At 38.8% G+C, this 288,358-nt stretch overlaps 1 protein-coding gene across 13 annotated transcripts; it reads left to right on the plus strand.

Annotated features, from left to right (window-relative positions):
- Positions 1 to 5,748: 5,748 nt before the first annotated feature.
- ELAVL2 (ELAV like RNA binding protein 2) lies at positions 5,749 to 169,261 on the plus strand. 13 transcript variants are annotated; one of them, XM_073228419.1, is made up of 9 exons: positions 33,020 to 33,081; positions 34,148 to 34,270; positions 92,219 to 92,309; positions 95,100 to 95,343; positions 123,921 to 124,024; positions 149,501 to 149,654; positions 152,858 to 153,083; positions 165,876 to 165,914; positions 166,508 to 169,261. In XM_073228419.1, the coding sequence occupies exons 3-9, from the start codon at positions 92,238 to 92,240 to the stop codon at positions 166,836 to 166,838; spliced, it is 1,170 nt and encodes a 389-aa protein (XP_073084520.1). In that variant the 5' UTR covers positions 33,020 to 33,081; positions 34,148 to 34,270; positions 92,219 to 92,237; the 3' UTR covers positions 166,839 to 169,261. The 13 variants fall into 13 exon arrangements, with proteins under 13 accessions (XP_036876489.1, XP_073084521.1, XP_036876488.1 ...); XM_037020594.2 differs by lacking the exons at positions 33,020 to 33,081; positions 34,148 to 34,270 and adding an exon at positions 5,749 to 5,841; XM_073228420.1 differs by lacking the exons at positions 33,020 to 33,081; positions 34,148 to 34,270 and adding an exon at positions 29,464 to 30,056 and having other exon boundaries at positions 95,103 to 95,343.
- The last annotated feature ends 119,097 nt before the right edge of the window (positions 169,262 to 288,358 follow it).

Below are 288,358 nucleotides of genomic sequence, written 5' to 3' on the forward strand. Positions count from 1 at the left end.
AATGCAGCCAGTAGTACTTCCGCACCTTCGTTGTTATTGACGCCTACATACCTGCAGACTGGAGAAGATAAGATAAGACTATTTGTAACAGTAGTCTGGGATGAGGCCCAATACTTTGAATTTCTAACAATTTCTTAGATGACAAGGAAATATCTTAGGTGATGATATTATACTGAGGTACATGAGACTTAGGTAGGTGAAGAGGTTTATCTAGAATCATACTCTGGAACCAGGCTGGTTTCTTTACACTGCAATAAACAAAATAATAAATATTAATCCACGTCAACTAGCCACAAAATTCATAATTAACTCATAATAAATTTATTGTTCATTTCTTTAGTCTGTTTTCAAAGTGCCAAGGAGCACATTTTTATTGGATTAGTTTGCTTACCCATTCCTTCCATTTTCTTCTACAAAAATGTAGTTCTAGGTTGGAGAAGCAGAAAGGGAGATCAGAGAAAGTGAATTTAGTAAAATGTATATTTTCCAGGATGCCTTCAAAACTGTTGAAAGTAGAATTGTAGAGTTGCAGTTCTAGGTAGCAACTCTTATAAATGACCTGATATGGTTTATATTTTAAGTATTTCAAAGACTTCACTGTTTGACTAGCAAGGTATTGTCCTAAGTGGTGTTTGCTGATCACTTACTAAATGCCTAGCATTACACACAAAGATCATATTTTTTATTCTGTTTAATATTCACAACTCCCAAATATAGTTACTATTTTTATCTTTACATTACAGATAGGAAAATAGGCATAAATGATTGAATAATCACTATCACATAGCTAGTAAGAAGCAAGGTTGGAGCTCAAATGAAATTCTGGTGGATTCAACATCTTACTGTCTTATCAGTGACACTATTGCACCTTGCTACTTGTCTTTTATTTTTTAATCAATATTAAAAATATCACTATAGAATATCACTATAGAAAAGTGATAGTACTACAAAATGGCTGAGTCAATTGAACACTTAGCCTGTTTCAGAATAAGAAATTTATGACAAAATGGGAGGGGAAAGGTGAAAAGAAACATCTGGTTTATTCAAAGAAATTGCAACTTGCCAGAGTTATCAGACAGATGAGTTTAGCTAACACATGTGACCAAGTGTGTGGACTTCCAAAGCAGTCACCTTGGTAAGAAATTTAATTGAACAATGCCATTATTGCTACAACAGATTCTTAGGCTTGTTTTAGGTCCAGATATTTTGTGTATGCACCTTTTGTGTAAATGAAAAATCCCATTAAAAAAGGGATAATGTTTCCTCAAGAAAGCAAACGTTTTTCCAGAAGACCCATCAGCAAATAGGCATGTACATTTAATTTGCTCGAACAGTTTTTTGCTTTGTTTTTGTTTTTGGTCAAACAGTCACTACAAGCTACCAGGAAAATTGGGAAAGAAAATATTCAACTTTTCAGTCTCTCTATTTGTGTAACTCAAGGAGGGAGGAGATTGAGAATTCATACTGAGTGAGCCCAACTACAATGTCTGTCTCAACAGGGCTTATATTTTCCTAGGCGATATGTTTTCACACCTTTTGTCATTAAATCATCACAACAGTACGAGTTGGTCCTTGCTATTTTAATTTTACTAAAGGGAGAAGTGTGGTCTTGGGTGGTTAAGAGAATTGTCCAAGTCATCCAGCTTCTAAGCATTGGGACTAATTTATGACTGTAGAAATCCTATCTAACATGTGCAAAGAAAATCATCATATCATGAAAATAATGCTTTCCCCAAGACTGCATGTGCTCTTAAACGGCAGCATGAAGGAGAATCTTTAGAATCCTTATTGGATTCTCACACAATGATATTGTTCTTAATCTGTGACAAAATTTGTTGAGAGGTTCCCTAAAGGAGAAAGCCAAGGTCACTTAAGATGAACCACTGTGTTCCATTAGTCACTGAAGCCTTAGCATGACTTTCAACAATCATCTACTGGTGGGAGTTTTACAGACAGGGAATTATTTATTTAATACCTAGCTTATATGTTTTCCAAACTTGGTTTGCTTTTATTGATTATAGTATAGTCCTTGATGTATGCCAAAGAAACTCTTTTGTCCTCTATTATCCCCTGCCACATAGAGCGGGGCCTAAAATAAATCTGGCCCATAATCATTAATAAAAACAGAAAACAGAACATATTAACTTCTTTAGGTATTAAACACTCTCTTTTCAGAATATACTAATGCTATCATATAGACTATCATGGAATAGGCTAGGAAATTTTAGTAGGACAAATATTTTTGCAGGAGGTAGATTTAAAGAAAAGACATAACTACAGTTTTGGGGGGGGGTGGCTTGATATATCCCTCCTAGAAAAATTTCAGTTTACATTTAGGTATAGGACTCTTGTCAATTCAGTACAACTGTGTTCCACATTGGGCTCAAGTTCTCCTCATTACTGCCAAGTGAGTTGATGTGTCTTAATAATCTCCAACTGTGCTAACTTCTCCCAGGTGCAATGTGATGTTTCACAAGGTTAATACATTTAATGCATACACTTTTTGGAGCTGTTTTTATCACATCTTAAAATTTTCATTTCTTAAAAGACCCAATTTCCAAATTTATTGTTCATTTCTTTAAGTTTGTTTTTCAAAGTGTCAAGGAAAGCACCTTTATTCTATTAGTTAGAGTTTCTATGCCTTCCATTTTTCCTCTCTTAATAGATGTAGTTCTAGGCTGGAGGATCAGAAAGGGGAATCAGAGAAAAGTAGATTTAATAAAATCTATATTTTCTTTCAATCATGGTATGGCAGGGCAGTGGAGGGGTTGGGTGTGGGTAACTTACCCAGCTAGCTAATGAGCTATTCTTTTAAAAATGTCCTAGCAGTTTTCAACCAAGGGAGTATGTTCAGAGGAAAGCATTTTGTTTATTGCCCATCTAGTTCTTGAGGCAATGGAGAGCTTCAATAACAATATACTTTTACTGTTTATTATTATGCTTACAATTAATAACATACTTCAAAAGCCATTCTCCACTCATAACTATTTTATGAACTAACCTTTTTTAAAACACTATGAAAATTGTTAGTAAACAATGTAAGGATATGTTTTTTAAAAGTTTTTGATGTCCTTAAAAAGGGCTATTTACATAGAATCAACTTGTTAATCATATAAAATTGTATGTAGTTTTTATTCTTATTCAATAAGGCATAGCTCTAAGGATTTCTTATAAGCATGCTTTATTAAGTTGGTAATACTGTTGGTCAGTAAATTAATTAGTCAGTATATTTAGATTCCTCACTAATTCCAACTAGTCTTCCCTAGTCTCCAACTTCTTCCCTTTGTTTAATTATAGGAAATATGGGAACATAAGTCTGGTACTACCTTCAAGTTACGCAATTGTAAAAAGTAGTGAAAAGTAATTGGTTAAAAAGAGAGGAAGGTTTCTGTGCCCTTGAAGATTTCTCAGACCTGAAGGAACCATATAAGGTCAACACCACACACTTCCTTTTTCAATGCTGAAAGGCCTCTGACAAGATTTCTCCTTCCCACAAATCTACTAACTGTGGTTTCTTATTAGAAGCAATTAAGAGTTTCAGTTCTATTACCTTCCCCATAGAGCAGAACCTGTTTGAGGAGTAGCATAAAAATGTTCTTTAGTGATCTCCCACAGCCTAAATCAGGCTGCACAACCTATATACACAAATTTTAAGTGATTAATAAATAAAAAGCTGACAAAAAGAGATGCCTCATTAGACATAAATTTCCTGTTTTCTCTTGCTTTCTCTTGACTGCTATAAGGCATCTATGATGAAAGTATGGAAGTCGATTCACAGTGTCAGAGAAGTGGTACTCCATAAGCTCTAATAAACAAATAAATATCCATGCGGCTCTGGAGAAATCGCTCAGGACGTTTGGAACAGGTGTTTCTTAGCCACATCGATAGCGTACAGTGGAAATGGAAGTTGGGTCTAAAACAAGTCTATTTGCCCATGTAGGGTATAGAGCACCCTTGTAAGACTTTCCTACACTTGAAAAGGCAGTGCCTGCGAACTGGGTACTTCGGACCATTAACAAATTGAAAGAAAAAAAAAAGGATCCGCGAATGTTTTCAACAGAGCAATGGGAAGGTACCTAAGCAAAGATCCAAGACTCCACAGAGGGGACGAAAGGGGAGGTGTTTATCTGTGCTTTCTGCCTTTTCCGGGCAGGCAGGGCAGCACGGGCTAGACGGGGAATGGAGTGGGAATGCAAGGGGATGTCCTATCTGCAGGCAGGCGAGAGCTTGAGTCGGAGGTCAGTCCCAAACACGGTGACTTAGCTGCGCACCTGCCAGGGCGGCGCTCCCCGGTGAGGCAGCGGCCCGGAGCGAAGAAGAGGACAGGGCGTTGGCCCGAGGGGCACCCAACGCGCAGGGACAGAATGCCTCACCCGACCCGGTCGTCTCGGACCCCGGAACTCCCTCCAGCACCTGTCAGTCCCACACGGGCCGGCCCGACTTTCTGTTTGGGTGCAGGCTTCCTCCCCAATTGGCCGCAAGCGGTTCGGGGCAGGGGTCCCTCCTGCATTCTCCTGTCGGGCCCGGGCCTCCCGGGTTGGTTTTATTTCCTCCACTTCACCCCGCTGCGCGCCCCCTGGATGTTCCCGGGTCCCCAGAAGAACCACGCGCAGCGCAGCGCCGTCCCGCGCCTCCTGGAGCCGCGCCGAGTTGGTGCGCGTGGACCGAGAGTGGCAAACCATTGGCTAGTTAAGGTCGCGCTCCCCTTCCAACCTCGCTTCCCCGCCTGCTCTGCCACCCACCCTCCCAGCTCATCTCGCACCGCTTCCGCCTGTATTTTCAATGTTAGGAACTTGTGTTTCCTTGAGTGTTAGGATAAATTCGCCTTTCATGAGCTGTTTAGATAGAAATGACCTGATAGTTTGCTGGTTTTCATACTTTATAAAATGCAGACTGTAGAAAATGCCATAGGGAGGTGGGGAAAGAGGAAGCAAAATGTGTGTGTGTGTGTCTGTGTGTGTGTTTGGGGGTGGGTGGGGAGAGAGAGAGTGAGAGAGAGAAAGAGAAAGAGAAAGAGAGAGAGAGAGGGGGGGGGGGGAGGGAGGGAGGGAGGGAGGGAGGGAGAGACCTAGGGGGAGGGCAGGGGGCTTCCCTCTCCAGGAGAACAGAATGATACATACCGTCATTAACAGTTTTGACCCACCCAGACCCCACCCTTTGGTTGCATCCATCACACAGTCATTACAAAGGGGCAGCGCTGTCACACTGCTTGCCCTGCTCCTGGGGCTTTCGTGCTGGCTTAATGAGGTGCACCCAGCCGGGACTATTGTGCAGCGCGAATGAGGCAGGAACGAGACGGCAACGATCCTAGCAGCTGCTCGCCGCAGCCCCGCAGCAGCAGCCAAACCCAGACCTCAAGTGGATGGATGCCTCTGGAAGTGTTTTCTGAACGAACCCATCAGGCAGTGGAAGACTGGCAGGGCTAGTGAACTTAGATGGGGCATTCCTCTCCTGCAGTTGAGCTGGCTGGAGGCAAGTGCAGTCACTCGGGTAATCGCGGGGGTGCTGGGGGCGGGGGGTGGTGGTGCGGGTGGTTTTAAGCCAGTCCTCAGTCCAAAGGCGGCTTGGATCAATTTCCTCTCCAACCACTCAACTCTCCCCTTTACCTTTTGTTTCGTTAGCTTTGCTTTTTCCACTCCCACCCCTCCCTAGTATCGTCAGAACCTTGCGTCTAGCTCGGGTTTGTGCATTTAAATGTTATTCTGATTGGTGAATGTTCTCTCCTTTTTGTTGTGATTACTAGAGATACTTTAGTCCTGCCTTCCCAGTTCTGCGTCCTGCACAAGCAGTTTTGAAAAATTAAGTGCAAAAAGCATGACAAAGCAATATGAGGTTGCCGTGGTAAGTGAACTTTTAAGCCAAAAATTACCATTTTTTCTTGTACGCTGGGTGTGTGGATGCTTTGAAGGGGAATCATCACACACAAAGAGCTGAGGGCTGGGAAGAGGGAGCGATGAAAGCAATAGTTCTAATTTTGTTTTTCTCGTTACTACGGTCAGTAGACATGTGCCGTATTTAATCTGGTTGATATTCGGGAAGGTAATGGGTTTGGTGCATTTCAAGTGGGAAAGAGTTGACTGTCTGCAGGGTCGAGGTGCCGGGGAGGGAGGGAAAAGGAACTAGGTTATTGTCTGTTTTCAAAAGAACCGTGCAGCTCTGACTTACTGAACTCAGCACAGTAGTGAGGTCATTCCTGATCAAAATCCTTAATGAGAAAAGGAACAATGGGGTCACCCTCACTCACTACAGTCTCTGTGTCCTTACCTGCAACGTTAGACCTTTCTTTTCTTCTTCACACTTCTTCGGGTAGCAACATTAGAAATCATCATTCTTAGACAAATTTTAAACCTTAAAGGATGCCCAAATAATACATTTGGAAAGTTGTGATCTTAAAAAGTTTGAGGCTGGAAAAAGGAATTGCTTACTACCCTTCCCACATCTCCCATCGCTCTTCCCGCCCCTGCCCCTTTTGAACTAAAGTGTACAGATGCATTTGAGGATCCTTCCTCAACCCCTCTCTTAATCCCTTTTATGTGTTTTGAAGTGCTAGATCCAGAGAAGGACTTCTGAGTTTTGTTCCTTTATCTCATTCACTTTCTGAGAATAGCTATCCAACTTAATATTTGTGGTTGAGTTAATAATTCCAGGTTTGGTAAAAGACTCAACCTTTCCTCTGGAAAATTCTAAATATTTTGGCCAGCTCAGCACTAAAAAAAAAAAAAAATTAACAGTGTTCAGTAGTCTTAACTTTTTCTGTTTGTGAATCCATTTGACTTTTAATTTGTCAATGGCTGTTGCCAGGGAGATGACTGGATGCCCTATATTGGAATGAACCTGCAAGTTCTCTGATGAGGGAATGCCATTTTCGTTTTCTCATTTGAAGGATGAAATAGAAACAAAAATGCCCCCCTGAAAGGACTTGTTTTCATGTTTTGTTGAAACCATTCTTAACTTTCATTTATATGTGTGCAGATGTAATTACAGTGCTTACATTTTGATCTGAAATAAAAACTTTTGAGTTATTATAAACTCCCTCTTAGCATAAGAAACACAGAAAATAACTTTTTAACTGATTATATTACAATGAAAATGAATGTTTTATTAGGCATATGATTTGATAACTTCTTTTAACAGCTGACTTATTTTTTGTCTGTTCTACATAAAATTACTGTAATTTACCAGAAACTATCACAGGAAAGTGACACTTTATGAAGTTGACTTCCAAAGTCTTCACCATTGCTTTTTGTCTTGCTATTTGCAATCATCATCCTTAAAAAGTTTTCACTTTGAGAGCTTAAACACGAAATGGCTAACTAAACTACTAATCTGTTGGTACAAGCAGAATCAATTCAGTACAACTTCGAAAGAAAAATCGCAGAAGAGTTTAGACTAGAATGTATTATTTCATGTATTTGTTGTAGCCAAGAGTTGCTTTTCTTAATGTACTGATATTTTTAGACTATGGGTAGTCAACTAACAAAATTTTTAACTTTATAATTTATTTTGGACCATACTACTTAACTGTCATACCTTTTCAATTTTGGAATTAACCTTGAACTACGTTAGTACTATCTGGGGTTTTAAAATAAGCATCTTGAACTGTATTTTTCTACAAAATATAAACAAAGTAACAATTTACTATCTACCAATGTTGTATAGATACTTGCAAGTATATTTATGGCCTGTAGATGTGTAAAATTAGATTACTTTGATACTGTGAGAAAAAACACCTTTAATCAAAATTATTTTACCTACTCATAGTCCCAAACAAGTCTTCAATTTTACTGTAATTTTCTACCTACACACTGAATATACTGTTATAGTTGAAGACATTCATAAAAAATTATTATTTAAAATAAGTTGGGTAATTGCTTTTAAGTATAATCCATAACAGTGCATATAGTTTAATATCCTATAAAAGTACCTAGACTATTTAGCAACGTATGTTCCTGGCACTTTCCCTCACTAATACTAGTGTGGCAATTTTAGATTTACCAAATATTCTTAATATGGAAATTTCTTTCTATAAGAATGTAATACTATAATAAGCCTTTTCTTTCCTCAGTGTTCTAATTATATGTTTTTAGCACATTAGAAATACAGTGGCCATGGACTGGTATTTTCCCTAAACCTCAGTCCATTAGAATAAATTTTACAAATAACAAGAAGTTTATAATGTTCATAAGAACAAAGTTCTAAGTAAACAATACTCTCAGAGAAATATTTATTGTTCCCCATAACATCAACTCACTTTAAGTAAATGGTATCATAAATAAAGGAGCAAAATGGATGAGATGTAGGGAATGAAAATGGGTGGTAGCCAGGGTCATCTAATATTACATTGCAAGGTTCTACCTCTTACACCATGTTGAGGACATGAAATTTGTACCTGCAGGCAAAAAGGCAAAAAAGGAATGGCTGAAGTGATACTATCATTTTAAAAATGAAAGCTAATCTTCATTTATTACTTCTATTTGTATTAACCTTACTATCATATACCAAATACACAGTCTGAATCAGGTATGAAGCTAATTGTAATAGTTAACATGTATTTACTTGCCATGATCCTGGCATGACTCCAGTCATATAGGAAGTGCTTCACATGTATTATCTCAGTTAATCTTCAAAACACATGGTAGGTTTTATTATGACTTAAATGAATAGGGTAAGCTCAGACATCTTAGTGAGGATTTGAATCAAAAATCTATCTGACTCTAAATTTAGGTCCCGAATCAAACAAACTGATAATCAAATAATAGAAAATATATGAAATAACTTACTAAATTTAAAGAGACCTTCCCCATAAGTTCATATAATCTCTACAAATTCCAAAGATAAGAATAATTACCTTGTTAATCTTGGCAATTACTTTGACAAAACATTTTTTGAGGAAAAAATCTTGCTGAAATATTTCTATCTATATACCTAAATTGGGTTTGGATACCATCAGCCTACTTTGGCTGGTCATTTCTTTTGGGGGCAATAATTATGGAGAATTTATTGCATTCTCCATCCTACCCCAAAATCAAATAAAAGGAGAGGAAGATTAAATCAGTTATAATGACAAAGTATATTCAAATAAGTACCAACCATATCTACTTAATAAAAGGAAAACCTTACTTGCAAACCCAGTTTTCCTGAAAGTGTACTTAAAATCAATAGAGTGACTTTTATTTCATTTTACCAACTTAAATGGGATTTAATTTTTCATTTTAAAGACTTTAAAAATTCAATTACCATAGCATTTGCTGAAGTAATGAAATACATGATTTTATAGGTAGCAAATCATTTGATGATTTTTTTTTGCCATAATATATATTTTCTGTTAGAGTTTACCTTGATATTCTTATACTCAGTTAACTTCTACCATAATTATGCAGTGTCTTTTTAAAGTGAATTCATTTAGAACAAAATAGCAGTAGACTCAGACACTGAGAAGTGACTGGTCATTACCATGGGAAAGGGGAGGGAGTGCGTGGGTGGGGCGAGTGAGGGGGAAAAAGGAGCACAAAAATTCTCAGTCATAATGTAAGTTGGTCACAGGGATATAGCCAATGATTCTGTAACATCTTCCCATATTGACAGATTAATAACTGCACTGGTGGGGGTGAGGATCTAATAATGTAGGTAACTGTTGCACCACTGTGTTGTATACTTGAAACCAATAGAAGATTGTATAATAACTATACTTCAAAAAAATTAATTAAAAAAAATAATAACAAAGCTATTCAAATAATTTCAAATTAAAATGTACTAATCAAAGAACAAAAAGCATATTCAAAGATGAGTTAAAAAAATAAAGTGAACTAAAGAGACATAAAAAATGAAAGTGATATAGCAAATATATTTTTCAAATGGGGCCCCATTATGTGAATTATTTTTTAAATATTAAACATGATAGACTTTCAAATAGTAGAGAAAAATCCTTTCCCTTTAAAAAGCTCTAATTTTGCTCTGTTTTAAAAATAATATCTTTGAACCTGAAAGATTGGGACACAGATATTGCAGCTGATAATGTTTACTTATTTATTAACTTGGATCTGCAAAAATGGAGATGCTATGATTTTATCAAGATAATCCATTCACGTACTCCTAAGTACCAATGAAGAAAATGTTTAAGGACATTATTTACATTCAGCAGAAAACTGCTCAATTTCTCACTTTCACCTAAGAAGAAGTGAAAGTGCTCTGAATAACTCTATCTGCATTTTATGCAGTATATGGGCTCTGGAGTTGTTTCGTGTAAACCTTTTCTAAAAATATTGGGTTACTTTTTTTTAAATGCAGATAGCTCACCAGAATTTGAATCAACACTCTTGTTAAATTAAGAACTTTTAAAATTTGATTCATCTGTTTTGTATGTTTCAGACCTTCATAATGTTACATCATCCAGATCTATCATGTTTAAATCCCAATTGCTATGAAAGTGCCAATAGCTTTTTTAAGTCTGATAATTTTGGACTTTTAAGAACCATGTTAAAAAAGGGAGAATTGTGAGGCTTCAACCTTACAATATTCTGCACTTGGTCATATAACTTCAACTCTACTTTACTTTGACCTTGGAGAGCATGCCTCAAAATACCCTTGGATTTTTACCCAGCAAAAAAACTAATTCTAGTTACTTGCCTCATCCTAAGGAAATTCAGGCTCTGTTTTTATCACAGTTAATAAAATATTTGTGTAGTTTTCTATTTTACCCTTGATTTGGAAATTTACATTACTATATTATGTACTACAATCATAGGACTGTATCTAGACAATTTTTTCCCTGCAAATTCATCTGTGTGCATAGGTCTGTATTTATAAATAATAAATGTATATAAATATACATATACAAAAAGTTAATGGTTTTATTAGTATGAAGTAAAAAAATTATTGAAGCAGATTTCAGTGTTAAACTTATGTGATAATGGCACAAAACTGAATTTTATCTAATGACAAAAATATTAACTGCCTTTATTATTAACTAAAAATCTAGAGTATTTTGGGATCGGTTTATGGAATCTGTTTTCTTCTACCGCTCCACTTTTGCTTCCCCATAACTTCATACAAAATGATAACTTCATTTGAAAAATTATCAGGAAAATGTGGAAATCTTTAGTAAATATTTAGACAAGGAAAAGAATAAAAGGACCTTAAGACAGTGCCTGCACAGGTCCTGGAGTCCTTCAAGCTGTGCACCTCAATTATACCTGTAAATTCCTTTAAATATGAATTCATTCATTTTGTGTTCAAAGTAAAGTTAGATGTTATGGGCTTTCGAAGTCTCTCAGGGCATGAAGGGTTTACAGGAAAGGGCAGAATAATACAAGCTAGATACCACCACACCTGGCAGATATCAATGAAGGCTGAGAAGGCAGTGCTAAGTGTTTTATTTATTTTTAAATAAGAACTCATGTTTTTTAGTATTTCCAGCAAAAAACATTAACCACATGACACATTATAAATATTTAATAAAGTCTAAAAGTTGACCACCATTCTTTGTTAAGAATGATGAGAGTGAAGATTACTACAGTAATCTAGGCTTGTGAATTTCTAATTATTCAGTGCATAATTTTTTACCACTAATTTTGATATTATGGCAGAGTTGGTATTTAATATATGTTTGATTCTTACCATAGACACTGTTAACATTTTGATGTGTCTTGGGATACAAATGGATGATATTCTTCATTTAACAAACATTATTGCATGCTTACTAGGTTTTTGGCACAGTGCTAGACACCCAATGGAAAGGATGGCTTTGCTATCAAGCTGTGCACCACTGTCTGTGTAGGAGACAGACGTGTCAACAAATGGTTATAATGCAGTGAGAAAATTGCTATCAGAGGTGTGTGCAAAGTGCTTTTAGGAGCTCTCACCTATAAACCTGCAGTTGGCTTTAGTGTGGGTATTCAGGAAGTGCTTCTCAGTGAAGTTTTGCACACTTTTTCCATTAAAAAAGTGTAATAGTGGGCCTTCAAATAATACAAAGATGAAGTATGTATTTTCTAGTTTTTATATTTTGACATCAACTTATGAAGAGGGACAGCAAGGATGCTGGATTTTTCAAGATTCATTAGTGTAATTCCTCAGATGCACAGCCTTTGACAAATGTGCACTGCTGGGAAGCCTTTAATATATTGATTATGTTAGTGTTTTGTTGTTAGTAGCATAATGGATAAAGCAAAGGCTCCGTTTTTATTCTTCTAGATGCTCTACCAAAAAAAAAAAAGTGTCTTGCAAACTGTGAAAGGCACACAAAAGCAAAAGTAATTAAATAACATAAATGGTGAGGGAGACTGCTTGTGATCTGGGCTAGAATTAGAAAGGGAAGTGTATGGAAGGTTATTTAAGAGAGAATGATATGAAAATGTTTTGAAATAGGAAAAAGAGTTCTGCTACATAACAGTAGGGTATCAATTTAAGTGACTTCACTTTCCTTTGTATTGCATTCACATTTACAACAGAGCAAAGTACCATTAATCCAAAATTTTCCTTATTTATGATTTTCATCATTGAATGGGCTGAAACCACCCTATTTTCTTCCTCAAACTCCCAAATGCATGAAAAATCTTCACTTAAGAGTGATTAGTACTTCATGTGAATATCATTATACATTTTGCTCTCTGATGATTTGACAATACAGTTTAGCCCATTCCTGCTGGGATTCTCTCCTGGCAACAATTTTATTTCCTTGTGTTCATTTTTAGGAAAATCCTCTCCACATTGTTATATGTATTATTTTATAGGAAGGAAGCATGTAAAATACTCTTGAACTCATTTTACTTGTGAGTTTGAATAGCATTCAGATTAGAATGATTTCCCCAGAATTTTATAGGCTTGCCCAATCCAGCTGTATATTTTATATGCTAATGTAAATTCTATTTTTGTTCCCCTTGGGGGTTTAAGTGATTATAATTGTTGCTCTTCAAAAGCCAAACAGATGATGATTGCTGCTTCAGGAGTGTACCAAAAGAAACTGGCTTTCATTAAACCTGCTCATCCACTTCATAATTATCTCCATTTTATCTAGCTAAGAAGCAGGAAAAAAATGGCAAGTACAGTTCATTGAAGCCAGTTCATTTATTTAAACATCGCTTTATTGAACTAGCAGGAGGTGTTAAAGTAGAGGAGATGTTTTCATCCCAACACTGATGTGTAGCTGGTGGCCCAACTCAAGAGATTAGTTGAGCATTAAATGCTAGAGGCCACAGGGAATGAAAGGGGAGAAATTCTGAGCCGTTCAGAGAGGGGTCCTCTAGTGGATACAATAAATAGTACTGCAATGGCAGAAGTTCTGAAATAATCTTTTTGCTTGCTCTTCTTGTAAGTTAAAAATGGAGTTAGCTACTTAGTATATCCACTAAGACTCAGAAATGCACTCTAAATGAAAGGGAAATTTCCTATATAATACTATTTTTTAAAAAGGTAGGGAGCGTACTGATAACATTAAAAGGATATCAAATCCTGTGACTGACATCAGAATCCTTCAAGAAATCCTATGGTCACATGAGCCTTGTGATCTTGACCATTGGTCAGAAACAGGTTCTTCCAGAAATTGGTTTTCCTCAATGGAGAGAATATCTCTCTTATTCAGGTGACACAGGGGTTCTGAGTTACCTGTAAGGAGGGGTGGCCTTGCAATTAGGTTGCATTGGACATGGTTCTGAGCACATACATTGCTGGCTGTCCTCCTAATGACACACTGAGGGTCCTTGAACTCAGGTGAAATAGAAAAGTGTCAGAGTTAACAGCTCAAGCTTCCAGCTGTCAGAAAGCAATTCTGTGCTGGTTAAGAGAAAAATTATGAAAGGACTCTGTTCTCTAAAATTTCAAAGAGCCACATTTAAAAAACCAATTGTCTAAGGATTTGGATAAAACATTACATTCATAAACAAATAAAATGGAAGATTTCACTTTTTCTACAGATTTTCATTTTCATGTTCCATGATAGTTCAGCAAGTTTCAGGCAATTTCACTTTTTTAAGTCTTAACATAGAGTTCTTATCATACAACTTGATTTTTAAACTCTTGGGGAAATCATTGAAAAAGGAAAAAAAAAAGTTCACTTAATAAGAAAAAGGAAATATGTTCCTGGAAGGCTTTTGGATAATTTGCTACAGAGTTGTATACATTAAAAAATAACTTTTTTTCCCTCTCAATTCTTATGTCATAATAATAAAATTTTTCAAGTTTTCATGTATGTCATTTTATTTTGGCTCCACAATAACCTCAAAAAGTAAGGAAATCAAATACTATAATTTCATTTTATATATAGAAAAATAGAAATTTCACAGTTTTAAATCTAGAATCTGAGTATACCAATTCCTTGATCAGTATCTTATTCAACGTCTTGATCTACCAATAGCTTATCAAGAGATTATGTTTAATTATGTCTAGACTATAGAATCATTTTTAAACCTTGGCGGGGAGGAGGGAGTAGAATGTTCCCAGAGAATAAGTATTTTCCCAGTGAGCTCTTCAGCAGTCTATGCAGTTTGCATTCTCAGATCTAGGGAGAGACTATATCAATGGTTTCCTCTAAAAACTCTCTAAATATAAACTCTGGTGGTGTAGCAGTATTGGAATTCTCTTGGATTTTTGTGTAGAGATATGCCAGGGTAAAAAGAACTGATTTCTTATCAGCAAAGCCTATAGAAGCCAAAAGTCTGAGAATATACTAGCTTCACCTAGAACTTCCCTAGGCAAAAATGGTGAAAACTATGGAGTTGGTTTTCTCACCTCTCTATCACCTCTTGATACATCTAGTACCCTGGCTACCCTTTGTTCCTCTAGGCTTGTGCTGTCCGTTTACCAACATTACTAAAACCCAAGGCCTACTAGGACACTTGCTCTTCCTCTTCCAAGGAGGCAGACAGGTTGTTAATCTAATGAATTAATCTCCACTATTTGGAAGATATTAAGGAGAGTCTTGGTTTCAGTTAATATTGAAAAGTCACTCCCAGGAAAAATTCCCTCATTTTTTGTTAAACAATCATGGGCTGAATACCCTGTTGGTGGTCATGTCAGGCCAAAATAAATACTTTTCTGGTAGTTGCTTTTCTTAACCACATGGCCCTCCTTGATTTTTGTCACTGAGGAGACTGCTTACTTATCTTGAAATAGCACAGTTAGAAATGCACTAACTCAACAGGAAAATAAATTCTGAAAAACATTAACTTGGAAATGTTGTCTTATCTGCCTACATTTGTTAAAACAGAAGTAAAAGCTACAAAATATAGTAAACACTAATATATATCCATGCCAATGGAATGACTCTTTAATTTCCCAGGGTTATCTCACATGTCTGTAGTTCTATTGTAATAACAGGAAATTGTGGGAAATCATGCTTATTCTGTGACCTCACAGACATATGAATGTAAATAAAATCTTAAAAGTCTCCCAGTTAAATCTCTTCCAGCATAACACAAAGTACAAATCTGACAATTACTCCAATTAATCTGCTCAACAGAGAGCCGAACCAAAACAGTTCAAGGCAGTTTACTTTACTGCCATGTTAACTGGGCAACTGAAAAAAATCTGTACTGTGTTTTGTTTTAAATCAGTAGTTCATCAGAATCATCCATGGAGGTTTTTATAAACACAAATGCTTCAAACATCACCTCAGAATTACTGAGTAGGATGTCTACCCTGGGAAGCATATGTACTTGAAAAGACAAGACCTCCACGGGTGGGCCAAGACATGGGTGCTTAGTTATGTGTGAAAACTACTGCCTTGCACCAGTTACATCATTCACTGAATGTTCACTCTGTGACAGGCACTCTCCTGAGCACTTGACAAATATTTTTCACTTAATATTCACAATATCCCTTAAAATGTGACTATTCTTTTTGCAGTAACTCATTTTACCAATGAGAAAGCTGAGGTGAAGAGAAGTCAAACTTGCCTAAGTCATATACCAAGGACATGGGAGCCACAGAACTAGAATGTAGGTTGCCTTGAATACTTGAACCACGGCAACTCTGAAAAGGCCTTTGTAATATGCCTATTGAAAATGGATGGCTGTATTTTATAGCTGTAATTCTAACCTAGAAACTTCCATTTTGTTGCCTTGAGTACCCTATGATTATCTGGAGTGTACAGGGATTGTTTCACTTTATGGCCTTAAAACAGAACCACTGTATGCATGTGAAAGGAGAAATGGTCTAATAGGTAAAAGATACTTGAAAATTGTAAAATGTTTTTGTTTTTTTTTTGTATAAAAGTTGCAAATGACTTTCTACCTTAATTCTTAGTTCAGAAACTCAAGAGCTGCTATAAACTACCTTTTAATTTCATGGCTAAAAAAAATTTAGAAATGAGATAGTTAGAAGAGCATGATTTTCCTTCCAGGTTAATTTCTCATTTAAAAGTGTGAGAAGTTGTATAAAATCATTGCTGAGAAATGCAGTTTCCAGTGTAGAATATGCAGTTTTAGAATTTGTTCTTTCTGATTTGGGGCTGACACCATTATTTAGAATAGTGATGACTCATGTCTAGGACTGAAATCTGTTTTTCATGGGTTTATACATTTTTCCCCTTGAACTGCACCAAAAATGGTTTTTTAATTGGCTTTAACTCATGCCCAATAAATTGGCTGAAAATTGATTGCCACAGTCATGTTTGGTTTAAAATTATTCAAGACTGCGCCATGAGTCAGATGAGTGCATGAGCGAGGGCAGCTTCACTTTATGTCCTCTGTTGATGACAAATAACTTTTTTCAAAATGGTCATAATTCATATCTAAAAGTTAATACATGTTTGCAATTTATAAAGCTTTAAAGATAGTAACAGAGCCACTTTAAAATACATGTTAAAAATATATTTCTCTTATTTTGATATTGTTTCTTAATACCTTCTTTTCCAGTTCTACCAATACTACAAGTTAAATCATACTCCTTTAACAATTAATAATACCTGCATGTACCTCTTGTTAGATCCTTGGTCATAATATTAGAATATTTTAATGGCAAAATTAAGTAAATAAATGAGGATGTTCAGACTGTACAATCCTATAGAGCTGAGACAGTAGTCCAGTTTTTTTCTTTCTCTGAGGAATGTTTTTAAAGACAAAAATTAAACAATATGAAAATTGAATTAACTCAGGTGACTGTTTAGGGCATTGGAATAGCAATTCACTAAATGGTACCTGTTAGGAAGCCAGTTTTTATTCTGTCTCATTATAATTATTTACTGTATTATGGTTTTCACTTACATATATGCCATAGAAATACAAGCAAATCATTTTAAGGGCTTTTCTAGTTGGCTCATTTTATGAGATTCTACAGGAACTGTAGGAAAGGGTATAATGGGGAAAAAGAAATGATTAATTAAATGAAAAGAACATCCCTTGGCTATAATATAAATAGGAGTAAGAGAAGGAAATAGTTGATGTTCTTGTATAAAATTAATATTCTAACTGGACAGAATAGTTAGATCTGATACTGTATTCTTCTAAGAAACTGGTAGAGCAATTTCTGAGATTTTTTAAATCATTTTACTCTATTACACTTATTTTTCATATGCATGAAATATCAAGATTTGCTTTTGTAAGAGCATATTATTTTTTTGTATAAAATATAAAGCTCCAGGGCTGTTAATCTGTCTTCTCTCTGGTCCTCACCCCTCAATATTACCACCTGCTCCCACCTGGTGGCTACACAGCTGAAGCTTGAGCTCTTGAGCTGCTGAAGTTTTTTTCCTCAAGACACAAAACTACCTGTGTTTCTATTATATAAAAGACACATACTCCAAATTTTTACAAACCCAATAATGCAGGAACTAAAGAAAAATATAACTATAGACCAATTCTTATTATTTCAAAATAGCCACTGTTTAATGTTCTAGTACCATCCTGTCTATATTTAGTGAATGTTCTCAACATTCAATATTTCATGGAAATCCTCATATATCACTAAATTACAAATATATACTATTCCTTTTAATGGTTTTTATAACTAGTTGCCATACAGTTATGGATTAGACATTTGGATATCAAAATTTACAAAAGCTAAATAATAAAATTTCCTCAAACCCCAAAATAATAATGTCAGTGGTTAGGACTTCCTTGGACATATACTGTAATATTTCTAAAATCCTATTGTATTTGACCTGAATCATTTAAAGAAGCAAATCATCCAATTATCACTTTGATCTCTCTTCCATTTGTTGGCAATAGATAATATGGCAAGACATGAGTATGATTATTTGTTCCAAAAACATAGTTTTGTCTGTTTATGTTAACTGCAATATCCATTTTCCTTATGCTTTTGTTCTATTGCAAGTATTATGTTATCTTTAATTTCTGCCTTTTTTTTTTCAAATTACTGAACTTTGCATCTAGATAGTACTTTAGAGGTTATTTAATAAATAGCAGCTAAAGACTTGGGCCATAAAAATTGACTACCTGGGGTCAAATCCCAGCTCTGTTAAATTCTAATTGTGTGATCTTGGAAAATTACTTAATTTCCTCAGTTTCCTCATCTTTAAAATGGTAGGATTATTGTGAGGATTGAATGATTTAATGTACATAATGCATTAGAATGCTGCCTAGCACATAGTATGTACTTAATGCTCATTACCCATTATCAGTATTCTTACTAATTCAGTGTTCTGGGAATCAGGAAGTTTAGGAAGAGTGACTTGAAGGCAATCAGCTAGTTAGTGAGAGGAGTAATATTAGGACTCATGTCTCCTTTCTCTAAGCCCAGGAATCTTTAGCTCAGTGCATCCTTTCCTAGCAGTGTTTTTAAAGCTCCCTCTTAGGCACAAAGGTATCTTAGAGGCAACTGCAGGTGCAGCCTGAGAGGCTGTGATTCCTGGTTTCTCTCCCTCACAGCTTTCCTTGGGCTCTTGGGCTCAAATATATTATTTGTTCTGAGTGCTATCACTTTTTCAGCACCTGCTATAAATATTTTGGCATGAAAACATTTTCGTTATTATCAGGGTGAACCTCTTTTCTATATCTGTCAGTCTTCCCCCTATCTCTATCCCTGACCTTACCACCTCATTCCAAGCAGTCTTAGGTTTTAGACAAAAGGTTTTGCAACCCTCCTTATGGCTTGATTCTGATTCCTGTGCCTTTGAGTCTCCTCCTGCTTGCCAAGTCCAGAATATATGATTGTCAATAGATACATCCTATATCCAGTTGTTTTATGTCAGTACTTCCTCTGCTGGCTCTCAAAGCCCTCCGTGAAGTAATTCCACAATACCTAACCAACCTGATACCCTATCACCCTCCAGCCCATTTACTGCCTTCACCACAGTCAGCCTAGTCTCCACCATCAAAGTCTTGTAATTTTCACCTTTGAACATCATTTCATCTGTTCTGAACACACGTGCCCCCCTCCACACACACATCCTAATAAAGTAGATTCATATAAAGGTCTTTTAAATTTAAGGAATAAAATACCACAATATATATTTATATTTTCCTTTCATAAAAATCTTATAAAGGGGCTCATATTTTCATGTATTCTTTTGATATGATGAACATAAAGACATGCCTTTCTTTTAGTATTCATTTTACATCCAGGAAATATTAGTATTCTAGAAAACATCATGCTCTGTGAGTTAAATAGTGAACACTGACATAAAAGAAAGGCTTTTCTTCTTATTGTCTGCACAAGGAATCTAGAAAGTTCAGCAAGAGAAAAAAAGAAATTTCACAGTAAATTGTGTCAAAATGTTTCAGGGAAATGTCTATTTGTTACTCAAACAACTTTAACAGTCTGTAACACCATTCATTTATGTTACATCTTCCAACTCATGTTTACAAAAACTGACATTTCAAACAACCATAGTCTCTAATTTCTCCTAGTAGAATGACAAGGACCAAAGGAACAGAATATTGTTTCTATTACAACAGTATTTTCAGTCTTAAAATGCAAATACATATGCTCAATCACGAAAATAGATTTTCCATTTAGTTACATCAACAGGAAGGGTTAAAAGGAGTTGACAGTGAAATGGCAATAAAGAGCGGCTCTGGCTATTGTGTGTGTCAGCATGTGAGTTTCTTCTTGGTGCTAATTACACTTCCTCATAGAAGTTTGGCAGTCACATGACTGGGCTTGCCATTGAGTGGGTTAATCTTATCAAATTTTAAGATACATTTAAAGTGCAAATAGATGCCTATTTAAGTTTAAAATAAAAACATTAAATCTGGTTTTCCATTGCAACCTATTCATGCAGACATCTATAAAGTTTAAGTTTCATTCTTTCATTGGGCTGCAGAGTTTTGTTTCCTTGCATTCTATTCACTCACTGAAAGTCCATATCTGCAGCTGCATCTATATCAATCCATGACAAAGTAAGCCCAGGAGGGAACTGCAAAACTATAAACCATAAGCAAGTTTTAGTATTTTTTTTGACATTATATGTTTTACAGTGTCAAGTGGGCATTATTTCTCCACTTTGTTTCATTCAAAGCAAACAAAAAACTATTATAAAAAGCATATTCTCTTGTGCCCTTTATACAGTCCACCTCTATATTCCTTTGGATATTTATTTTGATAGATTTTTCAAGCACAGACAACTAAGAAATAGAAAACTAGGGCAGAAAGTACTGTTAGCCTATGTAAATGGAATAAATATAATAGTCTATGAAATGTATGTGGAGAAAGAATGAACCTGGGGAGAGGCAAGTAATAAGAAGATTGAAACTGATTTCTTTTAAGGCCATAAATGATGAGTAACTTTTAAACTCTTGCCTTAGAGTTAACACAGAATGGTAAATAAGAATAGATAATATATGTGTGTGTCTATGTGTGTGTTTGTATGTATAACTGAAAAATAAAAGTGTCTTGGCATAAAATCAAAATATTTTAATTTGATTAGACAGTGATAGTATATATTTGACTCAGCTTGGTTTCAGCAAGTAATTAACTGAATTATAACCTATACTTAACACCAAACACTAACATTTTGAGCCTAACTAAAGTAACAATGGTCATAATTAATGCCAAAAAGACTAAATAACACATTGCAAAAAGACTGACATTCAGGAAACCTGTTCTGTATTCCTCTTAAATAGAAATATTACCTATACTCCTAATGCCTCTGTTATGCTACTGAAAATGAGAAATAATTTATGTCCTTCCTTACCTCCTAGCTGAAAATGAGAAATAATTTATGTCCTTCCTTACCTCCTAGGTTACAATGATAAATATGTAAAAGTACATTGAGCTTTCTGTGATAAAAGGAACTATAAAAATCTAAGGTGTTTTTATTATTATATCAATCAGATGGGATATCAGACTAAGTTCCTTTTTGAAGACCCACAACTTTTTATGGGTGAATCATGAAATTGTATTGGGAAATATATTGAAGCCACATAACAGGCAGACAGAAGATTTTATGTCTTTTGGGGCCTTTTAAACTTGGTTACAATTAGAAGTGTGAGAAGATATTTATCATAGGATATATCAGTTAGGACATTAATGGGAGCAAATGAAAATACTTAAGAGACAGTATGTAATATCAGGAACTCTAATTCTGGCTTTAGCAAATAAATGTGCTAAGTCACCATTTTTGTTCCCATAATTGTAGTTACCATGTATCAGCTGCTTCCTTCATGACAGGGAACTTGAATATTTTCCACTCATGATTATATTTAACCTTACAGTGAACCTAAATTAAGCATTATTATCATGATTTTACGGATCAGGAAATCAAGGCTTAGAAGAGATAAAATAACTTGCTGAGGACCCCACAAAGGTGGAGTCAGGTTCAAACCCAGATGTACCTGAGTAAAAATCCAAACTCTTAACAATTTTCAAAATTGTAGCACCTAATAGAGTAACATTACAATTTCTATTTACAGGACGAATTTTTTGACAAGCTATACTATTGAAAAATTTGTAAAGACATACTCTACAAATATAGGTACTCAAAAGATGCTAGAATCAAACTGAAATGGGTGATTTGTCAAAGATGAGGAATAAACATTTAAAAATAGGAACTGATTATGTATTACTCATTTGACCCTAAGCTGAAGATAAATGTTCTATCTGTAACACAATTAGTTGTGTGATTTTTTTTTTTTGGTAATGGAATTATAATCAGTTTTAAACAAAAACATTATGTCTTTTAGATATTTCCAAAGCTTTCAGTATTTTTGCCTTATACATCATAGAAAGACTGTTTTGCCTTAAAAATTTAGCATCCTACTTCCTATAAAGAGGAATTAATCATGAGGAATCCCTCTAAAGATGTATTTTGCACTTTTACAATTTTAGTTATTTTTCATTTTTTATAATGAATTGCTATGCTTTTAGAAACTATATATAGCATTTATTTGTGACAAAAATTAGGTTTATAATAATTTAATGCTAAAAGATTTTTCTGTTCAATAATGAAATTTTTTCTTTTTAAAATTCTTTGTTTTGAAATGTTATATTATTTTATATGTATTAGATATCTGTTTTCACATTTCAGATTTAGTGAGAGTCCATCTTTTAACCCTTCTGTAAATTGTCATCTTTAACAAGTCCTACCTGTATTGACAAAGAGTAGTTTAAGCTGCCCTCTGTATATATATTTGCAATTTAATTAAGAATAACAAAAATAACTATAGCTTAAAACCCTCATTAAAGCTGGCAATTAAAACTTGTTTGGTTATTTGTAACAGGCACAAAGAAGTCTTACATGATTTTCGGAATATAACTTAACAGTGCCTAAAAGGCTAGAATTCATTAAAAGAATACTTAAAATGCTTATATAGTAGCCATTATTTAATCCAACATGATAACATTATGGAAAATAATGGTACAGAAAGGAAGAGCTAAATTACATAAACATAAATTTCTTTCTCATTAAAGAATACATACAACACTCATTCACCCATGCACTTGAATTTTTAAAAAATCCTATTTTCTGTTACAAGATATGAAGGATTTTTGCATAAAGAATTCTTCAGAAATGTGTTTGAGATTCTCTGACTTATATTTGTTTGCTTACTTCCCTGCAACTCATTAGATAACTTCAGAGTTTAAAAGAACTCTAAAATACATATCTAATTAGTTTTGTAAGTACTAAAACATGTACTAGCATCTTAAATTTTTTCTCATCACTTTTCCCAATAAATTAATTTTTAATTCTTCCTTACCCCACTGTAATTTAAGCAGCTCTTATATTGTCAATAAGTACACCCTGACACTGATCCAAGTTTTGGGGTTAAACAAAGTAAAAAGTGATTGATTTTCTAAAGCTGCAGTAACTACATATTATGGGCTAAAGGTACTTTTTTAGAACTGCTGCTAAAACTCGAAATATCAATGATATTGTGGAAAATGCAATGCATCCTCTCACACTTACAGACTCCCATAATTGTACACTAGTGAATTTACAATCCACTCAACGACAAAAAGAACGAGGTACAGTGTAGTTATTAGTGAATCAAGACAACACTGAGTATATTCTGCTCATTAAACATTTAAAATTTTTTGTGAAACATTTACTCAAATAATGCATAGCATTTCATGTCTCATATCCATCAAGCAGACATAAGACTGGAGATATAAAATGTGCTGTAAGGACCAGGTGATTTCAAAATACACACGCGGAAATTTTTGTCTCCTGAAATTACTTCATGGAAATTATGTGGGCAGAGGGGGAGGGGGTGAAATGTAACTCTTATTCTTTTAAGTAGCTAAGCAGATTCTTTTCTGTGATTGATCACTTCTTAAGGCTATTCTAAAAATCACCCTGTAATTTCTCCGGTGACTATATATCACTTCAACAACAAGGTCAAGTTAACCTCAGATATGGTAACTATTCTGTATCTGGTTAATCTACTTTTCTTACAACAAAAGGAAAAGTTCAGAGTTCATTTGGAATCTGTTCTTACTTAACACTGTAGTCAGAGTTTCCTTTGCCCCATGTTCTGACAAAGACACAACGATCTTTTCTAAATGATTGCTTTAAATTGTTCCTTAATATGTATTACATCAAAATTCATACAACTTTATACTTTTCAAATTGTTTAGCATGGTAGCTATGACTACGAATCGTTATCAAGATGCTGTGTCCTTTTGCTACTCCTTAGAGTTTCTCCTTTCCAAATAATTTTTAAAACACGTGGGCTTTATTTAGTCTTTCACCGCTCCCCACCCCCGACTAAAACAACAGCATTCCGTTCCAGGCGCCCCCTTTCTGCTTGAGGAAAGCATTTTAATGACAGTTTACTTTAGCGGTCTATCAGCAGACTGCTTGCCTCTGCCACCTGAATTTCAATTTCTTAATTTACAGCCCAGATAAAACAGAATGGAGCAGGGTCTGGGCTGCTCTCTACATTGGGTTGGCCTTATCAAGCGTGAAGTTTGGCGCACTGCAAACCTATTCGAGTGATTATCTGTTGAGGACCTCTCGAGCCATCTCCATCTCTGCAGCGGGCTGATAAGACAGCTGTTTCTCTAGCTGCTGTGTCTCCCCGGGCCTCAGTCTTCTTCTGATACAAACTCTGCCTTTGTCACTGTGTCCCGGTGCGGTCACTTACTCTATGGGGCAAGGGTTTGATCTGAACACACGTGAGGGAAAAGTGTGAGTGTGTACGAGAGCAGAAGAGGGTGGAGGAGGGGGAGGGCTGTGAGAACAAGAAGGGGAGGAGGGAAGGAGGGTTAGAGACCGGAGGGAGGTGGGGGCAGGGCTGCGCGCGGAGCGCAGTTGATAGCTCTGAGTGACTGGTTGCTCAGTCTGGCTTTATTATTCCAAATTAGACGCGCATCTCGCATAAGTGGAAACGTAAATCTGCAATATAAGGAAGAGCCTCTGAGCACTGGAAGCAGAAAAACCGTTTCTTCCCAGTTCCCGGTAAAGAAACCGGCGAAAAGACTGATTGTCACCAGCTGAGACAGATGGTTTCCTTTAACTTTGGAAACTGCTATTTTTAATTACTTGTATTAATTTTGCATGAGATGTACCGGCTCCAGGAGGAAGCTTAAGGAAGGCTGTTAGCATCCCCGAAAGAAACGGGCACAAAGCTGTGATTTGCCCTTTCTCACCTCCAGTTTTTTCTTACCTCACCCTCGCCTGGTCGCCTAGATCTCCCTTTGCACGTTCAGGAAAGACGTGAGTTTATCCGGCTAAAAGTTGCTACTGAGTAGAAGAGGGGAGGAAAAGAAATTTGAGGACATTTGGGCGGGCGTTTACATAAACGATCGTCTATACGAAACTGCAAATAATCTTTTCCGAGACGCTCTGGGGCACGTGTAACAGATCTTGGTCTGAATATTTGCAGGCAAATCACCTAAAGAAAAATGAACCTCACATAAATTTTGCCCAGAAAAAAAGATGGTGGTGGTGGCGAACAACAAGCTTGGCTGGACTCAAAGATTTGCTGCGACACTAGATTACATTTAATCTTAACATTTAAATAAAGAACTCACATGGTATTTAAGTGTAAATAGTAACGTCAGGATTTAGGGGGAATTCCCATTGAGTCTGTTCCCCCTTACAGTCTTCTTCCTGGAACAGGAGTTTAAAGACAAAATGTAAAGAGAAAGTGAAGGATGTTTGTGAACCCGCTCACTGCCGCCCCTGGCACTGTCCCTAATGCAGAAGTGTTTGCAAAATAAAGGATCCTTTTCAAAATAGTCTCGGAGGTCACTCATCTTCGGATAAGGGGCTTTGCCCTTTTGCCAGGAGGTGGAGGGAGGCGGCAGAAGAATTGGGGGAGAGGAGCGAGGGGGAGTGTATAGGCGTTTCTGTGGCGATTCCCGCTGGGAATATCGAAGACTAAAAACTCTGGAGTAGGTTTAGCAGACTTTTCGATGGCTACCTGGATTTGCATTTATTTTGCAAGACCACTTTGATGAAAGGCAGGCTCACCAGGGCAAGAGAGTGCATGAGAAAATGGGGACAGTGGAGGGTGTGCAGCGAGTTCGGGGCTCTAACTCTCCTGATGGCTTATCACGAAGGCCGCGTCCTAGCAAAAGCCAGCCTAATTAAAAATAAACATATTTCTATGGAGTAGGGCAGCCTCTTACTTAAAGTCTGGAATGAAACGTTCCCACAAAGTGCAGTTTTCGCATCTCACTAGAAGGGACAGAAAACACTACCAGGCTGTGCAAACCTTTATTCAGGGTCGGTTCGTCTCTGTCCATGGTGCTAATTCCTGCCTCATTCTCTTGCCCGGTTGCCACTCTCTATAGTGATGTCGGTGTCAATTTTCTCGACAACTTTTTTTTTCTTTTTTCTAAACTGTGGAAGGAAATTTGACATTTTTGTTTAAGAAGAATAAGTAAAAGAGTAGTCATGCTATATAACATCTATATTTCTCACTCAGGTATCATGGAAATGTCTCTTTTCAACATTATGAACCACAGACCTCCCCCACCCTCAAACAGCCCAACAAACTAACACGAAATAATATATTTAATCATCTGAGAGGGTATAATGTTTGGGACTATTGCTCTAAGCTAAATATTATAAAATCACTTAAATAGCTCAACTGCTTTATTTACTTCTTTTTTAAAAAAATTTACAATACATGTTTTACAGAGGCCTTTGTCATAGAATGATAACCCCTCCCAATGTAAGGAGGTTGTTTATCCTAAAAGACATTGCCCACAATAGCTTATGACTATTCCTGTGAATGAGTGTTCCTTTATAAAGAAACTTTAGTAAAATAATCAATTGAATTCTTCACTTTTTCAACTCTGAGAACCATTCTTTTTGCAACTTTCTCCACATCAAACTTTTTCTCCAAATTCTCAGTGACACCCTATATTTCTCCCTTCTCTGCTGCAGCTGGAATAAAGCCAGTATTTTTGAAGGTATAGCAGAGCTAACATGACAACCATAACTCAGTGTCTCTTAAATGCTTTTCTAATGCAAGTTCAGATGATGCTGTGGATGATTATTTATCTAACAATGAATGAAGGCAGGTTGAATATGATTGCCTAATGTGGAGTGTGATGTTTACACATAGTGTTTATTAATTGCAAGACAGAATGTGTTAATATTTCAGGCTAGGACAACATGAATTTCAAAATGAAATCTATATCCAGATCTCATTTATTTTAAAGTTGCTGTATTCACACATTTTTTAAGTTGGAAAAGTACATGTTACTTATGGTATATCTATTTAAATGTTTTTCAGTTTAAAAACATCTGTCTTATTAGGGAAGTAAACTAGTACTTTCAGATATTTTCCATTTCTTAAATAATTTAACTCCATTTTTACCTACATAGAAAAAACAACATGTTGAAGAAGACAACATTTTGAAATACATTTGCCCCTCTGCCCAAACTGAAAACAGAAGATATAATGAATCCACAGTATTTACCATTTTGCATTTGAATGGACATATTTACCATTTTCCAAGTAATTCCTTTAACTATATAACATGCTTGCTATATTTTCATCACTTCACACCACACCCAGCTTTCTGTATATCTACCCTCCTTCAACCCTTTTGGAAAATGTACCACTATAATCTATAAAAACTTTCTGTGGATACATACACACATCAAAAAAATAAAACAAAGTATGAGCTTCCACCCAGTTAGAAGACACTTATGTATTATGATTTAACAGTAAAGATTTTCTTCAGAGTGCTGAGAGTAATACCTGAACATATGCAACTAATTCAATATTAACATAAAACACAGTAACATGAGAAAAGACAATCCACTCCATGGACAACTCTGACTAAACAGTATTATACTTTTAACCCAAATTGCATTTACTACTTTAAGACTTATGTTCTTTACTGAGATGGGGTGAGGGAAGGGTTGAAGGAGGATGGCTACAAACCCAATCTTTCAACTGCTTAACAGTGATTAATCTGTTCTAGCTGAGGTGGTGTCTTTCTGTCTTTTCCCTTGATTTGTCCTTCCTTCAGCCCCTTGACTCCATTTCTTCAAAAGGCTTTTCTTTCTTCTTCACATGAGTCCCGCTCAGGGCTGCATTATAGTTTTAAGTTGAAATGAGGCCCCAGGCCTGTTGTTATTAAAAAATGGGGGCAGGGATTGTGACATGATAATTATAAATGGTAATTATAAGATAACCTTCAGATTCAGGCCTTCCATCCCAATCCCCAGTTACTATGCAAAGCAATAGAACTTGGACATATTATACAGGATATGAGGGAGATGAACAGGTCTGTTCTTTGCCATTAATCATTTATCAACACTCAAGGACACTCTCAAGGAATTCTGATTTACTTCACCCCTCACTTTCTAATCATTTTGTTTTGTGACCATCTGCCCCTTTTCCCTTCATCTCACTCCACAATCCTTCAGTCTCTAACTCTTACCTGTGACTCCTTTTTCTGTATTTTCAAAGATAGCAACTCGTAATAAATAAACAGGTAAAGTAATTCTTGTTTGAAAGGCATGAACCCCCAGAGAAGATATGTTACATTGCATGAGAATCATTAAATACTGTCTAGGATGTTGGCACTATCTTTCAAGATTAAAAGAAGAAAATCGGGCTGGAAAAGAACCTAGGTCAAATGAATATTGTCTCTACTTATACATCAAGTCAATCCTGAGGACCACACTTAAATTTGGAGGAAGAAATAAATACCATGAATAAACAGTACTTCAGCCTCCTGAATGTTATTAAAATATGGAGTTTAATAAAGTAGCCTTCATCTGTAAAGCAGATACATTGACAGCTTGGTCTTCTGGTTAAACTTTCTAAATCCTCGGAGAAAGAGCCTAGAAAAAGGCTCGGCTGTCCTTACTGTCAACAATTCATGTGTGGTCCAAGAACTGTACCACTAGCAAATACAGACGGGTGGCTTGTTCTAATTTTATATACAGCTGCTCTTTTTGAGAGTCATCATACACCTCAAAGTGAAGGACCTTAGCTCTACTCAGTACTCTTTTCCTAGACAAGATGTTTATCGTACACTTTCTTATTCTAACACGAAGTGAAAGCTAATTCAAACTATTCAGCTTTAGCTGAAAGCATTTCTGAATTAATTCTTCTCCTAAAAGGACGCTTTAAAAAATAAACAAGAGAACTGCAATATACATATATTAGAAGAGACATAGAATTGCCTAATATCTAATACGGAATACTAGAACACAAATTGAAAAAGACATGCGTGCAAGGAATGGTTGTACATTCATTCCTTTCACTCAGACCAAAGAGAGGGAGCTCTCAATGACTCATATATACCGGAAAGAGTTTAATGTTATAAAGAAACGTGCCATAGATGCGGTAGTGATGGCAAAATAAATGACTTTTTCGGAAGCAGAAATATTTTAGAGGATAGGCGATCGTGCCATATCACAAACTCTCATAGTATAGTTCAACCCTCCCACGTTGCTTTCTCCCATCTCTTTTTGCTTCTTGCATTTCCCTTCTCCGCCAGTGTTAAGTGTGTACCTCTCCGCACAACTTACCTTGAAACGGGACTCCATTGAGTTCTGAAGAGTGACACAAGCTTTCATCCAATCACCTCACGCAGCCTTGCCTGGGCGGCCTCAATGGAAGGATCGGGACCAATCATCATTCTGGAGAGATGAGCAAGTTACGTTGTGGCGCGACTCGGCGTATACTTCCGCGCGTGCTGCCCGGGATAGGATCCCGGCAGAGCAGCTGCACACACGCCAGTGCGGAGGCAGAGAAGGGGTTGGTGATACGGTGCTATAAATCTGTGGTCCAGTCCACCTTCGTTTTAAGACGTCCTCCCCCCTTATTTCTGTTGTCAGTTAGAGATGCAGCAGCTTACGCCTGTAGCGACCTACTAAAAAGCAACAAGGAGAAAGACATCGTCTTTTTGAAAAAACGTTCTTTCGTCTCTTTTCTTTGTTCCTTCGTTTGTTTTTCTTGCCCCTTTTTGTTTAGTTGAACGGCTGTAGGAGGGTAGTCTCTCCGTCTTTTTAAACTCTCTTTTTTAAGTTTCCCCTCCCCTTTCATATTGTTTTTTCGCTATTGCTTTTAAAGTTGGACTTGGGGTCGAAAGCATTTCTTTTTATTTGCTTCTTTTAAGCCGAGCACAGTTTAGGTTTCGTGCTGTCTTAAGAGAACTATCCAGCAGCTTCTTGCTCATCCTTATTGGGAGAACTGCACCGTTACTTTAAAAACACACATACACAAAAACCTTAAGGGAGAAAGGTAAGTTTCGGTTTGGTTTCTTTAATCATTAGTTGCAGCGATGCGCTGACAAACCCAGAAAAACCTGTAAGTGAGCGGAATACAGAATATGAAGTTAATTGCACATGTTTGTCTCATTTCAAAGCTTCTGCTCTGCTTTGTAATTCTAGAGAGCTAGATACTAAAGGACGGTGGAGGCATGCTTGACGTACTGAATATTCGCAAATGTCAATGGCAGAAACTTAAGTGGTAAATGTGGCCAGGGAAGAGCAGGGGTACAATAGGAGTCTAAATGTTGAATGAGTTTGAGATTCAGGTTGGAAGTTCATTTAGTGGGAAGAGAGGGGTAACTTGGGTTTTCGGGGGGGGTGGGGATGCATGCCTCTACTTTCGCAAAGCAGCCGAAGGACTGGAGAGGCTTTAGTACATTAAGGGGAATCAGAAGCCTGGATTTGCAGATTAGACCAGCGAAAACCCCACACTTAATTGCATTAACCAGATAACATGTGCTGGGGAGATGGGATTGCCAGATGGAATTTAGATGCTGCACCAGGCAGCGAGTTGTAGTTGAAAAAAGTACATGCCGCCTGAGGGCTGGGGCTGGGCTGGGGCTGGGGTGGGTAGAAGCTGTCAAAACTCATCATTGCTAGGTGTGCGGACTCCAATTCACGGACGCCAATTGCAGTGATTCTCTTTTAAAAGAAGATAGCCAATTTAGGGCCGAATTCTTAAGCCTGTACCGGATATGAGATTCCCTTTGTTCAGAAAAGCGTAAATAAGATCCTTGGAGCTGTGTCTGTGGAGTGGCGGCTGCCTGGGAGTCTCGCTGTACTGGGCGCTGGGAACTGGATCCCAAGCCCTGTCCTTGGTCCTACGCGGAAGACTTCGCCTTCCAAGCGAAGGGGGAACCCCTTCGCAGCCGCCAGGCTTCTCAGCCACCTCAGGAGCCAACTTCGCTACGTAGCCCTCACAGCCTTCCTAAACCTCCCCGCTTTCCCCGCCTTTCTGGAATAGCTATTGTTAAACTGATGCCGGGAGAAGGATGGTTGGGGACGAGACGCTGGACAGACGCATGCATTTTTAACTTTTGTGATTTCTCGGGGTTTAGGAGAAGCCAGCTGGGTTTCTACTGCGTAAAAGATAATCCAGGGAAGATGTGGGAAACGGGGAGGGTGTTCGCTGTGCGGGGAGGGCAGAGGGGGTGGTAGTGTCGGTGAATGAGGTGTTTTACCTAAGAGAAGTTTAAATTATTGGCACGAGGGGGTGTGGGCGAGTGTGTGCAGGAGAGAGCGCTTGGGGTGCTTGAGAGGGAGGGAGGGCATGGAGAAAAGGTACAAAGCCGGCTGGGGCTGTTAATTTCTGGCTGCTGTCCACCCCACCCACCCTCGCTCAGGGTTGGAAAAGCCAACTCCCCGACAGCCTCCTCTCGGACTCCACTCTGTCAGCTTCCGGGCGGTGGGGGCTGGGGATGACAAGGTGGCAGTGCCCAGGACGGGAGCTCCGCGCCGAACAGGACCTCGCGTGGCCATTGTTACTTAATTTATGCCCAGCACGTTGCTACGTACCCACCTATTTCACGTCTGTAGAGAATCAATATGAGAGCTTATACAACTGTGGTAAATTGGAGGTTAGAGACATTCCTCTTACGGGCTAGAAAAACTGGGGTTGGGACTGGGTATTTTTCTCTCGTAATTACCAGCTGCAGATCTGGTTTTATTGTGGCGAGAGTGAGAGAAATAATCAACCATTTAGTATTTACTCTTAACACTGCTGGGCCACGTTGGATGTCGCTGTACTTTCTCCCCGAAATTCACGGTTTTTCTTCCCTCCCCCACTGATGTACAAACACTCCTGTTGGTTAATATCCTCAACATTCAGCCAGCCCTTCCCTGCACCTCTATTTATTATGCCTATCCTCTGGGTGTTGGGAATGGGAGATGGAGATGGCTTATTTCCGAGGCCTACACTGCAACCTATACAACGTAGGCTTAAAATGGTGAGAAAAAACTACAGAGCAGACAACACTAACCGAATAAATTATATTCCTAACTGGAAATCAGTTCCTAAAGGTCAAGAAAACGGTATTGGGGATATTTTGGGGATGCAAGGGTAGGAAATCTGTTTAGGCCATACGACTGCCTTGGTAAAATGGCTTCTTAAATGGGACATCTGAAAGATATGTCACAATCTGAACAAACAAGTCTGCAAAAAAATTTTTTTTGAGCGTTTAAAAGTCGCCTTTTGGGCGATCAAAAAAAATTAACTTAGTTGCTGTGTTATTCCGTGAGTCTGCCTTACACCAGGCACTCCTGGATTTCCCTTCCTTATTTTAACCAAGTGCTTCGGGCATGTCACATTATAAAGCTAACCTGTTCTTAAGTTCACCACGAAGACACAACCTTTGGAAGTGTTTTGGAAGTTGACAGAGAGAGGTCTCCAGTAACTTCAAAAAGTCAGCTTAAGGAAGTAGGGCATCCTAAGAGTTTGAGGCTTGGATTGGCAAATTTGGTAGGCCGATTTTTGCCTGACGTTTGGAAACAGGCATTTTTGGCAATCCCGCCTGCCTGGAATAGGAGTATTATAATTAACTGTTCAGAGGGAGGTCAAAGAGGCACAGGCGCTTTGAGCGCTTTTCCCAGGAATCCTACAGTCAATTAAGCTCATTGCTAACGGGATTTGGGGTGACACACAGAAATGTCGATATAGAATCAATTAGCTATTTTTGACGTCCCCAGTCTGGGTTCCCCAAATTGAGGGATGGACGGTCTCCATTTCGATCCTGGTTGATCCTTCTACTATGTGCCTGATATGACTTCGTCCAAGAGGGCAGTTTTGCCTCCCCCACCCTCGCCCTGGGTTGAGAGTCCTTCCGCCCTTCTCCCCCAGCCCCGCCCGTCGCGTGGGGGCGGGGAGCGCTGGGCGCCCTTAGTGGACCTTGCTGCATCAAATCCGCATCATGCCCTTGAAGCTGTAATCTCGGTCACGTTCTTGCGGCGACTCAGTCACCCACTGCTCAGTTCCTTTCTCTTACCTCCTGCGATTTCAGGTAGGTATGACAGGTGATATTTTAAATGTAGTTTTTAGGGGGAAGTGTTAAAAAAAAAAGCCCTTGTAATGAAAAAAAAAAGGAAAAAAAAGCCCAAACACTAGAGGTGCTCTCGTAATTAAGAAGCTGAGCAGGTGTAAAAACGTGCTCCCGCCGCGTGGCTCGGGGTCGGTTTTGACTCCCAGTCGTGGGGCTGGGTCTGAGGGCAGGCACAGGTTTTCCTGCGGAAAAGCGATTGAGCAGGCCGTGGGGGCGGGCCAAGGCAAGGCAGCAAAGCGACGCCCCTTCAGTGAAGAGTTGGCCATTTCGGGGCTTTGGGGGTGTGTGTGTGTGGGGGGGGCGTTGGAAGGATGCGGCGAGCGGCAGGCGCTTTTATAGTAGGGAGCACGATTTCCTACTCTGTGTTTAAAGCAATGTATAGCACCCCGCATAGGTACCCGGGGCTTATTTGAATGTCATATTTCATCTAGAGAGGCTGAAAAGGGGCAGCGGGAGCTAAGCTTTTAGTTTTCTGCCGAGCGACAGGACCCTTCTACTGTGAAGTAGGGAGAAAAAAGAGCCTTTTAACTCTGTTTGCTGTATATGTGTGTGTTTGTATGTATATACACTTGACACACATATATATCAAAGTAACCCCCGAGCGATTGCTTCGACTCTCCGTTAGCGCCCAGAGCCTCGGGGTTTGTAAACTCGCACCTTGAAGCAGCGGGCGCCCGGCGCTCTCCGCGCTACCAGGGGAACCTGGTCAGGAAGCTTGCTTCGAATCGAAGCCGGGAGGCGCAGAGCCGAGCGGCCGCAACCGGGCGTCCTCCCACAGGCACCGACCCTCTGGGCTGCCGGGGAGGGCACGCGCCGGCGGCAGCAGCCGCGGCGCCGCGAACTCGCCGCCGGCTCCGCCTCCTGGCGCTCCTCCGAGCAAGCCCCTCCTCCCCGCCCCGCTACAAACGGCGGGACCGCGGCGTCCGGGCGTCACTGAGGCAGCTGCGGGCCGGGTAAGGAGGCCGGTTGCCGCGCGGGTGGGGCGGGAGTGCCGCCGGGTTCCAGTCCGTCTTCCTGTCACCGCCAGGACTGGGGACGCCGCTGCCGCCGCCACCTCTTCCCCGCGGAGCCCACCCGGAGCGACTCCTCCGCGGCCGTGCTGACAGCCGGCGGCGCAAGCCGTAGTAGCTGCAGCTCCGAGGCGTAGCAGGCAAGTGCTGGGAGCGTGGGGGTGGGGCGGGGAGGGCCGGCACGCCGCCTGGCCGCAGGTCCTTTTGGACGCCCCGGCTAAGGACTGCGCGCTGCCGCCCCGCTGTGAGGTGTCCGGCTTCCGCTCGGCGGTAGCCCTAATCCGGGTTCAGGGCGGGAGCGCAGGTGGGGGCGGCGTAGGCTGTGCACGCGAAGTTCCTAGAGCTCGTCCCCGTGAGGCGGGAGTAGAGGGAATTGGGCGCCTCGGGAGGCGGCACCGCCCCTCCTCGGGCACAAGCTGCTTGGGGGCGGCGGGAGCCGAGCGGGGCCAGTTCAGTTGCGCTGGGCGGCGTGCGCAGGCCTGGATGTTTCCGCGTAGCGCGAGAGGAACTGCGCCGAGACGCAGGTGAGTGTATTGGAGGGAAAGTGGGGGAGGAGGCTTTTCTAGAAAAAGGGCAGGATTCCTGTGGAGGACTGTCAACCCCGCCTTGTGGGACGCTGTGCGCACCGGCTTCTCCAGCAGGGTGGTGTCTGGTGTCGTGCCCACTTAGGACGGCGCCTCCTCGCGCGTGGTCCTTGGAGCTCCAGGGGTGTCTCGAGACTTGGAACCACGCATTGTGCGGAGGTGGCACGGATTCTGGGTGGTCCGAGCAGAGCAAAGCGAAATCCCCGGGGCTCTCTCCCCCTTGCGCCGTGTTAGGTGAGGCCGAGCGCAGCCGCTCGAGGTCGCCGCTCGCATCTCCGGTTTGCGCGCTAGCGGTGCGCTGGGCGGGAATCGCGGGGTGGGCGAGGCAGGGCCGCCGGGGGAGGCACGCTGCTGGCTTTGGCTCGCTCGCGGTAGTTGGGGGAGCTACACCTCCAGCTGCGGCCTCGTGCACGGACGTGTGTTCGTGCGCTGGTGAGATTGGTAGAGTCTTGCGTGGACCACAGCGTTGGTTCACCAGCAGGTGCTCCTCCAGTGGTCGTGACAATGACCAGCAAGGTCGTTCACGGGTTTCCTTCAAAGCCTACTTGTTATGATAGAGGCCCTAGCGGAAAGCCTTTTCTGTAGATGTGAGCTACCAGCATGGAGTCGCAGTTGTACAGATGGTCATTTAAAATAGTGTTCATTTCAAATATCATCTTTATGATAACATTTTTAACTCCCATCTTCTCTGTATACGAAAGTATGAGAAAAGGACTTGTTACCAGATGTACTCCTCTTTATTCCCTCACCCAACGAATGGTACTTAACAATGTCTAATGAAATACCTCCATCAAGGACAAAGAGCTTTCTAAAACTTAATTTTTTGGTTGACCTACCAATAATAATTCTGTCTTCATAAAAATGTAGCTCAGTCCCCAAAGTTATGGAAGGTAAGTCCATTTACAACCACTTGAATACAAGTTAAGGTATTATATACCCCATTCCCTAAGTAAAATCAGTTTAAGTACTTGCTAGTTGTCCTTGAACACAATTTTCTCAAAAAATTATTTCCCCACGGTCGTTTGAATTTTTCATTTTGTGGTAAGGTTGCATTGGCGGAAGCTGACCTGGAGTCTCCATTTTGTTGAGCAGGGTGGAAATGCTTTCCTAGATCCTCTTTTTTCATCCAGACCTTTGGGTCTAGAAATGGTGACTATTTTGCTGGGTGGACTGGAATGTTACTACATTTGTTTTTGGCCTGTTCTTTTTAAGGGATTTGTAGGAATGTTGACTTAACACTGCTCAGGTGCAGCGGGTGCATACTTACAGAAAGTGCCTTTGGAAATGAGGGTGAAAAAGAGGAAGAAGGGACAAGAAGAAAACAGGTGGATAATGGCTGGGGTGGGGTGGAAAAACTATGAAGAAACACATTACATCCCATTTTCTGGGACTCCTTTTTTCTTTTCCTTCTTGAGAGAATATTCTTGTATTGTGTGATCAAAACTAGCCCCTTATTGCATTTGTGGGTAACTTGGTGCTGCCACCTTTCGGGAGAGAGGTTCTATTTCCCCTCTAAGGCAGAGCCTTAGGTATTTAATGTCCCGTTCTCCCAGGTCTAGGGGTTTCGTCCACTGGGTAGTGCTTGCTCTTAGGAATCATGTCAGTCAGCTGTTTTAAGCTGAACACACTCATTCCCCACGGTTCTAGAAAATTTTAGTTTTAGCATATGCCCCTAGAATAGATGAGGTACCCAAAACTTGTCAGTGTAGGTCAGGTCCCATCTGTTACTCACTACTGAACTTTGTTTTCCTTTTTTCTAGTTCAGGATGTGTTGTTGCTTTTTTGGTTTTGATTTGTTGGTCAATGCTTCTGCACCAGAGGAACAAGGTCTTTCTCTATCTGGGTTTTGGTATTTTTAGTTAAGACCCAGCTCCCAGTGGGTTAGAGAAGAACAGTGCGCTAAGTGGCATTTATACTAGTCTCTTCTTTAATCCAGCCTTTTAGTCTTTGTGCACAGATGTTCCTGGCTGAATTCTTGTTACCACTTTCAGTGATTCCGGCCTTCTGTGCTTTTTCTTATTAACATGGTTATAATTTTTCAAAATACTGCTTTTCTTCCCCAACCTCTTTTTCTCTTCTCTTAGAAGCAAGTCCCAGGTTCTCTTTAAGGACACAACAAAGCCATTCAGAATGCCCTGACTTCTCAGATGGTATCAACCGTTTTTTCTCTGATAGAAAACAAACAAACAAACCATTATGCTTATCAGGCATTAGCATGGCGCAAAGAACACCACCGTGGCAAATTACTCTTCATGTTCTTTGTCCCCAAAGGCCTGGATACTGAAATAGCATTTGACCAATTATCAAGGCTGGCTTTACCTTTCACCTTTTTGATTGCTTGGTCTGCATGGTAGGGTCAGTTTTTTTGCTCTCATTTGAAGTCTTTATTAAATCTGTGTCATCACATTCTTATTGTCACCTTTGTTAGCAGTAATGTTTATTTGGGAATAAGGGAGGCTAGCGATCAGCAATATTTAGCCTGGTCAGGTTATCTTTTGGGTGGCAATGGGGGGCTTTATAGGTGAGATGGTATGGGGACTGGATGGTGTGCCACCCTGTGGAAAACTTGCCCATAGCAGTTCACCCCAGCTCTTTCTATTTCTGTGGATACTAAGCTGGATAGGCCCATAGGTACCACATTTGAGGTTTTTAATTTTATTTTTAAGCGTGGGTACTTGGAAGCTGGACCACTTTTGGGCCTGTGAGCTGTGTCCGCATAACTCCTCTCCATTGAAATTCTTAATTTTTGAACAAGGGATTCCATACCTTCATTTTGCACTGGGACCCATGGATTATGGGACTTATCCTGGTTAGAGGCTTTCTCGATTGTTACTATTTATTGCATATATAATTGCTGCTTTATGCTAATGTATTATGCAGAACTGTTTGAAAGAGAAGGCTTTCTGCTCAGTAATAGAAATACGCAGTGGTGATGCCACGCCCAACTCTTGAATTAACTCTGTGGAGGACATTAGATGCACAGAATGTCCTAGTGCTTTGACTAGTTTCATTTTACAGATGTGGAAGTCTTCACTGGTTCTGGTTACTCACAGAACTCTGCATGATGTGTGTTTAATGCCAAATCATTGTTTTTTGTTTCTAATTTGGAAACAATGTTTATTGCCTTATTTGATTCTGGGTACTAATTGATTTGCAGCACTAGTCAATTTTTCTTGATTTCAAATTATGCTACATTGAAACAGAAGGCACTAAAGCTTCAAAGGCAATAAATAATTTGTTTTAAGGCTCTTGTGTACCAAAAGATACATGTTTTGTTATGGTTTAAGTAGGATTGGTAACTTTTGGCATCTGAACTAAAAGTAGAAATTAGTATAGTAAAATCCTGTATAGGTTTTATGGAGTATTTAGGAAATTTTTTACTAACAAAAAATGAACAGGTTTGTTTTCAGCATGATTGTATATTGTAACTTTAATTTTGTGAGGTCACAGTAATTTTTTTTTAAGGAACGATGCCTTTCTGTATCTCTAGCCTTGTGTTCCATTGTATCAAACAAAAGGTTGACTTTTCTGTAAGCAACACCTTTAGGTGTATTTCAATAGTCATCCTCCCCTTCAGTACCAATGCTGAGTCTCCGGAGATTGGTTTAAATGGAAATACCTATTTTGGTAAAGTTATTAAATATTTTTTGTGAGCCACAGGTTAGGCTTTGAATACATCAATTTCAGTGACACTCTTAACTGTATGTTTTCCTTTTGAAAGCAGCTGAACAGTTTTGTGTGATGACAGGTAAGGGTTTTCCGTGTAAGAAATCTTCATGGAGAGGAGAACAGATACTCTGGGAACTGGAATAGGTAAAATAACCAAGGAGGTCATAGGAATAGGTGGTGTAGGGCTAAACCCAAACCAATTTGGAGGTTGTTTCCTTTTTTTTTTTTTTTTTAAACTTGTACTTTCTCTTAGAACTTGTCTATATTACTGATTTTCCATTATGTAAGTTTCTGACTGAAAATGAAAAGCAATTAATGTTTGAGACCTCCTTCCCCAGTTTTAGAAATTCTTCATTGTAAAACTGGACGATTTTGCTTAATAGACTTACGTATTGTGAAACAGTTATAGTTAAATGGTGTTTTTTTTTTGAAACATATTGAAGATTTTACTTTAGATCAGATAAGCCCTGAGCTTCTGAATTGGATGGAGTATCTGCGTATTTTTCCCTTGTCTAATCTAATAGTGGTAGATTCATCCCAGGCTTTCTCCCTAGACTTAAAAAAGAAGTCTGTTTCATAAAATGGAAATTTATATTCCATACGACTAGCTTTTCTTTTCCTGAAGATACTTTGTTGTCGTGCTGTTCATTTCTGGAGATTATTTCAGCAACTTTAAGGAGTATATTAATACAATATTGCAAAACCCCCTATTTTCATAAATAGCAAACCGATTAATTGTTCTTTCAGGATGGGTTTTCATTTCATTCCATTTTGCTTTCTCACTTAGCAGTGGTCAAACTCACTTCAAGCTTCAGTAGACATTTCCTTCTTTAAGAGAATAAGGGCAATAGTTGTTTTGAAAGTCTTAGTTTTCCTGTATTAATTATGAAGTCAATATAAAACTAAAATTTCTTAATATTAAGTTCTGAGTCTCTGAGCACCTGAAGAAAGCTGAGGGCCCCTCTCTCTGTAGAGAAATGCTCATACACTGAAATTTCCATACAATTTTTTACTCTTTTGCCCTCTGGAGTAAAGTGATTAAATGAGGTCTTATTTGGGAAATAAAGACTTTAAAAAAACTTGGAATCATCTTCTTACACTATGATGGCACGGCAAAGTCATTCAGATCAGTTCTTGTCTGCTGTAGTGTTAGCGATGTGGACTTTAGCTTTCATAGAAGGTGAACCCTTAGCTTTGTCTCTTCAAAGTATTTTAAAATCCATTCTGATTTTGTAAACAAATATTACGCACATAAGCTCTTCTTGTGAGCACGATGCCGCCAGTTTAGCTACTGAGTTGTCTTGCCTAAGTAGGTGTCACTTACGTTGAAATTCTTAATTTATCAGAGCCAGGTGGAAAATGCTAGGCCAGAAGTCTGAAGTTTCTGTTTGGTTTTGGCTCAATTACTTATGTCCTTGGTTTTCTTAACCTTTCTTTGAATGTAAAACCTCATCCTCCACGCCTCCAGGACAGGGTGAATATGAACATACTGAAATACAAGACTTTTGGCAGTGGAATGGCAGTGTTTACTGAACTGAAAGGGTGGTGATAGGTGATAGTTTCGTATATTTGGCCTTCAATGTATTATTATTAACCATTGTTTGTAGTGATTCTACATAACATACCATCATAAAATGTCTATTTCTGTCAAGGAAAAAGAGAAAATTTCCAGGCCATAGGGAGGCTTTTGGAGAATTGTGACTCTGAACATGTAAGTATGGAAATAGATCTATCTATCTGTAATGATGGTATTTGGAAGGTTAAAATGCATTTTTTCTTGACTATATGAATAATGCTCCAAAAAATTACATGTGAAATTACAAGAAGTTAGCCAGCTAACTTTTCCAGGAATATAAATATCTTAATTTAAATTTTCCATAGAGATCAAAATCTTAATTTAAGCGTTTATATTAAAATAACTAGTCTGTATTTTCCTTATTTGAATTTTGTTTCATCTCTTATCAAGGATCTATTCCTATGTGTTACAAAATGGAATTTGCACATAAATACATTTTTCCCAGCTTGTTTCAATGCCTGCTCACCACCCCAAATGAAAAGTCATTGATGGATGCCCTGTCAGGCTAGGTACTAGAAATTGCTTACTTGTTCAGCTTTTAAAGGATGTTTAACACTTTTTTATTCTTTGGATGTCATTTGTGTGTATCAGAAGTCCAAGAGGTATTTCTCAAAGCAAATAAATAACAGTGTATTTGAAAATAAATTCAGTGAATTGGGTAAGGTGGGGAAAATACTGCGAGAACTGATAGTGTGCTTAATCGTGAGTTTCTTCTGAGAAAGCTCTCGAAAGTGAGATTCTCCTATTTCACGGATGTTGCTTCTCCAAGGGAGGTACTTCTGGTGATGTGAGGGCCACCTACCTTTATTGCACCGCTGTATAGAATATTTTAAATGTTGCAAAGTTTATTACAGAGTGGGCAAGTTTTTATAACCTATTCCCAGGTAAGGCCTATTTCTGTGTGGGTTTACTCAACACTGCTTTCTCTCCCCAAGGTCCTGCTTACTGGTGGCTGACTTATTTTGTTCAAATCCTTAGGGTCCTTTCTGGCCTATAGCTATGAATGACGACTCATGGACTTTTTCCAATTACCGGGTCATCAGTGCTTTTGACTTTCATCCCTCCACTGCCATCACCTCTGCAAGGAACTTGAACTGCCCACAACCTTTCTTTACACCCCTGTGCTGGCTCTCTGTCCCTTAGTCACCTGACTGTACTTCTGAGCCCTGTGTTAGTTCTACTTCTAGCCTGGTAATTCTGAGTCGGGTGCAACCTACTCACTTTTCCCTTTATTTGCATTTTTGCATTGGTTCTTAAGCATTCTGCTACATTTCACTCACTGAAGAATAAATATCTTATGTGACCAAGAATTGCTGCTATTAGAGGATGAAAGGGAGAAACACGTATCCATGGAAAAGTAGTTTGGGCCACAGGTCCCCAATGGCAGCCCATGGTCTGTAGCTATTCTATCTGACCTGAACTATATATATATACATATACACGTATATGTATATATATTTTTTCTACGTAGTGAATTATAGACTTAGGTGTTGGGAAATATCATATGTCTATAGCCATATTTCATGTGTCTTATTAAATAGTTGGAAGGGTGGAGCAACACTGAGTCCATATTGATCAACTACACCCTTTAGAATGGGGCATAGTTTGTTTCACTTGCAAAAGATTACTGCCTGGCCTTTGGGGGTATTTGAGTTTGTGATTCCAATACTATTTATGGCTCCTGAAGCCATGAGAATTAAAATGTCTCCTTAAATATAAAGACAAAGGCAGTAGTTCTAATGATTTCATATTCTTTTGATTTTGTGTTTACAGGTAAGGTTTGAATTATGTTAGATTGCCTCTTACAAGTTTAGATTTTGTGGTCTCCTTTACTTTGTTAGCAAAATTTTGGACCTTCCTTAATCCCTGGTGGTAAGCCAATTCATCCTTCCTTTACAAGGTGTGCTTCCAACAGTTCATCTTGCCTTGTCTCGGCTCTCCCTAGGATTTAAAACCTACCCCTGTTGGGAATGGGGTTTTCTTTCTGCCTGTATTGAGAGATGCTTTGGGGTCAGCAAAACTTGATTGGTGCTGTGAAAAGTACTAGGATGTCATTAACTGTTCAAGGGAGACCCATGGCCCACCTGCTAACCTCACTGCTGATGGTGTCAGCTTAGAAAAGCTGTAAAAAAGAGCTGATAGGAGAGGTTACCAGGTGTGAGGTTTATATGTGTATTGTTTCTCTGCTTCTCCCTTTTCTTTCTCTCTTTTTTTTTTTTTTTTTAGTCTTCAGACCTTTCTCTCCCAGTCTAGAAATAGCAGGGCAACTTCAGCAAAGCTTTTTCCCATTTGTGCAGTACAGCAAGCTGATGCTCCAGCAGAAGTAGAAAGAAGGTTTGCATATCATGTTTGGACCAGTGCTGTAATTTTATTTTACAGTAAGGAAGGTGGATATTATTTATCTACTTCTGAGCATAATAGCATAATTTGAATAGCAGAGAGCAACTTCGGTGTATGTTAATGTCTAGTGAGATGAATACAGATGAATGCTAAGTAAGTAGAAAATGTTAGTGTAGAGCCTTCCTTCTGGTGATTTCAAGCACTTATATTTCTAGTTAACTTTTTTCCAGCCTGGAAAACAGATACGCAGATCTGTTTTATCAACCTAGTATTAATGTAGCTTCTGAGAAAGGAACAATGCCTATAAAGCCCTGCTCTCTTGGCAGCCACTTGAGCGAGGCCAGTCACAACGAGGAATTAGAATGTGTCCCTGTGTCGAATATCTTAGTAAAAACCCTTCAGAATAATAGCTTAATGCTGGCAGTTTTTAAAATTGCCATGTTCTCCAGCCCAGCCAAATTTTTTTGATATTTGGGGTGTGAGTAAAAGTGTATTCTTATTTTCAAAACCTCATTTTGAATTAGCTGTATATAGTTTAAAAAAATAATTATTGTAGGTGTATTCTGAATTTATTTTGAAGAGGCATTTAAAAAGAACTCTTGGTACCAAACATCTTCCATGATTATATGATTCTTTTTGACAAATATGTTGCTTATTTTGATGTATCCTGGAGCATTTGTTTGAGGGCCTTCCAAGGTGAAGGGTTTCCTTACTGGGTGGAGGTTGGGAATTGAGAATTGGCTAAAAAAAAAAAAACGATGAAAAACATGTTTTATTTCCACAAAGGTTGAGCATCATTGTCATGGAGCTTTTGTGTAATAGGAAAGGCTTTGGTATATGTGGGCTGGTGGTTAAATCGGAGTCTTGGCCTTTTTGAAATTTGTCTAAATTTGTTTCTTTTAGTTAAAGGTCTTTAAAAAAATGTCTTCACATTTCTTGTATTGGGACTGTGCTTACAATCCCGGAAGATGTCATAATACTTACTGTTTCATTATACATTATTACTGAGGGCTCGGTGCTGAGAGAGCCTTAGAGAATTTTCTAAAGCATCCTTGCTCTCATATTCCTTGGTCTGTCTGCTTAAGGAGATGAGGTAGAAAGTGATGATTTAAAAGGTGGCACAAGCCTCTGCCCCCAACCCCAAGTGTAATTGCATTTGAGGAATTAAGAAAAGGGACATATCTCTGTAGTCTGGGCATTAGGAATATGGTGGCAAGGTTGTGGGTAGCAGTGTGTAGCTTTTCTTGGTCAGTTCTGTGTATGTATTTATTTGCTTAGTTGTTTTGATCCCCCCTCCTCCTCTTCCACCCATGTCATTTTTGTGCCTTTTGATTCTCTTTTGTGGTATGAGTATTTCCTAGTTTGCCAGGAGCCTAGTCACAGGTGGAGGATATTTATTCAGTGCAGAACCTGCTGAGTTTTAAGTTGAGGCTGGAAAGAGATGCCTCTGTGACTGTTAATTTTATGCTATGTCCCAGGAAGAACAGATCCCAGGCATGTGTATGTGGAACTTGATGAAGCCCCCAGCTTTGTCCCCATAGTCTTATTCTCTCAACAGCCTGATGTGCCAGCATCCTATTCTGGGCTTACCATTTATTTTTCAAAACATCTAGGACAAAGTCATAAAGATTATGTAACATTTTTTTAGCTCCTTCCTTCTTAGTATAGTTGCAGTAGCAGAAAGCAAGTAACAGGTCAGAAGCTGGGATGCTTTAAAGGGCACTGATCTGCACCTTCTCCTCAAGTCTTCCTCGTGCCTAAGACAGTATCTGCCAAGAGCATAGGTTGTCAAGGCTGCTGACTAGCTTTCTCATGCCACTTCTTGCTTGGTTTTCTCAGGTGTACTTGTGGCTTTTTACATTACTTTTTTTTTTTTTAATTCTGAAAGGTGATTGAACAGCCTGTATAGTGAGTGCTTCATCTCCCTGGTTTGCTGGAGAGGCTTATTTTCTCAGTTGGAACTAGCTATTTGGGGATAATATATATTCTTGCTTTTTAGACTTAAAGAAGTTTGGCTAACCTATAGCTATTGTTTTGTGGCAAGTAGAGGGCAAAGTGTGATTTCATAGTGAACAACATAGTTTGTGATCTGGAGAAAGACAATGAAGAGATGAGGGTTTTTTCCTTTTGTACAACCTCTCAAGTGTCTTATAAATTCTTGCTTCTTGAGAATGCAATTAAAGTAAGAAAACTTGTATAGACAGTCAAGTTGGCAATGTATTGGGAAGGGGCAGCAAGGAGCTGCCTGTTCATAGTTGCTGACGGACCTGTTAGGACATAAAAACAGGTGGAGTCAGTAATTGAAGATGGTGTATACACAAAATGATGCATCAGGAGATGAAAGCAGTTCCTTTAATAACAGTGATGACACCCAATGTTTCTGTTCTTCTAGAACCTTACTATAGCTCTGTGGGTCAATCAGTTTATAGATAAGGAAAAGGAGGCTCAGAGGTCAGGTGTTTGCTCAAGGATTCAACCTACTGCCTACTTAGTTCTGTGGCTGTTACTTCAATACCTTTTCCCATGGACTCCAGAATGATGTCCTTTCTACTTCTGGTAGTTCTGTTGGGTGTAGTTTAAGTTGACTGAGGCTAGACATTCAGATCCAAGAGGCAGCTGAGCAACTGTATCTCATCTCCGGACCTTATTGTTTGGCTCTTTAGTGGTGGGGCACTTGTGACGGGTTTTTGTTTCAAAAGCTTCACTCTGGTCGTTTAGCACTCCCAGCAGAATGCCTACTGCTTGTTTCCCCAGGGCCAGGATTTTGACCTTGCATTATTTTAGATCTGTGACCAGGTGACTTCTGGAAGGATTCCATCACAGGCTGGCGTCTTCCTGATGGCCAGCTTCTCAACTTGCAGGATTACTTTTTGGAACCAAATGAAGGATAGATTGGTTATTTTCTATAAGAAAGGGAATGAAGACATTGTCTTCAGACTTACTTTTGGATGCTCTTAAAATCAAGACAAAAGATTGAAATACTGTATATTTATTCTATTCCCAGTGAGAGTGACATTGAGATTACCCTAGCTCATTGTAGTAGAGAATCTGAAAGGGGGCTACTCCCTAAACTTAAGCTTCTGAAACTGTTTTCCAAATCTGGTGGGTTTTTAGAAACACAGCTGTTTCTGTTCTGAGAAAAAAGTCATAGGCCAGGTATTAAGGGGATGTATAATGTCTACACTTGAATCAACAAAACATTCACCCAGTAAAGACTGTTCTTGATTCATCTTGTTTCTCCAACTTAACTGTCAGAAAAATTGGTTGGAGGGTGGATGGGGAATACAGATTCAGGATAGTATTTTTGTTCTTCCCTAGGAAGGGGATATGTGTCTTGTTTATTAACTCTATCACTTACATCTAGTGTGTTACTGTTTGTAGTAGAAATTCAGGAAATATTTCTTCACTTGAACTCAAAGTTTGAAATACAGATAACAGGGGAAAAGTGAGATAATACAGTACTTGAAACTCACTGTCAATTGAGATTTTATTTGCATCTGTAGGTAAACTATGGATAATAGGTGATCTTAGAATTTTAATCACTGCAAGGTTATTTTTAAAAAAATACTGCTTCTATCTATTGCCATATTTCCCTAAGTCTTAGATGTATAATTTTTACATTGTTTTTGAATCTCATGGTATGTCCCTTAATGTAATGATTTTATTTTCCGTGAAGTTAGTGGTGCATTTTTTAGTCCATGATGTCTTAGAATCGAGAAACTGAGGTAGCTGCGTGTTAACTAATGTTCTTTGGTTGCTTATCTCTGTTTACATTTAATTCCTTCTGGACTATAAATATTATCCTTGTGTTCTGTGAAACTGGTTTAAGCCTAAGAATAAAATCATCCGATTGTCTTTACATTACAAGCAGGGGTCTCTGGTATAAAATTGGCCCAACGGGTTGTGCACACAGCAAGAGGTAGAGCATAGGAGTCAGGTAGAATCCTGCCAAGTATGCTCTGTACTGTTTAGCCATGATATAGGTCATCACAAAACAAAGCAGGAGTTAAGATACAGGTGTTGAGAATTCAAAGCTGAATTGCTTTTTATATCATTTCATCTTATAGGACACCACAATCTTAAACTTTGATGAATATGTACCAATTCTCCTTAATTTCTTCTTTTTTTTCCCTTTAAGTTGTCCTAGACTACCAAAGATTCTGAATAAAATGTTTCTATAGTTCCCTAGTTCTCTTAAAAAATATAGAAACAAAGAAATTCAGGGACTTCTTGTCAAGTCCTGGGTGTCCTGTTGTCATAGTTTTTCCCAAGGAGTTTTATGGAATTTATCCACAAGGAATTCTTTATTGTGGCTGGTATTTTTTTCTCTTCCCATGATTATTTTCTATTGTCTGAAGTAGTGAAGTAGTTTGGTGAAAGTATATTAAATAGCTCATGAATACTTGAAAATATTCGTTATTACCCTTTTGGCAAAATACAAAATGGCTTCTTTAAATTTTTTTTCCTAGATTGTATTGTGCCTGCCTCCTGATCTTAATGGTGTTTTGTTGTCTTTTTGATCATCCACTCCTTTTTTGGGATTTTTGATGGACCTTTTCTACTCTGCAGTAGTTAAAATTATTTTTCCAGCTTCTGTGTGAAAATTTTGCAGTTTCCTAAGTGAAAGTTCACTACTTAAGCTGTTTGTCTTCACACTGTATGTCACACCCTGTTTTAAGTCTTAAGATATACTAGTGAGGGTGATACATAGTCCTGCTGAAACTAAGAGTTTGAGGAGATATAAAAGTTTTAGGAGCTATTAATTGTGATTTTGTTATGAAAGAAAAGTCTTGGGAGCTCCTAACTTAATGTGGAGCAGTCAGGAGAGTTCATTTACCAACTTTATCTTCCCTCCCATTCACCCTTTCCCTGCCTTACACAAAGGCGGACTTCTTAGTTTTTATTTTATAGGCAGTAGAATATTAGAATGGTGTATTCTAAAGTTTAACTCTCTTTTTCCTGATGAATTCGTGGTGAACTTTGAATCCTGGATCTGATCCCTGCCATCTAGCTTGTATCCTGCTGCAGATCTAGTCTTTTTCTTTTCAACAGCTGAAAAACAAATTGTTTTTTTAAGGACAACAATTAGGCAGCTTTTACAATATAAAAGTGTACAACAAACACCAAGTCCAGCAATGAGATCTTCATTGTCTATATCCTTTATTCTCTTCACTCATGGCTTCAAAAAGTGCTGTTTCTATCTGATTTTTGAAGTATAATTTATCAGGATATTTTTTATAGCTCTTTTCCAGTGTACTAATTGAGGTGATAAAAACTAAGGAGAATTGTCTATTAAGCTTTTTGCTTGGCTTAAAGGACTTCACCAACTCACCCAAAATTATAGTTTGTCATTGGTTGAATGGCTTTATTAGTTTGTAGGTAACCTTTTATAGAACCTCTTTCTGCCACATCTTAGCAACTTACCCCATTTCTTCACAATACTGTATCCTTCCCAGTATTCATTTTTAGTTTTAAGGCATTCAAACTAAAAACAAATACCATATTAATTGGGAATTGTCTTTAAAACCTTTGCTGGTATGGGAGAGGCCTGAGCATTTTTCTTTGGGAAAACTTGAAAGGCATTTATCAAAAAACCTTTCTCTTAAAATGACCTGACTTATCTTCTGGGCAGCCCCTTAACCCTAAAGGGCTAGGTATGTTTGTAAGAGATTGGTAGAGTCTGGAAAGTTGCTCTAAGTGATCAGAAAAAGACAAAGAAAAAGGTTAACAACAATGAGGAAGTTAATTCTCCGTGTGGCTTATTTCCTCATCTACACATATCAAAACTAAACAGTACAGTGAATTTATAACATGGTATTTTAAAGTAATATCTTACCTGCTTATTGCATCATCATACTTACTAGAATATATTCTTAACTCATTAGTTTCTTCAGAGAAGAGAGGTGGACCCTGGTGGCTAATAGTTTTTTTTTCTTGTTTTAAATTTTATATGATCTTTTGGAAAGTAATCAAGACATTGAATCTTTTTAGTTTATATCATCTAGAATTGTTTAACTTGAGGATAGCATTTTTTTCCAGTTGGATCATATTCCATCACAGCTTTTGGATCTCAGTTCCTTTTTCGTTAGGTGTAGTGAAGCCACTAAAAATATACAAAGTAACCTCTTGGAGAGATGTAAAAACAAGTTCAGTTCAGGAGAGGAGAATTCTAATGTTGCTCCTGGTATTGCAGGGACAGCAGGGATGAGGGAAGGGACGTCTGGGGTAACAACTTCCCTTTGCTTTGGGTGTCTGGTCTTTTCAGTGGCTCTTTAAATTAGTTTGTATCTTCAGGACATGTCTTAAATGTTGTTTTCAACAAAATATGAAGCTCCTCGATGTCCGTGATCCTGTCTTACTGCTTTATTTCTTGAACATAGGTGGTCCTATTTCTTTAAAATAAAGAGTAAAATGATAAAATTACACACTGCATACAAGTTTTTGTATTTGTTTTTGGCACTCTTTTGTGAATTTACCAATTGGAATGAATAAAAGTGATTAATGTTTAGGCATTTTGATGTCTTTTATTTATAGACATTACTATACAGTAGTAATTCAAGTGCTGGATAATTATTTAATATTTTAAGATGACTTTGTATTAACTGTGCTGTTTCTCTTCAGCCAGCCCTGTGAATAATTAAGACTTATCATTTCTATATTCAGTCTTCTAGCTGGTGAATTTAACAGTTTATTTGGTCCACACAGGAAAAGATCTGGTGTGATGCTTCTGTAACATTTTGACTAGACTGAGACTGTGCCTTTTATACATATTTATGACCTGTTTTACTAGGCTTCAAAGCATTCAATATTAAAAAACATTTTGCTTCAGGAATGGACTGAAGTGGCTATGCTTGCCAGGATTAAGGAGGCAGGCTCCAGAACTGACCACTGGACCAGTCATTTAATAGCAGTATGAAACCGCCTCTGGCTTTAGGAAAAATGACTGCTTTCTCCTCAGTACTGTCTTTTTGGAAGGAGATAGAGAAGTTGAGGTCTAAGGTGGGTGCTCTGATCATGGAAGGCTAACCAGTGCTGTGGTATATGCCTGGCTCCTGCGTGAACACACACTCTCTCTCTCTCTCTCTCTCTCTCTCTCACACACACACACACACACACACACTCTCTCTCTCTCTCTCTCTCTCTCTCTCTCTCTCTCTCTCTCTCTCTCTGTCACTCTCCAAGGTAAGGCAGCAGCAGCTCCATCTGGTATGTTGTAGGCCTGCCGTGACATAGAACTGTTTGTACTAAAGCAACTCATTTTAAAGCTGCAATATGTTAAATGGGCAGCCCTTCATTGAAGGCCTCGGGTATGTTGGCAGTTTATCAGCAGCAGGGTTGTGATCCTGTCACTTCTTGTTAATGAAGGCTTTTATTTAGCTTAGCAAACCATATCTCCTGTTAACATCCACTCTTTCAAATGGTAAACTTGAAAAGGGTGTTTGTAACTTTTATTAATTAGCAGCCTTTGGGTTGCTTTGGTCCTTGCTTATGATAGGCATTTAGCTGTATTCTACTGAGGGGCAACTTGGAAACACCCACCCCCACCCCAGGTGATTAAAATGCTTCCCTTTTTTGGTTTGTTTTTCTTGAAGTGCTTCTTTATCTTTCCTCTTAGGTGGCCATTTCTTCCCATCTCAATGTCACTTCCATTTTTAAATTCCTAGCAGGGGTTTTATCAGAGCATTAGCTTTCCCAGGACAGTGATTTTTTATTTTCCCATCACTCTTGGTTATTTCTGGGAAGCCCAAGAGAATAAGTATTTTGTTTTCATATTTAATGTGAGTTTCTTATGTATTCAAGGACATCAGAGAATGTTCTACCTGGAGGGGTCCTTGCTGCACAGTATTGGCCACACCCTCATGTATAACGTGAGGGATTGATGCTAAAGATACGCTGCCTAATGTCTAATGATAAATGTCAGTGGTTGGAGACTCTAGACCCATGACTAGTTCTTGACTTGCCTTTCCTTCTTCTGGTACCCTCTCCTCTACACTGCTGCAGTATTTCTGTTTCATTTTTTAACATGCCAACAATGCTTTGGTGGGTTGTAAATTAAGTTTTTTAGAAGGCTTTTTGGCTGCAACTAGCATAATTAAAATTCAAATAGATTATGAACCAGCAATTTCTACCTTTAAATTTGTTTTTGCTCTCTTCTATAAGGTATTTGTTGTAAGCATTGTTTGAAATAGCAAAAACCTGGAATGTTTATCAGTAGGGGATTGGTTAAATTCAGTTAATTGGTTAATTAAATAACATACCTTTGTTACAGTCATGTATAAAGAAAAAAATTATGTGCTGATATTTAAATGTAAAAGGCAAAGTACAAAGAACATTATAGAATGATCTCTCTCTGTGTATGCATTGAAGTATTTGCTGTCCTCACCTGTACTGGTATATGTGTATTTGCTTTAAAAATGCTCAAATTACTAATGAGTCTCTTATGTTGTTGAAATAATTAAAGACTTCTATCTTTATTTTATATACAGTTTAGCAGTTATGGTCTATATCATTTTTTCATTTGCACAAATACCATTAACATGTAATTACTAATTATCTGAAAAGATAACCCTTGCATTAGAGCATTTTATTAATAAATTCTCAATATTCTCTTTGTATGAACTGCCTTTTAGTGTTCAGTGCCTATGTTGAGCCAAGCATTGTACCCGGTTTTTGGGAGTTGAGAAGCTATAGGATGTGGATGCTTTTCATTATGTTAAAGTCTTGACAGGCCACAGGCATGAGATACAGCGAGTTGACTATTGACTGTGAGAACGGGGGTTTGGTGAGTGTTGCTGTGGTAGTTGGAAAACCATTCAGGAAAACAGGTAGATGGGAGTTTCACTTTTAGGGAGGTGCTGTGTATAGGTAGAGGGATATTTTTTTTCTTAGGAGGAAAAGAGGGGACATGATGTACTCCTATCATATTGAGGAAACAGTTTTAACTGTTAGAGGATGTTTAGGTTTCTAGAGCATCTTGAAATCCCGGTGGGAACGTTTCCGTTTCTGTATGTTGAAGGGCATTGTAAAGCCGTTGGTGTATGGGAGTAGAAGAAAGAAAACTTGAGAAGTGGAATTGGGGACAGTTTTGTAGGATGGCTTGGTGTGAGGAAAGCTGAAGGAAAGGACTTAGCAAATGCCTTTTGCTGATCTGGCAGAAGGAACCCTGGGAAGGAAAGATGCCGCTGGGCTTCAGGAGGCAAGTGGAACATGATTTGGTGCCTGATGATTGTAGAATCCACCAATGAAAAACCACTTCTTGGTGCATCCTATGTACCTTTTTTAAGAGGAGAATTGTAAGATTCACAAGTACTTTCTAAACCAAATTAGGTGTGCAACACTTGGGATGTTCATAAAGCATGTTATGAGAACTAGACTAAAGGTATATTCATGGTTTCCCTACTGTGTTACAAAAATTCTCTATCAAAGGAAGTTGAAGTGATTAAAATAACTACTGGGCTTAAAAAATAGTTTACATAGTCCCAGAGCTGGAGGAGCATCCCCCTAAAGGTAAGGAGAGCAATAGGAAACTTTTCTAAGGTTTATACATGTGTACTAAAGGAATTTACTATAAAAGAAAGCTTATTGAGCAATGAGTTACACCACTGATTCTCAAACTTTTTGGCCTTAGGGCCCTTTATACACTTCAATTATTGAGGACTCCAAAGACCTCTTATGTAGGTTATTATTTATCAATATTTATTGTATTAGAAATTAAGATGAGAAAGTTTAAAAATACATTCAAAATATAATAAACTCATAATGTTAACAAAAGTAACATTTAAAAAGGAAGCACATATAAAAATAGTTATGAGTGGTATAATTTTACATTATTTTATATGTCTTCAGTGTCTCTTTTAATAGAAATGAGCTGTATTCTCATATTGTACCAGACTGAATGCAGAAGCAGGTATCTAACATTATAAAGCCTTTGGAAAACTACTGTACATTCATGAGAGAATGACAGAAAGATATTACTGTGACCTCTTGGATCTATGAAAAGGCTTCAAGGACCCTCGGGTTCCCAGACAGTACTTTGGGATCCACTGGGTTGGACTAATGGCTTCCTGGAAGAAACGGGGTGAAAGAAAATTTACAGTCTGTATGATAGAGAGGCATGGACAGTCATCTGTCCAGGGTAAGTGTAAATTTAAGAATAAAGTCATGGAATTAGAATACTTGAAGGTGAGGTCGTACTGTGACCACATTCTGTCAGTGGCAAGTTTTACCTTGGCATCTTGGTTATTCCTTTCCTTACCTACAAGTTGAGGCTGTGGACCAGCTCTCAGAAGTCCCTTGTAGCACTAACATTCTGTGATTTATTCATGTATTTTTTTAATAGTGCTCTCAACACTTGCTTTCTATAAATAAACACATGCCCACACATCTACTTTCACACATTTGGAGCACTTTGGAGGTCACATGAGCTAAAAACGCACCTTGGAGTAGTTCATGTAAGTATTTTGTTTTTCCACATTGGTTTCATTGTCCTACTTTGTTTCTGAAATAGGAATTGACTAAATGGTACTGTGGGTGTATATGGAATCTTAACTTCTTTGTCAGCTGTTGAACACACCTGCACTTATTTTTCTTTTTAAATCTTCCATTGCATTTATACCACCCCTCCCCAATCAGTCATAGATTAGGTAGGTGAGTAAGGAGGAGGAAGGTGAGATGTTATCTAGACCACCTTTGTCAGGCAGGGCTCCACTGGTCTATTCCAGGTTGCTGAGCTTGTTGAGAGAAGAAAATGCCATAGTAGACCCTTCCCTCTTGAAAATGCAAATCTGGGTTGGGGGTGGTGGGGTGCCCATTTATTTTCAGTGTGTATAATTCCACATTTATATAATATTCTGATAGAAACTTTGTTTCATATTTGCTTATTTAGATATTTTCTGCATATTAATTTGGATCACAAATACCTGAATGTTATGTTGTCAAGTATTGAAACCTTTATATATCCTGACCAAACCAAGAAATGCCCATATCAGTGGCATCTAGGATTCTCAATGTTGTTGATTACTTAAAAATGAAGTTCCTTTGCTGGGATACCTCTGGTGGGTTGTGGTGAGGGTTAAGGTTTTTTGGAATTTCAGATAGCAAGAAACGTTCTTCACTGAAAACTCTGAAATCTTTGGGGGCAAAGAGGCACTTTTATATTCTGATAGTTCTTTGTACACAGTAATACTTGTTGAATGAATGCCAGTAAAACTTTTATTTTGTTTCAAATATAAAATTCAAGATAAGAACATTAATTATGTTTTTATTTTAGAAATCCCTTGCAAGCTGTACAAATGAAATCTTCAACCTGAGAAAATTTCTGCCTAATTTTAAAGAAATAAGGCAGCAGTCTCAAATTTAATATACACATTATAAAAAAATTCATCTCCAGCTAGTGCTGCTTGTATTTTCTTCTCAACTCTTATATTTCATACTTTCAGCTGTCTCTGGATAAGGCTATCTAAAAACAGAGGGCCGTTTTGAGATAGTCTGGAGGGCAACTCTCTGTGTTATATGGCTCAAAATTGGAAAAGTAAACATGGAAGGAAGGATTGCTCTGTAATTCACAATATAGTCCTGAACCTGGGTCCATTTGTAAGGTTATCGGTATATAATGTTGTCTTGATCTGAAAAGCCCAAATGAGGTGCTCTTGCTTCTGAAGAGCAGGAAGAAGTTGTTAATGCAAGTTTTCCTGTGGTTTCTATTTAATAAATGAGAATGGAGATCCTCTGAGAAGATTCAAAAAGCATATTCATTGCCCTTGAAGGCACCCACATCAAAAGAAGATAGAGCTAAATTAGTATTTGAGTAAGAATTTCAAACATGATGTGCTTCCCCAAACTAACTTTAAAATGTTTAAAAATTTTACTGTAGTTTATTTTAAATGCATTTTTCTAATTTTGTAAGTTCATTTGCTGAGAGGGATTCTATACTGACTCAGTACTCACAGAAACCAAGTAATCTAAGGTAGTTTTCCATTCTCACATTATTTAGATTATGAGTTACATTAGTAAAGAGGGAGATGACCTACATCCTTTGAAAAGCTTTTAAAAATTTCATTTTAGTCTTCTGAGAAAGCACATGTCCATTTCAAGTTGGTCTTGAATGAGAGAAAAGGGCTTGGGGAGAACAGACCCTAAAGGCTGCAGATTCACCTGCAGTGTTGAAGCATGCTGCCATTTGTCGTTACAGATTAGCACAATTGCTCTTTGGCTGCACCATCTCAGGGGGTGAAATGGTCCCAGCAGAAGCCCACAACCTGGTGACACCTGCCAGAGACAGACAGGCAGAGAGGAAGGAATGGGACTCCTCAGTTTTAGAACCTGATTGGTAACACCTGAGGTTAAAAAAATTTAGGATATTTACTCAAGTCACCCAGCCTCTCTAAGCCTTAAAGTTTCTGACTTACGATATGGGAATAATGATGATACGTGTGATAAAACATTGACTGGGGTACTAAAGAGTATAGCTCTCAAGAACAGTAGCTATTTTCTCATTCCTGAATTGGAATTTTTTGGAAGACTAAAGATATTTGCTAATGTTAATGCAACTCTTTTAGGGTAAATTATTTGACTTTAAGGCTTTGTCTCTACAACATGTAGAATCCATTGAACAGTGCATAAAGCTTGGATCTGTTCTTGCAACACAGAGCCCTTGCTTGGACAACTAAGTTTAGAGGCAAGGGCTTGGGTTAGATTTCTCTGCTAGCTTTTGGAAGGAAATAGAATGGAAAACTAACAAGCTTAGATTTCTCTTTTCAGTGATAAATAGAGCCCTTTCAGGGTTTTCTAATTCTTAATAGATTTCTTGCCCAACTGTGTGTTTCTTGTTTGGTGTATTAGGTCTGTAAAGAAGCTTAGTCTTGCCAGAAGGGACTTGAGTGTGTGGTGTGGCAATTACGGGCTCTCAATAGATGATGCATTAATTAGTGATCTGCATCCCTTCCAAAATAGGGTGTTGGCTGCCGGGAGTAGCAGGAGTTACTATTAAGCATCAGTAGACTAAGAATTAATCTTATTTAGCTGGAAATGGGGATAGATACTGTAATTAGATGTGAGAGGCACAGTAATCAGACTTGAAAATGTAGGCCCTCAAAATTATTTGAGGTTTCCCTACCCACACGTGAGGTGAAGGTAGGGTACACAATCTTGTTTTGTACTAGAGGAGACCTGGGTTCTAGTGTGGGTTTTACCCTGTCTTAGGACTTGTTAGGGTCTAGAATGTGGGATGGGAAATAAGCATAGGGTTGCTTTTGTCTTTTAAAGATCTGATTCACTGATTTTAGAATCAGGGGAAAGGGTTGGATTAAGGTTTCGATGCTATTACCAATGACTTTGCTTTCCTGTTTAGAAGTAGTAGACAAGCATTAAATATTTTGGGCTTTTTAAGGCAGTTGTTTGGAGATGGAGGTAAAATGAAAACTGCTATGAGATTGCCTTAGGTTGTGTTAGGCTCTCTACTCTCAGATTATGTCTGTCATAATTGGGTAATAATTAGCACTCTAGAAGGCCATTATAAGGGTTTTAATAATTCTTTCTCCCTTCACTTTACCTGACCACCACCTGGGAGAAAATTTTGTGCACCGATCAAGGAAGAAAATGATCAAGTTTGGGATTTAAGAACCTAATTGTTAAGTCTTGATTAAATGATGCCTATTAGGTTGTAATTATATCTATCCATAAAAAGGATGATAGCAGATTTGATTGCTGGGTTTCCTAAAGCAGTCTTTTAAGATAATGAATCTTAATTACATATGTGTGCCTGGGAACCATTTTAAGCCACTGAGAGGGGAAAAATGGACAAGGCAAATTGAGAAAGAAGTGTTCACCTAAGTACATAGCTTCTTAGTTCATGGTTTTGGAAGGATAGAACAGAAAAATCTGACTTGTCTCTTCTCTCCCTGTCCACACAAATATATCTTTACAAAGGCACCTGAATCAGCATTCCTTAATTTTTATATGAAATGTTACAATAACATTGATCAGACATCAGAAAGATATGGCATAGTAGAAGTGGTTGTATCATCATCACTGAAAATTTTTCTTTGTGCTAGGCACTGTTCTAAGCAATCTTTTCCTTCATTCAGTATCTCAGAATTTGGGAGGTGTAGGTAGTAAACTTTTTCCCATTCTACAGATAAGAAATTACAGCACAGAGAGGTTTAAGTTACTGGCCTAAAGACCCAGTAAATGGCAGAGATAAGAGTTAGAACTCAATGCAGTTTGGCTCCAGACTGTACGAATGTAACTATACTAGAATTCTTTGTTCCCAGGTTATTAGACCTAAATTGGGAATCAGTTGGCAAAATATTTTTTTGTTTTAACATTTTTAGCATTGATTTTTTTAATGAATAATCTCCTTGGATAAAATAGCCTTGTAGGATTTAGACACATCTGAGTAAGAACCTTGTATGTAAGAGACAGATAAGGGACAGCTGTGACACTGTTATTCTGCCTGAAACCTTCAGTGGCCCCCTATGGTCTACAAAGCAGATTTCAAGCACTTTTAAGCATTCAAAAGTTTCCCATTCTTTCCCAAAAGTAATGTTCACTTTATGAACTGGCCAAATACCTTTTTATCCCCTTGAACATGGTCGATGAATTCTTAGCCCATACTTTTTATTCACTCTCATATCTCATGGCAACCCTAAATCCTACATGTGATACCCTTTTTTTATCTCCTTCCAGCTCCTATCTTTTATCAGTTCTGTCCTTGTCTCCTCTCCTCCACAGCACCTAAGTGTCATTTTTCAGTTTCCAATGTGCAGCATTCAGGTCTAATTTACATGTGTATTACATGAGGTTTATCTTGTAACATGAAGACAACTTACACATTACCTTCTCTTGGTTTATATTCACACTGCGATACATTAAGGGCTCAGGGATCATGCATTTACTTTGGGCTACTTAGGTTTTGAGATTCAATTTAAAGATTTTTAGAAAATCTCTTTTGAAGTGCTTTTGTTGTTGCATGTCTGCAAAATACTTTGTGTGTCTGTGTGTTTAACAGGGAAGATGGAGCTTCACTTTTAGGTTTTTAAAAAAGTAGGATTCATTCTGAATTTTAGTTTATTTTTGTCTCGAAACCTGAACTGTTCAAATTATATTGTTAGCATCTCAGAACTCAGCTGGTCAGATAGAATCCATTGTACAAGAAGTGTAAAGGTCAGGTAATCAAACCTGTGTCTGCGTAGCTGCAGTGGCAACCATGTCATGCTTGTGAATTGGATTCTACACCAGCTAGTTTTCCATTGTCCTATTCCCCATCCTTTATGGATTGCTATCTACCAAATGCATCCTTATTATTGGCTGTAAGGAGAATGGGGTCAAAGTGAGCAGATAAGCAAACCTAAGTTCATTTGTATTATATACCATGATTGTGATAGTGGATGAGCAGGCTAACCTATGCAAAGGACACAGGCAAGTAGTTATTCTCAGTTTCCTTATTGTATTTGGGATATTATTCTTTGTTTTCAGGAGACTTAATTACAGAACTATGATTAAATACCTTCTTGTTTAGTGAACCAAATCTGCACAAAGATTTGACAATGATAGTGTCAAGACTCCCTGTAAGGATGATAAACCCTGACTACCTTATAGAAAATCATTGCCCTGGGAGGTAAAACACAGATCTCTGAACCATAAATTACTATATAGCAGAATTATAATCTGGCAACTTTGTAGGTTTACACTTTGAGTGCGAAGTTGTATTTGCCTTTTGGCAGTATTTTGCTTTCATCAAGATGATCTCAGCTTTCATTAACTTTTCAGCTAACTGAAAAGATTGATTTTTGAGTAGGTGAGAGTCCTTTTATATAATGTCTCAAAGGACAGAGTATGGGTTAAATCACTCATCAAATGGGTGGTAATTGGGAAGAAGAGGCTTTTAAAATGGTAGCAAGTTACCCGGAGCTTATTGGAACTGAGAGCTTTTACATGTAATAAGCTTCCTCATTTGTAAATAACAGGAACTTTAATAACCCATTGAAAGTCCAGAGACCAAGGCTGAAACTACAGTTAATGCTTTCACTTTGCTCATCCTTCTAAGGCTAGTGTTTTGTATTTGGCACTCCTATAGTTGGACCTAGAATGTCCATCATTCTTCCTCTGATTGCTGAATTGCTAAAATATTTTGTTCTTCATAGTTTTGTTTCTTGTAAAATGAAGACTCAGTTAAAAATCCAATGACCAAGGTGAGTACACTTCCTTAATATGATTTCCACAACCTGGTGAGAAAAAATATTGAGATCAAGTAAGTCATTTAAGCATTTTTCCCAATCTGTAAGGAGGTGGTGGTGCCACAGAGCAGGTTGTGAAGAGGAGTCAGTATTAAAAAACTATTGCTTAGCTCTTGGACATACTTTCCTGGAAATGCTAAATAGTAATAAATCAGCTTTCGGGAAGGAGACACATTGCCATTAAATGTCTTATTTTTGTGTCAGCTTTGTAATGAACAAAAGAATGTTCTTTCTTAAATAAATGGAATCCTGATTTAAAATTCCATTTTCATACTAGCAATTTAAAATTTCCTCTCTGTGTAAGATCTCTATTTTTTGAGTTTCCTATTCTGTAGTTTGGGGTCATTTTATATGTTATTAATGACTATGGACTTCAAATTTTGTTTTCTCAGTACCTTAGTCACTGCTAGGATCTTGGACTCTTGAGAATCTTTTGTAAAATATAAACAAATATAAAATATTAACACTTAAGCAATTCAGCAATCTGAGGAAGAATGATGGACGTTCCAGGTCCTACTACCCACTTTAGTCACAAGCCTATTACTCTTAGGGTCTATGTAGGTAGGGACTTAATTTGTTTTTCAGGGTTGTTGACTTTAAAACACATTCCTAAGCTGTATTTTCAGTGTCTAAAGGGCCACGTGATTTTACTTATATAGTTTATTAGCTGTTGATTTGTAGGGTTTATATACAGGTGTTTTTGTGTGTGTATCTGTAAGACAAAACAAGGGAAAATTTGAATAAAGAGAAATGTTAATCTTTTTAGCTTTTGTTATATTTTATTTTTCTACGGGCTACATATACCTCCCATATATGGCCCTGGCTCTCTGCTTATCATTGTAACCATAGAGGGTGGAAATATTAATACTTTATTTGCCATATTTTATCTGTCTTCCATTGGTCAAGAAATCTTGCCAGATTTTAGAGAGCAATGCCAAGTATTTAGTGTACTGGCTTGAAAAGATTAGGTTTAACCAAATGAATTTTAAAACAATTTCTCTAAACACTAGGGATTGGTTGTATAAACTTTGTGTGATTTTAATAATTAGTTTGGCTTGACTAATGAGGTTATGTGATCTGAAAAAGGTTGGTATTTTGGAATTCTCAAATTCTAGAAGGTTTTAAAACAAAAGGTATCTTATTAAGTCTTGAACTTGAAAAAGGGGCTATACCCAGTGTGGATTAGATGTCTATTTTCATCTCTTAAAAATTGGTTGTCCTCAGAAGCTTTTAAGAACTCTGGCAGGACAGCTTGCCTTTTCTCCTGCAAGAGGCCTGCTGTACATGTGTTTAATAGTCAATCTGTCTTAGAAAGTGGGTGGTTCTTTCCCCCTTTTGATGGGAAGCTGATGGCCCAGCCCAGTTAGGCACTCAGTGTTCCAGGAAAGAAGAAAACGTCAAACAGTCCCTGAGTGTTATACTATCTGTTTGCTTCTCATGCTGGGCCCTGATTGTAGATCTACTTTGTAGAATTTCTTTGTCCTTTCAACCCATAAGGTGGAATAGGAAAGATAAGCGCATCAAGCGATTTGAGTGCTCTTGGTTACTAGTCAGTGACACTGGAGAATCTCTGGGTGCTACTGATTAGGGTGTCCTTTGATTTGGGTCGGAGCAATAGAGCTTAAGGCACTTCTAATTTAAGTCTCTACTCTGGTTAGGTGTCTATGTAAAAATGACCACATACAGGTGAAGTCATTATTGGTGGGGTCTTAAGTGTCTCTGTGATACAGTGAATGCTCAGTTGCCAAGAATAAAGCTCTTGGAGGACAATTTTTAAAGGGAAGGAGGGATTTTGAAGGTAGTGAAGTTTGTATTAGTGATAAGCATGTGTGAGAATTAGAAGTAGGGGAGAGAAGATGCCAGGTGGAGGTCCAGCAAGTGGGACAGAGGCTATTTTAGAGGCACAAAAAATTAAGAGCCAATTTATGGGAATATTTGTATATTACTTCTTTTCCATCCACATGATGACAATCAGTAAGGACCTAGCTTAAGTTAGGAAACCCTGTTATGTCCTTATAAAAAGAGGGTTGTCAAGGCTTGTGAAGTCCTCTGGAGGAAGATGGGTGGGGGTGGGGATGGGGAATCACTGAAAATCTCCTAAGTCTGAGAGTCTCCTTTAGAAGTCTTGCTGGGGAATATAGGTGGTGGCTTTAGAAATAAAGCAGTGGGTTTGAGAGGAGAACTGATTGACCTCAGAGGTCAGGTCTGCTGGTACCTCAAGGTCTCGCTGTGACCTGTGATGCTTTAGATGATAAGATTGAGGGGAGGTGAGAGTCTCAGAAAACTTTCTGAATGTTCTTATGATCTCCATTTCTTATTTACATAGAGCTGAAATTTTTGTGTTGTGAAAGTTAAACATCACTGACTCTGAGTGTACTATGTAGTCTGTTTTCATGAACTTGTTATCTTCAAGGGCCAGTTGAAGCCTTAGGATTTTCTCCTCCCTACTCTCGAACTAAGAATAGTCTGGACATGTTATGGAATGCTTGGACATGTTAAGGAATTCGGGATTTTCTATCTTCTATTTTTCTTTTGTTAGTACCACCTTTCAGATCTTGTGTAAGAACCTGGCATAATTCCTTGGTGTGACTGAAAGATTATTTGAATAAAATAAATTGTGTGGCCAAGCAGCATTTCAGGGTAGAGGGTTTTGCCATAGCCCCTTGTGATTGTAAAGTGTTCTTCAGTGACTTCTCTCTTCCAGCCACCATTTAGAAGAAGGAAATAGAGCAGAGAGGACATTCTAGGTTGTTGCAACAATGAGAATAAAGCAAGGAAAGAGGAAAATGCAAGAAATAGTCAGAGGATGAGTGTGGGTCATTTTGACCTTGTGCAGGGTTTTTTAATGAGAAGTTGGAAGAAGCCAGTAGGGTGGGTAAGCTGTTAGAAAATTGAAGAGGCCCTTGAATGTAGGTCTGTATGTGTGCAGCTTATGGCATTTGGGCATGTGATAGATGAGATGTTCCTGGGAAGTAGCAGTTAGCCAGATTGGAGTGAAGTATAGGTATGCTTGTGGGGAGACAGAGGGAAGTAATATATATAGTGATAAAGGCCTGCCCTTTCCTCATGGAATTGGGAGATGGAAGGAAGGGTGGTCAGTGGTGATGGTGGAAAATTAACTTGTGGATTCAAAAGTAAGCAAGTACGGTTCTGTGCATATATACCGGAGGTTCAGATCCTAGGATTCTGTGAAGGTTGGGTGGCAGCATTGGGAAGAAAAAGATAACTGAAATAATTGGCTTGTGGTTTATCAGTGTCCTTGGGCTTCTATAACAATCCTACAGACTGGGTTGCTTAAATTAAAAAAAGGTATTTTTTTGCAGTTCTGGAGGCTTGAAGTCCAAGATCAAGGTGCTGGCAGGGTTGGTTTCTGGTGAAGCAACTTCTTATCCTGTCGATAGCTTCCTTCTCACTGTGTCCTCAGCTGGCATGCACTCTCTGTGTATATGCTCCTGGTGAATCTTCTTTATATGGGCCCCATTCCTGTTGGATTAAGGACCCACCCTTATGACCTCATTAACCTTAGTCACCTCCTTTAAGACCCTGTCTCCAAGTATAGTTATGTTGGGGATTAGGACTTAAACAGGAGTTTTGGGAGAGACATTCAGTCCATAATAGAGGTAAAGGTATTTAATTCCCTCAAGGATGAACAGAAATTACTCTCTTTCCCCTGCATTTGTGATCTGTGGTTTTCATTTGCCAGTACAGAAAAGAGAGATGCTTTCTACTCTTATGCTGTTCTAGGGCTCCTTGCTCCCACCCCAAGGATTGGGCATTTCCAGGGCAGAGAGTTTTTTCCCTCTCACTCTCTACAACAACTTCTGACCAGCTCTACCATTTACAGTTGGGTTTTGACAATTGATACACGATTGATGTCTTCTCTCATCTCTTCAATTTTATAGTCTGACCTCTTGTTACAAACTGCTTTTAAAGGCACTGTGCTTATGCTTTAAAAGCCAGGTAAAAAGAACATTGTATTTAGAAGATGCAGTGCTTTTGCTACAGGTGTCAGGAGGGTCTTGGCAGTGTTTTCCCTGAATATCTACTCAACTGTCCGTGCAGCTCTGAGGCCCTCTGGGCCCCTTTTACTTGGAAAACATTGAGAGATCCAGTGTTCATCATGGGACTTGTGATACTTTTGTTGAAAATGCTGAGAGATTTGAGGTTTGGGGTGTTTTTTTGTTCCATGGAGTACTCACCGAGCACACACACCTGCAAGTCACAAGTTCTCAGTGAGGCCCTGGTTTTTGAACTTAAAGAGAAAATTAGCAGTGGAACTCTAATAGAGAAAAAAACAAAATCAAAGGTCTGGAATAAATGGCAAACACCTAGTTATATTAGCTAGTCAGCTTATAGTTAGTGGCCCTGACAGAGCTTGACTATTGCTGTCCTGTCTCTTTAGGGGTGACCGTGTGAGAGTCAGACCTTCAGCTTTCTTCTCTTGGGGGAATGCAGCAAGAGTTTTAGCTCTTTTAGTCTGAGGTTTATAGGGGTTTGTGGGATTGAGTTGTGAGAATGGGATGGAGCCTGAGGTGGGTATTACTACATTTCCTCCAATCTAATTTTTAGTGTGGCCTCATTTTGTTTTTTGAACATGAACTCTCAGGGCAGCTGATATGCCTGTAATTAATCCTAGAAAATCTATTCCAAAGATGAAACTATTTTTGCTTTACCTGTGCAGGCACCAAATAGGACAGGGGATGTTTAGGTCTCTGAGAATGTGGATTCATATCATTTGGTGTAAATATTCACTATCCTTTCTTCCACACAGGCATTTCAGTATATTTTTGTGCCCTCCCCTACTCTTGTTACCATAAAAGTTTGTCATTTCAGGAATCCCTCTCTGACCTCTTCCTGGTATTGATTATAACTGTTAGCTCTAGTATTTTTCTCCAATACAAAACAAGAAAATAGCAGTGGGGCCGTTCACTTCTTCTAGAGTGATTCTCTAGCCAAAGAATGATTTTAAGAGAATATTTCTTAATTGCTGAAAGCCTTTTTTCCTTCTTAACAACTGCCATTTTATATCTTTGTCTTAATGGATTATCCAAACATTATAGCTGTTTTCCCTTTGAAAACTGGTTTCAGAAATTAGAAATTAATGTAATGGCTTCACTCTAGGAACTTGGTTCCCACCTGACATCTGAGTGCTCTGCCTCTACGATCATGAGAAGGTTAAAAAGCACAGAGTTCTTTTAAAACCAAGTATCTTTTTCTCTTTTACAACAGAGATGTAAGATCTTAACTTTTTTTTATAACTAAAATTTTTTCTTATGTTGACCCCCCTTTCCCTCTTGTTAAGAATGTTTATTTTCTTGGGCAAGGAGAGATACTGTAGTCACCAACTCAGGTTTCCATCATACTGACTGGCTATGATAGCTTATATAATATAATAAATTATTCAAGAAGTGATTTCTTGCCATTCAGAATGTGAGTTTAAAGATTTCTTAGCTGAAGTAATACCTACTGTGTGTGAGATCACCATAAGACAAAATAAGGATGTGAAAATAAAAGTTAAATAGGAAATTTTGCTGACTACCAAGCTCAAATCATTTGGCAGGTGTCAGATTTTAAGTTGTCTGGGTTATTTTGACTAATAAGGAAAGTTTAAACAGTCCTGTTACTAGATTTCTTTACTAAGTAATATTTGACCCCAAGAATTCAGTTAAGGGTATACACAGGATCATTTAATACATAATTTTGTATATAAATTTGTATATAAAATTAAAGTTAATAAGTCACTTCATACATAAGTTCAACAACCATATATGAAAAGAGCATTGCTATCCAAGGTATGTGGGTGCTGTATTCCACCTCATCATTTAGGAAAAATTTCCAATTTTTTCATGGCTGCATCTAGCATCTGGGAACTGGCCTGTACTGATGCAGAGTAATTAAAAATAGAAACTGACTAGGCACATAAGACTCACATTTACTGAGTCTTTAAAACTATCAACACCGTCAAAAGCTGCAATGGTAAGAAGGGAAAAATTGGGTACTGTTTCATTATACTCCTCTGTTAGAATACAGAAGCTCTGAGTTTATTTTCTTTTACTCATATTATCTCTCTTACTCTTTCCAATAAGTGAACATGATGATGAGATTATTTTTTCCATATCTAATGAGGAAGTTGAGGCTTAGAATCGTGACCATAGCAAGAGTCACCACAGAGCTCATTTTTGTGCCTAACTATACTGCATCTCCTCAGCAAGCCTGCTCATTATCCGTCCCTTCCTGTACTTTATATCTCTGCCCATTTGCTTTTGATTTATCGACTGTTATTTCTTCTTCATCTTCCTAAAATTTATATCCCTTTTGTCACATCAGTTCCAAAAATCATTTTGAGCCACTTTCTTACCTCCAATCTTAAAAGTAAAAATTTCCTGGCCTGTTTTTTGTGCTCTCAGCAAAAAGATTCCCAGTCAACGACTTCTGCCTTTTTAGTCACTGCTGTGGTGAGACTCACCTTGGATATGCTTTTGCTGGCTCTGCCTCGGCTGCTTCACTGATAACCACAGTCCTCTTTCCCCCTTAAATCTGGATTCCTTCCCCCATCTCTGATTATTTGACTCTTGTCTGTGCTGCATGACCCAGTTGGTAGTCTGCTTGTTTTATGAAGGTCTTCGCAGTGTCTCTCAGCCTTGGCTGCACGTTAGAATCAAATAGGGTGCTTTAAAAAATACCGATGTCTGGACCCTTACTAGAGATTTTTATTTTAGTGGTCTGGGGTGAAGTAAGGCATTTGGTTATTTTAACTACTTTTCTGATGTGGTGCAAAGAGCATGTGCTTTAATAGTCTGATAGACCTGGATTTGCAAGTTTTGTAGTTCTGGGCAAGGTTTTCCTTTCTAAGCCAATTCTTCCTCTGAAAAATAGGACTAAAATGACACACTTCCTTAGGCAGGTAGGATTACATGGGGATAGTGCCCCTTGAGGGGTTTGGTGTACTGCCTGGCTCTGAATTATACTAATAATAGCTATTTTTCTTAACCATTCAACAACATTGTCTTCCTTTTCTAAATGTCTGTATTCTTTCTCACCTTTGTCATTTATATATTGCTTTTTCTTCCTTGTTTGAATTTGTCTTTCCCATTAAAATTTGTTTAAAGGTTCAAGGTCCTTAGTAATTTATTCAATTGTGTGCTTAGGTAAAAGCATACCTTAAGCCTCTTAAAATATATTTGAACTGCATGAGTCCACTTATATGTGTCCTTTCAAAAAAAATACTATGTAGTACTGCAAATGTACTTATGGTTTTCTTAGTAACATTTTTTCTCCAGCTTTATTGTAAGAATACTGCTAGCAATATGTATATAACATATAAACTTGTTGATTGATTGCATATGTTATTGGTAAGCTTCTGGTCAATAATAGGCTATTAGTAGTTAAGTTTTCGGGGAGTCTGAAGTTACACACAGATTTTTGACTGCACAGGGGTCAGTGCCTGAACCCTCATGTTCTTCAGGGCTAAGCTGTTCATGAAAAGTCTCCACAGAAAAATGGATACATAGCATCAAAATTCTTTGACTAGAAAAGTAACTGGGTCTTGTGGGTGTCCTTTTAGAATTTCTGTGGCTTAGATTTTTAAAAGGCTTTCTTTTCTTCCCTTTTTTCCTCTTGCCACTACAGACTGTGTTACTGAAATCACTGCAAATTTCCTGCCAATATACTTTGTGAATATTTATGTCTTAGGTTTTTTGTCTTGTTTTTCTGTCCTAACAGTCCCCTAGTCCTAGCCTTACCTGAAGTTTAGTCTTTTCCCCAAGCGTCTTACAGCTTCAGGGTGACTTTTTGTGTGCTACATTCTAACAACTGTAAAGGGCAGATCAACACCAGTTGAAAGGGATAACCATTTTTCTAAAAGATGAGTTTTTATTGAACTGTGTATATATGTATTTTGAGAGTAAAAGAAGCACTTTGTCTCAAAATACCCAATGTTTTTCTTCTATCAGTAATCACCTTTAGTTTGTCATCATTTTAGTAGCTCAGGGTCCACATGTATTTCTAAATCGTTTGTGTTTTATAAATCTTGCTATGAAGGAAGCACCCATCTGAGTTCCTTGCTTGGAACAGTCTTGTCTGTGTGGTTTGTCTCAATGTAAGTTAGATCTTTATTGCTTACATCATTTTGATAAAATTGAAGTCCTCCTTGACTTCGGTATATAATAGAATTGTGTTTTTAAGCTATATCCTTTCCTATGTGACTTTTTTTATTAGTGCGCATGATGTGGGCTTTCACAGCAGCTCTTCTGTAAGGTGACTTTTCTTCAGTAACAGAGATAAATGCTCTGGTACAAACATAAATGTTTCTCATGTCCTTGGGAAGATTTTGAAATCTCTCAAGTTCAGCAAGCTTGAGACTGTTCGTGTCCAAAATAGAGCATAGCATCAGTCAGGACCAGCCAGGATGCTTTTCCAGTAGATCCATCAGCATTCTGGGAGAATTCCTCTTGGAGGCGACTTCATCTGGTGACCTGCAGGACACAGAGGTCTGGAATTCTTACTTAGGTCACTATTTCTTCTTTGGGACTATAAATTAAAAGGTTGAGATAAGCCTTGCTCAAGTTGGGCCCAGTGTCTAACCAACTTTGTGCAGAATTCCATAAACAGATTCTCTGTTTTTCCCACTGTAAGCCCTCTCCAGTTTTAACCTTTTATTTTGCTCACGCTCAACCTGGTCATATGCTTTCGAAATTCATGTTTTACAGGTTGACCTGGAACTTGAGCAGCTGCTACTTGGCAGAATAGGTCGAGGTTTCTGTGTTAAAGCTGATTAAGTAGGTGTCTATAGTTGGAGTTTTGGGTTAACCAGACATGAAGCAGTGAAGGTTGATTTATAGTGGCTCCAATGTGAAGGGCATTTCTCCCTCATTGTTTTTATTTCCACACTATCCTTTAAAAACTGTAATGTGCGATTTCAGAAGTACAATCAAAACATAAAGTCTCTTTTTGACTATGTTCAAATTCTAATGGCAGCTATGATACCTGAAAAGATTAATTCCTTTTTTGTCTTGCAGGACACAATATTAAATTAATCAAATTCTCTGTTTATGATGTAGTTCGTTTGCATGGGCCCTCTCCTTTTTGTTGCTGAGTAATATTCAGTTGTGTGAATATATGACCATTTATTTATCTTTGTGTCTTCTTCCTGTTTATCTTCCTTGATAAGCACTGGAGTTGTTTTTTTTTTTTTGCTTTGGTGATCAGTGCTGCTCTGAGCTTCCTCTTAGTGGCACCCCATGTTCTTCCTCACCCTCTCTTAGCAGTTGTTCCTTGATGTTTGTATTTGTCAAGCAAGTACAATAAAAAGTAAAAGTACACGTCAGGGGAGAGGGAGACTGGTAGGTTTGCCAATCTTGTTTTGCCAAGGAAGGGCATTTAAAAAAAATCTGACCAAGTTTCTGTTATCAGACATCATTTCCTGGCTGCTTAGACAGCCCAAAGGTAGGACACATAATTTCAGAAGATACATGGAATGTGTTTCACTTTATGAGAAAATCACTATGTTTTTCATTTTGTCCTGAACCAGGGAAGATTATTCCACAATGTCTGGTGAAGTGCTTGGCAGTTAGGCCCGAGTCTACTTATTTTCCTTACAAATATTAAGTGTTCCTTTCTTGTACATTACTAATTTACTGAGCTCTGGTTTTCCAAATGAATTTTCTGATTAAAAAGCTAATGGGCAGTGCAGAGTAATGGGAGTTTATTAAGCTGGGTTTCTACCTCTGTCCCAACCTAGTTCAGTGACCCAGTGAGCCAGCCTCTGGCCTTCATTTCCTTCATTTGAATAAAGGGATGCTTGAGCAGGATGGGTTTCAAGATCTCTCTTGGTTCTTAAGGTTCTGAAATGATAACATTTTGCTTATTGGCCCTTCTACATTCTGCATGTGGTTGCGTCCCTAGAATAAGATTCTTCAGGGCACAGATTCCTATCGCTTGTCTGTACATTTTTTGCTGTCCCTTGCGCCCAACTCCACAGCATGTGGCATGGCGTTTGTTGCAAAGACCACATATTTCATGTGCCTTATCTTTAGGTCTCAGTTTATATATCACTTCTCTAGAGAGGCCTTTTCTGGTCACTGTCTCCATTTTATTCCTGTGGATGGTTTTTTCCATGGCATGGATCACAGTTTTAAACAATAGTTTTGTCCTTTTTAATCGTTCTCTCCTGCTAAGTTCCCTGGGTGCCTGTTTTGTGTACTCTCATGCTTGGCATTTATTAAAGACTGAATTCATGCATGCATAAGTCTTATTTGAACATATGACAGTGGATAATGGATAACCTAGTACATATGTCCTTTTCTCTGTTGTCCAATCCTTTATGATTTTTTCCTCTGATATCCAGATACAATCCTTCCTCCTCACACTTACCAGATTGTGTCCTATGTTATGGTTTTCTTTGTGTTCTGATCTTTGCTAGACATGAAGCAGCACCTCTTCATCTGAGTCATCTTCAGTATCCAGCACAGTGCCGTCCCTGCATGTTAGAGGATTTGCGTATTAGAATGAATATGAATGTCTTGTCCTTCAAGTGTGTAGATATTTGAGATACATTAATTTTTTCCTAGGTCCTTGTAGTTGTGACTTAAGCTTCATTTGCAAGCTCCTTCTCAAAGATCCTTGATGCTAGTTACTCAGTAATGAACTTCCCTATTTTCAGGTTGGTGCGTAGCCCCTTTGCAGTTGTCCAGAACTGTACAGGCTTGTCGTGCTGTCTGAAGTTTATGTATTTCTTTAGTTTCATTTCATTTAAGTGGCTCCAGGGTTGTAAGCTGAGATCTTGCTGTCTTCCATCCTCAGCACGTTGGTCATTTATATTCACTTTGGCTATTTTTTATTTGAAACTAAAGGTTAACAGATATGGGAAGGATAATTCTGCCCAATGGATCATCTAGGAGAGGGACAGCTCCATCCTTCAGAGAGTGGAGGTTGGCTACCTTTCACCAGTATTGGAATAATTTCCAGATATTTCCTGCTCTTTTGAGGTATGAGTTTGTTTTATGCACATATTAGATGGGTTCTCTCTCTTTAGCCAAGCATTGACCAGTTAATATCTTGGGGTATTGGGGGACCCAGCTAAGTTCTCAAATGAGAGAGATATGAGGGCCCATTGAGCAGCTGCCATGAGAAGCTGTAAGGGAAGAAAAGGGCTGATGATATAAAAAGACTTTTAAAGAAATTTGACCTCCTTCCTGCTTTTCTTGCTAGTCTTCCCCTTCCTCACCATGCCACCTTTACTCTGGGCTTTCCATCTTCAGTTTCCACTTGTGCCCAAGTCTGTCTGGTAGGCTCGTGAAGTAGTTTCTGTGTCAATGCATTCAGGTAGGGGTGCCTCATCAGCAGACTGTACCAGGAAGTATTTGTGTAAAGTGGTCTATTGTGTGGTGTGTCGTACATAACCAGTCATCTTCAGGCTAAATTTTAGTATATAAATCTAGCTCTTTAAAATGGCCTGATCTCTTGAATGTTTTCAGGAATGCTAAGCATTTAATATTCATCCTAGGTTACTGTAAATTTTATGTCCATGCTCAGACCTTGTGTTAGGCCCCATGTTGGGTTCTGAGCTGATGTGTACCATGTACATTAGTGTGTGAATCTTCAATTGGCATCTGAACATCACCATCAGCTGTTTAGCAAATTGGGATTTGTTTTTTGAAAACAAGTGTTTAGAATTGGAATCTGCTTAAACAAGTTTTACGTTACACAAACTACTTAGCAGTCTATTCTGTCTTCTCTGGTGGTTTAAATATTTGGTACTTTGAATTTAATATATGAGAGTTCATGGTCAACTTGTAGGTCAGTTTAAGGTAGAAAAATAGCCTTTTTTTTGAGTGAGTGAAGAAAGCTCAACCTGGTCCATATGCAGGAGTGTATATATGTTTAATCTGAATTTCCCAAGTTACAGTGATTGCAACAGCTTGACCTTAGCATAAATTAGAAATGTGCTTTTAGAAGGGAGGATGTGAGAGCTGAAGACTTCTCAAGAAGGTTAGTGTCTTAAGAACAATATTTAGTATAATATCTTACAATTTTTATAAGACATTCTTTTATCTGTTTATTTCATATAAAAGTATTATTTGCTAGGCAGAGTGGGAAAATCTATACTTCATAGATGAAGGAAATTACTGAGGTTAAAAATGAAGATCACAAAACTGCTAAGAAATACAGTTAGGACTGGCAGCTGAGCTGATCTCTTTATTTTCTATTCTCCTGTTTTCATGTTGTCATTAGTTGTTGGTTAGCCTAGGACCTGGGAAAGAGATATTTGCCCCCTGAGGTTTTTTCCCAACCCTGACTGGTGATGTGAAAGCTTAAATTTCAAATTTCCCTCACATGCATACTCTGTAGTACTGAGACTTTACCTTGTTTTGACCTTGACGACCTTGAATACCTGGTCATCTTTTCACTCTCCCAAAAAAGTCTCATTTTAATATAAATGGGTGTGTTTTGTTCTGATATTTTTAGATATGAGAAATAGTAACTATACTTGGGAGCGACTGTATATTATACATGATGATTTTGATTTGAATTTAGGCTTATCCAATGAACTTCTCTGTAACCTTGGTCCTTAATGGAGTATATAATAAAGATCTTTATGTGGGATAGCATAATTAATGATGTGAGTTAAGAGGTATACCTCTGATCTGATATTCACATATTCCAAAATTGAACTCATACTGACTTGACTGAAATGTCATGAGAAAGTGATCATACAGAGGCCCCTAAATCCCTAGTACTTAATAAATTGGAGGTATCTAGTATGTAGAAAGGCATTTTTCCATATTTATTAGGCTGAAAACTTAAGGGTGAATAAGGAGGTGTCATGGGGAGAAAATAGGTACTTATCAGTGTTTATATAAAGTAAGATGTGAGAATTTCAGATTCGGTTTAGTAAGTTTATTGTTGTTTTGGAACCTCATGTACTGATTAGTAAACACATACAAAATGATTATTATAAGGTACTGCTCTTTAATGATAAATGTTGGTCTGTTCCCCGTTCGTGTTTTATATCTTAATGCAGCCCCGAAAGAAGGAGAATAGACCTAAGTAACTTAACATCTGAGGTTTTGCGGAATGTGTAGTATGCTCTGCATGCAGGAACTCATGCCTCCTTCCTTCGTAATAGAGACTGGATTAGAAATTTATGAGGATTCTTTTTTTTTTTTAAGGAAAATTACCATGGATTCTGGGAAAAAAATTGAGTAGTGTTAAAGTAATATCCTGCAACCTTAAAGATTTATAGTTGATAAGAGAATGATTTAATGTGCTCTATAAAACCTTCAATTTTGGAATCCTCTGACTTTTATTTTTAGCTGTGGCTTTTAGTTAACAAGAGGTGAAAAGTATAGTTTTCTCCTAGTCTCTGCCTGACATTACTGAAACTTTTAATGCTGAAAGACTTCTCAGTTCAGGAGATTCTTGGGAGATCACTATTATACAGTGGGGGTGGTGTTCAGACCTCTATTTCTAGAGAATTCCATTCCCTATTTCTAGATAATTGGAAAGAATGGTGAGTTAATCACCTCAGGATTTTAGAGATTGTAATTACTTTGATATTGCCAAATGGACAGGAGGGAGAGTTTTTGCAGTAGTACTTTGAAAACTTACTTGAAACAAAATAGCAGCTTCAGGGGCATTGGAACAATGCATTCCGCCCACGGTCTAGTCCTTTGCTCTCCACCACCTGGGTTCACCCTGCTGTAAACAGGGCGCTTCAGGCAGGGCTTTGCTTTTTACCCTTGTGTCTTCAAAGACTTTCTGTAGGACAGGGATCTCCTTTGTCTCTCCACATGCCCCCACTCCCCTGGCTTGAAGCAGGTTTGGGTAAACTGAAGACATCAGTAAGGTGAAGACAGACCTCTTCTTTATACTTCTGTTCCTACTTAGGCTCTGTTCTACTTCTAAAATATTCTTTGTAGTATGTCCTGAGACAGGTTTTAGAGAGTTTCACCTTGAAATTTGTTTTTATTAATTCTGGGGCTTCTGGTATAATGCAAGGAGATTTTTTTGTTTTTTTAACTTTTTGTTTGCTGGCACATTCCTCTCCCACCCCCCAGAAAAAAACCTGGGACTAAAGCACTTAATGTGCCCCTCTCCTTTTTTCTGGTATTAAAATATTTGATTAGTTCTAAATTAACTTTCTCTTCAGCCTCTAGAAGGGACAGACAGGATAAACTTAATTCTTTATGGTTCCAATGCAGAGTAGTGTATCACGCACAAGTGGATCTCATTTTAGAGTGCTTTGAATGTGTGTAGCAGTCATACTAGGATATATTCTATATAATAACAAAGAATTGACGCTTTCTGCTTCATTTGTTAGTCTTATTCCTTGGAATATTTCACAGCCAATTACATCTAAAATTAAAGATTGAGTTTAGATGAGTATGATATGTCAAAATTAGTAAAGATTAGTTTAACCCACTCCACCCAGTCCAGTATTTGTTGTACCCCTGTGTTATATCTACAGTGAAGTTTCCAAGCATTTTACCTCATGGGATTCTTATCATTTCTTTCTGTCCCCTTAACCCTATGTCAGTACACTAGTCTTTTGAGTCTCTCTACCACTATGGTAGAAAAGCTGTATACCCTTCAGCACGTGTGGCCTTTAGACTGTGATGTTGTTCTGCTTGAGATACAACCCTTGCAGGAACCTGGACATTCAGACAAAGAAGTCAAACTGGTATTGGGAGAACTGCAGAGAACATGCTCCATTTGAAGGGCAGCCTGCTGGCTAATAGCTCTGTGGGAATGTGGATTCTGTTGCCAGTTTTTTTTTTTTTTTAAGAAAAGCCAGGAATTTTTTTTTTTTATAAATGTGAGTTTGCCAAATTGGTGAAGTTTTAAATGTTGAACAGTACTAATTAAAAAAAGTATGTTGTATAGACCAATACACACATTTGCAGACTAAATCTACCCTCTCGTTTCCAGTTGTGACTTGCTTGGAGGTCTCGAGGGGCACTCGCCTGTCTTGTCTCTTCGTCTCTCAGCTTTCCTCTGGGCGGCACGTACAAGATCGTGTGTGGTTACTGATGCCCATTATTTTTTGCACCTTTTCTTACTCTTTTTTTCAAATATGATCCTGTAACCTTTTAGATTTTTTGTGTGAATTGTTTAAGCAAAGTCCCTTGTTTTTCGTTTTTATTTCTGGTTTTAATAACTGTGGTCAGCAGACTTCTACCATGTAATTGAATGCATAATACATTAATTAGGATGACTTCTGACTCCCTTCTTGAACCTCACGGTTGTCCGCTCCCCACCTTTTCTTTCTGCTTGTTGGAGCTACTATTGGGTCTTGTTCATCATTCGGTGTGTGGTGAACTGTATACCACGAAGTATCACAAGTGGCCACCTGGCTGCTGCTGTTTTCTGTTGGCTGTGTGGAGTAGGTCTTAGTTATTTACGTGTTGGTCTTAATGGGTAAATAGGATTTTATTTGTTTGCGTTTTGGTCCATTTTAAGTAATTATTTTTAGTCTCAGCAAGTTAAGATAAAGGTCATTTTCAGTTAGTACAAAAAGTCACTTTGGCAAAATACTGCTGTGTCTTGGCCAGCAATGCACAGGAATTATTCTTTCTTGGTCTGTTTGCAGTGAAATTCACTCCTAATTAGTGTTCCCATGCAGTGGAAGTTGTCTCCAGGGTTAATTTCCTACTCTTGCTTCTACCTTGATGATTCCCTTCTACTATTCTTGAAACAGAGAATGAAAAATATCCTGATTCCACAATTTAGTCCTAAAACCTGCAGTCATTAGATCTTTGTTGGGAATCCTGGGCTTTAGCCTGACATAAGATGGCTTTGAAATGCATGCATGGGTGGGGCTTAGGGTATAATACAAAAATCACATTTCTAAACCAATCCACTCCCTTGTAGAGATGGTCCTCAGGGAGAAGCAGCCAAAGCCAAGTCAAGGAGTTAAAACATCTCTAAGAAAGTGCATTTGTGTTGATTTCTGCTGTCTTTAAAGAAAAACAATGAAAAATTTGTATTTTTAGGGCTATGTTTTCAAGAATAACTTGAGTATCCTTTTTTTCCCTTTAAATACATATGAGATGAAAGTAGTAAATGACAGTATAATGTTCTTTCCTATACACAGACCTATAAGAAATTATAATCCTAATGACTCTAGACTACGATTTTGCCTGTTACATAATAGGTACTTCTAAAAGCCTTGTTAATGGCAAAATACGGTTATCATTGCCAAGCAATTTACATGTTAAATATACTGTACTGAGGGAGTTCTTTTAAATAAATGTGCTCTTTCTGTGGAAAAAAGATACAGAAGGAAGTGGGTACCAAGAAACTCTTTGAAGTCCTAAATCAGAAAAACTTCAATTTATGTGTCTTTGTAATTTCAAATTTTTATAATGAGGCAGAAATCCAGTTTAATGATAGATGTGAAAGCTGTGCACAATATCCTATTATTATTTGCATTTCAAACAATACGAAGCAAAATGCTTCATTTCTGCTCAAATATGTTTCCAGACTCAGATGTTTAAGTTAGAGGTGGTAGTTTCCATGGCGGCAAAGTCTTTGGCCTTTTATCTCTTTCTTAGCACAATATTTAGCATAGGTCATCCAGGGAGATTACGTTTGTGGCTATGGATTCTTAAAGACTGCCTTGAAAGCCTTTGGCTTTTCTGGCCTAGGTGTGTTCTGGAGAAGCTTCTTGAGGAGTGGAACGTATGTTTTGTGCATCCTTGTTTTCTCAGCATCCAGCTCCATGTGCTTGTGAAATCCGGCGAAATTGGGGATGTTGCTCTCTCGTCCCTGGGTGGTTTCTGCTGTACTCCTCTTCTGATGTTATCGTGTATGCCAGACTTTGGCTGGGCTGGAGGAAGGAGCTGTTTAACTTCTGGTATGGTCTTGGTTTTTCACAGTGGCGGTGACGTTTGCTTATATTAAACTGCAATGTGATAACAGTGGAACATGCCTGTCTTTCCTTCTCCAGTTTACCTGTTTTAACAAAGACTTGCAGCCAGGAAGTAAAAAAAAAATGCCAATTCAACACGAAGCTTTCATCTATAAGAATTAGTAGGTGTACCTGGTAAGGGATGTTAGTTGTGGGCAATGACAGCCTACTGTAAGTCTGCTTTCTTTCCCCTTTATTAGCAACCTGAGGTGATTTTTAACTGGCTCCTCCAGGTGTATATATTGACTTGGAAAACTCCCCACTTGGCAGGGAATACAAAGCTACATGAAAAAAACCCATAAATGAGTGGGAAATGTTTTTACTCGGCCACCTTGCACGGCACTTCATGGCATTGATGCTTTTTCTCTTTCTGGCTCTGTGTTCACATTTGCTGAGGAGACACAGGGGAGTGGAGGGGCAAAGGGAGCACAGAGGAGGAGTATCTGGCTCACCTCAGCAGTTCTGTTTCCAGGAGGAGAAAGGTGGTGAGGCTGTTACGGGTGGAGAAAAGAGGAGAAAAGAGCGTAAGCAACACTGGGAAGCAGCCTGGACCTGGGAGGAGCCACTGGGAGTTTGGCAGAACCTCGTGTGTACTTACTTACATAGAGACGTAGGTGGGAAACCAGGTCAAGTTGTATGCCTCAGTGCGGAGTCAGGGAAGGCTGTAAAAAGAGAAATGGTTGTAGGATGTTTACCGTTTTCAAGTAGACCACTGTATTTGTGGAAACGAGGATGGATTGGAGAGGGGGCAAAGCAGGCCTGGAAGCAGTGAAACCAGTTGTGAGGCTTCAGATGATCTCAGCTTTGGCTTCAAATCCCAGTGTCTCTGTTTAGTAGCTGTATGGGCTCGTGAAGTTTTGAAATCCTCACTTGTAAGCTGAAGATGATGTATATAAGCTCATTGTGCACAAGAAGATTAAGTGGGATTTTCTTTTGTTTGTAAAATATCTATAGTTTGAGGCCTTACCCAGAAAAAAGAATGAATGCATACTACTTTGTTATCCTTCCCGACTGTCCCAATCTTGTAGTAGTAGGATTCACTAAATGCAGCTGCGTGAAGTAGTCAGATAATCTGAAACTCTTTCCTGTATCAAAAGATACCCAAATCTCGTGGAGAGTTCAGGAGGATGCCTCACTTGATTTTCTTGTAATTAAACACAATTTAAAGCTAAAGTTAGTGGAGGCTTAGAAAAAGAATGTTTAAATTCAGGTTAGCTTGAAAATCACAATAGGAGAAGGAAGGTAGGAGACAGTATAGTTGTGTATGGGTATGTATGGATCAATTAACTGAATTGTAGAAACACCACCACCTCAGTGTGCATATTGTTAATCTAGATTCTATGGTACAATCATGGATTAGACTTCTGCACTTTCTTTCTCCCTTGTATTATAAATAATAAATCCGAATATAAGTAGAAGATGTTCTGTCATCCTTGGAGCTCTTAGCAAAAGGAACAGTGAAGTGACAGTACCTAATCTTAAATATTAAAATTCTGAGAGACTGAGCAGCTGAGCATGAGAAGACTGAGTTGGGGAGGATAGAAGGCCATGTGCAGTCTGTGTGTACTTTTTAAAGTTAGGTAAATTAAAATAGATAAGGCTGTACTTCTGATGTGAAAACACTTAGACTATTGGAGCTTCATATATTTAAATGTATTTTTCAGAGGTCTGGGGTTAAAAACCAGCATCTCAAGTAAAGATTCTTATTCTTCTTAGCCACCATTTGTGACTATGTGCTAAATGTAGTTTAAGATAGCTTCAGAGGCCCTGTAGTGGAGTTGACAGTCATGATTGGGCAAAGTCTGCATACTGTACTTTCTGTCTACAGTGCTCCCTTTTCATGCTAAGAAGATCCCAACACAGTTGTGCACCCTTCTTGTCCATATTGATATGAGAAAAAAACAAACAAAAAAAAACACTAAGCTTTCACCCAAGGGACAGATGAGCAAATTCTCTATGGTAACATTTTAAAAGAGGCATCATCCTTTGTCCAACAAAAATGATAATAGCCCTTCATGGTCACTGAGCACTTAAGAATTTGTAAAGTTCTTTGACAAACTGACCAAATTATATGTATATAATTAAAGCTTTTAAAGAAATAGACCCTTTTATTACCCCTTTTACCTCTCCCTCTTACAGAGTAGAAATAATCCAAAGGCTAGGTGCTCTTTGTGGTTTGAGTCTTAAGAAAAATATTCCTATGTTGAAACATAGCCTGTGATTTCATATGTGCTCCACTCCTTTTCTCTAGTCTGTGAGAGATTGATATTGCTTCTTATCAATTATTGGAAATATGTATGTGTATACACTAATAGGTTCCATATACATATATATGCTCACAGACTTGCTTCACTGTTCACTTATACAATGGGGGGACTTGCCCCAATGTACTTTCAGAGATCTGCATTTTTTTAAAAATGTGCTTCAGGGCTATTAAGTTTACATGCAAAGTGAGAACTCAGAAGTTGAAGTGGCAGTCATTGACAGGGAACCTAAGCACCTGCATGTTGACTGCTTTCCCTGCTAGAGAGGTATCTGGGATCTGGGATTGGGATCTATGGATATAAGCAGACAAGGTCTGAGGCTAAGAAAGGTCTTATCTGATCTGCAGTGTATAGCATTAATTTTCTTTATTTTAAAGCATTAATTCATACACATTCTTAGTCAGCAGATAACCAGAAATTTCCTTGTGATTCTCTCTTTCAGGGCCCCTGCCCCAAATGGAATCACTGGGGAGTAAAAATAGCACTTTAACTGAATGTCCATTCTGGTGCCCCCTCCCCCTCTTGAAATATAGTAAATAACCAGGAGCTTAATTACCCTAACAAATCACAGATGTACCTAGGTGTGTTTTTCTAGCTGGGATGTAGCTTTTAAGGAAAGCTGTCTGTGGGGGAGGAAGAGGAAGAGGTAGAACAAAGGAAATAAAGACTTTTTTAGGGTGAATCTTGGTTTTTAAAATGCACCAACTTTCCATAGTAAATAATTCACCATCATGTTTCTAAAGCAAAAGTATGTATCTCTTGGGAACATCAGAACTTTAAACACCAGCTGAAAATAAAAATGTATTTCAAAGACAAATACCAGTGAGATGATTCACATTTCAGAGAGGAAGGAAGCTGGCCCTCTGTATTGATTAACGTTTACAGTCCTCCAGTCAGTCCTCCAGTGGACAGGGTGAGGGGGAGTTCATTGTTCTACTCTATAATGCATTAATGAATTACAAAATTTTATTTGTCCAAGGGTAGACTCTCCTTTTTTTTGATTTCTCTGAAGCTCAACAGGCATATTTGTAGCCTCCCAACATTATTAAGGAAATATACTTTGTTTCATTGACATTTTAGATGCCTCTATTTTGGTATAAGCGATTTGGAGTTACACACTAACTATAGTTTTCAGTTTTCTATCTGTAATTCTTAGTAAATGACAATGAAGAGTAAAATGTTAACCTCAGTGGCCAGATCGAGTATTGTGGCCTTTGTAACACGAGTTAAAAATGGCATTTGTGACCAACAACCTTCCTTAGCTTAGATTCCCTTTAAGACTAGGTATGCTTTATGTTGCGGAGCTTTAAAATGACAGTATTTTAATGTCTGTATCCTACAGAGGAGCAAAGTTTTTAACCTGCCCAATGAAAACCCTCAACTACAGGGATTAATTTGAGGGTTTTCAACCAGCCTGTTACAATTTGTTACTATCCAGGGGGGGGGTTCTCCTCAGCTGGGACTTCAGTAGAAGAATGTGAAATTAATCCAGTTTCCATGTTGATTACTATGCTGTTTAAGTTTAGCAATTCAAATTTACTTGCCTGTATCAAATAAGAACTCTGCTACAAAACTGTGAGAGGTTGATCTCACTGTACTCATAGGCATATCTATAGTCAAATAATGGCATGGGAATTAATTAGGACAACTGAGGGTGGAATGATTCTCACTAGAAGGTAGTGTATTCTAGCCTGAAACCAAGATTGAGTTAGCCCTAGCCTAACCTTCACTACTGGAGAGGTGTGTAAATGGACCTGTTGAATATAGATTTGAATGTTTACTTGAATTTCACAAAATGTAGTTTATTCTCATTACCTTCATCTACTTTTTTTTTTAAACTTTTGGCATGTTAAGGTACTTTGAATTCTAACATCTTTAAGGGATCTCTCATATGTTATAAATCAATACCTGACATCTTGTACTTTGTTTAGTAGTTGCATTTTGTACCTTGCTCTGATTTTCAAAATTTTACATTTGCTAATTGTTAAAAAATAAAATTCAACTCACCAGCTTTATTCAGTGACTCATAAATCAGGCAGCATCCCATTTATCAGACAGAAGGGAGTTCCAAATAGCTGAATAAAATGGGAGAATTTTATAGGCAGAAGGGGACAGGGACAAGGAAAGAGCGCATTCTTTGATTTTTCTTTGAAGAACAGAAAGGGTCTACCAGGTAGATTATTCACTAGTGCTTTCAGGAAATTACAAATTTACTGGTTTAAGATCACATTCCTGGGAGAGGTTGAAGCTCCAATTAGGTTAGATAGTAAGTCTTAGTTTGCTGATACAGAATTTAGCACAAGTGACTTCATTTGGGTCGTGTGTGTGTGTGTGTGTGTGTGTGTGTGTGTGTGTGTGTGTGTGTGTGTCTTTTCTTTTTTTCTTAACAATCCACCACTTTTGATCAGACTTTCAGGTTAACACAGTGTGCTCAAAATTTAAGGCATTAATGCCACTTCCAGCCACCTCTCTAAAGTTCTGTTTTTGTTGGTCATTTGTGTTGCCTTCACAGGTCATAGTGATTTTTGCTTAATTTCTGTTATATTCGTAGGCTGTAGACTTCAGGTTCACAATTTTTAACTCAGTCATTCTCTTTGTTTTTTGATGCCCCAGTCTTAGGGAGATCTTTTGCCTAGTGGGTTAGCAGCTGCAAACATGCATTTAAAGCTTTTGAGAGAATACAGCTTTCTGGGAAGACCACCATGATTTTTATACACAGGGTAATTCCTAATGTTTGGAGTGTTTGCTGGATCCATGGTCCCTGAGACTAAAACCAATGAAAAATAAGTCAAAGGAAGACCCCATTGAAGGAGCTACCTTTTTAAGCTATGTGGCTTGAGTTCCATCTTCCTCAGAAGTATTAATCCAGGTGTAGCAGGTAGTGTTTGTCAGAACATAGATACCCTCTTTGTTCAAAGATAATTTAAGGCCTGTCTTATTATCAAGAGAAACTTTGGCCAGAGAGTCTGATTTTTCTTGCACAGCTCTTGTTTCAGCAGCTGATTTGGTAATAGTTTCAAGAGTTAAGGAAGGATTTCTGATCATAGCCTTATTTATATTTACATTTATTCTATAAAAGAAAGCTAATTTTGAACCATGAGTGCTTCCTGGTATTTTCATTTAAGTGTATGATTCAGGCTAGAAAGGTGACAGCCATGGTGGCCAGTAAAACTTAAGGGTCTATAGACTAGTAGTTTTATTCTGGTTACCTTTGTGTCTTTGTACAGAGTCTGGACACAAGGTTTTACCAGGTTTGGGCTTGTTAACCGGAGATAAGAGAAATGGACCAGGGGTCTCTAGCATCATGGACAGATCAGAGTTGGGGACAGATCCAGCAGTCTGGAAGGTGACTTAACAGTGGCCTGGGAGATATATGGGTGATGGCTTTATCTTTACAGGCCAATACAAAGGGAAGAAAAAGGTTTCATATTCTCTTACAGGGTGAAGTCTTGATCCAGCATCTTTGGAAGAAGCAGTATCCATCAACGCAGGCTATTTCTCTTTCTTGTCAGTTGAATTTGAAGGTCTCCAGTGTTTGCACAGGACCAGACATTGGGTGAAGTTGTCTTTAGCTGTGAAAAATGTGCTCTAGGTTCAAGTTCCTGAAGTCTGGCTGCTATTCGGATGTTAAAGGGTACCTGGTATAGTTCTTTGCAAGGAGATTTGAGGGCAGCCTTTGTTCTTAGATTTCAGATCAGATGGTTGGAAAAAAATCAAATTAGTTTAGAAAGCCATAGCCAAATATTTGAGAAAAGTAGAATAATTCAGGATCAAGTCCAGTTCACAGGCAAATAACAGATCCTCAAAGGTAATTAGCAGGATTAGACTCTAATATCTACAAAAGTGTAAACATAATTTTTCTCTCTACAATTATCCACATTTTTTTCCTGTTCCAAATAACATTACAGTAAAACTAATTTGTTTGCATTTAAAGTTGACCTGATGATTTACATAAGTGCAGCAAGAAAAGTGGTTGACCATGTGTTCTTTTTTTTTTTGAATTTTATTTTTAAGACTGCTTTGCTGGAATTTTTCATAAGGAATCTCAGATTGAAATCTTAAAAGCCTTTGAAGCCAGGAAGCCAAGTCAAGGACTTGCTGGCAGATTTTACATGTATTACTGTGCCAGTCAGAGACTTGGTATAACATGATCAGTGTGTCCTGTTGTGTCCTTTTGCAAGAACAGACTGTTATTGAACTTAGTAACTAATTATGTTGCCATGAATATTCAAGAGTTTCAGAATTTTGGAGGGATCAGGTAGAAAAAGTACAATGTTGTATTTTTGTTTACAGAGGTATACTTTATCAAATAGCTGTAAATCATAGCTTAAGTGAAAAGGTTTCCTTAAATCTGCAAAAACAAAACAGTAAGGAACCAGCAATGTTTTCCAACAAAAAACCATACAACCTACAATCCTTCTCCTCATTATTACTTGTTTTGCTTGAATCCAGTTTTTCCATGAGTTCTGGAAATTCTTGCCCAGTTCAGTTTTATAATCTTAAAGTAATCAGAAACCTGTACTTGTCAAAGTCCTTTCCATGAATCTTGCAGCTGACACACTTTGGCAGGAACACATTTGCAAAGCAACAGAGTGAAACAATAACTCTAAGTGAACAATAAAAGATTTAAAAATGTCCATGTTCAAAGATCTGATGAGAGTTCATTATAATGGAATTGACGAGGAAATTTGGTTATTTTCATGATATACAGCATTTTAAGATAACTGGAATTAAAGTTGATAATATACCAACACGTCAGATTTCTAGGAATTTCATAATTTCTGGAACACTTATATACCTATACAAATACAACATAAAGAAGAGTTATTGCTTCTTCTTTGACAGTGTTTCCCATGTCATTTAACATATCAAAAAAGCCTAATAAATCATCTCCCTTTTTGTAAGAACAACAGATCTTTTGAGATATTCCAGGGGACCTTTGAAACATCCCAAAGTTAGCTCAAGGTCAGTTAAGACTTCGTTTAGAATTTGATTTTTGGGAAGTTTGTCAAATATATCAATAAGGTTTTAAACACTGGTCAAATAGTATTATAGGGCACTGAGAAACAATACTTAGACTATCCATTTAACCATGGGGACAAAAGACTTTGAAGGCAAATACAGAAAGTTGAATAGTCATTAAAAAAAACTAGTCATTAAGTTGGATCTAAGTTGTTTTCCTGGGAGATAAAATAAGTTACCTGTTCAGATGGCTAAAACTTTTTACTAATATTTGGGAAAACATTTAAAAGATTTTTATTCACATAAGTTTTAACTGATACTACCTCCCCTCCTTTGAAGGATTATTATGTTGATATGAAAGACTCTGTTAATATGAAAGACTCAGTTTTCCTAAATAATCAAAGACCTGGGGAAAAAGAAAATTGAAACACAGGAAATTATTTTGATCAGACACAAAATCTTTGTTTTCTGAGCATGGTATGAAAAACTTGTTCTAGTCTCTTTAGGAGCAAACCAAAAGGCCAAAAAAAACACTGTCCTTTTAGCAGATGAAAGAAGAAAGTTTGTTTCATTTAATAAGTACATTAATGACTTTAAAACTCAATTTTATGACCTTTTTAATGAAATCACTCAATTTTAATCAACTTAACCACATAAGGTAAGATTTTTCTCTTCCCGATTTCCTATTTAGTTTGTCCTTTATTTTCTCTTTCCCATTTTGAAGTAAGTAGGTTTATTTTGAGACAGAACTACTTACTTTCCCTTTTACAAAAATGCATATTCACACCTTACACCTTTTTGACCAAAACAACAAAAATAACCCAAACCCAACACATCCTACTTTGCCTGCGTAGTTGTTTCTCTTATTATTTCTAGTTGTTTTAATTTCATATATTAGTATTCTTAAGCCTTAAAAACTTTAACTTCTAGTGAAAATAAGGAAGTAAATATTGTGAACATTTACCTTAGTATTCTGTGGCTTGGCAGATTTGTAAATACTTTTTATAACTTTTGGAAACATATTTCTCATAGTAAATTTCTCAGCCTGGCACAAAATTTGCTTACTAATAAATCCAAAATACCTTTAATTTTTCTAAAGTGAATAAATCTATTTTTAGTAATTAATGTTTTTGTTTTTTATCTTATTTGGAAACAATGCAGATAAATTATTTAATTTAACTTAGTAAAACTGTTTCAGGTTGCCAAAATGATTTGGGGAAACAATTTAAAGAATTTACCAACAATTTTTTTCTTGCTTATATCTATTTAATTTACTTGTTTTTGACAATTATTTTAGATTACTTGTGGCAGTTTCATCATACCAAGTTATTTTTGTTGCTGAGGAAATTTGTAAATGAGATGATGTGAACTTTTTTGACTAATAAAACTAGGAAGAATAGAAATTGTATGTCTGCATTATATTCAGTGTTGCTAAGTCTAGAGACATGCCTGTTTTAATTAAACCAACAAACTTAAATACCTGATATTTTCCCAGATCATGTGAACTTGCAAACCATTTGAGTTAGTTTCTATTGTATTTCTGAGAATTGTAGGAATACTTTAGTTCATATGTGCTTAATTTTCTTTAAGCCAATTAAATAGAGTTCTTTTACAAATCAATTTTTGGCAATACCATCTGGTGGTAGAAAATACCACACATCTATGATACACACAAACATTTGTATATGTTTATATATATGTACATATACGTATGTATACACACCCATAAATATGTAGACAGACCCAAACAGCTTCCATTTAAAAATTACTGCCATGAATCAGGTACAATACAAAACTTACTAGTTACTAAACAAGTTGGATCTAAGTTGTTTTCCTGGGAGATAAAATAAGTTACCTGTTCAGATGGCTAAAGCTTTTTACTAATATTTGTGAAAACATTTAAAAGATTTTCATTCACATAAGTTTTAACTGATACTACCTCCCCTCCTTTGAAGGATTATCTCCTTGAATTTGTCCATTATTTTGGTGGACTTTTGTTTATGGTCTTGTAATCTCTTTAGAGTGGAAGAACAATTTAGACAGGATCACTAAAATGAGTACTCCAATAAAAGAGGATGGAGAGGAGCAGGAGCTGTGTTCATCTTAGGTTTTGGTACCTCTTGCGTCTTTAACTTTGTGTTAGCCTTTTGCAAAGAATCTTTCAATGAAGCTATTTAAAAATCTTGAAGTCTTTCTGAGGCTTCTGCATACCAATTAAAGTAAGGATCCCATTCTGTTTCCTTAAATTGGGAACCCTTACTTTCAAGTGCACTTCTTAAAATGATCTTATCTAATTGGAACATTTCTCATAGTGGCCATTGTAATTTCCTTGAGGGCCAACAGCCCTTTGGTAGGCCCCTTAGCCACAAATGAAGGTCAACCCTTGTTTCTGTCCAGCCATATCTGGCTGCAAATGGCGTGCAACTCACATTTCTGTCCAGTGCATTTTGGGCCTCCCAACCTTATGGTCACCAAGTTTTAAGAATACAAACCAATGTTCTCATTCTAGGTTGTTTAAAATGTGATTTTTGTCATTTTTATAGATATTTATGGCTCATGGGACCATATTTCTTAGACATAAAATAAGCAGGTATACTGAAAGGTAGTGTGCTTAACGTTTTACAATTTAAGGATTGTACTCCTTTAGTACTCATTAATTTTTTAAACTGAGCCTTTTCAGAGCCAAACTAATACCTAAAAGGGATGTGATGTTTCTGTGACCAACTTACCCTAACATTGGGCATCTTTGAGTTAGGTTGTGAGTGCTCTAACAACTTCTAAGTGTTCAAGTGATCATCCTGTGCCCACGGACTTTTGTAGGTCATCCCTCTCCCTCCAGCACCATCCCCACCTTTGGAGATTTCTATGAGTAGTGCTCGTTGTCTTCACAAGGCCAACATACATGTACTCTTACACTACATAACCAGCACTAACCAAGAGCTGTCCCTGTGGACTGTCCAAGAGAAGGCCCTGTGCATACCACCAGCAGTTTCCAACCTGGCACAGGGGCTGGGAAAAGGACTGAACGAACAAACTCCCACAATGAGGACTGTGGGCTGTACTGGGTTTCCGAAAAGGGGAATTTCAGACCGAACCAAGGTGATTAGGGACTTGAGTTCTGGGTAAAACTACCTGCTAGCTTGTGATAACCTGCTCTCACTGGAAAGCCAGTTATATTGGGAACTTAACACAAAGAGGGTCGAGCTACCAACCCAGAGGAACTTACCCACAGTCTACGGAAACAGCAACAAAAAGAACTTTTTCAAAAAGGATTCATGGGTACATTGTCCCTGAATGCCATCAGAAGTTCGCTGTAGATCCCATTACTGCCACCATATCTGTTAAGCAAAATTCAACTGAGTAACCTTTAAGGACTTTACTGGCTTTAATTCAGTGACTCATGAATCAAGCAGCATTCCATTTAGCAGATAGAAAGGAGCTCCAAAGAGTCGACCAGAATGGGAGACTTTTATAGGCAGAAGGAGACAGGGACAAGGAAGAGTGGATTCCCTCATCTTTTTTGGAAGACCGAAGAGCCTACATGCAAATTACCTCAGTAGTGCTGTCAAGAAACTCCAGATTTACTGGTTTAAGATTGCATTCCTGGGAGAGGTTGAATTAGGTTAGGTATGAAGTCTTAGTTTGTGGTTCTGGGGCTTGGCACAAGTGACTCCATGTTGGGTCTGTCTTTTTTAGCACATTAAATGAATCACTTGCTGGGTTCTTCTGTAAAGAATCCGTACATAAAGTGAATAATTGTTGATTTAATGTTCATAAACTCAGAGTTTCATATGTTTGGTTTCCCTGAGGAGATATATAGAAAGCTGTGTCTTAAAACAAAAAAAGAAGGTACCCCTTTGCTTAATCATCTTATGTTCTTAGTGCCTAGAGTTTAATAAATGCAATGATAGTTTGTTTGCATATAAGCAATTAGAATCTAAACCAGTTTCTCAATGATAAATATAAACAGGTTTAATTCACTTCATCTCATTCACCTGTGATGGCTGTCAGTACATGCGGAAGCTCAGTAAGCTTTGTGTGCCTTTCTCTTGTTAATCTTTGTCAGTTTAGTTTCCAGATCCAGCCAGGGGCCCTAGGAGTGTTGAAAAATTTTTCCTCCCCTAACCCTCCAGTGGTCCTGTGTGGTCTGGCCTTATTACCTCCTGGAGTCCTCTCCCTCTAACTCCTTGTAGCTTCCCTCTATTTGGTCTGCCTGGGATGCTCTTCTTCTGGATGTCTTCATGGGGATATACTTGGTTTACCATTACTTGTTACAGATGTAATGTTAAACCAAGTAATTACAGACGTGTAATTAAAACAATACAGATTTATTACCTTACAGTTCTGAAGGTCAGAGTCGGCTGAAGTGGGTCTCATTGGGCTATTGTTGGTGTTGGCAGGGCTGCATTCCTTCTGGAAACCCTAGCGGAGAATCTCTGTCCTTTCCTTTTCCAGCTTCTGGAGGATGCCCACATTCCTGGTTGGGTGGTTTGGTTCCATCTTCAAAACCCGTGGTGGTGGGTCAAGTCTTTCTCACACTGTGTCACTCTGACCCTGATTCTCCAGTCTCTGTCTTCATAACATTCACAGGTTTCAGGGATTAGGATGTGGACATCTATAGTGGGCCATTATATAACCTACCACAGTACCTAGCTTACATCTCTTTCAAACCTTGGCTCAAAGCTCACCTTCTTAATGATGCCTATTGTTAATACTGAAAACTATCTATCTCCCATCTCCACATTCACAACCCTCTTACTCTGCCCTACATTTTTAATATACTCTACATACTCTAATAATATGCTCTACATATTCTAATGTACTATTTCCTTATATATGTTCCTTATTGGTCTGCTGCATACACCTCCCATTGTACACTACAGGATACTTTTCATTGCTGTATTGCAAATATACCTAGGTCAGTGTTTATTTAGTTAGTGGGAGTTGTGTGCAAATGTTTGTTGAACGAATGGATGAAGAACAGTGTGAAGCTTAAGCAAATCTTTCTCACCAGATCTTTTCCTGTTGCCCAGGACTTGGGACCCCTAAATTTATTAGCTGTATTCCCTAACCTCACAGTTTTTAATCCTGCCAGCTCTAGATCTGCAAAACCTCAGAAAGACTGGCATCAGAAAGACTCTGTAGTTAGTCTTTGGGGGCCAAGAGACAGAGAAATGTTAGTGTTCATTGCCAAAGAATATTCTCCCTGTGACTCCTGCAGCTGTTTGGTGCATCATCTCTGGCAGCTCTTGGACCCTTGTTAGCCCCAAGGCCAAAAATCTGAGTTTGACAAGGCTGAGGAATCCATAGAGCCCCAGAGGCAGGTAAAATGGCATGTGGATGGGGTAGGGAGTTGACAGGGATTCTAGGATTAAGGAAATCTCATGATTAAAGCCACAAACTTTATTTTAGGAACCACAAAGCAAAGTGAAGAGATTTAAAAAAAAACAAATTAATGGCTCATTCCTATAGCTGACACATCAGCCCTGTGATTTTAGGGCTTGGTTAACTCTTATATTGCTTAATACAGTAAAACCAAAATGTATCCTGAAAATGCTCTTTTAGTGGGAATTGTAAAGAATTATTCTGTAGGAATGGTGTCATCTAGCTAAATGACCCCATCGACTGCTTACCCAGCTCTCATCTGTAAGCTGTCAGTACTCACTTCACTCATTATTTTGAATGCTTTAGCTCCTTGCCTCGAGTTCCCCAAAGGAAGATGCTTTTTGATCAAGGTTGCTATCTTTATTTTGGTAGATTCTGCTCTTAAACTTTTGAGACAAATGGCTTCTGTTCACCTTGTAACTTGGCCTTAGAGAGGTTTGCTGCAGTGCGAGGAAAGGCTTTGCACTGTACGCATTCTACCCTGGTCATGTGCTACTTAACATATTGAGAACCCTATAGGTGCAAATAAGTGTCCAGGTCAAGGTCACTTTATCCAGTATGGACCTTTCAAGTATGAGAGAAATGCTTGCCCTTGAGTGACCCTATCCATGATTCTTTTTAGAGGTGTTACCATTTATTTGCTTAAACTTTCTAGTCCGAATGAAATTAAACCATTTGAAGTCCAAAACTTAATTATGATGCATTTTTTAAACAACTTTGTGTTAAAATCTGTTTATTTTTTTCACGTATGCCTTTGATTCTGCCATTTTCTTCATGTTAGACCCAGACTCCAGATGCCACATAACCCACTGGCCAGGGGCTTGGAGCACATTTTTGCACCACGTTTGTAGGTTTGTTTTAGTTTTCAATTTTTTTGTAGTTGGCAAGTTGGTGTGATAGGCTCTTGAAATAAAAGTACACAGGGTATCAGTCAAGATAGTTTTCTTTGTTATGCCCTTTAACAAGAATTTGGATTTCAGTGGGTGAGGGTGGTACCAAAAATTGAAAATATGCTTTCATAGTTATCTCTGGTTTGAAATACTTGAGGTGGGATAGAATAATAACCTACTGAGTCTGCACGAATTTAGGGAGGTGTTTGCCTTTTCTTGCTCCATTTTTTTTAAGGAATGGCTTGTCCTTAACATACATTTTTGAATGCTTAGTGTGTACAAACCCCTGAAATGGATGTGGGTGGGTATGGCTGATGTTCCATCTTCCAGGCTGATGGAACTGTATGCATAAAGCCAGAGAAGGTGTGGCTTTGAATGCGTTTCAGCTGTTTGAGGGACAAGGGATGGTTTCGATTTTTAGGTGCTTAAATAAGTGGGCTGTCAGAGTAGTTGTAAAGGCTCTCAGATGTTTATATTGTTTATACTGAGTAGTTTGTACTTAATTTGATAAGCAGCAGGGAGCTATTGAGGGTTCATGAAAACCACATAGGAAGAGCATTACTGTGGATCAGGATGATGAGGGACCTTTTAGAAGGCTGTAATTGAGTGGTTTGGATGAGAAGTGAGGGCACAGATAAGGATGGCCGCATAGTGGTGGAGAGGCTGGTGCAGATAGGCTGTGCTGTGGGACTGCAGTGACCCCTTCAGCGGCCCTACTAGGACTTTGACCCTCATCTGTACCCAAATCAGATTGGTTCCAGGTGTTGGAACCCTTCCACCCACCCTGCCCAAAGACACTGTACTCAATAAGAATACTCAGAATATATGTAGGATGTTTTTGATTAGCAGTCAGTCTTGTTTTGTGGCTGTCTGCAAAAAGTTTGAAATAGCAAAGAAACTGATAACTTTAGTTTTCAGAATTTTTTATCAGGAAGTTTGGAAAACAGGGACTGGACTGTTCCTTTCCTCTCAAGTGACCAGAAAACTATTGGTCCCAGATGGGAGCAATGAAGCAATAGCATTGGTTTCCTAAAATCCACTGTTGTAAAAAAAATTTTTAGAAATTAAAATACATAGAGGGACATTTAAGTAAGAAGGAAAGAAATTCAGTTAAAAAGGTTTCTTCTGTGGATTTTTTGAAGTAAACTGTTTGAGTGTTGATGACATAGTGGCCATTCCCCTCCACCCAGTAAAAATCATGCTCTTACCAAACGAACATCCTCATTATCTCTTGGAGCCCAGGGCAAGTTTAGAATAATTGTAGATTGATTTGTGCTAAATTGCCTTTTCTTATATTATTACATGGAGAATGACAGGAGAAAAAGCAGTCATAGTTGGCATAATTGATGTCTAACTTAAGATGTGAACATACATTGAAAAATTATTTTTTTAAGCATTAAAGTGAATGGTTATGTGTTGCTGGAATATATGGCCTTTTTTCCCTTACAAAGAGTTTCAGAGCCAATAGAGAATCTATAAATAGTGCACAGCCTGGTTGTCTGTGGTAGACTGAGTAGAGCAGAATTGCCTTTCCTTAAGTGAAGGGGAAGTAGCTTTACATTTTTAGTAACTGAATTGTTGGCCAGCATAAAGGTAAGGGCCATGTGAGCAACTTATTTATAACTTCCCATAAAGGTATGTGTCTGCCTCAAGCAGAGAAACTGTCTGGGGTACTTGAAATGTAAAAGTGCAGTAGAATAATTTTCCAAACACAGTCTTCCTAACTAATTGGTGCAATGAAATGATTGTTTGCATCCCTGGGGCTTTCAGAAAGAGGGGTGTCAATAGATTAGCTCATTAGCATCACCTCCTATGGAATAGAAGGGACTGAAGCCAATACATTTGAATCTATGGTTTTATGTAGTGAAGAATGTTTGGATACTAACTCCAGAGGGTATTCAGGACAGAAATTTAAGCTTGGTTTAACCTATAGAGTGTGGTCTTCCTATCTATTCTACTACAGTTAGGATCTTACTAAAATACTCCACATGTATAAAAGGACTTAATTTTTTTCACAGGTTCAGTTCAACTATAAGTAGTGTTTTTTTTTTTTATTTAAATGAACATAGAATCAGACTGAATTCTCTGGCAACAGTGGGAGAAGGGAAGAAGAGTAAAAACATTTTCATGGCATCCTGTAAAAAGCACATTTAAACCCTTTTGGTAGATGCCAGAAAATTGAATCCATTGTTACATGTTGTTAATGTCATCACTTGCATTGGGAGTAAATCACTTCCATCCAGTCTTAATTATAGGGATGAAATTTTTATAGTCAAAAGTAGGCAAGTAAAAGATGTTTTTGGCTCTTATTTGTTACTCATTATTAATTTTCAGACTTTTTTCTGAATATTAAGTTGACCATTTAAAGCATCTACATATATGGCTAAAATGTAAACTTTGGCTTTTGTGCCCATATCATGGCTCTGTTTAGTATTTGGGCAAGTTGTAATATGTGGTAAATGGCCCATTAAACTATATTGGAGGCCTCATAGCAGCACTAATTTCAAATTGTGCTGGGTTTACAATTTACATATTAAAAAATGTTCACTTGATTTCATTCAGGGACAAAGATGACATTCTATATAAGCATTACTCCAAACAATCCTATTTATTGGTCCAATTATTTCAATTGAAAGATGCTGGTTTACTGCCTTTTAGTATATGTGAACAATTTTCAGTGAAACTGTTAGAGATCAGTTTGACTATAGTGGCAGAGTAACCTCACAGGGTTTCGATTCACTTTTAATTTTAAGTCCCAGGATTAAGGATCATTTGTAGTATAATGTAGCAGTGTTGGCAAATATAGCTTCTCTTAATGCCCTTCTGATATTTTGGAGAAGAGTGCTTTTTATGCAAAGCATTTACTTAGGGATTGCATGACTGCCTTTTCTCACTATAAAATTTCATTCACATTTCCTCCCTTCTCCCACATCCTTAAGAGACAGGACAACATACAGTGTTTTGCTTCATTTTATTATTATTTAAAAAAAATTTGAGATGCGGTTTAAGGTAGTTCTTCAGAATAGATGCCAAGGTAACTAGTTAATACTGTTTTTCAATCAGGCTCTTAATTAAGAATGCTTAATTTGTGCAAGAAAACTACATGTTAAAATGAATTTGGAAAGATTAGATTGGAATTGCCTCAAATTCAATTAAGCCACACTGCATGGACGTGCTGGGAATATCAATACAATCACTGTAAATTTTGTACAAACTGATTTGTTGCATTATCTTGCTCATCTAACATACGGTACTTTTTGTGTCCATATTGCAGACGGCAACTCCAAACTAACATGGCAGTCAGACTGTGTGATGTGGCTTCTCTGCTTAGAAGTGGTTCGTGGGCAGCAGAGCCTTGGACTGGGGTCTGTGGGATTTTTCTTAAATTCTGTAGGCTATTTTTTTTTTTTTTTAGCATGTTGCAGGAGTGCTGAGGCCATACCAAACACTTGAACTTTTCATTTGGCATACTAGTTATAATATTTAACCTATTGTGGTATGGCCATCATTAGGACTTAAAGCACATTGGAATTTTAACCATAGTGGTATATAGCATCAGAACCATGCTTTTGTATGTAACTTTTTATAATCTAAATTAGGATTTAGTGTAGACTCAAAGAAAAGAGTGACAAGCTTTTTTTGTTAAAAAACAAAAAAGTTTTGGTATGGTCTGAATACTAAGTTACCATAATTCTTTACATACTGTTTACTATGTATTTTTTTGGTTACTAAATTTTGAAGTTATTTACAATTCTTGATGCTTAAAAAAAAAATTGTTGAAATTGTAAATCTGGCCGAAAATTATTTGCCCAGGAGCTGTTGAAAGAGTTTGCATTCTGTGAACAGTTGTGTTGAGCCTATCAATGGAATATGCATTATTTGTAAAATATAGCACATTAGTATCATTTTATTCTGAGCAGATGGTCCTATAGCTGAGAGATGCTGTAATTTTCAGCACACACAGCCTACTGCAGCTGTTCACTTGAATGTTGGCTTAGGAGCTTATTCTTGCCACCTGAACATGGAAGAAAAGTGCAATTAAGTGAGGACTGTTTGTTGTCCTTGCTAAATCCTGCTAATTTCAATCACTGAGCACTTTATATTTCAAATGCCATCCCAGTGAGTTTATTCTAAATATCATATTTGGGGTTATATAGTTTGTACACATACCCTAACTTTTGAATAGTGAGTGATTTGTTCCATTGGTTGTGGCAACTCTCATCTTGGAATTCATTGTTTTCATAACTGCCGGGCAAAGGTTAATCCCATAAGAATTTTGCTGTGGAAAGTGACCCACACTAATATTCTACAAACTGGAACAATAATGCTTTATTAGGAAATCTGAAACTTTCTTTATTAGTTTCAGATAAATTTGTTAATTATAAAAAGAACATGTATTTTGAATTATTTCAGGTTTTTTTTATACAAATTTCCAAAGGTCTCTTTATTTTCCTTTACTCCTTTAAATATTCCCTGAGAATGCTTACCCAAGAGGGGTAGCGAGCAGCTTATAGAATAAATACCCATTTCTTTGAAAAGGAGATGAAGTCATGGAGGGGTTATAGGTTGTTTGATATTTCATTGGTAGTCTGGATTTTGTCTCCTATTTTTTCTCCTGATAACACTGATTCTTGTTCAGTCTGACCAGTCTCCATCTGTCCTATAAACCTCTCTTGGCATTAGATATTTCTTCCTATGTGCTTATCCGCTGTGGTGCCCTTTCATTTTTCATAGGCAATATGCCTTTTAAAGGACTTTTTTTTCCTCTTGTAACACTCTTTCCCTCTACTTTGCTTTTTTAATTTTGCCTTAAATTCTTTTCCTTTTATATGTTAAAACTTTCCCCCAAACTAGCATCCCATCAATTCAGAATTGTCCATTTTGAGAAGTATTTCTTTGAGGAGATGAGGATGTATTAGATCAAGTATGAAGAATAATTCTTTCTGTGATGCTTTGATATTTGGATTCCCCCACAATCTTGGCTATGCAAAGTGGATAGCTATAGGAAGATGGCTTCAGAAAATTTGGGGCTGTGGTTTGTGACTCTTGCTGAAAGAGCTTAGAATTGATTTTTAGGAAACTAGATTCAAATTTACTTAATAAATGACTTTTATAGTACCTTCAACAGTTTAAAGACATTTCCCCCAACTCTGCTATTTATTCTGTATTTGGAGTTTATAGATAACTTATTAACTTAGATTTTCAACAGGCTTATGTGCTCAAATGAAAATTGCCTTGGGCTGGTCTGTTTGCAACAGCTGATGTTTACATTGTTGTTTTGGTGGACTGGATAGGGGTTTTTGTTTTGTTATTTTTCCTTTAAAGTCAGAGTCAAGGCAAAATATATCGAATTGTTTGGGTATTTTATTTTGATGACGTACATCAGTTGCCTTGATGGTGATCTTTCGCTGCCAAGGTCAACAAGAATGGCTTGTCAGATTCTACAAGGTACACTAAGTACTCACAGCTTCTTTTCCAAGTTATCCTACAAATCCTTTTCATGTCCTAACATAACATCTGATATTTTTCTTATTTCTTACTAATAGTAGAGGTATAAGATATTGTCACTCAAAAACATTTTCAATATGTAACCAAAACAGTACATGTTGACAAATTTCTATTTGTATTTACAGTACTCTTGCTCCTTGATTTTAAGTTAATGGATGTCTGTCTGTCAGTTTTAGAATATTGAAACTCATAGGTTAACTGAAAAATCTCTTCAAAGTTAGGTAGACCATTTTTTTGGTTTGCTTTTTGTAGCATGTTTAATGAGCACTTTAATTTTCTAGTATGATTTTTAGTCAGGGTTCAATTCTGTGCTCTTTGGTACTAAATTTCCTCAAGTCTGTGGACACTTCAGGTAAGTAAGGATATGTGAGTAGACCCAGAATGTGGTTCTAGAGAATGTTTAAGATCTAAATTGTGCTTATGTGCATGTATGGAATATGTATGTGAAAATATAGTTGTGATCTTAAATTGAATAGCTGAATAGGAAGTAAAAATTAGCATAGGTGTTGCACTTTCTGTTGAAGCTTTGTTGTAATTTCAGCAGAACAACTTGTGTTTAGTGACAAGTATTTAAATTCTTGGATGGAATAATCTCTAATAGTTTGTGAAATATGAATTCTGACATTTGTTATTTTCTCTGTTTTTAGCAGGTAATTGCTGCCATGGAAACACAACTGTCTAATGGGCCAACTTGCAATAACACAGCCAATGGTCCAACCACCATAAACAACAACTGTTCATCACCAGTTGACTCTGGGAACACAGAGGACAGCAAGACCAACTTAATAGTCAACTACCTTCCACAGAACATGACCCAGGAGGAACTAAAGAGCCTTTTTGGGAGCATCGGTGAAATAGAGTCCTGTAAGCTTGTAAGAGACAAAATAACAGGTATGCAGTTTTATATAGGTTTATCACATTTATAGGATTGTGTTTAAAGATGTGAGAAAATAGTAAGTTTACTCCTTGTAAATCATTCAGTGCTGCAGTTTTACATGTCTAGATATTCTCTCTGTCATTGACTACATCAGCAGCCTGAAACTTAGTTTTAAGAGTTTTGTTTTCCTTATAAAGCAGAAAACATTTTTATGGTCAGTGTATATTATTGCTAGACTTTTATATACTTTGAACTATACAATAACATCTTTGAAAAGTGTTTTAAAACTATGAGTGTGTCTGGGGCACCAAGTGCCATGTTAACCTTTAGTTTTTAGTTCTCTGAGCTCACATGACTTAGCATTTCAGCAATGAGATATAAGGAGAATACTGTGTTTGGGAGAGAAGAAAAACCTCATAAAATGTCTTTTCCCTTAAGTCTTTATGGTCCTGCTTATAATATGTAATACAGAGTAAGTGATAATATTCATACTGTCAAAGTATAAATATTTGCAGTGATAGAATTTGAGTATAGCAAGATATTATTGTCTGTTCTTTAACAAGGAGAGGAAAATAGGATGTATGAGTGTTCCTCTTATAAAGATAAGAATAAAAGCATGGTACTTTTTAAGTATTAAGTACTAGAAAAATGTCTTTAGTATTTTGTAAGATTTGACTAAATTTTTAGAATAAGCCAACACCAAAGTAAGGGGCATGTTCTTAGGGTTGTTGGGTTAATGCTTCCTGCAGTTGTTTTCAAACATGTATGAAGTTACATGTAGAAATATTCCCTGGATTTTCCATGTCGCTGTTAAATTTAGGTGATGGTGTGCATAAAATTGTTTTACATGGTTTATAACTGAAAGTACAAAATTAAATGTTTGAAATGAGTGAAGGATACCTAAAGGCAGTGTGAAGAGTTGCACCAGGATCCTGAAGTTTAACTAGTTAGTCAAATGACCTTAGACAAGTCAGCTCTTGGCTTCAGGTTTCCTTTGGTAAAATGAGGTAAGGGCAAAGGAGAGAATATGCCAGGTAATTTCTGATGTCAATTTTGACTTTTCCTGAGATGGTACCTTTAGCTGTCCTTTTCCAAATCAGTAGGGCTGTTCTTTCCAAGATGGGTAAGTTCTTAGAATTATCATTTGGGCTTGGTCTCATGGTGGTGTTTCCTTGAGCTGCAGATTGAGGTTCACCGAGAGAACTTATTGAAATCAAGTATATCAAGTAAAAACCAAGCAAAACCTGGTCGTCACCAATCCATTCTGAATAATTATTTTTCAACTAATTATGTTACTTAGATATTTACCATGCTATTATCAGTAAGACTTGTCTTTTGTTTTTGAATACTTGATAATCAAATGGGTGAGAGTTTTCCATTTCTTTATCCCAAATCAATGTGAGCAGCGTACATGAAGTTTACAGAGAAACAGTTTTTGAAAAAAAGTTGAAAAAGGTAGAGAAAGGCTCTTATAACAGCTGTGTGTCCTGATACTATGTGATAAGTAGTATGAAAGCTGTGACAAAAACATGCTTGAAGAAGGCATATGAAAGTTACATTTCGGTTATGATCCTGGGAACAGATGAAAATATTAAACCATCCATCTTTTGTATTAGGCATTTTCCACAGGAAACATCTCAAGGATTTTTATCTCTCATCTCTGCTCAGTCTTGAAATACTTTATTCTTTTGTAAACTTTTATTAGAGCTGTTTGGTGGCACAATTGGATATATTTGAATTCTTTATCTTCACACCCTTTACCTCCCTGAATTTAGTGTTGTGGACAGAGGTAATAGAATCATAGTACATGTGTAATCTGAAATACATGGTTACTGGCAACCTTCTTTAATATTTGCTGTCCATTTCTTTCAATCCTGCTCCATTGTCTTTTCAGTGAGAGGGTGGAGTTTTCCACCATAATAAAGTTTCTACCTCTCATAAACAAGCGAACTACCCAATAAAATCCACAGTGGGCATGAGGGTTGAAAGATGTTTTCTAAGCTTTCCATGAAATACAGTCACAAATGTTCCTCAAAATAAATGTTCCATTGACAGAAAAGAGATGCTGCCCTCCACAAGTTTCCTACTTAAGAGAGACATTGCAGATCATCACCATATTAAAAATAATATCGTGCTGTAAAGAAACAATTCTAACTTAGAATTCCCCAAACTTATTTTACCATAGAACTCACTCTAGGAGATATCTCCCTGGTACTAGATTTCCACTGAACTTGTTCCATGAAGTCTTTTGAATTTATTTAACTGGTTATCAGACAACCTGAAACTCTTCTGTAACTTGTTCATTGAGCATGTTTCATAAAATGAATATCCATGATAGTGAACTATAAAGTGAAAAGTTGAGAAGGTAAACTGAATACAAAAGACCTCTTTTCTAGTGACCCTGTTTTGATTTGGCCCACTGACATCTTATTCTTAATATAGTCAAAATGGTGTTCAGAAGAGTCTGACTCATTTAGCTTCATGCATAAATTACCTTAGAATTTTTGTTTTGTACTGAGTTTCTTAGTGAATATTTGTATTGAATGAAATAGTCTAGTAAATGGTACATTTCTAAAACTGGATTTTAAATTGTTGCTCTTTGCAAAGTGGACGTATCTTCCTGAGAACTACTATTAACATCCTCTAGCAAAGTTTTGAAAGAAACTGGGGATTTGGACCCTGCTCTGTGTTGTTTAGCATTAGCCTTTTAATGCAGTTTCTCAGTACACATTTTTAGGGTCAAGTCAGAGTTACTTGGTCTGTCTCTTCCTACTTATCTTAGCTTGGGGGTTTAGTTTAGCTCTTTGCATTCTGATTTTTATAGGCGGTAAGCATTATTGAGTCGTTTGTAAGAAAACTCAGGGATCATTCTTCAGGAAAAAAAATTTAAATCCCTCCTTTTCACTTCTCTTAAAATGTTTCTTACTTAAATAATGCTGTATTAAGAAACTATCACAGGTACAGAAATATCTAGTTAGGAAAGTGTGTACCTCTTTCCTAAAACCTCAAAGTGTGTATAATTTTTAGATTGCGATGGTGTTAGCAAATTCATGTCACTGTTTTGATAGAATGAGGATTAGGGAAATACATTAAGAAACATCTTCAGTAGCAAGTACAGTAATCTCCTCTCTAGCCTAAATTCTATTTATTATGTTGTTTTTCAGGCCCTTTTTTTGGGCTTGTGCCCAGCTTTATATTTCATCTTGCCTCCTATCTATAGGCATTAATTATGAAAAGCTGCTGCTTGTACAGCTTAGCTAATGTTGGTCCATCCCTTTGAGTTCTTAAATGTACTTCAGAGCCCTTGATACCTGCTGATGCTGCATTCTAGAGGAGTGAAATGGATTTATCCAGGGAAAGGAATGAATAATAGAGCGTTCAAATCAGAAAGGCTCTTGAGATGACCTTAGCCATTTCTCTACGTACCAGGTGATGAGAGGCCCAAGTTTGTTGAAAGGACTATTCCAAGACCCCATAGCTATTAAGTGTTAGAGCGGGGACCAGAATTCTGGTTTTCTGATTCTTTCCCAAGATTATTTCCTCCTTGCCCTCTTGTTGGGAGGCCAGAACTCAAAAAATTAAGCCTAGGACCAACTGATGAATTTATAGTGAAAGAGATAACTTGTACAGGGTCACTGAGGGGCATCTTCTGGGGAGAGTGCCTGTTTCAGAACAGGAATGGAAGATTTTTGAAAGTCAAGGACTGAAATGAGAACGTCTGTGCTTCTCTGGAAACTTCATAATCAGTGAAAATATTGTGAAATAAGATATTCCAATCCAGTGGTTCCCAAATTCGGCTGTACATCCTCACCTGCAGGAGTTTTGAAAAATACTGGAGTCTTTGGGTATCTTGTCAGAAAGCTCTCCCTTGGTGATTTTGATGAGCAAGCAAGCAGTTTTGGGAACTAGTCTTTGGTGGCATAGTCAGTAGAGCACCTGCGCTGGAATCACTTGGGATGACTGCCAAAAATGCAGGTTCCTGGACCTACTGAATCAGAATCTCTGTAGATGAGGCCAGGAGTGTTCCATTTATCTGGGAGTTACCTACTTTACTTGCTGAACATTTTGCAAGGAGATAGAGCCAGGTATTTCCAGGTTTTTCTGATTTCTGAGTGGAGGTAGGTGGGAGAGGCATTATAACTGTAGCGCCAAATTCTGTGGCAAATTAAGTTTCAGGTTTTGTCTCCACCCCAGCGTTGGGAGGATGAGTTAATTCCTGGGGTTCAGGACTGGAGATACCAAGTTTAAAAGTCACCAGGCTGTGTTTACTGAATATTCAGCCTGTCCCAGAGAGAGAGAGAGAGAAACAGAGAGAGAGAGAGAGAGAGAGAGAGAGAGAGAGAGAGAGAGAGAGGGGCAGAGTTTAAGTGTGTGTGTGTGTGTTAAGTGTGTAATTAGTTTTCAGACCTCCAGGATAGCTTAGCTTGTCTCCTTTGCTGTTACTTTTCCTTTTTTCTAATAGAAGAGCTACAGAATTACAGTTGAAGACCACAGGTGATGAGTGGTGCTCTTTTTTTATCTTGGTGTATGGTGTTTTTTTACTCTAGGAATTGTTTGAGGTAGGTCCTATGCCGACCCATCAGTTGCCAACTAGAAGCTTTCAGACAGAAGGGGAAACAAAGACCAAAACAAATACAAACTACAGGGGGCTTTAGAAGGGACTTTGCTGATGTGGCATCTGAATAGGCCTGGTAAGGTAACACAGGCCTCCTTTATTTTGTCCTTAGAACCTGAGTGGAAAACTCTTTTTATATGAGCGTTATTAGCTAGGTTTAATAGTGTTTATGTTGCTTTCTGAGAACTTCAAAGTTAGTTTTGAACCTGGTTTATTTGATCAGAATAATGTGACTTTCCAACTTCATTTTAATGGCATGGGGTTCATTGCTCCTCTTTTTAAAAACAAAAATGGCCTTAGCTCTCCAGGATTGGAACAGGTAAGTGGTATTTTATTAGTCTAATGTGCATCTTCAAACTTAACAGCACTTACTGTGATGAAGTCAGTTAATCACAGTGAGCAGGAGGCTGTTTTGATGAACATGAATTTGAAAAGGTGGCTGTATGTCAGTTACAATCTTAAGGTCAGCTGTTTGGTGTTCATAGTATCAAGCAATCAAGAATTTTGATTATTGCAGACAAGTAGTTGAAAAGAGAGGATGGTTTGGTAGGTGGTGGGTGCGTATGGTAGCTAACCTTTCACTTTGCAGACTTCTGTTACTATTAGAAATTTGGTAGAAAGGCTGGTGTGTTCCCAGGTCTTCACACAATAACTTCACTGCATGGGGTCAGAGAATGGTGGTCCCTAGTGTATTAACTGTGGAGTATGATACATTTGACTATGGCTGTTTTAGATTTTAGTGGCTAAATTTTTATGAAGTGAAATTTGTATAAAATGAACTGAAATTCAAATTTTGTTTTTGTATGTGGTGCTGAATAAGCTTTATTTGCATGTATTTTTAAACCTAATTATTTTTCCATTGTATGTTTGTCCTTTCTAAAGGTCATGGCTAATCAGTCATTTAAAAAATTTGATGTCATTATAAAAGCTTTTCATAAAGTTTTTGAGGAAATTAAAAAAATTTTTTCTTCTGGGTTCATTTTTTCCACTCAAAATAGGTTCATATTTTTCTGGGTTCATTTTCTCCACTTGAACTGGGGTATTTTACAGAACAATTTTCAGTGTTAGTGTTGGTTAATTAAGATGAAGAATTTCAGGATAGTGAAATTAGAAATTTATGAAATTTAAGAAATCAAATATGATTCTTTTCCATTGTCAGGGAGGAAATTTTTCCTCTACCCTCTTAGTTTAATTTGTAGACCCCCATTCACTGAATCTAACAAAAGACAGATTATACAATCTCTAATGTCAATTACATTTCAATAAAACTGCGGAGGGAGATTAATAGAAATAGAGGTACATGATATTTATTAAATATTTTATGTGCACTTAGAATTCACAGAATTGAAGCTCAAAGAAGTGGTTAGACTCCGGGGCTTATGTATCATTTAACAGAGGAAAAGGGATTTGAACTCTGAGGGAAGATAAATTGTGGAGAAGTGACCAGATGTACATGGAGGGAGACTAATGGAAGGCACTGAACTATTTCAGCAAGGTTTGTATGTGCATCTTGGTGCTGACTCTCCCTCTGGTTGTGAGAGTTGCACTCTCCCTGGTACAGGAGAAGGAGACATCTTCACAAGGGACATTGATAACCTATGTTTAGGCAGAAAAGAATAGGGCGGAGAACTCCTGAATTGCCTTCAGCTCAGAAGAATCTTTATGCCAAAGTGGCATACTCAGGACCCCTTCACCATTACATAAATTAACTCTCAAATTACAAACCTGAACAGAAAAGGTTTCTTCTTTGGGTATGCTATGGTAGTCAAACCTAAAGCGGCCAGTTGCTGGAAGAAAAACATCTATTTTGAGGATATAGAAAAGTTTGAAACAGAAATATTCCTGATTAATTTGTAAATTTAGGGACTTTTATTTCCTGATTTCTTGATATTGACATTTGTATTACTTTATACTTTATTACATTAGAAGGAAATGAAGAAAAAGTATTGCAACTCCCAAGAGCTGATTACACATTTTCCAGCAGCTTTTTACTGGGGAAATTAAGTTGAACCTATTGGGTAAATGAGGTTTAGGAGTTTTGATTATGTGCTTTTTTTGCCCTTATTGTCACTGGGACTTCTTGAATGACCATATTTATCTTGCCACTAGATTTTAGTTTGATCCATACTCAAACTTTGTTAATGTGTTCAAATTCACAGGAACTAAGAATGCAGTTGAAGTTGTGTAAGGATTTCCCCCCCTAAAATTTAGTAAGGTAATGCACGCTTGTGTGCTGATTGCTATCCCAGATCTTTTCACATTCTTTTTTCTAGTTCTTGTTTACTTGCCCATCAGGAGATTGGTGTTATAGAATAGAAACCATTTTCAATTTGTTATTTAGTGACTGTCATGGTAATGATGGAAAAAATGTAAATGAGAAAGAAGATGGTAAACTAAATGGGAGAAGATAAAGAACAATTAAATTCTGATACAGGATTTCTTCTTCCTTTTGTAATCTATAGAATGGTAAAATCCTATTTCTCCTCAGGTATGAAATTGATTATCCTATTTCATCACCTTAATTTACCCTCAAGTCATCCCACCCCTGCCCCCATGTAATACAAAATCAACCTGCTTTTCTTTTAATGGTCTTTATTGAATTACCTTATATCTATTATACTACCTTAGTACCAGCCTTTGCTATTTAACTTTATAAATTATAAATAGAGCAAAGCATTTTTATTTTGCACCTATTGGAACATTTTTTTTTAAACATTTCCTGAACAGTGAATCACTGAAGCTAAAGCTGTGCTTCAGAGTTCGCTAGCTTCTTTTGAGCTTGTTCTAAGTTAATTGACTTTCAGTGGAGCACACTGCTGCTACTAAATTTTGAGAGCTGTGGAAACTCTCAGAGTGTGCCTTTCTAACTAAAAAGGTCAACCTTAAAAAATGTTTTCTGGCATTTTACTTGTGAGTGTCATTTGATTTGTCAGACCTCTGCCGTGACTTATTTACCATGTTTTACTCCTTAATGTATTTGGTTTTGTTTTTCAAAGTTGTAGGATGTCAGTATTTCGACACCATTGGATACATTGGATATCTCTTTCATTGGCGGTGGTGTCTGTCATCAAATGTTTTTGAGGGCTTTACACTATAAAGCAGCAGGTTGTCAGTTCACACTATCTTTTTGTGATCTTAATGGAGTCAGAAATCTCTTACCATCATCTTTAGGTAGTAGAGGGGTGATCATTCTACATTGTTCTAAATTAGAACAAAGATTCTCACTCTGTATGCCTCCTTCAAAAGGGTGAGGGGAGGCAAGATGGAAGTATTTAATTTAAACTCTGTAAGTGTTCCATCTCATCTTTCCATGTGAAATGGACTTGAATGCAGTGGTAAGAGGGTTAACCAAACCCCTGTGTATGCTAGGGTTGTTACTTGCTTAGCTTGGAATTAAGTTCTCAGGAATAACATTGAGATAAAATGCCTGCTCAACTTCTGTTCCTTGCTAGGGAGGTGGCCTACCAAGCATTAGTTTCAGAAGTTTCAGTTTAGAAAGGACATATTATGCTTGATTTCAAATCCCAGACCAGTCACTTACTTGTAACACAGCCTTATATAAGCTGTTTGTGTACTTGGAGTTGCTTGTGTAAATTGCCTAGCACACAGGAGCACTCTCTCTCTCTCCTCTTTCTGATCCCCTTCCTACCAGTTGATATTCATTCAGTGACATGATGGTTGCAGACTGTTTCCCTTGGGTAAGCTAATTTTTGAGAAAAAAATTTCCAAGTAGATCTGTTGTCTGAGAATTCTTAGTTTCTCATGATGTGGGAAATGGAAAGCTAAATTTCTATCCTTTGCTTTTTTAGGTAATTTAACCAACATAATTGATTTTTCTAGGGGTGGGATAAAGAGGGAATAGGAAGTATAAGGCAGGACTTGGGAGCCTGGAAAGATGATTAATGATAATACATCAACCTCTCTGAACTGGAACTCTGGAGTGTGGAGTTATTGCTCTGTGTGGTATTGTGTGAATGTTATTCAGAATGAATGAGCTTGACTTACTTAAAATATGAAGGTTCTTTGAGCTGAGCTTCCCCAGTGGACTATTACTGGCCTGAAAGGTCAGCAAGTTGTTAGACTGAGCCAAGAGGTGTGGGTTAGAGAAAAACTAACAGGCTTATTTTCACTTTTATTGACATCTTCTTCCATAAGATTAATACATCTTTGATATAAATGGTAAAAACTATTACTAAATATTCTTTATTTATAAAGTAAGATTTCAAGTAGGGAAATGCAGAGACCTATGTGTTTGAATGTTAAGGAACCCAATACTCATGTAGTATTAGCATACCAGAGGACTTAGAAAAAAATTGCTATCCCTTTTTTGTTGTTGAAATATTCATTGAAAACAGTTAAAGCCTTGCTTTATTCAGTCATCACATACTTCACAGATTTCAGTTTGTGTAAGGGAGGGTGGCGATTTCCATGAGGGCACGGTTAACTTAGCAGATGCAATTTTACATCTTGTTTTCCTTTTCTTTCTGTTAAATCCTTATGCATATTGTGAATTATAGTTTATTTTTAGCTCTTAATGAGTTCTTTTCTCATGATTGTACTTTTTGTTGGAACTCTGTTTTCTACAGAATGCTTTGATTTTGAAGGGGGAGTGTGTGTGGTTCAGAAGTCTTGTAATCCATCCCCGCTTCCTCTCTAGCTCAACTGAAATTTTCATTTTTGTATTAAAGGTGGTAGATCCTAGATCCCATTGCTTATTACCTGGTCAGTAGGTGTGGTGATGCCCTTGATTCTTTTTCACAACCTTTTTGACCTTGGGCTTTATTCTGAGAAAGTCAAATTCTCCTTTCAAAGTAAGGTTTAAAAGAAGCAGAGCTGCCTGCAAGCAGGTCAACCAGAATCATTTCATTGTATTCAGGGTCACTGGAACCTGAGGGAGCCAGTTTATTTCCTCCCATTTTGATGCTTTAAATCCAGTCTCAAGGAGCCAACTGGCTCATTGACACAGTGGCCTCCAAGGCACTGTCTTCTGGATGCTTCTTCCTAACCCTGCTACCAGTCCCTGAGAGCTTTTTTCATACACTGAACTGAATTATAGTTTGCTTTTAGTCCACTTGAAAATATTATCTGAACAGGGTGGCTATGGTGTGTCAAAATAGTTGTCCCATGGAGTTAGTGTAACATATCATCAAGATCAGTTTTTTGGGGCACCGTCTAAAGTTCTCTTTGAAAAGATCAAATTCTAGTTTTATCCTTACAGTATTCTTGTATCTAGTCACGGGTGCAGAATCATAACTGTAATTGTTTGGGGAAATATCTGGTCAATTTTATATTCCCACATTACATCATGTTAAGATATTTATACAAGCTTAAAGGTTTAGAAAGGGATATCTGCTCAAGTGGCTTTAAGTAAAAACATGATTTGGAGATGGGGAGAGTGATGGCCTTGCCAGGATATTACTAGATTTTAGGAAGTAATACAAAAAATCCTTGAATTAGCACCTGAATTAGGCTGTAGATTCTGCATTTAGTAAACAGAATTCCTCTGGGGAATTCTTGTAACTCTGGAAAATTCTGGGAAACCTCGTTTGTCACTTGATTTGAGTTTTCTTTAGAAAATTTGCCTCACTTTTTAAAAATCCAAGGTGAAAGTGACAGAGAGTGAAAATGAAGGAACACAGTAGCTTTGTAAATAATGGAATCAAGGGTCTTGGGGCAGAAATTGAGATTGGCAAGTAATTATCTTATGTGAAGGTTTAAAATCTGGCCAAGGACAATCATTTGGTAAAATTAATAACCAATATATTTATCACTATTATACTTACTACTGTGGTTAACTTTTATTTTTTTGTATCTGGATATTCAATGATAAGAGTCAAGAATTGATAGGAAAGAAAAGAAGTGCTGAGTTTCCATGTTTAAGAGTGGAAAGACTAAAATTATGATGGTCAACTAGCATAGAATAGTTAATTGAATGTTTTAAATGCCTCCTTAATGTAATCCTTCTAGAGCCTTAAAAATTATAATTTGGCTCTCTCCCTTTCTTCAAAAGAAATGCTGTTGAGAGCCAATCAGTCTTTGTCTGGGTATCTGAAGTTTTTACACATATACAAGTCATAGATGTAGATAGAAGATAAAACTTTTTAAACATAGTACAAGTTCTATCTATGTCCTTTAATATTAGATATAGGTTCGGGAAGAGAGGATGCTGAAGCACCCAGATATGGTAGAGAAGTCTTTTGGGTTAGGAGATAAACTTCAGTATGTATATGTGTGTATTTGTGTTTTTTAGCTAGGAAATGTTCCTGTTTGAGGAAAGTAAGATACTGGTAATCTGGGTATAAATGGAATACCATAATAATGTTTATGTTGATTATTGGGAGAACTAGAAAAATACTGATTTTAGAGGTTATATTTGGGAGTAGGGATTGACTAGTGAAAGAGATCATAGAAAATCTGGAGGTATATATAAGATTTTTAAAGTTTTCCCAAAATAAAGAAGATTAGTTTATAATATATAACTAGTCCCCTGCTCCTTTATAAATAACAAGGAAGAAATTTTCAGCAACAGAAAAGGAAAACTACTTGATACTAAAGGCTGTTGAATTTTGGAGTGAGCTGGAAATCTAGTGTTTAGTGAAATCTTCATTTGTGGTGTACTTGTAATAGAATAACTTGGTGTGTTTATATAGCATTCTACAGTGTAGGAACTCTTTAACATGAGTTGATCCTAATGCACAGGTCTGAATTTATTTGTGAAACTTGCTTGACAAGGGCAAAACAGATGGTGTGTAGTCACAGGGGTGAGCATTGGAGTATACTTTTACCTCAGCTCTTTTCACAGATGAGGTATTACAGATGAGGAGGAGCCTTAAACTCCTAGCCGCCTTTCTTTGGGGGACACTTTCTTGGCAAAAAGGTGCATTTTTCTAAGATTATGTACCCCTGTGTTTATTACAGCATTCTTTGTAATAGTCAACATACAGAAACACTCTAAGTGTCCTTCCATGGATGAATGGATAAAGATAGGAAATGTGGTACATATGTACAATGGAATATTACTAGCCATAGAAAGAAATCCTGCCATTTGCAACAACATGGATGGACCAGGAGGGTATTATGCTAAGTGAATTAAGTCAGAGAAAGACAAATACCATCTAATTTCACTTATATGTGCAATCTAAAATAATAAAATGAACAAACAAAAAAGACTCATACAAATGAGAACAAACTGGTAGTTTCCATAGGGGGAAGGGGAGTAGAGAGAATGTGTGAAATAGATGTAGGGCATAAACAGGCACAACTTGTAATTATAGAATAAATAAGTTGAGGGGATGAACAGTACAGCATGGGGAATATAGTCAGTATAATAACTTCAAATATTATTATGAATAATTACAGATAGTAACACCAGTTGCTGTGGTGAGCATTTTGTAATATATATAATTGTTGAATCACCATGCTATACACCTAAACCAATATAATATTGTATATCAACTTTATTTCAGTTTTAAAAAGATGGGCTTTTCTGAAGGAGATACCTTTTGCCACCTAGCTTTTCCCTAATCTTAAAATGTGTTTACAGAGTTGCCACGTAATGTGGCCCAGCTAGCCAAGAAGCTCTGTCTATACTGTTGAGTTCCTGTACCAATGTTCCTTAATATTATTTAATCTGATGCAGTGAGACCACAGTATCTTTCCCAAGATTGAGCCTCAGATATGTGAATAAGCAAGTAATTTCACTAATAGCAGGTGAAAGAGAACTGTTTTTAAGGGTTCTTAAGAAGAATTAAAGTTCAATTGCTCTTCTTGAATAAAGTTATTTTTCCCTCCATCCTGCTATCGATTCATGGGTACTTGAGACAATCGAATGACAATAGTTTGAAAAGATTATTTTGTGCTTAGGTATTTCATCTGACTTGAATATTTCATTTTTAATATGCTTTTCAAGTTCAGTGTGATATGGTACATTTACTGTGGTGCTAATGTGGACACTGCTATGTTTGTGTGCTAATAAGTCACTGGGAAGAATCTTCTAAGCATTTGCTTTTTAAAGTGTTTTGCGAATTTTAAATTTGGAAGAGTGTAACAGCTAATCTTTTCAATTTTCAGACCTGGTTATTTTGTAAGAAATGCTGATCTGTGATACTAATGTGGCAGTCATAGGAGCCAGACCATTTTGTATTTCTCTTTAGCAGCCATCTGTTAATTGGTGGGCAAATTGCCCTGTGGTCTCAGAGTGGTTTCTGTAACATAGCTGTCCCTTAGCAAAAACAGGATGGATATTTATTTCTGTCAGGGTACCTCTTTGACCTAATTTGTAGCCATGGTTTCTGTCTGACCCACAGCCTTTAAACTTGCTACCATGTACTGCTCAGTTCCTCTACAGATGGTGTTCCATTGGGATTCTTCCCTCTTTACTGCTTCAGAAAGGGCTTTCTTGTCCTTGAAACTGTGTCTGCAGTAATTAAATAGGTTTCCTTTATAATCAGCATTTATACCCTAACCTGCCCGAACACCAGTGGTCTGTTGGGGGATTTCTCCTAAGTATAAAAATCAGTGCTTTTGTTTGACTCTCTTAAAGTGAGGGGGAGGAAGAAAACCGCATTCCTTAAATCCTCTTGAGAACATAACTGCCTTTCTTTACTAAATGCAAGCTAAGCAAAATGTTGTATACAAAGAAAAATTGCATGTTATTTATACCTAGATGTTTGTGTTGATCAGGGACAATGGACATCTTTTGGAATTTCACCTCCTTTGTCTTTACTAAAAATATCACTAATTTAATTGTCTTTTTGGAATAAAATTGTCTTTCTTTTTGGAATAAAATGGAGTGGAGAGTTGTCCCTCAGTGGGAGTCTGGTATGTATATGGACTGTTTTGTCAGTGATGTAGATCAAGTGAAATGATATGTATGTTTTTAATTTGAAACTTTTGTCTGTGATGTGATGTCTTCTTGACCAACTTTCCTACCTCTCCCTCTCCCCTTGTCTTTTTTGACTTGATTGCCATATTATACATGAGGGGTTCAGGTATGTGTACGTTCAGAAGTCATTTATATCTTTGTGATTTGCTGCATAAAATGTCAAAATAAGGTTAACACTTTATGTCTACTCATAAGAGAGGCTTAACTGGGGAGAAAAAAGGATTCAAGTATACATATTTTTATAGCTCTGTGAAAGAGATCATAGAAAATCATAAGCCTTCCTTGGGGCAGTCATCTTGGGTTTCACTTTTCCATGGCTGGGGTTATATCCGTCTCTAATAGGTGCATAGTGAATGAGTATTTAAGAGTGTATTAGGTTGGTGCTCTTTATTCATCTCTGTATTAACTTAAGATGCAAAAAATTCCTTATCTCTTGTAACTCTTACGAAGCTGAAAGGTTATGCCATGGAAGTACCAATCCTCCTGGGGTGTATGGGGTTGCTTTCATTCAGTTCCAGTTCTGGTCCTTACTCCGGAAGGCCCACTGAAAGAAGAGAGTGGTCTGAAAGTTGAATTCTGGGGAAAAGGGGAGTGAGATCGAGTTAATCATGCTCATTGGAAGCCAAGTGGCATTTGGCAAAGGGTTAGAGAATGGTGTCATGGACAAAAGTTTTCTTGGAATGGAAGAATAGGAACAGAAGATTTGGACTGAATTTGTCCAGATGAGAGATTAGCTGTTTAGGACTGGGACAGTTTGTAGGGACTTCTGAAAGAGAGTATTGGTTTTTTCCCTCTAAATTTTTGTTTTTTAGAGATCTTAGAGACTCAGTTGAAAAGTATTTGGGAAGTGTGCCCTTCCTAGGCTGTCACAGCTTCTTCCTCAGTGGTCTCCTTGCTGTGCAGCTGCACCTCTCAGTGACTGCCTCTGGCTGCCAAAGTCAACCATCCTGCAGTATGACTGCTACTGACCTTCATGGGTACCCCTGTTTCTGAGTCTACTTTCTTACTTCTACACAGCTCACTTTTTGTTCACTGTGCCTTTGGTCTGGCTATCTCTTCTGTGCATTTCTACAAATTAGCCCTTCTTAATATGCCTATTCCCTTAATTTCTTTGTCAAGAAACTGCTAGTAAATTTCACCTGTGTTTCCACCAACTAAGTATGCTTCTCTTTTTGAGATTTGTCCTGGTTAGGCATGAAATGCCAGTAATTAATCATAGATATTCACTGTTCAGTTGGGTACCTGCATCTCCCTTGTTTACTGTCATGCTTTAAGTTTTGAATCTAACATCCCAGAGGGCAGAGACCATGTGGTATTGATCCCACCTGCTTTTTCTTCAGCTAGGAAATCACACTGTGTGTATGAAAGCGTTTTAATGCAATCTGCTGAGAGAGAAGTGTCTTGTGTGGGAGACAGTTTTGGCAGTAGCAAACAAGTTTGGCTTTAACCATGAGAATTGCTTTCTGAGTTTCTGGAAAAGGAGTATGCAAATCAAGTCCTGTTTTAAATGAGTCTTTTTATAATGTGGATATCTCTAATCTGTTTTGTAATGATGGCTGTGTTTTGAGGATTTAAGTGATTTGTGTACCTGCAGGATGCCATTTCTTGTCTTTCAGGCTTTTAAAATTTTCTTTTATACATAGTGTCTTGATGGATTATGAAAGAATGGTGAAGTTCCAGTCAATGACAAAGAACAACAACAAAAAATTGCAGGTGTATTTGGAGATTATGAATATCCTGGCTGATAACTTGTGAACTTTGAATGCACAGACCTTTGCCTCTGAGTAATCCCCAACTTGGCCAAAGGTCAAGATTCTGCTGGAAAAACCGAGTTTGGAATGATCAATCCTGGTTTCAGTGAAACCTAACTACCATTTACCTGCTACCTTTGAGCAAGTTAATTAGCATATCTGGACCTCCAAATTCATATCTGTGAAATGGGTACAGATGTATCAACACAGAACTTTGCTATGAGAATTAAATATGATGAATATATGTAATGTAAGACTCAGAAGTTTCTTTATAGCAGTTTATAATTAGGCAATGGTGCTGTTTGCCTTCAGAAAGCTGGATACAGCAATTATGGGGCAGTGGAAAAGGCTTCTCCACATATTTACTGAGTTTTGCATGTTGGAATATTTTGGCTGATGAACCTTTTCTTTTGGGTGAAAGATTTTTTAAAGTTACATGTTCAAGAAGAAAATTTATCTCTAACCAGGGATTTTTTTTTGATCAGGTGGACCAGGTGGGATGTGTATAGTCTGACTAGTGTTTCCCATTATTCTGGACAAAACGGAGCTCTCCATAGTGGTCTGCAAGACTGTTTGACACTGTTTCAAAAAGGGCACCTTTAAATTTTTGTTGTACAGTATCTGGATTTAAAAAATGATCTGTCTTACAAAGAGAGTAAAACACATTAAGAAGCTTTACTGCTTTTTGATGGCCTGCCTAGGAGGGTTTGTGTATGTGTGTGTGTGTGTCTGTGTATATGTGCGTAGATTGACACCAGCTGGTAGTACAGGCAACAGCAGATGCCCTTTTTACTACTGTGGTTGTTAAATGGTTTCCCTCTTCACCACCATAATATTTTAAGGAATATAGTTCCTTTGCCCTCATCTCAGATGATGATTTACTTGAAAAACTCCATTGCTTTTAAGTAAGCACAAGGTAAAGCAAAGAACACAAATGTGTGTTTGCATATGTTTGTATGCTGTACAAAGTTAATTATAATTAACTAAGAAATGAGAATTTTGCAGCTGACCTACGTCTTTAACTGGAAGTAAGCTTTAGCTCTGAGTTGTTAGTGTCCGAAGTGTCTTTGAAGTGTGGGGTCTGACTTTCTTGGCCAACTCAGTTTTTTGGCTTTTGCTTTTATCACAGGGTCAGCTCCAGGGTTTGAGGGTAGAATTTCTGATTTTTCTTTCATAGCAACTACCTAAAATCAATAAGTAATGAGAATTGGCTTTTGTTTTAACTAGTATTTTGAGATGCTAGAGTATCTCACTCACTTTATCTCAGGCTATAGAATTTGCTCTGAGTTAGTCTTATCCTAAGATGTGTATACTAAAAGAAGTGGTTTATTTTGTCCCTTTTGGATAAAGATAATTTTTCCTAATCTTCCTGGTGTTGGATGCAGGACATCTTAGAACCCCTGTGCAGTACTCAAGAATGCAGAGGATTTCAAAGCCACTGCTGTTCTCAGTAGCCTGAGACTGAATTGCGTGGGAGTTCTTAATGTTGTCTAAAATTGTGATGTATTAAGAACCCACAGTTTCGCCAACTTAAGCAAGGTCACACTGCATTGCTAGCAGATTCATAATTACCGGGACTGGAACTATAGGAAAATAGAGCTCTACCAGTTGCATAATCAGAGAACAGATACAGCCATTAAAATTAACTTGAAAAGGAAATGCCCTGATGCTGAGGACATTAACTACTCCCTCTAGAATTGGGCTGCTTAGGTAATACTTACCCAATGATCACTATTTACAGCCTTGATTTCTGTAGAAAGTTACCATTTAAACTTGTCTGTGTTATCTCAGTATACCTGTGAAGTCCTCAAAATTTAAAAATACTGGGGCATTTTAGTCTCAGGCCAGCTTTATTAGCATTTGGGTGGAAGATAAGTCTTCCAATGAGCTGTTTTCTGTATTATGTGAACATCTAGGTTGAGTTCTCCATCAAGATAATCCCTAGTAATGTCCTTTGGGAAACTAGTAAAAATGCATCAAACTTTCCAGGAAGGCTGGCTTGGTCCATAGTGATAGGATCTCACCAGTTTTCTGTGTAACGATTTGATCTTGATCATAGATGGCAGTGAGGAGAACCTGTTTAATTTGACCTGAGGTAGTTGTGTGTTTAAATGAAGGACCTGCTATATCTGAGATGCTGTGTCTGAGTTGGCTCAGGCTAAGTCAGGAATTAAAATTTTCAGAAAAACGTGACTAGAGAAGATTGCATCCCTCTCTTCAAAGATTCTCTCAAAACCTTGCCCCTGATGTGTTGTATGCATGGCTTTGTTACATATCAGATCTGTGATACTAAGAAAGCTCTTTTGTAAAGTCTGGTGTATGTTACTTTGGTGCCAGCATTGCAGAGCACAGCCTGTCTGAACAGACACACATAATGAATGCCCAAGAACAGAAAGTCCATCTGAAGACACACAAACCATTTGCAACTTTATTGTATGTTTGGGGAAAGAGGAAAAAAGGGTGTTACAATGAGGGGAAGAGGAGAGTCTGTCTAACAAAAATCGTCCCTCATTGGAGTAAAAACTAGTTTTCCTAACTCAATTTTTTGTGTGTGTTTGTATGTGTATGCAGTTTTATATAGGGGACGTGCTTGGAGACAATTTTCTCAGTTTCCTTTTCTCAAGTCTCACATTATTAGACTTCAGGTTGAAAATAGTCTTGTTTGTCAGAGGACCATACTGACCTGTTCTGCTAACCATGGGATTTAAAAAGGATTCATGCTGCTTTTGTACTTTTTTTATTTCATAAAACATTACTACTGCTGGAAATGAAATAATAGATACACATCAATCAGTGTAGTCACCTTTTATTGTTGATTCAGCTACCAGGTTTTTACAGAATTCATTCTGCATTTTATTTGACTTGAACATGAATAGTCTCGGCAGACTTAATTATATTAGTGAAAAAGCACTTTCAACAAAATTATATGCTGACATCCCATAATTCATACTTACAAATTTGTGAAACAGATTTATGTAAATCTATCAAATTACTCTAGATGACATTTTTTTTGAAAATTGAGATTTCACTTAATGGTATTTGTAGAAAATTTTCATATGAAAAGTTTTACATGAACTATTTAAAAATAAATCTCACATCATTCCCTTATAAAGACAGAATACTGTAACATTTGAGCATCTTGTCTTAGTTCGTGTTCTGTAATCCATCTAGTACAATGTTGGGGACATGGGGAGCATGTTTATAAAGGCATCTCTCTTCTAAACCATAAGCTCCTGGAAGGCAGAGGACTGTATCTTCATTCGTTCATTATTCACTCATTTCTTCATTCATTCAATGAACATATAGTTAATAATCTTTGCTAGGGTTGTCTTTGTCAGAAACTGCTCAGCTTGTCCTTGCTCAGCCATCTAAAGAGGTGGAGTATCCAGATTGACTCAATATCCATATGTAGTGAGATGAAGGCATAATATAAGGGCTGTGGAGGGACTGGGTGGGGGAACATTGCACAATGTGCACTTGGAATGGGACAGATTGTGGCAGGAAGGGGTCTCAGAGAAAGAATCAAAGAATATGTGGGAGCTGGCCAGTGGAGATGTGTGTTCCAGACACACGGAACTGAATGTACATTTTATTTTAGGGTATATGTGTAGGAGTAATGGAAGCAAGCAAGAAGCTGATGATGACCTTGGAAACCAGAGCATGATTGTATTTGTCTTGGAAATATCACCAGGACAACGTTATGGTGGAAGATGACTGGCTTTGGAGTTATTAACAGGAGGCTAGTGAAGGAGTGATGGGTTAGGATATTGTAATAATTCAAGGTAGAAGAATGCATGAATACCTCTGCTAATGCAAAGGGGGTATGGATGAGGAACAGATTTAGCTGGTTGAACTGGTAGAATGTGATACTCCTGTAGTAGAACTTTCATGGAAATAAGTCTCCTTGCAGAGCTTTGCTATTAGATTTATAAGCTACTTCCTTCCATCTTGGATCAAATGTTATCTTCAGGATGAGGCCCACTCTGACCACTATAGTCACAACTAGTTTATATCTGAACCCAGACCATCTTCAGTATGCTGGAAATGCAATGTAGCCAGGCATTTTGTAACACAAAAAAATTGTTTTGAAATAGTTGCCCACTCTCTCAAATTCCTATACTTGTGCAGATATCAGTTTCACTATATATTAATGTATAGCCCTGAACTCTTACCTGCCACTCTCATTAGTGTGCTTTTTTTCCTCCTTCACCCTTATTTTAGTCTAATACACCTGTAACAGAGCTTGTTCTTTGATCTTCTTTTACCAGAATGTATGTTTTATGAAGAGGAACTTTCTCTTTGCCATATCAGGGATTAGCAAAAAGTAGACTTTCTATAGTTGTTGAGCCAAATGAATGGTAAATGTTGATGAGAGATATGTAGGATGGCTTTTTTTTAAATACTGAATTTTGCTTTCCACAATTCCATGTTGAGGGTGTCTCAATATTCAATATGGATTGGTTGGATAAATGAAATTAATGTACCAGGTTTATAATCATGATTTACAGTAGACCATTGCCTTTACCTTTAAACCTGAGGGGGTAGTTTGATATTCTGAACATTGGTAGTAATTTGAAATAGAAAAGACTAAATAAAGTGACCTTTGAATTAAATGGGTCTAGAAGATTGTGTTTTTAATTAAAATATGCAATTAAATTTTTGATTAAAGTATGCTATTAATAGCAATGTAGGTAGCAAGGGAATGGCTGCTGCTTTAAATTACACACAGTTTGGGATAAATTGAAGTTCACTGTGTTTCCCACTAGCACTTTGTCACTAAACAGATTCCCTTTCTGTTTTCTTCTTCCTGCTCTGACCCCTGTGCAGCTCTCAATGGGCCTCAGTGCCATTCAGAGGCCTGTGGAGTGTTTCAGCTCTGTGCTCTAGATCACTTGACTGTGGTTTTAAGCAGTTTGTTAAGTGATTTTTCTATCTCTTGTAAAGAAGAGATCCCTTTCTGTGGCATATATGTTGGACTAAAAAAGGAATGTTCAAAACAAAAGGCATTCTCATACACAGTGTATAGAGAGAGTACATGTGCTGAAGTGTGGTATTGACCTGGAGTTTTCAGAACCTGCCTGAAGGTCTTAGGCCATTTGATTGTTCAGATAGCTTAGTTCCATGGAATTCTTAGTTCTAGAATCCCTGCCATGAATGTTAGGACCAAGGCTTAGATTGGGATGACAGGTAGCTTGTGAGGCTAGCTGGAGACAAGTGGTGCTGACCTTATTCTTGATGCTCAATTACCAGAAGGAATGTTTTGGCTAGAGACAGGATTTCTTTGCCTTGAAGGCTATTTTTGGGAGAGCCTTAGCTTTGTCATCTCATTAAGAATTTTCTTTTAATCATGCTGGGTTCGTAATGGTTATATTTGGATTTAAATGTAGAGTGTTATAAATTTTTTAAAGAAATAATTCATGGTTTTGGGATTATTGATATGCACATTCTAAATTTAGAATGATTTGAAAAATAGATTTGGATGGTATGGATAAATGATGCTTAGTTTTCAAGCCTTCCCTGGTAGTTTGGTTACCAGGGAACTGTTACTAGCTGATGAATCTGAAAGCACAAAAAAGTAGATGCAGGCTGAATATTTTTCCTTGATGGTTGACTTGCTTTTGCTCTTACTTTTTAAAAGTCTGCACCCCCTTATAATAACCTGAAATAGGCACTTAGATAAATAAGGCATAATTTATGTTGTCAAAAGAATGAATAACAGCATAGAAATAAAAAAATAGCGATACAGGAATTTGAGAAAGTGGGCAGTTGTCTCTCAACAACTTTTTTTTGTGGTAGAATCCTGTGAGAAAATGGCCTGGCTACCTTGTGTTTCAGGTATACTGAAGATGGTCTGGGTTCAGATATAAAGCAAGTTGTAAACTGAGTTGAGAAACAGCATTTGAGAATCCTGGATTTAAGTCCTGACCACCACTTCCTTCCTACTTTTTTTGATTTGAGAAAGCTGATTGACCTTGCCCAGCTTCAGATATCATTTCTCCCTTGTAGGAGAATATAAGTCTCTCACAAGATAAATCTGAGGCTAAAATTAAACAGTAAAACACCACCCAGCATAAAGGTGAGAATGGGGAGAGTCTTGCCTCCTGTATTATCTCTGATGCCTTTATATATTTTAAGCATCTAATAAGTATTTAGTGACTTAGCTAACTCACTGTAAGATGTGATGATACATGAAGTTCCTAACTTCTGTGTAGTTCAAAGTCAACATGTTAATGCATCTACTGCAGCAGATTTAGGAATGCAACCTTTTAACAGCAAATATCTCCTTTCATATTATTTTGCTTAGGATAACAGTAAAATTTTGCCTACCTCAAACACATTCTAATTGATAGGTGGGGCTCTTCCTAATAATGCCGCTCAGCAAATTAGAAACTTTGTGGAAAAGAGGTCATTTGGGGATAAATATTGTCTGAGTGTACTCAGTTTACAAGTAGTAGAAATCAGGCTGACTCAGTATAGATGGCCATGATTGCTTGAGAGATCAGGTCAAACACTCATTCTCTGGTTGGGCCATCTGATGGTGAGGTTGATAATAATACCTTTGGTTGTTATGTAACCCCACTGTGCTTCTCATTCATTCATTTAGCAAGCTTTTGAGTGCCTGCAGTATGCTAGGAGTAAAAACCCAGAGGCCAGTGCAGGAGACAGCTAAGCAGGGACTTGGCAGGACAAGTTTCTCACTTCACACACTGACCCAGCTCCAGTGGGCAGTGCTGTGCCCTAGAATGATCTCAACAGGCCAATAAACTGTTACTCTGAAGGAATGGAGAACTTGAAGATTTTAGAAGGAAGACATTCACTTAGATATTTAAATGCATCTGTAAAATAACAGGCTTCCCTGCCAAGTCTCTTTACAGGCTCAGGCCATCAGCACTTGGCCCCTATCAGGGCCCCTGGAAGCCTTATTTGTAGCCCAGGATTGTCTCTCACCATTATAACTGTGATTCTCAACCTTGGCTACATATTAGAGACACCAGGATTTTAAAAACCTAGTACCAGTGCTTCATAATAAACCCATAAAATCACATTCTTTGGGAATGGGACTCAGGCATCAGTTTTTTTAAATTTTATTTTAAACTTTATAGATGATTCCAGTATGCAACCAAGGTTAAGAAAGTACTAGATAAGAATCTGCTAAAATGCAGGTGTGAGGGTAGTGCTAGTCAGTAGGAGAAGTCAGTGCTGGTACAATTGATGACCTGATTTATTTTGTTGTACAAGAGCATTGTGACAAAACTGCACAATGTTTGGCTTGCCTTGCCTTTCCTCATTATATTTATAGCATCTTCCCAATTTAATTTTAAATGGATGCACATTAACTCCTTAATATATAGTAGGTTAATGTTATTTTTCTTTTACCTTTTGTCTAGAACGATCTACTTCCATCTGTAGTGACGGTGCACATCACTGCCTCAGTAGTTTCACTGGGTAGAAATTATTATCCTCATTTTAGAAATAAGGAAGTCACAACTCAGAAAGATTAAGTAGCTTCTTCAGAATCACACCGCTGGCAAACAGCAGAGCCAGGATTAGAATTCATGTGTGTCTGTCTCTAGAGCCCGTATTCTTTCCATCACAAGTACGTTTTGTTATGTTCAGCCCTTTTGCATCCTGCTTAGTGCTAATAAAATGACAGCACATTTCATAAGAGGGCACTATGCATGCAGTAGATACAACATAAATGTTTGTTAAATCAATAAAAAACTGAATGCTAAAGATACAATGGTTTCACATGAAACTTTTAGAAAATAGAACTGTAAGACAAAAACTCTGTGATTAGTGTGAGAAAAAATAACTGAATTAGGTTTAGCTATCCCCTTACCCCCTTTTTTTAAAACAGGAAAAAATTCAATTTGACAAGAGGATATAAGTTAGCAATGATTATCTCAGATTCTTTTTTTTTCATTGAGGTATAATTGACAAATTAATTTCAGGTATATATATAATAAACAGACTCTGATAGTGGTCCCCAAGATACAATCTACAAGTTTCATGGTTATTAGGTACTGTATGTATTGAGTCTTCTCCTTTATTTTTATTTTTGCTACCATTAATCTGCAATTACATGAAGAACACTATGTTTACCAGGCTCCCCCCCTCACCAAGTCCCCCCTGCACACCCCACTACAGTCACTGTCCATCAGCATAGCAAGATGCTGTATAATCATCACCTGTCTTCTCTGTGTTGTAGAGCCCTCCCCGTGCCCCCCCACCACCACATTGTACATGCTAATCCTAATGCCCCCTTTCTTTTTCCTGCCCTTATCCCTCTCTTCCCACCCATCATCCCCAGTCCCTGTTAGTCCATTCTTGGGTTCTGTGATTCTGCTGCTGTTTTGTTCCTTCAGTTTTTCTTTGTTCATATATTCCACATATGAGTGAAATAATTTGGTCCTTGTCTTTCTCTGCCTGGCTTGTTTCACTGAGCATAATACCCTCTAGCTCCATCCATGTTGTTGCAAATGATAGGATTTGTTTTCTTCTTATGGCTGAATAATATTCCATTGTGTATATGTACCACATCTTCTTTATCCATTCATCTACTGATGGACACTTAGGTTGCTTCCATTTCTTGGCTATTGTAAATAGTGCTGTGATAAACATAGGGGTGCACCTGTCTTTTTCAAACTGGGCTGCTGCATTCTTAGGGTAAATTCCTAGAAGTAGAATTCCTGGGTCAAATGGTATTTCTATTTTGAGCATTTTGAGGGACCTCCATACTGTTTTCCACAATGGTTGAACCAATTTACATTCCCACCAGCAGTGTAGGAGGGTTCACCTTTCTCCACAGCCTCACCAACATTTGTTGTTGTTTGTCTTTTGGATGGTAGCCATCCTTACTGGTGTGAGGTGATATCTCATTGTGGTTTTAATTTGCATTTCTCTGACTAGCGATGTGTAGCATCTTTTCATGTGCCTGTTGGCCATCTGGATTTCTTCTTTAGAGAACTGTCTATTCAGCTCCTCTGCCAATTTTTAATTGGATTATTTGCTTTTTGTTTGTTGAGGTGTGTGAGCTCTTTATATATTTTAGATGTCAACCCTTTATCGGATCTGTCATTTATGAATATATTCTCCCACGCTGTGGGATACCTTTTTGTTCTATTGATGGTGTTCTTTGCTGTAGAGAAGCTTTTCAGCTTGATATAGTCCCACTTGTTCATTTTTGCTTTTGTTTCCCTTGCCCGGGGAGATATGTTCAAGAAGAGGTCACTCATATTTATGTCTAAGAGATTTTTGCCTGTTTTTTTCTGAGAGTTTTATGGTTTCATGACTTACGATCAAGTCTTTGATCCATTTTGAATTTACTTTTGTGTATGGGGTTAGACAGTGATCCAGTTTCATTCTCTTACATGTAGCTGTCCAGTCTTGCCAGCACCATCTGTTGAAGAGACTGTCATTTCCCCTTTGTATGTCCGTGGCTCCTTTATCGAATATTAATTGACCATATATGTTTGGGTTAATGTTTGGAGTCTCTCTTCTGTTCCATTGGTCTGTGGCTCTGTTCTTTTGCCAGTATCAAATTGTCTTGATTACTGTGGCTTTGTAGTAGAGCTTGAAGTTAGGGAGTGAAATTTTTTTAAAATTTTGTTGCCATTAATCTACAATTATATGAAGAACATTATGTTTACTAGGGTCCCCCTTCACCAAGTCCCCCCCACAAATCCCATTACAGTCACTGTCCATTAGCATAGTAAAATGCTGTAGAATCACTGCTTGTCTTCTCTGTGTTGCACAGCCCTCCCCATGCCCCCCCCACATTGTACATGCTAATCATAATACTCCATTTCTTTTTCCCCTCCCTTAGCCCTCCCTTCCCTCCCGTTCTCCCCAGTCCCTTTCCCTTTGGTAGCTGTTAGTCCATTCTTAGGTTCTGTGATTCTGCTGCTGTTTTGTTCCTTCAGTCTTTCTTTGTTCCTATACTCCACATATGAGTGAAATCATTTGGTGTTTGTCTTTCTCCACCTGGCTTATTTATACCCTCTAGCTCCATCCATGTTGTTGCAAATAGTAGGATTTGTTTTCTTCTTATGGCTGAATAATATTCCATTGTATATATGTACCACATCTTCTTTATCCATTCATCTACTGATGGACACTTAGGTTGCTTCCATTTCTTCACTATTGTAAATAGTGGCTTTTGGATGTAGAGTTCTATAGATGTCTGTTAGGTCCATCTGTTCTAGTGTGTTGTTCAGTGCCTCTGTGTCCTTATTTATTTTCTGTCTGGTGGATCTAACCTTTGGAGTGAGTGGCATGTTGAAGTCTCCTAAAATGAATGCATTGCATTCTCTTTCCTCCTTTAGTTCTGTTAGTATTTGTTTCACATATGTTGGTGCTCCTGTATTGGGTGCATATATATTTATAATGGTTATATCCTCTTGTTGGACTGAGCCCTTTATCATTATGTAATGTCCTTTATCTTTTGTTACTTTGTTTGTTTTGAGGTCTATTTTGTCTGATACTACTGCAACACCTGCTTTTTTCTCCCTGTTGTTTGCATGAAATATCTTTTTCCATCCCTTGACTTTTAGTTTGTGCATGTCTTTGGGTTTGAGGTGAGTCTCTTTTAAGCAGCATAGAGATGGGTCTTGCTTTTTTATCCATTCTGTTACTCTGTGTCTCTTGATTGGTGCATTCAGTCCATTTACATTTAGGGTGATTATTGAAAGATGTGTACATATTGCCATTGCAGGCTTTAGATTTGTGGTTACCAAAGGTTCAAGGTTAGCTTCTTTAGTATCTTACTGTCTAGCTTAACTTGCTTATTGAGCTATTTTAAACACTGTCTGGTGATTCTTTATTTTTCTCCCTTCTTATTCCTCCTCCTCTGTTCTTTATATGTTGGTGATTTTATTCTGTGCTCTTTTGTGTTTCCTTTAACTGCTTTTGTGGGTAGTTCATTTTATTTTTTGCCTTTAGTTAGTATGTGGTTGGTCTGCTTTGCTGTGATTTTATTTTCTCTGGTGACATCTAGTTAGTCTTAGGAGTGCCCCCATCTAGAGCAGTCCCTCTAAAATACCCTGTAGAAGTGGTTTGTGGGAGGCAAATTCCCTCAACTTTTGCTTGTGTGTGAATTGTTTAATCCCTCCTTCATATTTAAATGATAATCGTGCTGGATACAGTATTCTTGGTTGAAGGCCCTTCTGTTTCATTGCATTAAATATATCATGCCATTCTCTTCTGTAAGGTTTCTGTTGAGAAGTCTGATGATAGCCTGATGGGTTTTCCTTTGTAGGTGACCTTTTTCCTCTCTCTAGCTGCCTTTAAAACTGTCCTTGTCCTTGATCTTTGTCATTCTAATTATTATGTGTCTTGGTGTTGTTCTCCTTGGGTCCTTTTTGTTGGGGGTTCTGTGCACTTCTGTGGTCTGATCAATTATTTCCTTCCCCAATTTGGGGAAGTTTTCAGCAATTATTTCTTCAAATACACTTTCTATTCCTTTTTCCTCTCTCTTCTTCTTCTGATTCCCCTGTAATGCAGATATTGTTCCTTTTGGATTGGTCACACAGTTCTCTTAATATTGTTTCATACCTGGAGATCCTTTTCTCTCTCACTGTGTCAGCTTCTATGCGTTCCTGTTCTCTGGTTTCAATTCCATCAATGGCCTCTTGCATCTTACCCATTCTGCTTATAAATCCTTCCAGAGATTGTTTCATTTCTGTAATGTCCTTCTGGACATCATCCCTTAGCTCTTACGTATTTCTCTGCAGGTCCATCAGTATGGTTATGAGCTTTATTTTTAAATCTTTTTCAGGGAGATAGGTTAGGTCTATCTCCTTCTCAGGGTTTGACTCTGTGATCTTGGTCTGTATCAAATTTTTCTGCCTTTTCATGGTGATAGAGGTATTTGTAGGGAGCTGGCGCATGTGTTGGCTAAGAGAAAGTCCCTTCTTGGTGGTTTGTGGCCTTCCTCTCCTGAGAGAACCGCGACCCCTAGTGACTTGTGCTGGGTATCTACGTGCAGGCGGGGTTTCTAATTCTTGCCCGGCTACTGTGGAGCTTCATGGTTGCTGTGGGTGTGGCCACCCTCAGGCTGCTTCTCCAATATGGCAGAGCCACGTTGGAGTGGGAATGGGTGGGAGGTTGTTTATTGCCATGAGGGGCCTCCGAGCTGCGCTGCTGCCCAGGGTGTTAGGGCACCTGGAGTTCCCTGGGATTCCCAGCTCCTGGGCTAAGTGTCCTGAAATGCTTCCATCCAGCCGTGGGGTCCCTGTCCCTTTAAGACTTTCAGAAAGTACTAGCTTTTCTTTGTCCCTGTGGTGCCGTCTGCAGGGACCCGCTCACAGGTCTTGCTGTCCTGTTTCCCTAGTATCCAGCACCGCACACCTGGGTGTGGATGGCTAGGGCTGGGTGTTTAGCAGTCCTGGGCTCCCTCTCCCTCCCTGCTCCGACTCCTCTCCTCCCACTGGGAGCTGGGGTGAGGGGCGCTTGGGTCCTGCCGGGCCGCAGCTTGTATCTTATCCCCTTTGCGAGGCACTGGGTTCTCGCAAGTGTGGATGTAGTGTGGCTATTGTCCTGTGTCTTCTGGTCTCCCTTTTAGGAAGAGTTGTATTTGTTTTATTTTCAAAAATATATATGGTTTTGGGAGGAGATTTCCACTGCTCTACTCATGCCACCATCTTGGCTCTCTCGTTTCATTATTTTTATGCTCTTTTTCTTCTCTCCTACATGTTCTCATTGGCTTGGACATCCTCATTGTAAATCTTTGCATTCCTGTCTCCCTGTATTCCTTATGTAGGTCATCAAACCCATTTTAGGAGATTGAATTCATTTAATTTGAAGGTACCCTCTGTAAAATGTACACCTACACACACGATTCTTTACCTTTTCAACTCCAATAATTGTCTTGGTAAAAGCTGTAAATTTGTCAGAGTACAATGTATAGAACACTGACAGATTCTTAGCTGATGCTTAATGCCTTCCCATTTTATGGGTCAGGAAACTGAAGCTGCAGAAGTCATTCCCGTGAAGCCCACTCACGCCACTTGGTGGGGACCTGCACGCACAGTTCCCAGAGCTGAGTGTTGCTCTGGCTTAGGCAGGATGTGTATGATGGAACACTTTTGGGACATGAGTGTTCTTTTTTTTTTTTTTTTAACCTCGCAGCTTGCTGAGTTCTGATGTTTATATGTACAAATATAGTAGACAGAGATGAAAAAAAAGACCACATGGATGCATCTAGAAGAATTTATGTAGACTTCTTTGTACCATTGAGAAAATGTGTTGTTAATGATAAAACCATATGCCAGAATGAAAGCGGATCTCTGTTATCAGCAGTGTAGAACTAATGAATGCCTTTCCCCCCTTCCTTTTCATTAGGGCAGAGCTTGGGATATGGCTTTGTGAACTACATTGATCCCAAGGATGCAGAGAAAGCTATCAACACCCTGAATGGATTGAGACTTCAAACCAAAACAATAAAAGTAGGTTAAAAACCTTTTATATCTACTTTCAGCCCAGGTATTTTTAAAAAATTAAGGTCTGCTTGTATTTCTTTACCTTTATTCATTTTGTTCCCACACAGTCACTTCTCTGGGAAGCATAGCAGAATTTTGTTTGTACATGATGAGGCAACTGTATTCATGAGTACTTCATATAATCACTCCTATTAACAAAGGGACAGCAGCAGCGAGTACTTCATGAAGCTTACTGAATTGAATCTTCTTCCTTTGAATTACTTGTCATATAACTTAAGGAAACCTTAGACCAGTTCTTCTAGCTCAGGGGTCAGCACACCTATTCTTTACAGCATCAGGTAGTAAATAAATATGTTAGGCTTTGCAGGCCAGTCTCTGTCGCAGCTTCTTAACTCTGCTCTTGTAACTTGAAACCAGACATAGCCACTGCATGAGCAAATAGATATGACTGAGATCTTATAAAACTTTATTTATGGACACTGAAACTTGAATTTTGCTTAATATTTGTGTGTCACAAAATATTGTCTTTTTATTTTACCCTACTCATTAAAAAATTTGTAAAAACCAGTCTTAGCTCACAGATCATAAAAAAAACAAGAAGCAGGCTGGGTATGATCCTTGGACCGTAGTTGACTTTGTGCTAACAGATTCAGCTTATTTGAGGAGATGGACTAGAAGAGCTTACATGCCACACAGGTTATTTTTCCTGTTCTTTTATTTTATTTTTTTCAAGACAAATGGTAAATAATTTTGTGGATATTTTTCCACTGTGATTTTTCAAAATTCTGATGTAGATTCTCCCTGGATAAGAAGTTAAACCAATTTGTAGTATAGATTTCTTTTCCTTTAGAAAATTAAAGGGATGTTGCCTCTGGAAAGCTCTTAGTACAGCGTGCCATCAATTTTCCCTTTCCTGCCCAGTGCAGGCATTGCCAATCAATCATGGCAGACTTTCACTGAGTCTAGATGTGACTCCCAAATATTTTTCTTATAGTGTTCCAGACAACCTCTATCAATTGACTCAAGTTGGAACTTATTTTCCACCCTTGATTTAAGAAGTCAGCTCAGACTATAGCCTAAAGTGGTGAGGAGAAGTCAGTCAGGGTTGACTGTGGCATCCGTCTTGTTTAGAGACTTGTCTAGAGGGTTTCTGCTCATTTTTTCAGGTATCTGAAAATGCAATGTCATCTTTGTACTTAAAAGTTGCTTCTCACAGAATTGTAGGTTAATTCGTTAGCCCTGGGTAGTTTTGACATCCCATTCTTTTATATTTATTGGCACATAGGAAAAATGCCTCCCAACTGTGCCTCATCTAAAGGAAACTGAACACAGCGGCTCCCAAATATACTTGGCTTTAAGATGTCTAAGAATTCAAGACTTCTTCTTGATTAAGAAAATGCCCTATGAAAAATTCACCCTTCAGTCAGGAAACAAACTGGTTAATTTTGATGTTATCACAATTTGAGGAAAAAAACTTCTTTCTGATGTAGTCTAGTTATCTTCAGGTTGTTTTGTGTGCTCTTTATTGTACATATTTTTGTGGGCCTCCCAATTTACACTGAATTCGAGAATTGCTGCTTATTTATCTTAGTGTTGAGGTCCTGAGTTGTGGTTAAGAAGTTGAAATAGGTAGTTGGGATGGCTCATTCCAGGATTTACTTTTTTCTATTCAAGAAATAGCTATCCTTACTTCATTTTAAATTAGTCATTTCTTTTGCTACAAGTTAGTTATTTTGCAGTAATGTCCACAAGAAGGTAGAAATGCAGGAAAAAGAAATCACCATAGGATAAATTTTCATGGCTTGTAAGGAAACCATTGATGACAACTGCTTCCTCACTGTCCATTCCCGGCCTTCTCTTCAAGGCCCAGCTACTTGGCAGAATATATGGAAGAAAGGACAGTAATGCCTTGTGGCTTTTACACTGTGATATCTGCTACTTTAGATTTTCTGAAATGGGGGTAGGGGTTGAGGGATAAGCAGCAGGCTACTTCTTTCCCCCTCCCCATTTGGTTCCTGCAAAAATATCAGATAACAGCTGGTACCTTCAGTTTGGTCCAGATTTCTTTGAGACGCAACGTAAACCGTTTTCCAAAACTGCATAGCACCATTTTTCTCGGTCTGTTCTTTTTGTGTGTCTTTTTCTTACTTTCAACTAGACATGTTTTGTGTTCTTATACTTCTTGAACCAAGTATCTAGTATTCAGTGCTTCGAGTACCTTTTGGAAGCTGTATTTAAGCCTTTCCATTCCCTGGGAATGCTATTCCATAAATTGGTCTCTTTTTTTTTCCTTCCTCAAATCCATCTTGTTGGTGGCTGTCAGGCTAATCTTATAAAAATAACACTTTCTTCATGTTACTTTTCAACTCAAAGTTTTCTCATATTTCCCTACTCTTTTATCGTGTCATTTGGCCTAACTCTGGAGTTGACCCAGTGTTATTACTATTCTCCATGGTAGTGAGACTGGCTCTTCACTTGCAGCCTGATCTTATTCCCAGCCTCTGCACACATGCTCATGTGGTTTACACTTCCTCACATACCTTTTTCCCACTCATTTTAGTTTAACAGAGGTTATCCCATCTATTGGAGCCCATCTGAAGTACATCCTTCAGCCACTACCTTGCCAAGTTGTTCCAGCTCAGGTTATGTTTCCCCTTCATTGAAATATATTATCTTTACCCATGAGAAACAACAGAAGTTTTAGGTTGAAAAGCCCCATGCATTATTTAGACTTGGGCATCTACTACCATCTGCCCCCAATAAAAGTGTCAAGTCCTTGGTGGTCATATAGTTTAGCTAAGACCAGGCAGTTAAAGGTAGAGCTGTGACACAAATTGTTATCTTCTGATGCCTAAGCCAAAACTCTTGCCATGACACTTTGCTTTCCATTAGAAAGCTACAGTAGATAAATCAATATATACATTATATACAAGTATGCAAGTGTTCATGTACTTCTGAGTTGAGGCTTCTGTTATGTCTTCCAGGCCACCTAGCATTTAGTATGTGTTTGCTAGAATTCCTAGTTATTGGAATATTGAAACAGTGAATCAAATGCTGTGAAAGGTGGTTTATTTAGCACTTTCTCCTGGGGCTTCCTAATAGCATTAGCCCAGTAGGGCTTTGTGCAATGGGTGGTGTGTTGAATAAATGACAAATTTTCAGTATTTCTGCAGTGAGTGAAGCAAAGTCCCTCAGGGACTGCAAAATTCTCAAGTAGTTATTCCCAAATGTGGTTGCATCAGAATCACAAGGAGAGTGAGTTAGTAAATACAGGTTTGGGGACCCACTTCAGACCCTCTAGATCAGTGTCCAGAGGTGAGATGCAGGAATCTCTTTTCATATGTCTTCCAGGTAATTTGTGACAGCAAGTCTATGATATAGCAGTTAGGAACCACCAAAATGCACCTTTTTTGACTAAGTGGGTTCTCTAAATCTTTGGTATTTTTGCATGTGAAGTTCCGTTTGTTTTCATCTTTTACCATGCCAATCCCCTTGTGGATAATTCCCTTAACCAGAATAATAACTATGCTTTTTTATGAGCATGCTGAATGATAGCTTAACATTTGGAGTAAGAAGTAGTTTCAAATCATCTTCACTTTTTAAAAAGTGTGGCTTAGAAATTCAAAAAACCTAATATGCTCACCTTATGTTGGAAAGATATTTCTTTATTGTTAGGTACTAGCATTCATAGTTTAAGTTTCAAAGTGCTTATTGTCTTCTGAGGCTCACTCTTTTCCCTCATCAGTCAGTGAGCCAGCTGCTTGCCTTGTGTGTGATGTCACACCATCTGTGACCTTCAGGTGAGGCAGTCATGACAGATATTGAGATGGTAAAATGAACTGTGAATATTACAAGATGTTTTTTAACTTCTGATATTAGGGAGAGTAGTGAAAAGGTAGCATATACACAATTCAGGCATCTAAGATGAAAAAATATCTACTCATGATAGTGTCAAAAGTTGTATGTGGGGGGATCTCATTGAGAGCTCCCTGGTCCCCATGGAAGCCCTTCATTTTGTGGGCCATTGGAGGGCTCATTGGTCATGATTGTTTTATTCAGTTTTCATATTTTTCTACTCATTTTGTTTTTAGGGGGTCTCAAGTATTGGTCAAATCTCAATAGTGTGTAAAACATTCATGGCTTGAAGCCAATACTGTTTTTCCCCTCCAGAGGAAAATGTATGTTTTGCCCCAGTTAATGGTATCAGACTTAAATTTTTGTTCAGTAGAGTAAAATAGTTCATTTCCACAAATATTTATAGACTTTTTTCCCCCCCTTCAAGTCCTATAATAGGTGATCATCACATACACAGTGAAATGGATGTTTTGATTCCCAGCATCTCTCCCAAATTCTCCCCATTCCTCTATGGGCCCAGGAAGCTTTATCTGGTCAGAAAGTGGGAGCTGTTATCTTAAAGATTAGAACTTTTTATTTTGATTGATAGGTACTGCCCTTAGAAATCCATGTTTTCTCTACTCTGCAAAAGACAACACCCTATGTGAAAAGACTACCAGCACAGAAAAACTGCCTAAATCTGGTTTTGATTAAAGGGATTATTTTCTTAATTATTCAGACATAGACCAGGCTGAATTTTTCCTTTGCTTAAAAATTAATAGATGTTTATTAATGTGAAATACATCATATTAAAATAATCAAACCACCACTTAAGTACATATGGAAAACCTTATAAAAATTAGAATATTAATTAAAAATTGAATTGGTTCCTTAAAGTGTCCAGTTTCTTAGAGAGCAATTAGGCAAAGCTAATAAAGCTTTATTCTGAGCTATTCTGTTGCTTTTAATAATTTGAGTTTTCCATTTCCTTACTAGCCTATCCTTTTCTCAGCAAATACCATGTTTGTAGACATTTTTTTCTGTTTAGCATGAACTATATCCTTTAATATAGGGGAATATAGAACTACATTTCTGAAATCTTACCAGTCTGACATTGCTGAGTGATTTAACTGTGTGATCGTAGGCAAGTTTTGTTAACCATTTAAGTTTGCATTTATATCTATAAAATGAATGAAATAATTTATAATGTATTTATCTTTAAAAAAAAAACTTTCTGTGGCCTGCCAAATAGTATATTAAGAAAAAGTAAAACTTTTTAAAATGAACTCATGGTTATTATCATATAGAATGATTTAGTTAGTGATGAGAGGCAGCACCCTATCCTGAATTGATAACCATTTTAACTGTTTCCCTTTGCTATTGTTGAAAGTTTAGCAGCCACAGTAAACTTTTATCTGGGAAACACTTCAGTAGCTCACCTTCTTTTTGGTACAGGATTTTTGGGGGTGGGTTGGATTTTATTTGTCATTGTAAATTGTTCTTTTATAAAATTCTGACCATTAGGACATGTTGAATAAATTGGCTCGACTGTAGAGAAGGAAATGGCGTGGGAGCCAAGAAGTGAAACGCTAGGCTGTGGGTGGCCTGACACCTTCTAGGGGCTCTGTTAGTACCTGCAGGACCATTTTAGGGTATTTGAGACAAGTGGGTTTTATAATAGCAATAATGCTAAGAGTTCATGCTTTTGTAGGGAAGTGGAAAGCCTATTTTAGGGGAACCATATAGAATTAACTAGAGCAGAAAGCAAGATAGGGGCCTAATGCAGAAAGAGCCTGAGAGCATGTGAGGGGTCGTAAAAGGCTTGTGTGCCATGCCAAGGTGTCGTGGTTTTGTACTGAAGGTGAGGGAGAACCACCAGTTTTGAGCAATGTTGATGGGATTGTATTTGAGTATTTATTAGGAGGTGAAGGTCTTCTTTGTGTAAACTCATCTCTCTGAGCATCTCCAGCCACCATACTCTTCTTTTGGCTTAGGCACATAGTTGATGTTATTTTTCATGAAGTTAAAAAATATAGATGCTTCTGTAAGTGTGAGTTTCACAAATGTATAAAGCATCTCCTATAAAGTACCCTCATTTCAACACTTGCACATAGATTTTCATTTACCTTTTACCTTGAGCAGATTTGGAAAATTTGAAAGTTAATAGTCTAAAGGACAGACCTCAAATTAACTGACAGCTTCTGAAATGTTAGCCTAATTGTTTAGTTGGTCTGATCTTTGTGGAGAGACTGAAAGTTGAAAAAGTGCCTGACAGGAGTGGGGGCAAAAATGGAAACTTGGAGTAAATAATTTGTCTTTTAAAAAAGACACATTGAAGGCATGTTTTTCTAACTTCATTTTTTAAGCCATGGTCTCGAATTTTCTGGAGCCATGTGCCAGGTTTCATCAATATCTTGCTGTATCTGATTATCAAAAACTGTTCAATGCATTCAAATAAAATTATTTTATCTATGTTGAGTCCAGTTGACATGGTCTTTGTTTCAAATGAGAAATAACAGATTTTTTTTTGAGTAATGTGTTGTTTGTATAATGTCCATTCTGTGTTTTGTTGAATTCTCCATTGTCAACTTTGATTTTTTTTTTTTTTAAATACGAAAAGCTCCAGAGGTTGTTACTTACCTGGGGTGGCCTAGAGAGTATGGGGTGGGTGGCCTAGCATGGTCCAGACTGTGACTGCTCCAATTTCAGGCCTGCTGTATTAATCCTACTCCTTCCAAACTCCCTGCAAAGTGGGAATTAGACATTTGAAAATTGCTGGAGGGCAATAAATTGGCATTTCTGATCAGCTTTTCTGTAGATACTTTTGCATGGTTGCTGGAGCAGAAGCTGAACCTGTACACAGGGGAGGGGGAGGAGGATTCCTGGTGGTAGTATCCCAGCTCACTTCCTGCCTATTCCTGTTTAGAAGCCACTGAGGGTGGTGGTGTGAGAGAGTCTTAGCAGTTGGCTGAAGCTATCTCCCTTACAGATCATTTTGTTACCCAAGTATGCCTCCACCTTTTCTGCCTGTTTCACAAATGTGCAACAGCAAAAGCGGTTCTTCAAGGCCCTGTTAACTTGTCTGCCTAACTTTTATACTGCTCCATAAGGGTGGGATAGAGCTTGTCTTTCATTTATGGCAAGGGAAAGTAGTAATAGTTGAGTTTGGTAACTTCAGTCTGTTCTATACCAAGCTAGCTAGACAGGTTAAAATAGGCATGCTAACTTCTGAAGAAGGAGCCCTTAATTCCTTGCTGCATCTTCATTCTGTAGTGTTTTCATAGGCTTTTATCCTTTTACTTGTCTCTGGGTTCATGCAAAACAACTACAGTAGGCAGATACTCCCTTTGACCAATGAACGAAGCTCAGGTTAAGAGACCTGTTCAAACAACAGTATAGCTAACAGTACCGCTGGGACCAGAATTGTTAATGTCACATTGGCTGATGCTGCTAGCTTCTATTGTTTCCTTTCCATCTAGCATTATTGATATTCAAGTGTTTTGCTTTGAACCTGGTGTAGATGCTACTATAAACAAACCAGATATTCTCTGTGGACTTTAATCTGGGGCTTTTAGCATTTAGACTGTGTGAATCAGGTCTCTGTTAGGTGCGAGGGAGTGAAGCTGTGCCTAGTTGTGGAAAAACTTGCTGTCTTTCAGGCTGAGTGCCTGAGACAGCCAGACTTCCATTTGAGAAGGAAACTGCTATCTGGAGTTATATTTAGCCTATAACTGAATTAACATAGATTTAAGTATTTTCAATGGTAATTGTGCAATGAAAGGATTATTATAGTATCTTTCTGCATCTCTGTCTTACAGGACAAAGTTTTACATAAATCCAGACAAATGAGATAAAAGTCTGAAAATACTACAAAGAGCAGATTCAACAAGAAATTAGGGACCCTTTGGAAGTCAGCATACTATCTTAATCTCTAAACACTAGCTTAATAGGATAGATTGAAGCCACCCAACTGACCTAGCACTGTTTCTCCTGAGTCGTAAATGAAAGACCACAAACCCTACTCTACTCTTAGAGAGTGTTAGAAAAGTTAGGATTTAGGACTCATTCTTCAAGGATGTTTTTCTGGTAGGTTCTTTTGAGTTGTAGATGCTAGTTAAAAAAATTAGAGAAATGTATGTTTGTCTCTCTTTAGATTTGTATGAACTCTTTACAAAAAGCACATGTCCATTTTTTTTTACTGCCCCCTCTATCAGATACTCTATCATTTCCCTTAGCATTCTTTCTCAGCCATAAGTGTTATACCATACCATGATTATGTAGGTTTTATTTCAGTATTTCCCGAATATTTGATATACTGTTTATGGGAAAGCATGAGAGAGGGCTATATTTTGAATACAATACAAGAAACATGCTACTTGTCTAAACTTCCCCCTCCTCCCCAGTTCCGTGAAGAACTCTTGTGAGTCTTGTTGCATTAGGACTTAATAGTCACAAGCTGTTCTCTTGGTCTGCTTTTCTCACTTATAAAATGGTGGAGATGGTACCAGACTACACAGTTACTGTGAAATGTTCTGTTTGACACGGAGGGGTAAAGAGTACTTAACACTGGCGTGTTGCTTTCAAAGAATACTTTAAGGTTGTATTTTAGAAGTCTAGTTGGGGAGTAATTAAAAATCTACTTTTACCCTGAAGAAAGTCACAATGTTTAGTTCTTTTAATTTAACTTTGTTGGCTATTAAAAAAAATTACTGTAGTTACATTCTGTTACAGAGAAGTGGATTTTGAAAAAAACAGAACAAAACACAATACATCATGCTATTGTGCTCGGTTTTTTGGTCATTAATATAAGGTTTCCTCCTCTCCCAGGAATGAGAGGTTACTCCTTCCTTCATAGATTCTGGGGTTGCTAGGGAGTCTTAAAAGGACTCTCAGGTGAGCAGTGTGAAGGGCAAGGAAAAACAGAGTACCTACCTGGTCCTGGAAACTGGTAATTCAGAAAAACTTCAGTATTCACAAATTTCGTTAAATGACTAGAAATTCAACTGTTCCTGCGTGCTTTACCCAAACAACTCTGTTTGTATTCCTAGAGAGATTCCTGAGTCATCAAGCGGCTCAGACCTCATAGAATCAAGCACAACAACCTTTTTGCAGAGACTGGCTGGGCTGATGGGCCCCTAATTGAGCCAAGCCACATGCAGCCTGTCTGATTCTTGGAAATATCTTTGGATGGATTTTTATGGGCTTCATTTTATGTGTTTTTATTTCTTGGTGATTTAAATTCATATATATACTTTACTTTCAAGCTGCCTGGGAATTTGTCCTACTCATTTAATAGCCAGCATTGGTATTAGTGGGAGGAGGGCTTGAAATCTGATATTTTTGTAAGCTCTCCTGGAAACCTGAATATGCCCCCAGAGTTTGAGGATTTCCTACTAAAATCCCTATACACCAGGAACTGCCAAAACCTTAAAGTTCATCAGAATCACTGGGGTGAGGTGTTTGATAAAATGCTGATTTCCAGACCCCAATTAACACTTACTAAATCTGATTATCTGCAGGGTGAGGCCAAAGAAATTACATTTTAACAACCACCATCGAGGATCCTCAACAGGATCCTGAGACACACATTGTTTGGACCTAAATGATTTGCACTTGGATAAGTCTGTGCTGCTCTGCTCAAAACAAATCTGCATGTAAATTAACATTTTCATTTGTGGGTTCTATCAAACTATGATGAATGCTTATGATCAACAGATACACTTTTAATGAATACAGTGCTGGATTTACCTAAAAAATAATGCGTATTTCATTCTCTTTCTTCCCCTACCACACATACACACATACACACTGTTCAATTCCAGAACATTTGAATGTCATTAAATACTTTTAAGATTACAAGTACATAAATACCGTATAAAATTGGATTCTGAGAGTGGGGAAATTACAGTGGGATTCTTCTGGGGCCCATTCATTTAAAATAGATATTTCAGAGTATTGAGGTTGGGAACTGAATTATATGATCTGAGATGGTTGTGAATCCTTAGATTATGAAAGTTGCTTTTACAATTCAATAAAAATTTATCTTGTCTTTATAAACTCCTATCATTACCCCTTTCCTACCCTTCCCCAGTTTCTAGATATTTGAACTTTTTAGTCAGGGTTTGAATAAATGAGATTTTACCCTATTAACTCTCCCACATAACAATTTATAAATATTTAAAGAAAAAAACATCCATAAAGTGAATTATGTCCCAAAGCTGTGTGTGAAATCAGTGCATAATTTGCCAAAAGGCTTGGAATGTCTCTGTTCTGCTCATATTTGCAAAAATGGGTTAATAAGTACTCATCACCAACTTGAAGGATTCGCCTTGGTGGTGGTCTTCATTAACCAGTGTCTTGGGGGAACTGGGAAATACGCATCCTCTGCAAACTGCTCTGGCACACAAAGTCAAATGAGCTGTGAGGGTGAGGACTAAAAACTGCCTTCTCACCCTTGTACTTTGATCTGTGAGTATTAGAGAACATTGATCTACAAACTGGCAAAAGTGATACTATTTGGTGGTTTAATTACAGCCAGTGAATGTTACTGATGCTATCAATCAGTGAGACCGGGAAAAGGGCATGGTGCCAGACCATTCTGTGCTCCCAACAGTGTAATTAAATATACAGGACTAGATTCTCAGGTAAAAAGTGAGGTGCTTCTGAACTGAAGCAGGAGAACACTTTGTTTTGCAACAAAGGTAAAGGTGGTTGTCTCCTCCTAACCATCCCTCTTTTAATTTCTGGAGGTGTTCATGAATAACAATGATAAGGTCTCTTTATTGCATACAGTTAAAGTTTTTGGTGTCTTTCAACAATTCTTTCATTTAAAATCTTCACAACTGTCATACAAAAGGCTTTAGGAATACAGTAATTACTTTTAGTTAAAGCTGTTTGGGGGAAGCTCTATTTGGAGGATGAGGGATTGTCTTTGAATGAGATTATTAGTCCTGCAAATCAGTTCATTTTAAAAAAAGCTTTCCCCATGATTATTCTCTAATGTCTAATCATATTGAGAGGAAAGTATCTTGATAGGTTTGAAGTTATAAAACATGCAGTTATATTTCAGGTGTTATTCTTCTTAAGTTATCTATTGAATGAATTTCATAGTTGTATGACCTATGGCAGGTCCACAAAGTATATGTAGATAGAACTTCCTTTGACTCTGGGGAGGGCTTATAGTAATATTTCTATTAGCCTTTTCTCTCTTTATCCTATGTTATATCTGTTATATATTTATACCATATACATAAGTGTATGTGTGTGTATCATGATTTCCCATTTAGAACTGTTTGAGAGATAAGAAATGCCATAGGTAATCTAAAATATTTTCTGAGACTGCCCCCAACTTTTAATGGTGTGTAGTTTGTACCAATTGAGGCTTAGCAAAGACAGGCAACCCTTGAAAGAAAATCAGTTGTTTTCTAACTTTTTTTATGCATGTGTGTGATCCCAGACATTTACTACATCTTAGCTATTGCAGTTTACTGGTAATACATAGATTGTGGGCTATTTCACATTTACTACAGGTGTTTGAAGAAGAATTATTGAAATATCTTACCCGTTGTTTAAAAGAGAAAGATTGTTAGAAATTTTTCCTTTGGAAGTTTGAGGAATAATTTTTTAAAGTACATTAAAGGCTTAGTAATTGTGATTGCTTCATCATCAAGAGTCCTGTCCTATTAGGGCTTTACTATATTATAAGGATCCATACATAACATGACCAGTGGTCATTCTCATAGTTTGTAGGGAAGGTCATATGCTTTAAAAGTCATAAGTCTCCATCATACATGTGCTTTTTTTCCTCTACTCTTCTCCCCCACCCCACAGAAGGGCAAAAGTACTAAACAGAGTATTAAAAATATTTAATTGCAATTTTTTAAAGACTACAACAATGATTACATGTTCTTGGATTGGGAATATCTGTAATTAAATAAGTACTTAATTCTGAGAGCATTTTGAGTATCTCGTATATACCGGTCAGCTTTGCTAAATGTTGGAGCAATGCTAAAATATAGCAAGATGTAGTCTTGTCCTTGATGTCATTGTGTAGTAGGGAAGATAGCAATTACTTCATACGATTGTTATTTGGATGTATGATAAGTGAATGCAGAGAGCAATAGAAATGGATATGTCACTGGCTACTAAGAGCCCTCCACAGTGGTTTCAGAGGTGATAGAGTTTTACAAAATAGGGTTCACAGAGAAAGAAGGAAGGTATTACATGTGAAGGAATGTCTCCGCACAAAGACACAGAAGCCATTTTGACAGAAAGAAATGTACTTTTTGAAAGAAACTTAACATCTGAAAATGGTTAAGTGTACTTATTCTATAAAGTAATAACCTTCCACAAAAATGATTAATAGAAAAATTTGATTAAACTGAGCCCCATATTTTACATTTGTCCGTTTTCAGTGAAGACCTAATTTGTAAGGAACTACAGGAATGAATTTTGGGCAGATAAATTCACTTGTTCATAGACACATACCTGCCTTGTTCTGCAAATATTCATGGTGACCCTTGAGACTCGTTTGAGATTCTTAAAAATGGTATCAAGATGAAATTTCTCTGTTTAGTATTTAGTGAACATACAAAGATAGGATCATTATATTTTCATTACTGTATATATAAGTAGGTCAAAGGAGACTTGGGTATCTGAAATAATTTTGTAGCACAGCAGTTTTTCTTATACTTACAGAACAAAAGCAAACATTGTAGAATGTACTTAGCATTTTTATTGCCACACTGATTTTGACTATTCTCCTCACTTAGCTTATGATGGGAATACTGTCTCCATATTGTGTATGTGTATGACATACACCAGACATTTTTGTAGACTATCACTTCACTGCTCATAAAATCTGCACCTTGACATTTAAGAGCTCTAGAATCTGCCATAACTCACTATTCCAGTGTTGTTATTATCCTGCAGAAATTTCTATCCTAGTTCAGCTTTGGATATGCAAGTCTAATTCTTGTCTCGCAACTGCCTTGGAGACATCTATCTTTGTCTATTCTGCCCTATACCACTGTCACTATTTACCAAGGTTTATTTGGCCATAAAAACTTTTTTTTTAGACTTTTTTATTAAAGTATTGCTGATATACAATATTATATTGGTTTCAGGGATACAACATAATAATTGGACAGTTACCTGCATTATCTACATTATTAAATGATCACCCCAACTAGTTTAGTGTAGTTACTGTCTGTCCACATAGAAGATACTAAGGTACTACAGAACTATTGACTATATTCTCTGGGCTGTGCTTTACTCCCCATAACTAATTTATATTATGATTGAGATTTTTTGTCTATCGCCTTAACCTGTTTCACCCACCCACCCCAAAACCTCTCCCACAGTAACCACCAGTCACTTCTCAGTGTCTGTGAGTCTACTGCTGTTTTATTCATTTTGTTTTGTTTTGTTTTGTTTTTAGATTCCACATATAAGTGAAACCATGTGGTATTTGTATTTCTCCGTCTGGCTTATTTCACTTTGCATAATACCCTCTAGGTCTATCCATGTTACTGCAAATAGCAGAAATTATTTCATTTTTATGGCCAAATAACATTCCTTTACATATATGTACCACATCATCTTTATCCATTCATCTATTGATGGACACTTTAGTTACTTCCATATCTTGGCTATTGTAAATAATGTGGAAATAAACATAAGGCTGCATATATCTTTTTGAATCAGGGATTTTGTTTTCTTCAGGTAAATTCCTAGAAGTAGAATTACTGGGTCATAAAGTATTTCTATTTTTATTTTTTTGAGCAATTTCCATACTGCTCTTCGTAGTGGCTGCACCAATTTACATTCCCACCAGTAGTGTAGGAGGGTTCCCTTTTCTCCACATGCTCACCAACACTTGTTATTTTTGTCTTTTGAACAGTGGCTATTGTAACTGGTGTCAAGTGGTATCTCATTGTGGTTTTGATTTACATTTCTCTGATAATTAGCAATGTGGAGCATCTTTCCATGTGCCTTTTGGCCATCTGTATTTCTTCTTTGGAAAAATGTCTATTCAGGTCCTCTGCCCATTTTTTTCCTCTAGTGTATGTGCTTAACTTTATTTATTTATTTATTTACTTATTTATTTTTATTGAAGTCTAGTTGATACACAATCTTATGTTGGTTTCAAGTATCAACACAGTGGTTCAACAGTACCCACATTATTAAATCCTCACCCCAACTAGTACAGCTACTATCTGTCAACATAGAAAGATGTTACAGAATCACTGACTATATTCTCCATGCTGTACTACCATCCCCGTGACCAACTTACATTACGATTGAGGATTTTTGTGTTCCTTTATCCCCCTCATTCTTCCCACCACCCATCCCAAACCCTCCCTTAGTCATCAGTCACTTCTCAGTGTCTGTGAGTCTACTCTCTGCCAATTTTTTAATGAGGTTACTTGCTTTTGTGGTGTCAAGTTTGTAGGAGTTCTTTATATATTTTGGATGTTAACCCCTTTTCAGATAAATCATTTATGAATATATTCTCCCATACTGTAGGTTGCCTTTTTGTTATGTTGATAGTGTCCTTTGTTATATGGAAGCTTTTTATTTTGATATTGTCCCAGTTGTTCATTTTTGCTTTTGTTTCTGTTGTCCAGGAAAAAATTACTCTTATGTTCAAGAGATTTTTGCCTTTGTTTTCTTCTAAGAGTTTTATGGTTTCATGTCTTACACTTATTTTAGGTCTTTACTCCATTTAAAATTTACTCTTGTGTATGGAGTTAGACAGTAATCCAATTTCATTCTCTTGAATGTAGCTGTCCAGTCTTTGCAACACCGTTTACTGAAGAGTCTGTCATTTCCTCAGTTGTATATTCTTGTTTCCTTTGTCACATATTAATTGACCATATATGAATGGGTTTATTTCTTGGCTCTCTATTGTGTTCCATTGATCTATGTGTCCGTTCTTGTGCCAGTACCATATACTGTTTTGATTACTGTAGCTTTGTAGTATAGCTTGAAGTCAGGGAGCATGAGACACCCCCATCTTTGTTCTTATTCAAGATTGTAAAAGCATTTATTTTCACTTTGCATTACTTTTCTCTCCTTCGTGGTCTACAGACCACCTCACAGAACACTTACAGTTTTATTTATTTCTGAATGACAATGTTTCTGTATAAGAGATAGTGGAGAGCTGCTCTTGGAGACCTGCTCTATATGCTTACAGATCAGAAAATTCACAATTGAAGTGAGAGGAAAAGTGAAACACTGTTACTTCCTAGGTGTTAGTAGTCACTGGAGATAAGGTTGAATGAAGAATGTGTAAAGGACTTACCTGCTTTTTTTCCTCTAATAAATGAAGACTTAACTTCTGTTAACCTTTGTGTGTGATTTTCTACATATTGTTCATTAGTCTGTGTCTGCGTGTCATGTGTCTCTCTTTCATATATTCTCGCTTTCTCAAATCTCAAATGAAGGAGTACATGAAAGCCCGGGGATGTGTAACCTACCGAAACTGGCTTATAGAGAACCTTTTTCTTTTTCCACATGTTACTGAGTAGTACTAGCTGGCTTTTACTGTTAAAAGCTCAGTTTACTTATCCCAGGTAATGTGTAAACCTTCTTTATGTTTAACTTCCTAACTTGGCATTTTAATCTGTTGATGGTATCTTAGAATATGCTAGATTCTCAAATACTACATTAATTATGTTTTAAGATTATTTTTGGAGGTAAAGTTGTGACAGGTATCTTGATCAGTATTGCATTGGTTGGAGATTGCATCTGATCAAGTTTCAGAAACCCTTAAGTTGAAAGAACCCTTAAGAAACTAGCAGTGGAGAATGGTTTTCTAAGAATTCGATGAGTACCCTTATTTTTCTGTGAGCCAGTTTAATTTGTATTGTTTCCATTAAAGCACAAAAAGCCAGGTAGCTTGGGCCAGTATCACACGTTCTGATCATCTTGCCGGAGAGGTACTTCAGAAATAGCCCCTGCAGAAGACCATGGGATATATTCACTCAACAGGTATTGGAGTACCTACTTGGTGGGTGGGGCAATAAGATAGGCATACGTACAAGAATGACTTGCAACCATCTAGAAGCTTAAAGCCTAACAATATGAAAGCTTGGTAAGAGAGTTGCAGTGCTCTTACCCTGGGAGGAGGCTTTGAGACAGTCTATTTCTCTGACAATGTTGAGGGAACCTCAGACATATCTGAGTATTGGGTACTAAGTACTGAGATTTTTCTCTTTAAGTTTCTCTAACGTCCGGATGGCATATTTAGTGAAAGCATTGAAAATGAAAATTGTATAGTACAACGTGGTAGGATGGCATTTTTAATATTTTTTTATACTGTAATATTGCATTGAGTCATTAGGTGCTGATTGCCTGGTGACTTGACCCATCACACACTCAGAAACATTCATGTAACCCTAATCTGCAGTTAAGCATTATTCTATGAAATCCACATAATATTTTTATTACCATCTCCCAAAAAAGTATTCTTTGGTCCTCATTTTGCATCTCATTTTAAGGTCTAACAGATCCCTATAAGAGAGAATGAGGAAGTAGGAGGATTTAATATGTGGTAGTTTGGAGAAATAAAATTAAGTTGGCCTTAGTTCTATCAGCCCATTTGAGATACTGGATATTGACCCTCTGTGTAACACTAAGACAGTCTTTTCTTCATGCTTCAGCCAGGATTCACATTTTCCAACATACTCATCTGCCATTGCCTTATAAAATGCTCATAATGTTTTTTGTAATACTATGATTACAACTTTGTGATTATAAATTATAATATTGTAATAGTTAATATAAAAATTGTTTTAAAAATAACTGCCATGAATTTAGAAGAAGCCTGATTTATTTCACCTTTGAACATATCTGTTAAACTGCAAACATTTTCCTTGTGTCAAGTCTCCTTCTCTGTGTTATATCTCAGAGATATTAGTAATATTTGAGTATATTCTTCCACATGTTGGGTATGCTGATTATAATACCTAATTCATACTCTTGTTGTGAAGATCAGTTGAATATATACGTGTACCCAGAAAAATGCCCAGCACATGGTAAGCACCAAATAAATGTTAGGGGCTATCATTATCTGTATTATTATGATTTTATACATATGAAATCATTATATAATACTTTATTATTTTCTTCAATCCTTGTAAGGTTCCTGTGAGGTAAGACTATCAAACATCAAATTACAAATAAATAAATATTTGTATTGCCTTCAGAGGACCTAAGGCAACTATTTTCAAGTTATGTGGTACTGGTAAAACACAGAGCCAAGACCTGCACTGAGCTCTATGCAACTCCGTACCCAGTGTTTTTGCTTCTTCATAACTTTGGAGGACTCTCGTGTAAATATCAATTTCTGGCCACTGGTTCATATTATGGCCAGAACTTCACCAGTAATAAAGCATTCTCTTTTGTCTTTAGTTTTTTGACCAAGAACTGAACTAATAGTATGCCTCAATTCTGGCCTATTTACATTACTTAACCTATCTAAAGATGATGTGGCCAAATAAATACAGGCTCATTTCTCATTTCTAAAGTTAAAGTAAGGGAGCCCACTTTCTTAACCACCCCTGAAAACTTCCTAATGCAGAGGGTAAGAGTGGACTGTTTGGTCATTACAGGTCAAACTTCTTTTTTTTTTTTTTCCATGCCACTTTAGTGTAATTATTTTCTGAAGTTTTAATGAGCTCTAAATGAAGGTGTGGGATTGGAAATGAAATTTGGAACACTATGATTACAGATTCCTGCTTAGACCTGGGAATGACTTATCCAGCACTGCTCCGTAGGGGATGTGGTTTAGCCTCCCTCCTTCAGGTGCCATATCTAGCACCATTGATCTATTTGTGTTTTATATTTTGTTAAATTCTTCACATGCAGAAATCTTCAGGAATTTTATAAGGCATTTATGGACTCTCCAACTTGCATTTCAAGGCTGTTTTTACTGTGGACTCCCTGTTTACCTTTACCAGCACAAAAGTGCTTGTCTGTGTACTACAGCTAAGCAGAATCCTCGATAAAAGGGCAGATATGATATGCCAACTATAACACTTTAATAAGAAATAAAGATGTCAGTCAGGACAACCTATTTGGATGCTCATTTAACAGATACACATGGATGAAACTCTCTTGGATAACATTTAATAAACTCTGCTCAGTATAGTTTTCAGAGGTCGAGTTTAAGATGTGTGAAAAAGAAAATCTAATTTGTCAAGTCTCCAGTTTATGATTAGTGGCTTATTACAAATGTTAGCAATCCGCATACTTTTGTTTTTCTGTGGCCATTCCGTAGTTTCAGTATTGTTTTGAACAGTGCCATAGGTGAGCACTTGCTCTTATGACACTTACTTATTCTTAACTTTATCTTTAAGCTGGGTAGACGAATCAGTTGCCTTGAGTTTTATTTTATAATGTGCCAAAACTTGGAAAAGATGTGAAGCTGGGAAGTCTCTCTAATGTGAAACAACCAGTTGCTGTTTTCCCTTTCTATTAAATGGGGTATAATTAAAAGAATAACAGGTATTTTTAATACCTTAAAGAGTCTGACTATTCTGAGTGCATTTTAATTTAATTGGCATAAAGCACTAGTCCCAGGATTCTCAGTTTGATTTTTCCTTTTTTAACTTCTCTCCCTAGACTCTACATCTATTAGATTTTTCTCAAACATCTCCTAAATAATTTTCAGGCATTACTAGTAGTAGAAATACAGGAACTGTCCTAAGAGAATAACTCATTTGGGTGTATTTCAGACTTCCTTATGTGTATAAAATAAAAAATTTAACAAAGCTAAGTTTCTTACTTTCTTGCACATATCTTCTGGTATCTCCCTAACTGTCTGACCACTCTCCCTATAACTGTCATTTCTCTAGAAACTTGTGTGATTTCAGACTGTGTGTTGCAGCCACTGGTATAATGGAAAACCCCTGGATGAGGAGTCGAGACCCCTGTGTCCTACACCCAGCTCTTGCTCCATGTCGTTGTACATGTTAACATGTTACTTCTTCATCTTTGTGTGTCTCTGTCTCTTTTTCTAATATATAAAGAAATTGGACTAAATGATCTCTGTATTTTTCTTTTTGCTCCAAAATTGACTTTTCAGCAACGTTATTCTGTTAGAATTCAAAAATAAAGTTTTGCCAATTAATATGTGATTCTAAATCATCATCATGGTAAATGCATGGTAGGTATGAGGGTGTACAGGTATACAAAGTGTGTTAAAGACAAAGTTTATTTCAAAGAGTTAATCCAGTCACAAGAGGGTAAAAGTGAGTATATCTTGTTCTCTTAAATACTGAGGAAACTAAGGAATATAACCCAGACTACCTAACTCAGACTAGAGGGGAGAGATGCCCACGGAGAGTCTGAGATGACTAAAATTTAGATGAGTGGAAGGAGCAGCTTAGACTAACACAGGGAAGTGAGAGAGCAGGAAGCTTTGAGAAACTGCTGGAGGTTGTGTGTGTTTATATAGAAAAGGTAGTCAGCGCCCTGAGTGTAAAGTACTAAAATATTTGAAATTAATCTTAAAGCATTAGGAAGCCCTGAGGGATTTTAAGCAGAGAATAACACAATCACTTGAATTAAAAGAATCTTTATAGACTTAAAGCATTCAACAAATCCAGTCTTAAAAAAATTTGAGGTCCGTATGTATTTTCCACTGATGAAGTTTTCTAAATTTGTGTCTTAGAATACCTGTTAAAGGTAACTTCCCTAATCTATAATACCTTTTCTAAGCCTTCCTGTTAAGTGTGATTATTCCTTTTAGCTCTAACACCTTTGCTAATGCTATTCTTTAATTTCTTATGGACTTACTTCCGTATAACTTTGTTCTCTCAAATTTACTCACTGGCAACCCCTTGTGAAACATGCCTGCCTTTATGTGAAATTAACTTGGACTATACTTGATGTGTGAGGCTTGTTCCAGGTAGGGTTTTGCATTTAAAGCAGATAAAAGTATATGTTTCTTCCTTTTGGGTGAATTTTGAGGTCTGTGCTTGAATTGTGGTGAGAGAGTCCATCTTTCTGTGTACTTTACTCTGAGCTCTCCAGTGTAGCCACTTGTCTATAAAAAAAGCCTTGATGTTGTCCCAAGACCTTTGCTACTTCCTACCAGAGCCAGAACTAACTTTTATTTAGTGATAGTGTCATTTTTCAGACAGCCCCATCAAGACCCCATTTTTCTATATGAACAGCAATTAGTTCAGTTGAAATAGGCATAATTGTGATCTTGTCTACTCCTTTCAGCCGAAGAGATTGAATGGAGCTTTTCAAAAGGTCTGATTTTGAAGTTTAATGTTTATAGTCCTGGGTCAGTAACTGACAAGTGATAGAAGTTGTTTAATGGTGATCTTGCCAGTGGGAGATTTTTCAAATGTCCGTAGTTTAATAAAGAAAGAATTGCTTTGTTCACTTATAGACCTTATCACTCTAATCTGTTGGTATTAATGTCCAATGTCACTGATCTTTCTGTTAATGAATTGGAGAGAACTGAGAGCAGTTGTGTTTTTGAACAAAAGCATTTAGATGGACTTCTAATAAAATACTAGTTCTTATCCATATATATTTTTGTTCCTTTTGATTCTGTGTGTTTTGATTAACTTATGTTTTGATAGACCATTCTTACTATATGCATTACTCTTCCCTGAATGTTTAGTGTATAATTAGTTTTAGTTGTTGATGAAGAAATGAGTTTCTAATTGCAAAGAGTATGCTGTTTCAAACTCGTATATTTTTGATACCTAATTACTTTGATAAATCTATTTTTATCTCTATTTTGTCCAGTCTCATCTAATTCGTGAAGAATGATTTGAGAAGCCATTGGCTAGAACGTTTATTTGCCTGGCACTTCCAACTGCCTCCCTTTCTTTTCCCTCAAGTAATCTCAGTATTGCTTGTCTTTGTTTATTATATCACTTGTAGGGTTGTGAGAAATTCCAGAATAAACTTGAGTTTTAAATTGCTACCTTTGGAGTAGATTGGTGTTCAATGTTGTACTCCCTGTATCATCTTTAAATATTTAAATTGCAGACTCTCAGGCTGCCTCTTAAATTAGATCCTTCACTTAGTAGTTTTGACATTTCATAACCTTGCTCCTCAGGCATTAAATATTCACCTGTTTAAATGGTAGTGAAAATTTAAAATACAAACCCATCTATTAATCCGGTGAATGTAGATTTGAGAACAGCTTGCACTGGACGAAAGAAGCTGTTTCATTTGACCCCACTGGGACATACACTGGATGTGGATTATCTTGAAGTATTTCTAATACATAATTGGTCATAAAAAAACACATCTCTTTGGTTTTCTCCAAGGAGTTTTAATCTTGAAGAACCACAAAGATAGACTTAACACTTTGAGAGTTAAGGAGAGCCCAACAGTGGTTCTCTAGGTGAGTATTAAAACAAGGCACCAGAACTAGCTCCACATCCACAGAAAAATCAGACTGGAGAAGGTTGCTGCTAATTGCCAGATACAAATTGTGGTCTGGAAACTGATTTCAGTCTCCAGAATGCAAGTCCTTATCCACCTGGGAGTCTTTTTCTGCTCTGATCTAAGTGCATTTCTGCTTATAATTGTTTGAGATGGAAGAACAAGAAGAAATAGTTTTCTTTTCCTGGAAGGGAGGATGTTGCTGACAGTGATGTCCTGGATAGAGCAGGGGAAGGGGGGGTTGCTTTTAAGCCAAGAAGCAGTAAATGTTGTGGGGGTAAGATGTGGCACATGGGTCTGGGAGGACAGTGGCCCTTCCTTATTTGTATTTCCTGGTCGGGGTGGGGATTATATTGCTCTTTAATAACATTCTAAGAATTAGACAGTCATAACCTAATTTAGAAATTCTAATTGTCATGTACAGTTTCTCCAGATACTGTCAATTGATGACCACTCATTCTTCATTAGAAGTTAACTTTTAAAAAATATCAAATATCATTTCATGGAAAATGAAATAAAGTAACTTTTGACTTAACTGTAATCTTTACTAATAATAATTTCTAGTGCCATCATATTTTCTTCTGTCTTTGCTTAATTTCACTGTGTGTGTGTATATATATATATATTTAAGAAACAAGCTGCAAGATTCATTTAATTTTTCCAAACTCTGATAACAAGTGCACTGGTAAGCAGTTACTGAAGTGTGGTACTATAGAAAGAAAATTGGGCAAGGGGACAAGGACATGTGGTCTAAAGATCAGAGTTTGAGTCCAGTTGTATGTAACCATAAGCATGCCTTGTCTATCCCTACTGCCCAGCTATAGAATACTAATGTGTGCTCTTCCTGCCTCACAGGGTTGCTGTGAGGCACTAGCAAATGGGGTCTCATAAGACCCCAAGTTTAAGTTTGCTACCACTATGAATTTATATACAGTTTAGTCACCTCTGTCCTGCCTGTGGTGATGGGAACTAGTTTGTTGACAAAGTTACTGAAAAATACTGTTTTGAGAAGGTTTGTTGCTGGTTGTCAGAGCCCTTTGAATGTGGAGGTGTTCTAAAAGCATACCTGGGATTTGTTTTAGTTAGTTGCAGTAACAATGCAGACAGGGAAGTGATTGTTAAAAAGGAAGAAGTTTATGTTTACGGATCTCTAGAAATAGGAGGCACTATATGCCACATGGGGAAGTTCCAGGGATGGTCGGGAGGCAGAGGGGAGAGGGCAGAGCATGGCCCAGAGCCTTTATTGGGGTGTCTAGTGGAAGGAAAGGGCAAGGCAGTATAGGTATGCTGAGTAAGTTTACCCGCAGATAGTTTGAATAATTTTGGAGGGCTCTGGACTATAGGTGTGGTCCCTAGTTTTTTGATATCTGCCTGTGGGTTGATTTAGGGCAGGGGGAGTATTAATATAGGCTTGGTGTGTTGAGTTTGATAAAGGAGATAGGGCTCTGGATTGGTTGGTTTGTACATAAAAGGCATGTATGCTCAGTAGGGAGTCACTTTACTGTCTCTAGGAATTAGCTATCCCTGAGAGGGGCAGTCTTTCCTGGATCTAGACCCCAAATGCCAAAACATCAAAAATACAGAGAATTAAAAAAATATAGTCAGTACAGGCTGGGAATGAAAGAAGCAATGCGAACTGAAGACTGGACATTGAAGGGGGAAAAAAAGCAGATAACATAACTGACCCAAGTATGTTTTCAAAGCTTTTATATAAGCACTAAATATAGAACCATTTTCCTAAATATATTTTAGGATAACTTTTAAAACACTCTACCCACATTCCTCTGAAATGCACAAAGCAGTAAATGTCACAGCATGAGTAAATTATTCTAGAACACAGTAATGGACTCAGGTTACTCTCAACTTTAGTGATCTGGGATCTTCACTCACATTCTCAGATGCATGTAGAGGTAAATAATATTCATAATGTAGTCACCTAGGTTTTTCGGTTCTGTGCTAAGAATTTTATGTGGCTTAGGGATTATTTTATTAATATTCCTAATAACCATACAAAGAAGGTACAGTTATGTGATAATAGACTTAAATGATTTGTCTAAGTTCACAGAGCCCTTAGTGAGTTGAACCTAGTTTTGAGCCCAGGCACATTGGTTAGAGAGCTGTCACCTTTACTGTTAGACTACTTCATGCCATGCTTAAGTTCATGGAGAGGCTGCCTGCTTCATCAGTCATTGTAAGTTACCCTCCTAACTTTGAGAATGTTTAGATGCTTACTCTGTTGCCCATGGGGAGTGGCTTTTCTTCTTTATATAAAGTTCCTTCTTCATAAAGGGGGCACCGCAATCAACTGATCTGGAGCAGAGTAACAGCTTACTTGCTGAGAGCTCTCTGCCCCTGAAGTAAAGCCCTGGAGTCCTAGTTACCAATAGAGTCCCAGTGGTGGGCTTTTTAGTTTACCCACATAATTGAGAATTGAACTTTAGAAGAGAAATTGGATATTCATTTATTCATATTGCTGAATGGATGTATAAGTCATTTGCTTTTTTTTTTTAAATCACGTTTATAGCAGTCCTAAGACTAGATTTCATTTGAATTATTTTGGTGATCACTTGGAATTTTCCTTCATTTCTTATTTTTCATTTACATTTCAATTTCCTAGTCTTCCTTGTTAAGTGTTTTGGCATAGAGGGGAAAAAAAGAGTATGTGAATAGTTGTCTGTCTTCTCTCCTTTTTTTCACTATTCCAAATTCCTTGTGTCTCTGGGACAGGACAGTGTTATTGTGACTTTCAAATACAGCCTTTGGAGCAGCAGGTTTATTTTCAGTTGTTAATGAGCAAACTTATTGAATAAGGGTAAGAGTATTAAATGTTAACACTATTGGGACAGGAGTGAAACCTAGCAAGACCTTTATAAGTAGTATAAAACCTGGCACTTTTTTCTAGAAAGCATAAATAAAGTGGAATAGCACAGAGAGCTATTGGATAATCTAAACCATGGAGAAAATATTTGGTGTTTCATACTAAATACCAAATATTGTTCAAACTGACAAGGTGTTTTCTTTGTTTCCATAATAGCAGCAGAGTAGATTATAGGTAGATACTAATGGATAAACTGAGCAAGCAGAAGTTACATCATGATACCTGAGCAAATCAATCCCAGAGTTAGATCCATTGGACATTTTTATGGATGATCAGGAAGATGAGGTATATTGTGAAGTTTCTGTCCTTGAAGTAAGTCTGGAAGAGCTTATAACCAAAGAGAATATAGTCAGGAATATCGTGTGAGAGTCAGAGCAGAGCTCTCTAAAAATTGTCAGGGAGGGATGGGTTTTAGGCAAAAAGCCACCAGTTTCAACTTGGGCAAGCTCCAGATGACTTGATGAATTGTCCCTTAAGTGCTGTGGTACAGCAAGCTGTTGTGGGATCACTGGATCAACAAGGTATTAGATTGACTTTACTCAGCAAGTATTCTAGCATATGCCAAGATGGTAGATACTGATGCCAAGATACTGATAAGTAGAGGCAGATGTAGTTCCTTCCCTCATGGAGGTTACATGAAAAATGCTGATTATAGACAACAACAGGCAAACTTACTTTGTCTTCCATGCTTGTACAATTTAGGGCATTATATCTTAAGATAGGGAGCTTTTTGGAAGGATACGTAAAAGAGCAGATGAGTTAATATAAGAGACTTACACATTTTGAAAATTGAGGTTAAAGAGACTTATGAACAAGAAGACAATAGACAAAGAATAATGGGGCATACAGCCCATGCATATACTTAGATTTCTGGGAATTCAGGGATGACAAACCTTTCAATTTTAGAATAATGAAAGAGCATACTTGCTGATAAATTGTTTAGAAAGTTTGTACCACCATCCTCAGAGATGGGAGAGGCTTGAAAACAGATCACAGTATTGTGTCAGATGAATTTAGATTCCTTAAGCTTAATTATCTGAGCCTAAATTCCTAGTTTAGGGGATTGGCCCATTGAGTACAACCTGTTCTTGGGAGTATACTGTGCTCTGTGTACCACCAGTCTGTTTTAAGACTTAAAAAAAACCTACAGGTAAATACTCTCCTCCTTCCACCCAAGGGGATGGTATTTCCCATTTGTTGATAATTTCTCCAGAAATGAGAAAAAGTTAATTGTGCTTCAACTTCAGTGTTTGTTGTATGCACTTTATGGAAAAGCTAACTTCAGTCTGAATTTCTGAAGGGAGGTAACTGAGTGGGGATATATGTTTCATTTTATTTCCCTTTTCCAGGTTTCCTATGCTCGCCCAAGTTCAGCTTCTATCAGAGATGCAAATTTATACGTCAGTGGACTTCCAAAAACAATGACCCAGAAGGAGCTGGAACAGCTTTTTTCACAATATGGACGCATTATTACTTCTCGTATTCTTGTCGACCAGGTCACTGGTGAGTAGGAGCCGCTCTAGGCAATCTCCTACACTTTCTGACTGGCAGGTTGTACAATATTCTGCCTTCCCATATACATCCGTCTTGCTCCTGGAACACATCAAAGGTATATGTGGGCCAAAAAATGCAATTTTCTGCTGAAATTATTCATAAATATGCATGGATAAAAATAGATTGTGCAGTGTAGTGAGTGAGCTTGAGTCATTTCCACCCTGAAGGTGCAGGTTCGAAGCATGTTTCATGGCTTGTAATAAATTTACAGGTTCTACAATCTTGAGTTCAAGCTGCTGCACAGAAAAAGGCCCCATCCTCCTTACAAAGTACGAATAAATTATCTTTTGTAAATATCATAGTTTAATGCAGCATTGTTCAACTAAATCTTCAAGGGAAGATTACATGACATCTATGCTAGTGGTTGCTGTTCGGACTGTTTTCCAGGCCCATGCTGTGTTGTATAGGCATGTATATAAGAGTTTGAAATTTTGAATGTTAAAAAGGAATTTTTTTCTACATAACGTAGCCATTAACTAAACTGGAATGAGAATACTAATATGTTTGTTAAAACTTGTGTGTAAGGGAGCATTCTGCTAAACCATTTAGTTAGAAGGTAGCAATATAGATTTGCTTATGGATTATAAAATAAAGTATAGGTATATTTTTCTATTATAAAAACAATATTCTTTTTAAAACATTGAAAGTAGAGAAACATGGTAAAAAGGGAGAAAATCCATGATAGTGTCATATACTCAATAAGTATTTGAGTCACATTAAGATTTTGTGAGTTTGGGTGAAGGGAAAGGTTGGTTTTCCTGTTTGGTATCTTTGTGTTTCTTTCTTTTCTCTCCTTTCACTTTTCCTGTTCTCTTTCATTTCCCTTCCCTCACATTCTTTCTTACAATGATAATACTACTGGAGATACATCATATATTACACTGTCTGATTTTCTTGTTTAAGAAAGCAATGGATTAATCACAGAATGAAAGCAGGTCAAAGCAGGTCAAGTTTTAATTCTTCGAGTGATGATCCACTTAGTTGATCTGAATTTGATCAGTAGCAGCCTGTGTTATGGCCCTCTGTGCTGTTAACTGGCCTCATAGGAAACGCCGTGCTACAGTTGGGTAGAGAGATTACACATTATTGGGAGAATTGCGTATAGGATTTGCTGTATGGAGAATATTTCGTTCAGTGAGGGCATATACAAATATGGTCTTCCCTTCTTAGTTGCGTTTTATAATCCTCCTCTTACATTCTATCACAAGGTGTTAAATCACACAGACTGCTAATAGGGTTATGTAGAAATTCAGGTCTAGCAATCCAGATAAGTTTGTTGAAAGCAACAACAATGCCCCTTTTTTTGTTCATATCATTAATGCTTTTTTAATCATCATTCTTAATAAAAACTTGGTGAATTAAGAGTAGATTTTACCTGTGATACACAAATACCATCTCTTAACTGTGAATCCTGTCTGAGTGCTTAGGCTCACAGGTGGACGTGCCTCATGACCTCCTGGTTTAGTCAGTGGTCCTCCCTCCAGTGTGGTCCCATACGTGTAGCATCAGTGTCCTTAGGCACCCCCACTAGAAATGCAAATTCTTGGGCTGCACCCAACACCTGATTAATGGAGCTCTGAGAACAGGTAGGTGTTCTCCCAAGCCCTTCAGGTCATTCTGATGCTCAACTTTGAGGACAAGTTTAGAAGACTCAGCTTGTGTAGAGGTCATTACTACATTGCTAATAGAATGCTTTCCTCATGGAACAGTTAAGTCCTAGGCGTTATTTTTAAAAGGTACTAATAGATAACTTAACAGGATAGATCTGCTGTCATTTCACCGTCTTATCTTTATACTTGGGCTTTCAAAGTGAAATTTTTCATTTTACCTGTAACGAAAAATCCTGCAATTTTGTTACTCAGCCATCAGGTGGTAATAATGTGTAATGGATATAGTTTAATAGGAAAGGAAAAGTGATAGGGGCTGTCACAGATAAGTGTACATGGAAAAAAAATGCCTTATGTACTTTAGAATAAAATTCTAAGCCATTGAACTTAGCACAGTATTAACTGTAAAGCAAGCAGACCTTCATTCCTCTTGAAGTTCCTATAAATCATGATGGGCTAGTGTGTCTTTTCTTAGTCTATCTTTATAACCTCTTATTCTTTTCTTCAGTGACGTACTCTCAATCATCCAGACTTTTCCAGCTCCAATTTCAAGCTGGTACTGCTAGCACCAATTTGCTTGCCAAGAAAGTGTTTCCCTTGCAAATCATGATGGTCAGCTATGGCCACCCCAGCTAGCCTGTTTAAGCTAATTAAATGGAGTAAGTTTGGTTTCCTTCTACCATTTCTCAAAAGCTGGACAGGCATTTGGCCATCCCTCTGCTTTCCTATTCTCATCTCTTGGAGTGGGGAGAGCATGAGACAGGCTGGCATGCCATAGTTGGAAGTAATAATGATAAAGCCATAAAGCTTTCAGCCTTTACTTCTCTTTTGTTTTTAAAATTTAGGCCTTCTTTTACCTCTTTTTCTCCATGTAGTATTACTTTGCTAACAAACTGTAGCTAGTTAAAAAAGCAATGGGGGAGTTTCAGGAAACTGAAAGTCTCTACAGATATGTTTCTTCAAGGCTGGGATCCTATATAATATTAAGCAGAACTTCATTATTTTAAAAATTAGCTGAAATACATCTTCCTACCACTATTCATTATTCTTAGGATAGCTTTTTAGCATTTTTAGCAAATGCCTGGTTCTCTTCTCCTTGTTGCAAGAAAGGGAGCTCCTGTGCCCTTTGTTTCTGAGCTGTTTGTCCGGTAGCATAATTTGAAAAATAGAACTCCTGTATGCTTTTGACATTATTAAAGAGAGTGTGGGTGTACAGGAGGGATAGAAGGAGGCGAAGAGATAAAAACATGGGTATAACTTGTGTGCTTTCTTTCTCTTCTTGGTTTATTGGGGTGGGCATGTATAACAGGTATTCAAATTGTATAGGTAACTTTATGCATTTAAAAAAATGACAAAAATTGTGATTCTAGACTGAGTCGCTACTGAGTTAAGGTAAAACTTTTCCTCCTCCTGTGATTTTGCGGCAGATGTTATATGTAGGTGAAAACATGTTCTTGAGAAGGAAAAATTAATTTATCTTTTCTTCTCTCCCTCCTCTTTCCTTCCACTCCCTCTTTCCCAAATCCTTACCCAAACCTACCATAGGCATATCAAGGGGTGTAGGGTTTATTCGATTTGACAAGCGGATTGAGGCAGAAGAAGCTATCAAAGGCCTAAATGGCCAGAAACCACCTGGTGCCACAGAGCCAATCACTGTAAAGTTTGCTAATAATCCAAGCCAAAAAACCAATCAGGCCATCCTTTCGCAGCTGTACCAGTCTCCAAACAGAAGGTATCCAGGACCATTAGCTCAGCAGGCACAGCGTTTTAGGTAAGTCTGGTCTGGTTCTTCTGCCCAGGCCCTAAACTGAGAAGTCTCAGATTCACTGTTCAGTACTTATACTGACAGGATCTCTGGTTTATTATGATTATTGTTGCCTTTCTTTTTCTTATGGGCACAGAGAAAACCTACTTGGGGAATAGTGTACTTTGCTAATATCAAGGTGGGGACAAGAAAACAATCTACAGCAGTGACTTTCAGCTGGACTGTGATTTTGCCCCTCAGGAGGCATTTGGCAGTGTCTGGACACAGTTATGTCGGCATAATGTAACTGGCAGGGGAGTGGAGTACAGATGCCACTAAACATCCTACATAGCACCTAACAACAAGCACTTACCCATCTCCAAACATCAAGGTGCCTACATTGAGAAACCCTGACCTATAAAATCCTGGTTTCTTAACTCTTTCCAGTCCTTCTGATTTCCCCTTTTTAGTTTTTTTCTTGATAAGGTTTTATTCTCATGTTTCAGTTTTTTAGGTCAAGCTCCTAGAGTTACTTTGTTTTATAATATGTGTACCGCTAAGAATATGTAACCTATGTGAATATATTAAATATCTACAAAAAGGTCCTTCTCCCCTTTAAAATTTTTTATTTCTTGTAGTTTAGAGGTTGGCAAGCCTCTGTAAAGGACCAGATAGTAATTATTTTAGGTGTTGTGGGTCACTGTCTTTGTTGCATATGTCATTTTTTAAAAACAACTCTTTAAAAATGTAAAAACCATTCTTAGCTCCTATACAGGGCTATACAGAAACAGATGGCAGTCTGGATTTGGCCTGTGGGTGGTAGTTGTCAGACCCCTGTGTAGTCCATAGAATGACCATGTATCTTTAGTCCAAAGAAGATAATTCTATCTTGTGGACAGGTATAAATATTCCACTTTTTTGAGGTTTATTCTAATCCTGGGATAACAGCTAAACCAAGAGTGACTCAAAAAACAGCTTATCTGCATGTGAGAAGAACAGTGGCTTTAAGATACTGAGCAGAGCACAAAGAACTCCTGGTTTCATAAAGTCAATCAGTTTTTATTTTCCAGAACATTTTTTAATATCGTTTTTGGCCATATGGTAGACTACAGCCATAATTCCATTTAGCTCCCATGCTAATTTAAGAAAAAAATTACAAGTGCATAAAACAGTGTTCTTTCTTTCCTGTCTGGTAATAGTTAATTACCAAAAGTATAATCACAAACATAGCTTAATAAGGAGTTAACGTTTTCATGCTTAAATCACATGCACTTTTTCATTGGGGTATTCAGTTTTGCAAATAAGTATTAAGTCAGTCCAATGTCTCCTTTTAAAAAATACTCTATGTCATCTGAGGGTTAAGAAAGAAATGTGCTATAGACACTACATTTAATTCCCACTTAGTGTGGCTTTTGCCCTGGGAGAGGAGGTGGTGCTGTCAAATGGCTCTATTTGGTACTGGATGACTGGGTGCCCAGTTGATTGAGCCTTGCTTATATTCATTCTACTTAAGTTTGTGAGGCTTAAAAGAAACATTGACAGAAAGAACATACTGTGATGATGGTAGTGAAGACTGGGCCAGAGACAGAGATGCATGGGGCTGCTTTTCCTTCTGGAAGAAGAAAGCTCACAAAGCCAGTTTTAGCTTTGCCTCTAGGTTTCCTCAGTGACATCTTAAGAGAATAATACGTCTTGCAAATTTGGCAAAGACAAGCTTGAAGGAATTCTAGAGGTGTTTCCTAAGGAACATACCAGTTAACTTCAGAGCTTGGGGCTTAGAAAAGAATTTTGAGCTTAGATAGAGGATAAGCTCTTTGAAACTTGTTGATTTTAACGCTGTGAAAGTCTAAATGCTTGCTGTTACAAGAAAGCTGTGGTAGTTTAAATTGTTAGTTATTTTTTGTGTGTTCCAATTTAAGCTCTGAAAGACTGAAATGATAGGATCTTCAGGAGAATGCCTGATTATTGAAATGACAAAGCATAGAGGTGACTTAAGTATCAGGTTGTTGATAACAACTGTATCTGTTCCAACTCCCGTGTGCTTTGTGCTTTTTTATTTGTGGTTGGGTATAGCTTTGCAGGATGTTCTGATGGTCAAATTTAATATCTTTTTAAATATCTTCTGCCCATTCGTGCTTTTATCTTTTAATTCCATATGTTAACTTGGAAATTCTTCCTTTCCTTGACTCCTATAAAAAGAAATTCTGGAAAAGGAATAAGAGTTGTCTGCTGTAAAGGGAAAGTTGGTTTCTGAAAATGGGGATGATTTTATGAAAGAAAGAGTTTCAGATTCCGAACTCTGGTCTCCATGACCTGATTTAGCATTCCTTCCATAATCTCTGTCCAGATAATATGCTATGAACTAATTTTTGAGTTCAGTAAATGTGTTTAGTCTAGGCAGAGTGTTACGAGAAATTGAGAGCCTTTATTCCTAGAGTTCATATTTAACCTGGTACGTGTTTGGTTGCTTTTCTTTAATATCTTTAAAACCTTGGCTGTCATTACCTTGATTTTTTTCCCTCCTTCTGTCGAATTAAGACTGAATTGTCTTTCACCTCATAAAAACTCTTCAATTAAGAACTTGTTTTGTTGGTATTTTTCTCTAATCTGGTTTAGATCTACTTTGATAAACAAATACTTTGTCTCTAATGTCTGACCCTAATGCTCTTAACCTTGAGTTTTAACCTTCCAGCAGACACTTAGAAAATTTCCCACTATGTGTTTTTATGTTGTCATAGTATGTTGGGAGTTGAGAAAGATTGAGAATACAAGTTACAAGTATTACAATAATAGACAAGGACACTTAATATTCATGAAATGTACCGTATCTTTTAGGTCAGCTTACTAAGTTAAAAAGTGGGCTTGTGAGTAATTAGAAGGAAGTTTATTTTTACATGAGCATCGCTGATCTGATATGCTTATTTGACTACAGTTTTCAAAATAAAACCTCCTTATTTATTTGGATGGTCAGTGTAATTCAAGCCCCTTAAGCATATTCTTGGGATATGGAATCTGAATTGAATTTTCAGCCATATTTTTTCATCTCTCTTCTTGTGAAGTGGCTTTAATTTTATGGAATGTGATCTAGTCTTATGGCCTGTGTGCCTGCTTCTATAAGCCTTTGTGCATTTTGAAAGAACCTTTTAAAATCAGCACTTCGGTTGCATTAATGGCAATGTGCTAGTTGCGCTCTCCCGATTTCCTTTTGGAAGAGACTTATATCTTCTTAAATGTTTTTTTTTTCTTAGAGGACAAATAGTTATCCAGTTGTTAAGGGGATAAGTTGATGATCTTGTTGTGGCTTAACTTCAAAGCAGATCTTGGCAGTAACTTTGGAGACATTTTGAGAACCATTATTTGTAGGGTTCAGTTTTCTTACCCGTTAGTAATCTCTATTTGTGTTATTATTTCTGACTTTAACTGATTTCCTATTTCCCTTTACTTGCCCTCTGTAGTCTGTCAGCTCAATTTCTTGAAAACTAGGCAGGTATCTTCTTTTTATTCTCTGCATACAAACATCTAGCTTTGTCAAGGTAATGCTTTACCCAATATATGGTTCTACTGCTTAGTTTTGGTCCGAGTTCTATTCCTATTGATAGAAAACTGCACACATCCCCAGTATGTATTTTTTCATAAATTATATGCACATGGGCTTGTCCTGTACATTCATCAACTCATAAACCTAATATAACAGAAAGCAAAGATAGAATAAAGATGAAATAAACAATGCATCAAATGTCTTGCTAATTATGTTGACTTTCATATTTCCTTTACCCATTATCTTAATGAATAATATGCCTTTAAAGCAAGATTCATAAAATTATCTTGACGGTTTTAAACTTCTTATCTTACTTCATGTAAAACATGTTGGATCATCTCATGTCTAACCTCATAATGTACTTTGTATTAGGAGTAGGAGAAATAACTAGCTTTCTCTTTTCTTATTTATTAGGGTTTCCCTTAACCAATGTCATCCTCACTCCGATTATTTTATTATTACTTTTTTTTTTTTTTGTTAGGCTACCTCTTTGATGGTTATTTTGGCTAAAGCCAGGTTTCCCTATATAATCCTAAAAATCCACCTAATGTGGTTTTGCAAAGTGGGTTCTGTCCAAGCTTAAGAACAGGTGGGAGTGTCACTGCCCCTTTGAGGACTGCTCTGTCTTCCGCCAGGAAAATATGTGATACCTGGGGACTGAGTGAGGGTATGGGGTGTGGTGCATCAGTTAAATGTGAATAAAGAGTACCTTAAAATTAAAAAATATTTTTCACAAACCCTTTAATATTTACTTGAGACACTGCAGTACATCATCATGCATATAACCCCTGGGGTCATTCTGGAGGTTACTAACTTGGTCTGCATTAAAAATTGGTTTCCATTTTTAAATGACCACAAATGAAAAAGATAGCTGTCCTTGAGTGCTGAACTGACCCAGAAAAGATGTATAATTCTGAAATGTAATAGTGGTCCTTGTGACTGAGCTAACTGCTGTACTACTGGGGTGCATGCTGCCTCCATGGAGCACCCATTTCATCTCCCAGCTCCAATGGGAAACAAGGGTGTGTGGCTTGCAAGAAGTTTCAACATTGTCTAGATCCTGTTTCTTAGATCTGATGCTCCTCCCTAGTTTCCTTATTGACGGATGTGGGAGAAGAGAAGGTGAAGGAGGGGGAGGGGGAGAGGTAGACATAGATAACTTGGCTTAAATTTCAAAGGACAGAATTTTTCCATAAGTGGTTATTGTGTGAAGAAATCAGTAGTCAGGATCATGATATCACATAAGATTTCAGAAGTAGGGCAAATATGAGACCCCATTGGGAAGGTGCTTAGAGGCTCTAGTATGAAGTCCTAGGCCTCTTTCTTGGAAAATCCCGGGTTGGAGAGTGCCAAATAAGATGTCTCTCCTTTAACGCATGTCATTCACTTCTCGGGCAGTTTTGGGTTCCACCTGCCTTGAAAATATGAAAACTTGTTTAGGAGAGTCTATCTCTGGACTTTGTTTCGTATCCTAAGCTGGTAGTGGCAGAGTGTGACAGTCCCTACCTGGGCCTAGTTAATGCCAAAGATGATGTAACTCTATTTTGAGTGAATTGATAAGGTGCCTCTGCATCTGGGCCTTTCAGCACTTGGAAGTCTACCTCAGTATGCTTTTCTCCTCTGCAAGTATCATATGCCAAATGCATTCTGTATTGATCATTCTATAATTGTATGAAATTATCTGTATCAGATTACTTTTTTGGTTGGTTCTACTAAGTTGTGCATCTTTATTTTTGGTATTTGTGGCCTTTATTTTGAAGTATAAAGGCAAGACATCTTTGTATGTACTCAGCATCTCTGCAGAAAACAGATGGAATGGAATGTACCCACCTATATATTCTTTCCCCACATGTCCTTTCTCCCTTGAATGTGCAAACAGGCTCCCAGCCAACCCTCCTGATAGCTTTTATTCTGTCTAAGTTGTTGATGTGGGTTACCTTATTGCTTTTATTCAGTCAACAGATACTTAGTGTGAATCTGCAATGATCCAGGCCTGTGCTCTGTGTTTTGTGGTACAATAAGGAATAAACATTCCCTGCTCCTGACAGGGTTGAGGGACAAGACAGACACAAATGAATGAGGATGCTTTGTCAATGTGATTTCTTCTGTTTCCTTATAGTTAGTGTTACCTCAGCTCAGTTCTTACCGTTTTTTTACAGAACACACAAAATGCCCAGAGGTGATTGGGAACAGGAATATGTGAAGTTTCTGGTAGACCAGAAAGAGATATTTTTTAGCTTTTATAAAGCTAGAAGGAGTTGCTTTCTAATGCGTGTGCTCTTGCCTCATTTGAGGCCACAGGTTAGACAGTAAGGTTGAGACATTTCTCAAAACTCATCTTTCACTGGTATTGAAAGAAGACATCGTTACCCTGACCCAGAATCTTACTTGCAGAGCATTGGATTCTGTGGCAGTTGAACATGGCTCTATAGGCAGTTAAGTTATACCTACTTCCTCTAAACACAGGTAATGAATTGGTACACACTGTGGGCATTTGGAACATCAGAGTGGCCTTTTTGAAACTGATAAAGATTCTCAAGTACTCTAAATCAATTTGATTTTTGAAATAGGAAAAGGGTGGAGAGTTTTAAAGAGTACACATCTACTCCCAACCAGTTTGTTTCAAAAATTTAAGAGAAGATCAAGTTGAACTGTTTCTGCCTGGCTTCTATTTTTTTTCCCACCCAAATATATTTGAGTTCTTTGAGCCTCAATTTCCTCATCTGTAAACAGGGGTAATGACATTGCCTTCCTCAGGACTGCTTGAGTGTCTGAGGAAGTGAAACATGCCTTTCCTTGAGAGCAGAGCCAGGCCTAGGAAGCCCTTGGTAAATGGGAGCTATTATTCACAGGGGCAGCATGCACACTCTGTGTGGGGCTTCTGCAGACCAGCTTCTACCTGGCTTCTTATACCTCAAGTAGGTCCCCCCTTCTTACAGCATAGTCAAAATAAGCATCAGGCTGGATGTCTGAATGCCTTGCTTTGCTGTTCACTAGAGCAGTGAATCTATTATCTTTCTTTCTCTGGACCTTAGCCAAGCACATTGAGAAATGGGAGCTTCAGCCATGGTTGTCTACAATGCTCTTCCTGCCTGTGTGTAATAACACCTTTGATTCTAAGAAATCAAGGTCCTTCAAAGTTGGGAGGTAGAAGGGAAACTTATGAAATTCTGTAAAACTGAGTTTGAATGTCAGTGCCACCATTTACTAGACTAACCCTTTGATCTTGGTCAAGTAATTTAATCTGTGTGCCTTAGTATATCCAGGAACCAATAGTTCGGAAAATTAAGAGTAGTGTTGAAAAACAAAATCCAGCTGAGTAAATTTGAAGATCAAATTGGCTTTATTCAACAATTAGCATCCCATCTAACAAATAGAAAGGATCTCTGAGGAGCTGTACAGAATGGAATGTTTTATAAGCAGAAACTGAGGAAGAAATTTCCAACAGAGTAGACTGTTTCAGGCAAGGTTACCTTCCTTTGGGGGAAGGATGGAGGTCTGTCAGGCACATTGCCTTGCTAGCATTGACCAGACAATTCCAAGTTGACTGGCTAAAGATCACATTCTGGGAGAAGCTGAATCTACAGGTAGATTAGATATTAACTCTTGGTTTGCTGACATGGGGCTCAACAAAGTGACTCCATTTTGGTCCGATGCTCAGCTTAACTAAGAGATGGCATCAAAATTTAAGCATTAGTGGCACTGCCAGCTGCCACTCTGTAGTTCTCCAGCTTCTACTGATCTTCGCTGTGATGATCACAGGTCATGGTTCTTCACTGAATATGGTATTCACAGGTCATGACTTCAGGCTCACAATTTTTACTCATTTTTTTCATTCCTTTACTGGCATCCCAGTCTTAGGGAGATGATTTGGTTGGTGGTTAGTGGCTGAAAACATGCATTTAAAGCTTTTGAGAGAATATAGCATGTCAGGAAGACTACTATGATTATTATAAGTAGGATAATTCCCATTGTCTGGAGTGTACTTTGGGTCCCGAAGACCCAAACCAATTAAAATCCGGTAAGTCAAAGACCCCATTGAAGGAGTTGCTTTCCTAAGGCAAATGGCTTGCTCAGTAATTTTACGTAGCTGAGTTTCAGTTTTCTCAGAAGTGTTAATCCAGGTGGAACGAGAGAGGCTCCTGAACATAACCTCATTTTGTATTTGCTCCTAACCAGTGAGGTAGGGACCTGCCAAAGGAAGCACATCCTGGGTTGTGAACACCTCACGGTAGGTCTTCTCTGACTTGACTGTGTAAATTCAGGGGAGGTGACTGGTGCAGTGTCTCAGTCAGTTTGTGGTTAGCTTAGGGCACAGTTAGGTAACCGAAGAAGAGTGATTGTCTGGCTATGCGCCAGCCATCAGGACATTCGTAGGCCTGAGAATGATCACCACCACAAAGATAATTCCTGTCAGGGCACAAACCAGTTCTGGTAAGGTGGTGCTGTTAATGGACAGTTTTTTATGACAAATCTAGCAGTCTGAAAGGTTACCCTCTTTAGTAGTGGCCTGGAGATAGAGATGATGGTGTTATCATTCCAGGCCAATGCCAGAGTAGCAGGAAGAATTAAAAGAGGAAAGGATTTTATGTTAGGTAAAGTAGGAAGTCTTGATCCAGTGGCTCAGGTGGAAACAAAGCAGTCTAAACTGATGTCAGCTACCTCGCTTCCTTGTGAATTTGATTTGGAGGTCCCCATTGTCTTCGCAGGACCAGATGTCAGGTCTGGTCTTTATCTGTTACATGCATACCTAAGGTTCACGTCCCTGGAGTTAGGTGCCATCTGGATAGTGACGAGGATATGGTATAGTCCCTTCCAAGCAGAGTCAAGGATATTTTTTGTTCTTTATGATTCCAAATCAGGAGGATAGGAGAAAAGAAGAAATGTTAGTTTGGAGAGTCTTAGCTAGAATTTGAGGAAAACAGAAGTATCAGAATCCAGTCCGGTTCATAGGTGTATGCCAAAACATCAAAAACAATAGGACTAGAATCTAGTATGTACGAAGGTGCAAACATAATTTTTCTCTCTATAATCCTACATATTGAGAAATACAGAGTTTCTATGTGATCTCATATATATTTATATGCTATATATAATTTCTATATCATCTGTATAATGGGGGGTTTTAAACCAAAGTTAATCTCAGTAAAACTAATGTGTTTGCATCAAGAGTAGTGATTAACCATATAAGCTCTATTATAAGATTGCTCTTCTGGAACTTTCATAAGCAATCTCAGATTGGAATCTTAAAAGTGTTTGATGCTAGAAAGCTAAGCCAAGGATTCGCCACTAGATTTCATCTGTAGTACCCTGTAGTTTGGGTGAATTCTTCTCTTGAGGTACCCCCAAATATTCTGAAGTTCATGAGCCAGCCAGGCAGTGACCTTTCTTACTTAAATGATAAGGCTGCTGGGAACCTTAATACAAAGCAAGGTACCAGGCCAGGCTTCCCAATCAGTTCCTGATCATACCTGAGTGTTTACACATCTCTCTCAAATATGACATTCCAGTCCAAACCTTGTTAATATAGCCAGTATTTCCTTCCACTTGTGTTCTGTTACCAGGAGAACAGATTCTTATCCAACTTATGGAAATAACTAATTATATTGTCATGTAAAGAATAGTCAAGAGTTTCTGAATTCTGGAGGATCAGGTAGAGAGAAAAAGTAAATGTTTCGTCTTTGTTTTCAAAAAAAGTACTTTCCTCAACTGCTCCAAGTCATAGATAGCTTAGAAAAGTCTTTTCCCTTAAATCTGGACAAAGAAAAGATGAAAGAACCAGCAATGTTTCAAACAAAAAGTCAAAAAGAATTATGATCATCCTCCTTACTTCATTCAGTCCCATGTAATTAATACTTGTTCTGTTTGAATCCAGTTTTTCCATTAGTTCTGGAAATTCTTACCAGTTTCCTGATGTTAAAGTTACCAGAAACCGATACTTGTCAAAGTCTTTTCTATGAATCTCCTTGTAGACGGTACACTTTTGCTAGAACAGTTTTGCAAAAGCATCTGAGTAAAAGCAACTGACTGTCTGTAAATGACAAGAGACTTAAAAAAATGCCATGGTTAAGGATCTGATGAAAGTTCATTATGACAGAATTGAGAAGGAAATCTGGCTATTTCTGTTATAGCATTTTAAAATGATAACAAGAATAATAGTGATAACAGTATCATACCAGGGCATATCAGACTTGAGGAATTTCATACAATTCTGGAACACTTATAACACACACCTATACAAATGCAACATATAGAGGTTTAGTATTACTTCTTATTTGACAGTGCTTGCTGGGTAACTTAACATATCAACTATGCCTAATTAGTGTAACATCTCCCTTCTTTTATAAGAAGAAAGAACAAGTGTTTTGAGATGTTCCAGGGGTCCTCTGGAAAATCCCGAAGTTTGTTCAAGGTGAAAAAAGAATTCACTTAGAATTTGATTTTGGTAAGTTTGTCAAAAATATCAAAAAGCTTAAAGCATTCAGTCAAATTGAATCATAGGTCACTGTGGAACAATACTTTTTGATCGTGGACCCCTAGAAGGATGGAATGTGGGGGATCCAGGTGTTATTTTAGGTGCCTTGCTTTGGAGCTGTTAAAGGTATAAGGCCAATAGCTTGGCGGACTTTTGTTTGTGGTCTTACTTCAAAGTACTTTCCAAGTGCTTCAGCTCTGGTCAGGAGTTCTGTCAGCCTGTCCACTCATCCTTTTTCTGCATTTTTATCAATCCACTAATCTCAGGAGGCAACCTGTTTACAAACAGAGCAGCTACAGCAGGTTGGGTGACCTCATTTATTGTTGGAACCCAGAATGCCAAGGAAGAGAGCTTCCAGAGAGCTTCTAAAGTCTGCCACAGATTCATCTTTCTTTTTTATTACATGTTCGGATAACAGAACAGTCAGAATGGGCAGGGAAGGCTCCAAGAATGGCTTAAAGATCAGTCCCTATTTTGTGAGTATTTTCTGGTCCAAGAGGAGACCGTGTTGAAGGTTGAGGATCTTGGATATCATCCTGGAGTTACTCCATCCTGCTTTATCTGTTTTGGGGCTTCATCAGGTCCCACCAGCATGTGCAGAGATGATTAAGATCTGGTAGCCTGGGGTTATATAACCCAATAATGACTCTAAATTCTTCAGAAAACTTTTGAGGGTCTACCCTCGATTTATGAAATTCTTCAAGTTCTTTAGTTTGATCTTTGACCAAGGACTGAAAGATACATGAAGACTATCTTCTGCAACCTTGGGTGATTTCATTTTAAAAGGTAACTGTTTAATAATTTTTCAGAGTAGAAAGGCAGTGCAGATATAGGGTTAATAGTATGTGAGTACTTATGTAATGAGGATAGAGGGGAGCAGGAATCATGTCAGTTTTATCATCCTTTGTTTTAGGTACCTGTTGTGTCTTAATTTTTTTTTGTTTTTTTGCAGTGAATTTTTTAATGAAATGATTTTGAAATCTTAAGCCTGTTTGAAGCTACTGCATACCAATTTAAATAGCTATCCCAATCTCTTTTATTTGGGAACCCTTGCATTCAATTACACTCTTAAATGATCTTGTCTAATTGGCCCCATGGTGGCCATTGTAATTCTAGGTTGTCTTTGGCAATATTTAGTCATTTTTATAGATACTTATAGCTTCCAGAACCATAGTTCTCAGACATAAAATAATCAAGTGTGCTGAAAGATGGTGTGCTCAACTCTTTGGAATTTAAGGATACCATTTCTATTATTTATTTTAGCTAAGCCTTTGGGTCTCTCAGAGCCAAACTAATATGGGATGTGCTGCTAGGTTGGCCATTATTATGTGGCGTTTTACAGTGTACCTCATTGCACAGAAATTTTCTTGACATTGGCAGGTGACCTAGTGTCAGTCTGACCCTTTCCATGAGCAGCTTATTCCATGACCATGCAGGATGGCATGTGAGTTTTTGGTTAGGTGGCAAGCACTTTTACAGCTTTTAAATGTTCAACCTATTCCCACCAATTTTGTGGCTACTTCTGAGATTTCCATTAGCAATAGCTATTACAAAAAATGAGACAAACACATGTACCTTAATATATTAGCAGTAAACAAGAGCCGTTACTGCTTCCTAGCTAAGAGAAGGCCCTGTGCATACCACCATCAATTCCCACTGTGGAACCTTGGACTGGGGAAAGATTGAATCAGCAGGCCTCAACAACAGGAACTGTGGACTGGGGGTTCCACATAAATGGGAAACTTGAAACTGCCATTAATGGTATCCATGTGGATCTTGGGAGAGAATCAAGAGTTTGGAGTTTCCACCAATCCATTGAGAATTTTGGTCTGAACTACGAGTTGCTCCCAGTGTAGAACTGACCGGAAAGCCAATGAGATTGGGAGCTCAATGCCAAAGAGTGGAGCTTAGAACTGAGAGGAACTTACCCACAGTCAGGAAAATGGCGAGAAAGAGAACCTCAAAAGGATTCTTGGGCACCATGTCTGTATTTTCTGTTGTCTTTGAAGCCATCAGATGTTCACTTTGCATCCCTTTGCTGCCACCAAATATGTTAAAAAAAAAATTCAGCAGTTAAAGATGAAGTTGGCTTTATTCAATAATTCATGAATCAGGCAGCATCTTATCTAGCAAATTAGATAGGAGCTCTGAGGAGCTGTACAAAATAGAATGCTAATATAGGCAGAAGGGGAGGGGGAAGAGGGAAGTTACAAAGATTAGTTTGTTTTCAGACAAGGTCAACTACTCTTTGGGGGAAGGGCTGGGGTCTGACAGGCAGATTATCTCACTAGTGCTGATCAGGTAATTCCCGATTGACTGGTTATAAAAATCACATTCCTGGGAGAGGCTGAAACTATAATTAGATATTAACTCTTGGTTTGCTGACATGGGACTCTGCAAAGTGACTCCATTGGGGCCTATTGTTTGTTTCTGTAACAGTATTATAAAACACATGGAGGTGCATGTGGAACACTTACAACATGCCAGGCAAAAGGTGAGAGCCCAAACATTAACTATTCCAGAGCCTCGACATTTCTTCTGTGAGTGGTTTTCTCAGAAGACTACCTGTGTTTCCTCTTCATTGCACAGACCCTTCTAGAGATAAACTGTACCCATTGGAAAAGCTAGTATATGGCAGCAGCTGGTACCCACTTTCTCAGGAATGTGAAAAGACCCAATGTTTTTAGTTTTCACGTACAATTAATGTACAAATATCCCCTTGCAAAATGGTAGTAACATACCCAGCTTTCTGGAATGTCAAGGGGGAAAATTAAAAACTGAAGTTTGCTAAATGTGTGTTTTGCAGGTTGGACAATCTGCTCAATATGGCTTATGGAGTAAAGAGGTAATGATAGAGGTTCATGATACCCATAACCCCTCCCTATCATTGGTTAGTTTCTTTGATTTTGGGAGTTGACATCCTTCATAAGTTTGTGTTGGGTTTTCTTTTGCATGTACAACCTAACAAGAAGCTGTTTTTTGAAGCATGGTTGACTCAAGGAATATTTTTCTATTACTGGATGCTACTTGGTCTTTTAAAAACCCATTTTTTAAGTATTGTGTTGCGACGTTTTAGCATGTTTATATATATGTTGGTTTTCCTTCCAGTCCTGCTTATACATGAAGTCAGTTCTAGATACATTTATTTGCTGTTGTGGATAATATTATTCAACATAGCATATAATGGCCATTTCATCACTTAGCAATACCTTGATAGTGTAGCATGTTACTGCAAGCCACACACAGACTTTGGTTGAAACATCAAATAGTTGTATGTATCTTTTGGAGGGAGGGCAGTTACTGAAACTCTTGGGATAGGAAAGGGAAAAGAATTAAGTTCATTGTTGTAACCAACCTTTTTTTTTTTTTATTTTGTGTGTGTGTGTGTGCGCATGTGTGCATATGTGTATATGCATGTATGTTTCCTATTTTGTTTAGTAGGTTTTCTCCAATGACCATTGATGGAATGACCAGTTTGGCTGGAATTAATATCCCTGGGCACCCAGGAACAGGGTGGTGTATTTTTGTGTACAACCTGGCTCCTGACGCAGATGAGAGTATCCTGTGGCAAATGTTTGGGCCTTTTGGAGCTGTCACCAACGTGAAGGTCATCCGTGACTTTAACACCAATAAATGCAAAGGTTTTGGATTTGTGACTATGACAAACTATGATGAGGCTGCCATGGCGATAGCTAGCCTCAATGGATACCGTCTGGGAGACAGAGTCCTGCAGGTCTCCTTTAAGACAAACAAAACGCACAAAGCCTAATGAGCTCTTGTCCTCAGTCCATTTATATATGAAAACTATACAACAAAGGCAAGTTAAGAGAAACTTTATACATTAGTAAATGTCTTTGTAAGTCAGTGTTGAGATGGGGATAAAACGACTACTTAGCATCCTAAGAAATATGTGAGATTTTTTATTGCTAGTATTTGAATTAAAACTTCTTAAATATCTTTTATGTTTGAATATGGACAAGAGGTACAGGGTTTTTACCTGTCACATTGCATTCTATTGCCTTCTTTGAAGAAGGTGGACCTTTTAAAGTGTTTCAGCTAAGGGAAGACGTTTCTTTTCTTTTTACATAACTGCCTTGAACCTGTGAGTAAATATTGAGGCTTTGTGTTGTAATTCTTCAGTTGGTTGTGTCTTTTTTTTCCCCCTTTTTTTCTTTTTCTGATTAGCTTTGTGTTTGGTTTACATTTAAAGCATTGCTGTTATGTCTAAGAAAAGTATTTTGAAGTTTACATTTTTATTTATGACGTTAAAAACAGTATTTATTTTGTAATTATGATTTGGGTTGGGGAAGGGGGGGCTACATTATAAACGCTTATTGTAAGAATACTGGAGAACTTTTCGTAAAGCAGTACCTTGCCAAAGAGATAAGAGCCTCTTTGATGTGGGTTTAAAAAAAGCATCTATTTTTATAAAAAAGAAAATTTGGAGAAACTTTTTACTGGTCCTGGAACAAATATTTTGACTTGAATACTTTGAGAAATCTCTTCATATGACACCTAGTGAGCTTTTAAAATTTACCAGGAAATTTGCAGCGATTGGAAAATTTAGAAAGATTTATGATGTAGAAAATACTTTTGAGATCTTTGTATGAAAGGAGTAGAATCAATGGGGGAAAACACTGCTGGTTTCACTTTTGTAATCACCAGTGGAGCGTCTGATCATCCTGGTTATTATGTGATAGGTGGCTCACATTGATTTGTGATTTTGAAACAAATAAAAAAAATTTACAAAAGAGTATATAAGAGCAGGCAAGAAATTTAAATTACCAAGCGATGGGGGAAAAAATCTGTTCTTCCTAAAGAAATCCCTTCAGATAGAGCTCATGGTGTTTAGTGATGTACTTGCAGTATTGTTTGAAGAATTGTTTTGTCTTAAGGAAAAGAGATGTTGCACATAATTTGTACTGCAGCAAATCGGCAAAAGTGATCTGAGTTGGATATATTTGAAGGTATTTTGAAAGTTACGTTCAAGGCTAACACCTGAGCTTTGTGTAATGTAAATAAGACCTTGTGTTTATGAACCTTTCAGCTAATTTGATTTTTTTTTTCCCTCACATGCCAAGTGATGTTCAGGTTTTGAATGTTTTTGTATCCGTTTTTTCCTTTGTAAATGGCATTAACATTGTTACTTGAGGTCTTGCTTAATCACTTTTGTTGTCCTGAGGACTTGAATTTACAGTGCATCAGATTTGTTGCTAATTTTGTCTGTAGATAGTCTAGCTTCAGCTGTTTATGGTGATGCTACATTTTCGTTTATAAATATGTTTGTGGTAAAAAAAGAGTATAACCATAGGTTTTGAACAAATTTCCTTACATTTTTCATACAAAAATCATAAATACCTGTATGCTATTGAAATTTAACTTTGTATGATGCTTAAACCACTATTTGGGGAAATAATAAAATAAGTCTTTACCATGTATGAAAGAAATTTTAAAAAATACAAAATATTTTCTGATTAGCATCTAGCTTATAATAAATTTTCAAAAAAGCTGAAGGCAAAAATGCCTTCATCAGGATGCACTGAGAACTATATAGTTACGTCCTGCTTTTTGTATAAACTGAGATGCTCACAAGCTTCCCCTTAGAACAGGCAATGTGCTATGCATAACATAGTTGTACATTATCTTTGCGGTTGCGTTGTTTTATTTTTTATTATTTAAAATTGTAGTTATAAAATTTTTCAGTATAGTACAGTACATATACTGTGAGGCGCGTGCTAAAGTGAATAAGCGAGTTTTCATGCTGACCCACTCAATGCTATTCAGAAATCAATTGGCTTAGCACTTTCTCATATCCTTAGGTGCATTTAGATTGTCAGAGTTAACCTGCATTTAAAAAAAAAACTAAAAAACAAAATACATGTATATACTTAAAAAAAAATAAGGTTTCCCTCTTGGGAAAACAGCAGCTACATGCTTCTTTCCTATACTACTGTAGCAAACCAAGGCATTGATGAGAGGGCATGCAAATTGTGCTTCACTTTACAGTGTTTATCAGAGCACTTAATAAAATGTAAGGCTGGTATTTATTTGAAGTTGTACAGTATGACTTAATTCACATCTGTTGGAATAGAAAATATATTCTGTTGAGTATTTAAGAGGCTGTACATGTTTTCTTTTGTGTTTGGATTCTTTGTACTTTTTCATGTTCAGTACATCAATAAACAAAGTTGAAGGGAAAGAACAGTGTGGTGAGTAGGTCTTTCTACACATTTTGGGGGCTCCTGTGCTCAGTCTAATAAACGTGCGCTCTTGAGTTAAGAGGTTCCCTCAGAGCTTTTGTTGAAAAAAATGTTATCTAAAGGAAGAATTCCAAAAGGCATGTTTATTGAAGTGAAGTGTGCAGAATTTTCTTGAATGACACCTTCTGATTAGCTTTCTAATATTACTTGAGTAATTTTTATAGATATGGAAATACATGCGTTGATATGCTAGTTGTACAGTTGAGTAACTGAATGCTGGCATCATTCTATGGCTCTGATTTAATAACTATCGACCTTTTTTTGCAAATGGGAATTGCCCTCACACGTGGACTTGAGCTGAAGAGAAACCAAATAGAAGGAAGGTAATTTACTCTGTTTCCACTGGCAAGATTTAATTCACCCATGGGATTAACTGTTGGTGTGTGAAATTTCTTTTTGTTGCCTAAGTGCCATGTTGTCAAGAGACTCTTCCCTAAAATCAGAAACTAAGTTTTAATTAGATTAGGGTTGATGTGTGTAGCACGTGTACAGATCACAAACTGTTCCAACCCCCTGTTTCACAATCATGTTCAGTTATTATAAACTTATCTTTAACATCTGTGGAGAAAGATCTTTTATGCAAAGATTCTACTTCTATAGGACTTAAGAAAATTGATATAATAATGAAGTGCTTTTCTTTTTTCTTTTTTTAAAAACGAAGTATACTAATTGGCTTCTTTAAATTTGTATGTGTCAGCTTTTTTGATAAAAAAGCCATTCTAAAAGTAATTGTCCTGATTTCACAACTTAGTAGTCAAGAGCCTAGCTGAGTGACAAGACAATTCCTTTTCTTCCAATATGCAATTAATCTTAAATCTCCATACTCCCTTCTTTATTATGTGAATTTAATACTCTGATTTTGTGATGTTGGAACATCTTTCCCTCACCTGTCTCCTCTTGCATGCTTATCAGTATTTTGACTGTCAGCAGTTCTACTATATTTGAGCAGATAGTACAAGAATTCCCCTTAAAGGAGGTTGCTGAAACTACTGGTGTACTTGAAGAGAAATGTTTTCTTCCTTAGACTCCTTTCTCATTTTATACATGCAAATCATCTAGGGTATCACAATTCATTGTTAGAGTTAACCAATATAAATTTTTTATTTTAACATCACTTTATATTACTTTAACCCGATTTGAGGAAAAGTATTTTTAAAAACAGATTGAAAAAGCCCTGTCCTTACTTTATAAGAGGATCAAAAATGTAGTGAAAACTCTGTAACATCCTGCTCAAAAAATGAGAGCATTATTGTATTTTAACAAGTATGATAAAATTTTAATATACCTCCAGAACAATGTGCATATACATTTTGTTGAGTAGAAGACATAAAAAAAAGCAATAGTTTTGATCCTTTATGCCTCTTTTACCATCTTTGAACCTTATATAGCGCAAGAAAACAGAGCTATTGCTAAACCCATAACAATTTATTATTGTTCTGAAGAGCATTTATAGTCTCAGTTATTTCAGTGAATGGTTCATTTTTCTTCATCATTCTTCATATCCTGTCTTTGAAAATTCCAAAAGTGGGCTCAATTCCCTTCAAATTGGAAAGATTAAAACATCTGTACTAGTAATACAAACAGCCTGTTGATGTAGGGTTAGTGAAATTAACCTTTCCATAATTCTGGTTCATAGAAATAAACATCTATTTTTTGGTTGTTCCACACAGGTTTACTGGTTATCTATGTACTGTGCTGTGCCCCAGGTCTATAAAATAAGCAAGATATGGCTCTTACACCCTCGGAAAGTAACACCTGGAAGGGAGGGCATCAAGCCACCAGGCTGTAACTGCAGTGTCATAAGTACTGTAAGAGTCCAAAAGTGATGTCAAGCTAACTTGCTTTAGTTGTTATAAATCCTGTAAACAGCTCATCAAAGTGAACCTACCCTGACCTTCTTAAAGATTCTGCTTTTCCTTTCTTGGATTATTAGCTCATTTGTGTAACTTTCAACCTGACATCAGTATCATTTAGTTCAGTGACTCTTAAGATGTTCTCATATTTATTAAGTTGTCCATGTCCTTTCTGAAGCAAAATAACACACAGTAAGACACTGTCTACCTGAGTAGTTGGATTAGTGGAGGAATTTGATGGGCTGTTCTTGCTCTCTAAACATATAATATGTGGAGTGACAGTTTGGAAAGCTCTAATGTAAAATACGCTAGATATTAAAAACATCTGACTGGCTTTATTCTACTTTGACTTAAGACATGTCACAATCTTAGGGTTTCAAACTCAATATTAACACTACTTTTAGTTTAACTAAAGATGTAGATTAAAATGTGATAGTTGATACTAACCCCCAGAAAAACTCAATCAGTGTTAAATTTTCATACACCTTATAGCAACCAAGCAAGAACCCCTGCTGTGTAGTGTTTCAAAATGGGCACACATAAACATTTTGAAAACATAAATCTCTCTGTTCTCACATAGCCTGTCTTACGCTCCAGAAGATTTGTCCAAATCGATAAGTAAACTATACAAAAAGAGTCAAGAGTGTGGCACACAAAGTACATTTAAAAGAAAACAGGAAGGGAGTGGCTGACATGTGTGTGTGAGAGAGAGAGAGAGAGAGTGAGTGAGTGAGTGAGTGAGTGAAAGAAGAAGAGTCAGGAATGGGAATGGGAAGCCACAAAGAAATCGTAGCAATTGAGCTGGGTCATTAAGAGAGATTTAAAAGAGATGGGGGGAGGGAATTCAAGAAAAGAACACTGATCAAAGACATGTAGGTAAGCTTCTATTTATAATATTTTCTGGGCAATTAGTTCATATTCAATGTAGGCCTGTGAGTTCATTAAACATTTTTGTGCCCATGATTAAATCTCAGATTAGTAGAAATTTGAGTCCCTAATGAAATACAAAGTATCATCAAAACTTTGTTCTTGTTCCCTTGCCCATTTTTACTGTCCATACTACTACATTTCTGCTAATCCACGTTAAAAATATTTGTTATCATAGATTATGTTTGATTTTAGACTTGCATAGAAATTGCTAAGAAGGATGCTGCCTTCTTAAAAGAGACATTTATTTGGAGCCTGTTTCTCAGTGTATGCAAAAAAATAAAAACATCTACCCAGTGATAGAATACTGGGCCAATCTATTTCTCAGTGTGAAATAAATTTCAAAGTCAATGATTTAAGATGATAAAGTGATCCTTCTTTGGCATTTATACTGTTTCTAGTACCATATTACCCAGTTCACTTCTATATTGTATTTATTTCATATTTTTCCTACTCCTGTATCACTCAAGTATCACTAGAAGACAAGGAGAAAATTATATAATCCAAATGTTTCTCAGATATTTCCAAGATGAGATTTTAGTTTGATAGTTTTTACGTTCTCGTTGTTTTGGAAGTTCAGTTAATATCTGTGCGTTGCCTTTCAGTAAAGAACCATAGGAAAAAAAAAAAAGCAAAAAAGCATTCCATTTAAATAGCCCTTTGGAGGAAGGGGCCTTTTACCTACCCATTGTTGGTGACCATGTGCTGTCTAACTGATTTTCCCTGTGTACTCCTTTTGAGAATCCTTCCTCTACAGTTTCAGAAGCTACCAGCCCCATTGTGGACCTCCTTGCAGCTCTGAAGAAATGGGCAGCCACCTTCAGGGTGACATCACCCGCTGGAATGAAGCTCAGTTGGCCAAGGTAGCTTTGTTCTCTGGATCACACTTCCATTTTGACAGAGGTGCAGCAAGGGTGGTGAGAATCAGGGAGGGAAGTTAGCACCTGTAAATTCAGGTGGTCAGGCATCCAAAAGATGGACAGCTCTTGTTGCCTGAACCCTGAAGAAAAAAAACAACTGCCGGAAGTACCATTAAGCATCAGGTTGAAAGTGAACCCCTCTTGTTTACTGGCAGGTTTGAGATCTTTTCTCTTCTCAAAAAAGTTTTGTGAAGCTGCAAATAGTAATAATTACAAGAAATAATGCAGAGTTTCACAACAAAAATCCCCAAGTTACTATCAAAAAGGATAATTAACTGTTGCTTTAAATGTTGAACCAGAAATTACGGTTGTTACTGGATCACTTAAATATTCTTTAGCAGAATTTCACCTCTTGAGAATGGCTGCTGCTGTGTGTTCTCTGTATATCCAAGTGTATGTTGAAAGTATCCTGGTCTTCAAGAGCTACTCTTACAGAAGTCCCTGTTTTAAACCCATGCGTTGCATGAGGGAAGTCTCTTTGCTACTTCAGGTGAATTGCTGCTCATGTTTTCTGTCTTAAAGGTAAAATAGCCTGAGTATTAGATAATAAAGGCAAATATTCTGTCTTTCCTAAATGAAGGGTGGTTTTTATAAATTCATCTGAAACTTCCAATAAAGGTGATTTATTTTTAGGTGTCATGGCAGCACACTTAAAAAGTGTGTTCCACAAACTTTTTCATGTCTTGGCTGCTGAGGAGATCAGTATCTCGATACACCTGTAATCCCCTTTATCATGTGGTAGCATACTGTGGCACACAGGATGGGATGCTCTGTTTTAAATACTTACTTTTTAAAACTTTCCTTCTGGTAATTCTTATATTAAATGTTCACTGAGCTCTGTACCAGTAGCTGTGCAATGTTTTGGGGCTGAACATTTAATTTTTGTTTGTTTTTACTCCAGTTTTGAGCTGCAGGACACTTGAGGAGTCTCCTTCACACCTTATTTTGCTGATCTGTGAGTCAGTTCCAGGAAAGGTAAGGTTCTCAAATATTCTGCTAACATGAAATCTGTCATGTGAACCCAGCTCACCTAACTCTTGGAACTTTGTCTTTCCCTACCTACCGCTGAAGCACTAATACACATAGGGAATTAACTTACACAAATACTGTCCTTTTGCAGGATCACATTTCTTGAATCATGCAGTTTATGTGTGACATCTAGAAGCTGAATATAGGTAAATACATGTAGTATTTTATTATGATGCACTCAAAATAATTTACATCCTTGTGGATAATTTCAGTCAATAATATAGTCACTGTAGAACATTTATTAAGTACAAGAAGTTCAAGTCAGAATTTCACTCAGTCTTCCAATGAAAAAGATGTTTGACTACTTTTTTTTTCTGATACTTTGTCATGATTATCTAATCTTTTTCAAAAACATTCTTAATATTCAAAATTTATAAAGATACTGTCCCTGTTTTTAATTTTGCTCAGTGAGGATATGGAGAAAATTTTTTAGCAGACATAAAATAATGCATTTCTGGTTTTAGTTGAAGACATGGCACCTGAAAGCTCTTGTCTGGCTTTCATTGTGTTACTTGCTGACGTTTTGTCAGGGAGGTATAAATTCAGGGATTCTGCATGGTTTTCCATTGCAGCGCCATTCGTCCAGGTTGTTGTATGTGCTGAAGACGAAGTAAAGCACACTGGGGTGCTGTCGCCAGAATTCAGTCTGGGAAGTGCCTGAGTGCCTGTTTGCCACTCTCCGAAGGCGGGTGACTCAGTTGCAAGCTTCAGCTAAGCAACAGGGGCCAGGATGGGGAGGGGAGGAGTATGGTGCTACCTCTTCTCCTTACCGACAGAGGTCATGTAGGTGTCCTCCAGCACTGGTAAGTCAGTGCTTCTCTCCTTCCTTTCCATAGCCAGAGGAAATGCTGTCTTCCCAAATAGGGATGAGAGAAGAGGACAATGATGAATCCAGTTGTGGGTGAGTGACTTCTCCTCCTTGCCTGGGCCTCTGATTGCTGTGATCGTCTCTTGCAAGGGTCTGGGTAAATACCAGCTTCCTATTGCATGTGCTCAGATAAGTAGCTGATGGGAGAAGAGCACTCTTAAAAGCATTGAGGAGGCTGAAAGACGCTCATTAGAGTGCACCTGGATCCTGCCATGACATCACAGGCAGACCATAAATGGCCCTCCAGAAAGCTCGACAGCCTTTTTTCACCCTGTTCTTAACAATGAGACGTAGATTGGGCTTGTTCTCTATTCAAGCATCCTCATGAGTAAATGTCTATTTTTATGGTAGAGCTGCACTTTAAAAATAGCTCCAATCAGTGCAGCTCTTTTCCCCCATATGTTAAAAAGTTATACATGAGTTAAAATATCTCAGATGGCTTAAATTCTCCCAGACACAAGGCACTTTCCTTTTTTCCTTTTTTGGGGGTGCTGGGGAAGATGGAGGAGGATTAAGTACAAAATAAGGACTTTCTGTCTGGGCCTCTTCAACCCCATGTTTGTTTTTTAGTGAGTTTTTTTTTTTCCAGTAGCAAAACTTATAAACGAAAGATTTGAGATTTCTAACTGTTAAAAAATTCATTAATATTTGGCGGGTACAGTCTTCTTCCTGGAGCGATTGTTTATTTTTGTTGCTGAGAGCAATTAGCTAGAACAGTCACAGTTGCAGCTGTTAGATACTATAAGCTCCAGTGGAGATCACAAAAGGCCTTATGCACATTTAGAGTCTGTGTTTGGATTACTTTTAATGGGTGATTCTTCTGGAGTCTACCGTGTTAGCAAATTTGATTGGGCGATCCTGAGCCAAATCAAATGTACAGTGGGATCCTTGGCATGCTGTGTTGATTAGAGACATTTAGAGACCTTACTTTATGGAAGCCAGGATGGCTGTGGCTACTGTGTGTGGAACCTGTACCACTCCTTTCTCTCTGAATCCTCCCCATGCAAACCTGGAGGTAGCTCATTCCAAAACAATATGCTGGTTTCTCAGGAACTTGTTTTGTGTTTACTCCTTGCTTGTTGTTCTTGACTTGTTGGGGATTTTGTGGGTTACTCTGTATGAGCAAGTTGAGAAGGAGATTCCCAGAAATGATATGGTGCCTGTTGATTTATATCTTTAGGAAAGAGTGGCTTCTTAGAGAATCTTGCTTCCAGTTTAATGCCTGACACTTCAGAAAGAGCAGCTTAAATGAAGGGATTGCTTCACTATTTTTATAGTCTGTAGTTTTGCCTTTGAATACAGTTTTGATAGAAGAGTGTATAGTGTGTGCATATTTAATAATCATTGTTTTAGGATTCACTGTCTGAAGTATGCTTAAAAACACATCTTTTCATTTGAATATCACAGTAAATTGTAAGGGAGGGTATTCTATGTTGTCCCCATTATATGAAAGAGTAGATGAGTCTCAGAGTTGTTGGATAGCCAACCACCTGCTTACTTTTCTGTACTGGAGCAATTTACTCTGTGCAAATAAGAAAATAGATATTTTGTTTATTTTACTGCCATTGTACTGATTTGAAGCAGGTTGATGGACTCTAAAGGATGCTAGAAATAGCTGCAATGCCCTAGACTAGTTTATAGTGGCTTCTCAGTTAAGATAGAGTAGAATCAGGATATGTTACCTCATTTTTTATTTGGGGAAATAATTTGGGAATATTGGAGGGTTTTAGTAATCATATTACAAATGGGAATCTAAAATCTGCAGTGAAAGTTTGTTTCCTGGTAGCTCGCATAAATTGGTTAGAAGTCATTACATTTTGCTGACATTTAGACACTTAAATGAAGATATTTTTGGAGCAGCCTTTCAAATGCAATTGAATGACCAGCTGGCAATTTGTTTGATTAGCCAGCTTGAATCTATTACTAAATCAAGTATAGTAGTTCTTCTTCAGTCACCTCCCCCAATAAAACTTTTCATATAATTGGAGAAGAATGAACAATTAATCTAGTAGGTTTTTTAATCTAGTAATTTTTTTTAATTTTTTAATTTTAATTTTTTATTTTGGTATCATTAATCTACAATTACCTGAAGAACATTGTGATTACCAGGCTCTCCCCTTCACCAAGTCCCCCCAACATACCCCTTCACAGTCACTTTCCATCAGTGTAGTAAGATGCTGTAAAATCACTACTTGTCTTCTCTGTGTTGCACAGCCCTCCCTGTGCCCCCCGACACACTATACATGCTAATCGTAATGCCCCCTTTCTTTTTCCCCGCCCTTGTCCCTCCTTTCCCACCCATCCTTCCCATAATCTAGTAATTTTAATGATATTCCTCTGTACATATTTTCTCTCTTGGATGACTTTATTTCTAAATGGTACTATAGTCTCCTCACATACTAGGATTTGAAAACACAAAAATTTAAGCAAAATGCAAGACTTTGTTCCCTCTTCTTCCCTCCTGAAGAATAATTGTAAGTAATGTGAATTGATGGCTTTCTTGTTTCTTCAAATTCTTGAGAAAATCTCTTATTTTTGGAAACCTAAGCAATATATCCTAGGGCACCACAAACATCAGAATTAAAGTTTATCTTTTAGACAAAGTTTTTTTAATATTCAGACTTGATTATAAATACATTTGAAAGCACTGAGGCAGCATTCTCTTGGATAAATTAGTTAAGGACTCAAAAGAGATGTGGATAGGTGAGATGAGAAGGATGTGGAAACACGGATACGTGGGTTGGTCAGAATATCTGAATTAAGAGTAAGGGCTACTCTGTGCAATATTCCCCTTTCCACCACAGTGAATGGGTCTGGGAGTGAGTGGTGCAGATGAATCAGTAAAAAACCCATTAGGTTGGAATTTTGAACAGTGATCCTGAGATTTCTGAAGGCTAGGCTATATTAGCTTCAAAGTAAAACATCAGATCTTAGCTGGATCTTGTATAAAACAGTGCAACACTTACAAAATGTTTTATCTTCCACAGTGGTTCTCAAATTTAGGTATGCATAAAACTCACTTTTGAAGCTTATTAATGTAGACGTTTGAGGCTCGCTCCTAGTTTCTGGTTCACTGGCTTTCAGGTGAGTCCCAGACAGTCTCGTTAGTGGAAGCTCCTTTTTCAGCCAAGGGAGAGACATGTGGGCCTAAATGGTCGGAGTGAGCTGTAGAGGATATAGGGATGTGGGGTCTTACTCTGCCTATTTCCTTTTCCTTCTTTTCTGTATTCTCTTTGGGTTCTAGAATAGTGGTGGTTCTCTATTTCTACCTCAGTTTTCATCTACAAAACTTACATTTGACTCTGTATTTAAGTCAAGCAGTATGCTAAACACTTTTATATGCAGTACCTCAGTCTTAACATCCTGAGACAGATACTCTAATAAACACTATTTTACTGAGGAATAAAAGACTTAAAGAAGTTAAGAAACTTGTCCAAGGACTACTGCTAGTAAATTGTTGAGCTGGGGCTGCAGCTTTCTGTCTGACTTCTGAGCTGCAGTCTTAAGAACACAATATACTGTGTGGTTAAGAGTGAACAGTTGTGTTGGAAATATTTGATTTTACCCTAAAATGAGGTAGTTGGGTTTTACTGCTGCAAATACATCTCCTCTTGGAAAAGAATTCACTTGGGTTTTTTTGTTTTTGTATTTTTTGTGAAGTCTATAATAAATAGGTAAGTTTATTCCTTTCTTAGCTCACTTAGACTGGGAAATTCCTTAGGGGTAGGATCTTTCTGTGATTCATTCAGCTTGGTATTTCTTGCCCGCTGTCTCCACTGCTGTGCCTTGTATATTGTGAGCACTCTGAATAGTTACAGAATATGACACAGGGAAGAATGGAGTTTGAGGGGCCACTGCCTACCTCAGATTAGGGTTGATGTCAGACCTATTTTATTCTTAAACTCATTTTCTCTATCAGGAAATTAGTGCTCATAGTATCTGTGTTTCTCAGACATTTCGGGTTTGCTTGCTTGTTTTGAAGGTGAGTCAGAGTTGGAAATAATGCCTAAATTGTAAAATGATGTAAACAGAAAAGGTATGAAAAAGAAATTAGTGTGTTCTAAGAGCAAATGCAAGTGTACACATCCAGAGACTTATGCTACACATTCTGTCTCTATTCTCCATAAGTAAGAAGGTCTTCTAAGTGTGAATATTAAGGATATGATTAGCTAGGGTCTTTTCTCTTGGACAACATATAAGCTGGTACTATGTCTGAATAGTGCATGTATCAATAAAAGTGAAAGAAACGTGAAGAGAAGTTGAAATGCCTTGACTTCTATTTCTTAGGTGTCCCAGGTGAAGTTTTTGGTGTACATATATAAGTACAAGATTTCACAGCTCTTCCCTTAATTAATTAATTAATCTATCTATTTATTTATTATTTTGGTATCACTAGTCTACAATTATATGAAGAACACTATGTTTACTAGGTTCCCCCTTTCACCAAGTCCTCCCCACATACCCCTTCACAGTCACTGTCCATCAGCGTAGTAAGATGCTGTAGAATCACTACTTGTCATCTCTGTGTTGCACAGCCCTCCCCGTGCCCCCCAACACACTATACATGCTAATTGTAATGCCCCCTTTCTTTTTCTCCGCCCTTGTCCCTCCCTTCCCACCCATCCTCCCCAGTCCCTTTCCCTTTGGTAACTGTTAGTCCATTCTTGGGTTCTGTGATTTCACTCATATGTGGAGTATAAGAATAAAGGAAAACTGAAGGAACAAAACAGCAGCTCTTCCCTTTTTAATGGCAATATTATGGTGTTAATAGCCAGAAAAGTAAATTGGCCCTGTTGGATTTATTTTAAGTAATAGAATATCCTCTGCTTAGAGTTTATAGCTTGACTAATGTCATTTCTTGACCAAATCCAAGTCCTAAGAGAGTCATACAAGAATATCAGCCTGTTAGGTGTAGTGCCTAAGTTCAGGCTGCTTTAACAGAGTACCATACTGGTAGGCTTGGACATAACAGAAATGTACTTCTCATACTTGTGGAGGCTGCAAGTCTGAGGTCAGGGTGCCAGCATGGATGGGCTATGGTGAGGGCCCGCTTCCAGGTTGCAGACTGCCTACTCCTTGTTGTGATCTCACATAGTGAGAAGCAAGCAAGCCAGCTCTCTGGCTTTTCATATAAGGACTCTCAGCCCATTTGTGACAGTCTACCCTGATTATCTCCCAAAGGCTCCATTTCCAAAGACCGTCACTGAGGATTAGAGTTCAGCATGTGAATTCAGGGAGGGGATGGTGTGACTCAGACATTCTGTCCATAACGCAGTGTGGAACTCTAGGGTCTATGTCGGCAGATGATGTCCTCTGATTCATTACCAGACTCTCATCACACAAACCCGTCTTACCATGATGGCTTTCTAATGTTACATGTCAACCATGACCCAGTCACAAGGTTGGGCATTTCACGTGGGATATTGCTAATTTTCACAATAATTCTGAAAGGTTCGTAATATTATCCCCGTTTTACAATTAGGAAAATCTGAGGCTTGTGGAGACAAAGGAGACCGTGATGGAGTAAGAACACTTTAGCTTTCTTCATCATTGCTAAGTAAAATGGAAAGGAAAGTTCTCTGTTTCTAAGTAGGTAAATGATGCTTTTGGTAACAAAAGTATCACCAGGGGAATACATTTTGGGAGTGGAACTCAGACTTTTCCCTTTGTGTCTTATGGTACCAGCACTTCCAAGAAATCAGAAAGCTTGCAAGCTTTAATGGGACCTAGTTGAGATTATTTTTCTGCCTTCAGAGACAATAGGGCTTTTGTTCTTTTGGTGGAAGGACACACTGTTATCTTACTGCTTTCTGTGTGCAGAAAATTCCTACCTCAGTAGCAGTTGAGGCTATTTCTGTTTTTACTGTTTCCTAACGGTCATGCAGGTTATTGTACCTGTAAGGAGTGCATAAGCCTGTGGATTCTTTAGTATAAATGCCTTCATTTGTCAAGTGAGGAACTTGAGGAAAAGAGAAGTGATTGGCTTAACTAACACTGAGCACTTGCTGTGTGATTAGTACTGCAGAGACCCCCAGGTACCAGGCTGTCATTTAGAAACTGAGCAGTAGCATGTGAAATGATATTGGAAATAAATTTTGCAGTAGTGTTCTCTAAATTGAAGTACATAAAAATGGAAGGGCTTTTCTAAAATAAAATGCACAGTATTCCAGGCAGTGGTCTGATTACTTACATCACCACCTCTCCCCGTTCAACATCATATAATTTGGGTTCCCGAATTAGACTCCTAATAAATTATTATAGTACACAGACTAAGACTGTTGGACTCTGTTCTCTAAGGTCTTGCTAGTCTCAGGATGGTTCATGGATCAGTGCCTGGGAAACTGTTAGAACTGCAGACTCAAACTGTGGCTCTGCCCTCAACCTACTGAACCATAATCTGCAGAATTTAGCAGAATTCCCACGGCGATCCACATGCATATTCAAGTTTGAGAAGAAGTGATCTAAGACAGTGGTTCTCAAACTTGAACATGGAAACTTGGTAAAACCCAGATTCTTGGGCCAGAGGTTGATCTGGTAGGTCTGGGGTGCATGTGTCGGGAGTTGTACTGTTCCTGGACACCTTGCAGGATCGGTTGAATGGCCCCTGATTCTGCGACAGTTCCAGAATCATTTGGATGATTGAATTCCATGAGGATAAGATCCTGTACAACCAGTTCTCTATGGTATTTTTACCAAGGGCTGAAGGTGGAGTGCACAACAGTTCCACACTTATTGGAAAGTTATCATGCAAAGGACTAAGGTTGATGGAAAACTGCTCTGTGGTCACTAGGAGAGTATATATATATATATATATATATATGTAAAGATAGATAAGGAATGAATGTCCCAACAATGTCCAGGTAAACCACTTGTTGAGTTGGGCAGAGGTATTGCCCTCTTTATCCATCAAAAAGGAAAAATTGAACATCTCAGGTTTTCTAAGATTCCACTTTCTTCTAAGAACTCTGATACCTTCTCATTGCTTCTCTTGCTAAGGAAAGCAAACACAGACCAGAATTCAGCAGCTGATAAGGCCCTCCAGTCTTTCCTATTTAAATTGATTTAGGGCAGTTTTTGCACAGCTGAGGGCTGGCCACCTACTACTTTGCTTCAAGGTATTTTTCTGTGTTTCTTCATTGAGAGCATAGGTACCTTTGAGGCTCGTAAATAGTTCTGTTGATCATTGTGGTCAGGAACTAGTGAACCCCACCCTTGTAAGGCTACTAAATCTGCAGGAAGATAGATGTTAGATGGCTTTTAGTTTGTGTCAAAATGAAAACTCTTGAAGTCTATTCTAGTTTGTATCTTGAAATTTTAAAAAAGGAGTGATGTTGGGAAATTCACACACTCTCCCAAAGTAAATTTTTCTAGATTTTTTTCCTACAGTGGTCAAACCATTGTTTATCTTTTGCAGTTGGCATTGAATTGTATTTAATATGTCATTTATATACTTATGTATCATATATTTTAATTATATTCTAAATGTAAATATAGCTATATCATTATATGACATGTATTTCCTGTGTCATAATGAGAGAAAAAAAAGTTGCTTTACCCAGCAACCTTTGCTTAAGTTTGCAAGTGAAGCTTGGGTGTGTGTAGTTTGCCCATTTGCCCTTAACTTTTTTAGTTACTTTAATAATTAGAGTAACTCATTCATAGATATGCAAAATAATTATTAAAAGGGGAAGTCCCTATATGACAGATAATCAGGATTTCAAAATCTATACTCCCTGGATATTTCTTTTGATTCAGCCTGTGCTTTTGGAACTATATAAGTATTGAAAAAGTTGGAAGAATGTTTTCTGGAAAATACGGTCTTGAAAAAGTTGGGTTTAGTGTTCATTTTGGGCATGGCATGAATATACACTTACTATGTAACAAGAAATTATGGTATCGTAAAGCCATTGAATAATACCAGCAGTTTTAATTGGAAGGGCCCATGGGATTAGAAGCAAACCAGTGTTTCATCAAGTACCCACCATTAGCCTGGTCCTGTGGAAGGCACCTCACAATTCTATACAATGAGTTGTGTGTTCTACTCTTAAAACTGAGGAAATGGGGGCTTAAATAAATTCCCAAGATTTATTTGCAGAACTGAGATTTAAATTAGGATTTGAACATGAACTCTGGAACCTATTCTCAACATGGGACTTATGTTGTTGAAAGCTGGGTGAAATAGATTTGGGTCCATGTGGCCATTTGTCTTGCCAATGGGTTTCAGCCCCGGGCAAGTTCGCTTTGTATTCAATGTGACCAAAGAAATTGACAGCAAAACGTTCTTGGGGTGAAAGGGTTATACCCAACTTTATTTCCAGGTGGCAGGTCAGTTACTAAAATCCCATTCACTCAGAGCGAGAGTCTGCATGCAGCAAGCCGGTCTCTGCCTCTGGGCCCCTCTGTCTGCACAGCCATCCTCTGGGACCCTCTGTCTGCACAGCCATCCCACACAGCCTCCCTCTGGGCCTTTCTGCACAGTTGTCCTGCACAGCCATCCTCTGGGCCTCTGTCCTTGGTGCTGCCACCACTCCAGCCCCTGCTCTGCTCTCCTGCAGCCTTGCAGCCGTGCCACCGTGTCGCTCCCAGAGCACTGAGCAGAGCTCTTTATATCAAGCCAACAGCCATGTATTGCCCACAGGTGTGCAGTGAGCTAGTCAACCAGGGCCAGGTGAGAATCCGGGCCACAGAAACTCTCATTTTATCCACACCATTAAAAACAAAAATGCCTAATTCTTACCTCAGGGTTTTAAAGTTTTAATTTGATCCATATAATCTTGTGAAATAGGGCAGGTGCTAATGTGCCATTTACAGGTGGGATAGGGGTGGATAAGTAAGAATCTGAAACTCAGCAAGGCTCAAGGACTTACTGAATTTAACAAGTCCAGTAAATGGCAGAGCCTCTGATCAAATACACATGTTGACGCCAAACCTGATGTTTTCTCATGCCTGCCCTACCAGTTTATTAAAAGTGTATTTAAAAGAGGCTGGAGCAGTTGTTACGCAGAAAGTATATCAAGATTGTAACATTTCATAAAAGGCTTGTAAAATATACCTTTACTGCCATGCCTGTCCACTCCCTTGTATCCTTTATAAACTGCTCTAGCAGGAAGCTCTGTGCTGCTGAGGGCCACCTGGATGAAACGTATTCATAGTTAAGGTCCAGCTTCATAATATTTAATGACCCTGTCTTTACAGCATAATTTTCTTAGGAAAAAAGTTTTCAAATGCCCTGCCTTTTTAAAATTAAGCATTATTTCCAGTGGATTGATCATGCTTACTGTAATAGTATGCTGATCTTTTGGCTTATGTTACAGCATAATGTTTATATCATTAATTTTTGCTTACATAAAAAGGAGGCTTTACTTACCAAAAGAACATTTAAAATTTTTAGCTTCTTTGCTTGAGGGACGTTTGGAGTTTGAAGGTGGTGTCCAGTGTGAACACTTCTAGTGAATGTTGCAGGGGGTGGGTTTTTTCTTCCTACCAGGTTACTTTGTTTTCCTGATGGCCTGTCGGGCCCCCATGTCTGGCTCTAGCTAATCTTGTGTGGGTCTGTTCTTCCTGTCTGGTCAACCCTGCCTTGGGAAGTAGCTTGTCGACCCTGCCTGGAGAGCCTGCTTGAGAGGGTTGGCAAACTCCCCTGGTCCTGCTGTGAATCCCTCAAGCTTGTGAGGGATGACAGATGGTTGAGCTAAACTTGGAGCCACCCCTCTATGTAATGATGAAAAATGACCAGCCTCCTGGTCAGTGGGAATCAAAACCCTGTACACCTTTTAATTCTAATCAACAGGACATTGAAATGAACACCAAGTGAAGGAGGGGTAGGAAAACCTTTCACAAGTTACCAGTCTGTCTTTGTTGATACTTGTTGCACTTACTAGTAGGAAAACTCTTCATGTGCATACTTTTTCTTCTGTCTAGTTCTTTACCCATACTCCTGAGACTGAGAAATAATCCTGTGTGCCCTTTGGGGCACAGATAATCTCTGTAAATGCCAAAAATGTGATCAAGATCCAAGCAAGTTTGTGAAGTTGCTTTCTGTACAGCATGAGTGGCCTGGGGCCTGCTGTGCTCATAGCCCCTTCCAAGGTTCTCTGCCTTTTCTGTAACTCATGCTGAAGTCATGACCCTCTGTAGCCTTGTGGCCCAGGCTTTTGTACCTGGACTCTCCTAATTGGATCCTAAGAGCAGCCTTCTGTAGTCTACCAGTGAGTGACTTGGGCCAGTTCCAGAGTAAAAGTGAATTGGTAAAGGGCAGAGAAAGCGCGGTAGAGTAGCTGAGTCCCAGTTGTCAGGAACCACGAGAGTGAAGATGCTTGAACTGGTGCTGCTTGAATGCCCTCCAGTTAATTTGGCTCTAATTGTTGCCCCCGTGAAGCAGGTTGCTGGGCTCCTGTAAGATCCCTGTCTTCCTCATCACCACTCATGTCCTTAGGATGATACTCCCTTATGTGAGCTGGGCTGCATGTAACCCTGGCTTGGGCACTGGCGCACAGTGGTTACTTAGAAGTGCAGTCAGACAGCTGGGCTTCTCTGCCAGCGCTACCCATCTCTAGCTGGTGAGTTCTTGGGTAAAGTCCTTACCCTAAGGAAGCATCAATTTTCTTCCTCTATGAGATGGAGAAGATGTTAATATATAACAGCTGAGGCCCGTAGGATAGTGCCTGGTACATGAAATGTGCTTAAAGATATTAGCTGCTGTGTTACTATTACTGTTGTTGTTATTGTTATTATCATTATTATCACTCAGAGACTGATGAACATACTTTGCTTTGCTGAGAGAATACAAAGTCCCAGGCCTGTCCACTGGTATGGTTGTATTGAGACCTTTTAACAGTGACATTAAATCATACAAGGCTTTCCTTTCCTCTCCTCTCACTAAGCCCTTGGAATTCTGACTGTTGGCCTGATCTTTGTTCACAAACCTGAGGCTGTTTTTGACTGCTTCTGTTTAAGAAACATCTAACATACAAAGGAAGCCCAAATCCCATGAGTCTCAGATTCCTGAGGGGTTATCTTACCAGGATAAAATAATATTTAGATGGTGTCCTCCTTAAGTACATGTGTATGTTAAATATCTCTTTGCTAATTAATTATAACAAAGGTATTTTAATGACATTCCTATATATTTTACCAAATAACTGTAGTTGCTCACTGAAATATGCAAACATGCCACAATCTTTTGACCATATCTCTTCTCCTTGGGTGACCAAGCTCTAGGTTCCCTCCTGCTGGTGCCTGGACTGGAAGAAGAAGATGAACAGAGGTGATCTTTATCTCTGGACAGTTCTCCTTTGGCTTGGTGCCTTACTGCTTATGTGCAGGAAGGAGAATTGAAAAGTAATTATTAAAGAGAACTTTCTCTCTGTCGGCGCTGTGACCTCCTTCTGTGGCAGCCAGCTTTTTAAGCAAGGATCTTAATATTTCAGCAGATGGTGCAAGGTTTGTTAAAGCAGCCTATGGTATTCCCACTTCATTCCCACACTTCTGGATTCTTTGTAATTAGCTCTCAACATGGGTGAAAGTATGCTCAGATGTAACCTAAACCATGGGGCATCGAGAAAGAGAAGCACCTGATGAGAAAAGAAGACTAATCTTGCTTTGCTTTTAGGGAGTTGCCCAGAGGTGAGCTCCATGAGATTAACAGTGACTGGAAGTCATTGCAGCTGTGTCTGTAGTCTGTCCTACATGTGCTACTGTAAACTACCCATTTGCTTCCAGTTACAATTGATTTTCATTTATAAAGCTCTGTGTCATTTTGGTCCCTAGCTGGTTTTCTTGAACAATCAACTCTCTCTCCTTCGTTTCATTATTAGTTCATTATCTCTGTTCCTACATTTTGTACATGTGTCTGGGGATCTTAGGTAGGGGGTGTTACAATTTTAGAAAAATATATTTAAGTCTTGTGGATAAATAAATAGTATGTTCTTATAATCTTGTAAAACTGAATTGAAGCTGAGTGTTTTGCCACACCAGGGTCACTGATACTGTTTTCCTAGGGTTACAGCTACTTACATTTTGTATAGAAACTATCTTTCACAGGCCACTGTGCCTAAACAATGCTGGGCATGTAATTATTCCTTAATGTATGTGGCATAGCATCCTCATCAGAGACCTCCAGTTATTTGAGGCAGCCTTGTCTTTCCCCTTGATGTTGCAGTTGGGTGAAGCAGTGTTGGATGGCTGTGTCAGGCTTGTAAAATAACCCACAAATGGTTTCGGAACCAAAAGCACTCTAAAAGTGGGAGTTGTTATTGCATTCCTAATGATAATAATAGTGGACATAGAGTTTAATAACATCTTTTCTACTAAGAATTTTCCTTTGTCTCGAAATATGTGACTTAAAAGAGAGTCAACAAAGATGTCTTTCCTTGGTGACTTCTTACCTAGTCCACATTTGTTTCTGTCTCTAACAGCAGCTGTTCTCTTAGCAGGAACTTTGCTTAGTAACAGTTGTTAAATACATATTTAGGACTTACTGTGACACGGACACTGTTAAGTGACTTATATGTACTTTCATTCAGTTCTTATGGTACCTCCACAGGTAATAAGGCTATTCTTCTGTTTTATAAATTAGGACCCAGGTGGTAAATGTTAGAACTGGGACTTGAACCCAAGTTCATCAGCCTTCAGAAGTCTGTTGACTGGGATGAAATGGAAAGAATGCCTCCACAGTTGCTTTCCTTAAGGCCTCTGTTTCTAGTTGGCCTGGCTTTCTTTCTTTGTCAGTTCTTAAATTTGTCTCCTCATTTATGGACGGAACACACCCAGTGTACACTCTGTACTGTGGAGCAGAATTAGGAATGAAATGGGGGAAAAACAGTAGATCGAAACTAACTAACTTTGCAAATGTGTGGTTTGTTATTGGAAGAAAAAGCTCTTTAGAAGACCACAGTCAGAATATCAAAGCTGAGTTAGAGTGGGTAATGGGAAGGAGAAGCATTGTTGTATCTGGTGGAAAGCTACTGCTAGCAGGCCAGACAGTAAATATTGCTTTTCCAACTTTCTGCAAATGGCAAAAATACCAGGGCATTTTTTTACTCACCTGAGGGGTTATTTATTGTCAGAGGAGTGAACAAATTTTTTGAAATCGGGTCCCTTAATGAGTGGTTAGCTGTTCTTGTCTTTATCCTTATAATCATATTCTATCCTTATAATTACTTGAGATTGCTTATTTCAAGGACAGAGTTGAAATGTTTTACTGACTGATGTTTTGACAGCAAATAGGTGAGGTTGTAGCCTTGGTACTTAGGAATCCCCTCCTGAATGTTAGGTGAATTCAAATAGCAAAGGTACTCCCAAGGAATCCTTTTTGGCCAGATGGAGAAGGGATATATTTCCAAAATTAGAGCTGCACAGAAAATTCTCTCATGGACGAATTCTTCTCCCCTCTCTGAGGACCATCTGTCTCATGGGCAGAAGAAAAATAGGCATCTGTTCAGATCTGCAGGGTGGCCACCTGGACCCGTTCCTGTAGTGTGTCCAAGTGGAGTGTTGGGCTGTCTTTGGGCCAACCTAGAGCCTTAAGTACTGGGGTCTTAAGTGAGGAAATAAAGAATCAAGGCATAATAATTTTAATCCAAAACCTGGTTTTGTAGAGCAAGGATTGGTGAGTGATCCATTATTCTAGACCAGGGATCAGCAAACTTTTTCTGTAGAGACTCAGATAACATTTTAGGCTTTACAGACTGTCCAATCTCTGTTACACTTACTCAGCCCTTCCATTGTACCAAAAAAGCAGCTAGCGGTAATATGTAAATGAATGGTCATGGCTGTTTCCCAGCAGGACTTCATGTCTACAGGCAGGCAAGATTTGGCCTGTAAGCCATGGTTTGTCACTCCTGTTCTGGATCAAGAATTCACTATATATGGGAGATTTCCCCACCAAAGGCTTTGGGTTCATGTGGTGTAATGTTAAGTCTGATGCTGTGAAGTTTTTATCCTTGGATCTGTACATTTGGCTAAAGGCAGTTGTACTGTCCACATCCATAGTGTTCACTATATTCAGAGCTCTAGCTCTGGTTATTTGGGAGTGATTTCTTCATCAACACATGATAATGTCAGGAAGATCCTACAGTGATGTTGGACTCCCAGAAGAACTCCATATGCCTTTGCACATCAATCTGAACACATTCACTTAGATAAGCTGCTTCTAAACTGAGTGTGACAAGCTCAGTTCTGGGTGTGTCCAGTGTGACTGGCCACTGGTAGGTATGATAAATGAAGTCAGTCTTGTTGAATAGACTGTTTTTTACTTGTAGACTTGCCTTCAGGGGTTGTAGTTCATCATAAAATGAAAAACTCCCTTCTGAAGATGCTGTGGGTGGTTCCGTTTATCATAATCACAGTGATGGATTTAGGCCCAGTAACTTTGTTCCCTCCCTGGTTTGGGTTCTGAAAAAATGCATTGAGGGGAAGAAGCTGCAGATGTGAGCCACCAAAATAAACACACTTGTTACAGAACTGATGTTTCCGGTTTCTTAGTGGGGCTTAAATTCTTTACATCCAGCCTGAAGGCTTAACTGTCTAGGCAAGTGAATTAGAAATTGTTTACCACCTAGAATGTGAATACCAGTCAAATATTTCTGCATTATTTTGCATCATTTCCTCTCCATTCTCCATGAGGAGGGGTTGTAATTGTGCCCATCTGAAAATTCTGCTTTTACTGCCTGATTTAAAAAGACAGTGCCTTGTGAGATCTGTGTGCTGTTTGCCTTCTTATGTGATCTGCAATATGTCGTAGGCAGAGGTGCTAACTTCTTTGCTAGGTGACTGAAAAGCAATATTCATATTTATGCATCAGTTTTAAGACTTAATTGTCTTTGATTAGATGAGTCAAACAACTGGACAACTGCTTATGTCCCATTTGAAACAAACATCTTGTTGGAGATGCATGGGAATCCCAAATGCACACAGTACCTTTCATACTCAAGAGCCTGTTTTTACTAGAATTCGCTGGCAAACGAGGAAGAATGAGAAATTAACAAAGGAACTGTACTTGGATAGGGAAATGAATATTGGTATATTTTCTCTCATCTTATTCCTTCCAGTGAACTATAAGCTTCCAGGCACCATTAATTGATGTTAACAGATTTTATGTAGTAGTCTCATGAAATATGGTACATGGAGCCATCACTTGTACTCCCATTTGTGTATCACGTTAACCACTTATTGTACACTCACTAAAAAATGTTTGAAGTCCTCAAAGGAATAATAGCTAAAGTTGCTATCTATGAGCAAAGGTAGTCAAAGGAAGAGAGTGGAGAAAATTATGTGAATATGTAGTTTTTTTGAAAAATGATTGAGCAGTGAGCAAATATGGGAAAATATTATAGTATTGACTTACTATGAAAATAGTTCACTTATTTATGTATGAGACAGGGATTTAATGAAATCTTCAGTCGCTTCTTTCAAGATAGAAAGACGCACAGGCAGTTTCAAAACAGAGTGGTGAGGGTGAATGTATCAGGGTGCTGTGGAAGAACAGATTTATCCTGGCAGAAGTAATCTATAAGTGGAGAATGGAAGATGAGGGGGAGTTAGCTGGGCATAAGTGGAAAGCAGGGCGAAGCATGTCACATGCAGAGCCTGGCCTGTCCAGAGATGAGGGAAAAAAATGCATGTGCATTTAAGGACTTTGTTACAGTTCATTTTAACTAAAGTATTGGGATAAGGAAAAGAATAATGAGAGGCAAAGCTTACAGCCACGAATGGGGCCATATCTTGACAGGATTGTACTCCTTGTTAAAAAGATCAGTTTTTTTCCCCCCTAGGGCCAGTGGGATACCTTGAAGAGTTTTAAGCAAGGGAGTGGTTCAATTAAATTTGATCATTATAGGAAATATGGGTGATGGGTTGCAGTAGGATATGATTGGCAGTAAGGAGATCAGTGAGACCATTGCTGTAAAGCAAATGAGAGTTGATGGTATACAATTCTAAACTCTGTCCAGTTAAGAATTAGTGGCTATAGAATCGTTTTAAAAATTATATTCAAAATCAGAGCAAAGGAAAGGTAGGGGTTTTGGTTGATAGTGAGATTTCCAGCTTGGTTTGCCATACATTCAGTTGCTTATTTGTTGAGAATGGGGAGCAAGGGGGGAGAAACAGGGTTGGGGGAAAGAGATGAGTTAATGGTGAATTATCAAAGCTGTTAGAGACTTTTGGGAAGAGCTCAAGTTGAACTAAACTGGTGTAGAGTACGTCAAGAAATGGAGCAAGAGATGAGGCTTGGGACCAAGTTAAGGAGCTCCATGAATGCTCATGTGAGGGCAGGCTTGCAGATGAGGCATAGTGACAGAATCTGAGCTGAATTTGAAGGAGAACAGGAGAGGTGTGAAAGGACTAGGAAACTAGTCCTTTTGCATTAGGCCAAATGAAAGGAAGAGAAAGTATCTGTAGAAATGCAAGGAAGAGGCTTGCAAGAAAATGTAGGGGTAGATGTTGATAGAATTTGGTAGTGATATGTAAGAGTTCTATACAATTCCAAAGCATATCTCGTTTGCACAACTGGCCCATCATTCCTTTCTCCCCTTATGCTTCCCTTCTCACACCCACATCTCTGCCAACCTGGATAACTTGCAATTTCATAAACATGAGCTTCACTTTTTATATTTTATGCCTGTAGTTTTCCTTGAATGCCTTTCTTCCACTTATCAAACCCTAAAGATCCTGTTAGGAAGAGCAGGATTTCAATAAGACAAAAGAACTTTTTCCTCTTCCCAAATTTCTCTTCAAAGGCTACCTTCTGCATCCTCCCCCTCTGGCCAGAAATCTTTTGTAGTATATCATGTGGTTACTAGTTCTCACATCTGGCTCCACTAAGCTTTAAGCTCATTAACAGCTTATGTCTTGATTTGTTCACATCTGTCTTCCCTCTGCTGTCCTTAGTAGTTGCTCAGTAAAGATCCACACATGCTTATTGGAATCAGACTGGGATTCAGTCTGTACTGTTACCATTTACTGGCTCTGTTCTGTAGAGAATTTATTTCACCTTTGAGCCTCAACTTCCTCATAATAGAACCTACCTTACAGATTTATTGTGAAGGATAAATTAGCTCATGCATATCCAGTACTTAGCATGGTGTTTGGCACATGACAGCTGCCAATATTGAGTGCTACTACTAATAGTGTGAATATTGGACTAGGAGGGTGGTACCTTGCATAATTTTTTATGAATAAGAGAGGACACCTATACTAATGGAGGTCCCATGGTGTGTGAATGAAGGGATGGTCAAATAATGGATTCTAATAATTTTCCAGTACTTCTGGAAGAGGTAGTGGACACTTGAAACTTACCAAGAGGAGACTTGTGGAGAAGAGACACAGTAAATCTATGTCTTACTTGGGATTAAAGCATATCAAGAATTACCTCCTCCCCCACCAATCTAAATTGTAGAATGAATCCTCTTTAAAGATCTGGGGAAATCATTTGGTTCCATAACACAAAGGGCCTCAAATTCCTCCCTCCTTTCTTAGAACGTCAAGATCATTCAGGAAACTTCTTAAAAATGCCTTGGATAAGTAATAAACCCAAAAATGTAGCAAATCTGATGATGATGAATGAATTTATCTGAATTTGTTCATCTAAAGAATGTTAAACAGCACTTGTTTCTCATATTTATACATACCTACTCCTGTTCTTAAAATCTTGAAGGATTTAAAAAATTTTTTTTCTTCTTCAGAAGAAATTGATTGCGTGGATCCTATAAACTTTTTTTTTTCAGGTTTCACCTATGTCTTTCTTTGAAAAGGTGGACTTTGTCCTATTTGAGTAATTTATAAACTAGCCATTGAAGAATCCAAGGTACAAAGAAACCCTTTTCTTCTGTCCACCCATTAAGTAGGGCAAATTGATGGATGTAATGAGTTTACAGTCGGTAATTTCCCCCATCTTCCTTGTGGATTTTTTTTGTGTAGCTCAGGGCCTATAGGTATTTTCTGGATTCTGTAAATTGAGCATCTAACACAGTTATCTTGAAGTGAAACCTGTTTGTTTTAAGCCACACAGGCAGTTTCCCATTATAATAAAGCTTTCACAGTTGAGTACTACTGATCTCTTGTGTTCTTGAAAATGATTGCTGATTAAAATCACCCTTTTTGCAGACAGCTACGCTGCCACTGCTGCTTTTCATAGAGCATAATAAACTACCATACACAGAAATACTAAGATGCCACTTAGACTATTAGAATTTTAACCACTTCAAGTGGCTGAGGCACAGGGGCTTTTCAGCCCCAAAGCTAGTTATCTCAAAGCTGGTAATGGGCCCAGCTTAACTCGGTGCTCCCCTGGGGCCCAGGCTGCCTCCTGCAGAGTGGTGTGAAACTTCACTGTCGTGTGTTGTGACTGATCCCTAATGCCAGTGTTAACAGTGGCTACTTGCCATGAGTAAGAAAGTGAGAGTAAGTGTTGTTTATCCAGACAAGAAGTGATACCAAAATGAGACTGGAGGTGTGATTCTAATTTGCACCTCCATTTCATTTGCCCGGAGGAACTACATTTCTTTGTCATTATTTCTGAATATAGGCAGTGACAGGAAAGGCTTACCAAATGCGCTGCTAACAGATGTGACAGTCACACTTCTGTGCAGCCCCTCATTTTGTTCATTCATGCTTTCTTCACATTTCTGTGTGTTTTGGAAAAAAGGCCCATACCAGAATTGCCTGAAATATCAGCTAAGAAGGAAATAGAAGTAATAATACCAATGAGCATTTTGAAACATATTCCTTGTCCTGTGTCTTCTCTGTGTTGTGATACTGTATTTTACATTGCACTGTGTAAAATATCCGTAGGATAGAAATGTAGGAAATAGTGAAGAGTGTGTGTGAATGATAGGAAATAGAGTAAAATATTTCTTGACGCTTTTAAGTGGCTTGTGTTAGAGATCTTGAAAGTTTATTCCATGGAACACTAGCCCTACAAAATGTTGTACTTTATGAAAAATAATTCGATGGTAAGAAGTTTAAGAAGATTCGGAATACATGTCAGTATATTAAAGGCTCAGAGAAATCCGGCAGAAAAGCATCCCATTAACTTTTATTTAACTCTGTACTTCCTGTACTTATTTACTCAGAGATAACCTCTTGCTCCCCACTTAATGAATTACACTTTTGGAAAAAATATAGCTGACCTTTTCTGACTGTTAGAGGAGAGATGTTTCTTGTTAGATATATTGGCTTTTGTGACCCTGCGTTCTTGGACAGACCAGTAGTATATTATATTCGGATGTCTAAGCAAGGTGCAGCAGTTTTTCAGTAAGAATGTTCATGAGACATCATGTTTTTTCCTGTAGCATTGACTTTAAACAGCTCTGTCCTAAAGCAAACCAAAGTGTAAGTTCAGGGAATAAAGTATAGTTAGAGTCCAGCTGAGACCGTCATTTTTCTCACTTGATGCACTTGAGGAAAGAGGGCAAGTCCTGCTAGAAACCTAATCTTAGCAGCTGTGGGAGGCTTCACTAGTCAAATGCTGAGGAATACTTTTACCCTGTAGTCTAATTTATTAGAAAACCATGTTGGGGGTTTTCTGACAAATTGAGACATTTCTTCATTTCTAACACTTTCTCATGTATTGTGGAAATAAAGCTTTAAGAGATGCATGATCCATTAATGTACCTCTTTCCTTTGTGACTTTGAGCAACATTTCACAAATACATACTTTGAGTTAAATAAAGAAGTGTTATATAAAAAGAACTGCAATACAAACTGAACTGCATTGCCTTGTAAAGATACAAGGCTGGAACATGTATTTCTAGTGCATCAGAAGCAGCTAGGGCTTCTCTGGCCAGCACTTGATCACTTTAGAGTATGACCCACATAATTGGTTTTCTTACTGTCATATGACAGACATATCACCCCGACATTGTATCAGAGAGCTGAAAAATAAACAATCTGCCTGGTGATGCCTGAGCTAAGGAAAGAATAATGCCTGCAGTTTTGCTCTGGTAGCTGTTTTGAAGTTTGCACCTCAATGTGCTGCTTTATAAAGAGAATTAAATTCAAAAAGGGGAGGTGCCCAGATGTAAGTCCCTGTTAAGTCAAGGATCTTTTTCAAGAGATCTTGGGGAGGCATCGCTACTGATACTCCCATTTATCTGTGTGAACGAAAAGTTAGGCAGGTTTAAAAATAACTGCCTTACTTTTCCAAAATTTAGCCCCTTGCAGCATGAAATTCACACCAGAAAAGTGACAGGATTACATCTCTCCCAGTAGAGGAGGTACGTATGGGAAGTGAACACACTTCACACTCCAATCACATTTTCTGCATTAAAGAATAGGTGAGCAGAATGCTATCACAGGCTCACACAGGCCTGAAGATCTTTTAGGGCCTGATTTTCCCTATGATAGAGCAGTTCTAGCAAAGGGAGATTTCCCAGGGCTGGGTTCCCAGACTTACTGGCAGGTTTCAGATAACTGTGTCTGGCCTCATTGGGGGGGCTCTAAGGTATAGGGAAACAAACTCACGTAACTGGTGCTGACAGGTTATTTTATCGTCAATTAAGTTATAGCTTGCTCTGAGATCCTATTGTTCTACCTAAATTAAAAATGTTCTTTCTGTTGCAATTTTTGAAGCAGCAGAGCGGCTTAGAGGATGAGTCGGACCACAGCAGTTAGAAGCTCATCAGCTGTACTGCTAACCAGCCACAAACAAATCAGTGAACACCCATCCTACTTTCATTTTGCATTCTTCCCTGTGTGGAAGTATGAGCTGTCTTCATGGGCAAGTATGAGGAACAGGAAACCAGCACGGACTGGGCGGCACTTGCCAAAGGTAGCATAGGGAATGGGGAAGAAATTATTTTTACTAGGAAAAGATGAGGTTAAGCTATTGGGCTCTCAAATTCTACTTTTATAAGCAAAGAGTCTTGTGAAAGCTTGGTACCCATTAATTTTCTTCCCATGCCACTGGTGCACTACTGTTACTTGGGGTCTTGTAGGAGAAGCCACTGAGTGAATGAGGAAATTGGCTTGATAAGTTAATTTGTTCACGAAGCCTTTAAGTGCCTACCATGTACCGGCAAATGGAGGTACCCAGAAGCTCAAACTCTACGTGCCTGATAGTGGGAGAACTGTCCCTACTGTGGATTCTGTGGGTTAGTGACTTTAACTGTTAACCCAAATTACCAACATGAATACCCAATCAACCAGTAAGACATAGCTCCTTTGAGAGCAAGAACAACATAAAGATGGCAGAGGACTTCACAGCGGTAGAGAGGAACAAGAATCATTTTATGAAGTGGAGAATGGACCTTTTTCATCACGAAAATCTTTTTGCTCCTACAAGGATCATTTTCTAATTAAGCAGATGGGAGGCCCAAGGAAGAGGGTGGGGGTTCATAAACTCCAGGCTAGTCATTTATTCTGTACTACTGATTGAAAGTATGTGCTATGCTAGGCTTTGCCTTCGACCCCAGGATAAAGTAAAAAGCACACACATGGCACCTACCCTAATGAATAGGGTATGAATAAGTAATCAAAATAATCACTGGTTTATTGATTGTGATAAATGCTTTGAAAAGTACAAAGACAAGACTGAGATAGAAAGTCATTGTTAGAGAGTAAGAAGCAGCTATGTTTCAAAGAATACTGGGGGAGAATGAGACATTTAAGCTGACTTGAATGAGGTTGTTTTAGAAAGAGTGTAAAGAATGACATTCCAGAAAAAAGGAAGTATGCAAAGGCCTGAATATGGAAAGAACATCCTGTGTTTGAGGAAATGAGAGAAAAAGTGTGACAGTTCATGGTTGTCTGAATCATGTTTCTCCAGAGAAACAACCAATAGAGGGGTGTGTGTGCATATGTGTATGTATTTATTAAAAGCAAGTTGGCTCATGCAGTTAGGGAAGTGGCAAGTCCCAAGATTTGTAGGATGAGTCAGCAAACTGGAGAGCGGGTGCTGTAGCTCTAGCTAAAGGCTGGTGGGATTGAGACACAGGAAGAGCCAATATTTCAGTTCAAATCCAAAGGCAGGAAAAAAATTGATGTCCCAGTTCAAAGGGAGCCAGGCAGGAAGTTTTTCCTCCAACACTTGAGGACCTGTATTTTTGTTCTCTTCAGACCTTCAACTGATTGAATGAGGCCCACCATCACTAGGGCAGGTGTAATGGTTTAAGTTTATGTGCCAGCTTGTCTGGGCTAAGGGATGCCCAGATGATCTGGTAAACATTATTTCTGAGTATGTCTATGAGGGTGTTTCTGGAAGAGATTAGCATTTGAATTCATCCACTGAGTTCAGCAAATTGCCCCGATGATGTAGGTAAGCATCAGTCAACCTGCTGAGGGCCCAAATAGAACACAAAGGTGGAAGAAGGTTAAATTTTCTCTCTCTACTTGACTGCTGAGCTGGGATATCAGTCCTCCCCTTGGACTGGGACTTAAATCTTGGAACTCCCAGCCTTCATATTGCAGCTAGCCAGTCTCTCATTGATTCTGCAGCTCTCAAGAACCATGGCAATACAGAGGGCAGCCTGCTTTATGCATCCTGCTGATCCAGGTGTTAATCTCATTCCCAAACACTCTTATGCACATACCGAGAATAATGTTTGGCCAAATGTCTGGGCACCTTGTAACCCTGTCAAGTTGACATTTAAAATTAGATAACACACAGGGTCAAAGACAAGGAGAAGAGGACAAATAAGGTGGGAAAGAAGCAGGGCCTTGCAGGTCCTGGTAAGGAATTTGGAGTCTGTTCTGGAAATTCTGGGGCCCATTAAGGAGCTTCATAAGGGGTGATTTGACCCCATCTCCTTTCAGAGCCCATCACTTTCCATGCTGGTGGAGGCCACTTTGAAGATGAGAGAGATTTGTACAAAATGAAGTGGTGACAGGATGATGGGACCAGAAACAAGGGAGATGGAGATGGGTGGACCCATGGAGGAATATGCTGAAAGGTTGGGTTTGGGGGAGGAAAAGGGATAAATCAATGCAACCAAGTCTATGAAACAAGTATGTGTTTTGCTTTCTTTGTGGTGGGATGCCGAATATGACAGTTTCTCATTCCCTTGGTCAGAGATCTGCAAACGGCAGCCCTCCTGTTTTTGTATAGCTTGCAGGTTAAGAATGGTCTTACCATTTTTATTCGGTTGGAAAAAACTCAAACGAAGAATAATCTGTGACCTGTTAAAATGGCACATGAACAGTTGTATGGGAACATTTGTCTAGCTCGTGTAGATGCTTTTGCCCTAGGACAGCAGAGCTGCTGTGGCCTGACAAACCGAAACACTCATTAGCTGGCCTTTTACCGCTAGCGTGCTGTCCCTTTGCTCATTAATGCAGCGGACTCTGGAAAAGCATGTTGATTTTCATATGTCCATCTTCTCTAACCCTTAGATACCTCTTAGCAGGGGCATTATCAGAGGTAGGAATTTTTCTGTCTTTTCTGTCAGTAGACTGAAAAACGCCAGCATTAAAGTGGCATTGTGTTCACCAGCATTAGGGCTTTGACCTATTCCAGCAGCCAATTAAGGCAGCTTCTGAAACTGAAGATTTTAGAGGTCATGAGCAAGGATCATGAACACAGCCTCCTCTGCTGGGCCCTGACCTGCTCCTCTGTCCTGGAAGAGACCAGCTGGGCAGTGTCTCAGAGAAAAACAGATGATGGCACTTTGGCTGCCCTGAGGGTGGAAAAACAAACTGTCAGAGGTAAGGGAGGAAAGGTGTTGTTGGCAGTAGCTCTGAAGCCCTTCTCTTTTTAAAATTCATATTCTCCAGAGATTGTCCCTTGGCTTGATTGAACTGTTCGGGCCCAGGAGAGGTGATGTTCAGTGTTAGGCATTGAGCTGCTGACTGCCTGCCATATAAGGCTGGAGCTCCTTTTCTTGATCATTTCTTGATATGGTTGAGTGTTTCTGCATACAAGTCCAGCAGCGATCCTCCACGGCCCACTGACTAGATAGGGTCAAAACCCACCCAGCCTGCTTTTGACAGCCAACTGGCAGTATAATAATCATTTGGAGCACTACCCTGTATGTTAAATATCCTCGAACAGGTATGACTTTAACATATGTAAAATGTTTTCATTTTGGGAAAAATATCTGAATATTTATAGTTGGGACACATGTCCTAAAACTAATGTTGTTTGAAACTCACTGTGTATTTCTATGAAAGTGAACTCGACGTCATGATTTAACATCACACAAGCATAGAATGGGTGGTTAATGGAAGGTCTTGGCCTCACTATTTTCACGAAGGGTCAAGTAGGTTGAGGGATTTGTGTAAGGTTGTGCCTTAATTCGTGAGGAGGCCAAACCCAGGGCTACTAGGCCGCTCTCTGAGGCTGTCAGTGCGCTCCACTTGGCCCTTTGCTCACTCTGCACAGTCATCGGAGAGAGATTTTTCCAGGCTCCCTGTGTGCAAGCTCTACTTTACTCACTTTTAGTGACATGAGAGAGTCCTGCTGTCAGAGAAAAGGCTTACAGCTTTTGATGGCTGAGATCGTATAAGCAGGACTCAGGCTGAACATTTGAAGCCAGAGATGGGAGGCTTCCCTATCAGCCCTTACCTCTGGGGCATGCAGATAAGGGTTCTCTGGTGGGTTTCGTGGAGCGTCTAGCGCAGTGCTACCTTTTCAGTGAAGAGTATTTTCCTTTCTCATCTTTGTTTACTTCCTCTGTCTTCTGGACCTGATGTTGTGTTTTGCCTTTGCTTATATACCTCCTGGAGGAGTCTGAAATAAATACTGAACAGGAAGCATTTTTTTAAAAAGAAAAAAAAATCTGCTATTCCAGCATTTTTTCATACTATGCTAATCATTTTTAATACACTGTACAGATGGTAAGTTGTATTTTTGTGGCAGTTTTTTTCCCAAGCCAAGTTCATAGACGTGATCTTGAATTTGTAATGCTGGATTTCTATGCATCTTATTTGGCTCCAGTGTCAAAATAGTACTGTCTTTAAAAAAAAGTGCAATGTAGATTCTATGGGTAAGGCTGATTATTTCTGCTCTCTTTTTTTATTGAAATAAAAATAAGTGTGATTTCCCTTATTATAAAAGTAATGTATTTTCTAACAGAAAATTAGGAAAGGATTAATGTGAAAAGAGAGTAAATTGGTTTAAGCATCACCCTCAAAACAGCTACCTCCTCTTTCCCCTCGCCTTTTTTTTTTCTTTGTTGGGTCATACAATGAGCAAGATGATACCAGTTCATTCAATTCCATCTTACAAAATAACAGGCTTAGAGAACAGATCAATAGAAGGCTTAATTATATGGAGTTTGCATGATAGACTAAAAGGCCATGGGTTTAGAGGGCCTAGAGGGTCTGGATTTTGATTCTAGAATTAGAGTTAAGTTGTATGTTCTTGGAAAGTTACTTGCCTGCATCTTAATTGTAAATTAGACCAGTGGCTATTTTGGGAACTGTTACATGAGAGCTTTGGCTAGTGCCGGCTGAGGATCCTCCTGGTCTATTGGAACGGCTCTCACATCCTGCGTGACTCCTGCACGGAGACCTGGTTCTATGGCAAGCTTTTATTGTAAAAGGCCACCTGCTAAATATTTTAGGCTTTGCAGAACAAAGGCAAACAAGGATAAAAGGCAGGTACTTATATAACCTTTTCAAATGTAACCATTTAAGAATGTAAAAAGAAAACTTTCTTAGGTCATAGGCTATATGAAAACAGGCAGCAGGTCTGTTCTAAGGCATCTTCACATATTACATGCATGATGTGACCTCATGTGTAGCCCTGTGAAGTAGTCACACTTCTCATAAATGATGGAACCCAGATTCACACCAAGACAACTAGAGCCCAGAGCCCACCTCTGTCTCTAGCAACCCCTCTCCTGTCTAAAGGTTGGTCATTATAATGAAGGTAACCACCAGGACCACATTTCCTCATTCGGCACCCTCAGCTTTGTCCCTGTCTCTGCTGCCCCCCCTCTGCCCCCTTCCTGTCCCTGATCTCTGGTCTTTGTCTCTGCCCACTTTCCTCCCCATCAACCCTGCCCTCTTCCTTGAGGCTGCCCCTGCCTTCTCAGGACCTTTTCATGGCTGATCTCTCTTTATCCAGTGCCCTGCCCGTGGGTGCTTTGGCTTATCCTGCAGGTCTCAGTTCAAATGTTAACCTCATTTGGAGAATCCTTCCTAAAATATGTGTCCTTGTGCCCTAGGCATTCTATCATATTATCCTTTACTTTTCAGATTCGCCCCTTCCTTGCCTCCACTACTTTGGCATTCATCCTGCTCCGTGATTGTGTTGTCTCTCTTTCTGTGTTTGTCTGCCTCTGCCCAGCAGAATGTGAGCTCCTCCCCAAGTGTGGGGTCAGGACCTCATCCTTTTCATCGACACATTCCCAGGGCCAGAGCAGTGTATGGAACATAATAAGTGCTTAGTAAATATTTGACAAATGCCTTAATTTGTCTTGCTAACTGTCCTTATTTTTCAGGAACCAGCTAAATCAGTGTGGGTTTTCGTGATCCTAAGTCCAGCTAGGCTTCTTATGGTGTCCTGTTTATTTACTTTTGTGGCTTGAAGAACCACCTATTATTTGCTAAGCCCAGCATCAAAGGAAGAGTCAGTGCCTCTTCCGTGGAAGGATGTATAAGGTGTGAGCTTCAGGAACCCAACAGCAGCCAAGACTCTTGCAGGAGGTAGAATCTCATCTTCAGGGAGAAACCTGGGAAAGTCGTCATTGTGGGAGCTGAGAGTTGTGCTTCTCAAACCTTGTGCTTAAGGATCTTGTGCAGGTTCTGATTTAAATAATCTGAACAGGTCCATGATTATGAATTTCTGTCCTGCTTTTAGGTGCTGCTAAGAGCTACTGGTCAAGAGACCACATACAAAGTAAAAAAAGCCCAAGTCAGGTTTCTCAACCATGGCACTGTTGACATTTTGGACCAAATAATTCTTTGTTGTAGGGAGCTGTCATATGCACTGTAGGATGTCTAGCACCATCGCTAGCCTCTTCCCACTGTGTGCCACCAGCATTCTCCCAGTTGTGACAATGAGAAATGTCTTCAGACATTGTCAGTTGTCCCATGGTTGGTGGTGGGGTGATACCATCTCCAGTTGAGAACCCCTGGCCCAGATGCCTCTCTGCTATTGGTTTGTTTTCCAATGCTTCTGGAGATTCTCTGAGCTAATGAATTTCAGTTTTGCTTAGGCTAGTTTACTTAAATATTTAGGAACCTGTAATTAAAGTCTACAACTTACGTACGTGTAAGGCTGTAGTTATTTGTGTGATTTTTAAAAATATATAAAGCATGTATATTCCACCAAGCTCTATAAATGTACATTCTGTGTGTCTTTAGTAATTAGCATAGAGAAGTCTATGGGAGAATAAATGTCAACTGAATGAATGAAATTCTATAGGGGATGGTGTATTCATGCTTCTTCCCTCCCTTTTTGAGCCAATTTCTATAGAAAGTATCTTACTCAAGTGTTATATATCTATGTTTATGTATATACACACACACACACACCCTTGCCAAATGTCCACATACCTTTAAAAGTACATGTAAGTGTACAGCTTGATGAATTTTCACCTAATGAATATTTGTGTGTTACAGGCCCTCAGATCAGGAGCAAAACATGACCAGCATCCCAAGCTTCCCTTTGTACTCCCTCGTACTCATTCTATAATTTAAAAATGTCTTTCTTTTCAATAATGAAAAGGAGTCCATGTTCACTGTTGAATATTGTAAAAGTACAGAGATACAAAAGGAAAAAAAATACTCTTTTAAGACATAAATTTTAACATTTTGATGTATATATCCTTTTAGCTTTTTATTGCCTACATATGCATATAAATGTATTTTTTAAATTAAAGTGAAATCACCAGATTCATATTGTACTGTGTTTAGCTTTTCTCAGTCCCACATTGTGAACATAGTTCCATGCGAATAAATGCACATCTAATTCATTGTTGTAATAGCAATGTGGAATTTCATTGAATAGATATACCAGAGTTTACATAACCCATCCCCTTTTCTTGGTCATTTCTTGGAAAATTGGATATTCAAGTGGTTTCCACTTTGCACTCTTATAAACACTCTTTAAACACTCAGTTTTTTTTCTTAAGATTATTTCTTTACCATTAAAATTACAGAGTTAAATAAGATGACCCTAGTAAAATCTCTAATCTATATAAATTTGGTAGCTAGAACCATTTTTAAATTAACTAATTAAAAAGTATATATATATGTACATAGAAATTGAGCTTACTGTGTGCTTTTGCTAAAATAGAGTGAACAGAAAGAATTCAGCAAAGAGTAACGGCTCCTCTCCTAAACCCTTCAGTCTCTCAAAGTGCCATTATCGGTTTCTCGAGGGTACAAGAATATTGACGTTAGTGGTCAGATAGGGCCTTTTAAAAGAAAGATAGGGGACTGTTCTTTAAAACTTAAATTTTCCCAAAGACAGCAAAAAGACTTACTGGATGACTAAATCTATACTCTAGATCAGGGGTCAGCAAACCTGTTCTTTGTAAAGAGCCAGATAGTAAATACAGTTTACAAGCCATAGGGTCTCAGTTACAACTACTCAGCTCTGTTGTTACAGTGCTAAAGTAGCCAGAGATAATACATAAACAAAGGGATGTGGCTGTGTTCCAATAAAACTTTATTTACAGTAGTAGGTGGATGTGGACTGCATACTCTATAGTTTGCCAGCACCTGCACTACTTAAAAAATTTTTTTTATTAAGGAATTATTAATATACACTCTTACGAAGGTTTCACATGAAAAAACGATGTGGTTACTACATTTACCCATATTATCAAGTCCCCACCCATACCCCAATGCAGTCACTGTCCATCAGTGTAGTAAGATGCCACAGAGCCACTATTCAGCACCTGCACTATTAATTAAAATGGTGTTATATATAGTAAAACATGAGTAATCATAATAATTATGCAGTTCAGAGGATGAGATGTGATACGAACTTTTAGCTCTTCACAAAAGATCAGCTGGGGACGCATACCCTGTGGCTAATAGTGTCCCTCTGGACCAATCTGGTTATCCCTTTTGTGTTCTGATATGTGTCCTGCCCTGTTTTTGTTTTCCCCTGTAAGTTTCTTCTATTGTCAGTTGCCTTCATTGCTTGGGTTTCTTAATCTCTTCTAGTGAAATTGATCAAAACTTCCTTCAGGCAGTCTTTTCAGTTGATTGAAGTCCAGTCTCCTTCACAAAATACATGCAAAGAATCTCTGTCAAGAAAAGTGTTCTCTGTTGCTGTGTTGCGGTGGCTCTACCTATTCTCCACTCTGATTCCCTGCCTATACTTTCAGCCTCCCTGCAGTGAGGGGAAGTCATATTCTACCCTGTTAGGGGGTAAGATTCATTGACATTCCAACTAAAAACGATTTCATTACTAGGTTCAGAGACCCTGAAACTTCTGAGTTACTACTAGTAAGAGCCCTTCTTGATCTGCCAAAGCTGAGAGGTTTGCTTCTTTCTTCTTAAAAGGGCCATGTCTCCTGTTATGTGACTGCATTTATAGGACATATATATTTGTACATACACATTGTAGTGCATATATATTTGTGCCAATTTGTTCTGTTTTGGTGAAGGATTGAGAGATCAAAAGTGGTTTCCTTCATTAAAATTGTGAAAAGTTTTTTTCAGTCCTAGAATCTGTGCCTGGGATAGGCTAGGTTTTATGGTAGGTGCTTTTTCCCACATCACAGTTTTAACTCTGTTTGTGCTTATAATTAAAACCTTCAGTGACTCTCCATTGCCTTGAGGATAAGCTTCACCCCCATCACCAAACATGTTAACATTCAGTCAGTGGTACAGTGTTTAAGGGTATTGCAGATAATACAAGCCTGTGGTTATCACTCTGCTGCCTGTATGCGAAGCCTCCTTTTTTACTACTCATCCCCATTCCATTCTCCTTAGGACCCGCAGTCGCAGGCCCCTTAAAGCTTTTGTAAGTGGTTTTTCCTGTGATTGGAAGGAAAAACTCCTGCCATCCCTACACTTCCACAATCAACTTGGAATCAAGGCCCATATTCTCCTAGCACCACTCTCCAATTTCCACAGAAACTTCTAGAACTTTACATGTATGTTATCCATAATACTTAAGACCACACATCCTTAGTAGATCTTTGTCTACGTGTGTTGTTTCCTTGATTGGTGAGTTTTCCAGGTTGAGTCATTGGGCATATGTGGAGTATTTTCTGGCACATGTGGAGTAGCCAGTGTATTTTTGTTGGAACTGAGTCAACATATAGAGTTAACAAATCAAGCAAAACCAGTATATTACATTAATGCTAGCTGCTTCAAGAAATAAATGATGATAGTTTATTCTTCCAGGCTCCCAACATTTTGTGGCTCTACCAGCCTTCTTTAACACATGCCTCCAAAGGCTGATATTGAAGGACAAGGAACATGGAGGGTCATCTTGAGGGTTTATGGGCCACACCTGGAAGTGATGAACACCATTGTACCTGCATTTGATTGGCCAGGTCTCAGTCCCATGTTCCACCCCAGCTGTCCCAGAGGCTAGGAAATGTAGTCTAGCTAGACTTCATGAGGAAGACAGGAATGGTTAGTGAACAGTTAGCTAGCAAGTCTGCCGTAATATTTGTTTAGAATTGATCTACATTCATATGTGAATCCCCAAGGCTTCCTTGGATATAGCTAGCCATTTTCATGTAGAGTGTGGTATGGAGGGAGTAGTGGGAAGGGAGATTAAGGTCCTCCTGAAGAAAAGGGAGTTTAGATTGTTATCTCTGTGTTCCACTAGTTATAGGTCATTTTTTCCCCCTGTTTAGGGTACATTGTTATCAATATTTTATTATTTTGCAAAGCTAGATTTTCTAGAAGAACACATGAAAAAAATTGTCATGCCTCATGTAGTCCTTGTACCTAATTACCACTATTTTAATCACAGTGACAGTAATGCTGTGTCTGTCATTCAATTAAATGTATAAATTGTTATTTTTTGGAGGATTAAGGGCTTCCTATAAGTGTTGTGTGTGTCAGTGGTACTAATGTCTCAAGGAAATGGCTTTCTGGAATTCAACATAGTAAGAAAATAAGAAATTCAATCAGTGTGATAAATCAGTGAACTCGCTGTTGAAGGGCCTAAATTTAAATTAAACCTTTAAAAGCAATAACCTCTTTTCAATTTTGGTACTACTAGGAGATAATGGAGCTCTTAAGAAGAGTAAATTTGATTTACAAGTATAGCAATTCTTTCTTCAATTGCTGATGTTTTCCATAGTATGTGCTTTATTCTTTCAAAGTTTAATCAATAACTAAGGTAAGTGAAATGTCTTTCTAGATTTGTGGACTTTTTGTTTGATGTTGGAATTATAGATGTGTATGGAATTGTGTTAGGTGCATGTTTTTGTAATAACCTAGCCAGAGAGAGGGTTTTATATATACACTGAAAATCTCCAGAAAGAATATATTTAATAATAAAATGCACATTACGCCAGGTAAACATGACTGGGCTCATGTCTCCTAGAAATAACTCACTTTAGCAGTGTGTGACTCAGAGGTGCTGAGTCCAGAGTTTACAAGCCAGCATCCTAGTCATTCCTGAACTCGGGTCAAGGGACAGTCATCCAAGGTGAGCATTGCCTTCAGGAGTCAGTCAGCCAGAGGGTGAATCAGACCATTTGCTTCCTTTAGGCTGGGTCTAGCATTCGTTTCCTAGGGCTGCTGTAACAAATAAACACAAACCTGGGGGCTTAAAACAACTGAAATTTATTCTCTTGACAATTCTGGAGGCCAGAAATCCGAAATCAGTTCACTGAGCCAAAATCAAGGCATTGGCAGAGCTGTATTCCTCCTTGGAAGCTCTGAGGAGAATCCTTTCTTTACCTCTTTCAGCTTCTGGTGGTCTTGGCATTCCTTGGCTTGTGGCCCCACCACTCTGATCTCTGTCTCTGTGGCCACAGGGTTCTCCTCTTCTGTGTCACATCTCCCTCTCTCTGTCTTCCCCTTATGAGGACACATGAGATTGCATTTAGGGCCCACCCAGAGAATCCAGGAATCTCCCCATTTCAAAATCCTTAATTTAGTCACATCTGAAAAATCCTTTTTCACCAAATAAGGACCATTCATGGACTCCAGATACTAGGACTTGAGTGTCTGTAAGGTGTATGTGTGCGCACTATTCAGCCTACCCCAGGCATGTAAACCACTCTGGAAGCAACTGTTGTGGAAGTGCTAGTGACTGTAATGTTGAATTTTTCATTTGAATCTGAGTTCTAGTTAGGAAAAAACATCTTTCTAGTGGTATGGTGTGTACCACTTGTGAAAGTAAAGGTTTGCCTTCCTTACACAAAGGCAGTTCACCTTCTGTTACAGAGAAAACAGAGGTGAGTTTAAGTACTTTTTGGTCATTCTTCATGTTTTATTTTAGTATTTGACCTGGGCTTTCTATATCCTGCTATTGGTTATGAGGATAAAAATGATGACATAGTCAATATGTTATAAAAGATTCCTTTAGAACCAAATACATTTGACTACCTTTTAAAGTTATGCTTAAATTTGTTTTCTGATTAGAAAAGTGTTCATTTTAGGAATTTATAACACCCAGAACAGCATGAAGAAGAAAAACACTCTTGTGATTTTAACAACCTAGACATGGGTAATATTGATACTTTGGTTTCTTTTACCATATTTCACTAGTTTTTCCCCTACGGTGCTTAGAAGTTGTCACACCATTTGTCCACAATGGTTTCAAACACCATCATTATTCTTAGAGGGAAACAGGTTTTCTGGAAAATGCTGGAAAACTGAAGAAACATTGTTATTCAGCTTAGACTCTATTTGTTCCTACAGTTGAAGACTTGCCCTTACAGATGCCGTGGTTGAAGCAAATAAAGGGAGAGATTACAAGTGTTTCCTTCAATGAAAGACCTATAATTGTTAGGGTAAAGTCCTTCCTGAATGAATCTTTAAGCTGTTTTCTAGCATGTTTTAGTAGAGCCTCAATCCTGAGAGATGTTTGGCTCTGAGGTAGGAACAAAAGTTGTTCATGAACAAGTAAATTTGGGAAACCATGTGTGTCCACTTCATGCATGTGTACATGCACCTACATTTTAACAGTTGATATTAAAATCCAGAGACTTTCTGGAATAAAAAGCCTGTTTAACCTAGTGTTTCCTTCTAGCTGATTGATTCATTATATTTTTCTAATGCCTATTATAAAGAACTATGTGGGATATACTTTGTGAAACAGTAATAATGAATTTAGATAAGGGATATATAAATGTTTTTGGTATGATATGACTTTGGTCAAAAAACTGTGTGTATGTGTTTATGTGTATATATAGTTGACCCTTGAACAACACAGAGGTTGGGGTGCTGACCCCTCATACAGTTGAAAATCTGTTCAACTTCTGACCCCCAACAACTCAACTACTAATAGCATACTGTTGATTTTATGGGAGTATATGAGAAAACAAATTAATATCTACATATATTCTATGCATTCATGACACCTTTTTCTTAATTTTTTCAATATTTCCAGGTTATGTGGTTTACTTGTTTTTTCAAATGGTCACAAATCCCCCCAAATTTCCTAGTATATTTATTGGAAAAAATATGCATATAAGAGGATCTGCATAGTTAAAGCCCATGTTGTTCAAGGGTCAATTGTGTGTGTGCGTATGTGTGTATCTATAGATATTACTGTTCTCATCTTTGCCAAAAATCAGAGTTTTTGGAATGGTTTATTTGATTATAGCATTATAAAGCTTTTTAAAGCTTTTTTTTTTTATAACTAAAGATGTCTTCTGTTATAATACATTAGGCTTTTCTCTACCCTTTGGGGAATTAGAAATTAAAATCTAGAAATAGTATCGAACATGGTGAAAGTTCAAGGGAAGAGTGAAATAAATTTGTATGTTTCAAAAAAGTTAGTGTGAAAGCTTCCCAACCTCTCTCACCAAGTGTCATTTTGGCCTAAAGCTGAATTAGTTCTCATCTGATTAAATCAGAACCAAATTCTGCTATTTCTTAACTGCTGTGAAGTGCAGATTTTAAAATGTGTCAGAAAAGCAAAAAATATAATCCTAGTAGGAAATAACTCTTAAAAGAGAATAATTAGCATTTCATTTATATCATCATTTTACAACTTCTCAACATACACAATTACTCATTGTGTTTATGTCACGTAATTATTAAGTGCCTGGTCAGAAGGCCAGCATTAATTTTATAATTCAGGTTTCTAAATTTGGATCCATGAAGGCTTGAAGTCTTAGACATGAGCAGAAAGCCACACTAACTTGTAGTGTCCATGTCTATGAAATGAGAATAATGGTCTCAGCACCATAACTAAACTTTTGATTTTTATACTGATGGAATTGAAAAGGGGCTCAGTTAACATAAACATGTGGCCAATCCAGACATTGTTTATTTGATATTAGGAAGCAGCCACAGAGCTCTCAAATATTTGGGAGTGAAAACCTGATTTCCTTGGTTGACTAAAAATAAGTCTGTAAGGAGAAGAGGTCATTGTAATTGAAAACCTTTTCCTGCCAGATGATGTTTCTTCTCTTAGCTTACTTATCTTCACCACAGTCCTGTACGGCAATGGCTTTTAGACTAGCACCAGGACTTAAACATCACCTAATGTGATGGTTAATTTTAGATCTCACCTTCCCTAGACTAGGTCAAACACCAGTTGTTTGGTCAAATGTCTGTCTAGATGTTGCTTGGAGGTATTTTTTAGATGTGATTAACATTTAAATTAGACTTAGAGTAAAGCAGATTACCTTCTATAATCTGTCTGAGCTTCATCCAATCAGTTGAAAGCCTTAAGAGAAAATACTGGGGCCCCCAGACAAGAGAAGCATTCTCTTCCAGACTGCCTTCAGACTCAAGACTGTACTGTTGACTCTCACTGGATTTGCCAGGTCCACAGTATGAGCCAATTCCTTAAAATGAATATGTGGGGTGTGTGTGTGCATATATACATACACTCTACTGGCTCTGTTTCTCTGGAGAACCCTAACTAGTACACCTAGGAGAAATGCACATTCTCCTGCCCCACACCAGATCTGCTGAATCAGAAACAATAAGCACGGGTCCAGCAGTCTTGCTTTAATAGTCTAGCTGATGCTGATGATCCCTAAACCTGAAAGCTACTGCAGGTAAACAGAAGAAGCCTCTTTTTGCAGTTGAAGAAATCGAGGTTCAGAAAGGTTAAGTATTATACCCAAAATCACATCTTGGTGTAGCAAAGATTTATTCCTGATGCTTCCAAAAAGATAAAATAATATTCCTGGATAACAGCAATCTTTGTATTTGCCTTTATAGTGTACTTTTGGGATGTACATTTTCGTAAAGAAAAAATATGAAGGGAACCATCTGTATGTATATGAGAGTGGTAATTGCAAGTCTTTGTACCACCCGGTATCACTTTTATTATTTCATGTAATGAAAGATTTTGTTAATTATTTTGCTTTACTGGCTGTGCAGAGCTCGTGATATGTGCTGAAATTGCCAGTACTTCTACACTGAGGTGACATATCCCAAACAAAAGCAAAGGCATCTTATGCTTTACTAAGGTCATTTACCTAAGTGTAGAATTTCCATTTCATTATTGGAAATAACCAAAGACTTTCATTACTTTATTACAATTTTCCAAAGTTTCTGGAGTCCCCTTGGTTCAGGTATCTTAGCCCCAAAGGACATTTTCAGATACAGTTGCTGAGTGTGGTATGAAGCAACTAGGCTACATAGCAGGGTATAAAAGATAAACGTCCAAATCTTAGTAGCACATCACTTATTTAGTCACCAAAACACTGGGCTGGGTGGTGGCTTTCCTCCAAACATTAGATCCAAGACCCAGGGTCTGTTCCCTTGAGGCTGTACCATGGTTGATGTATACCTTCCAAGGTTGCAGTATACGAGGGAGAGCATGGGGGTCTCTGAGGGGCAGGCTGGGAAGTGGTGTTCACTTCCATTCCCATTCTGTTGGCCAGAACTTAGTCATATGACCACACTTAGCTGTAAAGGATGCTGGAAATGCCTCTGTGCCTGGGAACAAGAATAAATGAGTTTTTGGTCAGCTATCAGTGTCTAACACCTGAGACTTCAATGCTCCAATGTTGGTAGATTTATGTTTCTGCCCATGATGGATGTATGTTCTCTGAATACCCAGAGCTTGGTGGGTGTGAGGGTGGGAAAAGAATTAGTCATTACTGATACACCTGACTGTACAAGTTCTTACCAGAATATGATAACAAATAGAGCCACAGAAGTAATAACTCCAGTTGTGCTGTGTCTCGCCCACAACTTTAGCAGAGATCTTCCACCCACTCTGGTTTCCATCAAATTCCATCTCCTAGGCTCATCTATTAGCAGTACTAAATGCTGCCTACTGCCTTCTTACTCTCCCACTTCATGTTCTGGACTGCCTTCATCCCACCATTTAAATTTCATTTCTGAGAGAAAGGAAATAGGCCTTATGTATTCAGGGATGGGAGGAATTATTGGTGGCTGTATTTGGAGATTACCACTATGTTTTGTCATTCTATCCACTTCATCACCTGTACCTCAAGGCTGTGCTACCTGTATATCCATATATTAGAGTCACCCATGAAATCCTTTCTTTCACCACTGGTATAACCTTTTTCCAGAGGTTTCAGGCTATTGACATCATCACTGCAATGTTAGGTAGCTAGGCCCTGATTCTGAGAATATGGGAGGTGTGCTTGGGAAATAATGAATAAGCTGTGTTGGAGGTGCTGAGGGTTCATGTTAAGAAGATAGTGAGTTTGAAGAATTATACTGTGGCTTAGATTCTAGCTAAAGCATTAGGGAGCTTTCAACTAGTTGTGGCAAATTGTGAAGCAGTGTTTAAGGAATATGGCTTTCACAACAACATACAAAATTGAAGGATGGTACTGTTGACCATGGCTACCAGATGTAGACACAACGTGAGCAATGTGTGGACCATATGGAGAATAATGGGGCGTAAAAGAAACAGACATGGAAGGCCGAGGAGTAATCAAGATGACTCAGTGAGGTTGTGGGAGGCAGAAAGAAAAAGGAAAGGCTGGGTAAGGTAAAGTTAGCCACAATAACAGTTTTAAAATACTGTTAACAGGGAGGTTTGTGCCTTACATGAAATTCTAGAACTAATTAGAGGTAGCTAACTGAGAGGTTGTTAAGTTTATATTTAAATCTTAGTTTGGTCTTCATGGGGATGGGAATAAAAGTTCATGCATCAGTCAGCTTAACATTTGTTATGCCATGGTAACAAATAGCTCCAAAGTCTCAGTGGCTTATGACAGCCCACAATTTATTTCTCACTTGTAATGTGACTATTGCAAGTCAGCTCAGGTCTATTTCACATCTTCTCCATTTTGTGATGCAGAAAGAAGCAGGAGCCTACCTAGAACTTTTCTTTCTGAGGGTGGAAGGAAAATAAAAGTTGGTGGAAGCATGTCATAGCATGTCATAGCTCTCAAAGTTTGTGCTTAGAGTCACACATGTCTCTTCCATAATTTATCTTTAGTTTGTTAGTTGAAGCAGAGCACATAGGAAGCCTGATGTCTGTAAAGAATAGAATCATATTCCTCTCACAAGAAGAGACACCAAGTATGTAATATAATCAGCCATGGTTACATTTTCCCCTGTTTTTAATTACACAAATAATGAAGAACCATCCTAGAATACACTGAAAACCACACGGCAAACATTTCCAATCACCCCGAATTTCTCCCACGAGAAGTGACTGCTACTGTAAGTATTTTGATATAAATATCTTTATATATTTTCCCCTGGGAAGTTTTTATAGTGTCATCAAATGCTATATGCTGTCTTGTCACTTATTTACTAACTTAAAGGTCCACAATGAACATGCATCCCTGTCAGTAATACACATCTATGTCCCAGCTCATAATGGCTCTCTGGTGTATAAAAATACAATATAATTCATTTAATTGTTTATAAAGATTTTTCCAATTTCACTATTCAATTAAGTGCTATCATAAGTCTCTTACATGTACATGTTTGCACATATATCAGCCTATTTCTCTTCTATAAATTCCTAGAGGTGAAATAATTAAAAGGAATATCTTTTTAAAGTCCTTTTTGATACCTCATTGACAAATTTTATAGCTTAGTTTTTAAGGCCCACTCTTTTTCCTCTCCTAAAATGGAGTAGTGTTACCATAGTGATAGCAAAAAAAATCAGTAGTCTCATGGAAGTGCCTAATTTGTCTTTGTCTTCATTTTAACTCAGAAAGTTACATTTTGTGCTGGGGTTGGCACATAAAATGCCCATCCAGTATCTCCTGTGTTTCAGGAGGTCTGAACCCTTCGAGAGATGACCTCTGCTCTCCCTGGTTGTTTTGCTTCACAAATTGGCTCCCCTGTTGTCTGCTGGGAAAGGCTGTGTCAGTCACCACTGGTCATAAGTTGCTCTGTCTAGGGAGACACAGTAACTGGTAAGTGTCCCAGCAGCCTACAATCTGGAAAGTAGTTGGTCAGTAAATAAAGCAGTTTATTTACATCATAAATTTTTAGAAAAACGCAATGCATTATGGTAGATTTATTTCAGGATTGGAGTAATTTCTCAAGACCATTTGAAGACATGATGCAAGCTACCTGTTGTCTGGATTTTCTGGAAGAGAGGAAGAAAATTAAGGCTTGATGAAATGATTAATTTAATACTTTCCCCCTTTAGCTCACATCCCAGAGAGGGTCCACTATTTTGGAAGCTAAGTCTGAAATCTGGATTCTCAAACTGGTGGATGAATTAAAAGACAGTCAGAGATGATAGAGTGAAACTTGGGAGGTACCCACATGAGGTCAGGGAGGTACTCATAGGGTGAACAGTGGAAAGCTGTTCTTGGTGTAGGGCAAGCAGAGGTGAGCAGCGGAAAAACATCTCTTTGTTATACAGCTGCCAAGATCAGACTGGGCAACCATGGAGCTAGGCTTAAGAAATCTCTGCAGTCATGCTAAAATACCAGGGTGCTTGTTCTGTATGACAAAAGAAATTTACATTCTCATTGTAAAATGCAGTCTCTTCTGGTAACTGGAAAGAGAGCCATTACACAGCATTCTTATCTTGTTTGTTCTTTGTTTTGTTTTTTTGTTGTTTTCTTAAGACAGTGTAGAAAACAGTTACGATGTGAGCTTTGGATGAAGACATTGTAGGGCTTGAGTTCTGGCTCAAACCTAGGCTTGATTCTGTTACCTTCAGGGCCTAAGCATACTCGTTTATAAAATGAGACAGAGTGGCAATATCTACCTTAGAGGCTATTTGTAAGATTTATACACATAAAGCATGTAGTATGATCTCTGGCTAGTACATGAAAGAGGTCAATACATGGTGGCTAATTTTAATATGAGTATATTGCGTAATTACAGTTACCTTCAAAAAGCCATAGTAAACTTTAAGAGGTTCGACTCATGATATCAAGGATAATTCCATAGCCATCATTATCATATACATGGAGATACCTTTAACTATAGCCTTATGTGGTTCTAGTCTTCTTGCTTTTTGTGCCCCCAAAGCAAGCTTCAGTATTTCAGTGGCTTAATACAATGAAATGTATTTCTGAATGTATCAGTTGTAAGGGGGATGTTGCTGGACAGAGGTTAATTTCTCTGCACATGGTGTTGGAGAGTCGAAGCTTCTTCCATTTTGTGGCTCTACCATTCCTTAAGACCTCAAATTTTATTGCAGCCGTCAGAAGGCAGAAGCACAAAGGAACGTGGAGAGGGAGTTTAATGCGGGCTGTGCCTGGAAGCCATGCGTATCTTTTTTGCTCATGTTCCACAGTCTAGAACTAATTCACATGGCCACCCCTTACTGTAGGTGGTGGGGCTGAGAAATACAACCTTGGATTGGACAGCCACTTCCTGGCAATACTTTACACCAGAGTAGATTTGGGCAATAAATGTTGGGGAACAGCTAGGCAACCCTGTAACATTTGCTGTGGTTCCAAAGCATGGGCAAGAGAAGGTTTAGGAGGTGTGTCTGTCCCTGATATTTTATTGGAAGAAGGAATGAAGTTTTGGTGACAGAGAAGATAAATAGGAGTGAAGAACGATTTGAAGATTTGAACTAGCAAATCTAACTCAGCCGATGGTCTTACTTTTGTAGGAAGGAGGGCTTCGGGGCAGGTCAGCACATTGGTGGGGAAAAGACCGATGAAGGGTGTTTTGGGCATTGAGCATTTGAGGCAACTGTGAGCTATCCCGTGGGAATCTTCCTGAGGCAGTTGGAAAAACAGACCTAGAGCTTTAGTGTGACCATCTTTGCTGAATGAGGACGCATGCCATCTACCTTTACATTTGCCTGTATCATCTTAGATACTGAGCTGTTAGAAAATGATTCTCAGGGTTTACCTTTTCTTGATGATAAAAAATACCCAACCCAAATGAAAGAAACAAAGTAGGCTTTTATTTTAGGTGTTATTTTAGAGTATGCATCATTTTCAAGATCATGCTTCCTATACCATGGGACTGGATATACCACCGCATGATTTGTGATTTCTTTCACTGCTGCCCAGGGAGAGTGGGCCACCCTTGAATACAAGCGATCTCTTGAAGAATGAGATCCAGAATAACCCCAGGCAAGCCACTAAGGGATCTGTGTTTGTTATAGCATCATAGATCTGGTGTGTGCAAGCTTTCCATGAATATTTTGATCTAAGTTGGCCTCAGTGTGGAACTGGATGACTGGCTGCTTGTACTTAAACAGAAAATTTGTCAACCTCACACTGCAGGGGAGGGATTTTGTACAATCTTCAGATTCTAGAAAGAAGTGCTAATTATCCACAGCAGTCAAAATTATATTTTTCCTCCATGGCTTCTTATACAGATTCTACCTCACTTAATAATCCCAGGTGAGCATTTCCTATGGTTTATTTTTTACTTCTTTGGTACTTTCTATATTTAACTGAATAAATATATCTTGGTATGTGAACCATCTGTGAGTTTCCTGTGTTCAAGAATCTTACAACTTGATATAAGATGGTGTACCCAGGCTATCTTCATCTTGGCAAAATTATTTGATATATCTAGTAATTACCTGCTGTCTTAGTCAGCTCAGGCTGCTATCACAGAATATTGCAGACTGTGTGGCTTAAACAACAGACATTTATTTCTCCCAATTCTGGAGGCTAGCAGTCTAAGGTCAAGGTACCAATAGCTTTGGCTCCTAGTCCCTCCCACTTCCTAGCCTGTAGACGGCCACCTTCTTAACAGAAGCTCACATGGCCTTTTCTCAATGCACGGACATGGAGAAAGAGCATTCTCTTTGTTTTATAAGAGCACTGATCCTGCTATGAAGGCCCTACCCTCATGACCTCATCTAAGCCTTGTTCCTTCCCAAAGGCCCCACCTCTTAAGTACAATCACATGGAGGGGTTAGGGCTTGAGCATATGAATTTGGGGGCATACAGCATTCATCCCATAACACCTGACTTTATCGATTCAGTAGATTTTATACACAGAAACTTAGTGGAGCTAAGGGTCTTTTTCAGATTTCAGAAGGAGGAAAGAAAGAGGTACAGGTTGATTTCCCTACTGCATTCTATTGTCATGCTAGTATTAGCCTTTCATTCATCTAGTCCTTAAACATGTATGACACATTTAGTTACCAGGCAGTGAGCTAGCTTCTAGGGATGCACAGAATTTTCAGACATGACTAGTACTCTCAGATAGCTTGTGATTTTTTTTAAAAAAGTCAACCTTCATACAAATATGCTTGACAAAGTGCTATGATAGCAGTTAGTGTAGGGCACAGTGGGGCCCTAACAAAAGGAATGGTTTCTTCTGCCTGGGAAACTGGGGGAGGGATCCCCTTAGAGGAGCTTATGAGCAGTGGAAGGTTGGTATTCAGAAATTAGGTGTAGAGGACACGGGCATTCAACCAACAGATTCCTGTGTGTAAGTCTATGTAACTCTGAAATGACCTGGTGTGCATGGAAAAGCAAATAGTTCAGCTGACTAGAGCATGCATTTTAGGTAAGGACTTAGCTGCAGATGAATGAAGCCGGATATGTGAGCAGGTGCCACATGCAAGAGGACCCTGTTTGGACCTTGTCTTTTGGGCATTGGGGAACCACTGAGAGATACCAAGCTCGGGAGTGACGTTGACTTCTGCATTTTAGGAAGATCACTGGGGCAGAGTATGAAGAACAAACTTAGAGATTCATTTTGTTGTATTTCTGGACTTTGGGAGTTGGGGCATTTATTTCCATGGGTTTCAACTATTATCAGATATCTTTGAGGATTCCTGTTACACAAGTCTACAAGTACATTTATGAGAAAATGTGGGAGAGACATGAATTCCTTTGCTCAGCAGCTCTGCTTGAAACTTTGACCTAAAGAAGATTGAGATCACCAGTCATCCATTCACAGGGCATTTGCACCCACCTGGAGAAGGTCACTGGAAAGACTGTGCTGAAAGCTGCCCTTGGGTTCTACTGCTTTGACCTCATACTGTCAAGTGATATCCCCTAGGTGAGAAAGTATGGTGCTGGCCCAAGAAGGGTAGCATGCCTTTTTTTAAAGAGAAGTTTGAGCAAAATGTTTAATCTTTCTGAGTTAGTTTCCTCTGCTGTAAAATTGAAGTTAATGCTACCTAGCCTACAAAAAATAATCAGTTCTGCTATAATTCTTTTGAAATCATTAATTCATTTTAATATCAGTATTAGGGAACAATTTGATCTTAAGATGAATTTACATTTGCTTATGTGAGATTTTGTCTGCAAGAATAGGTAAACACAGAAAACTGTACCCAGATGAACCAGGTTGCACAAAAAGGCGTAAATCATAAACCCACACCTCAGAGATCTACTGGATCCCTCAGTTCTTTGCATGGTGGTGAGCCACACCCACCTACCTCTGATATTAGAGCTGTCCCTCTGATTTCAGATGACCCTCCTTCCTCCACTCCACAATAACTCACAAGCTGAAGCTAGATCGTCTGACAATCATTTCCACAAACAAACTTTGGACATTGTTCAAGATTAAGTTCCATAAAATCCCATCTATATTTATGGTACTATTTATGTATTTTTTAACTATTCAATATGTGTGAAATCATGCTACTGTTTTATTCTATCCCTCTATGTCACTGACAAAAGTTGGTGAGTGCTGTATTCCTAGCCCAGATTTTTTTCCATGAGTCTTATGGTTTTTATTGTGCAATTTTGCATACCACAGTGATTTTTAAGAATGCCTATGTTGAGATACAGCAGAGTTTAATGTTCTGTAAAGATTGAATGTTAGAATGCATGTGATAAAATTCTCAGTACAATATTAACTTTGTGGGCATCCACACAGACTGATTTTCTTCCATTCAAGAAGCCAGTGAGAGCCAGATCACATGGGAAGAGTCTTTGCAGTTGGCATTATTATGGGTCACACTACACCATCTGACAAGGGGACAGGGTCAGTGGGGATGAACTCCCCAGCCTGCTCTGTTTACCCTATTTTCCAGTGCACCTTGGAGGGGGATGTGTGCTAGTTAGTACTCAAGCTTCTTCTCAAACTACGAACTCACCTTTCTGTACTCTACTTGGTATTTTGGGGGGGTCCTTAAAACTGACTCCAGGTTAGATTCTGCCCTCAGAGTACCCGAGGGAGACCGGGAGGCTGGAAGAGTGGAGAGGGAGTTTTGCTACTTCCCCTGTGTTTGCTGTTCCTATTTTACCCTGTGAGTGGTTGTTAGTTTCAGCCTCCAGTTTGTTTTGGCACATGCAGGACCAGCCGGGCAGCACCCATCCCCAGAAGTCTGTGCCCAGCTCTGCTGAATCCCTTCCTGAGACTTGTAGATCCTGATTACCCCATCTCTTCCCTTTCTTCCCTAGGGATGGTGGTGGTTTCATTTGGTTTGTATTTCTGCATTAGCTTCATGCTCCCTTTGAACTTTTGTAGTTCTACAATGCCTATTGAACTAATTCCTTACATCACATTCTTTCCGTTGTACTATTTGGTGTGGCTTCAGGTTTCCTCCCAGGATTCTGACTGATACAAGTTAGAAGGTTTGGTAATTAGAGTGTCTGTTGGAGAAGTGGCACAAGAGCAAAAGATAGGATGGCTGGTTGAAGACTCATATCTAGGCTTTCCTGAGAAGCAGCAGCTCAGATAGCCTGTGACTAGGATGCAGGACTAGTGCCATTGAAGTGAAGAACTTGGGCCCTGGAACCTCAGCTCTGCCGTTTACTAGTTGTTTCCTCAGCAGTTTATTTAATCTCTTTAAATCTGAATTTCTTCATTGGAGAAAAATGGGTTGTGGTCTGGACTACATGCAATGCTTGCAAAGTGCTTAGGGCATGGCTGGCACGTGAACAAGCTCTCAGTTAAAGCTGTTCCTCACTCTGGGCGATGCTTTTTGACATCAGTGGCTGCAGCTACTCAAGCCAGTTTATTTTGAAAGGTATCAAGAGGCATTCCCTAGCCCACATTCTCAGCATTGAAGCCTAAGTCAACATCCCATCTCCTTCGACCCACTGGTGACTTGCTGACTCTGAAAAAGAGTGATACCTTTTTGAAGTTCACGTAAAACAGAAAGCTTTGATGACATGAATTTAGAATAGCTACTTGCCTTCAGGAGAGTTGCCACTCATCTGTTGAGGCTGCGTTGACTGTGGCCTAGCGCCCTGTCACAGGGACTGACTTCTGGAATGTGCTATGGCCGTGACAGTGTGATGCAGCTGTGCTGAGGATGCCACGAAGGTGCTCTGAAACAGCAAGGGTGCTTCCACTACTCCACACTCTGAGAGAAAATGCCTCCATAGCATTAGAGTGGGTAATGGGTATTTAAGAAATGGGTCTGAATTTCTTCTGTAGCATATGGATGCATGAATGTTACATGTTCTCATTATTCTAAATTACTATTAAATCTGAATCTTAGCCCCTACTTGCCAAAGTGGAGAGATGCCCACTATGGGTTATTACTGAAGGGTGGGGCTCTTCTAAGGTTTTCTGTGAGCTCCAGAGACCTTACTCAGTTCTGTTCTGTAAGTGTCCTAGTTCTTACCTATTTTGGTTTTCCACCATTTAAGTCAGTGTGATCCATTATAAGGGCAATCTGGCCCAACAATCATCTGTCAAGGCTCTGAGCTGTAGGATTTGGTTCAGCCTTCCAGGTACCATGTAGTCTTGGAAAATGCACTTGGACACACTTTTTGAAGGGAGGCTTCTCCCTTGTCACTTGCTTCCCCTTTCAATCCCCAAGTCAGGCCCCAGAACTCAGATTACAGACATAGCTATACTCTAATAATGGGGGGGAAATGCTACTCATGATTTTGCCTCTTACAGCTGTGAGTAAAATGCAAATGATTATCTCATTAAATATTGTATCACAGTGCTTGTACCAGAAACCATGCTCAAGACTTTGTATTCAGTTCCTCTAAACCTTGGCAATTGTGCATAGCATTGACCCCCGTGGGACACAGGAGGAAACTGAGACCCTTAAGAACATAAATGGCATGTTGAGGACATATGACTGATAAATAAATGACAGAACTCAGATTAGAGGGTCATTTTCAATATATGAGTTTGAAAAAAGTAGATGATTTGATGGTTGGCTGAAAATGAGAGAAAAGGTATTTGGATAGGCATTTGAAGGAGAAGTTTATACCTTGAAATTTTATTTATACTTTAGAATATTCAGCTTAAGTGTTCTGTATTTTGCCTTTAAAAGGAAAAATAAGATGAGCACAAATATAGATGAACTTGTGAATGTGGCTGAATGACAACTCGATGTGAAGGGTTGTCTCTTGCAGGGGCCTGTGTGTTGCATTAGTGTCTCCCTGGCATGCTTTCAATTTCTGGACCAGGCCGTGTTTGTATGGCTGCAAGTATTTTAGTACATTGACATTTTTAAGTTGTTGGCCTAGAGCTGTTAAATGTGACAGTCCCTGGTTATGAGAGTATGAGCTGCTTTGCTGTGACCCCCTTTCTCTTGTACCTATGCTGTGGTTTAATGACCTTTTCCTCCTTTTCCTCTTGATAAACAAACTGCAGTTGGTTTGCTTTAAGAGCACCTGGTGGAGAAAAAGAAGCTTATAATTAGGAAACGAATGTACGTTTTTTGAAATGGAAGATTTCATCTTACCAAAAAAAACTTTACCATTCTGTGCTTTAAATAATGAGCTGTCATATTGCATTTAAATTCATTCAGACAATACATATTTATTGAAAGCTTCCTATGTACTGGGCACTAAATACTTGGGTCATTTCATTGAACATATTCAAGATTCCTGCACTTGTGGATTTTACCGTCCTTTGAGGTAATATAGGCCATAAATATTATGCAAATACACACATATATAGAAGAAATAAGACAACTGTTGTGGTTAAAAGAGAATAAGGTAAGTGGCATCAGAAATCTTGGTAAGGAATGTTGAATCATTAACTATAGTGGTCAGAATACTTAGATTTAAATGAACTTATAGTGGGTATTGCTAAAAGTGTGAATATAGCTCAACAAAGGGCTTGCAAAATGTATGTAATGCTAGGCCTACTTATTTAACCTCTAATTTCTGTATGGGATAGTAAAAACGACTAATGGCAATACAGGCTCATTGTTTTCAGTCAAAGATATCCCAGTCTTGTTTTCCTTCTGTCTTTGACAATCAGTGGAAATTAACTGGCATGGTTTCCCCACAGATATGTTAGGGCTAGAAATAAACATTAACTTTTATAATACATTGTGATTTATACAGCTTCTGATTTAATACATTTAATTAATTTGAAGGATTTGGAATAAATTTACTGATATGCTGGCTGTAATGCTATATAGCACATCTACAAATTATCTGTGTTTCATAAATTAATAGTTGTTTCTTTATTTTTATTATTTCTCAAATAGATATCCTAGGGGCAGTTTTTCAAGAGGCTTAACACACATTCTCTTTTTAATGGTGAGTTGGAAAAATCTATTAAATTCATATTTGGACAAATGTAGGTAAGCAGCTGTGGGATTAAGCTTGCAAATTTAATTTGAAATCAATTTCTCTACTTTCCCCTCACCTGCATTGCTAAAGGGACTCATTTTCAACAACTTTTGAAAATTCTGGCAGTCAGTATTCAACTAGTGTTAGAATGTATTCATCAAGTATATGTTTGGAACATTTTCTCCATTTCATGAGAGTTATTATTTTTGCATTGGAAAATCTTTTTCAAGTTTTTGACAGTCATTACCCATATAAATCAAAGTAAATCTTATCATAGCAATACTGTTTCAAAGGATTGTGTTTAACACAACCTAATTTTTTCTTAGCCTTTTTAGGGGAAATGCAAAATTTTTGTTTTGCCCACAAAAAATTCTCTGTAAGAAATAATACAGCCCAACAAATTGTCTTTGAAAGTTGCTTTCTAATTCTTCATTAGTGTATCAATTTTGACTCTGTGTGGAAAGGGAGAAGAGAAAAGATGTAAATTAAAGCTCTGTTGCATATAGGTCAAAAAGAATTCTACAGTTCCCCCCCAGCATATCTCTAGTATAATAAACACTTCTGTAAAAGATTAACAGCTGCTTTGAAATACAGAACCTGATGTTCATACCCACTAGATGCCATCACTCAACTGAGGAACTGCTTGGAGGCGGACACTGTGCCAGGTACAGTGATGATAATGATTAGGGCAGCAGTGCTGGTGACTCTTCCGAGCTCTCTGCACAGCACACCGTGTCGTTGTCACATGTAATCCACATTAATCCTTTGAGGTAGGTGGCTAATCCTATCCCTGTTTCACACTGAGGATACTGAGGCACAGGATGTCTAAGTCTACCTAAGAATATGATTTTAACTAGTTTGGCTGAGTGTCAAACTGTGCTTATTTCCTGTGGAGTGAAAGGGGGTGTGAATGCTGGAGTATAGCAGTGTTTCTTGCTCCCTTCTGTGTCTAGAGATGTTCTTTGTGGCCTGGGAGAAAAACTTCCTGAAGTAGCATTATTATCCTATCATGACATTTATTCTTTCCTTACTCTCACATGGCACTCGGCACTGTCTGCCATTATAATGTATATTTATTTGTTGATTAGTGGATTTGTTTAGCATGATTTTTAATGATGGTGGAAACTTTAATTTGCTGCTAATCCCCTGCACCTCATACAATATCTGGTTTACGGATGGCATTAAAGCAGTATTTACTGAATGGATGTGTGAGTCCACTTGACTCCACAGCTTCGGTCAGCTCAAGCCGGTGCTCTGCATCACTGGACGCTGTAAAAACGAAAGGCTGCCACCCCTGCTGGCCCAGCGCACAGCACTTTGGATCCCTTGCACGTTGACTGCCTTCTTTACAGAAATAGGTCTAGTGACTCAGAAGCTCTTAGCAGGCTTTTATGGTATGATTTCTAGCCCTCAACTCCTTTTAGCTCCATGCAATTCAGGTGGGATGTTCTTGTGAACTGAAATACACCATACTATCCTTGAAATGCTAAGGAAAGCCAGGTTAAAAAAAAACACCTTCAATTTGTCCTTAGGAGATCATTCAGTCCTAGTATTTATAAAAGTAAATCATGAGAAACAGAGAAAACTGAACCAGCAAATTTATTTCAATAAATAAGACTGAGTGTAGAGATCTGATGCAAAAAGTAGTTGATAGTGCCACATGCCCCATAAAACCAAAATATCAAAACTAGGTCCCTTTTTATTTCTCTTCCTTGGAAGTCTTGAACCTAATCCTGTGTTTGCTTTGAGAAAAGAAGAGAAAGCATACAAGGCATTCATGTCCACAGCCAGCTGGTGTGCTTCTTCAGGCCCTTCTGGGTTAGAGTAGCATGGTCCAGATTCCTACGTCTAACAGAGTCTCCACTTTGTCACACTTCCTGCCACTCAGATGATCTCCAAACATTTGCCTTACGGCTGTGATTTGCTGATACAAACAAACAATTGGTCTCAGCTGCATTTGGCATCAGGTCTATTTTATTTGACTTGAATGTATTTTTACATTTGTTATTAACATTTCAAACTTGGGGAGTTTCCCATTAAAGCTTATTTATGTTTCTACTTCTCTTGAACTAGTAGAATATTTGGCATATTGAACCTATCTGCCAGTAAAACAATAGGCTATGTGAATGGTGGCTGCCCCTTCAGGGGCCTGAACTCTCTGGGCAGTCACAGCCCTCTCCTCTCTCTAGTATGGTCATGCTGGCTTCTCTTAGTTACTTGTCTGGCTCCTACAGAATTTAGGCAGGAACCGATTCAAGGTGAGCTTGGAAAAACCAAGCTCTTGGTCATCATTTCATGCCTTTGCACTCTCCTCCTGAAAGCACTGCAGGTCTGTGCTTTGTGCAGATGTGCCCGTTTTATCAGGGAAACCAAACTGACTGAAACCCTTGGAAAAGGCTCAACGAGCTGACTGGGGGACTGGCATGTTTCTCTGTTTCCACCGAGATGGGAATATTACATTCAATGTCTGTGAGATCAAAGATGATATACTGTAGCCTCCTCCTCCTGCCTGAGATTGCTCGCTTCAGGAGGAGGCTCAGTGGAAACTTTCAGTAGACGGTCAACATGCTGTGCTAATAACTAGAGACCAGCTATCACGTCTGTGCAGTGTGCTAAGCACATTGACAGTCTTCTCTCTGCCCTCCTACTCCTTTTGATTTCAGCACTCTTCTTTTGCAGCCCGTTTTAGTTGGCTTTTATGTGACCCAGTGGATAGAAACCTTAATGTCAGTGCCATTAAGTCAGTACCTACAAATAAATCTGGAAATGCTAAATCCTGACAGAAAGTGTGTTCCAATTAGTACTGATAAAAGCACAGTGAGCTGAAAACAAAAATGACTTCAAGTTGGAAAGACAAAGATACAGTTCGTCTGGCTCTGGAAGAAGCAAGGAGTCTCCAAAATTAATCTTCCTCGTTAAGTGTATTCACAGTTATTTCATTAAGACAGCTTCCCTTGTTTTTTAAATTTAGCTCACTGTTTGAAAGGAACATGAATGTTTCTTTACAAGGATAGTGCTTTAGCATTCTGGGACTTTTAGTTTTTGTGTGGTTGCTTGTATTGACGCGGCACTAGAGAGATCTTGTGTTAATTGCTGTCTTTGCCTAGCTGCATTTCTGTGGGATGCCGTAGAGTTTGCACTGTGTGTCCACTGGACCATCAGAGGAGTCCCTGGGGCTTGTGTGATGAAAACTTATGCCAACTTCCCATGAGCTTCAGAGAGATCATTTGATTGGCTGTGCTCAGATTGAATCTGTATCTTACATGGACATAAAAGACATGGAAAACTTTTACATACTGAAAACGTTTTGTTCTTATGTGTGAAAAAACTGTTAACTTTAAAATGCTATTCTTCTTTTTACCCAGCTAACTCTTGCTTATCCTTTAAAGCTCTGTGTTCCAGGAGTCTTTAGCGCTTGGCTCCCCTCCCTTATCTGAGCTAGGTGTGCCTTCTCTTTGTGGCCAGAACACTGTCTGTGATCCTCTAACATACTTGTGTTAGGATCAGTGTCTTGTCTCTTGCCAGATTCCAGGCAGTCTTCTTGAAAGAGTGTCTGTTTCTTTCATCTTTTTACCCTCAGTGCCTAGCATATAACAGGAAGTCAGTATGTGATGACTGAATAAATGAATATATAGTTGAATGAATGGATATATGAATAAATGATTTGAATTAATGAATATGTAATTGGACTAAAATACATCTTGTCATTTTGCTTTCATTTAATGGGTTTGTGTATCCTGATTTTAGTTTATAATACATGGTGTTTTTCTTCAACAAAAACATGAAGCATTGTTTTTCAAATTGCTAACTAGAGCATTCTATAAAAAACACATAGTGTTGAAAGAAGGGACTTGGCTCTAGAAGTGAAGGTAAAATGGAACCATTTACAAAAATATTGACAGTTCTGCTATTGACAGCAGAACTGAGGAACCTGATAGAAGTCGTTTTTACCTCTAGGCCACGTTTCCTGCAAGGAGAAGATGCATGAAGATTTGCCAGCTTCTTCACTGATGAGTAATGTTCGTGTAGGAGCGGACAGGAGCACCTCAGACTCTGAATCCTAGGGTTTAATCCACCTCACGGACATCTTTTCTACTGCATTTTTTAAAATTCCAAATTCAAATGCCCTTAGAGGAAATACGAACCCCTCAGAGCCCATCAGCGGTGATAGCTGTCCAAATCCTGCAAATATTTACTACCTCCACTTTTGCTGTGTTTTCACTCTGCCTCAGCCATAGAGGTTTAAGGACTTGCCCAGGGTTGCAGAGTTCAAGCCTCTGCCTTTCAGTTCACTGCAACCCTATCATTTTGTAGGCACCTTGGCAATTCCCATCGGTACCAACAATAAAGACGTTTTTAAAAAATATGATTTAAAATGAGAGCTTTTGAGTGAAAACGTCTCGAAAAAGCAAAGACCTTTTCCGTTAAGGCAAACATTTATTGAACTGAAACTTGAAAGAAAGCATTGTTGCTTTAGTTGCCAGCCTCCTGCATCACAGGTTCCTTTTCTGTGCTCTAAAAGCCAGGCAACTCAAACCTAAGCCTTAAATGTGTTCAGTGCAGGAGCCTTGGCTCTGGGGGCTGTACAGATAAAATAGTTTCAAAAACCCACCACACCTCTAAAAATACTCTAGAAGGTAAAACCATGTTAGAAGTTTGCCTTTAGCTTTTAGCACAGAGGACACAGAGAGAGTCTAAAGTAGCTATAAATCTTCCTTTAAACTTGTGCTGTCAGTGTGGAATTTTTAACTCAATAGAAATGACATTACTATATAAAATGTAGACTCTAAAATACAACAGTAGGATGTAAAATTATTTTTGTTTAGTAAATATTGTGGTATAGTGTGTATGGATGAAACAACTATTGATGAACATAGAAAAAAACCCTACATGTCAAATTATGGGAAGGAATATTAAGACATCATTCATTCATTTTCAAAGTGTGGTTCTTCCTTGTGCTGTTCAGTAATTCTCAACTATCCCAGACAGATGAGGAACACAGGAGGTCCTGACTTCCAGAAAAGTCATTTCAATTTTGTCTAAACTAAACTAACTCATCCACTAAACCCAACCAAAAACTTTATTTATCTTGAAATCACAAAAAAGATGGAAAACAGGCTATTACCTTCAGTATGTAAGAGTCCTTTACCTCCAATGCATCATAAAATTTTCCTCACTGCTGTTTCTGAAGATTGAATATAAAAAAATTTTTTTAACCATATAGGTTTTTTTCACTACAACCTACCTCTGACATAGATGTTTAATGAAAATTAGGACAGCCTATAAAATTTTCTTTCATAAACAAGAAAGTTTCTCTATCCAGGTTCCATTGTCTCCATTGAACTCTATTCTTCTTTGACTCTGACAGGCTCACCAGATTAGTCATTGTGAAAACCAATCTTCTAAACCAAATTTCTGAGATCTCTGTAATGCATCACTTTGAAGGATTGTTTTCAAGACCATGTTGGGAAAGGACTTTAAAGATCCATCTAGTCCCAGAGTTTTTTTGTTTGTTTTTAACTTGGTATCTATTGGTGAATATCAGGAGAAACACAAAATTTGGAAATTATAAACTAAAAAGTTTGTGTGTTTGTGCAGAACAAAGTCTATAATTTTTATCAGATCCTCTAAATGGTTGGTGATTCCTAAAAAGTTAACAATTAAACAGTACAGCCCTCCCTCCTCCATCATTTTAACCTGAGTGCTTTGACAGCTTGCCTGAGATCCCTTGCTAACCACCTTTGGATTTCCAGTCTTGTGCTGCGGTTGACCTCACAGTTGACCAAAGGAAGTTCCTACCAGTCACAGATGAATGGGGAGCCTGGTGTGGTCTTTCCTCACAGCACTGTCAGTTGAGCCATCTTGGTTATTGTGGACAAATAGACAGAAGTGAATGGGAAATGTTCAGGATCCATTTGTGTATCATTTTAATGTCTGTAAGAATAGTAAAACATAGGAAGGTAATAAAGGAAAAGAAAGAATATTCTGCCATTAGGACCCAAATCTTTAGACCTAAAAGAGGAGATACTTATCTTTCGAGCCAACAAAGTGTATAATCCAATCAAAATGGTATAACCGCCTGATTGGCAGTTACAGATGATAATCTGATTTGAAATTTAGTAATGATGTGAGTAAAATCTTGGAACCTGGTTATGTGATCACCTATTTTATTTTGCAATCCCTTGCATAGACTATGAATGGGGCTCAGGATGTCCCACCAGTTTTGATTCCATTGAAATATCAAGAATGGTATTTATTACCTGGAAAAGTAGTAATGTCTTTTTTTGTTAGACACAGTTTAAATACAGAAATATTTAAGAGACTAAAAACACAAAATGCTTTTATTTTTAAAAGGAGTCTGTGTTCATTTGGGTTTTAAGGTTTTGAAATGCTTAAGAGAATTTGGTCTCATAGAATAACAGATCAGTCTCATAATTCCAATTTAAAATGCATAATTGAATAATTGATTTAGACTTGTGCTTTTAGGTTGAAATATTAGAAAATTGATCAGCAGTGTTGGAATATTTAAAAAGACTTGATTCAGTATATTTATAAATTTAATTTATTTGATTTAAGAGGTTTATTTAATTACTCAGGAAGGTTTTAAGTCAGACAATTGAAGTACTTAAAGGAAATCAAATGTATTAAATTTATAAATGAATTTTAAAATGTTTGAAGAGCTTTAACAAACTGTTTATAAATGGAGCTAAGTATTCCTCTAAGTCCCTTTAAAAGCAATTGCAAAATTTACTAGATTATAAATAGAATTAAATTCGTAAGCTGAAATGAGAAGCTCAAGGAAAAAGTAGGCTTTCAGATTTGTAACTTGAATAAATCAAATATTAATATATAAAGGCTGACTACCATCAAACTAATCTTTTCCGAGCACAAAGGTCACCCTCAAAGACTCTGGAAACCTTATATTGAGTCCACGCTGTTTTGTCTTAACCACAGGATTATTCTTCACTTCCACAGAGAGGTATGTATTCCTTTTTCCCTAGAATCACGCAGGACTCTAGTTTCCCTTTTCCCATTTTTATTCTTTTTAGAAATAATTCTCCATTTTAATCGGCTATTAAACAAATTCTCCCAGTGTATTTTTATCTTCCAGGTTTCTTTTAAAAGTTCCATTACCCTTTAAGGAATTGATGTGTGTATTTATTAAGTTGCCTAAATTTCCTACTGTAGGAGATAGTCACAAATTACTAGACAATAATAAGTTCTTTTCTGGTGTTGCTCAGTATTGTGCCCATATTTCTTATTTTTTCTCTTTTTACCTTTTGATCTTTTTCCATTTTTGATGGACTCATTTTTGCTAGGAAAGGAAAAATCAGTGCAGATGAGCTATTTGGGGAACAATAAAGAGTGGTGGGGCTTGTAGCAGTCTGCATACTATTGGGCCGATTGTTGTTAGGTAATTATTCCAGTGTATAGTAATTTGATTTTTTTTCCAGGAGAAGTCAGAAATTTAATGTGAAATCTCTCATATGAAAAATATTGGTACCAATTTAAAACAAACACTGGGAAGCAGGACAGAATCTGCATCAGAGACTGAATTAGGCTACAGGTCACTTGTTTTAGAACTTTGTTATATGAGAAAGTGCTATGAACAGTGATGTGGTCTGCTCCCTTTTCAGTCTCTGTCCCAGGAAGATGTATACCTCAGCCACATTCAGAGCATCCCTAGAATCAACTCATACCAAAGCATTGGTAAATAATATAGTTTCACTAAAGATTTTGAAAATTGAGGGAGAGGAAGTTTATTGTGTGTACATATAGTGATCCCACATTAAGGAACAAGGAAAACTGTATTTAAAAATCCATTACACATTTCTTTTCTCCAGTCTTTTCTACACAGCTACTCTGCTTGGGGTGGGGGACAGGACCGGGATCATAGTGATTTATTTCTCCTTCCAGACCTCCACAGACTGCCCAGGATCCTAGGCTTCTGTCTCTGTCCCTGATTTTCAGGGTACTTCAAGTTCCACTCTCCTTTATTAAGCAGAGTAGTGTACTTTTATCCCCACACTTATGCGTTCTGGGCACTTAGGGGCAGTGCCGCTGAGAGGGATGTAAGTCGCATTTGTCTGTGGTGCTTGAAACCACAAATGCTGGATACTTACAACCCATGTTTTCTAGCTCACTGTAGTCTACCTCTGGGTGCTGGCACTTGCCTACTTTTTGACTTTTCTTCCCGTCTCAGCAGCCGCTACTGCTGTGCTTCCTACCTTCCCTAGGCCTTCACCATTTCAGTGCACACAGGACCTGGCCTCCAGTGTCAGCGGCCACTTCTGCTCAGCACGTTGCTGGAGCCCCTCCTCAGCCGCGCTCGCTGCAGGCTCACAGCCGTGGGAGTGCTGGCAGGTAAGGCCCTGCCTCCACCCACAGCAGCTTTCCTGGGACTTGGTGTGTATAAACCCAGCACCTCCTTCCTTAGGTGAGAGAAGAGTGACGCTTGTGTTGTGTGCTGGTTCCCAGAGTTCCTCAGTGGGGCAAAGCTCTATTAGTCCATCCTGCTACTGACAGAACCTTCATTCTTTTCCTCTCGGTGCCTGTCTAAAGTTTTTACTGATGTTTCCTGGGTTGCTTCCCACTTAAATTCTAACATCCACCTCTAGGGGATCTATGTCTGTGGAGGAACCTAAACTATAAAATACCTTCCAACCCAGTGCCATTTTCATGAGACTGCTCAGGCATGGGCTTTAGCTGTTAATGGTTCTTAAGGGAGGCATGCCTTTCCTACACAGCTACCGAACTGAGTCCTTGGACGCAGCCTTGTTTTGCGTGTTATGAAAGAAAACATGCCCTGACAGTAGCCTGGTCTTAACTGTGGTGTCTGGGTATTAGAAAAGGATGTTCTCTCTGGAAGTTCTGATTCAGCAATTTGAATTTTCATACCTACCCCTAACTCTTTCTGACCAAACCAATTCCAAGGAATCCCATCCCAGTTTAAGGCAGAAAATAACGATGGTACAGGGAGGGGGAGGGGTTTTCTTTTTGGGCCCCTCCACAGTTGTCTTCTTGCAGCTTCAAAATGTGGCTACACTAGGGCTTTTTTGCTCAGCTCTTTGGCGGTCAAGTATACTCTTGGGCCTAATGGCTGCTTATGAAGCAGTTCATTATTCCTCCGAAAAAGGTTTCTCATCTGCCTCTAAATCACCTTCTTGGTGACTCAACCACTCTCAGGAAGTTTGCTTGAGGGAAGACATTTAAAATTTCTAACCACTGACCAGGGAGTGGCTTACTCACCCAAAGGATGCAATCTATTCATGCTGACATAGGCTCTCTAATGCAAACATTATAAAGTATTCATAAGCCTTCCCTTGGCCTCAAAATAGAACCCATTTCTCCATTTGGATAAGGTATTAGAGCCTTAAATGCCTCTGCAATGAATCTGCTCACTTTTGGATTCTAATTGTCTCACTCTTCTATAGATGGAGGACGACTAATAGATGGCTTTTTTTGGCCATCTGTCCTTTTGCTTTTGCTCTGTCTCATCTCTCTGCCTCGCTTTTCCCTTCAGCCTTGTTTACAGTTCTTTTTCTGGAGGGGTGGTTGCAGAGTTGACTTCCCAGGGAGAAAAATTAAATATGCATGAGAAAGATAGTGAGGGCTTATGGGATCTGGAAGAAGGCAAACTGAATATATAGTAAATGAAAAAATTTAAACATGTTAATTTTAATACTTTACCAAGCACTGGCATGTCTGTAGTCCCTCACAAGATGTAGTCTTCTTGAAGCTGGATAGCCTGTGTTGCAGTTATTTTAGTCGTGCATGATTTTTTCCTCTCTGTCATTAAATTAGAATATGATTACCTCCCACAGCCAAAATAGCTCCCTTGGGTACTAAGTAAAATCATTTATTTCATAAATAGGATCAAAACACCTTTATTAGATGGTAGTGACTGGGGGGAGAACAGCATTTTATTAACATTTTAGTACTGACTCTATTTTATTGCATTTAATCAGAATGGGATGTTGACAGCAACCCAGAGATGTATTCTAAACTTTAATCAGGCCCCAGCTACCTTGCTAGAGAGATGCTTGTTTGTTCGGAGAAACCAAGCTGTGATAGATTCTTTTGAAAACCCCATAGGCTCCGTGTTTGGTCTGTCTGAGCGCTGGGCTCCTAGGGCTTGCTTTCTCTGGGTGGGTTCAAATGAGCAGGACCACAAAGCAGAGCCCAGGGTGCATGAGGGGTGAAGATACTAACTTCTTTCCTCTCTCCTTTCTTTTCTATTTTCAGCAAATATTTATTTAGTACCTGAGGATACAGCAGTCAACAAAATAAAATCCTTTCCCCTGTGGGTCTGGAGTATAGGAGGAGATAGACAATAAGAATGAAGAAGTACAGGCTAGGACAGGGCCTGAGTCCCTCACTGAGTGAGGTTTTCTGGACGTCTGTTCTGTGCAAGTACTGTATTATACACCACCTAGTCTTAGTCTCCATAGGCTGGGCCATCTGGCTTGGGCATTCTGTAATGTTTGTCCCTGGGAATGACAAAAAGTAGGATATCTAGTCATTTCTAGTTGAAGCATATAAAGAATTACTGTGAAATTTAGAGGAGGCATATTAAAGGTCATTAAAAAAAAGGTGGCTGTGCCTCTTACTGGTGGGGTGACCTTGGTCACATCCTGTGACTTCTGCATCTCTGTTCTGTAAAATGGTATTAGCACCTGCCACCTCATTAAAACAAGATCCTTGTAAGGATCAAAAGAGTTAATATGTGTCACATACCTTGAATAGTGCTCCTGCGTGCAGGGAGTGACACACGTGTCAGTAATTTGGTCTGCTCACCTGTCTGAGGCTGGGCCTTCTTGTTTCTGTCAGGTTGGTTGGACAGCTTCTGCTTAGACAGCTGGGTCTGAGTCGCCCTGAATCTTCTGAAGGCTGTTTTTGAACTTTCTCAATTGGCCTGTTCCTGCTCCTCCTCAGGAAGCTGACGTTTCCTCTCGTGGCTTTTGCCTTGGCATTGGTTCCCTTGGGGATCAGTTCAGAGTGATTCCAGTCCTCCTTCCACCTAAAGCCCTCCAGATACTTGAAAGGAGGACACACCATTTGAGAGTACTTTTTATTGGGCAAAATGCCTCTGGTGCCACAGTTTTCTCTCAGAGGATGTGATTTCCCAGTCACTTCTCACATGGCCCAGATCAGTGGATGGACACACACCAGTTCCTCCTCCATGTGATGTGGCTTGGAGGCTCCTGACCGGACCGCGTGCTCTCCAGTGATCTATTTTCTCCTTATCTATTATATTATCCATTGCAGGATGGGATGTCCAGGTATGAATAAATATAGCCTACTGGGTACTACTAGTACTGTGATGTACAGGCAATAAGATGGCAGAGGTCCTACACTCACGGAACTTACAGTCATGGTGAGACAGACAATACTCAAATATAGGAATAAGAAAGTTCCAGATAATGCTATTTTAGATTGGATGAGCAGGGAAGGCCTCTCTGAGGCAGCGATACTCAGATGAGAAGGAAGCACTATGGGAATATCCAGGAAAGAGTTTTGCAGCGGAGGGAAGAGCACACGCAAATATCCTGAGGTGGGAACCAGTTTGGCCATGGGATCAAGCAGCAGAAGCAATCCCACGTTGCTGGAGCAGAGCAAATGGGGGGAACATGAAGAGCAGTAAGATGAGGGTCTTGGTCTTTGCTCATCCTGTTGTATCCTGGTAATAACTCTCTTTTCCTGCATCTTGAAAGTTTCGAAGATTCTTAGGGTCAGTAGGGACATTTCCCAAACTTCCAGTCTCTTTCCTGGCAGTACTCCTGTTCCATCTTCACTCAAACTATGCTTGGGTTCTTACAGTGCCCTTTGTGGGAAAGTGTGTAAAAAACATGTCAGCTGCCCAGATATGTCTATTGCAAAAGAATTTTTTTTTTTTAATGGATTGCTTTGCCAGACTTCTAGTACTGTGTTCTCTCACACTTCTGGGCTTTACAACAGTTTTCTCCCCCTGATATTCCCTCCTCCAATTAAGGAGCCCCTGTGCTTATTATATAAAACCTAACTTGAAGACACCACCACCTCTGAGAGGCCTTCCCCACGTTTTGAATGCCCCCCACCCATAGTTAGAGGAACCCTGCTCTCAGCATTTTTAGATTAGTATCATCCCTTGAAATGGGTTCTTACTTTCTTATCTCCCTCCATTAGTCTTGAGCCTCTAATGAGAAGAAACTTCATCTTGTTCAGCTGACCCTAAAGTTTAGCAACAAAACTTTGTCATTCAACAAACTCTTGCTGCATGATTGATTGTGGAACATTACAACATCCCCTCCAGGTTTGTCTAGCCCGCTAGTTCTGATTGGGAGCACAATTTGCCTTTTGGGTAGTAGAGTTATTTGTTGTGTAGGGATGTTCCGTGCCTTGCATCCCCACCCCCTCACTAAGCGCCTCAACAAATTTTCAAACACCCCTCAGGGGGCAGTAGCAGCCCCAGCTGAGACCCATTGCTGGCTCATTAACTTACTTATTCACATAAAAACGTGGAGTCAATGCCATGTGCCAAAGCCCCGTGACCAGTCCACAAGTTTGAGTAACACTGGAGCAGGAATTCACAGCTTCTCCTTCCATCCATCTTGAGTCATCTCTGTAAGACGACATTTTTCCTCATTATATCAAAACGTGCCTCTGTAACATCTAAACATTGATCCTGGTATGATTGTCTACTGCAATACAGAACATACCCAATCTTTTTCTTCTGTGATAGCCTTTCAACTATTTGAAGACATTTTTATTGCCCTCTGTGCACCTACAATTTTTCCTTTCTCTAAGTGAAACATTACCATTTTTTTTGGCTGTTCCCTGTAACACGAATTTGAGTGATCTCAGGTCTTTGTTACGGGGTAGGGATGTGTCAGCATGCATTTTCACTTTATCACACTGTAATATTTTTACTCTACTTCCATGTTTGGCATTTTCCCCATTGTTTAGAACTCAAACAATGATAGACCTGCAAGGTTTTTGTCTGTGGGAGTATTTTTAAACACATCCAGGTCACATAGATGTAGCCATAGCAAAGTTTTCTTTGTGAAATGATTGCCTCTTTCTAGGCTTCTAGCAAGTGGCAGAATGTGTAGCATCTACTGTGTATGTAATGCTTTGTTGAACAACACAGAGAACAAAGAGAAATGTGAAACATCCCTTTTGTCAGAGGCTAATAAATTCATTAGAGCAGGTTGCAAATGTGAAAAAGTTAAAACCGGTGGCATGACAGTAAATGTTTAACAACTGGCTCTGTGGGGTAGGAGTGGAGGCAGAGACCTGATTTGCATCTGCTGTTTCTGTGGTATAAATTCTCCCACCATGACTGATTGACTGCGAATTACCAACATAATATCACTGCACATGGAGGTGGAAAGAGATGCTCAGTAACCCAGAATTCTGTAGTATTTCCTCCAGACACCTAATACCAGACATAAATAACCTCCAAGGGATAGATGGTAACAAAATGTAACACAAATAACCAGTAAGTATTATGTTTTGAGTGTCTATTACTTTTGTTTTTAATATAATTTAATTAAAATTTTATGTACTTAAATTTTTACTAAGGACTGTGTTTAACAACCACCTCTCAAAATTCCTGAAAGTGTAACAACTCACCCTAGTAAATTGATGTGAGCCACCTCCAGGCCGCTACTGAAAATTTAGTTTATGACATAGTGTGATGGGACATCAGCCACATGTACAGAATAGTTTGGAGATTCAGATAAGAAAACAATAACTACATTATGACTTGAAGAACTAATAAATGCAGATTTTCCTAAAGGATGTGGTGGGATTTGAATGCACAGGATGTGCATTAAGGAAGAGAAAGGAGATGGCTTTGTAGTATAGAGAAAGATTAACAGCATCTTACTTAGTGATACTAATACAATTAATATTTCTCAAAGGCCTACTCTGTGCCAGGCATCGTACTAAGGACTAAAGTGTACAGTTGCACGTAACTGTCTTAAAAACCCAAGATGTAGATTCTATTATTAGCTTCCTCTTAAGCCGAGACTTAAGAAACTTGACTGAAGCCACACAGCTAGTAAGAGTTACTGGTGCTCATGTTGTCTGTGATTAATTACAGGTGTATTTAATAGAGGGCCCACACCTGGGAGCATCCTCTGGCTTGTCACATTGTCTAGTCATACACATTGTTCATCATTGTGGATGTCAGCTAGTGGTCTCAATACTCATAGCACTTAAACTTTCCCATCTGTCTTGCACTGATGGACAGACCACCAAATAATGCTTTCCATGCATATCCCCGGGTTTTTCTGTGTGGAAATGGGAATATGGGAAGTGACACCCAGATCAAATTGGCTTAATTAAAAGTGAAATCAGTTGGTCCCAGCACTTAAGTGTCCCGAGACAGGTGTACCTACAGGCACGTGGCCTCAGGGACTCCCATGCTGCGCAGCATCCCCCCTCAGCTTTTGCTTCACCACAGGCAGGCTTCCCCTTGTGCGGGCACATGTCTGCCTGCAGTTAATGCTTACCTTGGGAGCACTCTGCGCCAGGCAAGAGGGAAAGCAGCTCTCTCTCCACAGTCTGAATCAAAGTGTTAGCCTAGGGCTCCTGGACCATATTCTCCTTGGCCTGCGTTAGGCTGTGCCTTCATGAATGAGCCACTAACTGGCTAAAATGATCATCTCGAGCCAGCAGAAAGTCACATGCCCTACCTTCTCTAACCGTGCAGGGACTGAAGAATGGGAGTCAGAAAAGAGTATTCCTTAGAGGGAAATGAACAGGCTATTTGCAGAAGTCCAGAATACGGATGTAAGGAAGAGAAATAGGGGCAGGAAGTGCCACTGACAGAGGTGATGATGACACAGTGCCCACGGGAATTGGGAAGGGGAGCTGCATCCTAACGACTAATGTAGAACACGCGTCATCCAAATCCTTTTGGATTGTAACACAAATAGAGCACAGCTATATTTACCTACAGAGAACCCATTTAACGCAGATAGAACAACAGCTCCAGCAGTGGTAGGCTGACTGTTCCCGTGAGAGTTCACTTATTCCACATTTTTGGAGCACCTGTAATACCTGCTGAATGAACACTGTGACAGTTCATGATCACATTGTCTTTGTTTTTATACTTCATGTATAATTGAAGAACAATAGGTTCTTTGTATTTGAAGTGTACAATTTAGGTTTGGCATATGTATACACTTGTGAAGCCATCACCACATCTAAAAAGCAAACATTCCTACCACCCCTAAAGTCTTCAGTCAACCTCTCTGGATCTGCTTTCTGTCACTATAAATTAGATGAGTGACTGCATTTTCTAGAATTTTATGTAATTAAGAGCATGTAGTATGTTTAGAACTTCTTTCACACAGTGTAATGATTTTGAGAATCATCCTTGTTACATGTATCAATGATTTGTTTCTTTTTTGGCTGAGTAGCATTACACTTGAATGGATATGCATTCAATCTGGGTATCCATTCACTTGATGGGTATTTGGGTTATTTCTAGGTTTGAGCTATTACAAATGAAGCTGCTTTGAACATTCATGCGTGTGTCTTTGTGTAAACACGTTTTGGTTTCTCTTCAGTAAATACCCAGGAGTGGAATGCCTGGGTCCTATGATAGGTATATGTTTAACTTTGTAAGAAATTGCCAAGTTATTTTCTGAAGTTGTTGTACCATTTTACATTTGCACTGGCAGTGCATGAGTGTTCCAGTTTTTCTTGGCCTATATGGTCAGTTTTTGTTTTTATTTTTTCACTTTTTTCATTCTGATGTGTGTGGGTAGTGAAATCACAGGTTTTAGACTGTATCTTCTTGATAACTAAGACACCGTCTCATTTTGATATTATTTCTTATATAGAGGTGATAGGATTTTTCTATGAAGTAAAATTTCTCTGTATATACCTTTAGACTAAACTTTCTTGAACTCTATGCACAAAAGGTGTTACAAATTTCTGTGTAATAATGACAGTTCAGTCGTATAGCATCTCCTTTGACTTATACCCATGAAACATCTTCTGAATAAACTAGTTGCTATTTTATCCTCTCAACATTATTTGACTCTTGAAACCATTGTGTGAAGCCAATATAGTTTAAAATAATATAATTTTAGCTGATCCTCCTTTTTCTTTATATGATACAAAATTTGCATATGGAAATGTAGTAGGAAGTCTATCTCAAGAAATAATTAGCCCTTCTCAACCTTTTGGCTAAGATCAAGCATGGAAGTAGCCAAGACTTCTCTCTGGAAAGTTCTGGACTCACAGCTGGAGATAGAGTGACATAGGGAGAGAAAATTTGCATTACTGTCAAATGGTACAATTATGTCTCTTTCTGGAATTGCTTATATCCACACATCAGCCACACTGAGCAGTGTCATGAGGTTGGATTTTTTAGAAATAACCACTTGATTATGATGCTTCCTCAGTTCTGATGCTCTATTTTACTTTTTCTAAACTTAATTGAATGCTTCTGATTAAGTCAGTATATTCCGGTGCACATGCATGCACACAAAACTTTACTTTGAAAGAGAAAGAGAAAATCAGATTATTTACTTTGTTTTCTTGTTTCCAGCTTTCTGGTATTCAAGTCAAAGGCCTGCCCTTGACTAAGTTCCTGGGTTTCTGAGGAAATTATCACCCAGTATCATACCCAGCAGTCTATCTGCAAACCTCAAAAGTTAGTGGCAGTTCTGTTGTGGCAAAGTTGTGGAATGAAAGAGAAAGGGTGAGGAAGTGTAACGGTCTGGAAAAAGACTTTAAGGCTAGAGTGACAGCATATTTTAAAGGTCTCTAAGTTACAATAACCAGTCCTAAACACTACTAAGCATTTGATGTGTGGTTAGTACTGTGCTAACTTATTTACTGGTGTCCTCTGACGTAATGAGGATAAGCAGTGTCATGATCCCCTCATTTGTAGATGTGGAAATTGAGGTTCAAAGAATGTAACTGATTTGCTGAGCAGCATCATGTATGTTGTAGCAAAGCTTGGGTTTGAATCTGGGCCTGTGAGTCCCAGAATATATTTTGATCACTACATTTTACTGACTTTACTAGAACCTAAAATTTATTGGCTTATCAAAAAATATGGAAGAAGAACACTTTTTATAGCCTTGGAAATTTTTGCCATTCATGTCTCTAAAAAGCCTGTTTTATGTGCTATGATGAATATGAGAATTTAGCTACAATAATGTGCCTTACCTGGATGCTCCACTGAGGATAAACACAGACTGGCTGCACTGCAGTAGTCCAGGAAACACCAGCTGATAGCGAGATAAGGCAAACGGAAGCCTTAGCCAATCCCCCACTACCTTTTAAAAATTTTTCAAATTCTGGATGTCTGTATGCCTTCCTGATAAAACACCAAGAGAATCTTATGTTTTGGCTGGCCTTAAATGCCATCTCATTGAGATCCTGTGTTGTTTAAATTTATATATCACCTTGACTTGGTGACAGGGGATACCCAGATAATTGTAAAACCGTACTCTGGGTGTGTCTGTGAGGGTATTTCTGGATGAGATTAGCATTTAAATAGATTGCTAGCCTTTGGACTGGAATTACACTCACCCTGCAAATATTGAAACTTATCCTCCATAACAACATGAGCCAATTGTTTATAATAAATCTTTATATTACACACACACACTATTGGTCCTGTTTCTGGAGAAACCTTACTAATAAAGAAACCTAGAGTGATTCCCTTGACGTAACTCCATGCCAAGTGGTCATTCAGTCTATGTAGAATCAGAAAGTATTATGATTGTACTGGCTCAGGAGGATGTGGGGTTGTACCTACTAAGCTCTAGCGAAGTATAATGGTTGTGTTGTGGGGCAATTGCCTCTGGGGAGGTCTCTCCCTGTGCACTGAGGTGGGGTGCGGGTGCTTTTGACTATCATAAAGAATTGTCAAACAGGTCAGACGAATGCAGGTAAGGAAGGAATTCATTAAAGCAAGTAGTAGTGAATGGAAGCAGCCATGCAGGCAGCAGAGAACAAGGAAGAACAGAGGGAGGAAAGGGAAGCTCACTGAACTGCTCGACGTGGGGCAGATCCCTCGCCAACTCCTGAAGCCAGGGTTGCTAGTGTCTGCTTGAATCTGCACGGTGTGGGAACTAAGCCCCTACCACCCCAGGATCTGGGGAGCTGCAGAGCACTGGATGGAGTAAGATTACGTTCTGAGAACTTTCCAAAGGCAAAGAAAGGAGATTTTCGGGCAGTCTGCTAAAGAGCAAGATTGTACAGCTGCAGCCCTGCCTGGGTCACCCAGATAACAGAAACTTGCAAACCCAAATCAGAGATCTCAGTAGAGCAGAGAGAGAAGACTAGTGCTTAAGTCTATAAAATTGAATGAAATAGCAAAGTAACAAAAGCACTTACCACTGGGAAAAGGGAACTCTTATTAATATCCCAAGAGGTTTGGAATAACACAGAGACAAAACACAGTAAGTTGAGCAGTGGGAAGGCTTTATTTAAGACAAAATATGCACTTGAAGAAAGGGGAGTCCAGGAAGCCTCAGAGAGGAAGTGCGCTTAAAGACAGGATTATGTCTTTTAAGAATTTCAAGAATGGGGCAAAGGGCCAGGGGGTGTAGGCGTGACTTGTAGTCTCATGATGTCTGTCTCTGGTGAGAGACATTATGTCACCATCCATAGGTAGTCCTCTAGATATTCTGTAAGATAAACTCAACACAAGGATTTTCTTGATCTGTTCTTTTCCAAGATAGTGGTTACCTTCAAGCAGTGGAAACGTACATTTGGGACTGCTTGCCCTGCATTAAGATAGGATCAGTTGTTGACTAATTAGCAAAAAATATGTTAGGAATCTTACCTCCTAACTCCCTCGTTTTTAAAATGGAATCTTAGCCTTAAGATAGAGTCCCTCCTGTTTTACTATACAATATATTTCTCAGCATTTTCATCATAGGCGGAAAAACTAATCATGATGCTTGTCCCATGTCCCTGCTCTGCCTCAGTTGGACCTTTCCTTGAAGCACTGTCTTCCTAGGTGTTTAGGTTTCCACCCTCTGTCCTTTCATCTTTGGAGTTTAAAGCATCTAGGACATTGGAAGCAGTGGTGGAAGTGAGCTTTCTCCAGGCTGAGCTGTCTCTGGGGTGCACAGACTCCTCTCCTACTGGGCACCACGGGTGCAGTGCGCATGTGGTGCTATCAGGGTCACTGGAAGGGCAGGGCAGAGCCCTGAGGCACAGGCTGTGCGTGCACCTGCTCCAGGGGAGCTTGGACCGTTCAGCCAAAGCGGACTTGGCTCTTGCCTGCAGGGTCTCTCCAGGTAAGGGGCCATCATCCTGGGCTGCACAAACTCTGCGTTCACAAACCTCTGTGCCCATCTCCAACTTCTGCCTCAGAACAGGGTTTTGTTTTCTAGTGGGGTGGGTATTTTTTTTTTCTAACCCCCTCTCAATCCCTGAGGATTTTAGCCTTTTGGAATGCAAATACAAGAAAAGGCTCCATTTTTCTATGCTCTTTGTTAGTCCTTTCCCTGAGGCAAAGTGCATGGGCCACTTGGCTAAGAAAAAGCATAGAATGAAGGGCTAAGAGTAAAAAAAACTTTTGGAGGTGGGGCAGAGGAAGTCAATTAATATTTCAAAAATTGTATCATTATATTTGCTTTCATGTTTGCAGGGATAGACAGGCAACTAACTTCCTCTCCTCCTCCTAAACCTGGGGGGATCCATTTACGTTTTGGAATATGGTGTTAGCATGAACTCAGTTTCTCCAGGTTTGACATCACCAGTTCCTTCCTTCCTTCCTTCCTTCTCAACTCTTAATTCCCATGTGACTCCATTTAAGTCTCTCTGAGTCCCATTTGCTTTCTTTGAATCCAGCTGCCTGTCCTTTTTTAAGGTTTGTGATTAAGACTAGGCACCACCTGTGGTCTGATCAAAGTACTTGCATTTTAGGTGGTTTTGGCAATAAAACCAACCAACCCCTCTAGTGCAAGTGTGCTCACACACGCATTCACTCACTCACTCACTCACTCTCTGGCCATGCATTACAACTGAAGCAAATACAGGGTAACTTCCTGCAGCTTTCCTTGGCCCCAGAGTCTAATGGGTGAGGAAGGGGCATGCAACAACCAGTAACATTGTCCACATAAAGTGAGCGCTTGCAGGATCTAAGGAGTTTAATTTTGTGCAGGACCAGAGTCCCTTTTATATAATGTCTTCCATTCTGAAAGAATTTACACACCCAATAAAGTCTCTGTGCTTAATTCTTCTACTTAAGGGAGTATTTGCAAACTTTAAGCTGTTAGTTGAATGGAATTCATGTCAGAGGGCTCCATCCTCACAGACCTTTCTGAGCTGTCTCTGCGCTCAGCTCCAGCCTCCTGGAAAGCGCACTCATCCACAGTGCCGCAGAATGCAGTGTTGCACTGCTCTAGTGACTTTCCTCTGGCTGCAGAGAGGTTGGTTCGGTGTTGTGTGGTGTTGTGGTAGACCCGTCTTTGCCAGTCAGCCAGAGTTTAAAACTATTTTCTGGTGTTTTCCCCATCCCCTATCCCTTGATGCCCAGGATTTAAGAGCATAAAAATTCTGAATAAAGTTTTTCTGAAGGAGTAGAAACCTGGACAGATCATTTCTGTCACTGCAAAAGAAGAGAAGACCCACCATGCACTTCGGAATAATAATAGCTAGTGAGAGACTGAACATACAAGGGGACAGTGGCCAGACCACATCTGACAGTAGAATCCTGACCCACAACCTCCACAGCAGTTGGCCCACTAAGGTCAGGACTTGGTCAGAGATTTCCACCACCCCTACTTTTTGCCCCCACTTCCAAGTCAGGATCGACCAGAGAAAGTCGAGTATCTTTCTAACACCAATCAATTAAGATGCTCTGCTGCTGCTTAGCACACCTCCTGTGTCCTCTTGCCGACACCCTCCAGTCACAGTCTGCCCTTTTTTCATTGTAAACCTCTGTCTGCCTTTGAGTCTCTGACAATAAAAAGCAACTTTGTCCGAGTCCTTGCTGGAGCATGCCTTTCTGTGTTCACATTCAAATTGTCTTTTCCTTGTGCACATCCCATCAGACAACCTTATGAGTAAAATCTTACAACTGTCCCCATTGTTCTGATGAGCCGTAGATGGGATAAGTTATCTGAGCGAGGTCACACCACTGGCAAGCAGTGAGCCAGGATTTGAATGTAGGTGTGTTAGCCCCCTAAGTACGTGTCTTTAAACTGGGGCCTCCTGCTGTCTCATTCAGAGCACCTAGGAGCTGTGCATTGATACCTGCTATAGGATTGGTAGGAGTTGAGATTTGGGAGGAGATCATGTCGTTTTTTTTTTTTTATTCTGGCCAGAGACAGCTAGCTGATCACCAGCCTGGCATTTTCTGGCCATGAGGTTGATGTGGGATGTGCAGTTCAGCTGAGCTTACATTTCCCAGGGCTCCTGTATCTAGCTGAGGCCACGTGGCTATTTGCGGCTGATGGAATGTCAGCCTACGTGATGTGCATTATTTTGGAAGACATAATTAAGTTTCTGATAGGCCACACCCTCACTCTGTTAGCCTTCATGGAAGTTGTGGAGGGTCATGTTGTGGATGCAAGCAACAAAAAATGGAAACGGAATCCCTGAGTTTGTACTTCGAGGAGAGCCACCAGAAGGACTGCTAGACCAGGAATAGCCCCTTTGAATTTGGCGTAAATGAGAAATCATTGTTGATCACGCTACACCATTGAGGCTTGGGGGTTCTTTTCAGCAGTCAGCCTACTCTGACCAGTACACTTCTCTTTGAAAATTATTTTAGGGGAAGGGTTAGGCCACCAGATCATTTTCTCGTGACAATTAGATTTCACTTGTATAACTAAATTGTACATGCTGATGTTTCCTTAAAAGCATTTGTAGGCCTTTTAGCTTCCAGAGCTAGAAATGCAAGCATGGTAGACTGTTGTACTAGGAGTTGACATTGAATGCAATTGATTGCAGCCACACCGGGAGCAGGAGAGACAAGGTAAATAAATTCTGAATTCCGGGGAAAGGGAACTTGCAAGAGCTGCTGTTTCATTTCCCTCTTAACCCCCTGTGACTATAAATGTGCTTATAGATATATTTTATTAATCATTGTTTTGATGTATTTGGATTTTGCAAGTGGCTATTGTAGCTAAGGGATTTCTGGATACCCCTCTAGCTAATCAGATTAGGGACAGGAGTGCTGTGGTGACAAACTCGTGTGTGTAGGAAAAGACAAATGGAAAAGCTCTCCCTTACCAGCACCGTAACTAGCTGTTTGTTTAAAATAGCAGCTCTAAACCTCTTTCCAACTGTGCTGTCTGCACTTCTGTCTGCAAATGATGGACTCGAGGCTGAAAATTACATGAGAGATACTTAACAAATGGGTATCTTTTGAGGGGCATCATCAGAATAAAACACTTCAGAATTCACTTTATGCAGCTTGGAAAAGATACATTGATAAGATGTATTCAAAGAGTCATAGCTACCAGAACTTCAAAAGACCTGTTCATTTTATAAAGAAGGCAAGGCAGAGCATGTATAGCATTAACTTAGCTTACTTCTCATTTCTATCTGGACTTCATTGAGTAGGGGGTAACTACTAGCCTCAAACTTTGGTTCTTTTCAAGGACATCTCACAGTGAAGTCTGACCCAATTCTGTGTCACCCCAGATCCCAGGAACTGATGAGATCACCTTTCATTCTTATAGGTCTTCCTGTACAGTAATCTTGCAATAGTACCTTCTGCTATGAAATACCTTTTTTATTTCTATATGCTTTTTGCTCTGTGTTCTTTACAACTTTTCTGTTTTGTTCACTGTTGTATCTCCAGTGCCCAGCACCCTGCCTGGCACATAAAATACATTCAGTATTTGTGGAATATATACAAGTGTGATCAAGGTGACTGGAGATGACAGAAACTGGGGAAGCCTTAACATTTAAACAGAAGATGAGACTTGGGGCAAAATGTGAAGGGTGGTTTAGATGTGAATCTGTTAAGAGGAGGAAACATATTCCAGGTGGGGAATGAGCAACCATGGGCCAAATAGAGGAGTCAGAAATGAGTTCAGTATGTTTTCAGAATGGGAAGTAGACAGGGAGACAGTGTGGTGAAATGGAAGATGTGTTTCATGGCTGAGGAGTATTTTAGCATAACAGGTGTGAATATAAGTACGGAAAGTTCTTCATGAAGAGTTTCAGGATTGCCTTGTTTTAACTCAAAAGTTAACTTTTATGGGCTAGTTGTACAAGTTTTATGGGCTAGTTTTAAAGCCACATGCTTTAATTCCTATTAGCCTGCATAGTTCATTTCCATTGAATTCTCTTTAAAGAAACTACAGAGGTAAACCCAAAATGTAAGAGCATTTATTGGCTTCATGTTCTCTAAGGAAAGAGGAAAAATTCATTGATCACTCATTTCATGTACTTTCCCATTCCTAGCCCCAGGATGCAGGATTCCTATGAATCAAGAAATGTTTCCTGGGGTGGACATGGTCTCATGAGACAGGTGCTGATGTTACCCTGTGCACCAGAGTTACCTGCCTGGGTTCACGTGTGTCCAGTCCTGGGGAGAGCTAGAGCAGGGGGCTGGACCTGAGGTGTTACTCTGGTGGATGTAAAACCAGCTGCAGTGTGTTGGGGGACCACTGTTTTACGATCCCATCTACCTGCTGCCCACCAACTCCTGATGGTCAGAGAAGAACAGGCTTGTCATTGGTCACTTCCCATAAAGCTCTTACAAGCGAAGCAGGGGTCTCATCTCTCTGACTCATTTCCTTCTTATGCAGAAGCAGTGGAGTAGTGTCAACTCAGTGCAGCTCAGTTATCTTGGCCCTTTTTAGGAGACAAACTTAGTAAGTCAGAACATTTTTCTGACTCAGACCTGTTTTCCAGCCATAATAACAATAATCATTACTAATATGTATTTATCCATTATTAAATGAGTAGGACCACACTAAATACTTTTTACCTATTATTTGATTTATTCCTGGAGAACCAAGTATTTTTATGATCTCCATTTTGCAGATCAGGAAACGGCCCTGGGAGTTTAAGGAATGTCCCCAACATTATACAGCTAGCCAGTGACAGTTATCTGTGGATTCGTGATATGTTTTGATCCAATATATAGTCACTATCTAATGTAAACCTTTGCCTCCATTTTTAAAGGGAATGAGTCTCATATTTATGCTAAAAATCTTCTCTGCTGTTTCACAAACATAACTTCAAGAGAGACGGTTGCAGGGATTTTTCCAGCAGAACTGGGCACACTGTGAGAATGCAGTGATCCCAACGCCCACTTACTCGGTGGCTTGGGCTCAAATCCCAGTGTACTATTTACTTGCTGGGTGCCTTAAGCCAGTTTCCTCACCTGTAAAAACTGGGATAATGCTTCTCAAGGGATGTGAGGCTCAACTAAGGTACTATATGTAAACTACTTAGTACAGCCCCTGGCACGTGTAAGAGCTCAGTAGATGCTATTAGCGATTTCTTCCAAAGCGCAGGCAGTTTGAATTGGTAATGGCAAAACCATTCTCCTGGTTCCAGCATGTGCATGGCCTCACCCTTTTTTCTCTCAAATAGCATGTGTCCGAGTGCTTGGATTTCTAGGAAGGGATGAATCAGAATGGATGGGAACATCTAACCTGGAAAAGGGACTGCAAAACTGACTAAATAAATGGATTGTCATATATGTGTATGAGGAAATTAAAAAATATATTTAGAAACTGAGATTGAAAGAGGTGTCATGAAGTGCTGAAAGGACTCCTGTGTAAACCGTGACATTCTCTGTGTTGTTCTTAAACTTTCAGTGTTAATTGGTGATCATAAGAAAACGGGGGCGTATCTGCCATCCAAAAGGACATGCACATACGATTATGCATATGGTTTTGGGGATCACAGACACGGCCTCTGAAGCCCATCCATATGTTTGCTGCCAGGCTGAGAGCACCTGTCCTATTCTCAAGGCCTAGGGGGACACTGATGATTCTTCTCTGTCCTCAGTGGTGACCTGGGAATCGGAGACAGAAGGCTGAGGAGGACTCCTGTGGATGGAAACGAGAGGAGGTGAAACAGATTTCACGCACAAATTCACAAAAGAGTAACAGTGAATGGTGGGGTGCCCTCTGGCAAAGAGCAGAAAGGCTGGGACTGGATGAAGAGTGGTTTTTATACCACGCTAAGGAGTTTTGTCTTACTTTTATAGACTGGCAATCCTCAGGGCATTACAGGCCTGGGAGTGGGCAAATGTGGGGAGCGTCTCAAAGCCCCTACCAGAGCTACAGCTGGAGCAGCTACATTCAGTAATGTGTACACATAAGATTTAGTTCAGATGAAGGATTTTTTAGCTGTAAAGTGCTGGGGAAAATCTGTTATAGGCAATAGAGACAAAGGAAATTTTAAAACAAGGAATTGAGGTGAGCCGGTCTGCAGGCCACCAAGGCTCAGTCAGGACACGAGTCAGGCCACAATGAGTCTTGCCTCTGAATCTGCACTGCCCAGTAGAATTTCTGCAACGATGGAGATGTCTTACATCTGTTCTGTTTAATGAAGAAGCCACTAGCCGCATGTGGCTAATGAACACTTGAAATTTGGCTAGAAGGATGGAGGGACTGGATTTGTAATATCATTTCATTTTAATTAGTTTAAATTTAAATTGTATATATTGCTAATGGCTACCATATTGGACAGTGCAGCTCTAGATGAATGGTCTCTAATCTCCTGAAAGGAATTTAGACCTGCCTGAACCCTGATTTTAGCACAGTGAGACCTATGTCAGACTGCGGACCTGTTGAGCTGTAAGACAATAAATTTGTAGTGTTTTAAGTCAATAAGGCTGTGGTAATTTGTTATGACAGCAGTAGAGAATAGTATAAGCCTCAAATGGCCTTATTAAAGGGGTTTTGGGCAAACATTTCATGCTGAGTCACCAGCTGAGACAATACATTTTTCTTTTTGAAAGCTTATTCTTTTTCTGGTAACATAAGTTGTCTATAGTCATTACACAAAATTTGGAGAAAGTATAGGACATTATGAAGAGGAAGAAAGCAGAGGTGGAAACTAATAAAATTTGGATATATTATAAGCCACTTTTTTCCTCCATATTTTTATAGTGATAATGAGCTTAGAGTTATTAAATAATTATTATTTAACATTATTATTAATAGGAATAAAGTGTTGAGAATAGGGCCTGTAATATAACAGAATTACTAATGTTGTCAGTACATTGAGACTTATCTCAAAAGCTTGTGTATGGTGGGAAAAGTGCCCCTTAGGGAATACAACTGCAAAATTAATGTGAAAGTGATCAGAGCAGAGATACATGAAGTCATCTTTAAAAAGCCATATAGAATCTGCGCCTATACGATGTTACCCAAGAAAGGAAGTCCTGAGTTGGAAAGTTCTTAGTACTTAAAGAACTAAGAAAGGAGTGTGTTGACCGCATTGGCAGGGGCCAGGCTGGCCCCTTCGGAAGGCAGATGTGTTCGGTTATTTTAGGTCGTGTAGTTAATATCAACTGACTCTCTTGTTTTATTTGCATATTCAAAATGCTGGTTGAAATTTGGCTTCTCAAATAGGTCTATCCACAGGGAGAGATTTCATGCTGCCACAGTACTATACTCTGTCACAATTCTATTTGTTGTTCTGAAGTAAAGATAGGTGCTGCAGTTCTATAAATGTCTCCTGAGTTTGGTTCATTCAAATACAGCCCGCATTCTTGGTGAGCTGGCAGAATCTGGTCTCAGAAAGAGCCAGTCTGTCCGTCCCTGAGCCAGGGGCTGACTTGGTCGCCTGGGTCTTCCCCTCGTCTTGACATTATTATTGACTGGGCTTAAGCTCCCATTGTTATTTAAGCAATTTCAGTGTATATTTGTAATAAAGAATAGGGAAAATATAGTTGTGACCTTGGTAATTGCAACAAAGGATGGGCAGATCGGGTAAGCACAGGTGAGTTAGAGAAAGGTGTAGAGGCTGATGCTACTGGTAATAATGGCAGCTATAATGGAGGACTTAAACATATGTCAGGAATTATGTACACTAAATGAATTACTCATTCATCTTAACAACCCCACGAGGAAGGTGCATTATTTCCCACTGAGGAAAATGAGGGATCTAGAGGTAAAATCACTCACCTAAAGCCAGCCACCAGTAAGCATAGAGCCAAGATGACAGTCCAAGCCATGCACATCTGCCTCAACTCCTGACCATGTGCTCAGGAAGGAGCTGAAAGGAGTCTGGGAGGAAAAGTAAGGGAGACTTGCTTCTCAGCCTCAGGAGTTGATGCCACTGGTTTGTGGCTACACTTTCATCTTTCTGATCCGCATATATTGTTGACCTTTCACACTGACTAGTCAGGGTTCGTTTCCATTCTTGGCTCACCACTTAAGCAGGGGAAGAGAGAATCTTGTAAGAAAACTAACTACGAATTGGAAGGGGCTTGGGCAGAGTGATGAGGAAGGGGTCAAAGATAATACATGTGTATGGAAAAGATTCTCAAATACAGAAATTAAATAAGGTGTGAACATCGATAGAAGAAAAGGAGGGAGGCAGGTCTGATGCCCAATCATAATGTTTTTGAAGGAGAGAAAAAAGGGATCAGAGACCAGTTCCTAGAAAAGTCTTTGTTCTGTCTGGCGAGGAGGTGAGGGGTAAGGCAAGCATTCTCAGCTGTTCATCAGTGTGGAGGTTGCCTGGTTTGTAACTGGAAGTCCTTGCTCTTGCCTTTGAGCTCTGGAGCTGTTGTATTGCTTTTATAAACTACTAGCTCTCTTCTTTTAGGAAGAAATAACAGATGGCCATGCTGGAACTGAGCTTTTTATCTGAATCTTCAAAACCTTTTTGTGCACAATTTATGAGGTTCACTCCTTTGCAAATTCAGTGCTTTCTTGCAGCTTTTCCTTCTGAGATGAGCCACAAGAGCCTCATTTTCATTGGGCACTGCCTATTAGTGGCAAAACTCCTTTCTTATTTAATCAGCACCTCCAAAGGAATAAGGCTGAGTCCAGATACATTCTGTTTATGAGGTTGACAAGATTTCGGCTGTCTGACTAAAAACAGCACACAAAACCTGCCACCTGGGTCTCCCTGCCACATTCATCTTGTATTTCTGTGCGTCTTGTTCATGGAGTTTCCAGCCGATTGGTCAGCCCCTGTGAGCATGGAAGAAGTTTGACTGGGTTAAGTGTTTGTGACTGAGATATCAAGACTCCTGTGGTGCTGAGAGGCTGACCCTGGCCTGGATTCGTGTTTGTTTGGTGAGGCTGAGGTGGCCCCAGATCCTGGCCCTCTTGGATTCAGTGTACAGAGGATTGTTGCATACACTTTGTGTTGAGTGAAAATAAAATAAAATCGTATTGTCTATGAAACAACTCTAGGAAACATGTTTTTTCATAATTACTAAAAATTTTCAAGATAGTTGGGTACACAAACTAGGCTCAGAAAGCAATCAATCAAACCAAACCAAAATCACCATTGCAGAGTTCAGCAAATTCAGAGTTCATTTTGTTCTACAGGCTTATTTCCCAAATCACTTGGAATTAATATTGTTCTGATTTATTATTCATGTCCCTGAGTCCACCAGAGATGGTCTTGGCTAGCTTTTGTGCAATCTCTGGATACTTCAGCATGCCAGTATAGTTTGGTGGCTAAGAACACAGGCTCTGAAGTCAAAGTAGTATAAGGGATCTGCCACTTACAAGCGGCGTAACTGGGCTCGTGATTCAGGTTCTTTAAGCCCTTCGATTTTCCTCTCCTGCAAAACAGACATAATAGGTATTTTCCAAGATTGTCATGACGATGAAATCTCACAGATACACATAAGCATATATACATCCACATATATATGAAAATATTGCATACTATAATACTGTATATTGTGTGTGTAAATAAAATACTGACATATACACAGCTGAATTATTGTTCACTGGCATACTTGGATCCTGTGTTGCCTTTGAGAAGGGAGAAATATTAGTTTCAGTGTTGGTTATTGCTTACTTTAGTTATATTCGCTTAAGGGAGAGGACTAAGTTTATGGTTAAAAAAAAAAATCTTCGGAAATTCTGTATACCATGCTTCTATTTTGTAGAGTCAAAGAGGCTCTGAAAAGTCCTGCAATAAAGAAATCTATTAATATTCTTATGTGTTAAATATTCTCAAAACTTAATCACAGAAACTATTTTTTCCAGTTATACCTATTAACCAACGTCCTGTGGGTTTACTGCTCTGCAAACACAGCAAACACACTTCAGGAGCTTCTAATCAGGTAGATTAGTCATGGTTCTGAATTCAGAAATGGGTATTTGAATCCTCGTTCCGCACTTCCTGGCTCTGTGACTCTGGCAAAGCACTGAACTTGGCTCTCTCCTACCATTAGTTAGGAGTCAGCTCCAAAATTGTCAACCCCCAGTTAAGTGGTAAGAAACGTTCCCTCCATGTGCTCTTGGTTGTTGCTGTGTAGAGCAGAATGAGAACCTGAGGCAAAAGGAAAATCAATTTTACTGACATTGTCTTTACTAAAAATGAAGTTCTGCACTTGCCTCACCCTATTCCAGCCCTGCTCATAATGCCCCGAATGTATCATTATACAATAATTATTTATGTATGTCTCCACAAATAGACTGAGAGCTCTGGGTCAAAACCGTGTTCTCTTAATCCTTACATTTGTGGTACCTAGCTCAGTACTGGCACAAAGTTGGTTCTCAGTAAATGTGTCTCAGACTGGAATGCTCTTCCCTTAGAGTGCTAGTCCTTCATGTTTCTGCTTAAATAACATCACCAGAGAGGACTTCCCTATAATATAAAGTCACCTTCACCACCACTTCAGTACGTATCCCTATATTGTTTAATTTTTCTTCATAGCACTTATGGTCTGACATCTTTTTATTTTTTATCGTGTATCTCCCTTGATGTAAACCTTGGCTGCATAGAGTCGTGGTCTGTTTTTTCATTTCTGTATCCCCAGTGCCCAGCATGGTGCCAGGTACATAGCAGATACTCCGTAAATATTGGCTGAGTAAATAAATTATCAGACAAATGAAAGAATCTATCTCATCTGCTAATAGGATTAAATAGGAATGCATATGTGGTGGCACTTAATGTCATGCTTTGCCCGTTGATTGTGGTCAGTAAATGCTTGTTAAATAAATATGAGTCCAGCTAAATATGAATGGAATATGGTAACATCACATGAGGATTTTCTGGGACTAATGATAACTTATATGCCAGAATGTTCTAATTCCAGGAAGAGAATGCTAGATTTCACCATACCACTTATTGATTTCTATTTTTATAAGCAGAATATTAGGGAAGCAGCTCACTTTTGAAAAGATAGTGTATATTCAATCAGACTGAGGTGATGATTTTTCATCTATGATTCTACATATTGTAGGACATCTTCAAGAGAAGACTGTGGGTATTAGAGTCCTCACATCTGGGCTTGAGTTCCGGCTCTGCCCAAAATTGTGGGTGATTTTGGATAAATCTTCTTTTTGAGCCTTATTTGCTTTCTTTGCAGAAGAATGTCATTGTAAATAGCTGTATCTCAGATTGGCTGAAAGAATCTCATACACTCCTTTTATGTAAAGCAGTAAATGTTAGTGGCTGCTATCCTTTTACTCCTGTTAACTTCCACTACCACCACAACTACTGCCAGCACCACCACTATGGCCAAGTAACACCTGGGAATTTTGAGCTATAGGGAAAAAATGTTACCCACTATAGTTTTCTCTCATAAACTTTCAGCAGATCTCAAAGACCAAGGGGAGCTGGACCCAGGACAAACTGCTTTAACTGATTGTATCCACTGGTAGAACCCAGAGACTGCTGTTGCACTGGTAAACTGTCCTTTGGGTCCTGTAATCTGGCATCCCACATGCCCTTGGTCTTATCCTTGACCTCAGGGAGGTTCCAACAGTCTGACAAATCTTCAGGACAGAGTCAAGTCCCTCAGCTAACAAGGAGATTGTTGATATTCACATGAAGACATAAAAGTGATGCACCTGTCAGTCTGTTAATGCTCCATTTCTCTTTCCTGTGTATGTGTTTCTCAGAAAGAAAGAAAGCAGTTTTGCATAAATTAGTCTTTCCTTATTGAGCTGAGACTATGTCAAGAAAAAGTCTAGAGGTGTCACCTCAGCACTCCTATAAAGGGGAAGTCAGTAAGATAATGGGATCTTGGCCACAAAGCAGAGTCCAAGGAGCTGTTCTTGAAAGTGAATCCTGAATCTTAAAGGTCATTTAAAGATCTTAGTGCTAAAAAGGTGTGTTTGTTTATGCTCATTTTCCTAAGAACATGAGAAGAGCTAGCAGCTTCCCTTGGGTGCTCTTCGTCGCCCACCTCCGCTCTCTCTCTTGTACTAATCCTTCATTTCTTGTCGGGGAGATCGCAGTAAACTATGTGTGTGTTTTCTCAGTAAGCACTAGAAAGAAAAGATTTGCCCCTTAAAATAGAATTACTGGGAACATATCTCCTTAAAAGAAGCTGAAATAACAGATTTCATTAAAATTGCCTTAATGGAATTGAAGGGAACTCTGTCATTATGATGTGTTTGCAGAAGGTAAGTAGAAAGTGATTTTAATTATTGAATGTTTCTAAATATATCCTCCCACTCCTCCCCAACAAAGTAATTCAGACCTGTAGTTCTAGGAGAGTTCTATATAATATATAATATAATGTAGTTCTATATAATAGATTGAAGGGTGACTAGAGACGTCCAAACTGACCAGGATTTGGCAAGGTCTCTCCTTAATTATCCAAATGAGTGCCAAACCTAGAATTTTCTACTTGTATAGTAGAATAATATTTCAAAATCATGTTAACTATGCTTCTTATTTTCCCTTTCAAGCAGGAGTGAAGTTTTCACGGTTCCTACTCTAAGGGTAGTTTGCTATAACCTATATACAGACCTATAGAATGGGAAGTGTTCAGATTTGGGGTTTCATAATTGACTTCTTTTTTAATTAAAGTATCATTGATGTACAGTCTTATAAAGGTTTACATGAACAACATTGTGGATTCAACATTCCCCATATTATCAAGTCCCCTCCACCCCAATGCAGTCACTGTCTATCAGTGTAGTAAGATGCTATACCATCATTACTTGCCTTCTCTGTGCTATACTGCCTTCCCCATGACCTACCTATATTGTGAGTGCTAATTATATTTCCCCTGATCCCCTTTGTCCCTCCCTCCCCACTAATCCTCCCCAGCACCTTCCTTTTAATAACCACTAGTCCCTACTTGGAGTCTGTCTGCTGCTGTTTAGTTCCTTCAGTTTTGCTTTGTTGTCATACTCCACAAAAGAGTGAAATCATTTCGTACTTGTCTTTCTCCACCTGGCTTATTTCACTAGTGTAATACCCTCTACCTCCATCCATGTTGTTGCAAATGGTAGGATTTGTTTTCTTTTTATGGGTGAATAATACTCCATTGTGTTTATGTACCACCTCTTCTTTATCCATTCATCTACTGATGGACACTTGGTTTGCTTCCGTATCTTAGTTGTTGTAAATGGTGCTGCAGTAAAAATAGGGGCGCATATGTCTTTTTGAATCAGGGATCTTGTTTTCTTTGGGTAAATTCCTAGAAGTGGAATTCCTGGATCAAATGGTATTTCTATTTTTGGTTTTTTGAGCAACCTCCATACTGCTTTCCACACTGGTTGAACTAATTTACACTCCCACCAGCAGTGTTAGGAGGGTTCCCTTTTCTCCACATCTTTGCCAGCATTTGCTGTTCCTTGTCTTTTGGATGTTGGCTATGCTAACTGGTATGAGATGATATCTTATTGTAGTTTTAATTTGCATTTTCATAATGATTAGCAATGTAGAGCATCTTTTCATGTACCTGTTGGCCATCTGAATTTCTTCTTTGGAGAAGTGTCTGTTCAGATCTTCCACCCATTTTTTTCCAGATTATTTGTTTTTTGGGTGTTAAGGCATGTGATTTCTTTATGTATGTTGGATGTTAACCCCCTTATCAGACATGTCGTTTGTGAATATAATCTCCCATATTATAGGATGCCTTTTTGTTCTGCTCATGGTGTCCTTTGCTGTACAGAGCTTTTTAGCTTCATGTAGTCCCATTTGTTTATTTTTGCTTCTGTTCTCCTTGCCCAAGGAGATGTGATCAGGAAAAAGTTGCTGATGTTTATATTCAAGAGATTTTTGCCTGTGTTTTCTTCTAAGAGTTTTATGATTTCATGAATTACATTCATCTTTGATCCTTTTCTAGTTTACTTTTGTGTGTGGAGTTAGAAAGTAATCCAGTTTGATTCTGTTACATGTAGCTGTCCAGTTTTGCCAACACTGTTTGTTGAAGAGGCTGTCATTTCCCCATTGTATGTCCTTGGCTCCTTTATCACATATTAACTGGCCATATGTGTGGGTTTATATCTGGGCTCTCTATTCTATTCCATTGACCTATGGATCTGGTCTTGTGCCAGTACCAAATTGTTTTGATTACTGTGGTTTTGTAGAAGAGCTTGAAGTTAGGGAGTGTAATCTCCCCCAGCTTTGTTCTTCCTTCTCAGGATTGCTTTGGTTATTTGGGGTCTGTTCTGGTTCCATATGTATTTTAGACCTATTTGTTCTAGTTGGTTGAAGAATGCTGTTGGTATTTGGTAGGGATTGCATTGAATATGTAGATTGCTTTAGGCAGGATGGCCATTTTGACAATATTAATTCTTCCTCCCCAAGAGCATGGGATGAATTTCCATTTATTAGTGTCCTCTTTAATTTCTCTCATGAGTATCTTGTAGTTTTCAAAGTATAGGTCTTTCACTTCCTTGGTTAGATTTATTCCAAGGTATTTTATTCTCTTTGATGCAATTGTGAATTGTTTTCCTGATTTCTCTTTCTGCTAGTTCATCATTAGTGTATAGGAATGCAACAGATTTCTGTGTATTAACATTGTATCCTGCAACTTTGCTGCATTCAGATATTAGATCTAGTAGTTTTGGAGTGGATTCTTTAGGATTTTTTATATACAATATCATGTCATCTGCAAACAGTGACAGTTTGACTTCTTCCTTACCAATCTGGATGCCTTTTATTTCTTTGTGTTGTCTGATTGCCATGGCTAGGACCTCCAGAAGTATGTTGAATAAAAGTGGGAAGACTGGGCATCCTTGTCTTGTTCCTGATCTTAGGGGAAAAGCTTTCAGCTTCTCGCTGTTAAATATGATGTTGGCTGTGGGTTTGTCATATATGGCCTTTATTATGTTGAGGTATTTGTCCTCTATACCCACTTGTTGAGAGTTTTTATCGTGAGTGGATGTTGAATTTTGTCAAGTGCTTTTTTGGCATCTATTCAGATGATCATGTGATTTTTGTCCTTTTTGTTAATGTGGTGTATGATCTTGATGGATTTTCAAATATTGTATGATCCTTGCATCCCTGGAATAAATTCCACTGGCTCGTGATGGATGATCTTTTTGATGTATTTCTGAATTCAGTTTACTAGTATTTTGTTGAGTATTTTTGCATCTGTATTCATCAGGGATATTGGTCTGTAGTTGTTTTTTTTTTTTTTTTTGTGGTGTCTTTACCTGGTTTTGGTATTAGAGTGATTCTGGCCTCATAGAATGAGTTTGGAAGTATTCCCTCCTCTTGTACTTTTTGGAAAACTTTAAGGAGGATGGTATTAGGTCTTCACTAAATGTTTGGTAAAATTCAGCATTGAAGCCATCTGGTCCAGGCGTTTTGTTCTCAGGTATTTTATGATTACCAGTTCAATTTCCTTGCTGGTAATTGGTCTGTTCAGATTTTCTGTTTCTTCCTGGCTCAATCTTCGAATGTTATGTTTTTTTAGAAAGTTGTCCATTTCTTCTAGGTTAGTCAATTTGTAAACATGTAATTGTTCATAGTATTCTCTAATAATTCTTTATATTTCTCTGGTGTCCATAGTGATTTTCCCTTTCTCATTTTTGATTCTGTTTATGTGTGTATACTCTCCTTTTTTCTTGGTAAGTCTGACTAGGGGTTTATCTGTTTTGTTTATTTTCTCAAAGAACCAGCTCCTGGTTTCATTGATTCATTCTATTTTTTTATTCTTCTCTGTTTTATTTGTTTCTGCTCTGACCTTTATTATGTCCCTCCTTCTACTGACAGTGGAAAAGCTTCATTTGTTCTTCCTTTTCTAGTTTCATTAATTGTAAATTTGGACTGTTCATTTGTGATTGTTCTTCTTTCTTGAGGTAAGCCTGTATTGTTATATACCTTCCTCTTAGAACTGCCTTCACTGTGTCCCACAGTTTTTGGACTGTTGAGTTGGTGTTACCATTTGTCTCTATATATTGCTTGATCTCTGTTTTTATTTGGTCATTGATCCATTAATCATTTAGGAGCCTGTTTGTTAAGCCTCAATGTGTTAATGGGCTTTTTTGTTTTCTTTGCATAATTTATTTCTAGTTTCATACCTTTGTCATCTGAGAAGCTGGTTGGCACAATTACAATCATTTTGAATTTACTGAGAGTCTTTTTATGGTCTGGTATGTGCTCTATTCTGGAAAACATTCCATGTATACCTGAGAAGAATGTGTATCCTGCTGCTTTTTGGTGAAATGGCCTGTAGATGTCTGTTAGGTCTATCTGTTCTAGTGTACTGTTCAGTGCCACTGTTTCCTTACTTATTTTCTGTCTGGTTGATCTCTCTTTTGCTGTGAGTAGAGTGTTGAAGTCTCCTAAAATGAATACATCGCACTCCATTTCCCCCTTTAATTCTGTTAGTATTTGTTTCACATATTTAGGTGCTCCCAAATTGGGTGCATAGATATTTATAATGGTTATATCCTCTTGTTGGACTGACCCCTTTATCATTATGTAATGTCCCTCTTTGTCTCCTGTTACTTTCTTTGTTTTGAAATTTTGTCTGATACAAGTACTGCTACTCCTATTTTTTCTCCCTATTATTTGCATGCACTATCTTTTCCATCCCTTCACTTTTAGTCTGTGTATGTCTTTGGGTTTCAAGTGAGTCTCTTTTAGGCAGCATATAGATGGGTCTTGTATTTTTATCCATTCTGTAACTCTTGTGTCTTTTGATTGGTGCCATTTACATTTAGGGTGATTATTGATAGAGGTGTACTTATTGCCATTGCAGGCTTTAGATTTGTGGTTACCAAAGGTTCAAGGGCAGTTTCTTTACTATCTAACAGTCTAACTTTACTTGTTCATTGTGCTATTGCATTATAATCTAAAGTTCTTTCTTTGTTCTTTTTCTCCCTTCTTTTATTCCTCCTCCACTCTTTATATGTGAGGTATCATATTCTGTACTCTTTGTGTATCCCTTGACAGACTTTGTGGTTAGGTGATTGAATTTTGCGTTTGCTTAGTAATTAATTGGTTCACTTCCCTTACTGTGGTTTTATTTTCTCTGGTGACAGCTATTTAGCCTCAGGAACACTTCCATCTAGAGCAGCCCCTTTAAAAAACACTGTAGAGATGGTTTGTGGGAGGTAAATTCCCCCAATTTTTGCTTATCTCAAAATGGTTTAATCCCTGCTTCAAATTTAAATGATCTGCCAGGTACAGTATTCTTGGTTGGAGGCCCTTCCCTTTTATTGCATTCAATGTATCATACCACTCCCTTCTGGCCTGTAAGGTTTCTGCTGAAAAGTCTGATGATAGCCTGATGGATTTTCCTTTGTAGGTGATCTTTTTTCTCTCTCTGGCTGCTTTTAATATTTTGTCCTTGTCCTTGTCCTTTATCTTGACATTTTAATTATTATATGTCTTGGTGTTGTCCTCCTTGGATCCCTTGTGTTGGGAGATCTGTGAACTTCCATGGCCTGAGAGACCATTTCCTTCCCCAGATTGGGGAAGTTTTCAGCAATTATTTCCTCAATGACACCTTCCCTTTTTCTCTCTCTTTTTCTTCTGGTACCTCTATAATGCAAATATTCTTCCAGTTGAATTGCTAGCACAGTTCTCTTATTCTTTCATTCCTAGAGATCCTTTTTTCGTTCTGTGCCTCAGCTTCTTTGTTTTCTTGTTCTCTAATTTCTATTTCATTTACTGTCTCCTCTACCTCATCTAATCTATTTTTAAATCCTTCCATTATATGTTTCATTTCAGATAGTGTATTTTTCAAAATTTCTCCTTCTTGAATATTTCTCTGTGAGATCTTGAATATTTTTGTGTAGCTCCATGAGTATGGTTAAGATTTTTATTTTTTAATCTTTTTCAAGAAGATTGGTGATTTTAGTTCCACATAGCCCTCCTTCTGGCATCTTTTTCTGTAGGTTTGTTTGGACAAAATTCTTTTGCTATTTCATTTTTTCAGTGATTTCAATGGAATAATAACTTTGTGTAGGCGGCACCCTCTAGTGCTCAGAAGCTCTACTCTGGAGCTGTTGAGCACCTGTGACAATGGCAGAGTAGAACTGGTGCCTGCCAGGAGGAAAGAGCTCTTTCCTGCCTTCTTGTCTGTAGAACCTGCCTCTATTGCCAGGGCCTGAGGGCCTAACATGTAGAGAGAATCCTCTGTGCTATGCACCTGTAGCTGCCATAGGCAGGGCTGCCCTCTGGCTGGCCTGGTGTGATGGTGGGCACAGCAGGTGAGTGGGACCGGTACTGGCTGGGAGGAAGGAGCAGCATGCCGCTTACTGAATGCAGGGCCTCAGGGCTGTGTTGCTCACTAGGGGAATGGAGCATCTGAAGCTCCTGATATATCCCAACCTGTCCTTTCTCTTGAGTAGCGAGTTCTGTGTAATCTTTGCCCCTTTAGCACCCATCTCGCTGTTTGGAATTCTTTCAAAGTGCCCACCTTACTTTTGTCCCACAGGGCCAGTTGTGCCTACCATTCTCCACAAGTGGCTAAAATCTCAGTCTCTCCCAGTGTTCCACTCATCTTTGCTTTCTGACCATACTAATCTCCAGAGCACCATGTAATGTGGGTTCATGCTCCCAGAACAGATCTCCAGGGCTGGGTGTTCAGCAATCTTGGTCTTCTACTCCCTCCCTGCTCCATTTCTCTTCTTCCCTCTTGTGGGCTGGGGTCAGGGGATGGGTTGGGCCTTTCCGTGAGGTCTTCTCTTTTCCCCAGATGTAGGCAGTCTGTTCTGCAGCCTTCAGATCACTTTCTCAGGATTAGTTGTATTTGCTGTATTTTTCTGTTTTATGTGGTTTTGGAAGGAGATTTCTGCCTCACTTCTCACTCTGTCATCTTTTTCTGACCTCCTTAGAATTGAATTTGGAAACCTGAGATACAGATATACCTCTAAACAGTTTTGGGGATTTTGCTTTCCCTGGATCCTGCTTTCCAGAGTATGAGACCCAGGAGGGAGGAAATCTTATAAAGAGACCACTGTAAGCAGCATGGCTTGGAGTAGTGGGTTAAAATAGCTATAGGATCTGTGCAGGCAGAAGGGGGCAGCTTTGAGTGTTCCCACCCCTTCTTGTCTGGAGTACAGAGCAGCCAAGTATTTGCGTGTGAGTCCAGTGGTGGTGTAGATGTGGCCCAAGAGCCCAGAGCTGGCAAAGCTTCCCAGTTGGAACAGTGAAGATGATGGTGGGCACCAGGTGGAGACATGCATGTCTTAGCAGATGGATGGCCATACCATGATCTTGGTTTATTGAACCTCCCTTTAAAAAAGAGATCCTTGTCACATGAATGTGTGGCAGTTGTTAAGCCTTGTTGGGGAAATGATGGATGGTGATCAAGTAAGTTAGTACAGTAGAACCTTGAATGCTTGACATGAGATTTTGACCTAATACATGTGACAACTAGAAATGGTTACAGTTCTTCTGAAAGGGGATTGAAAGGCAAAAAATGCTTATATTGGAAGAATGCAAAAATATTAAGAGTCACAAAGGCCTAGATTTTTAAGGGTAAGGACTGGGTCTTACTCATTTCTTTATTGCAAAAATCTTAGTGCACAGCTCCATGAATTTTTACATGTCTATACACTCATGTAACCATCATCCAGATCAACATAATCAATCTCACTAAATTTTTCCCCTTTTACCTATTATTCATTTTTTAAGACCCTTATGCCTACTAGCAGAGTCTGGCATACAATTAGTTGTCAATAAATGCTTATTGAATGAGAATAAGAGAATAATGCTATGTCTTTTCTGTTTTCATTAAAATCCAAATGGGGTCCAGCAATTAATATCCACCAATGAAGGTTTTCTTGTTGAAAATTATTATTCTTTGAAATAAAAACTGAGGGAAAACATGCAGCATCTTGAGAGATCTCCTTGGTTTAGACTTGTTCTGGTCTGAATGTCAGAGGTAATTTTGCTGAGTTATGAATACTAAGATATATATGACTTAGTCAATTCTGTTATGCAGATGAACAGTGTTAAAACCTACAACTAGCCATGAAAAATTATGGAGGAAAGTTAAATGCCTCTTACTAAGTGAAAGTACCAGTCTAATTCTACTGTATGACTCCAACTGTATGACATTATGGAAAAGGCAAATCTACGGACATAGTGAATAAATCAGGGATTAGGGGAAGGAAGGAGAGTTAAATATGTAGAGTACAGAGGGGTTGTAGGGTAGTGAAATTGTTGTGTGTGACCCTGCAGTGGTGCATACATAATATACATTTGTCAAAACCCACAGAACTGTACAACACAAGAGTGGACTCTAATGTAAACTGTGGACTTCATTTAATAATATGTCTATTGGCACATTACCTATAACAGATATATTGCATTAATGCAAGATATTAATAATAGGGGATGTTGGGGGGCTGAAGGGAGAATATAGAAAAATTCCCTCTCTATACTTTCTGCTCAGTTTTTCCATAAACTTATAACTACTCTAGAAAATAGTCAATTGAATATTTTTAAAAAAAACTGTAAATCATCCAGACCTAGAGGAATGAGGATTCACTTGACTTGGTGGACCATTTTTTCCTTACTAAAATGTTGGTAAGAACTGGTATGCCTTTCTTTTTTTCCTAGTTAGCAAAGACTAGGAGAAATTGAGAAAGGAACCATTATTCTTCTCTCTATCAGACAAAAATAGAAGTGAATTGTAGCAATCAGTTCCTTTCTACATACTCCAAACTGGAAGATACAGGAGGAAAAAAAAAATCCTTTGACTTTTCTCCCTGGCAATTGATGGCATCTGTTCTTGGCAGTGAAAGCAGCAGACATGTGAGTAGGCATATGGGAACCAAAGGCCAGAATGTGGTTGAGTCCAGTCCTCATTCAGTGGTTTATAACAGCAGGGTCCAGTATTCAAAAGGAAATAGCAAATCCCACTCCCAAATCTTTGTGCTGCCCACTCCAGCCTTTCCCTGGAGTCTGTGTCAGTTTACCCTCAGTTTTAGGCACATGTTGGCTCTCTTGGTGTCTTTGTGGCCTGCATGGTGATGCCAAATGGTATTTCCAGTTTATATTTCATTCTTACCCAGCTATTAAAGGGGACCTAGCCTTCTGTTGAGTTTTTTTAACTTTTTTGGAAATTGAGCAGATGGATTTGAATTCCTAATTTCCTTAAAAAAATGCACCAAGCACTTGTTCCTTTGTTCCTTCTTTTTCCTTCGACCAATTCCTTGTGGCTTTGTATTTTGCCTTTTTAAAGGCATCTCATTGATTAATCTCATCTGTCTGTGTTCCACACATCTCATTGGTAGCTAAACTGCCTAGACTTCTCTCCCTTTCTGATTAATACCTTTTCCTTCTAGTTTCACACACCTAGTATATGTACGTGTATCACAAATGTTACCACAGATACAACTGAAAAATCATATACAAATGGTAAAATATAATTCATCTTATCATTGCTTAAGGGAAGAAAAGATGTATTTGTCCAGTGTTTAATGAGTACTATGAACCAGTTCATTTACAAAACATTTAAGATAGACTATCTTAATTTGATCTCATTGAATGCCCCCCAGGAAGTAGGCTGACATAGTCCCATTTTATAGAATATGGCAGTGAGACTGTTACAGGAGGGTGCCTTGTGTTTCTTAGTCTTTGTCTTCTGGAAGGAAATAATTCAGTCAAGAGACTAGATAGTAAGTGGAGGCAGAAAGTTTATTAGGTTAAAGTGAAAAGTACACTTGGAGAGGTCCTACCCGGCAAGTTGAGAAGATTTGTGTGCCCCCTTTGGTGAGAAGGGTTGGGTTTTTCTGTAGTTATGACTTCTGGGATTGCCATTTCTGGGATTGGGGTTTTCCCTCCCCTGACTAGGGCAGGACTATGAGTGAGCGCCCTATGCCCTGTTGCGTGCTCATGGGAGCGTGGATGGGAGGCACATGCGCCATTTGGTATCTGATGATACGCGCATGTTTGTTTGGGTTGAATGCCAGTGGAGGGTCATAGAGCAGTCAGATTCCGCCATATTCCTGTTTTCTGCACACATCTGGCCTTGCTGGGGTGGCAACACAGGATGTGCCAACTGCTGGACGGAAATGTGTTGACCACAAAGCCTGGATGTTCAATCCAAAGAGCCCAAGTGGCTTCAGCTAGAAGCCCTCTGTCCTTTTTCCCGGTAGCCTTCCCTGCCTTTCTTGGCTCATGTCTAACTATCTGCCTATTGTAACACGATTTCAGAGAAGTGGACTTACCCCAAGGTCAACTAGCTAGTAAGCAGAAGAGCCAGGAGGCAAATCTAAATTTATTTTACTCTATAATCTACTTTTCTTTTTATTAAAAGGACATTAGTTTTGTAATAGGAAGGGTTTGGGTTTGAGTTATTTTGTTTGGGGAGTGGGGACCTCAGGGACAGTTATTCAAGTTGCTTGAATGTTAGTTTCTCCATCTATAAAATGGGAATGATATTTACCCTCAGTATTTCTCTGAAAATTAGAAAAGATAATGAAGGGAAGTTCTTTGTACAGGGCCTGGTATGCAATAATTTGCATTATGTCGATTATTTTTTATATTAAAGCTATTTATTGATGATATAATTCATTGGAGTACAGAAAAATAAACTGTTCTAAGTTGAAAGATATAAATGACCATATGTTACTAGGTCTGTGCCTTTTGCTAGGCCACATGAGCCCTGTGACTGAAACAACTCTTAAACTGTTGTCAGTGTAGCCCTCTACTGCAATGTGCAGTGCCATTTCCCAGCCCTGCGGCAAAGAGTTACTTGGAGACGTGACTGTTGCTCTCTCTTTCCTTAGAGGCCGTGTTTTTCTAGTCAGCAGCTCCCTATATGATTTAATGTCAGACTTTCTTCTTCCATCAGCATGCCTGTTTGAAACCTTCCTATGAGACGGAAGCGATTTTTCGTCTTTGGAGATTAAAGGTCAGACGTCCACATCTGCCGCTCTCGCTTTCCTTCTTCAGCTGCCTGTGCGAATAGCACTTCACTGACTTGTTCCGCTGTCTACCTCCAGCCTCTCTTGCTACCAGGTGTGTATTAAAGCCTTACCTTGGCTGGGTGCTTTCTTGTCTTTGCTGCCAGTTTTAGAAGTTGACATACAGGCCCCAAATTATCAAAACAAAGAAAACTTATAATGAACAACACAAACAACCAGTGACCTTTCACTCTATATAACAAACAGCATACATATTTTAAATTAAATGCATCTTGAAATTCCTTTATTTTATTTTATTTTTTGCTGTAGTGTCAAATTTTCTTTTTATTTCCTTTAAAACACCCACTTTCAGCCTTGGAAAGTCTGCCTTGTTTCCAGGAAACAAACCTTAAGTCAAGCTATAATAACTTAATAGTGTGGGGGCGGGGGTGGCTGGTAGTTTCCTATATCTGGGTACTGTGTGTCAAATTAACATACATGGAACAGATATCTCAATGTCTGCAATATGCCAAATGAAACTCCAAACTTGGCACAGAAGAGAATTAGCCAAAGATAAAAGGTCCAGGAAGCTGCAGGTGGGTGGTCAGAGTTTACAGCATTAAAAAAAGGGACATACGGTGGTGCACTTCAGCCTAAAGGGAGGCCATCTTCTAGAACCAGAAGCTCTAGTTCCCACTAAAAAGCTAGTAAATGAAGACCTTCTTCCTAGCAACTTCTGTGGCCCAAAGAACACAGGGTAGCAGGCTAGAGAATGCCTAGAGAGGGGGATGAGACAGAAAAGCATTTTGCAAATGGCATTCATGAGAAGCAGTAAGTACCCTTAGGGGAATAATTGACTTGTGTTGTTGCTGGAAAACCTGAACTTTGATCACGTGCAAACATAGATAGAGAAATTATTTTGCATTTAGAATCTGAATTCTGATACAATTAAACAACATCCTAGTGTGCCCTGTGGTGGGGTGAGAACAGAGGGGGAGTGCAAAAGACCACCTAGCATCCAAACTGGACTAGGTGAATAATATTTTTAGATACACTGGGCTAAAGGCTTAAGAGTTTGTTAAGAAGGAGTTAGAAGTTGATAGCAAAATCTTAACTTTATAGAAATTGAATTTTGCTGTCTATATGCTTAAGCTAGATATCATGAAGTGCAAATAAAATCCCCAAGTGGAAGCACTCCTCTGCGTTTTATGAGCAGAAGCTGATTTGGACCAGATGGCCAACCTGACCATTACAATCAAGGGCCCACAGAGAATACCAGATACATGGAGGTTTTTTTACAGTATGTGCCTTATCAAAGTGGGCTTATTTTTTCTGGACATTGTAACTCCCAGGGGGAAATGTTTCCAGCCGGGGGCAAATAAACATTTGAAGCCACAATCCCTCAAAGGGAGGAATAAAGTAGGAGAAACCCATTTATTTCTTACAAGCAGTTGTCTACTCCTGCTTGCCTGTGTCTTGCATCCGGGCTGCCAAAAACCCACCAAACCAAGTCCAGGTGTGTGCTCACTCTCCATGCCCTTTGTAATCACCTTTTGATAAGGAGATGGACTACTTCTCTCCAGCCCTTGGAAACACCTATTGATATGGAGATGAACTAAGGCCAGGCGAGAGAGTCTGGAAATATTGCAATTTTACTCACAACCATGTGTCACAATAGCATTGTGAAGAATATGAAAGGCAAAAATCCCTTCCTTGGAAGAGTTTACAATCTAGGAGAAAGGCAGGATATGATAAAATGTAACAAATACACAAAATAATTTACATTTTATTATCAAAGTAATACCTGGGCATGGTAAAAGAAATACATTAAAATAAAAGACTATAATTTAAAAATACAGTCTTCTGACCTATTACTCCCCACTATCAACTTCTTTTAACTGCTTTCATTTTTAAATCGTCTGGTGTACAGTACTTTATCTTTATTGATAAACATTATGTAGTATTCCCCATGTCGGTAGTATTTAGCTCACCTCCCCCTTCTTCCTATCTAAATTTGTAATTGTGCTGTGGTGTTTGTTTTTTAATGATGATTTTTATAAATAATTAAATCTGTATTTTTCTATTGTATCAACTTTTGATGGAATCTTTCTTTTATTTTCTTCTCCAGGCCTCCTTCATTCTTTGCCCAACATCATTGTCAGAGCCTGAACAAAGAACAGATTGATAATTTTACTTTCCATTCTCTAAGGAGATATAAGCTTCCCATGCTTTAAATTCAAATTATTTAAATAGCAACGTAAAGTTCTTTACAATGAAGTGCATATTCCGGGTTATTCTTGTTACTCTACCAGTTCTGAGACTTGAGAAATCAGTAAAGATAAAATTGATGGAAAATGATCCATGAAGGCATTAGGACATGATCTGAATCTTGAAAAATGGAGAAGCCTCAGAAGTGGCGGGGGTGAGCCAATATAGAGGGGACAAGAAAACAGGATATGAAAAGTGAGAGACAAGTGACAAGGGTATATGGAGAAAATTAGTTCTTGGAGCAAAATGGTAGATACAGTTGGAAAGGTAGTTTAGAACCAGATGGCTGGCTATGAGCTCAGGCTGTCTGCCTGCCTCCCAAAAGGTGAGGCCTCCACTTCCCCAGCCTCCACTTCCTGCCCGCTCACTTGCTCTCTCTCCAACCTCTTTCAATCTGCTCAAGCCCACACAGCTCTCTTAAAACTTCTCTAAAAGACCACCAGAAACTTACCTAATAATTTAGACACAACCCGTAGCCTCCTTTATGTCTGTAGCATCTGGTACAAATGGCCATCATCTGCTTCTTGAGACTTTCACTGCTTTTATCCTGTGACATTTTAATGCTGCTCTGTTATCTCTTTCATTATGTGTTTTTAAGGTCTGTTAGGTTTTTGCACCTGACCCTTGTCTGTCCGCGGCCTGTTCTGTTCACATCTGTCTACCCTGTACCTTGACTCCTGAGCCTCCAGCTTTGACTTCTTCTCCATGTTCTAGATCTACTTCACATTCTATCTGAATGATTAATCAAAATTTTTACACTCAGCATGTGTGAAATGCCAGCTCCTCTTCCTATTTTCTTTGCCTTCCTCAGTTCTGACATTATCCTTTGCGTCAGCTGGATTCAGGTATTCATGAGAGCTCTCGATTTTACTCCCAGCTAACCTTCATAGCCAGTCAGCCATGGGATTCTCTCGATCTTCTGCCTGTAATTTCCCCAGCATTTCAATGCCCTACCTTTACATTCCCAGTGATGCAACCCTCGGAGGGTCCCCTTTTTAGCTTTCATGCAATGAGGCCAGTGTCTCCTGAATAATTTCTAATGACTCCTCATTTCAATCAGCCCTTCACCATAATACCAGATGGGATAGGCTGGATCATGTTATCCCTTGCTCACAACTTCCAGTGCATCCACACAGTGGCAGTTAGAGGCCTCATGCTTCGCCTGGCTTGGCTGTTCAGGATCGGCCATCTCACCCTCTCCAGCATGGTCTTCCACTCTTTCTGCTCATGTGACCTTTAGCCAGACAAGCATAGACCTCTCAGTTTTCCCATGACTTGCCTTTCTTCACTCCTTTGCCTGATTCCTGATTTGAACTCTTGGTGGCTTTCCCACAAAAGTAATTGTTTCCTATATCAAAGCCTCTCCTGTGTATTGCCACTTCCTTCCCTACCTCCCCACTTTCCTTCCATTGGGGTAAAATGATTTGTTTCTATTCCTCTGTAATGCATATAGCATATGCCTTATTCTACTGAAATCTCATTCAGGATAAGACAGTGGCTTAATTTTATGTCACTTCCCCCTTCTCTCATAACTGGTAGGAGTTTGTTTTTTAACATAATTAAAGAATGGTATTTTAGTGAGAAAGACATGCTTTTTGCCTCAGAATACCTAGTCAAAGCATGGTTCCTATTAACCATTTTATCTTAAGCAAGGCACTGAACCTTTTGAGCTTCTGCAAAATGGGGATAATACTTGTCTCCCCAGTTCTCTGGGAACCAATGAGTTAATATTTGTTGTAATTGCAAGGTTCTATGTTTCTCTTCCTTTTCACAGAATCAGTAGTTTTGTTCTTTTTCTGAGACACTATTCACCAGCCTCTTTTACTATAAAACACTGTTACTCACTAATTCTGTTTTACAGAGAAGAAGACTATGAAACAGGGAAGAATTAAGACTTACATATAGATATCCTCTCTCTTGAAAGGATTCCTATCTTCAAAAAGGGATTTGCCTTGAAAATTTTTGTTAAGCACGCTAAAGTTCTTAGAACCACCAAGGCAGGAATTCCCAGAAGTCCTCCATTGACTCAATGTCCCTTTCAAACCCAGGTGGACTCCTGGCCCATTTAACCAGGAAGATGGGAGAGGTCTTTTCAGGGTTGCTAGGGAAAAGGGTTGAGAGAGGCCTTCAGGGTAGATACCCCCTGTGACCACCTAAGGATGCTCTATGCAGAGGCCGGGAACTGTAGTAATGGAAAGACATGGAGTAGACTTTGGAACCCTAGGTTTGAGTCTCTACTTAAGCTTCTACTTTAGCCAAGTTACCCATCACTTTAGAGCATGAAAAATGATACCTGCTCTGCCTCACTGTTATGGTGAAATGAGGTCATGTGGGAGCATCTCGCTCTAGTGAGTGCCGTCCTTCTCTTCCTTCGTTCCATCCTCCTATTCCTTCTTCCCAACACTGAGTTCACTCCTTGGCCTGGGTCAAGAGAGGCTTCCTGCAAGGAGGTGACTGTCGATCAGAGTAGGCCCATATCCGTTGACCTGTCTCCGAGTCCCCCAGATCTCCAGGAGGTGTCACTAAACATAGCTTCTGGATGAACAAGGAAACGCAAACACTCAGGAGCTCCTAGTGACTTCACAAAAGCAATTATTGACCCACAGTTAGAGAATATGCAGACAAGAATAGTATTCAAGGCTAGTTCAGGGCTCTTTCTGCCGCCACTGCACATGGGGGCATAATTGGGAATTAACACATCCCTTTTTTCTGCAACACAGCCATAAATCTTTACTGTGTAGGAGCTAAATTTCAGTTCCTTCTAGAAAAATTATTTTCCTATACTTCTAATAAAGTGGTACATTAAACCTATTTACATATAATACCTTTGTTTACCATTCCTGAATTAGAAATATTGATTGCAGGCTTTTCAAGTTGATTACCAAGCTGCCCTTTTATACACACTCAAGTGGATTTTGTATAAATCACCACCAAACTGAGACTTAGGCCTCTTCAGAAAAGACTCTATTTTAGCAGACACTTGCTCAGCTAGTCTTCTGGTTGCTTTTAGGCGTGATTGCTGCCTCGCCATGCTGATGCCAGCCATTTACCTTGACTGTGGCTGACTGCACAGACCTAGGATATCAGATTTCATTTGGTCTCTTTCAGTGCCTCATTCATTAGTCTGCCCTTGACAGAAAAGGGGAAGTATCTGTTCCCTCAAAGGCTAGTGGCAGTTGATATAGGGCATTGGCTTTCTGTATCCATGGCTAATCTGGCCTCTGAGAATAATACTTTCTGGTGACCAACAAGAATATAGAGTCTCAGTGTTAGGAAAGAAAAATCCCTCCATGAATCTTATGGACAGATATAAACGAGAAGCACACACACCCAAAAGATCACTGGGTATTCTTTTCCTCATTGGGTAAAACAGAAGTTTTGTTTCCAAATATTAGCCGATTCCTCTTGAAGCTTGAGGAACATGGGGCACCACTGATTGAGTTAGCCTGTTGAGGCAGTGGAGGGCAGGCTTTTAGCTGAACAGGCAACTTTTGTGTACCAGGAAGAAACACAAGAAAAGGGATTCATGGATGGCACTCATAATGAAAAACTTGGGCCCTTTAATGAGCACCTGCCATATGCCAGGCACTGTTCCAAATATGTTGGGTTTATCATTCTACGTTGGTCCTCAAAACAGTCTGCGAGGTTAGCATTATAATCCCTATTTCACAGATGAGGAAATTGAGGTTTACAGAGACTAAGTTACTGGACCAAGGTCATCCAGCAATAAATTCACGGCTCCATTCAAGTCATAGTTTAAATCATTTTACCAGTTAAAAATATAAGAAAGTATATGTTACTCAATTATCACTTCTTAGAAGTAGAATCAGTGAATCACATTGATTCAGTACCTATTACTCAAAAAGGTTCTCTAGTCCCTGACCAGTTGAATTCTAGATTTACTTCAAGAAAAGCTCCTCTGACTCCTTAAGGCTGGTCTGCTGAGAGGGACCCCTCCTGCCCCCTACCACATACTTCAGCCTTCAGCAGACTACATTGGAACTGCCTATTTGTCTGACAGTCCCTTTAGATTATGAGTGACCTAACAGTGTGGTGGGAATTGGGTCCCGTTCATCTGTCTTTCCTAACACTGGGCACAAAGCCTGTAACATAGTAGCTGCTCAGTAAATATTTGATGGACGAAAACACAGTACTCAGAGAGCAGCCAGCCAAATGTTTCAATGAATGAATTCCAGATCATTGAAGTAGAGATGGGGCCAACAGGAATGTAGCACAAAGTATTAGGAAATGGAAGTCTATCCTTGACTTTTATGGAGCTGTCTGAACTCCCAGATGGCCACACACAAGAGACCGTGAGTTTTTTTTAATGGACTTTTTTAATGGTAATATGTGAATGCATTGTTCACATTGTGTCATTCTTCATGTGATACTTTCTCTAAGGGAATGTTGATCATAGCACCAGCCCCCAAGTATAAATGATAGAGCTGTGGGAGATTCCAGGTTATGCAGGGAATTACCAGTTGTCTTCAAGATGTGTGTCAGGATATTGTCTTAGTCCGTTCTGGCTGCTATAACAAAATACCATAGGCCAGATGGCTTTTCAACAGCAGAATGTTATTGCTTACAGTTCTGGAGGCTGGAAGTTCACAGTCAGGGTGCCAGCATGGTCTGGTTTCTGGGGAGGGCCCGCTTCTGGGTGGCAGACCGCCAACTTCTCTATATATCCTTAAATGGCATAAGGAGCAAGGGATGTCTGGGGCCTCTTTTACAAGGACACTAATCACATTCATGAGCACTTTATCCCTTACGACCTAATCACCTCCCATAGGCCACACCTGCACCTTCTAATACCATCTCCTTGGTTGGGGGTCATTAGGATTTCATGTGTCAGTTTTGGAGGGACATAAACATTCAGACCATAGCTGATGTATTTTTCGAAGTGGTGTCTCAAAATGACTGAAATCATTTGTGCCAGTCAAAAAGGGACCTGAACAAGAAGTCCTTCTGTGAGATCATACAATGGCTCTGGGATTTGGGTATTAAATATCAACATAAACCTTGCCAGATTCTGAAAAGGGACAGATTCGAAGGCTTTAATTCAGCCATTTGCCATTTGAGTGTCTGCAGCCTGTCTGTCACCTTGGTTTTAGAAAATAGGTGTGGCAGCCTCAGGAAATGGAATACCAAGAAATCATTTGTGGTGATGGAGTGTGACTTCCCTCTCATGGTCATTTTTGCCAGGTGTCCACTACCAAGCTGTATAAACAGAAGTGGACTCCAGTCTGCTCTTTGGCAAGGGATCTCAACATACATATACTTGCAGAGGATTGGGCTTAACATGCTTCATTATCACCAAGGCTTTCAGAATTCAAAGTGTGTATTATCGTCTTAGGGTACAGTATTTAGGACCAAGGATAACTGCCTAGCTAAGAGGCCACAGAAGGACCTTCTTATTATTTTATAATGGTCTTGAAATAGAGGCTACTGTGGTCTCTGTGTGTAGACTGTAAAATGAGGAACCTTCTGTGTTTATTGTCGATGGAGTCATGTTCTATTTTTCTGTTCTCTTTACACATACAGATTGATTTGAAAAGAAGACTCTGGTTTGCAGAGAAGTCTGCCTAACTCATGCTCTTCTGCTTTTGGTTTTATTGTTGGGGGTACAGACATCTGTCCTTAAGCCATGACTGTGAAAGTCTCCTGCTATTCCATTGCATTTATATTGGGGTTTCCATAATGATATCTTTGATGAAAGATGTATTTTCCCCACCAGTTGTAACATTCTGAGGACAGAGAGGTGCTCAGTAAATGTGGTGACTAAGAGACCAAGATATTTGGAAACATTTTGAGTGAAGACTCAATGTCAATATGACCTTTGTCCTGTAGTAAGAAATAGACAGAAATTTACCTGTTGTTTCTCCAGATGCTCTGGTTTAGAATAGTTGTTTCTCCCTGCCCTGCCCTGCCCTCCATTCCTTTTCCTTCCCTTTCTTTCCTTTCCCTTGTCTTCCCTTGCCTTCTCTTCCCTTCTTCCTTTCTTTTCCTTTTAAGAAAACATATTTAAATTGATATGGAAAGGTTTCATAAGGATATGAGCTTTGAGGGTTTAGAATAGCGGGATGCAGTAAAGACACAGGTTCCATGTGGTTTGCCTATCAACTTTTGAGTCTCACTCAGTTTTACTATTTATAAAATGGGTATATGATAGATAGCTTGTAGAGTTGGTTGCAAGAATTAGAGATTTGAAAAGTGCCAGCCATTATTAATAATTGGCATCAAAGAAAGCCAATAAATCAATAAAAAAAATTTTAATTAAAAAAAACTCAATAAAGAGTATAGATTATGTTGCTGAAAAACTTGGAATGGAAATTTACAACCCACTTTTGTTACTGAACTCAAAAGTACATTAGCCGTTCTACCAAATTCTTATAAAATGGAGTACAGTACTACAAGAAGGTTCAAATGACCATCCCAGGCATGTCTTCCATATAGCTTTGCAGCTGACGGGATCAGACCCACATGGAGAGCACACTGTACTTTCTGGTCTGCAAGTAACTGAGACTGAAGTCCTCTGTGTTCCCACAGTGTTACTCATTAAGTGCTTAATACTTGTTGTGTGTGATCAGCCTATCTATTTTTGCTTTTAAATGATGTTTAGAAAGCATAATATGTAAAGCGCCAATACTGAGTGTATGTGGATGGATCTATGGGTGAATGAAAAATGTGAAAGATACTATGAAATATTTAGCTGAATCCTTAACCTACAATTATAATGAACAATTGACAGAGAACAAAGGCCTTACCTGTTTGACAAGGTTTAACCTATGAAGGGTAAATATGACAGTAAAAGCGCTGAGCATGATCATTCAGAATAAGAGAAACAAATTTCTCAAGCCTCATTTTCTTGCTTACCAGTTTTCAGATGGTGTGACTTTGACACAGGATATTTCTAATTGGTGCACATCTTAAAATATCTTGTACTAATATAGCCTTTCATTCAAATTTTTCAAAGATTTGATTCATCAGAAGGAAGTTTGTTGTAAGAGAGAGAAGGATATGGGATTCAGCAATAAGCAGACTTGAGTTTGAAATATGGCTATACCATTAAGAAGGTGATCTTACGGTATAAAAAAAATAAATTCTGTGTTTGCATACTGTTTCTAACCCAGAGCTCCTAAAACCTTGAAATTTACTGTCTTGTATGCCAATGGATGACTGACCGGGAAGGGGAGGCCCTAGGTAGTCATGGGATTAGTTAAAAACTTTAACCCCATTTTGACTTCCTGGGTTGGGAGAGGGGCTAGAGATTGGGTTCATTTACCAATGGGCAGTAATTTAATAAATCATGCCCACATAATGAAACCTCCATAAAAACCCCTAAGCAGTGGGGTTCAGGAATTCTCTGGGCTGGTGACCACACTGATGTATTAGGACAGTGGCACACTTGGACAGGGTGTGGAAGCTCTGTACCCCGTCCCCCCACACCTTAGCCTATGCATCTCTTCCATTTGGCTGTCCCTGAGAGGTATTCTTTAACTACACTATTTCCTGTATTCTGTGAGTCCTAGGAAATTACTAAACCTGAGGAGGAGGTAATGGGGCCCCCTCAATTTGTAATTGGCCAAGCAGAAGTGTGGGTAGCTTGGGTACCCCATCCACAGCTTGGTGTCTGAAGTGGGGGAAGTCTAGTGGGACTGAGCCCTTAACCTGTGAGCTATCTACTAACTTTGGGTAGTTAGTGTCAGAATTGAATTAACTGTTGTACATCTGGTTGGGTTGGGGAATTGGTGTGGAAAAATGCCATGTGTTTGGTGTCAGAACAGATCTTAAAAATATTTTTAACTTAAGTAAACTTTATTTTGTAATCTCTCTAAAAAAGGGGGAGGTATTATGCAACCTCAAAGGGTAGTTAGAAGAATGAAGGGAATGATGTATATAGATCTCCTAGCACAATGTTATTTAGTAACTGTATGTAAATGTTAACTGCCCTCCCTCATTTTCCACTTGATTTTTAAAGGAGTGCCAAACTTATGTGCTGTACAGTTTAGAATGTGGTGGAGAACATGGCAAATAAATGACTTATGATAGCTCTAAGTTACCTAGTGGATATATGTAGAGGAAAATTTTAGAACTGTGCATGAAATGGAAGAATGTGAAATTATCTTTTGAAGTATATTAATAGTTTAACAACAGATTCACTCAAATATTAATGGCTTGATAACCTGAAGGGAAAGCTCTCATAGCCTATTATCCTAGTCTTGTTGAACTTCTTATTCTTTTTTTGTAACTTGTATGATATTATTGGGGTGCTGCTATAGACCAAAACCAAAAAAAGTGAAATTTTCCCACAAAAATCTTAATGCACATGTTGATGCCAAGATTGGTTGTGGACTCCTACTCTGGGATGGTCAGAGCCCATCTGAAATATTGCCTTATTGCAGGGACCATACACTAGGACAGAGTGCCCAGAGAAGCGCAAGTAGGTTGAAGAAGGGGTTCAAGAGGGGGGCTTGTGGAGGCTGTGACAGCTGAGGAAGAGCTCCAGGGCCTGAACTGTTTCACTAAGAGAACAGTTATCTTAACTGTTGATTTATTTAAAGGACCATCATGTATGAGGACAGACAAGCTACGTCTGGTCACTCTGGGAAACAGTATTAGAACCAATGGATTTATAATACTGAGAGGTGAAAGGCTTTTCTGATAATAAGAGCAATTCATAAGTTGAATAGTTCACCTTCCAGGGTAGAAAGCCCCTCGTTGCTGAAAATTTCAAGCAGAGGCTGCATGGTACAATGGAAATAAAGCTAAACGGAGTGTCCCTCAATTTCCACTCTAGAACATTCATAATTCAGCTAACTTTGATCAAATTTAAGTTTATATGCTGTTAGCTCCTCTTCCAAAAAGGAGAGATCCTGACATACTATGGGGTTAAGTGTACCACTCAAGGCATATGCATTCTCAAGTTTCCTGTTTGACTCCTCTCTTGAACCACCCACTACCTCTAATTCACCAAATCACTGTCCTCAAGAGCACCTGTCAGTGAGTGATCATACCTAAAGAACCTTGCAGTGTAATATAAGTTTTCTTGATTATCTACAGTGTTCAATGTGTACTTCTCTTATCTCTTAGACTTTAAGAAGATGGGGGTGTAATATTTGTTCAGGCAGCCACCGCTATGTGCCTATGCAGTATTCATCTCTCCCTTCCTTGATATACTTAGAATCCCAGCTCCAGAAAGAAAATCACTTTCCCAGGCTCCCTTGGAACTAGGGGCAGTCAGGGGATCCTTGTGAAATTTTACTGGATGTTAGCTGGGGGCTTTTCAAGGCCCATTCTTACCTTGAACATTGATTTATGACTGGAGCTAGTCCAGCTGTGTTGAAGCTGTAGGGGAAGGCTGAGAGAATTTTAGAGACAACAGCCTTGACCTAGCTGAGCCATTAAACAAACATCAACAGCTGCCTTCCTTTGGACTTCTGTTATCTTAAAACAATAAACACCTATTTGTTTAAATCACTACATTTATGTTTTCTGGCTACTTGATTGAAGTATTCCTAACTGACCAGTTGCCCATGGCCTTTATTCAACAGTCAGCAAATAGTTATAGAGCTCTGGCCACGAGCCATAAAAAGTGCTAGTCACTGAACAGAAAGGTGGATGAGATGTGGACCCTCACATCAGAAAGATTTCAGCCTCAGTCTTAAGGTCTAAAAGAACCGTAGGCAGCAGCCTAATAGGGAAGGTTAAATGCTCTGTTTTTCTCTCCATTTTTTCCCCTTGGGGGCTAGGACTGTGAGCTGGACCCACTTGAATGACAGGAGTACAGTGGTGTGAGGAAGAGTGGCCTGGGATAACAGGACACCTGAACCTGTTCTCAGCACGTGCTTCTCTGAGGCTCGTGGTGCTGAGATTTTCATGGCATCTACACTGGGTGGCTAGCTACTGAGAGCGAAGAGGTGTGGGTGGTGTTTACATCGATTTGATGAGAATATTACATAGCATTCATTTTCTGAGCACTTTATTTAGCTTTATTTATTTAAAAGGTGCATTACCACAATAAACTGTGAGTAAGATATTTAGAGATTGCTATTTAAAAAAAAACATGTGAATGCCCCTTGTAAAATACATTTTTGAAGTGACGATTTATTCCCAAGTACTTTATGATTGTGTATTAATATTTTCAGGGAAGATGATGCATGTATTCTTTTCATATATTATATATATGCTATATGTTTAAATAACTTCTGTAAAATAGAAATCTTTAGAGCAATTTAAAGGAAATACAACAAATGATCATCTGATGCTATTGAATATTGGAGTTTCGTGTGATCAAGTTCTATTTTTCTGACTTTATATTCTAATTTTAACTAGGAAATATTATTTTTATACTCTAAAAAGAATGACTGCAAGGGATTATGTACTGAGTCATGACAAATGAACTGACATAAAAACAGGAGAACTATTTTTAATGTGTTTATATAAATAGTTCTGTATAATTAGTGTTAAGAATCATAAGCAGATACTGCTAAAAAGAGCAGTTCTGTTTACTCAAATTGACGTTGGACTTTATTACCATACACAACACAATAAGTTAGATTATATTCTACAGAGAATGAGGTAATGCTGATAGGGAAGCCGTATTTAGAATATCTATGTTACGTGTATCTGTGCATTAATACCTATCTATTTATTAAGCAGACACTGATTCCTATTCAGAGCTTTGCTATCAGTAGCCCAAAGTGCTAATGCCTTGCTTCTGGGACCTTGAAAAGGGAGTGGGGACTGTATTCTCAGTTCCCCTTTTCCTGTGATAGATTCCAGAATCTTTCATCCAGTGAGTCTTTTCCCTGAGAGGGGATGCTTGATTCTTGAGTCCATAAAGCCATTATAAGAATATCATGCCATCATATATTTTAGAGTTTGAAATCCAAACTTTTAATTTGAAAAGATGAAGAGAGGCTCAGTGACAAAAAGGATCATATTCAATAATTTTTTTTAATAGTCATTCTCCTCTTGCTTGAGATATAAAGATGATCAAGTGATGGGTCCTGCCTTACCAGCCTTTAGTGCTGGGGAGCGGTTCCGGTGGAGAGGCAGTTCGGCGGAGAGGCGGATTAGCTTGGTTCGTGGGGTACCGAGGGAGGAGGCAGTACCATGCTAAGACCTCAAGCATCTATTGCAGCAGCTGTGTCAGGATGGAGTCATTGGTGATCTTCTTGAGTGAATCTCTCAGAAGGGTGGGGGCAGAAAGCAGCTTGTGGTGGAGAAGAGATGTGAGGAAGGACAAGCATTGAATATAGGTAGTCTTCTCCTTCAAGGGTGAATAGAGATTCCAGGAGCAGAGAATTCAAGCCTCCTGACTCCCAGATTATTCCTCATTCTATGAAAGCATGTTGAGAGTTTAATAAATGCAGAATTCCATCAGTGTCAAAAGCTCAGTACTTTATATTTGTCATGAAAAGTAGCGTGTCCAATCTTATAACCCCTTGCTAGACCTCGCTGACCCTCTTTCCTAACCCTGTGCGAGGCTCCCCCGTGGCAGGCAGCTGTTCTTTGCATGAAAGCACCCAGTGGAAGTAGGGAGTCTGGATTTAGGTGCCTAGGTGTTCAAGTGCATGGCATCTCCTCCCAAATCCAACTAGTATTTATTTCCTCTAAAAACAAACCATAGACCTCTTTGCTGCCTCTGCCAGTACAGGCCCTTTGGTATCCATTTGCCAGTGGCCTGGTAGTTCCCACTGCCTCTCTTTCTTTGGAAAAGTTAGCTAATTGACCAAAGTTAGATCCGTTGAGGCTGGTCATTTCCGACAAGCTGCGCCCTTCCATCCTGTGATATTGCCCATCCCCTCTAAAGCCCAGACTACCTGATGTCCCTGCAGTTCCTTCCCTGCAGCTCCTCCAATGATTAACACTCACCTGGATCCTGTCCATTATGCTCCCAGAAACATTCCTTTTGTTGCTAACAATTACCTTACACCCTCAACCTTTTATCCAAATACTCATCAGCCAAAATTTAAAACCTTCATCTTCCTCACAGTATTGTTTCCCCAAATTGCTCTGCAGTGAAGGTTGATCATCCCTTACAACCCATGTTTCATGGGACCAGAGAGGAGGCTTGCCACTCTCCCAGCTTCCCAAAGAATTTCCAGGCCCTTAGCTGTCCCCCCTCATTTAAAACATCTCCTACTTTAAAGGTCAGCCTTCCCAATTCTATCCCTTCAACCTTCCTCTTTCATTATAGTCTACCGGCTTGCCTTTCTCTTCTACTGAAATTTTGAGGTATAGGTGCAGGTTTTTTTTCCCTTTGTGCTAGTTCCTTGAGTATTAGTATGTCTCCAGCTACTTAATAAGCCTACAGCATGAAAGTGTACAGTGCAGTCGCCACACAGACATTTTACATTCCCATTTTGAGCAGGACTGTGAAGAGGAAAGCCGATTCAGGGCAAGCTATGTGTGCTTTCAAAAGGAGTCTGTATGCCGAGTGGCAGATCTCAGGTCACTTGCTCTCTAAAACAGCTCTGGGGCTCCAGGGAAAGAGGAGACTTTTAAAATAACTCCAGCTCTATTCAGGTAAGATCTTAAAATCCTGGACCGCAGTGAGAAAAAAAGCTGTTTGTTTCAGGGTGCCCCCAGGGGTTAGGTGGAACACTATAGTATGACAGCAGGTTTTAAAAAGAGCAAGAATATTCCAGCTAATCAGGGAATAATAGCTTGCCGGCAAGTAAAAAAAAAAGGAAATCTTTCAGCAATAATAATAATAATGTTAATAAAGAAAAGCCAGAGAGTTCCAGGAGGCTCTGCTAACAAAGCACAAATATGTTACAGTTTTTGGTGAAAGGAACTCAAAATAGTTTCCTCCCTAGTTTCAACTGCTTGTGAGCCTGCCTTTTCTCTGGCAGCTTAGCTTTATCTGTGTTGTGTCAGTTCGATCTGACTGGGGAGGGAAGATCCCTGCTTTTCATTTCTGCCAACTGCAGGAGTTTCCTGCTGGGCAGTGGTCCTGCCTCATCCCTTTTAATGGTGGGCCAAAGACATAAGTGCTGGGAGTTGAGGAGGGAATGGTCTTATGCAGAAACCAGAATAATTCTGAGAGTCCATTGACCCAAGAGGCTGGTGTGAGAGTCTGCCTTGGACTTTGCCTATCTTGGCTTTTACTGTCCAACAACCAGACAGGGTGGGTGGCGGTGGGGGGTCAGGGGGAAGCAAGGAAGAGACAGAATGTTTTCTTTCCTGAATATTGGATTTACCTCTCAGGCACATAGAGCAATTCCGAAGAGAAAGCAGCCGTTTAAAATGTCCTAAGCAGATAATCAAAAATCTTGAACTCTGATGTAATTCATGAATGCTATAGCCAGAGACTTAGGGACTCACAGAGGCGAGCCCCTCCATGTCACAGATGAACATATTGAGGTCCCAGCAGAGTATAGCAACTTGCTCAAGACACTGTATCTATGCTCTTTTCTCATCTTTGTAGCACTTTCCCTCCAAGAATAAATTCCCTAATTCCATCCCCCTTAAATGGTAAAGTTCTTTTGCCCGTACTAAAAGCCTTACAATTTTTATAGACTAATTTTTCTGAGAAGCCAGTACACATTATAGTTCTTATTGCTCATTTCCCATTGCTCTTATTAAGTAAGGGACGTGGGTTTCTGGGGACAGTTAATACTCAGAAGGTGTGGCATGACTTGTTCAAGATGAAAAGGAATTGAGAACAAGACCTAGAAGTGACTTAGTACCCAAAATCTATATATAACAAAACAGTGACTTTCCTGAGAATATGCAGCAAGAAGGAGGCTGTAGATGTGGGAATCACTGTTATTAATCACACTGTATGTAGGTGATCAGAGGTGGTGATCTGTTTGACTCTATGGAAACTTGAGCCAGTTTATTTCCTTATACCAATTCTCCTACTTCCATGTCTAATCAAGGCTAAACCATACAATACATATTTTTGCTTTTAAATGATCTCATTGTTTAGGCTTAATACTTCTGTTTTTCACCCTATATTACATAAACCAACAGATACACGAAAGGCTGTTCTCTAATTCTCATCTTTTTTGCTCTGATGTAAATCCTTTCTGTTCTCCAGAAGAGCAGAAGGAAACAGGGTCTCCATAAACCATTCAGTCTTCCCCTGGCCTTGTACAGGACAGAGTGCAGGTTCCCTTCTCAGAGACAGAACATTCATTTATACTGTCCCTAACTGTTCTGGATGAACTACATTTCTTATATCTTTCTGTTTGACCCCATATCTTAGCATTTGACCCCAAAAGCCAATATTTTGTTGTCTTTGTTTTATGATTCCTCTGAACAACTCCTCTTGGTCTGAATTGTGGGATTAAAACCAGTGGGTGTTGGAACTAAAGCATCAGTTGTAGGAAATGGAAGAATTTAGAATCTTAGGTAGAAAGTAGTAGGAAAAACTTGCTGTGGAAAAACAGAAACACAAAATAATCCCAGCAAAGTCATGCGATGACTTGAGATTTGTGAAACTGTAGCAGTGTGAGTGGACACTCCATTTGAAGAGGTTTTTGACCACAAATGGTGAATGGTGAATAAGTCTTCATTTTTGACTTAAATTCACATTTCCTCTGGCATAGAAGTCAGAGTGGTAATACACTGGCAGTGGTATCTGTTGGGAGAACAGTTTTGGTTTTTTTCCCTACTTTGTTCTTACATGAAATGGTCATTTCCTTCCACTAGAGGCATTCTCTTATTTATTTTCAGTAGTCTCTATGATCTGTCTGAATGATTCATGGGGAGTAAAATATTAACATAAGGGATGGGGAGTCTTCGTTCTTTTCTTTTTTAAAGTAGCAGTGTGTGTCTCCCAATTCTAGAGGGTGACTTTGGGTAGATAATGACTACAGACTACTGCAGACCTTATATTTTTCCCCTGTAGGGTGATTGATTTTAACCTTTCTCCTCTGCCAAACCTTTGTTCAGTGCATGACATTTCAACCCCCACCACTTCCCATGTTCTATTTTGCTAAAGAAAATTGCATTTTCTATTTCTGGATAAAGCATGGTTGTTTGTGTCAGTCAATTTAACACAATACACAAGTTCTTATTTGTGCAGAGGAAGCACTAATAAGATTCCAGCAGGAGATGGGTCCTGAGCCCATGACCAAGCCTCCTGTTGGGCCCGGAAAACGGAAGCCACACTAATCTATTACCGACAAGATTACTTAATTGTGATGTAGCATCTTTTTGTCTCAGAGACCTGCAGGTAGTATGAAGTCTCATTTCCTGCCTATACACTCATCCTGCAAATGACACATGAATAAAAAAGAAAATGGTTGTGGGGTGTATTGGCAAGGGGAGCAGTTTTGGAGAGCGTGGCCTAGCTTTTGATCACTGCTGTGCCATTTACCAGCTCTGAACCTTCAAACATATTACATATCTTTTCTGAGCTTCTGGTTCCTCATTGAAAATGTAGAGAGATATATAGTTCCTATTTGCAGGGTTTGTGGGGAATGAAATAAGATAATGAACACAAAGCTCTTTGCACAGTACATGTTCCATGGGAGGTACTCAGTAAGTAGCTATTATAATGAAGTAGCTCCTATAGGGAAGAATATACTGCATTTGATAAAGTAAGCAGTTCTTCTTATGAGATGTCTTTTGGTTAAAAACAGGTATGGGCCTTCTGCCTTTTTTGTTCCATAGAGAAGATCGGCTGTCCCATGGGGAAGAGTTGAAAATACTTGATTTCCGTGCCCCTTATGCCTACATTACTTAGGCAGTCACTTAATGAACACTCACTGGATGCTGTGCACTGTCCCCATTCCTGAGTCTAGAAGAAAAATCCAAAGCAAAGAGGCCACGTGATGGAAGGGAAGAGCATGGGCTGTGACATAGGCCGACATGCCTTCCCATTCTGGCTCTGCTGTTTACTAACAACATGATTTAGGCAGGTTATGGAACTTCTCTGGGCCTAGATTTTCGAGCTCTAAAATATGGATATAATCCATGCCTCAAAAGACTGTAATAATAGATATAAAGCAGCTGTAATCTGGGATGATACTCAAAATACTAACCATTCTGGTAAAGGTACTGACTAATCAAAGAACTGGCTAGAACACTGATCACCTGGTACAGGTCACCATGGCCTTGAAGTATGAGCTCTGTGGTGAGCTCTGTCAGCAGGGCCTGGAATATAGGGAAGAGTCATTTTAATTTGAGGGTTGGGAGGTGTATTGTTTATTTTTAAAATTTTCTGTATATTATGATGTTTTGACATATTAAAAAAACCCTTCTGTTTAGGGAGAAACTGGCCCTTTCCAGACTGGCCAATTCTTAGAGATCGCAGAGGGCTTGGCCGAGACATGCCTCCACGAAGCAAATGAACTGCTGCAGGACTACACCTCCTCTGTCCGGCCGTACACTCCAGGAGGCAGCAGTCCTCTGCCCTCATCATCCCAGAGCCCTGAACCAGGCAGTTAGGACTGCTCCCTGACCCCCCTCACTGCTTACAGCCTAAAGTCTGTAGAAATTATTCAAACTAGCCAATCCTAAAATGTTTGCCCTCTCCTCTCTTGCCGTCCTAAGGAAACCCCAGTACAGCTTCTGTCTCAGGCTTCCCCCTGCTCCTGCCTTCTGCCCCCATTCCAAAGCTGGCACTTCCCCTGTGACCCCATGTAGTGCACCGGGCCTCCTGTTTCTTGGACCCGTGTAAGTATAAGAAACTGTGTTTCCCTGACCCTCTCCTGTGTCACCCCTTGTGGCCGCACCTGACTACCATCTCATGGAAGACCACGGACCAGGAGTGCACGGAGGAACAGACACACAGATGACTATTACACAGTATGACATGTGCTATAGTGTAAGTATATTAAAGGGCAAGGGAAACTGTGTAGGGGGCTACTAAATATCAGCAGGGGAATCCAGGAATGATAAAGATAAGAAGACAGACCATTTGACTGAGTGTGGAAGGATGAGTAACAAGGCTTGTCAGGGCTGAGGTAACCCATGCAGAGGGAGAAGCGGGTCCCACAGTGTGGACGTGCGCCCATGCATGATGTGTTTCAGGATGTGTAGGGGATGGGAAGCCAGGAATGGGCTTTGGGGGCTGGCCGACATATACAAAAGTAGGGACGGCTTGCTCTTGAGGGACCTTCCACACCAGGCCATGACGTTGTAGTAAGAGAAGCAGTCAGAAAGGGGGAGCTATGGGGTGGAGGAAAGCCAGTGAGTGCTGTGGCTGTGTTGGTTGGTGACAGACGTGAGGACCTGACCTGCAGAGGGGTATCCCACAGATTCCAGAAATGTGCGTACGAGGCACGGAATGAATGGATCTATGTCAGTGACCAGGTGTAAGGGTGAGGAAGGAAGCAGCTGAAGACAACTCCTGGGTCTTTAGCTCGAGTGGCTGGTGCATATAGGGATCCCAAAAGACAGAACAGTTGTAGGGCGAAGTGCTTCTCTGTTGCTTGCCTGATTCCATCATTCCCCCGCCTACTGGGTTAAGTAGGGCTTTTTTTTATTTTGGTCTCACAGCTGTAAATACTTCATGCCAGTGGCCATGTTTCTGTTTTATTTTGGGAATGGCACTTTAACTGGTTTTTTCAGTTTAAACGACTCAGGAACTGAAGGGCCGTTTCTGTCTTCAGGGATATGTTTGGTACTGGAGATGGCAGACAGTTGGGTGTGGGTGAGGACAGATAGCGCCTGAGGTCTTGCAGCTTAGAAGTAACATCTTGTCATTTGAGGATAACACTGCCAAAGGTGTGTGGGTGTATCTTTGAAGAAACAAAACAGAAAAAAGCATGACCAGCAATCTAATCTGTGCTAGGTGTCTATAAAAATCACTATTTATTGCTGTAACTCTAGTGGAACTGCCTATTGGCTTCAGAGATGGCCTCCTTGTTCAAAGTGAACTGTCCCCTGTCTCCCAGGGGTGGTTGGCTAGCCTGTCAGTTGATTTTCTTTTTGTCTTTGGCACTGGCCTGCTATGCCAATTCATTCAACATTTTGCTTTTGTGTTTCCTCTCCCCACTGTCCTTGGCAGGAGCTGGTAGTCACCCACTCCCGGGGCTGTGGAGAGCAGAAAGCCCCAGGTCCAGGTCCATGTGTCCCAGCAGGCATCATTTAGAATGAGGGAGGCTGAGCACAAGCCAGGCCTGCCCATCTCCTTACTGTTCTGCTAGTTCTGAAACAATTCAATGGAAGAATGGGTTTATAAGAGGATCCCTTGCTTATCATAACAGCTGCCTATCCAACTTTTTGATTCTATAAAAGTTTGCAGTGGTTTCTGGAATATTCTTGACAACACACTTTTCAATTGTTTGAAGTTCCCATATTTTTTAAACCTTACTAAGAGCTGGGCCCTTTATAGTCATCGTATCATTCACTACAATAACGACTGCTATAGGCTGCATTTATGGAGCTCCTACATGTCCAGGCCCCCTGCTAACAAGTGCTTCACATAGACAATCTGAGTTCATCTTCACAACAAACCCATGAGGCAGGACCATGACTGCCTCCAGCTCTCAGAGGAAACTGGGGCTTAGGTATAGTCACTCGTTCAGGTGCACTCAGCTCTCTGGCTGGGTCGGGAATCCATTGCAGATGCTCCGAAATGCAGAGTTTGCCATCCTGGCCATTACCTTCCACAGCTCTGCGAGGTTAAGAAAGAGAAATATTACCCATTTTAAAGAAGATAAAACTGAGGCTTAGAAAGGCTTAGAATCCAGAACCCAGCTCTTTCTGACACTAAAGCCAAGTTGTTCTCCCAGGTCACCCACTGCCTCCGTTACACCTTGTGAACAAAGCATTACTTTACGTGAATTGTTTTATTGCAGACAGACTCAATCCTGGGGTTGTCAGAGCAAGTTGATGAAAATCGTACTGGCGTATGGTGTGGTCGTACTTTTGGTCTGAGCTGGTCTGATTTTTATCTGATTTCTCTCACCCTTGATGTTGGAAAGTACATGCAATGAGAATATCTGCATTGTGAATTATTAACTAGTAAATCCCAGAGTCAGTTTGGGCTTGCAGCACTGTTGATTCTTCACTGCATTCCAAGCACTATGCCATTAAGGCCAATAGATGGGAAGATTTCTACCTCTTTCTTTGGAGTTTATGATCTCCAGAGAAATACAGGACATCTATTTATTTTTGTATTTATACAAATTATATATACATATAGAGTGTTAAAATATAAAAACAAACATATGGCTTAGAAGAATTTCCATAAGTGTTCTAGGCATTTCTGGGGACGGAAATGGCCTGGCTGCTAGTAGCCTCGGCTCCTCGGCTGATGGGGATCACAGCCACAGCCTCTCAGAGTATGTGAGGTGAGGGGCTCTTCCTGGGTGGGGGTCATTTTCATACTCCCACTCTAGTGTTCCAGCTTCCTTCATGATGACCATTTGCATTTTAAAGAAGGTTGATCCGGAGATAAGGGGAGATAGTTGTGATGGCAGAACAGGACAGCAAAACTCTCTTGTAGAACCCCGCCAGGCCTTCAGAGGTGAAAGTACCCAGAAATACTGATCTGGACTCTGCAGCAACTCTGACACACTTAGCAGAATCTGAGGCTCAGGCTCCTAAGTCAGAGAGATTTAGAGGACAGCACAGAACCAGCTCCTAATGGGCCGAATCACCTCTCTTGCTAAGCAGGTAGAAAGGATAAAAATATTAAACTGAAGAGGAAGATAAGGAGAAGATTGGAATTCAGACTCCATGTACATGCCAGGGCTGAGGTTTCATACCATCTTCTCAACAGCTTGAGGAGCAGATAGCACTCTTCATTCCATGTGGTAGATGTGGAAGCTGAGGTGTCAGAGTTTCAGGATTTGCCGAGGATCATGCAATAGGTGGTGGTACTCAGAGTCTGTATCCAGCTCTTTCTGATGCAAGGAAAAGCTTGCTCTTTTCCTACCCTGGTGGGAGCTTTCCTGAAAGACTCCAGGTCACTGCCAAGTGGCACGTGCAGTCCCTGGGTACATCCCACATTGATATTTGGCAGAAACTGTGGCAAGCAGAGGTGAGCAGTGTGGCCAGAGCACAACTGGGAGGGATCCTCACAGGCTGCCAGGTGATAAGCACAGCCCTCACTTATGCACCAGGCTTCATCTGTTCTTTGCACCACAATGCAGCCCCAGTGTCTATGGTGGAGAATGCAATTAATTTTCCTAATATTCTCTAATTGTTGGCAGGTACTGAAGGCGACCAGAGAGACTGAGCCAGGATCATATCAAGGACTTAAGCCTGCGTCTTTGTGGCAGGATGTGCCGTTGCCATAGCAGCAGTCAATCTGCTAAATAAATGGTAACATACACTGATTCAAAGGCAAAGACTGATTTGGGTCAGGGAACCGCGCTGTGTAAAAAACAACTTTGCAGTGACTTCTGAGGATTTTTAGCTTTTATGAGTGGCCCTAGAAGTGCGTAGTGAATGAATTCTCAGATGTGAGAGGTGTGTGCATTTCAAGTGATGAGCACTAGGCTGTTCCTGGGCAGTTGAGATGGGAAATTCCATGAACATGCTGGGAAACTGCTCTTCTGCTGCATATCACTTCCCAGAGACTTAGGACCACTAACAGGAACAGTGCATCCAGTTACTGAGCTCTCCCATGTCCTGGGAAACCTCCCAGTGCTTCCTGTGCATTTGGTCCATGATCCTGCAAAGTGGGATTTATCACCACCCTTTCAGCTGTGCACACTGATGTTAGTATGGCCAGAATCCTGTAACCACCCAGGAGTGGATTCAGGATTCAAACTGAGATCTGCTTGATGCAATACTGTGTCCTCCCCTCCCTGCCATATAGCTTCTCTTCCCTGGCCTTTCTCAAAAGAAAGGACATTTTTTTTTGGCCACCCGCTTGGCAAGGATTGCACTGCTCTGCTGCTTCTTTGTATATTGTGAGACTCTGCTAGTTATTTTTAATCCAGTATGAAAACTAAGTCTTAGGACAAGAGCACTTGGCAGTCCCAGAAGTAGCACTTGCCAGTGTGAGTGATCCAGATTGTCATGTGGAAAGAGAAAAAAAGTTATTTTTCTTTTCCTCTGTTTTTTAGAACAGGACTAGATACCCTATTGTCTCCATTTTTATCTAGCATAGCTCTTGGGTGGTAAATGTGGGCTAGGGGAAAAGCATTTCTAAGCTATAATAAGAGGTGTCATGCTGTAAAGCAGAAAGCACTGGCTTGATAATCTATATTAAGGTATGGGATCTGCCACTTCTAGCTGTGTGATCTTGGGCCTCAGTTCTCAACTCTGTGAAATGGGGATTCAGCAGCTGCTGGTGGTGACATCACTTGATTCAGTTGCCTAGCATACTTTTTGGACTGAGACAGAGGTAAAAATCACCTTACAAGCTTAAGAAGTAGAGATATCTGCAGATTCCTCTACATTAGGGAATATATTCCCTCATTCATAGATCCTGATTTTTTATTTATTTTTGAGTTTTGTTATTTTGCTTAGGGACTGAATTAAATGTTTGTGGAATGAGTGGAATTTAGGAACACACTTAACTCAGCCCCCATCGGATAGTATAGCTATAGTTTAATAAATCTTAGTTTCCTATTTGATCAAAGCCTAAAAAATATTAGATAATCCTTCATCTCTAGATCTAGTTTTATTCGCTAGACTGAGGACTGCAGAGGATCTTGAGCCCCAGGAGCCCGGAGGAAGAAGATTTAGACTTGCTGTTAAGTTCTCTGTTTTCTCTTTCTGACTTTGTGACTGGAAGTCAGGACTTAAGGCAAGTGCTAAGGGCTCAATTCAGGTCTGGAAGCCTCAGCTTCTCAGAGCCCTCAGGTACAGAGCTGCATCAGGAAAGCTGGAAATGAACTTCAATGCACAATTTAACTCAGACTTGCCAGCTGGAATATATGCCCCTAAGAGCTGAGTAGGTGAGTTCATTTGGGAGAGCCTACTGTTTTTACGCCTCTCAGCTGAAAGCATGGTGATTTCCAGTGAAAATGCAGTCTTGGAGCTAGTTCCTTTCACATGGACTGTCAGTGGGGTATGAACATCATACAAGCAGGGCTGGGCTGCATTTTCAGCTTGTGACCTGGAGGTGAACGTTCCGCCCATCCCTTCCAATCATTCTTCCCCATAAGGTGGTATTTTTGCATTGACCTAAAGCCCTTCTACTGGTTTCTGTGCATGGCACTGCTGTAATTTGAGGCTTTGAAATCAGTGCCCAGTTTTTTTTCTGTGGGTAGACATTGATTTTTTTTTCTTTACCTAAAATGCAAATGTAACCTGTGCCTGT

Source organism: Manis javanica, chromosome 2 (assembly GCF_040802235.1).
Source record: "Manis javanica isolate MJ-LG chromosome 2, MJ_LKY, whole genome shotgun sequence".
Classification (NCBI taxonomy): Eukaryota; Metazoa; Chordata; class Mammalia; order Pholidota; family Manidae; genus Manis; species Manis javanica.

Excerpts from the sequence above, each read along its gene's own strand:
- ELAVL2 (XM_037020586.2), top strand. The coding sequence starts at position 34,614 with ATGTTTCCGCGTAGCGCGAGAGGAACTGCGCCGAGACGCAG. Across the intron at positions 149,655-152,857 it reads TCTTGTCGACCAGGTCACTG|GCATATCAAGGGGTGTAGGG; the intron begins GTGAGTAGGAGC and ends AACCTACCATAG. Across the intron at positions 165,915-166,507 it reads ATGGCTTATGGAGTAAAGAG|TAGGTTTTCTCCAATGACCA; the intron begins GTAATGATAGAG and ends TATTTTGTTTAG.